The sequence below is a fragment of the Corylus avellana genome, chromosome 10 (genome assembly GCF_965113065.1).
Source record: "Corylus avellana chromosome 10, dhCorAvel1.hap1.2, whole genome shotgun sequence".
Taxonomy (NCBI): Eukaryota; Viridiplantae; Streptophyta; class Magnoliopsida; order Fagales; family Betulaceae; genus Corylus; species Corylus avellana.
Window position 1 is genome coordinate 2,728,623 of NC_142499.1, and position 283,015 is coordinate 3,011,637.

A 283,015-nucleotide genomic window follows, 5' to 3' on the forward strand; every position below is an offset into this window, starting at 1 on the left:
TCTTGATAGAAAAGCAGTAAGTTCTAACCATTTAAAAAAATTTAGGATAGCAGCTTGATTACCAATGCAAATGCAATACTTGCAATAGAATATTAACAAAAATGCAGAGAGAGAGAGAGAGAGAGAGAGAGTAGAGAATACCTTTTTCTTGACCTGGTACTGCTTTTAGTGGATGCAGAAACATTGCACTTTTGATCTTTCATGCTGGTTTTCGTAGCTCTGGATTTGGAGGCACCTGTAAATGATAATAATTCAATGCAATTGTACGGGGAAAATAAATAAGTAATATAAAAGGTTCTTCATGTTGGATAGAGCTTAAACTACCTCTGATTTAACCTTTCGTGATTGAACTTCATTTTCAGCTGGTTCTGACTCTGTCAACTCACCGGAAGCACCAGAATATTCATCTGACTCAACAGATTTAGGTTTTGATTAGGTTTTGATGAATCATTTACAGGCTAAGACATTCCTTCAATGGATGGGTAAATGACTTCACCCTCTGTTTCATCTATTAGAAACTCATGGTAAGACGCCAATTACCCCATTTCAGCAGCATATAATCACAAGCATGGAACAAAATATTTCAAACAAAACATTCGTTTTAAGAAGTATAATCATGGTCATATAGCCATTGTAACCATTGCAAAATAGATGAATTAGGTATTTTTCTGAAGTGGTAGAAACCTATTCCAGCTTCTACAGAATTCAATCCTTGAGATTGACTTTTAATTTCCTATAGGCTTATATTCACCTCCAACTTCGTAAGTAAATAATTGATGACATTTGCCCGTTCTGTGATTGTTAGCTCTAGGTTCCGCTTGCTTTTGAGATATAGAGATGCCATTCTGTATATGAAATCAAATAAATTTTGAGATATTCTTACAAATTTTAGAAATCAAATAAATGAGAACTGAGAACAAAACCAACCAAGAATTGTAGATAAACAAACAAATCCAAACCCAAATCAAAACAAAAACCAAAGTAAATTCATTTAGGTAAATAAATTAGAATAAAGAAAAATCTATCTTCATATGGGGATCGCCTGTGGTGTGCGGAAGTGGCCGGTGGTGGCGTTGTTCGGTGGGTGTCGCCGAGAGAGAGATAGAGGAGCGTGGAAAATTTTAGTGAAGGGGATAATGGTTTTGGGCGAGATGAAGAGGGGATAATGCAACCAAAAGACCAATTTTGTCCAAACAACTTTTCAAATCCTTTTCATTTAGGAAGGTTAAAATGGTCCTTTAAACTATCAATGAAAAAAAAAAAAAAAAAAAGGAAAAATAAATAAAGAAAAAGGGGAGTGGGAGACAGCTCGAGTGGGAGATGAAATCTAGCTGAAATACCCAAAAGACCTGTCAAACAAATTCAACTCTTTACAAATGCAAGGGGCAAAATGGTAATAATAAGGAATAAAAAACCACAATACCCATAAAATTTCCTATCAGATCGTAGGGTTGAAAGGGAAGAGATACTAATTTAAAATTTTGAAAGACGTAAATAACCTTCCATAATTTAAATTTGAAGAACAAAGGTTAAGGCCAAAATAGTAATTTGCCGTTGTGAAACAAAAAGTACTATTCCAGAGGCATTCGCTCTTTTAGGATTACTCTAGGTAACGATACAGATATTCTCTTCTTTCTTCTCCGCGCCTCCATGAACAAACCCTTAAATTTCAGATCTTCATTGTTCTCCTTACAGCCATGGCTGACTCGCTGGCTAAGCGACGCCTTTCGATGTTTTACAAATCAACAACTTATCCTTATCCACTCATATCTATTTCTCGTCCTAGTTCTCGTCCTTGTTACGAGATAGTTTTCTGTATGTCTTTCTGGCAAGGTAAGGACTTGGACGAAGAATTAACAGATTGGTATTCCGTTAAACTTTATGCCGAATCTCCAGGGGACATAACAAATATTTCTCCGTTTTGGAAAGGGTATGCTCCAAAACGGTCCAGCGTTGAAGCCGTAGGCCAATCTATATACTATTTTGGTGGCTACCGTCGTTCTGATTCTACTCGATCACGCTATGTCTATAGTCTTTGCATTAAGACGCGAAATCGAAATCAGTTGTCTGCGATGCCTTCCATGATAGTCCCAAGAATTGAACCTCACACTTTCGTGCTTGATGACAAGATATATGTTCTCTCCGGTCATCATGATCATCCGGGTGCGCCTGAAATTGAAGTCTATGATCCCAAAACTGGAGAGTCCAAGGCCTTGCCTCATCTTCCATCTCCTCTGGGATATAGATTTATTTGTGCAGCTCTTGAGAATCCAAGCAGGATTATCGTTGCTTCTCCTACAGAAAAGGAGGAGACAGCTGTGTTTTATCAATATGACTTGTTGAAAGAGTGTTGGATCTTGCTTCAGGAACGCGGGTTACACTTTTTGTGTCCTCTGGGAGATCTCCCAGAAGGAGGAAATGCTGTAACGGCGGGAAATAGTCTCTACTGGGTAACTAGTGACAAGACAAAGCTGCTGGCCTACGAGATAGATCCTAACTTGTGGCTGTTAGGGTCACTACAAGGTATTGGGATTTCCTTTGTTGAAGAATTTGGCTATGATGGGCCCAATCCTTTTAGTTTAATCCATTTGGAGAACCAGAGATTCTGCTTAATTGGTAGTGATTCGAATTCGGAGGTTCTGTGTTTCATTATTGAGGTTCATCACAAGAATTTGGATGTTGATCGGAATCCCATTGACAAGAAATTGGATATTTATCGGAAACTCGGTGACAAGAGATTGGAAATTTCGCTAGTGTCCATGCATACATATAAGACGAAGTGGACCTCTCACGTAAGAGGTTGCATTTTATTGTAAGTCTTGCTCTCTCTCTATATATATGACATTTTGGCTACAAGAAATGTGCACACATAAAGCAGTTTTCAAAATATGATTGATAAGAGATATCTCTTTTATATATAAGTGTACACTTTGAGCTACCTTTTATGGAGTGGAAATACGTTTGATATCTCTATAAATCATCAGGTGCTTTATATATACACATAAAGCAGTCTTCAAAATACTAAAAATCTAGAATAGTTTACTGCCTTTCTTTTTTTCCATCCCTTCTCCTATGGGCAGGGCTCTTCAAAAAGAGATGCGTGTGTCAAATTTTGGTGTATTTCCATGGCTTCATGTATTGTACAATGGATTTTCTGAGTTGAGTTATTAATTGTAGGGATTTGATAATCCTAAGGGGGTTTGCATCTAAAGGTTTGAATCCCTTTAGATGCAAACATTTCCTTGGGGCAACGCTAAAGTCCGGTGTTTACTCAACAATGGTGGGTACACAAAATGGCCATGCCTTAGAGGGATTTCCAACTTATAACAATAAAAAAAAAAAAAAATTCTAGTAATTTGATCATCAAAATGAGCATGTTTGCAAATAAATAATTAATGGGGGAAAGGTGATAGCTAATATAATTGAAAGTTTGATTCATAGTTTTTGATTTGGATGAGTAATATTATTTAATTATTTTCAATCATTTTTTCTAATGAAATCTTATGACTGGCCCTAGTTTCATTTATTTTTGATTTATGACTTTTTCTTGTACTAATGAGGAGATCGAAAATTTCAAAAATTAGTGACATTAGTTAGAGGAAGGACTCTAGACCTCAATTACATTAATCAAGCAATAGCTAGAAACCTTTGTCAACAAAGCATGCAGCTAGGCGCTACATTGTGGATTCCTGGTGGTTTATAGTCTTATAGGCTTTTTATAGGACCTGTGTTGTTGCCATCAAATTTTTCCCTTAACCATGCTCTTAACCCTGCCCTAGGGGGAGCTTATTCGATGCGCACATAAGAATGATACTGCTGTTAGTTTTTCGTGTAAGTGCTAATGGGTGTTAAACTGCCAGGGGTAAGAAGTAGATTTAGAGGAAAAGTCAAGCAAGAAGGAAGGTATTCCCTATTTCATGTTCTTATGCAAGCACTTTATATAATGACATTGTCCAATGCTCTAAGAGGAATATGTTTTTTTTTTCTTGCTTCTTCTTCTTCTTCTTCTTCTTTTTCATGAGGACCCTGAATATTTATTGTGGCTCCTGTTGTATAATTCCATTTTAGAACATTATTATCTACAATATCCTGAATAATATGTCTGCTTGATATACATTTTTGGCAATGTCTGCACCCATGGCCATTCTTCTGTTCTGTAAGTGATAAACAAAAGTAGGTAAGATCCATGGTCATAAAACCTCAATTACATTAATCAAGCAATAGCTAGAAACCTTTGTCAACAAAGCATGCAGCTAGACACTACATTGTGGATTCCTGGCGGTTTATAGTCTTATAGGCTTTTTATAGGACCTGTGTTGTTGCCATCAAATTTTTCCCTTAACCATGCTCTTAACCCTGCCCTAGGGGGAGCTTATTCGATGCGCGCATAAGACTGATACTGCTGTTAGTTTTTCGTGTAAGTGCTAATGGGTGTTAAACTTCCAGGGGTAAGAAGTAGATTTAGAGGAAAAGTCAAGCAAGAAGGAAGGTATTCCCTATTTCATGTTCTTATGCAAGCACTTTATATAATGACATTGTCCAATGCTCTAAGAGGAATATGTTTTTTTTTTCTTGCTTCTTCTTCTTCTTCTTCTTTTTCATGAGGACCCTGAATATTTATTGTGGCTCCTGTTGTATAATTCCATTTTAGAACATTATTATCTACAATATCCTGAATAATATGTCTGCTTGATATACATTTTTGGCAATGTCTGCACCCATGGCCATTCTTCTGTTCTGTAAGTGATAAACAAAAGTAGGTAAGATGCATGGTCATAAAATACACATTTCCAATTCCTAGAAATCCAATTAAGTATGTGTTCCTTTTTACCTGTTAAAGCTTTTTTATTTTCCCCCATTGCTGCCATTTTTGTGTAAAATGATTTTCTCTGGTTAACAGCTTCTTCATTTTCATTTAAATCATTAATCCTTCTTTTCGATATTTTTCTTCTCTAATGCAATATGATTTATTAATTATTATTCATTTTATTTTTTCTCTTCATGCATAATGATTTTTTTTTTTTTTTTTTTTTTTTTTTTTAAGTAATGTTGTATATATCAAAAAGCTTAAAGGCATTCCAAAGTACACAGGAAAACCAGCGCAAGCCGACAAAAGACCCCCATACAAAAAGCCTAAACACCCACAGGAACCCTAATCCCGCAATACCAACCCCTGTAACCCCAACTAATCCCTAAATACAAAGCATTCCTACACTCGCAAAGCTGTCCTGTCTTCATGCAGAATGATATTATTGGAAGAACGCCAAACATGTTATATGGAGGTTGCTGCTACATTATTGCTACATCTTATATGGAAAAGATGTGGTTGAACTTGAAGTTGGTTTAATTGATTCAAATACTAAACCTTTTTGCCCTTAAGATCTTTTTGCCGCGTCATGGTAGATTACAATATCCTAATTACATTTTATGAAAATTTTAATTATGTGTACTGAAAGTCTGAACCTATAAAATAGATGTTGATGGTTCTTTTTGCCATTTTTCTTTGTAGTTTCATAACTCTGATTATCATTTACAGCTATAATATGCTGCTGCACCAATATATTGCAGGACTTTCATCTGATGCTTATGCACTGTCAAAAGTGTATAAGCTTGGCAGAAACTTGGCTTATTTTAGTTGCCCGTGCTCATCATAGTGGCTAGAATTTTAATGTATTTGTTAATTACTGTGAATAATAAGCCCCACGGGGGAGCTAGCTAGGTACCTCAATGTAATTCAAGAGGTTTCCTTTTTGGGCAAAGATTTCCTTTGAGATATTTCTTCTAATCCAGTCTATACGAATGCTAGTGTTCATTTGCATGTAAATTTCACATGCATTTTTAATAGCAGTGGAAAAGTTAAAAGAAAATTTATTAAAAAAACAGATGTTTCTTGTATATCCCACAATTTCAATTTCTTTGAAATTATGGGGAATACTAATTTTAAATAACGTGTGTGTATATATATATATATATATATATATTATGTTGTCTTTACTATTAAAAATGCATTTTTATTGGTGGCCGGCTTGAAGGAAGTTTCATGATCTAATTCAATTTGGATGAAATCTTTTAGTAAATCTTTTAGTTGGGAGGAGTTTAAAAAATTTCTCTCATTAACACAAGAAATTAAAAATACACTATTACATTTGAACTCTAGCACCTAGCAATTTGAATCACAATGAAGACACAATTTGAGCCTTTCTGTTTTCTTTGGCAAGATATTTTCTTTGATAACGTGAGTTTTCTTTTCTTTCTTTTCTCTAGGTATGAGTACTCTTCACGACTTTAAACACTACTTTGGAATACTATTTTAAGAAATAAAAGATATGTGACCCAATTTGTGTATTTGTAAATTATATTAAAGAAATTAACTTTAATATTGTTTATAAAAATTACAAAATAAAAAGTTCTACATAATTAAATACTTAGCCAAAAATAAAATGTTATATAACCGATTTTTTTTTTTTTTCTAATTAATGTTATATAACCAAATTTGAGTATTCATAATAAAGATATTAACTTAATTATTGTTTATAAAAATTTCAGGAAAAACTTCCCAAAATTTTCATCAACTTTCACTCGTTTTAACACTACTCTCAAAAATTAAATTTATATCTACAACAAACAAATTAAAAAATCTCAAATTCTAAAAATTAAAAAAAAAAAAAAAAAAAACCCACCTCATCGATCCATCCATCCTTGGTTTTACGACTATCTACATATGTGAAAATGGAAGAAGATCGATCAAGGCTAGGTATAAAAAACATAAAAATAAAAACAAAATCCTTAAACTTAGAAGTCAAATTATATTGCACATGCGACCTATCCGACACTCAAAAACTATGTTAATATAAGGATTCGAATATCGACCAACAATGCTGATGAAGAGGATGTCCACTTTTCAATTGAGACGACTCATCATTTCTTTATCAATTGTAATTATCTCGTATGACAATGCCGATCCAATTTTTCTCATTTCTTTTGCATATGCTTTCTTTGAACTCAACCTAAAAGCATATATAGCCTTAAAACACGACAAGAACAAAACTAAAAAATAGAAATCTACAACAAACAAATTCCGGATCCATGACAATCTCGATGCGAGAAAATTGAAGAAGATGAAGGATAAAACATTAGATTAAAATTAAAGAAAAACCTTCACCTAAGAAATCACGCATAAACCGAACATGCTCCAGGCTTCTCAGGAGGTAATGTTCCGTTGCCTTTGGCACCCACAAACCCAACATTCAAATTATCGCAGAAAACTTTTAGTTTGGAGCCTCTCGTCCACCACCCCCCAGATTTGAAAGTCGACGACACCAACATCCTTAAATCAAAGCTCACCGTTCCACCGTTTCGGTCCTGGCTCATGTCGTCCACCACCCACTCATCCACCACATGTCGATCATCTGTGTTATTTGTGGATAGCATTACGTGCAATACGCCATTTCCTTTTGAATTCAAGAACAACGACTCGGCTTTCAAAGAGGACGTCAAGATATAATCGTTGTAATACACGAAACTATCAATCTGATTGATGAAAACCTTCAGTTTGTGGTTTGGGTTCTCGACCGCAACGTCGGCGGCCCAACTGGCCGTGAAATCTGAATTTGAGGAGGTCTTAAAATCGGAAACGGAGAGAGCGGCCACTCTGAAAACTGGGAGCTCTGGGCGTAGAATGAGCCACACCATGACGGTGCTCATGAATGAAAGAAAGACAAACGCCGTCATCACCATGAGACAACCGCGGACGAAGCCTGACATGGGCGAAGAATAGGGCTCGGGTGGGTAATGGGCTGTAGGTGGTGGCTGAACATAATGGTAGGCGTAACCATGATAGGGTGGAGGGTTGCTTGGTAATTGCCAATGTGGGTTCGGGTTCGGGTACCCCATAACGGGCGGGTAACCCATCTCCGGCTGGTGATTCCTCGATACCGGGGCATTATCTGTGGGCGAAGACTGATCACCTGGTTCTTTCTTTGGTTGGTCTTCAGACGGAGAAGCCATGGTGGGTGATTCTCTCCGGCTTCTCTGCCCCAAGAATTCCCAAGAGAATGAATGAATGACCGAAAAAAGGAAATGCGAAATAAAATTGGTTATTATATTATATAATGCTAAAAATACAAAATATTTTACAAAAACTATATTTTTAGAAAGTAACGTGGCACAACATGAGTGAATTTCAACTCAAACGAGAAATATGATCTGCACATCATCTGATCTACGCCATTTAAAGCAACCATATATAATAGAAAGTTGACTCAAGTAGTTAAATCTGCTAGAGAGAGAGAAACTCCACCACCGCCCTCCCTCGGCCCCTACTTTCTTTACCCTCCTCCTCCCTTAATGCTATCTATAGTGTAGATTCTCACGAGATATACGTCTGATTTAAGCACAAACTATAATAGCCTTTCAAAGTGATAAATATCAATAGATATACTGAATTAAGCACAAACTATAATAGCCTTTGGAAGTGATAAGTAATATTTAATAAGATGATAAAAATAAATAAATAAATAATTTCATTACAATTAATTATTAAATTTCAAGAACTCTACTGTATAGTTATTAATTAGCAAATCTAAGAGACTTTGATACTAACATCAACCATTAAAAAAAGGAAAAATCCAATGGTTTTTGTGGAAATTAAAGGAGAGAAACCATTGTTCAAAATTGAGAAATTCTACGGTTTCTCCACGTGTTCTCTTAATTCTACATAGATATTTTTTTAAAAAAAATATATATATATATATGAGGGGGTGGAGTAAGTTTTTTTTTTTTTTTTTTTTTTTTTTTTTTACTTTTTTAGAGAACAATATATACTTAAGATCAGAAAAACACCTAGAGTAGTATTTCTCGTCATCCTTGATCTCCTAACTCATCAACTTTCAAATTTGAACTACTAGAATTTATGATCAAGTCGTAGATATCAAATCAAGATATCATAGGTTGAATTCATCTGCAATCTCAAAAGGTTAAACGGTCAACCTGAGCCCAAGGGGAGTGGGTGACCATGAGGATCGGGCGAGTAATAAAGTCTTAATTAATTTGATATTTAGTTATATATTCATTTTCCTTACCCTGATGAATTTGATCAATAAATTATCTGCAATATAACACACAAGTTGGTAGGAGTAATAGTTAATTATGATTGGTCTTTCTCGTTGTTAGGTCCTTTTAAGACGATTAATTGAAGACGAATAAACACGAAAATTAATTGTTTTTATCAAGTGATTGTTGTTTGTTGGGAGGTAGGGTTCCTCGAATTATCCTAATGTCAAGAGGCCGATGATATCTCAGATTATCATACTACCATATATTTGCATATTTTGTTCAATTTAAATGTTTAGAATCTTTAGATCAAAGCTTTTCAATTTGATGGTGGTGGTGGATTTTCTTCTTCTCTTTGGCTTCAAGCATTTCTTGCTCCACATGCAATTCTAACAAAATTGTCTCTCTTAAAGAAAGCATAGACGCATAGCGAATGCTTCATTTACTTCGTCCATATAATCCACATAAAATAATCTTTTGCAATAAGAAATGTGTTTTTATAGGGTATAGCTCGATCAAACCATCGAAAGTACTAACTAGTGCCTTGATCCTACTTCTAATCAGTTTTATATCTTAAGAAATAGCAATGCTATAATTCACGTTAATCGATCGCTCTCATATCACACCGGTTTATATGATATATTTTAAATAACTGATATTGTAAGCTATTTAAAGGTGTGATTGGCATTGCGATTTCGTAGATAAAAATGTGATTTTAAACAAAATTGTAGAAAATTGATTATGCAGGATTGCGTTTTTAAAAAAATTGTGATTTGAAATCGCAGAAAATCGGCTTTTTCAAATTGCAGGTAAGGGGATGCTTTTTTGAAAACGCACAATTTTAATGTTAAACTGTGATTTTGCCAAGCGCTTAATTGCGTTTTTTTAAATACCTTTTTTAAATTGCATATTTATAAGTCATTAAAACCGCACATTTTGAAATCGCAAGTCCTAATAGATCCTCAATCACAGGCAAGGGAGGTTGTGTTTTCAAAACGCACTATTTTAAAAGTTAAATTATGATTTTAAAGGCCAACTCACGATTTTATCAAATGCTTAACTATATTTTTAAAAATTATTTTTTCAAATCACAGGTTTTAAATTCGTTATTTTTAATTGCACTTTTTAAAACTATAAACCTAAATAGAACCATAAAACATGTTATGATTATTCAATATTCACTTTCCCTTACACTTATAAATTGACCTCATTTTCACAATTGATATGGAATAACTCTAACAATCTCTTTCTCATACCTCGGGCCCTAGATTGGAACAGAAACAACTCGTTACACCCATAAACTATTAGGCCAAGAGTTATTGATTCAATTATTTGACCTCTAATACCAAGCCCGATGTAAACTGGATCCGAGTATGATATGTTTAGGAAGAGTGTAACTATTCTCTTATAAATGAATTTTCAATTCAAACGCATTATATATATACTCGTGTTCTTTTATTTATGTTTTTTCATTTTCATTTTATATGAAATGAAAAGACGTTCCTGAAAATGTCACATTAAACCCGCTTGAACCCTTAAACCCTAACAACATAGACTCACTATCACTGACAATCCTGAACTGAACAGCTCAGAGAGAGAGAGAGAGCGAGCGAGCGTGAAGATGGGAGGGGTGAAGAGGGTAATAAAGAAGGGGTTAGGGGAGATGGGGTTCAACGCCGGGGGCGGAGTCATAAACTGGTTCCCGGGCCACATGGCGGCGGCCACTCGGGCAATCAGGGAGCGGCTGAAGGTGGCGGACCTCGTCGTTGAAGTACGCGACGCTCGCATTCCCTTGTCCTCCGCCAACCAGGACCTCCTCCCCCTCCTCTCCTCCAAACGCCGCATCCTTGCCCTCAACAAGAAAGACCTGGCCAACGCCAACATCATGCATGTATCTCTCAAATTCTTGTGCTTCCGCTTCGCTTTTTTTATTTTTTTAATTGAAGCTCTTTGACATATTGTGTATGAGTTTTGCGCATTTGAATGCATTGCTATTACAGTTTATTTGCAAATATATGCTGATTGGTTTAATTTTTTGTAGAAATGGATTCATTATTTCGATTCGTGCAAGCAAGACTGCATTTCTATAAATGCGCATAGCAAGAGCTCTGTTAAGAAGGTTAGTTCGTACACTGCATATCGGTCTGTTGTACTTTTTGAATTTTGTGTTCTTTGTGAAATATGGGGTGAAGGATACTCTGTTTTGTTGCTAAGAGAATTTAGGAAAAGAAAATTAGCTCGGGTATGTGAAATCGTTGGATTGGATTCTCATGAGTGGAATTTGTCGTTTTTGTATCCTACATGATTTATGTTGATGATTTTAACTCGTGGTTTTTGATCTTGTCTTGCATATCTTAGGACCCTTCCTGAATCTAAATTTTATTTTATTTTTCTGTTCGATACATGCTAATAGGGTGCAAATTTGAAACAGGATTCCTTATTGTATTCATTTTCATTTGCAAATTTGTGCTAGTGTATTAGGACCAGATATATAATCTTGGTGTCTTGGGGTAATTTTATAGTAGACATCCCTAATTCTTCAATTTGCTTTTTATATATGCTTATGTGTTCATATTTTTTTTAGGTTGGGAGGGTGAACCTAGTCCATTTTCACACTAGTGTCTCTAGATGGAGGGTGGCATATTGGCCTTTCAAAATCTCGATTGATAATTAGTTGGTTGACTTCTGCACAGGTTTTAGCTTATGTTACAAGCTTTTCCAAATCTCTATGACGTGAAAATCAGTTCTTTAAGACAAAATTTAATGACCTTGTTTTGCTATGTGTATGAGTTAGACATGGTTTTGCACTATCAACAATATTGAAATATCATTTCGTTTGTAGTTGCATAATTCTGCTCCTCTATATATGTGGTTGGTTTAAACTACACTTATTCAAGTGTATTTTAATGGTTGATTTCATATGCTTGTACTACTTTCATGCATGCTCATGATGTCTTTTCATGGTTCATGTACCAAAGCTTCTTGAGCTTGTGGAGTTCAAACTAAAGGAAGTGATTTCAAGGGAACCTACTCTCCTTGTTATGGTGGTTGGTGTTCCTAATGTTGGGAAGTCTGCTTTAATTAATTCAATCCATCAAATTGCGTTGTCACAATTTCCTGGTAAGTTGTTACTATATTTTGCTTCATTACGGAAAGATGTCATTATCATTGTTGGAACTATGGAAGTTTGTTAAATCATTGGTCTTTTTAGTTTTGAAGCCATGCAATTGAACAATAATGAATTTTGATAAATTATCACTATCCCGAGAGCTTAAGCTTATGAAAACTTTTGAATTTGATCACTTAATCATTATTCTAACATTCTTCCTTATGTGTAAGCTTAAACTCTTTCTTGATGAGGTGGGTGCAACACATGAATTTTTTAACTTAAATTAGAGGTAGAGTAGAGTCAGGATTCGAACTCTCTTGTATGTTTTTCATGTACGAGGGCTTTGCCTTTCTTTTTAATAATTACTATTCATCAAAAAAATGAGTCAGGATTTGAACACAAGACTACTGGTCTAGTATCATGATAAATTATCACTTTATTTCGAAAGTCTAAGTTTATGAGAAATGGTAAACTTAATCACTTTACCATTATGCTAACAATTTTGATTTTCTTTCATAGTGAACCAAAAGATGAAGCGAGCTACAGTGGGTCCATTGCCTGGTGTTACCCAAGATATTGCTGGATACAAGGTCAAGAGATTTTATATAGCATAATACGCTTTCACTGTGTTCTTTCCTTAAGAGTTGGGAATTTCAAAGCATTAAGCGAGGCTTAAACTCTAGCTTCACCTCTCTCTCATACTAGCTAGTGTTCAATATATGTCTAACTGCCGTAAGGATGTCCCTAAGGAGTAATTCAATCGGATAGAGACCACACCTCATGAAGAAGAGGTAACTAGTTCGAATCTCTCTTATCTTAGGGACAACAAATTACGTATATAAAAAAATAATTGCCATAAGGATGCAACTATTGAACTAATTAAACCCGGTGTTTGAGATTGGTCCACTATGGTATTGTTGGCTGCAAGATGTTGTCGGTTTAGTGGAGTATTGTTCTATTGGCGGTTATCAAAAGTTTGTAATAACTAAATCAATTTTGTTAAGTCTTTATAGACATGTTCTGGAATTGGAGCCTAATTATTGAGTGTTTGGCTTGTCCCTTTTGTTTTTAAATCTTGATTTTTCCCCTTCTCTGTTGTTTCCTTTCTCCTTCTGTTGTCTATGTATGTTTAAATGCTGACAATGTATTGTTAATATGCAGATTGCACATCATCCTAGCATCTATGTCCTAGACACTCCAGGTGTGTTGGTTCCAAGTATCCCTGACATAGAGACAGGACTAAAGCTAGCTCTTGCAGGTATCATCCTCTTGCATATATTTTTTTTTCACTAACCTGCTTTCTGTTTTTATAATTTTATATTAACACCTGTTAATCCTAAAAATTATTACCATACTATTATTATTCTATCTAATAAAAATTTTAGGCTTCGTTTGTTAATTCTCTTCCTTTGTCTTTTGTTTTTTGTTCTCAAAATAAAAACATTAACAAAAAATCCAAAATACAAAACACTTGAAACTCTTTTCACCTTTATGTCACGTCGAAACATTTTTTTCAAACAAAAAACAAAAAACACCCTTTAAAACACGTTAACAATCATATCCTTAAAGTTCTTAAATGCATGTGAAGGGTCTGTAAAAGATTCAGTGGTAGGTGAAGATCGTATTGCTCAGTACTTGCTGGCAGTTTTAAATACTCGGGGGACTCCCCTTCATTGGAAGCACTTGAACAAGAGAAGATTGGAAGGGATTCGATTTGATTCTGAGGAAAAACACGAGTATAAAAGTAAGGATCTTCGGCCAAAAAGGAGGAAACTACCAAATAACTCTGATATGATTTATGTTGAGGTAATATGGGATCCCTCTCATTTATTCATTTTTATTTTTATTTTTTATATAGGATGGCTAAAGTATTTGAAAACATTTTATGCTCATAACATGCAAGTTGTAGTGCTTGATACCCACTTCAAACTATGTTGCTTTGCCCCTAGATTTTAAACCTGTTTTTGCTTGTCCTTGCATATTAGCTTGTTCACTTACGATAGTTGTATTTTATACATTTGACTCTCTTATTAGTCTGAAATCTATGGGTTGTTTAACCTTGTGTTGGTACTTCTTCCATGTATATATTCCGTGTCAAATCATTTAAAGTTTGTATTATTTTATATGAATGTTCTGTTTGTTAGAGTTTGTTTCTTTATGTAGATTTCAGTTGCTCTTTGGGTAATTTGTTATGTTATAAGCTACTTGTGATCATTAAATATGTTTGATAATGGTTGAGAATCATTAGAGGGTCAGTTAGACCAAAAATGTGTGTGGTCATGGAGGCTGACCCTATGGGCTAATTTCAACTTTCTAGTAAATGTGGAACCCTTTAGTCAAAATGTGTGTCAAGAAATCTAATATGAGTTTGGTGCTTGATCAGAACACAGGGTGCCCATCCTTTTTTTGGGCTAAGTCAAAGGGCTAAAAGAACATATATTTAATTAGTCTCTGACATTGCTGAGTGATGTATAACATCAGAGTGCTGTTCAAAAAGCCAAAAAGGACTACCATGGTTATGTCTTTTTACATGGTTCATAGAACTTAAATATATTCAACATGTAAAGTATGACTTTGACCCATATACACCATGATCTCGCACAACTTTTTATATAGTCGACAGTAGCAGCCAAGTGACGCCTCATCTTGAGTTGCTATGAGGAGGGAACTCTTTGGCAACTACAAGTTTCCTTCTCTCTCTCTCACAGAGGCATGAGCTCTTTTGTCGGCAGTCATTTGTGGTAGCATGTTGGACGCTCCATTGTGTTTTTTTTTTTGTTTTTTACAACTTAATGAAGTTCATTCACTTTTTAAGTTTTTTTTTTTTTTTTTTCTTTAAAAAAAAAAAAAAATTAATAATAAGCAAGGAGATAGAACCAACAGCGTATCTGGTGCACCTCCATGGTGTTCTGTAATAGGCTTCTTTTACTTGCTAGAGAAAAAAAAGGGAAAGAAAGAATGTTGGAGGTGGGACATTACCTGGAGAGTAACTAGATCATTGTGGTATCATCTTAATTGTGCAAAAGGTGGCAAATTATTAGCATAAGAGAAGTTGTTTTGGGGACAATCAGATTTCTGGTCATGAATGATTTTCATCAAGATTAAGCTTGGATAGCGTATTTGACTTCTGATGTTTATGGACATTTCAATTCACGAGCAGAGCAGGATGGAGTTACTCTTTTATTTTATTTTTTTTCTTCTGGGCACAGGATTGAGTTACTCTTTTGTTTTATTTATTTTTTCTCCTGGGCACAGGATGAAGTTACTTGGTTCTATGTTATTTGTGCTTAATAGATGAAAGATTTTTTGTAATGACCAGACGAGAGAAAGGAGAGGGCAGATCTAGAAATGCAGACAAATGCTTAATTTAGAATTGATGATCAGAGGAAATAATTGAATTTGTTACCTTGGTTTGCAAGAAGGATGAGAAATCCTTTTGTTTTCTGCCACAATGTTCTTTTGTTAATCCTTGCAGAGGAAAGAAGAATTACTGAAATTGTGAATCATTGTAGTTCATGAGAGAGACAAATGAGCAAGCAAGAAAAACTCGTTCAGCATGTAGTTGAGCTGATGTTAAGGTAAGTGAAAAGATGGTGATTTTGAAGAAGCACATAAGAGAAAACTCACAGGTAATCCAATAGATGATGTATACTGATGAAGAGTAAATTCAGATGTTGGTTTTGTATTTGGCAGTGTCATTGAGAAAGAATGTGTTGCAAGATTTTGGTTTCAATTATATGATTGGAAGTAAAATAGATTGAAGTAACAAATAGATCAAAGTAGTGGGAAAAGATTGGAGAACTCACAAACTTCTGGTAGTAAGCTCTTGTGAGAGTTTTCTGGATTCACACGATCCATCTAATGATTCCTTCATACCCCGCTGTATGATGGTGATTGGTAAACAAAATATTTGGAATTAGGATTGATCAATGATAAAAATTCTGTTTATCTTTTAATTCCAACTCTTTTTTTTTTTTTGGGATAAGTAACCAACTCTTTAATTACCAGGAATAGATTTATTGATTACTTGATGCCTGATGCTTGTACACGTGAAGTTATCCTCAATGCTTTTAGGTGTTTATGTTACTTTAAGATTTATCTTTTAGTTTTTCTGCCCATTACTCGGTATGTCATTTGAAGTTATTGTTGTTGGAGTTTAAATATGGCCTTTATGTGACCTGCTAATTTTATTATCATTTTTAAGTTTCTAGTTTGTTCTTGTTTCCTTTCAGGATCTTGTAACAGAAGTCCAATGTGCTTTGTATTTGACTCTGTCAGAATTCACTGGTAATATGGAAGATGAGGGTGACTTGGAGTGTCTTATAGAGAAGCAGTTTGAAGCACTACAGAAGGCATTTAAGATACCTCATGTGGCCTCCCAAGCTCGTCTAATGATATCAAAGAAGTTTCTTACTTTATTTAGGGCAGGTAAACTTGGTACTTTTATCCTTGATGATGTCCCTGATGTCAATTCTATATCATGAGTTCTCTTCAAGTTTCCCTAGGGCATTTTATCCCCTTCACATGTAATCTTTCAATTGTATATGCTGGTCCCTTTCTCTCGCACCCTAATCTAATCAGTACTATTGAAGTGTTACCAACCTTCTCGAGCATGAATTGGCTTTCAGGAAGAGCGACAGTTCTTGTTCGAGTTTTTTGTTGTGAAAATTTCCAGTTGTCTGTGAACGTTACCCAATTTAATAAAAATAACAGAAATATCATATAAGATAAAAATCACTTCGAGTAAATTTTACTTGGTATCTTAGTGAAAGAAAAGAAAAGAAAAAAAAAAAAAAAAACCTTAAAAATAATGTTATCATAAATAGGAGGACATTAATTGAGAATTTAGCTATCAATATTGAAAACTTTCTTGAAAAATGATTTAATAGTTTTTTGTTTGCCCGTGATTCAATCTAGTTTTTAAAAATGGAAGAAGAGAACATAACTCATGAATCATGATGTGAAGCGCAAAGTCTAACAAGTCCTAATATATATGTATATATTCATTTCTAGAAGAGAAAATGGGACTAAACTGTAACACTTAAGTTCTTAACCAATCTCAAAGGGGCTTGGAGTAATTTGCTTAAAATTTAAACTTAAATATAAATAAAACAGTACAACTTTTACACTTTTCATCTAAAAATGAACAAAAATGAACAATTAGGGTGGTAGTTGAATGGTCTAAGAAAATTTGAATCACGCAATGAGAATTTGTATGCAATTTGTATGCTTGATTAGTGTAAATCACCTTAGTTTCTATTAATGCTCAGGTGAAATTGGGTTTGGTAATTATTTAGTCGGACTTGGCTTCTATGCGGTACTAAATTTGAATGGCCCAGATTTTATAAGGGATTTTCAACCCAAACGCTAACGGGTTTTACCAAACAACGAGGCTGAACATTTTTTTCCGTCTATTTTCTGTTGTGAAAGCATCCAAAACAGACCTCTTGGAAACGAAGGAAAACGAGGTCTGTCCACTCTTCGCGAGGTGGATCTTCGAGAAATGAGGTCTGTACAAAATTGATAGATTTTATTCCCAAAGAGGGAGAGTGGATTGCGAACAGAGATGGAGAAAGAAGGCATGACTTGAAGTTGAAGCTTAGGCTTGCTCCACTTGGAGAAGACTGGCGGCCTATGAAAGACAACACAAAACAAACCAAAGAGACAGAGATGAGTCCCTGCTCTCTCTCTGGTCTACTTCTCTCCTATGGCATCCATGAACCATAACACTAGCATCAACTATAACAGCAATGGAAGCCAAACCCAGATGTTTCCTTCATCTCCCTGGTCATCTTCAATTTACCAGGGAAAGACCCAGCACAGTTGACAGCAGACAAAAGCTCCATCATTTTTTCAGCTCCCTTCAACTCCTCAGACCTTGTCTCTCATGGCACAGGTCCCAGGAAGGCAGGAAGCATCACAGCTCTGTTGCAAGCGGTACAGAGTGAAGAGAAAAAGGAGAATTGTTTTGAAAAGCTTTAACGGAAGATAATAGACGGAAAAATTTTTTAGTCTTGCCGTTTGGTAAAACACCGTTAGTTTTTGGGTTGAAAATCCCTTATAAAATCTGGACCATTCAAATCTAGTACCGCAGATATGCGGTAGTGTAAACTACCGCATAAAGGGGAAAGAAAGAAAGTGGAAGGGAAAAGAAAGAAAGTGGAAAAAAAATAGAGAAAGCGGTCTAGACGTGGCAAGATCTTGGCCGTGGATGTCAAAATTGCCGACCGGCAATTTCTTTAAAATTGCCGTGGATCCGATCCAAAATAAACACCCACACGCACACTCTCAGAGAGTCCGTCACAGCAATACAGATCAAAGGATCTGCCATTGCCGCTGCAAAGGTTGAGCTGTGCCTCTGATGCATTAAGCACCAATTAAAACGACACCCCGTTGTGTAGAAGAGGAAGGGACTCAAAGAAAGGTTAGGGACTCAAAGAAAGGTTAGTTGAACAGGTTTTGATGGCTTCTGTGTTACAGATCCAAGGGGACGAGTCAGTGCTCTTGCGTGTAACCCATTCCAACCTCAAGAGCTTCTCCGCCGACCTACGCTTCTCGCTCCAGGTAAACCCACCAACCATTCAAACCAAGCTCGCATTTTTTTGGGTCTCTCATATTCTCTCACTGCCTTGTCGATCTTAGACGACAGTGGAATCCGTTAAAGAAAAGCTCTGGAGAAAATGTGGGACTTCTATGAATTCAATGTGCCTCGACCTTTACGACGATACCAATACCAAGGTTTCGGTTTTGACCGACGATTCGAGGCCGCTCGGTTACTATTCTCCGCTGGATGGGTGAGCCCAATTCCCCTTCCTCGTTTTTCTTTCTTTTGTTCTTGTTTACTGTTGCTAGTTTGATGAAAGCTGTTGAACGACATGCCGTGTTAGAGTCAAACCGCAAATTAGCCCAGTACATGAATGCATATGTCTCTGTTGGATTTTGTGCCTTCTGGCTGTTGCAGAGCGCAAGCTAACTGATTTTCATGAACATTGCTTTGGGGTTCTGTCTGTTTTTGGCATAATTTGGCATGTCAAGAGGTCCCAACATAAAATGGGTCGGCACTCTTTCTTCGCCATCCCATAATTGATAATACCAAATGCGTTTCATGATGTGCAGTGCGAAGTGCATAACCATTTTTGCTTTCAGAGAGCAGTCTTGCTTTGTTGTCAATGTAGTTTTTTTGATTTATTGATTGAATGGATTTTGTTTTTTTAAAAGGTACCGATTACATGTTATAGATCTTGACCCTTCATCGGTAACCTCTGGTGGTTGGCTGGAAGACATTTCCTTGGTGGAGAAATACTCAATTTCAGAAGAAGCGTACCAGAAACGTGATGGTAAAGATTCCATGAAAACTAATTTTTGTCAAGTAGCGAAACTTATGAGTGAAAATACTTATTTCATGTTCATTTAAGTAATTGTCATTCTGTAAGACCATGCGGCTGTTGAGATGTGAAATGTGAAAGTTCTTGTTGTAAAATGTTGGCAACGAAAACTTCATGATTGGAGTTGTTGGTGAGGAAACGATTTTCTTAATTGGCATGGGATCTTATGTTAGCTAGACATTTTAAAACAGGCATGCAAGAGAGTTGAACAGTGATAACAGCAGTTGACATTAATCACAACCTAATTCAACATAACGAGGCATTTTGATATGTATGGACCATTTCCCATGAGACAATTATTTTTTAGCTAATATGCACCCCCTATGTGAAATTGCTACTTGTTTAACTTGGAGATACAGGAGTATTAAGTATGTATGCCATGGTGAGAAGAGTTCTCAGACGTTTATCTTTTTATTCATGGTCTAGGATGTTATGAAGGGCCAACATTTGGTTGTTTTCTTGATAAGACCTTTCCTTTTCTTTTTGGATCTTATCTTTAATATTTTATTTTTGTTTATAATCAAAGTGCATCGTAACATATCAGGGAAATGTTACCATTACTGTACCAAATTGAAAACACGTAATTGATTCAAGTAATTTAAATTTCATATATTATTATTTATTTTTTTATTTTGCGTCTTTCAGGCACTTTTAGAAAATTTAAGGAAAAATTGGTCTCCCAAAATCCATCAGCTCTTGGGAACAAGGTAAGCTCCTGTGCTTTTATATTTTGGTGGTAAGGGAGCATTCCCTTATTTCGTAAGTTGTGTTAAAGGCTCTCTATTCAGCGAACTTTGGTTTTCTATAAGCATTGTTTGGTTGTTATTTCCATTAACTTGGCATTTATTTACAGATACCTGACAACTACATGGAAGATCTTTGTGCCAATATCAAGGTTAGTTAATTCTTTTTGTGCGTCTAGCCATTCTGTAACCACTAAATTATACTGATGAAAGCTTTGTCCATTAGCAGAAACTTGCATTAGCTGAAGACTGAAGTGATGTTGCACGTCAATGAAGTTTGCTTTATGGATGAGAAAATAGGAGAAGAAACTTAAAAATGATAAGAAAAAGAAATGAGAATAAATCACTGCTTATTGATTTTGTTTTCTGTGTTTCCTTTGTATGGTCATTAGCATTTTATTTTATTTTATTTTTTTCTGGAAAAAAATGCATCGATATATTTTTCTTCCTATGATGGTTATTTGAAAGGTTATTATAGAAAATCAGGAGAATACTCCATTTTGTTGAAGCGTTATTCAGCACTTCTGAAAAAGATAATCAGTCATATTTTTAGCATCTCTAAATACAGAGCAGAAGAAACTAGCTAATCTTTTTGACACATTGATCCTATCATTATGGTGGACCTACTAGCTTTGGGGAGAGGCAAATGATATAACACATTACATTTGAAGGATCAACTTACATGAATGATTTTGTCTTTTCATGTGTATGTGCATGGTTCATTAATACACCCTCCATCCCATTTTATTTGTCTCGCTTCATACTTGCAACTTTTAAGGGATGTCATTTATTACTTTTGATATGTCCATAGATGGCCTTTTCCAAAACTACTACTACTACTGTTTTGGTGCTTTTTTTATATTCTAACTAAAGACATCAGGATAGTATAGGGAAAACATTTTTTTGTTTTTAGTCATTGTGGAAAATTTGTCTATTGTGGGACATCACCAAATGGAATAAGCGGCAAGTAAAACTTAATTTATAAATTGTCTCAATAACAAATTGATAGACATAGTACATGAATGGTCCATTCAAATTTGACCTTATTTACTCACTGTCTTCATTTTTTATTTTTACAATTAAGGTAGGAGATAGATGTGAAGTTGAACCGGGGGCGAAAAGAGGTGTTGTAAAATTCCTTGGTCAGGCAGAACCTCTGGCACCTGGTTTCTGGGTTGGAGTTCAATATGATGAACCGTTGGGAAAACATGATGGCATGTAAGTTGGCACTTGATGCTCATTTCTGTGATTTTTTTCTTGGATGCTTTTTTTGTCATGCTATGTTTCCCATACAATCAGTTAGAATTTCTCTTGGTCATGTTACAGGGTGAAAGGAGTACGTTACTTTGATTGCCCTCCTCTTCATGGTGCAATGGTTAGGCCAGACAAAGTAAAGGTTTGTATGCAACTTGTTCTTATGATGCTTTAATTTTGGAACTCTTACATGCGATGCAGATATTACTTGTTCTTTGTGGATTTAGATGTTGATACAAATCTTATCATGTTCCAGGTTGGTGACTATCCCGAACACGATCCCTTTGAGGTGGACGAAATATAATCAGGTCATGAAGAGACTACTCCTGGGCTTCCAGTTTCTACAAAATGTTTATAACCTTCCGGATGGATTCAGACATTGATTTCTTTGTTTACATTTGTTACAAGTCTGACACTTTTGGGTAAGGGATTGATGTGAACCTTTTGAAAGAAATGTATCTCTGGGCTAAAGCGTGCTATCAGTAGTAGGTTGTATTTTGTGTTCAACAGTTAATGTTGAATTGGTAACAGAAGCAAGGAATGAGAGTATTGAGATCATTTCATGAGTAAATTTAGATTTAACAAATTTAATGATGTTATATTAATTTAAAATGACGTGACATCATTTTCAACGTTATATGCAATAAAACAAAATCTTAACCATTAAAGTTAAGACCCTATCCCCATTCCTTAATCTTGCAAAGTTTGATAAACATATTAAAGGCCTATTTAGGATTGTATTTGAATAGCCTAAAAATACTTTTAACAGTTAAAAAATCCGTTTGAAAAAAATAAAATAAAAAAATACTCGTTTAATAAAAAAATTAAAAGCGCTTTTAAGAGTTAAAAAAACTTAAAAATATCAAAAAGTATTTTTGACAAAAGTTTAAAAATGATTTTTTTGTTCAAAAGCTCTTTTTGATTTAAAAATTCTATTTCTCAATCACAATTTCAAAGAAGCTCTAAGACGAATATAAGGGTCAAGCTGCAGCTGGATTTCTGTCATGAACTAGATCAGCAGCCGGGATATGACATAATTACCTAATGCGAAAGGTACAGGAAATATAGGTATCATCATTATGTAACATATTTACGTGATACACTCGAACAATTCTTCTTCCTTCTCAGAGTACAGCTGTACCTGACGCAAGGCATAGAGTATTTACATCAATCATTACAAAAACATCCTATAATCAACTTCAACGAAACTTCTTGCTTCCATTCCCAGAAGAAAAAACAAGGATTGATCAGAATAATTTCGTACCCTTTCTTCTACCTGCATATTCATAAAAATCAGCTCAATAATTTATCCAACCAAATGATAGAAACTATGCATACCACAGAAGTAAAATTTGGGCTGCAGACCTTACAACCACGGGTAATTGAATACATTGGAAATAATAATATCTTAACACCACGGGTCAGTTTAGGAAATGGCAATAGCACAATAGTATTGGCCTTATAGTCTAACCTATTTCTGAAAGGATTTGTTGCGGTGCATTTTCTGAAATCTAATCTGCGCTAAACTAAGCCACAGTTTAGTTGGCTAAAAGCAATCAAATCTCAATTTGCTGCAAAAATACGAAAGAGTCCAAAATGATAACCATTTGTTTTTGGGCCACACATGCACCTGGTGGATTGAACCCTATTCTCACTCTCCGCTCCCTAGTTCTGGGAAGAGAGAGTGCCATTTGAGCATAAGCTCACTGGCCCAAAATGATAACCGAACAGTATATGCAAAAATAGTTTTGTCAGTAATTTTATCCCAATTCTAACTAACCCTCTTACATCAATTAATTGTATCGTGGCAATTCATACACTCAAACTGTACATAAGTTTGCTTTGAATTACTTGTAGTAGCTTACTTAAACAACACCCATTCATAGTGGGGAAAACCCTCTTCATGCAAAGAAGATATAGTAAGTCATCTTGACTACCAATGCAAATGCAATACTTGCAATAGAATATTAACAAAAATACACAGCGAGAGAGAGAGAGAGAGTGACTACGGAATACCTTCGCCTTGACCTGGTATTGCTTTTAGTGGATGTAGAAACATTGCACTTTTGATCTTTCATGCTGCTTTTCGTAGCTCTGGATTTGGAGGCCCCTGTAAATGATAATAATTCAATGCAATTGTACGGGGAAAGTAAATAAGTAATATAAAAAGTTCTTCACTTTGGATAGAGCTTAAACTACCTCTGATATTAACTTCTGGTGATTGAACTTCATTTTCAGCTGGTTCTGACTCTGTCAACTCACTGGAAGCACCAGAATATTCATCTGAATCAACAGATTTAGGTTTTGATGAATCATTTATAGGCTGAGACATTCCTTCAGTGGATGCATCAATGACTTCACCCTCTGTTTCATCCATTAGAAACTCAAGGTTAAACGCCAATTACCCCATTTCAGCAGCATATAATCACAAGCATGGAAAAAAAATATTTCAAAAAAAACATTCATTTTAAGAAGTATAATCATGGTCATATAGCCATTGTAAACCTATTCACAGAATTCAATCCTTGACTTTTAAACCTATTCACAGAATTCAATCCTTGAGATTGACTTTTAATTTCCTATAGGTTTATTTATATTCACCTCCAACTTACGTAAGTAAATAATTGATGACATTTGCCCGTTCTGTGATTGTTAGCTCTAGGTTCTGCTTGATTTTGAGATATAGAGATACCATTCTCTTCATGCTCATATAGACCTAATCTCACATTTTCAGTCGAAAGTACAGATGCTTGCTGCCACTTAACTTCAGCTGCCATACTCATCCAAATCTAAAAGGCAAGTTATAATATATTGTTTGAAATTTAAATCTATAGACCAGTTTAGAAGGGTTGTCCTGTTATCTTATCATGCATTTGAATGACAATGACGTTATTAAGAAATATAAGGTTCTGTTAAAGAAAACAATGGACATCTAAAAATGAAAACCGTTATGCTCAGCCAGAAGGAAAGGGAGAAAAGAACATATCATATCTTGCTACATTAAAAGGAGTCAGACAAGTGGCTGTGATGCTTGAAAATTTATATTTAGACTACTAAAAAGTATATTTCATTAACGCTGATGGAAATTATTCATAGTGATAAAGCATGACGTGGGAAAAGAATATGATGACACCTCCACTGAATATCATAGAGTCCCTAACAATGCTGTTAAGACACTAATCTTTACTCGACTATATGATGCATCATAGGAAACCTCATTGCAGCAAACTATTATGAACTATGCTTCACTGCTAGTCTACTATATGCTTCCTGAAATACAGCCGTTGCTGTATCATCATTCATCTATATGACACTAATAAAAAGACAGTAATCAATTTTTCCAGCGATGTTATTTAAAGCCTCTACATTAGAGATCTACAGGAACCATGAAGAAGAGAAAAGTAATAAGAAATTCATATTAAAACATAGCAGAAGCTAATTGCAGTAACCTTCAGCAGTATCAGATTCTGCGCTTTCTTCCCCAGTGTTCCCGCCAGCAACTGCAAAACCTTCCAAGGTACAAACTTTCTGTTGATGAATTCGGGCATTTCTTGCAGTCACCTCCTGCTCCTTCTTTTCCATGTGAAATTTATTAAGTTTATCCTCAAACTCCTCAATGCACGATTTAAGTTCTGGTTTTGCAAACTTCTTAGTCTGTTTCCTCACCGCACAAACAAAAAAAAAAAAAAAGGAAAGAAAGTGATTTCTTAGAAAATGTATCTTGAATGCTTTGAATAACATGATGCAAGCAAAACAAATAATTCAATACCTTGTTTATTATATTCTTGAAATGGTCAATAACAGAATCCTCTGATAGGGTATGTTCATAAGTCTTGAATGACTCCATAAGCTTTTTAATTCCTTTTTCAGTGAATGCCAGCTGAGAGAGGCAGTAAGAAATATATTCCCATTGTGTGATATCTTCAGCAAAAAAGCAGTTCCGTTAGTTACTGAAAGTTACATTTGTTCATTTATAAAAGCAGAAAATAGCTAAAATCCATGTTGACTTTGGTTCTAATGAGTTAGGACAAAGCCATCCATATTTACCACGAAAAAAAAAAGGGTAAAAAAAATGTGGCCTGTGGTAAATTCAGAAAATGATAAACTTAAGGTAAAAATGAGAAGCAGCTGCCCAAATTACATGCATGCTGTAACAGATAACAAAATATTTCAACAAAATTAGGAGTGAAATGAGAACCTCCTGATGCTAAAAAGATGCGCATGTCCTATCCTGTGGATAAGACTCAAATGGACATGGATGAAATCAGTAAGAGTAGATTGAAAACTCATGCTTAAATTCTAGTTACAGCTACTCATGCTTAAATTCTAGTTACAGCTTTCAACAGGTTCACATGACTAACTGAATAGAAAAACCAAGGTTATCAATGTGGACCAAAAACATTATATGTATGAAAAGAATCTGCTATACAACAAACAGATTATTTTTAAAAAAGCACAGAGACAAACTAGATTTTTGTTTTATTTTTTTAATATAAGTAACTGGAATATCAATTAAAGTGCAAAAGCCGCAACTCAAGTACATGAAATATACATTTATTTTTTATAAGTAACGGAATATACATGGGAAACACCAAGCTAGAAAGAGAGAATAAGTCAAGAAAATCATGAAAACTAGGCAAATTAAGATCTAATGCAGCTGTCCAATGGTAAAGAGTTTTTTTTTTAAAAAAAAATACTTAAGTTCCACCATTGTCCTCTCGTTGTCTTCAAAATTTCTATCATTTCTTTCTCTCCAAACACACCACAAAAGGCAAGAAGGACAATTTTCCACACAGCTGCGCTATAAGGACTGCCTCTCTAACCTTCTCCAACAAGCAAAAAGGTCGACTACTCTCTTAGGCATGACCCAAGCTAATCCATCATGACTGAAAATAGTACTCCACAAGGCACTGACGATCTCATAATGGAGAAGAAGATGATTCGCAAACTCTCCACTCCTTTTACATATACAACATTAGTCAACTACAATAACATGTCATTTTCTTGAGTTTTCCACGGTGAGAATCTTCCCTAGGGTGGCTGTTTAAACAAAAAACGCAGCTCTCAAGGGGCATTATTCTGCCAAATATTTTTCCAAGACAAGGGGGTGCTAACATGAGGTACAAATACGTTATAGAAAGATCTAGTTTCAAACTTCCCAGGCTAGGTTTCAAAAACCAATAAACAAATGCAACAAAAATGAACCAGAACTTGCAACCACGCTGAAATGATTTCCTGACAAAAGTTCCAATAAGTTATGTTTCTATATGAAAAATTGCTATTCTCTCCGTCCAAAAATAAATGTCTTACGTTTCCTTTTAGGAAGACCGAAAAAGAAATGTACCTTTCAAAAGTAGAAACATTTACTTGATATAATTTTTTAAGCTATCATTATCCTTTCCAAAAACAAAAAAAGCCATGTTCACCTCCAATATAGAGGTAATGGAATTCAATGGAGTTCTAGAAGTTACTTAGACATTCTATTTTTATTAAAACTCATGCCATTTAGACGAAGACATCTATTTTGGGACTGAGGGAGCATTAGATATATCATATCTTCTTCAAACATAACAGCATCATATTTTACCCGCTTGGCAAATGGTAGAATTAGAAGAAAATTTAAAGAACTGAAAAGATTACATACCTGTAACTCCACTAAACCTATTGCAGAGCTTTTCAACAAGAGCTTCCATTTGTTTGTCCTGGAGCAATTTTAAAAATTTTAGCCGTCATTGAGAATAAATGCTTGGCAATTCAAATTGGTTAACAATTTATACCTTCTTGATGGAACCAATTAAGTACTGCATGATGTTGCAGAAAGACTCTCTCGTCAGATTCTGGTTGGATAATTTGCCAAGTATATCGGGAAGTAAATTATATATTGGATTGCTTCCTGTTCGCATAACGGGAAAAAGAAAAGAAAAAAAAAAAAGAACAAATTTAGTTGGCAGAAAAGAAATTACGCAAGACAACAATCAGTACATTTTACTAGATGTATATCAAAATTTACCTTTCTTAGATAACTCATGAAAAAAAAGTTTAGCCAGATTTGAAATCCGCTCATCTTCATCTTCCAACCGGATAGCCATCTCATTTATATACCCTTTTACCTGATCAAGTCAATGACCGCTTCAGTCTCTAGATCAATAAAAAAAAAAAAAAGCTAAATAACAAGCGGCAGTTAGCCAGGCTCTCAGACCTTCATCATGTCATTCAATATGAGATGTGAAAGCACCAGAACAGCATTCTTCCTAACAGAAACCAAAGGATCCCCTAGCCGGGCATACATGTGCTCAGTCCATGGTTCTAACAGATTGGGAAACCGAACTGCCAAATCACCAAGAGCAATAGTGCAATTGGAACGAACAATTTCTGAGGGTGAACTCTCCACAACAGTGAAGAGAAGCTGGAGATTCGCATCACTGAAATGTCATTCACTAAAAAGTTCAAGCATTATGTTGTATTTGTTTATGAGAGAGAGAGAGAGAGAGAGAGAGAACATAAGATCTCACCAAAAATTTGCATCAATGATCATAAATCTACATAAAGCAAGCATTCCGGAAGCTTGTAGTTCTGGATACTGAAAGAAAGCAGTGGAACAGTTTAAAATAAAATATTGGATACTGATACACTAGTGAGCTACACGGGAACTGCTACGAAGAACTTGTATCAAATGATATATGAGACAAACATATCATGTACCATATTATAACCATAAACATGACATCAATCCTTCAATTTTCTGAAATACCATGAATTTATTATTTTACTATCACTTTAATAACATCTTACTATAAAACACTATTTCAAATATAAACATAATAGGAAATTTCCTATTATAGTGTTCAAGAGTCATAGAAGTCATTAAAGGGCAAGACGAGAAAAACTGAGTAAATCACCTTTTGCATCAGCTGAAAATTTCTACAAAGCTTTGACAAGAAAAGTGCACAGTGTCCAATCAAGTTCTTCTCACTGGAACCACCAGAAATAATTTCTTTTTCTGCTTTGTCAGATAGAGTATCAAGATATGCATCTTCAGAGGCAGCAAGACCTAGTTCGGCATTGATACTATTGTCCTGCAAGACATCATCAAGGGAAGAAATCTTCTATATGAAACCAAAAATTGAAAGAAGTAGATATTAAATAACCAATATCGGTACCCTATATCTTTACACTGATGACTGAGTATAGAATTTAATCTCACCTTAACTGTATCAGCTGGTATTGTGCCATTGCAATGTACATTTTGACGATCAGTATCTGTTTTTGCCTTTGTAACTCTTTGTTTCCGGATCTTTCGAGCACATGATTCGATATACACCAATTGGTTCATGGCAACATGACTTACAACAAATAAATATCTACTTAGTTTGGCTAGTTGAACTGTGGTAAGTATGCTGGCAGTACCACTATCAATGTCATTATTCAACTCATCTCCTCCACTACAATTAAACACAGAACTAAGAGATTTTTTAACCAGATCAGCAGCTAATGTTTCTGGAACAGGATGCATTGTGTATACAGCAGCTATTGCTTCATCAGCAGCAGCATACCATATGTTTTCTGGAAGCCAAAAGCCAGTAATTAAGCTTTCTAGAACACCAAATAATCGACTGCCATTAACTGACAGCAATTTTTTCTTGTCATCTTCAGACAATCTTTGAATAGCAATGCATGTAGTCCTAGCAAGCAAAGGCTCCACTTTAGCCCAACGACCAAATCCAATATCAATCATGTCTTGTAAGTGAGAGCTGAGAACCCCAGTGGATGATTTTGCTGCCATGCAAAGGACAGATAAAGCACCACGACTATACTCTGCAGTGGTTCCACTAACACTAAAGCAAAAGAAATCCCATAATGCTGATATCTGCAAAAACAAGTACTTTATAGGAGAACTGCTTCTTCAAGTAATGTCAGACAAAGAACTTAATGACTATAGTTTAGTTTACCCGAGAAAATTGTCAACAATGCATTGATTATAGACTAAAGCATTCATAAAGGACAGACCATGATTCACGATCAACTAGATAGCTCTATGCAGTCAATTCCAAAATTGGATATGTAACCTCCGCATTGATCATCATTGAACTCAATTATGATCTATGCTTTCTATTTCTTCTCATTGCCAACATGTTTATCCAGCCTATAACTACTTTCCACAAATAATTCAAGGAGAAAAAAGTGTCTGCTCAAACGATAAAATTTCCAAATATGTTCTTTTCTATAAGCATGTTTGTTAAACAAAAGGAGAGTGTAACTATTAGAGCACATGGATGATTATGTATTCGACATAGTCAAGTGGGCTTCAAATCTTCTAGTGAAGCTTTAAGTTATGATATAAAAGTTTTAAATTCAGCAGAAACTAGAGCAGAATTGCACAAACTACAGTTTGGTCATATTTAGCTTACCCAAGGTTGATTATACTGCTTCAATTACTATTTATTTATAAAAAATATCTCTGAGTGTTGGCCATAATAATTGAGTCGAGAGCTGGAAATTATACCTCTTCTTTAAAGATAATTCGTTAATATACATATTGAAGGTGTAGATTTTGAGAGGCTGAAATAGTCATCATTTTCTGGATTTGTTGTGTCAAATCCAAGGAATGCATCAAACATTTTAGGTAGAAAGCTCAGAACTAATTCATGCAAGATATTATTCAGAGACATAAGGGAGCATACCGTGCTGGTAGATATATCACCTTTGGACACCAAGGCCCCAACAATAAACTCCAGAGCTGCTAGATCTCCTATATTTGAATCTATGGCAAGATTCAAGAGATTTTTTGCTGTTTCTACTGGGTTTTTCCTTATATAAATTGTAACAAAGGCGTTCTCCACAGCCTCGTAGATGGATTTGTCCTGAGAAAATGCCTACAAAAGAGAGCATATATCTGATGCTATTAATTACTATTGTAGATCAAGAATTAAATCTATAGAGTAAACATCCACAACATATTTGGACAAGGAAAACAAAGAAAAAAAAGTACCAAAAAAAAAGGAAAATCATAATGACTTCCAAAGAAACTTTTTTGACTGTTTCCAACGCATAACCAAAAATAAAAGCTCACCAATGGCAACATCTTGCGGAGGCAGGCTTCTGAACCATCAATTTGGAACTGTTTGCACCTCATGAGCAAGAGAATTGTGTTCTCTACATCAGAGGCAGAAGAAGAAGCCATCAATTGAACAAGTGTTGGCATTGTGGCAGAGATGCACTTAGAAAACCTCAAGCCTGCCTCAAGAGATGCGACCAATGCCCTGGTCTGCTCCAAGTTCCCAATATCTGGCACAGAACTATCCTTCTGAGAAATCTCTTCTTCCACTTGAGCCAAACAACTGTCTGTCAAACTCTCTTGCTGCTCTTTGGCTGGAACTTGAGCATCAATATTATGAACTTCACCATTTTCTTTGGAAGTATCATTATCAGAAGGTAGACCATCCACACCACTTTCTAAAGGCACATCTGGTTCAAGCTCATTCATCTTCTTCTTATATTGCTCTAAGGTTGCTTCAAATGAAGCTATTCGAAGTTGTGGGCCAAACGGATTATGCTGCAACATCATGATAAGTAAATTTAATGCAGATTTTCTAACAATTGCACTCTTATCCTCCAACCTTCCAGCTGCAACTTCGGAAACCTCATTCCACAAACCAATTGAAACAGAATGCTCTTCACATAGTTCAGCCCAAACCTGCAGAACTCGACTCCTAGTATAAGCTGAAACATCTCGGCATCGTTCAAGCAAAATTTCCAACATGGCTTGCTTGGTTCGGAGACGAACAGATTTAGAACTTACTTCACTCTCAATATCCTTAAATGCATTTGCAACCAACTTCCCAAGAACCCCTACAAGAGCATTCCTTATCTTATAAGATTCCCCACCGAAGTGCGGGACCAGAACTCCAATGTTGGTTGAAATCAACTTTGGCAGCCGCTCAGTGAGCTCTACCAGAAAACGCCCAATATTTTCAGCCCCAACAGTGTCCTTCACATAGTCCCTTGGGTTAGTCCTCCCAATCTCCCTGATAAGGGAGCTGGCCAGGGTTCCATCAGCATACTTCTTCTCAGCACCAGCAACCGCACCAGCCATGTGGGTAACAACAAAATCATATTTGTGAATTAGGTGCATGATAGAAGCACATGATTGTGCCATGTAGTGGTATTTTGTAGTGCATGCTCCAATTATACGGCATAGAGCATCTTTGGTGTCGGAATCTTTTAAAAGAATTGCATTCTCAAACATAGAGAATATATTTCTACAAAAACACAAATCATAAAATTTTAACTTAAAGTCCACTAACAATGATAAAATTATACCTAAAAGATTGATGCCAGTCATCCACTTACTTCACAATGAAAGACAAATAATTTTCATCCAGGTCTGACGAACCAAAGAGCAAGGGGAGGTTGATCTCTAGTGAATTAGCAATCAAATTGAGTATTCGACTCCTTTGAGGCTCCCAATTCCATGAGTTTATTAGCTGTTTCTTCCTTGTAGCTGCTGTTGCCTAAGACAAAAGACCTCACTAAATTGGCCACAACAATTGCAATCTCAAACCCAACAGGGTACATACATGAGAACATTCAAATAGTGGAGAGAGAGAGAGAGAGTACCTTCGGATTATTGTTGGAACCAGTGTTGGCCTCCTCAGCAAGAACAACGTTGATGAGGACGAATGTGTAAATTTTAAAAGCATTACGATGTGAAGCAACCCGATCAAACACTGGAGTGTCATCATCCTGACTTTGAGAAACCCGTGAGAGTGAATCAACATTTGGAAGAAGAACACTAAAATTGGATCGGAGACTCTCTACGAGATTGAATTTACAAGATGTAGGGAGACTAGCATAACTACGAATCAAGGAATAGACACGGTCAAAGACATCTTGCTCTTCAATGCAAAAGAGCTCCTTGTCGGAAAGATCAAAGGATACACCTGTTTAAATAGATAAGGAAGGCAAAAAAACGGCATAACGTGAGATTGTGTATCATGGGTGGAACAAAAATGAACTACTTGTTCTTGCAAGTACATTTACAAATAACGATGACCAGCTAAATGTAGAGGAGCTGGTTAAATTACTCTCTATCATTTCTATTGAATCCAGCTATCAGTGTAAGTAACACTTCTATTTCCTTTCATACGCTTGTATTTTGTACGTTACAAAACAAAGCATTATGGTGTTTGCCGGAGTTGGAGAAAACTCTTATTATTATTTGGTTGCTTACTTTAAATATTTGCTAGAACAAAGAAAAATTCAACTTTTGTTCAAGTAAATTATAGCACAAACTCAGCCCAGATTAGTTTTTCTTTAATAATAATCTCATGGCATAGAACAACAAAACTTGGTTGCTTTCCTTTTTTTTTCCCCAATTGTCTCAGATGAGCAATGATAGCGCATAAGAAACAAAAAAAATAGAATATGTCCTGTTTCTAGGAAAGATTGAGTTAAAAACAAAGTACAACCAACTTGAGGTCTTGCACTTACGCTGCTTAGTTCATAAGAAACGCAAAATTCAGCTAAGCACGGCCAAATGCAGATTAAACGACTGACTTAAGTCAAATTTTCTAATTTTCTTGCTTCAATTCTATAAATTATTTTCTTCTCTATATCTCCCTAACAACCGAATAAAACTTTACACTTTTTTAGGGCTTCATTACATGAAAACAAAAGAAATTTATTTTAAAAAAAGTCGAACTCTGCTTGATTGCTGAGATAATTGAGGGAAAAAAGATTTGGGACATGACATGCCCCACTTAATTAACAATCAAATGTATAAAACTAATCAATTCGAGTACCATTTTCGCCAGACTTCCTTTCTTTTTCTTTGTGTTGCATTTTCTCAGCAACCAAACTCAATGTCAGGGAAAAATTTAATGGATCTCTAAGAGAGAGAGAGAGAGAGAGAGAATGTGACCTTTGACGAACTCTTCCAGTTCAGAGGGATGAAGCGAAGCGATGTCGATGGGGTTTTGCGCGTAGAGGCGGTTGTCTTCGTGCTCTTCTTCTAGTGCTCTGAGGGTCTGGGGAAAGAAGAAGTGAGGAGCCATAGTCACAGAGAGAAAGAAAGAGAGAGGTTCTCTTTCGTTCTTCGTTGAGGTTTTCGCAAAATTTGAAATGGAACTCAAAATTTCAGACAGCGGGAATGTGTTACTGTTCGGGAAGGTGGGCCCGGGTCGGTTCTGCTTTATGGAGCAGGTGTTTGTGCGTTGGGACCAAAATACGCCTATAGCTAATGGCCCAATAACTCAGATGGGTATGCTACGCAGCATTTTCAGCCTTTTTCGGCCAACTCAGCTCTATTTTTCAAACGTAATTATAAACAAGTTTAATAAGGGTCAAATTTAATTTTTAGTCCAAAAAGTAACATATATTTAACTAAAATAAATATTTTAAGAAATTTTTGTTGGCTATATAAAAAATATTTCACCATAAACTGTATTTGCATATATAAATATTTTAGCTATATATAAATTTGAGGAGAAAGGAGAGAATAGAGAAGAGAGGACTTTTGTTCAGCTTAACCCATTCAAAGTTATGCTAAACTGCTTATGGGTTGTGTCCTCGTAAGTTCGAATTTGCTGTCTGAATTGCTGGCATCTTTATCCTGTCCTCATTGGCAATGTCCCAAAAAATCATAAAGCTTCTTTCTAATTCTTTGGAGTTAAAAATTTGTAATCACATATTAATACATCATAATCATTATCCTATCAAGATTAATAATAATTAAAGAGACTATTTTAAGCTGAAAAAGTCTTTTTCTGTTTGGTGGGTGGGACATATGGTTTTGAGCAGTGGACTCCAAAAGAAGGTAAAAAACAGAAAACAAAGCAAATAACCCACTGAGACAAGCAAATCAATAACTCATGGCCCACATCACCCCCTGCCTCGCGGACTGTTTTCTTTTCCTTTCACTTCACCTTTTTAATTTGTCTTTGATGACTCCGATTCCTTTGATTCTTTCCAAATAGGGTGGGCTGATTAGCCTGATTTCTCTTTGAATCCCAAATCGATTTTCTGGGTTTTGATTAGAAAGCAAAAACAGAGAGAGACAGAGACAATGGCAATGCCATGGACCATGACCCTGTGGATGGCAAAGATGGTGTGGGTGGCTCTGACTGGGTGGGTTTCTTCTTGCTTGATTGTTGCTGATGAAGTTGCCAACTCTCTCAGAACGGGTGATATCGGCCCTTTCCACGTTGGCTGATTGGGTTGTCGAATTCAACAATCCAAATCTCTCTGGGTTTGTCTCTGGGAACCCCTGCTAACTTTTTTGTTATATTAAAATCTCTCTGTCTGTGTGATTATTTTCTTGGTTGCTGATTATTGTGATAATGTCTATTATCCCATTAGGTGGTAGGTGAATTGTGATAGAATGAACACTTAATCAATTCAAACCTGCCTTTCTTGTCTGAGAACTTTTAGATTTGATATATGGGCTCCGCTCAGTTGCCAAGAGCACGTTTTTTAGAAGAAAAATTAAAACGTGTAAAAGATTTCGAAACTTTCTTCACTTTTCCAACAATATCTTAGTAGCCAAGTGGAGCTATACAATCAAGTTTAGGGTCTTGAATTATATATACACTGCAAACAAAATGACAATAAGAGTATCTTCGTTACAAAGTGAAGATGATAGGAGCCAGGAAAATATGGAATGAAAAGAAATAAACAATGTAAAACATTAATATAAGGAAAAAAGAAGAATATGCAAGCTGATCTGATCTTTGAGGCCAAGATAACATATAAGCAAGAGGACAGCATGCACTCAAGGACTATTTTTGAGCATAGAAGACATAATTTTAGATTGTTAAGAGTAAAATTAAAAGCAAAATATCATCAATTGCAGAAGCTGAGTGCCTATGTAGAGTTGCTAACTTTTGGTGATTCTCAACAAGCACAATTGAAGCAAATTTTTATGAAATCATCACAATTGATATGGAGGAGGTCATGCGCAAAACTAAATTTTTATTTACTAGCAAAATCCCACAAACTAAAACCTAAATAGCATAAGATATAGATAGCCTAGATCTAAAATCAAAGTACAATTTGGTATTTAATGCCTTTGCTAGCAATTACATTTAGCAACAATTAAACATCAATTAACTTTGGGACCCAGTGACTCTTAAGTATAAAGCAACTAAACAAGTTACACAATTTGCTTAGGGTAATTTCCTACATTGCCTCCCATAAACCAAGTTCTAAAAAAATTCATAAAAGATGTGAGCGAACCCCATCTCCTGCAGCAGCCGTCAAAGCAATATTCATGTTCAGTAAGCAACTCCTACGATATCATCTTCCTTGGATCAAACAATAACTTTGTGACTCCCTCAATAACATAGTGGGAACATTAAACCAATTATACATTTACATCGCTATTCCAACTATACAGTTCAGCCATAACATGATAAAGGTAGAGGTCATTTTTACCATGTAAAATTGTGTGGGAGTCTGGGAGATGACCTTGGGAAATTTAGGCTTAATACCGGCTAAAGGAATGGGGTTTTGTTTCCTACAGAAGTCATTTAGTTGGGCATGCAGATTGGAAGAGAAACTGTTTGTTTTAGAATCATTTAGGAAGATTTAAATGGAGGTTAGGTTTCTGGAGCTCAGTAACCTTCATTAAGTATTTAATCTGTGGTTCTATTTCATCCTCTTTCTAGTTCTGCAAGGTCCCTGTTAGTGGTATTTTGGAGATCTCATTCTCTCAATTTACCAGTTTCACTTATGGTTATTATACGCGAACCTCAGTAGAACTCTATGCATATGCTATATTATAGACCACATCTCTGTCATGCAAATACCACGGGTGCTCTGACCATTCATCTCGAGCTTTTGTTGTCTTCGCTGTTCTCTACCCTTCCACACACCCCTTCTTCTCTCTTTGCAAGTTTTGTGGCTGGTAATGTTGTATCATTTTTGGTTCATCATGAGTTCTAAATCTAGATTTAAGAGAAGAAAAGTCAATTTAAGAAGGCATGAAAGTTTCAAAATATTAGGTTCATAGTCACAGTATAGCTAGACAAAGAGAGCTCTGCCTGGATGATCTTTCATCTACTGTTGCTCTTTATTCCTTGAAGGGGTTAGTCTGCCCATATGGTCTTGTATGCACGTTAGTTCGTAGTCATTTGCTGTTACAATTTTGATGGTCATGATAGCTGCTCCTAAATCATGTTTGATTTAGTTCACCAGTTTTCTTTTTGAGGGGTATTACATTGCGGGAGAAATTTTATTTTCATGGTACAAAATTTGACAGAATCTTGTTTTTCTTTCCTTACAAAGATAATCTGAAACAGTGCTCAATTTTTGCTTATCTTTGTCTCTCACAAATCTGGCATGCATAAACTTCAGTGCTGCATTAAACACTTGGATTTGTGAAGTGTCTTCCTCTTCTTCATCTTCATCATAATCTTGATCTTGTGTTCTTTTTAAGGGTTACCTACTAGAATAAAAAAAGATAGTCAATGCTAGCTTAATATTTTTCCAGGCAATCAGACACAAAAATGTTGTATTTGTTCTTAATGTATCAATAGATTGTGAGTGCCAAAAATATAGATCCTGAGCCTCTCTGTTTTTTTTTTTAAAAAAAAAAATTTATGAACAATAATTTATTAGGAGAAAAGGAAAAGCCTTCATACATACAAAATATACAAGAGATGCAGCCACCTTATGGTGCCAAAAATCTACAAAGTTAACCAAATCTACAAGATTTGAAGAGGAAAAATTAGGAACATAAGCTACAGCCCAATCTAATAGAGATCAAAAAGGAGGATTTTAAACATAGCACATTAGACTTGTAGTCCTCAAATAGGCATCGATTTCTTTCTCTTTGGGTGCCCCACGTTAATAATGTGGGGATGACTTTCTAGATGGCCTCTTTGGAGTGTCCCAGCCCTTGAGTCTTCCAATAGTGAAGCAACTCTAGGATATTGCTAGGCATGACCCATGAAACTTCGAATAAGTTGAGAACCAAATGCCAGATCTCACTAGTAAACTCACAATGGATAAGGAAGTGGTTTACGGTCTCCTTGTTCTTTTTGTATAGGCAACACCAATTAACAAGAGTAAGACCCCTCCTCCTAAGATTATCAATTGTGAGGATTTTACCCAAAGTTTCCGTCCAAATGAAGAAAGCAATGTGAGTTGCAGTGTTCACCTTCCAAATGCTCTTCCACGGGAACAAACAAGACTCCTCAGACCATCAAGTGTTATAGTAGCTAGTCACTTCAAAGCCGTGATTGCATGTAGGGGTCCACAACATTGTATCCATCTCCTCCAAATGGGTTTTCAAGGCGTACAAAAGGTTGAGGAATACAAGAAGAGACTACAGCTCCGAATGCTGGACTACCTTGAAGAAACTTAGATTCCAATGGATATATGTACCAGAGGCATTCAAGTAATCTGACAGTAAGGCTTCTTTGTCATGAGCTGTAGAATAGAGTTCGGGAAATGAGTACTTGCTGCTTCTCCCTACCAAACATCATGCCAAAAGCGAATGCGAGACCCATTCCCAACTCCGAGGAGAGCAAGTTGTAGAAATTTTCCCAGTCATTCCTAATATTCCTCCAAAGGCCCACCCCATATGGCTCTCAAGTTTCCTCTGAACGCCAGCCCCCTCTTTGGATCCCATACTTCTCATGAATCACCTATCTCCATAGGAAATCCTCTTCTTGTAGGAATCTCCAAAGCCATTTACCCAATAAAGCTCTATTAAATGGCATGAGGGTTTTCACATCCAACCCTTCTCTAGGAACTGGGGAGCAAATAGTCTTCATGTTCGCTAATGAAGCTTAGACTTACCACCTATGCCATCTCAAAGAAAGCCCCTTTGAAGACGCTTCAATCTTCTAGCTATACCGGCTGGTAAAGGGAAAAGGGACAAGAAGCACATTGGTAAATTGGATAATGTTCTCTTGATAAGGGTTAGGCGACTGCCTCGAGATAAATAGGTCTTCTTCCAATTAGCCAATCTTCTTTATGTTTTCTCAACTACCACATCCCAAATAACTTTTGACTTAAAAGAAGCGCCCAAAAGAAGTCCCAAATATTTCAATGGCAAAGATGATTTGTTACAAATCAGAATGTCGCCCCCCCCCCCCCCCCCCCCCCCCCGCAACTAATTTTGATTTTCGAAGATTGACCTTCAAACGTGAAATAGCCACAAAACACGAGAATATGTTCCAGATTAAGGATCTGATCTCAATATGCATCACACGTAATAAGTGTCTCATCCGCAAAAAGAAGATGGGTGATTCCTAAAGAGGCTGCGTTTTGGAGGTTGACCTTGAAACCAAATAAATAATCCATAGCCATAACTCTAGACAGCATCCTACTAAGAAACTCCATGACAATTACAAATAAGAGCAGTGACTCGAGTTCTCTTTGTGGAGGCCCCTGGAACTAGCAAAAAAACCATGTGAACTACCATTAATCAATAGAGAGAATCAGGCTGTGAAGATAGAGGCAGACATCCATTTCCTCCATTTTGAATCAAAGCCAAGGCGCCCCGAAAGGTAGGAGAGAAACTCCCAAACTTGTACCTGTAACATAAGCATGCATAATGTGTAATCTAAAAAGTCATCCTACTTGTTTCTTCAATCCTCATAAACATGTTTATTTTAAATATGGTTCATGAATTCCAATTATTAAAGCATACAGTTGATGATTGTCAGTCCATTGAGCTAATATAGACATAATGGAAGTAAAATAAGGTAAACCTGCAACAGGCAAATAACCAGTATCGTTATTTATGTCTTCTTTGTGAGTAAAAGGTTCTGCTGTTAAAATTCCAGTTTGTTTTCTATGGTGTAGTCTACCTACTTGAAGTTTGAGATGGCTTCTTGCATCTTTTATGATTCATAGCTAAATTTTTGTCTGCGTGCAGATCAGTCAAGGTCAACAGGTAACAAGAAATGAAGGAGATTGAATATGTGGCATAGAGATGTAAAGCTATCTATGATTTCAATGAATTCCATGACCAGATCTTCTTTAATGGATTTCTAATTTGTTTTATCATTTTTAACAAGATTGTATAGTGGTGAAGTCCTTTGTACTGGAAAGGATTATTGTTGGTTTATCAGTTGGGAGCTCTTCGGCTTTTAATTGGCTCTGTAAAGGTTACATCAACATTGTATAGCTAATAACTGTGTCAGTGTTTTGATGCTAATTTGGTGGTTGTGTGACATTTTATTTGGCAGTGTTTCCCTGAAGAGGCTCATCATTCTTTGTGGGTGTTTTGTAAGCTAGAAGAGAAAAACGAAAAAACAGGTTCAAACATAAACATTGGGAAGCCTGAAAAAGATCTAATGTTTCTTATTAGAATCGTTTATGATGTTCTGTTAGAACTAGAATGCTATCGACAAAGCTTAGATGAAAGTGGATGAAACATAAACATTGCGATGCTCTGTAAATATTTAAAAGGTGGATGAAAGTGGCTTTGCCATTTTTTTTTACAGAAACCATTCCTGTCTGTGATATCAAACTAGGGGAGCCCTTCATTTTCGTACTTCTGATGTCTTCGTTGCTTTGATTTTGTCGGCCATAACTATAACTTATTATTTGATTGGTTCCACGTAGTTGACAAATTGTTGAAGGGAGACTTTATATTATTCATGCCGACATTGCTTTAGCTCTAGTAATTAAGGATCAGATGGCATAATTGGCTCGTGATTATGTCTAACAAAAATTGAGGTGTGTCATAGTAGAGTATATCATGGAGTTCAAGAATAATAATCACAATTGAAAACGATTACTAACTTACAATTGAAGAATATCACTGAGTCACACTTAAAAACTATCACTGAATTACAGTTGAAATTTAGCCTTAGGGCTTTATTTTGTGTACCTAGATCACAGCCCGAATTATGTAAACCTCTGTGTCCTTATTCTTATTATTCTGCTTTATTATTTATGCATTATTAGTTTCTTTCAAGGTTGACAAAGTTTTTCGAATGTTTGATTTTTCACATGCAATTTTAATTACCACATGTATTTTATTTTAATTACCACATGTATTTTAATAGAATATGTGATTTGCATATGTTAAGAATATATGTCTCGAAAATTTCTTTCAATCCTGTTCAAAGGAAAACTCGTTTTCTATAAAAAAAAATAAATAAATAAAAAAAAAAAAAAAAGGAAAACTCGTTCTCTTTTTTTTTTTTTTTTTGTCAAAATTCACTCATTAAAGAAATATGCTATAACTAAATTATATGCTTAAACCCAACAATATATATATATATACTGCCTCTCTGAACAAAGTTTTCATTTTTTATTTATATTTTTTTGAAAGTTTCTTTTCTCTCAATGTCTTCTAATTATCAGGCAATTCCAATACTGACCTTTACTCGACTCAGATGAACTTTCCCGCGTCCAATTGTGGTCCTCACTGTTAACCCCACGAGGGCCACGACACCGTTTTTATGGAACATAGACCGGACCTCCTGGGCTGGCTTACAGTTAATGACCGTTATAAAATTCTTAAAAATCTTCTTCAACCTCCAAGCGATCATATTCATAACCCAGAACTTCCATTTCACTAGCTTTAGTGCTTCATATACAGACATTCCTTGATTATTGCTTGAAATGTTAGCTCTTTTTCGAGTATCAACCAGTGCCAGACAATTTAGCAGTATTGTTAGATCGCCTATCTTGAACTGTGTCCAAGTTATTATCCCACTTCTGTGCGATCTCAAGGTTCTCTATGGATCCCGAATTGATCTTTACCACTCGGTGAATGAGCCGGGAATGGACAAATTTGCGATACCCGGAAGAGATTATAGCGCCAACTCGGGTGTGGCGCGGTCTAACTGGTTGATTACTAAGCTCTGCAAAGAAGGAAAAATTTGCGAAGCACGCCTGGTGTTTGATAATATGTTTGAGAGAGATGTGGTCACATGGACTACGGTGATCACGGGGTATATTAAGTGTGGGATGGTTGATGAGGCGAGGAGGTTGTTTGATAGAGTGGATGCTAAAAAGAATGTGATTACTTGGACTGCTTTGGTTAGTGGGTATATAAGGTTGAATAGGATTAAGGAAGCTGAGAGGTTGTTCTATGAGATGCCAGTTAAAAATGTGGTTTCTTGGAACACAATGATTGATGGGTATGCGAGAAATGGTAAAGCTGATTTGGCTTTGGATTTGTTTGAGAGGATGCCGGAGAGGAATGTGGTTTCTTGGAACACTATTATAACAGCTTTGGCACAATGTGGGAGGATTGACCAGGCACAGAGGCTTTTTGAACAGATGTGTGAAAGGGATGTGATCTCGTGGACGGCAATGGTTGCCGGTTTATCAAGAAATGGAAGGATTGACGAGGCACGGTTACTTTTTGATAGGATGCCTGAAAGGAATATCGTTTCGTGGAATGCTATGATTACTGGTTATGCGCAGCATAAGAGGTTGGATGAGGCCCTTGACTTGTTTGGGAGAATGCCGGAGAGGGACTTGCCTTCATGGAATACCATGATTACTGGATTTATTCAGAATGGGGAGTTAACTAGGGCATGGAAGTTGTTTAATGAAATGCCCCAAAAGAATGTGATATCTTGGACTGCGATTATCACAGGATATATTCAAGATGGGCAAAGTGAAGAAGCATTGAAGATTTTCATGAAAATGCTGGTGGCTGATGGGGTGAAACCTAATCAGGGAACTTTCGTGTCTGTTTTGGGTGCTTGTAGTGATCTAGCTGGTCTTAGTGAGGGACAGCAAGTTCATCAGATGATAAGTAAAACAGCCTATCAGGATCGTCCATTTGTGGTATCAGCACTCATAAACATGTATTCAAAGTGTGGAGAGTTGGGTACAGCTAGGAAGATGTTTGATGATGGGATGACAAGCCATAGGGATTTGATTTCTTGGAATGGTATGGTTGCGGCCTATGCACACCATGGATGTGGCAGAGAGGCAATTAATTTGTTCAATGAAATGCGGGAATCAGGGTTCCAACCTGATGATGTCACCTATGTGGGGTTGCTCTCAGCTTGCAGCCATGCTGGTTTGGTGGAGGAGGGGCTAAAGTATTTTGATGAGCTTGTGAGAGATAGGTCCATAATCGTGAGAGAAGATCACTACACATGCTTGGTTGATCTCTGTGTACGTGCAGGGAGGCTAAAAGAGGCTTTTGATTTTATAAAGCGACTTGGCACTAAGCCAGCTGCTTCTGTTTTGGGGGCTTTACTTGCTGGATGTAATGTTCATGGGGATGTGGACATAGGAAAGCTGGCCGCAGAGGAGCTTTTAGAAGTGGAGCCAGAGAACGCAGGCACTTATTTGTTGTTGTCTAACATATATGCTTCAGCAGGGAAATGGAGAGAAGCTGCTAAAGTGAGGTTGAAAATGAAGGATAGGGGGTTGAAGAAGCAGCCTGGTTGCAGTTGGATAGATATTGGGAATAGTTCGCATGTGTTTGTAGTTGGTGATAAGTCTCATCGTCAGTCTGAACTTATTTGTTCTTTACTTCATGAACTTCATGCAAAGATAAAGAAGGTTGGATACGTCCCAAATGATGATATGATAGGAGATGAGGAATTTTCAGCGACGTAAGTCTTGAATTGGCAGGAGTTTGATGATACTACCTAGAGGTGACATGCAGAATCCGCCAAAAATAGTTGCCCATATTTAATTGGAGAAGAGCCTGTTCATCAATGGTGATTTGTGAGTTAAAATGATGGGCTAAATGCATAATTGGCATTTGCGATTTACCTCTTTTTACAAAGGTATTGGGGTTTTAAGAAGTGACCAAATTGATACTTTGTACTTTTTTCAATTTGATTCTTTCGTCCATCTACTTATTAAAAATCTAATGAAATTCTTGAAAAGCCATGTAAAACCAATAAAATATTGTCGCTCATACAAAATACCATCTCAGTTTGATAAAAAATAAATAAATAAATAACAAAGGTGGTTGATGGGGTGGCTCTCTCCTCTCCGTCACACGGGGTAGTGGGTGTGGGGTAGGGAGAGGGAGGCCAGTCTTTTGTTTATTTTTTTTTTTAACCAAAGCGGAAGAGAGGGAATGAGGCAGTCATTCATGAAGAAGGTTTTGAGATTGTTGGATCACCCCTAACCTAGGATGGGTGGTTTGGGCACCTCCTTAGGGGGTTTTCAAGGTGGCTCGGGTTCACTTGGGGAGTGATTTGTTCACCCTTGAAAAATATTTTTGAAGTAGCTTGAACAACTACTAACTTGTGAGGGTATTTTCAATGAGTTTTTCAGGGTAGTAGCCCAATGGGGGGTAATCCGACCAACCCTTAATACGGTTTTTAGGGTAGCTCGAGCCACCTCGAAAACTCCCTAAAAACATAAATAACTCAACTCAAAACATCCTTCCAAAAAAAAAAAACTCAACTCAAAACATAAACAACTCAATTCAAATATAAAACACTCGTAATTTTTTATATATATTTATGTCATGTCAAAATACTTTTTCAAACCAAAAACAAAATACACCATCCAAAAACACCTTAACAAATAAAGTTATAAACTATAAATATCTTTGCTTTTAACATAGCTATAAATATCTTGTTTCTTTTTTTTCTTTTTCATTTTTTTTTTTTTTTTTTTTTTGAAATTTGAAAGAGCATAAAAATGAAATGGATGAGATAATGACCTCTTTGTACCTAAGCACCAGAATGAAACAACAGAGTAATGGCCTGGTTTTGGTGGCATTAGGCCTGAAATTGAAATGGTGCATGGTGGTCCTGCACTTCCTCATACGTCCATTTCAATCAATTAACTGGGATGCAAATGATGGCGACCTTTAATATAATTTCACTTGGATTTCTTCGTGTCTTGCTGCTTTTCCATATCTTACCAGATAGCATGAAAGAGAACTACCATTCTAATTTCTACCATCCCAAACTATGGAAATTTTAGAATACTTTGTTTGTGTGCTGAGAAACGCTAAGAAAATTAAACAAAAAAGGTTTTTTTTTTTTTTTTTTGGATGGACTATGTATAGAATGATCTATTTAATAACGTTTTAAATAGCAAGAATATATTTGACTAAATTGAACACCCATAAAAGCCTTTTAATAACGTACCAATAACATAGGGAGTGATTTTGATATTTTTCCAAAAGAAGAAGAAGAAGAACAATGAGTTTGAATTTTCTTTCTGTTGAGTAAATTCAATGAATTCGACATTTAATCACCCTCTGTTGAGTAAATTCAATGAATTCGACATTTAATCACACTTTCACATGTGTTTTATTTTTAAATAATAGGATGAAGAGAAACTTGATGTCTAAGGCAGAATGGAGTATTAGTCAAATGGCTTGATTGAAGGCGAGTCACCAATAATAAAATTATGTTAGGGACCATGGTCGGCTGAAGTAGTCGAAAAGACTGTCCCTTGCTCTTTTTCTTCCATTAAATGCCACTTTACTTCCTATGATGAAAGTTGGTATATCATATTAATTGCTTCTACAAGTACACATACTCCAGCAGAAGAATGACAATAATTCACAAGTAGTTAAAAACAAGATCATGTTATTGGTTTTATGATACATATAGGGATACCTCTAATGGCTTATTGTTTTTATTGTATTTAAAATGGGTAACGGGAATTAGTCACGAACATTTTACTTAGACGTGATTATAATAGTTCCTTATTCGTAACGAATCAATGTCTCGAGTGTCTTGAGGGCATAAACGGTAAGGGGTCGCGTGCACTCTCTCAAGTGGGTTCAATCATTGCTCAACCCTAACCTGATCGAAATCCCAATTGTAGTAGGCTTATAGTCTTTGATGGTATAAAATAGGTTGCACTAGAGATATTGTTAAATAGATGAAATGTGGTCCCCAAGATGTAGCTCAATCGGCTAGGACTATACTTAATGAAAGTGGAGGTCACTAGTTTGAATCACTCTCCCCCCTCTTGTGTGGACATATCAAAAAAAAAAAAAAAAAAGATGAAATGTGTTTAAGTATTCATTATTATTAGAGGAATTACAACTTTTATTACAAATTACTTATAAATTGACTTGACAATTCACATGACATTTATTCATCAATTACTAAACTATTAATTTTGATTATGGCTAACAATGTCATGCGGACTGTCACGTCAGTTACTAAATAACTAATTTTAATTGTGATTAACATAATAATGCCACTTGGGTTGCCACATCACCTTCTAAGGAGTTGTAGTTGCCATAACATTTTTCTTTTTTAATTATTTAATCAAGCCAATATGACCAAGATTGAAACGACCTTTGTCCTTTCTTATAAAAATAACATGTATTATATATTTTTCTTTGTTTAATGTTTACATTTTTTATTATTATAAGATTGCTTGGGAAATTGGATGACCCAATTTGTTTGATAATTTGTTTATGGTAATGCTAAGTTGGACGTAACAGCTAACAGTCGGTTAAGTTGGGTGAATAACGAACAAATCAATTAGAAAAGCAAGTCTAAGCTACATCCTGCTATAACAGATTTGCACTTTTTTATTGTAATTGCTTCCATTGTGGAGATCTTCCTTTAAAATTAAAATGGCTTTTTTTTTAGTTATCCTCTAATAGCATTGCAAATTGCTTCCAATATTTTTACAAGACCTCAAAGATTTTAAATGTTATGATTATATTTATTAAAACTTTATATTTAGAACGAGAAATGCTAGGCTTATAAAACACTTTTTTTTAAAAAAAAAAAAAAAAAAAAAAGAAGAAGGAAAAATACATTTTATCCCATGAACTATTCATCCCTGTGTACTTTTAACCCTAATGTTCAGGGGGGTAAAATGTATTTTCCCAAAAAAAAAAAAAAAAAAACTTACGAAATGACGTGGCACAACTTAATTGAATTTCTCAAAATTTGAATGAGATATGCTAGAATCTAATAAAAACTCCATATTTTGCCCATAAAAGTCTATACGGCAAGCTGCCACATCATCTTCTTTTTGTTTGTGTTTTGTCTTTTTCTCTCCACAAAAAATATGATGTGGCATCTTGTCACATGGACTTTTATGGCAAAATGTGGAGTTTTTATTAGATTCTAGCATTTTTCAATCATTTGAATTTATCTCATTATCAATCATGTTGTGTCATATCACTTTGTAAGATTTTTTTTTTTTTGGTAAAATATTTTGTAAGTCTAGCATTTCTCATTTATAACTCAAAGCCCGATTATAGAGAGTGCATAAGCCTTGTTTGGAATTGAACTCAAATCAAATATAAATATTAAATTTCAAAAATTCATGTAATTATGGATGCCTTGAGCGTTTGGAGTCTACACCGAGTGTGCATTTCATGGAAAAAAAATGGTAAAACTTGAGTTTTTTTCACATACTCAAATCCTACATTTACATTTGTAGTCAAAACAAAAACAAGAACAAATGTACAAATTTAGGATTGGTGATCCAAATTTGCAAATTTGTTCTTGAGTGATTCATTATGAAAAAAAAAAATATCAAGAAGCACTTCTATGTATGCAAAAATTTATCAAATATGATAAATAAAAATATAGTTCATTATGGGAAAAAAACAATTAAAATCCATTTCCATATATGCACAATTTTGTCAAGTTTAATAAATTAAAAAAGTGCCAAATTCAATTAATATTTTACCTAATTTTGCTTGTTTACCACATATTCCTAGGCTCAAAATCGAAATAGAAAAAGAAGGGATTTTGGTCGATTTCCATATATGATTATATGTCAAGATTTTATCTTCCTGCCCCTTTTCAATTTGAATAACAACATTTAAATTCTATATATGTCAAGATTTTAAATAGAATAACAACATTTAAATTCTAGTAAATCTAATCTGAATCTTAGATCATCTTCTATTGGCATGCCCCTTTTTTTTTTTACCCCCTTTTGATTCTTGGTACTCAAGGAAAATGTGAAAATCACAAAGAACATATATTTTTCAATGCATTGACGGCCAAATACAGTTTACAAGGCCGCAAGGAACAAACTTTTTATGTCTAACAGAAACAATCATCCATTCAAATAGACCCTTAACCGCATAATCTTCTTCTCCGGTGCCCCCATATAATTGCATTGATTTCATCATCTTCCCCCAACCCCCTGAGAGCTCCTCTTCACCAACACAATACTTCTTATCTCTCTGTCTCTCTCTTACTTTCACTCTAAGCCTGAAAAAGCAACCCAATCCATCTCTAGAAATGTCTCCCTGACAGCAATCAAACTTTCCCAACAGAACATAATCCAAAGCCAAAAGAGAAAAATCCCAAATCAAAAAGGCCTCTCAGAGAAGACAAACCAAACCAAAAAGTTTGAACCTTTTTCTCATTTTCCTCTCAATCGCTCATTCATGGGCTGCTCTTCTTCAAAACCCAACATCCTTTACCCGGAACTCCCCTCTCACCCTTCTTCTTCGTCGTCATTTTCTGCTTCAGACTCTTCGCATTCTTCACCGCCGGTCACTAGAGCTCTTTCCCTCCCAACCCCACTTGTCCACCACCCACCTCTCCGAAAGGGCGACACCCACCACCTTGTGTCTCTCACCTCCACCACCTATGGTTCCCTCCTCCTCATTGACCATCCTGACCCTCCCAAAAATCCTAACTTGAACGGTCAGGATTTCCCTGTTCACCACAAGATAAGCCCAGTCCCACCAGACCCAGAACACTCTTTGTCGCCAGACTCTGTAATCAACGCCTGGGAACTCATGGACGGCCTCGACGACTTTGAATCCGATTCCGAAAAGCCCGTCTCGTCGATTTTCGACCGCCCAATCGCCATTCCTAGCAAACCCAGTTCTACCGGGTACACGGGCAGTGACGTGTCAGTGAAAAAACTGTCTGATTTGTTTGAATCAGTGAAAAACTCAGAAATCGTTTCTGAAAAATCGTCGTCTTCGACGAAACCGCTGTGGCAGCATTTATCCGAGGAAGCTCTGCTATCTAAAATGGATCCCAATGTGGTTTATAGCTATAGGCGCGCATTGTCATCCAGGCAATTGAATAGCATTCAGCCCAAAGGAATACGATCATTGGGGTCCAGTCCTGTGAGTTTTTCATTTTCCAATAGTTGGTGTTTCTTGCCAGGCAGTGAAGATAGAATAGTGATCTATTTTACAAGTTTGAGAGGAATTCGGAAGACGTATGAAGATTGTTGTTCGGTTAGGAAGATATTTAGGGGCTTCAGAGTGCCGGTAGACGAGAGGGACATTTCCATGGATTCAGAGTACCGAAAGGAGCTGCAAAGCGCGCTGGGAGGAAAGGCAGTGAGCCTGCCGCAAGTGTTTGTTAGGGGGAAGTATGTTGGCGGCGCAGAGGAGGTCAAGCAACTCAATGAGGATGGAGAATTGGATAAGCTTTTGGAGGGGTTTCCGATGATGGATCCCGGATTCGTATGCGACGGGTGTGGAGATGCCAGGTTCGTGCCGTGCCGGAATTGCAGTGGCAGCCGGAAGGTGTTTGAAGAAGAGGAAGGAGAGTTGAGGAGGTGCCCTGATTGCAATGAGAACGGGTTGATTCGGTGCCCGGGTTGCTGCAGCTCATGAATGTGGATGAATGGATGCATGCCATTGCCAATAACAGATGCATATGTGTTGGTATTTGTTCTTGAGAAATCCTAGAAAATGTTACAAATCTGTACTGCTACAACTAAGAATGCCTTGAATTTATATATACTTAGGATTTTGTTTGAAATTTTGTTTATTCTCATCTGTCATTATTGTTAGGATTTTGGTTTATTTGTTCATTCTCTCTCTGAACAGCATGAAATAAAACCAAAAAGTTTCCCTTTTTAAATCTACTTCTCCATTTCCTTGAGTTTGTGAAGCTTCCATGTGTATATCTATTTATCCATTTGTGTGAAGATAGATACTCCATTATTTGGATGTGGGCTGGGAGAGTTGTTGGGGTTATGAATGCTCATTAATTTCTTGGCTGGTGTACATGTGGATGCATAGTATGTGGCTTTCGAAAATTTTGATCTTACTGATCTAATCATCCATCATTTGTTGAGAGAGAGTAGTTAGGGAAACCAATCTGAGAAAAAAATTTGTCTTTTGCAATAAAGAAACTCAATAATGTCACTTGTGAAAGGAGTTTCTTGTGCATGCAAATTACAAATAAGGGCCTGTGTTGGTGCAACTTGCAAGTTTGTGCATTCTTCAGTATCTCTAACAAAAAGAACTCTCATTTGGATAGTTCGGATAATTGGTTGCTGACTATTCAATTAGAAACAAGGATTTTGATGGGTTGAGCCAAAAATATTTTAGATAGGAGGTCTGCTGCAAACAACTTTACAAATTACAGTATAAGTCTCTGCTTTTCTGGTGTTAGTGGGCCATCATGCAATAGTTGCTGTATGTAGGTAAACAGGCTGATCAATTGGACCCGTTGCTGGCAATTTTTGACACGATCGACTTACTAATTTGACATGAATTTAACATAAATTAATCTACATAATTTTATACTTTATACCCTAATACGACCTAAACTTTATACACAATTCGAATTTTCACTATTACTCTCCAAACTCGACTGGTTCTCCCTCCATCCGAGTTCATTGATTTCTCTTGACTAGGCATGTTTGTCAGCTGAGTTGAAGCCAACACCTCTTTATGAGGGTATTTATAGCCATTGTCTCCATCTCGTTGCTGTATTTTTCTGGCACGAATGGCTTTTTTAGGTTTGAATATGAAAATATGTGCCACAAACGCGTCTTTGATTCCCTTTCATTGCTGTATTGTTACACATAAAATCAAAATGCCTTTGAATATTAGGTTTTTTAATAACAAACCTAAGAAAGGAAAATTTCCATTGGCAAAGTTGATAATTCTCAAATATTATAGAAAAAGATGTAGCAAACCATAAAAGAAGGCCAAAATTTATGAGAAGCCGATATATATATATCTACCCAACAGGCAAGAGGGTCTCCCTGCGTGCGTTGCTGAAAGCCTTTCCAATATACATGTACATTCAGTCTGTTATGCAAACTATACCGGTTTGTTGTTAGAATATATTTTCATAATTGTGATTGTAATCAAATCTGACAATCACAATTTGTCACCGACTCACCAGCATATTGTAGGTTGTTATGATCCTAGTTTTTCACATGGGTTAAGTTTAATCTTAACCATGTGTATATAAGCTCTTCATGCTCTCCTCGTAAGTTGGTTTTCAAGAGTGAGTTCGATCCAAAATTTATATCATAAGTCACTTGATGAAGATTACGGTGCACGGTTCTTTCACCAATGGTCTTTGCACATGCTTTGGAGCATAGTAGGAACATGATTCGAATAGAAATGAACTCTTGGTCACCATGCTCCAAGTTCACACAGAAGTACTGAGTGAGTTGTTCATTAGCTTCAAGCAATTAAACACACAAGATATGCTTTTTTTTTTTAAAAAAAAAAATTTCCCCTAAAGTATCAGCAAGAGAAGGGGAAGGAAATCAATGAGGGTCTTTTCCACTTTTGATTCTTATGGTGGACCAAAAAAAAAAAGAAAAGTGAGAATGCTTTCATAACAATGATGGGAAGTAGCCCATTTAGCAAAGTTATGTGCCCGAAGATTTAACTCTCCTAGAAACCTTGGTAGCAAACCAAGAAAAAAAAAAATTTCTAATAACATCAACCATAATGGGAGCACAATGACAGAAGAAATCTCCTTCCAACAAGACCTTCGAAGGGGAGAAAGAAGCTGCAACATCAACAGCAAGCAATGCAGATCACCAATATTTGAACATCTACTGCAGTGGAAGTGGAATGAAGTTGGCCCTGAAGGAGAATCCCCCAGCTCACCAATATTTGTTGTTCATTTCTCATCGGCCAATAACAATTCTTTGAAACTTAAGTCCTTAGGTGGACATTCTTTGGGTTAGGATGTTCAAAATAAATAAAGAAATAAAAGGAAAAAAAAAAAAAAAAAACTTTTCTATTTGGAAAAATATATAAATGAATTATGAAAACTATATGTCCACCTCCTTTCCCTTTTTCCATACGGCCATACCAAACTTCTCTATTAAGAACATGCGTTATTTAAAACAAATGAGGAAAAAAATTGGTGAGCTTAAAAAATTAAAAGGAATAGACACAATACAATCAAGAAATTTCACACTTTGCTTCCTATTGCATGTGATTATAGACTTCATAAATGAATAGAGTAATTCTATTTTCATACTTATTTATTATAATCATTTTACGCTGACTAACGTGACATATTTTAAATGATTTTTTTTTTAAAGTGACTAACATGAAAAGCACTTAAAACCGGAGGACGTTTAGGGAGCTAGCATGAAGATTTTCCAAAAAACTGCTGTTTCAGGGAAAAACTTCTTACATATAGATAAAGGGTTGTATCAGAAATGAAATGCACTCGGGAGGAGTTCACAATGTCTATTGAGACTGCTCGCAAGATATGGTTCTGCCGTAATGCGTGGATTCATGAATGTATTTTTACCCACCCAAACAAGGTAGCGCGTGCAGCCTCCGTGGCCATTGAAGAATTTCATGCAACTCAAACCGTGGATGAGGCACACCATGAACCACGGGAGATGGTAACCAAATGTTGGAATACATAGAACCTGGTGGCATGATACCCTTGGGAGTATCGCTGATATTATAAGACTCGAGCAATCTGCTCGGTCTTTATTTTTTGATTAATGTGAAGTCTGAGATTATTTATTAAAAAAAAAAAAAATGTCATGCCATACAGCATGAAATTAGTATTAAGAGTAGTATTATTCAATGAATTATGATGTGGGTTTTCTTATTTGACGTATCTTTGACACGACCTTATATGTGTTTGTGGTAAAATCTGAATGACATGATACTGTATGTCAAAAAATGGAATTAGATAATTTGTTTTTTTTTAAACATGTGTCACAATGTTATTAGGTTATGATGTCAGGTACCATGGTTTCGTTTATTAATGTGTTCTGGAAGGTATTTTTATTTTTTTTAATTTAAAATAACATTATGATGTAACATAAATGTGAAATAATTTTTAGTATTTTATGAGTGTATTGTGTTTTAAGTTGCTGATTAAAGTTTTTTTTTTTTGGTTTTGAAAAGATAAAACATAAAACAAAAGAGAGAAGGAGAACGACTTGACAAACAAATTAAGTCCATAGTTTTAGTTAAAGATTGGACGAAAAAAATTGACAAATAGACTTATTTATTATGAGTAATGCTAAATATTATATTTTTATTTTATAATTATTTAATAATATTCAGTTATTCACGTGACAATATTAACATGACACTCTTAATTAATTATTAATTTTTTTTATTTAACACAAATTAATCCATAGATTAGTTGAGAGACCTACACTAACCTTATTAAATGGTTAAATAGAATGAATCAAATGATAGTATTATTAGTATCTAGCATTTGTCATTTATAATTAGAGCAAAACTCAAACTATTAATGATCAAAATTAGAGACCAAGGTTTTTTTTTGGTTTTTTTTTTTTTTTTTTTTGACATGTCCATGCAAAAAAAATAAAAAGGGGATTCGAACTAGTGATATCCGCTTCGTTAGGGAGACTGAGGTTCTTATTAGCAAAACTAAGGTTAAGGGTTGTGAAGCAATTTTCCAATTTAAAATAGAAATTTGAAGGATTAAAAATGAAGTTTAATAATATTTCATAAAAGATCTTCAAACTATTCTCTCACACACACAGAAAGAGGGAGAGAGAGAGACAGAGATGGAGGGGAATGGGTTCGAAGGAGACTTGAACGGGGAGATATTGGGACCGTGCCTGAGCAGCTATGTGGACGAAGGAAGCACGGAGAGCCACAAATACTACCTGGCGCGCAGAACTGTGCTGGAGATGCTCAAGGACAGAGGCTATGCCGTGCCCACCTCGGAAATCGAGCTCTCTCTCAAGGACTTCCGAGCCATTCATGGCCAGAACCCCGACCTTGAGCGCCTCCGAATCACCACCAACCTTCGCGCTGACCCTTTGAAAAGGGTAAGCATTTTTGGGTTTCCCTTGATTTTTTCTTTGTGTCCTTGTTTAGAAATGCTCAACTTGGACTCCTAGTTATGGATGGCTTAGTTCAGTCAAGGTATTTTGTTTTCTTGGGTGCTAAATATTGAAATTTTTTGGCATTATGCATTTGGTTTCTGTTTGTTTTGTTGCTGTTGGTCCTCCATCAGGTGAGCTTAAAAAACTGCATTTTCATTAGGGTTTAATTGTGAGCATTTATCAGTGAAAGTGCACTCCAAACTGTATTGAAGGCACACACTCAACTTATTTCAACTATTTATTCATTTTCTTGTTGAGGTCAGGTACATTAGTCATTCTGACCCTCTATCTTATAGGCATGCGTTTTCTTTAACCATACTTTTCTTGTCCTCTCATTTGAGCCCGTTTTGTTCTACCTTTAATTTTGCTTGAAACTGATTTCATCACTGTCACCTTTTACAACCGAGAGGTAGTCGTCTCCGTTCCCTTAAACCCCTTTACCTGAAGTAGGCAGGATCAATCCAAGTCCCTTGGGTGATGGCATGAGACTTTACCAGTTGAGCTATGGGGCTCCAGTGGAGCAAAGGGTAAAAACAAATCATCACCTCTCATTCATTTTGTTTCTGATTGATGGTACACTGGATTTTAAATGTCTACCGATCATTGCAGGGGTTGATGGCAAAATTGATGTTATTGATATTGTTAATTTTGCATCTCTATTATTTCTTCCGCTTAATTTTAATATTACCAAAAACCTTAGGACTGCAAAACAATGTAGGCTGTATTGCTCTTCAAAACAGTCTGGTAAATTTATGACTTCATTTTTTTTTTTTAAAAAAAATTGTTCTGTGTTTTTTTTTTTTTTTGGAATGATTACTGTTGTTTGATGAAAATATATAATGTTAGTTGTACTTGACATGAAGATTTTTATTGAACTGAAATGTAATATTGACATGCTATAGTGTCAGAAAGAAAGCGGAGATGGGAGCAGTTGTATTATGTATTTATTTGCACTTTACTTGCTTTTGATTTTTGATGTTACATACTAACCTTTAATCATCGAGTATAATGCGTTTTTCATCGTTATTTTTAATGCAGATTCTGGTCATTTTCTGTGGACCTAGTATGATAAAAGTTAATTCGGTCCGCAGCATTTTAGCCCAGATTATGAACAAAGAGACTTTAAGTGGGTTGATATTGATAGTGCAAAACAATATAACAAACCAAGCTTTAAAAGCAGTGGATCTTTGCAAATTTAAAGTTGAAATATTCCAGGTTAGTTAGCCCTTTACCTTTTTATGTGTATATCTACCCTTATAGATACTATCTAGTGGCTCATTCTACTTATGCTTGACCACGGTTTGGTTGCTGAAAATTTAGGTTTTTAATGGGTTATATGCATCATTGTTGTGTACAAACACTTAAAATCTGGTGCATTCTTTATCACTACATGAGGGGATATGACACAAACATTTAATGTGGAAAAAAACTTCTATCCATGTTGAAAATTGGTTCCGAAGAACTCACATAACCATTGTGCGCTTTTAACCATGTGGACAGATACTTTGTCCATGATAAATTCTTCTATTCTTTGAAGTAACAATAGACTTCCTAAATTACTTTGGGGCACCTTTTTTTGAAAAATTGGTTGTTCATCTGACATTGTACTATCATGGATATGCCTCATTTAGAGGCATAAACAGACTATCATTTTTTTCTTAATTTTTTTTTTAAACATAAAAATCTGCATTTTGTGGCTTTGCATGCATGTCAGATAATAAAGTTATGTCTCTGTGTTCATGTCATCCTTCTGCCATCATGAAGTTTCTTTAAAGTTGGCTGTGCTGGTGTGTGTGCATATGTGTGCACGTGAAGTTCACTTATCTGAAACTTGTTTAGTAGTCTTTAAATTTGAAGCGGACAAATTACGATTTGTCCAGAAGCGTAAGCTGATGGGAAATGGCGAATTTAATTATTTATCCGTCTGTTTTTTGTCAGATCACTGACTTGCTTGTTAACATTACAAAGCATGAATTAAAGCCAAAGCATCGTGTACTGACTGACCAAGAGAAAAAGAAGGTCTTAAAAAAGTACAATATTGAAGAAAAGCAGGTCAGTTGTTTTATTTTATTTTAATTTTTTTGATTAAAAATTTGAGAAATGCTATGAAGGAAATATCTCAGGAAACATATCTTGCCTCATTTCTCTGGTAATTGTTCAAATCTAGGGTTAGTTTATGAATTTTTCTTCTGTGTCTCTAACGAAAATTTCTTTTCTACAAAGAATGTGCTAATAGTTGTATATATGGGTATCGGACATACTTATCTTGACACTGATCTTTAGAATAGTGGTCCAATGCTTCTTCAAGACAAGTCAACTCAACTAAGCCTTGATCCCAAGTCCCAATTATATGGGTTAGCACTTCTTGAGACAAGTGGATGAACTTTCTTGATTGATTGCTTCAATTACCAACTCTTATTTCCCCCATAGATTGATTGTATGACTTAGTGTGCCTAGAAAGTTTCTGGTTCTTGGGTGGAGAAGGGGGGGAAAATAAGAGGAAGTGTGGCCATCGTAGTTGTATTCTTTTTAATGGCGGATTTGTTAACAAATGTTTGGGACTCAATGAGATGAAATATTGTGGAATATAATAAGCAAGAACAACAGTTTAGCGTATGATGAATCTGAACTGCAATTCAGATTTCTCAGGGTTCACGGCACAAAAAGTACATAGTAGTGGTAAATAGATGTAGTCACTTGATTAGTAACAATTGAACATGTAAATTACTGGTGATATATGATCAGTCTAAAAGAACTGTGCAGCAAAAAGTTGCATGTTTCACATTAAGCTTCCACAGTTGTTCGTTAAACTTTGTTTAGGATATCCATTCTATTCTATTTTGCAGTATGAGACATTTTCTAAATGCTTTTTCCCTTTCAGATTAACATATACCCTTATGTTGATTCTCTATGTGACCATGTAAAGACAATCCTTTGTGTCATTTATTGCTATACTTTGTTGGAAGCTACTTTTTTGTAGAAACCATAGTTTTGAATAGTAGCCTGTAGTGGCTGCCACAACTGCTACGTAGTGGTGCGTGGGCTAGGCCAAGTGCACTACAGGACATTAGTGCCTAAGAGGGGGACATTGCTATCTTATTTTACTTTTTATAGCAGCTATGAACCTTAAGGGAAGGAAACTTGAAGAGCAAAAATTCACTCGAACCCCCAATTCATAGAAAGTTTTGCCTCTTGGAAGCAGGAAGTCGACAAGTTGATTCAATTTCATTCTTTGGGCTATAAGAGTTTGTGTACTTTCACTAATCAAAAAAGAGTTTAAATACTTTCATATGTGAGGAACGCAGATATGCTTGTTTTACACTAGGGCTGTGTATTAGTTTGAGGATTTACAATCAATGGATTCGTAAAACAATTTTGTGTATAAATTGCTTCATAGGAATTTTGAGAACGCCTGAGGCTTTGAGCTCTTGGGGTTTTCCTTCACTAAAATCAACTTTTTAATGAATTTGAACTAACATCTCACACCTAATTTAACCCACATATGAATAATGCTTCAAATACTTACGTCCAAATGAAATATAAGGGATTTCAAATTCCCAAGTAAGCTACTCAGCGTCTCAAAAAAAAAAAAAAAAAAAAAATTGCTTGAATTTACTCCGAGGCTTGGCATCCCAAAGGGAAAAGATGTAAAATGAATGCTACTTTTATATGAATCACCTCTTGTTTCTGTTGTTAGCTTGACCAAAAGGTATTTTCTCAGCTTGGAGATGAAATAGATGATAGTAGAGCTTTCAAGGGCTTTCCCTTATGCCTTTAGGTTTCTAATGTCACTGGTTTGCTTACTCAAGGTTAATATAGGTGTTGATTTGGCCCGTCCTGTCTTCCGAATTTGTTGCCGTAAATACTTTTTCTAGATACCACTGTTCTTTGTAGCAAGTGATGATACCATATTAGTTCTTCCATTTAATGCAAATGATTATGCTTTGTTTATCCAGATTGCTCAATGCAATGTTTTAATTTCAGTTTTGATTATCTTTTCAATTCCCAGCTTCCTCGAATGTTACAAAAAGATGCAATTGCAAGGTACCATGGACTAGAGAAAGGGCAGGTTGTGAAAGTCACCTATAGTGGTGAAATCACCGAGTCGCATGTTACTTATCGATGCATCTGGTGATGCTTTCTTTTATGCGGTTCTCTTTTGTGCCTTTCCTCTGGAAGTTGTAGAATTCTGTGTATCTTTTGATGTGTGCTTTATGGACACTTTTGAGTTACTCTATCTGATCCTTGATACTGATGTGTGCTTTTATGAACACTTTGGGTTACTATGATCCTTGCTCCTACATTTCTTAAGAGATTTGTATTCGCAGTCCCTAATGTTGAAAGAAAAAAAAAATATTGAAGGGTATGCCTTTTATGGTCAAAGATTTTGGGCACGTTTGATAAATAGAAGGGTCATTCCATTTGGAATAAGAATGTGTTGTTGGGAAGAGAAATTTTACACATTCCCAATTCTATACTCTCAAGTGCACTTATTAAAGATTATCATTGGATTTTGAGTGAATCATTACTGGATTTTGAATCTAATGGTAATTTTTATTGCTACGTCAGGGAGTGCATTTGAGAGTGTGGAGTTGAGAGTATGTATAGCATTTGAAATACAAGAAATTGGAATTGAATGACTATTTCTTTTCTTTTGTTTTGGGACAAAACTTCAATATTTCTGTTCTTTTGTTTGGGGGACAAAATATGATATTTTCATTGGAATTAAGTCAAAAATTTTAAAATATTCAAGATTTTTTAAAAATAAAAAATAAAAAAATTCAAAACATTGGTAGGCCACTCCTGGTGCGGCTAGGGGTGGTCGGCCACAGAATTTTTTGATTTTAAATTTTATTATATTCCTTTAAAAATATCTATTCCTCTTAAATATGAGGAACAAATGACTATTTCATAAAAAATATATCCAAGTTTAATGTGGAAAATGACCTAATCTGCGACATGATCTTTGCATCATAATTTTTTTTTTTTTTTTCAACTCAATTTATAAAATTATAAAATATCATTTAATTTGTGTTTCAAGATAACACTATACAAATATGTTGGTCCGACATAATATATATCGTTTACTGACCGACAACCAACTTTTGGTGGTTTGTAGGCGGAATAAAAGTACTATTTTGACATCAGTTCGGTTTGGTTAGGTGGTAGAAAATTTTTTTTGTCGGTTAACTAACTTAATTAAATTTTTAAGTGAATTTTGAATTTTATCACGTAACTTTTTTTATTGTATTTGTCGAGCTAATTTGTGATTGTCATTTTAGTCTGTTGATTTTATAGTTAAAAAGAAATTGATAAATCTTAACATAAAAATTTGTAACCGACAATTAATTGACTTGACCGACTATCTATTAACCGACTAATTGATTAATCAGAAAAGTCAAAACTATCCCTTGTCAATAAATTAATTGACTTTTACGAATCTGTAGGCGAAACACCGCCCAACCGGACACCCACCCCATAATATATAAACTTTACATCCTGACAAATGGGGAGGGTATGAAATTTGAACTCCGGAAAGAATTTAGAAACCAAGTAAAGAGAGTAGAGTAAAAGAAAAGTTTGAAACGATGCCGCATATTTCAGATCATGTACACCAAACTCGAAATTGGATTGACTGACGACTCAACCGGCACCTCCACTACCTCCAGCAGAGAAAGGTACATTTCACTTCTCTCTTAGGAACTCTTTTTTTGTTTTTTTTTCAAATATTTGAAAAAGAAAAGAAAAGAGAGAAAACATGAGCGATCCTCCGGTGAGTGAATCGAAGAGTGGTTCCGATGCGTCTCGGATTTCGGAAGTTCAGAAATGGCTGGCCGCCCGATTCGGCGATGCCGGCAAAGAAGTCCCCGATTTCGAGTACACCCCGAGAAGCGTCGCGTATTTGCACAGTGTTATCACCATATCCGAATCCAAGGAAAAATCGGCTGACATTCTCGCCAAGGATTTCCGCCGAAAAGCCGCCGAGTACCGCTCCCAAGGTCCCACTCTTTCACTTGTGTGTGTATGTTATGCGATTCTTAGGAATGATTGATGATTTGCTATGTTGGGTTTCTTCTGTTTTGTTGAGATGGTGGATGAACCAAGTTTTGTTGTTAATGTACTCTAAAATTTGCTACGCAATTTTGTTACAAATTGATGCGACTTTATGTCATGCTGTGAAATGTTTGCTACAATTTGGTTACGATCGTGGTGTCAAGTTAATGTTTGGCGTGATGATAATTTGATGGGAATTGTAGAGAGGTTGTACAACTGAGAGGATGCCTAGTCTGATGAAGTCTATGTTTTGTAATGGGGTTGTTGTAGCTGCAAGGATTAGGGAAATATTGGAGAGTGTGGGGCTGGCACAGGACAGTTTGCCGTCAAATGTGGTTGGATCAGCGCAGGTTCTTGCGAATGTGGCAAATTTGTTGAACATAAGAGACACGGAACTAAGTAGGTGGGTGTTGTCACCTTGTCTCTGCGAGTTTCATTTCTTCTTTAATCTTTTCAAATAGATTTTGGGTACTAACTAGGACGAATGCATTTCTTAGCTTTCTTGTAGCGATGGGGGATATTTCTTTGAGGAAGACTGGTGTGGAGGAGAAGAGGGCTAAAGTACAAAAGGAGTCCAAGATTCTTCTTGATTATACCCGAAAGGCAATAGCCAGACTAACCTATCTGAAAAGGTATAAATTTTAATGGAGATGGAAAATTCGGTTTTCTTTTGAACGCATTGCAAGTACTGTTCTTTCATTGTTAAATATTTGGTATATAGAGAACACTTTTCAATTTGAGAAGGTGATGTTGATTGTTTGTTTCATTATTAAAAACCATCTTGCTAGAACCTTGGCACAGCTAGAAGATGATGTACCTCCGTGTGAGGCTCAAATGGAAAATTGGAAGACAAACTTGCAAGTTATGGCTGCGAAGGAGCGGCAATACATGCAACAATGTGCCAATTACAAGGTATTTGATCCTTTGTTCTCTGTATAGTCACTATCTAGGTGGCATTGAGTTTCATAAATATCTAAAAAATGTGGAATCTTGATGGTTATCATGCATTTACAATATGTAGAGTTCAGGTGAAGCCTACATGGATTGTATAATATAAACAGAAACACAACAAATCCAAAACTAATAAAATAACATAAAGGACACCATTATGACTGAATTTAATTTCAATTCTTTTTTTTTTTTTTTGGTGAAACTGAATATAATTGCATGGTAAGGGAGTAGTTAAACTAGCTTACACAATTGTGACAGGCTCATTTGTTCTTGGATTGAAACTACACCTTGGTCTCCATATGACTGTTTGGTTGATATCGTAATACTAAATCTATTGCATAAAAGCAGTTGGTTGGTTCTTCTGGATGCAGCCACTAATTGGGATAAATTTCATATTATGAGACTTGTTCTCTCCTTCCCTCTCTTTTTCTCTCTCGGTCTGTCTCTGTTTCATTTATTTGGGAAAGGTCTTGCCAGTCCTATATTTTAGTGATTCACTTCTAAATTTGCATAATATGATGAATAGGTAGGAACTTTGTCGATGATCACTTCTATCTATCCATCTTTCTACTTGAATAGACTTGTGTTTGGGTGTAGTGAGCATAGCTACATAAGAAATTAGGGTAAAAAGTGAGTCACTAAAACAATGAATTCCTTTTTAAGCTTATCTAGCCCACTATTGCCCTGGGCCCCTTACCCTCTTTTATGTTGATGTTTCTGAAATAGCCTAGGACTGTGTTCAATACTTAGGTATGATTTGTTCATATGGAGAGGCTATTGGCCTTGCTTGTTTTGCAGACATTGGGAATGCAAAAATGGGCTGCCATTGTGTTTCTTAGGCCTTCCGTTAAGAGCAATGTTTTGTTTATGACGTGCTTGAAATAGCTTCTGTGACATGCTGGCTACAAATTCATCAGTCCATAGAGTGGAGCCTGTGTTAGAAGTAGTTAATATTAGAGATTCTCTGTTTGTGTGTGTCTGTTTGTGAGTGCTTGTGTTCTGATTCCAACATTTTTCACCGTACATATGATGTTGACATTTGTATGTTCTTTTGGAAATGGTGTTGGTTCTCTTAGTTAGTTATTGGTTCAAATGAAGTATGTTGGCTCAGTGCAGAAAGGTCAAGGTAGAAGGTATGCCAGTGAGCTCTATTGAAATATATCCATTAATCCATGTGGAGATGGGGGTTCGGTTTCTTTATAGCTTCGATGAAGTTTGGTTTTGAAATTTCAGTGGAATGTGAATGCTAGGGCTTGGTGCCTCTATGTGAGCTCTTAGGGACACGATGCGAATAAGCGAATTTGAATTTCTTTTTAAAGAATGATTTGTCTGCATATTTAGAGGGTGCTACTGTCTTGTCTAATCCACTTTTTTCTTATTCAAAGTTATTCTGTGTGTGACTCGTAAAAAACTTTTTGGGACAGGCAGTACTCAATCGAGTGGGCTACAGCCCAGAAATTAGCCATGGGATGTTGGTTGAAACGGCTGAGCACAGGAAAGATTTAGAGAAGAAAACAAAGCCCATACTTGACACCTTGAGGAGCTACCAAGATTTGCCACCAGTAAGTGTCTTATTCAGTAACAAATAACCATTGTCATGTGTTGGGTTTCTTTTGCAAATTGTTGATTTCTTTTATAATTATTCTTCATTCAGGATAAAGCTTTGGCTGCTTTGGCAATCGAGGACAAGAAAAGACAGTATGCTGCTGCAGAGAAGTATCTTGAAGATGTACTGCATTCAGCTCTTGCAACTTCGGAGTGATTCACCTCGGGATAGCATAAATTTTCATACAGTTGCTTATTTCTGGACAATGGTTGACTAGACATTGTTGATATGAAGATTTCTGCTGAGGATGTTGCCTTGTTGGATTTACCTGCTTGTCTTTGGTCTCTAACAATGACATATTCCTCGTTATAGATGTAGTCACAGAGTAAAAACTGATTGAAACAAGTTGTCGATCGATATGTTCGTGAAATTTTTTGGAACTATTCTTTGCTTAGTAACTTCCTACCATACTGTCGAAGTCTCCGTGAATTATATTACTAGCCTTTCAGCTAGAGCATATAGCTTGTGTTTTATTTTATAATCATTTTAGCCTCTACATATACTTTCAAGTAATCTTTGGAATTTCTGGGTGCTTCCTGCATGAACAGGTGGCTATTACGCCAACCACCATTTTATATATATATTCCTTTCAATGTAACAAGCAACATCACACCTAAAAAAACAATTAAGTCAATGCTTAGTTTTTTTGTAAAAGTGTTTTGATGATCCACTTTTCCTCTTGCAACGATATATATAAAGCATAGTAATTCATATATTCATGAAGTCCGAACCAAAAATGATAAACTTCAAGTCTAGTTGCCTAATCGAACGTTCCAAGCGAGCCAACCCCAAATTAATGGCCGTTTATTGTTATCTGAGAGCGACCAAGTAATGGCGTGTGCTCATGCACCTCTCATCATCATTTACAAACCCAACACGTACCACCATTATACATATAATGGGTAACAAAGATGGGCGGCAGGGGATGGACTCTTCGGGCTTGGAGATAGCAATAAAAGCCCAAGTGGATACATGGGCCCTCTCATTTCGGATGTGGAAAGAACAATGAAGGAATCCTGCATGGGCAATAAAAAGGCACGGGGACTTCTAAGAAGGGGAGTTCAGAGAACACTATGGTGACATGGAAAAAGCGAGGACGTGGGGAATTTGATTTTCCTGGTGAGCACAATACCATTATGGTGGAAGGTGTGAGTTTTAAATGATACTCGTAAGTGCATGAGTCGTTTGCAATATAACTTTTGCAAGTGCGAGGTCGAAACCACATTGTGTCGTGAAAACAATTTTCTATCTAAACTAATTGTAGTTTAACCTAGTTCCAAAAAAATCGAGTGATTTTTCTTGCAAAAATATAAACTAAATTAAACGGATTTAATCAAATGACAAAAATACTAAGGTTTCAGAATTCATACTTACCAAATCAAAGTATACATTCTCATGTTTTGTTTATACATTCGACAATCAATAAAACCCTATGCATGTTCTATTTTTCATAAAAATAATCTATTGAAACATTCAATGAATCCATTCATTATACAGATCACAAAAAATATCTAAGTTAAATCATATCATCTAATATATCCGTTTGATTTACGAATCACAATAGATATCTAATTTGAATTAAATCATTAAATATATCCGTCGGATGAAAAACACTAAATATCCAACGTTTACACAAATAATACTCAAAACAATCAATTAAAAAAAATTAATCAAGTAATTGAATTGAAATAGAACAACAAATACATTAAACGTCGGAATTGTACGAACAATACATGAAAATATAATGCTAATCAATGATAAGGCTTTATCTTCAATCTTAGTTGAAGGTTTTAGCCTCTCATGACTACCAAAATTAAATTAAAATCAAATGAATTCATCATAAACTAAGAACTTACAAAAGAAAATCAAGTTCAGAGCTACAAAATGCCAAAAAGTCGAAAATAAACATTGAACGACGCTCCATTGGTGCGTTTCCCTAAAAAAAAAGCTATTTATAACCCTAAATTAGGGTTTTGGCGTTGCTAGAAATCACATCTGACATGTCCGTCCGGATGGGAACTATTTTTTTTGATGCTTCGCTTGAGTGCAGGTCCGTCCTGACGGACATGTAGGCCATCCGGACGGTGCTTCCGTTGTGGCTTTCTCCCCAAAAACTTGTATTTCTCACATTAAATCCACGCTTTTCCCTTAGCAACCTTCAAAACCCTAAATATATATCCTAAAGAGAAAATTAATAAAAGTTCTTGAAAAGCTAAAGAGAAAACATAAAATAAAATAAGGGTAACTTTACTTTAGATCTCTGAATTATAACGCGATTTGACAAGCCCTCCTAAACTTTAAAACCTCTTAATTTGAACTCTTGAACTTTCAACTGCAATCAATTTGAATTCATCCGTCATATTTTAAACGTTAGAAGTGAGGCAATAATGTTTATACCACTGAAATTTTTTATAAAATTTACCCTTAAAACGAAAAATTAGGGATATTTTGGTCTTTTAAGGTATTTCTGTTAGAAGTTAGCAGCTAAATGTGACGGAGGGGTTTAAATTGAATGCAATTGAAAGTTCAAGAATTCAAATTGAGAGGTTTTAAAGTTTGAGGGGCTTGTCAAATCGCGTGATAATTCAGGGGTTTAAAGTGAAGTTATCACAATAAAATAAAAAGAGAAATGATAAAGGCACAACACTTTGGCACAATTTTTCTCTTATATGGTCATTTAAAAAAAAAACAAAATAAAAAATAAAATTCTTAAGCAATAACATCCTATGTGGTCCTTTTTTTATTTGATATATATATATATATTAAAAAAAATGGTCTTTTTCTTCATAATAATGACCATTTAAAAAAAAGAAAAAGAAAAGACCAATTTTATGAAGAAAAATACCTTTTTTTTTTTTAAAAAAAAAAATAATAATAATAATAAATAAAAAAAAGACCACATAGGATGTTATTTCTTAAGATTTTTTTATTTTTTTTTTAATTTTATTTTTAAAAGAAATAAAAAAATAAGAGAAAAGTTAAGCCAAAGTCATGCCTTTATCATGCCTCAAATAAAAAATAGTGAAAAAGGGTTGCTAGAGTTGGCACCTCACGCCAACCAAAAAAAAAAATTTAACAAGCAACAACATCACACCTGAAAATACAGTTTACCGGTAATTATTTTTTGAGAAGTATTTTATGATTTGTTTTGAAACATCTGAAAATTTGTTTGAATAATTGATATTTGAGAAGAATTTTTGACATTTGATTTTGAAAATTTTGGCAAACAAAACATTGGGAACTTCGGGTACATCGATCTAATAAGTGCAGTTAATTCAATTTAAAAACTTCTTCTTCTGATCTTCTTTCTGGGTTTGACTACACTAATGATGGATTGACTAATTTCATTTTTCAACTTCCATGTAATTCTTAGACAGCGTTGTCTATTTTTAATTTCCACATACATTTCGCAATTTTCATTTTCTTGGACAAGATTGTTTGATTTTCTGGTTGCCGCCCTTCGCTTTGCGGTGAATGCGGCGAACTGGTCCCTGAGAAGCTGCTCGACCTTGCCTACTTGCTCCCTCATGATCTGGTCCAACTGTTGGGTGAAGAATTGATTCAAATGGTCCATGCTTTTATCGATGTGAGCAATGATCGCATCAATAAAAGAAAGCCGTGTCCATATAATTGGATAGAGATTCTCAATAAATGAAGATTATTACGGAGCGGTACAAAAAGACAAGAACAAATGAATGTGATCCCATGAAAAACGCCTCCATATGGTGTATATAAAATAAATTAAGATGCGGCTATTGATAACACTAGCTAGAAAGTTGATGGATGTGAGTGTTATTGTAAGGGAAAGGTATGGGTAAGGTCTTTGCATCAATGTGCTTGTCTCTTCCGTATATCACCAACCCAACAATGGCGGAGGCAATATTTTTGGCAGACATTTAGACCTACAAAATGTTATTTTGGAAGGTGATGTCTTGAAGATTGTTAATGATTTTTAGTTAAAAGACCAATTGTAGTAGACATACGATACATTGATTGAAGATGTAAATATTGTTTTGCACAGTTTCTGATCTTGAGTCATGATGCACACAAAAAGTGAAGTAAATATAGCAGTACATCTGTTGGTAAAGGGGGCGCTCAAAACACAATTTTATTTGTAAAGTTGTACATGCTAAAAGTTGTAATGAACTTATTTTGAACGGTCTTGCCTCTTGTTCGAACAAATAAATTTCATAAAAATTCTTTCACATTTATTATTTAAATTGCTAACAATTCAAGCCATCTGGTACCGATTATCACACCAAAAGGCATGGGCGCACCTCCGGGTTGGTGATATCTTTCATGCTCCTAGCTATACAGGAATTGACAAGGAGTGGGGGGTGCATGGGGCATATGGTTTGAAGGCTTAGCTACTGTTTCTGGGGAAATAAAAGCCTCATCTATGCAATGCAATAATGCATGCATGCACCTACCAAAAGATAAACCGTAATACGAACCGATTAGTTCTTATCTTTCTATCTCGAAGCCAACTTGTGGCACTGACTACAAATTGGTGGCTGTCAATTGAATAATCTTTAATGTGATCAATCCAAAATTATTAAATTTAAAATTTACTAATTTTAAATTTTAGCCTAATATGTTAGTCACCTTGAGTCCCATTGATGTCCTGTGGGACGAGTGTTAAGCTATAGTTCCGTTGGTCTTGAGGGAGCGCCCGTGGTATCCACCGTCTAGGTCTCTCTTGAGCGATGCCTCACGAATTGGTATTACTATGGTCACACCTAAGTAGGATAGCTACAATTGACCTCCATTTCCATCTTTTTTATCTTAAAAAATAAAAAATCAAAAATCAAAAAACATACAAAGGTCTAGTTGCCTAGGTAATCATTCCAAACTTCCAAGCGAGCCAACCCCAAATTAATAGCCTTTTATTGTTATCTGAGAGCGACCAAGTAATAGCATGTGCTCATGCACCTCACATCATCATTTACAAACCCATGGGTAAATACCACCATTATACATATATTCCATCAACCTGGAGCCGTATCTTCTCTTAAAATATAATCTTCATCAATTAAGAAGAAAACCATATTGCCCATATAATTGGATAGAGATTCTCAATAAATGAGGATTATTACGGGGCACTACAAAAAGATAAGAAGTAGGGGGTAAGAAAACAAATGAATGTCATCCCAGAGTGGAAAGTGCCTCTAGAATCTAGATAGTGTATATAAAATAAATTGAAATGCCGCTATTGATAAGACTAGAAAGTTGATGGGTGTCGGTGTTATTGTAAGGGACGGTATGGGTAAGGTCTTGGCATCAATATGCATGTCTCTAGCTTCCTATGTCATCGACTCAACAATGGCGGAGGTTTATGTGGTTTGGAAGACAATATTTTTTTGGCAGAGATCTGGGCCTACAAAATGTTATTTTAGAAGGTGATACCCTGGAGATTGTTAATGCTTTTCAGTTGAAAGACCAACTGTGGTAGAGATATGGTACATTGATTGAAGATGCGTAGATTATTTTGCACAGATTCCGATCTTAGGTCATGATGTAGACAAAAAGGAAAGCAAATATGACAGTACATCTGTTGGCAAAAGAGATGCTCAAAAAATCAACGTAAGAAATTTGGATGGAAGAATACCTTGATTTTATTCATGAAGTTGTACATTCAGAAAGTTGTAATCTTTGATGCTTTTTGAATGATTGAATGAATGAGGTTTCACTTATAAAAAAAAGCCCAAAAATAAAAAAAAAAATAAAGAAAAAGAACCACTTATGGGCTTACTTATCTTAGCAGGTTTCGAGTAATTCACTTCTTATTTGGATAAGTGAATCTCATACAAACTCTTTCACATGTATGGATCCGGCTTCTATGTGGTAGTCACAACTACAACCCATAACTACCGCATATGTGTTGATATTTTGAAACGACACTGTTTGTGAGTCTCAAAACTGTGTTGGTTTTTAGAATAGCAAAGGTCTCTTTTTTTTTTAAGGGACTAAAAACGTAAGTTGACGCCGTAAGAGTGACTTTACGATTCAATACTCCATCCCAACACTCTGTTTTTTCTATCATTGCAGATTTGAATCCCCTATCACTCAGTGGACCTCAAAACCATTCAAGCTCGTTTCCAAATTAACAAAGTTGATAGACGAGGAAACCATGTCGTCAAACATCTTGGTCAATTTCATTGAAGATGTCCTTGACTCAAACAAGAACAACTCTTTCGTCAAGCTCCCTCGACTAGCTTTCATGTCCAAACTCAAAGACATGTTCAATTTCACGTTTCTCACTCTAGCTTAGTTTCCTCATCTGCATCTATGAAGCTCCGGAAAATATCTATTCAGCATGTCTTAATGCCCGATCTCAAGAGTCATCTGGCAAATTGTCAGTCAAGACAAGATTTTTGCTTGTATTATACACCGTAAATTCAGTCTGCGTTAACTCACTTTTTTAATCTCATAAAAGAGGCCTTTGCTATCTAAAAAAGAGACATTGTTTTGAGACTTACTTTTGCTGTGAGTTTCAAAATAACAACACTTATGTGGCAGTCGCAACTACCACATAATTTCACATTTATTATTTAAATTGTTAACAATTTAAATAATAAATGTGAAATTATGCGGATCCCGTATGATTATTATAACAAAAAGTATGGACGGGCGAAATTAGAAAATTTTGCTTGAGGTGGCCAGAACTAAAGAAAATAAATTATATCTCGTGAAGTTGCATGATATATTAATATAAACTTATGGGGTTCATCTTCTTGAAAATAAGGGGCAAAAAAACACAATCCTCAGCACACCTCCTCATAAGAGCTTGCATGCTAAGCATGGTGAAGAAGCGCACATTGTGCCTATCCTACCACTCGCCAAATAGTCAAATAGGCATGGTGAAGTAGCACCTTGGCCTTGTCGGTAAAGTATTTTTATTTTCTTTCTTCTTTTTTTATGGACAAATTCAAGCCAATCTGACTGCATTATTGTCAGAATAAGCAGAAGCACACTGTTTGATGCATGAGCCTCATCATGCCCAGTGATGAGCTAGTCTTACTAGCTCATAAGCCTTGTATCTAGGCGTAGCTTCAAATTTGATGGATGACATTTTGTTTTGTTTTTAAACTTTGCTGACTCTGCCGGACAAAAACTTTTGAGTGGCCAAACACAAAACCTTGCAGGGGCCTTGGTATAAAACTGCAATAGTTAGAAGGAGTTTAAAAAAATTAGGGGTTGCCAGGGTCCCCCCACCTTGCAAGGTGGGTCCGCAAGATAATGTCAAGATGTCAAGATGTCAAGATGGGTGGGGAAATAAAAGCCTCATCCATGCAATGCACGTTGAAGATACAGTTGATGTTTTCACCCCGGAAAATGTGCTTTTCCAACGTCGAAACATTATTTCTGTCCCGGATTCTGCACCGGTACCGAAATATGCAGGCCATATATGTCGAGCAATACGATTAATTCTTATCTTTCTATCACGAAGCCAACTTGTGGCACCGACTACAAATTGGTGGCTGTCAATTGAATATCGATAAGAAATGTTACACAAGCTTTCATAGTTATACTCTCAAGTATATAATCTTTTAGGAATAAAAGTAAAATTGGTAATTGTGGTCGATTAAAATTACAAATCACTCCACGTGATATAAAAAATACTTTATAAGTTATTGTAGTTGTCTTAAATTATAAATCATTTATTGTGGTATAAAAAATACTTTATAGATCTTCAATGTATGTCAAATAACAGTTTACTCTATGAAATTAATTTTTGTTAAATAACTTAAACAAAATCTGTCACTTTACCACTTCATACCTAGTGTTATTATTAATTTTTGACTTTCAAAAATGATAATTTAGAATTTTTCACATCATTTTATAATGCTAGCTAAGATTACATCAGCCTCACTCCACGTCATACGGCTACAGTAAATTAACCTAATTTTTTATATTCTCAAAATTTTACTTTGTGCGTAACTCTCTCATCTTCGTCAGCCGCTTCTCAAAATGTGACCGTCAAATTCTCGCAAAATGCTTCAAAATCATGGTGAGGAAGATGAAAATGAGAGAGGGTTACACACGAAATAAAATTTTGAAGATAAATGAGATTAAGTTAATTTACTATAGCAGTATGATGCGATAAAATATCGGGTTCTGTTAACTTATATTTATTTAACGAAAATTGATTTTAGGGAGTAAACTGTTATTTTGGCTTATCCCAAGAACCTATAAATTAAATTTTATACTAGAGACATATAAATTATTTGTTATACCATATCTAGTGATTTATAATTTAGATCAATTACATAGACCAATTTTATATTTATCCCTAATTTTTTGGTTAAATGCCCCCTAGAAAAAGATATACATTGCAAGGACAATGATACAAAGGAGAGAAATGCCAAATTGATAAAAGCTGCCATAGATGAGAAGTCGTAGGACATCTGATGTTTTAGTGATAAGTACTACGCTAGAAGGACCATGCATAATAATTTTATAAATGACCTTTTTTTTTTTTTTTTTTTTTTGTGGTGTTTTTATTTTTTAAACACTTTGCGCCCATGGTAGTTTTGGAGTTTAATTAAGAGCTAAAAAATTACCTCACCTAACTTTTATCCAAACAAACAGAAGTACTTACAAGATGGGCTAATACTTGTCACGGTTTAATAGTTCGTGAGATTTGAGTGTCATTTTATAAACTTTGAAAGTTAAAATGACCGGTGGCGGGGCCCCTGAAAATGACAAACCGGTCATACTTTGTTAGTAAAGTAGTGATCAAGATGATGGATCTTTTGGTAAGTTATATAGCCCAATTTGTTTATAATGATTAGAAAGACGAACAAAAAAAAAAAAAAAAAAGTGAAAAAAGTCTACCTGTAAGTCTCTTTCTTTTTCCTTTGTCATGTTAACTGCTGGTAATTACTTCCCTCTTTCTATTAATTTGGTTTTCTTGGCTTGCGTACCTTGTGTGGTTGGCCTATATATTATACGTATATGTTATCCATATACTAAAGTAATCTGAACCAAAAATGATAACTTTCAAGTTTACCTGCATGATTGTTCCAAGCGAACCAACCCCAAATGGGGTTTTATTGTTATCTGAGAGCGACCAAGTGATGCAATGGACTCATGCACCTCTCATCATCATTTACAAATCCAACAACAATACCATTATACCATTTTCAATTGAGACAATGAAGAACTCCCTAAGCCGTGCATTGGTTCACTACTACCCACTTGCTGGCCGGCTACATTGGATCGAAGGAGGCCGACTGCAACTTCATTGCAACGCCATGGGAGCTCAATTGACAGAAGCTTACTCTGAAACAACTCTAGACGAATTTGGTGATTTTACACCAAACGGGATAATCCAACATTTTTTTCCCTAAAGTTGATTACAGTACTACTTCAATTGAGGACCAGCCCTTATTCTTGGTGCAACTAACAAGATTTCCTTGTGGTGGCCTTTGTGTTGGAACGGCCATATCCCACATTGTGGCTGATGGACGGGCTACAATGAACTTCACCAATGCATGGGCTAAGTTGGCTCGTGGAGAGGATCTGGGGTGCGACGAGATGTCGTTTCATGATCGAACCATGTTACGATCACGTGAAGTATCGCATGTGCTTCCATGTTTTGATCATATAGCGTTCTCAAAACTGCTACTCTTAATAGGTTGCCCCGTGTTAGGAAATTGATAATAAATTAGCAACCAATTTCCCCCAGCCCTTTATGCGAAAGACAAGTTTAAAAAGAAAACACACGAGAACACACATCAATCACACATGTACACAAAGAGTTTACGTGGTTCAGCCCAAAACCTGGCCTACGTCCACCAACAAGAGAGTTCCACTATGAGCAAATTTTTACAACTCACAGTACATGCCCATACCACCAAAAATACACTTTACCCAGAGAAAAGCCTCACACGCTCATCTCAATACAAGTGATAATTGAATTAAGGACAAAACACTCACTCTCTTGCCCCATCCCCACCCTAGCTTTCTTCTTCTCTTCCTCACATTAAAGAAGAAGCTCTGGATTTCTTCTTGGGATTCCTTTCTGTGGAGCTGCTGCCCCCCCCTTTCTGTGGAGCTATTGCCCCCATCTCACCACAATAGCCGAATGGCTATATATATAAACAAAGCTCACAATTTTCTTCTAAGCATGGCCTACAATTGTTGACAAAAAACTTGGATTGATTGCTCCTTTTGTCAAGGCTTCTAGAGGGATGAAGACTAATTGGAACCAATTAGCTCAATTGTCAACAATCAAAATAAATCCTTGCTTCTTTCAAGGATTTATGGCAGCCACCTTTGACTTGTGAAAAGCAAGTCATAACCAACAATCTCCACCATGACTTGAATTTCACAACCTTCACCTGAGACTTCAGGTCCGCATCTTAACCGATGCCCATCCTCACGCCTTGGGATGTCGTACAAAACACTGTCTACACCAACAGTCATAATTCTACAAGAATTATCATGCTCCACCATAAAGAGCACATGCACTTAGAATTAAACCATTCTAAGAATTTTCCTTTCCGGCACATGTCGAAAAAATCCTGCTGAAAAATATGGTGCAACTTCCATGTTTGGTTCCCTCGGAAGTTCATCAGCCATCGACACCCTTTTCCACCACATACCCGACATCAAAGACCAAACCAATGTCCCGTATGCAATTGTGGACCCGCTAATAGAACACATCCATTATCCTGACATTTTTAGCAGTTATGCCAGAGGATGTACATGCCTTTATCAAAGAGCATCATCATAATCATCTCTCACTGCAGCGAGAGAAACACTATTAGCGTTTTTGGAGCAACTTGCCGAACCTGCTCCTTTCTTTAACCTCTGAACAACACATGTATCTAGTACTTCTGATCAGTACTCCGTGAACAGTGCCTCGTGAACAGTATCTCCATGAACAGTACCTTTGCTTGTGAACAGTGCTACGTACTCCGTCCTTGAACAGCACTCCGTCCGTAGACAGTGCTCCATACTCCATCTGTGGACAGTACTCCCACACTCCGTCAAGCCTTTCAATCTCAAACTTCAAGGACTGCATTTCTCCGCAACCTTGCTCTGATACCAATTGTTAGGAAATTGATAATAAATTAGCAACCAATTTCCCCCAGCCCTTTATGCGAAAGACAAGTTTAAAAAGAAAACACACGAGAACACACATCAATCACACATGTACACAAAGAGTTTACGTGGTTCAGCCCAAAACCTGGCCTACGTCCACCAACAAGAGAGTTCCACTATGAGCAAATTTTTACAACTCACAGTACATGCCCATACCACCAAAAATACACTTTACCCAGAGAAAAGCCTCACACGCTCATCTCAATACAAGTGATAATTGAATTAAGGACAAAACACTCACTCTCTTGCCCCATCCCCACCCTAGCTTTCTTCTTCTCTTCCTCACATTGAAGAAGAAGCTCTGGATTTCTTCTTGGGATTCCTTTCTGTGGAGCTACTGCCCCCCCCTTTCTGTGGAGCTATTGCCCCCATCTCACCACAATAGCCGAATGGCTATATATATAAACAAAGCTCACAATTTTCTTCTAAGCATGGCCTACAATTGTTGACAAAAAACTTGGATTGATTGCTCCTTTTGTCAAGGCTTCTAGAGGGATGAAGACTAATTGGAACCAATTAGCTCAATTGTCAACAATCAAAATAAATCCTTGCTTCTTTCAAGGATTTATGGCAGCCACCTTTGACTTGTGAAAAGCAAGTCATAACCACTAAAGCAAAGCTAAAAAAGGAAACTAGTGCTGTCTTACTCAAAGTCACCAAAAAGCAAGTTGAGGAACTGCAGAAAAAAGCCAATCAAAACATGGTGTTGGCATGACCCTATTCTAGATACGAAGCTGGCGCTAGCCACATTTGGAGGTGTGCATGCAAGGCACGTGTAGGCGATAATTGTCAACCGACAGGAGTTGGCCTTGGAGCTGATGGCCGCAATCGGTTCAAACCACCTCTCCCTCAAGGATACTTTGGGAATGCAATCTTCAACGTCGTGACATCAACATGCCTTTATGCTAACCTTTTGTCCAAGCCTCTGAGTTATGCTGCTGGAAAACTGAGGGAAGCAATTGAGAGAGTTACAGATGAGTACATAACATCCGCTCTTGATTTTATAACGAGTCAAAAAGATGTAGCTCCTTTGAGGAAAAACTTCCATATCAGGGGATACACTGAAGCACCTTTCTTAGGGAATCCCAATGCTAACATTGGCAGTTGGATTAGTTTGCCTTTGTATAGTGTAGATTTTGGATGGGGAAAGCCAGTATACGTGGGTCCAGGGATCTTGCATTTTGATGGCAAGATATTTGTCATGCCAGGTCCTGCAGATGAAGAATCTCTTATCATAGCATTGTGTTTGCAAACACAATGCATGGATTTCTTTAAAAAGTTCTTCTACGAGGATATATATGGTCAATCTTAAGAAGTCATCTATAGTGATCATGATGGATCTTCTGTGAGTTATAGCCCAATTTTTTATTTTTTATTTTTTATTTTATTTTATTTTTTCATTCAAGTATCTCTCATCTCGTGGTTTTAGAAGTTAAATCCTAGTATATTTATTTTAACTACTCTAGGTTTCTTTTTTCTTTTTCATGTCAACTGTTTACTGTCGTTGTAATTACTTCCCTCTTTCTATTGGGTTTTCTTCGCTTGCATACCTTGTGTGGATGGCTTATATATATATATCTAAAGTTTTGTTTTCCATGTAGGTCATCTTTTGATGCAAAGAAATCAAGGGTCCTTCATAAGTGATTCACGTGGATGGATGGGAGTAAAAAAGTTTGAACGTGCTTGGAGGCAACAACCAAAAGTTGGATTTTCATTGTTAGTTTAAGCTGGTTTATGATTTGTTTTTCTTTAATTTTACGAGTGTTTGGTTTAGGGTACTTTTTATAAGAAATTATTGTTAATTAGTATTCGGAAGTCTTTATTTGTAATAATTAAGATTTCTTAGTCCTTAATGCTTGTAAGTCTTTGAAGCCTATATAAAGGTACGATCATGGACGCACTTGCTTTTATTGTCATTGGTTGAATAAAATTTTCCCTTTAGAGTTACGAAAAAGTGTGACACATTTGGTTTCGTAAAGCTTTGATAAGTGTTTTAGGTTTTAGTTTTTTAAGAGTTCTGATAAAAATTGAAAATTAAAAATTGTTTTGTGGTAGCCACATTTGAAAAAAGTACTATATGTAAATCCAAATTTGGTTGGTAAAATTTTGAAAAATGTTTCTGAAAAACAAAGACTGAGAAGTGCTTTTGAAATGCTAAAAGAAAAATTTAGAAGGAGGAGGAAAAAAGTGAAAGAAAAAAAAAATTCCTAGTGTCGGTCCACATGCATGTGGTGGCTACTATCACGGCGGTAATTTTGTGGAAACGATGACACAGACGGTTCTGGTGGCCGCCACGGGAGTTGCCCAATAGTTTTGGTGACCAACACAAAGAAGCCACTAAATAATCAACAAAAATTGCCATCACTGAACAGGTGGCTATTACGCCAACCACCCTTTTTTATTTTTTTGAGAAGTCGTAGGACATATGATATTGATATTATAAGCACTACATTGGGAAGGACCTGCGCATAATAATTTTATAAGTGATTTTTTTTCTTTTTTTGGTGTGTTTAATTTTACGTTTTTAACACTTTGAGCCTAGGGTACTTTTGGAGTTTATGAGCTAAAAAAATATGAGACGAAAATGTTACAAGTCCATCTTGTATTACTTTTGTATTCTTCCAAAAATAATATAGCTCTTAAAATCATAATTGAGCTTGTGATTAATTATTATTGAATTTTGATCAAATGATAATTTTAAAAATACTTTATTTTTGGTGTGACACAAAAATGATTTCTAAAATTACTCGAATAATTGCTAGTTAATTTTGGTAGCTGGTGGGATTCAAGTGTCACTTAATTTTTAAATTTCCAAGGTTAAAATGCCAAAGTGGTGTTAGATCAAGAAGATGGATCTTTGGTAAGTTATATAACCTAAATTTTTTTGAGAAAATTAGTTCACATACTCCTCTTAAACTATTACCCAATTAACAACGTCTTTTCTAAACTTTCAATTGTGACAATATCTCTCCCAAACTATGAAAACATTGTCAATATTTCTCCAAGTGACGAAATTACTCTTAGTAAAATAAAAACGAACAAAAAAATAGTAAAACTTCTAGAAAAAACCTAAAACTATATATATATATTATTCAAGTGGTGGCCAAATTTAAAAATAAAAAGTCCTTTTTATAAGAATTTTTTTTTTTTTAAAAAAATAAAATTGTTGTATAATTTGTTTTAAATAAAGATTTCCATTTTTAAAAAATTAAAAATTTTCGTTTGAAGAAATAATTTTTTTTAAAAAAAAACAAATTAAACAAAAATGTTTTCATAAATAAAAATTTCCAGTTTTTTTTTTTAATACATTTTAAGGGAAACTTCACTAAGCCCTCCTGAATTTCCAGTCGATTTTGCAGACCCTCCTGAACTTTCAAATCTCTCATTTTGGACCCCTGAACTTCCATTTTCTCTCATTTTGGACCCCTCTGTTAGTTTTCAACGTTAAAGTCAAACAGTCTGACTTTTTATGCCCATTATACCCCTACCCAGCCCACTTGAAATTTTGAAAATGCTCAAAACTACAACACCCACCCCAGCCCAAAACAACACTGTTTTGGGCATTAAAATTATTATTTTTTATTAAAAAAGAAAAAAGAAAATGCAAAATATTAAAAATATTGAAAAACTTAAAAAATAAAAAATAAAAAAAATAATAAAAAACACCCTAGCCCAAAACGGTGTCATTTTGGGCATTAAAGTTTTTCTTTTTTTAAAAAAGGGCAAAATATTAAAAAATAAATAAATAAACAATCGGGGTGGCTGGAGCCACCCCCATGGCCGGTATGGGGCCATGGGGGTGGTCCGGCCACCCCCAAAAGGCCAAAAAAAAAAAAAAAAAAAGGTTTTGGGATGGGTTTGGGCTTTTGGGGGTGGCCGGACTACCCCCAAAGGCTTAGGGGTGGTTTCGGCCACCCCCTACGGCCGGTATGGGGGTGGCCGAAACCAGCCCAGGCCCTTGGGGGTGGTCCAGCCACCCCCAAAAGCCCCAAAGCCATTTTTTTTTTTTTTTTTGGCTTTTTGGGGGTGGCCGGACCACCCCCTACGGCCGGTATGGGGGTGGCCGAAACCAACCCAGGCCTTTGGGGATGGTCCAGCCACCCCCAAAAGCCCCAAAGCCATTTTTTTTTTTTTTGGGCCTTTTGGGGGTGGCCGGACCACCCCCTTGGCAAAAAAAAATTAATGTCCAAAACGACGTCGTTTTGAGCTGGGTGGGTGTTGTAGTTTTGAGGCCCAAAACGGTGTATTTTTAATGTGGAGGTATAATGGGTATAAAAAGTAAAACCGTTTAATCTAATGTTGAAAACTAAGAGAGGGGTCCAAAGTGAGAGAAAATGAAAGTTTAGGGGTCCAAAATAAGAGATTTGGAAGTTCAGGGAGGGTCAGCAAAATCGGCCAGAAGTTTAGGAGGGCTTAGTAAAGTTTTCCCTACATTTTAAAAATTGATTTTTTTTTTTTAAAAAAAAAAATTAAAACGAATCTTTTTTAATTTTAACTTTTTTTTTTTTTTTTTTTTCATTTTTATAGGGGTATTTTTGTCTTTTTGAAAAATTTATAGGTGTATTTTTATCTTTTTGTTAGCCTTCAAGGGGATATTGACAATATTTTGATAGTTTGAAAGTGACATTATCACAAATGAAAGTTTAAGGTAATATTGTCGATTGAATGGTAATTTGAAAGGAGTATATGGACCTTACCAAAATTTTTAATTCTAGTATCTCTCATCTCTCAAGCACTGAAAAGCTGAAAAGCCTTTTGTTTTGAACCCTTAAAATACAATGAATAGTCAAGATTCAAAATTTGAGATTCTCAAATTTTGAAAGAATTCTAGGAGATCTTGATAACATTGGGAACTTCGGGTACATCGATCTAATAAGTGTAGTTAAATTTAAAAATTCTTCTTCTTCTTTCTTGGTTTGACTACGCTAATGATGGATTGACTAATTTCATTTTTCAACTTCCATATAATTCTTGGACAGCGTCGTCTATTTTTAATTTTCACATACATTTCGCAATTTTCATTTTAATTTTCTTGGACAAGGTTGTTTGATTTTCTGGTTGCCGCCCTTCGCTCTGCGGTGAATGCGGCGAACTGGTCCCTAAGAAGCTGCTCGACCTTGCCTACTTGCTCCCTCATCTGGTCCAACTGTTGGGTGAAGAACTGCTTCAAATGGTCCATGCTTTTATCGATGTGAGCAATAATCGCATCGATAAAAGAAAACCATGTCATATAATTGGACAGAGATTCTCAATAAATGACAATTATTACCGGTACAAAAAGTCGAATTAGAATTCTCTCAATTTTATTTAAATTAAAAAATGTTCAGTTAGTTATAGTGGATGGATATTTTTGTTCATTTAAAAAGTAGAAAGATAAAAATACCATTCCACTATAACTAGGAGAAGATCCTATTCCCAAAAAGACAAGAATCAAGAGGTAAGAAGATAAATGAATGTGATACCATGGTGGTAACACCTCCAGAGAGTGTATATAAAATAAATTAGAATGCAGCTATTGATAATTCTAGAAAGTTGATGGATGTGGGTGTTATTGTAAGGAAAAGGTATGGGTAAGGTGTTGGCATCAATGTGCTTGTCTCTTCCGTATATCACCGATCCAACAATGGCGGAGGCTTATGCGGCCTAGAATGAAGTATTTTTTGGCAGACACTTAGGCTTACAAAATGTTATTTTAGAAGGTGGTGCCTTGGAGATTGTTAATAATTTTCAGTTGGAAGACCAACTGTGACAAAGATACGGCACATTGATTGAAGATGTATGTGAAGATTGTTTTGCACAGTTTCCGATCTTGAGTCGTGATGCACACAAAAAGTGAAGCAAATATGACAGCACATCTATTGGTAAATGGGGCACTCAAAACATCAATGGAGAAAATTTGGATAAAAAAATACTCTGATTTTATTTATAAAGTTGTACCTGCTAAAAGTTGTAATGGGCTTATTTTGAACAGTCTGCCTCTTATTTGAACATATAAATCTCATAAAAATTATTTTACATTTATTATTTTAATTGCTAACAATTCAAGTAATACGGATCTCGTGTGATTATCACACCAAAGACACGGGCACCACAACCCCTCCTAGTTGGTGGTATCTATCATGCTACAGGAATTGACAAGGCGTGTGTGTGTGTGTGTGTGTGTGTGGGTGGGGGGGGAGGGGGGGGTGTGTTCGCTTAAGGTTTGAAGGCTTAGCTACTGTTTCTGGGGAAATAAAAGCCTCATCGATCAATGCAATGCAATAATGCATTATGCATGCACCTACCAAAAGAAAAACGGTAATCCCAACAAAAAAAATATATATATTGTTGAAGATAAAGTTGTTTCCACTCCGGGAAACAAAAGCTTTTCTTCCGTCTAAACCTTATCTTTCTGTTCCAGATTTTGCACCGAAATCTGTATATGCCGTACTTGGATGCATCAATGCAATGTTTACTTGTTATCTGAACCTCCCAATATTAATAATTGTTGAAAGCAAAGCCACTGAATTATTTGGCTTTTAGTTGAAAACTATATATCAAATAAATATTTTGGATATATATATGTCGAGCAAGATGAACCGATTAGTTCTTATCTTTCTATCTCAAAGCCAACTTGTGGCACTGACTACAAATTGGTGGCTGTCAATTGAATCCATCCAAAAGTTCACGCTTGGATCTTTATGATAAGAAATGCTTCACGCTCTCATTCTTACCCTCTCAAGTATACAATCTTTAATGTGATGAATCTAAAACTATCATTAAATTTAACTATCATTAAATTTAAAATTTATTAGTGATTCATTCAAAATATTTTAATAATAATTTTTACTATTATTTTAAAAAATATGCATTCAAGAATGTAAAAGTGAGAATTTGGTTAATAGCCCACTAAGATTTTCACTGTTGTCCAAACACAACAAGACACAACCATAGGTGCAGGTAGGGGTGGGCAGATTAACCGTTTACTGCCTACTGATTGTGACCGAACCGAATTAATCGCCTATCGCCAAAAGTCGGTCAGTAATCAGTTAAGAATTTTTATACCTAAATCGGTGAGATTCGGATAATTGGTATAATTATTTTTTTGTCGGTTAACCGATAATAAATTGATAAGATTTTTTTTTTTTGGTAGAACATATATATGTTGGGGGTGAAGATAAATAGCACGCCGGCAAATTTTTTTTTTTTCGCATTAAAATATTAAAAAAAAAAAATTGCTGCCTAGAGTGCCTAGCACGCGGCGTGCTCTGAATCACGGCTCATATGTTGGACACTTATTGCGTTAATTAATGGGGCCAATTTATAAAAAATAAAAAAAATCGTTCAATAAGTTATTTTAGCACAAACAAAAAAAAGCAATTTGGGCCCCAAACACAATTAATTTTTAGCTCAATTAAAAAAAAAAAAAAAAAAAAAAAAAAACTCATGTTTAAAAAATAAAAAATAAAAACTTGCGGTTAACCAAACCGTTATTAACTGATTAACTGTTTTAACCAAAATTTTCAAAATAATTTCTTATCAAAATGATATCAATTAACTAATCAAATTAACCAATAATTTTAATTAATTATCGAAAATAAGTTTACCGCAACCGCTATAACCATACCCACCCCTAGGTGCAGGCTAGGAAACTACTAGAGAGTAGAGATGCCTTTCTTGTTAAATGCGACCTAAAAAATGATACTGCGAGGACAATGATATTGATACAAAGAAGACAGGCAAGGATAGTGCCAAATTGATAAAAGCTGCAATAGATGAGAAGTCGTATGACCTCTGACATTTCAGTGACAAGCACTACATTAGAAGGACCATGCATAATAATTATATAAATGATTTTATTTTTTTGTATTTTTATTTTTTAAACACTTCACGCCCACGGTAGTTTTGGTGCTAAAAAATTACGAGTGACGGAAGTACATTACAAGATGCCACAGTTTGATAGTTGGTGAGATTTGAGTGTTACTTTATAAACTTTGAAGGTTAAAATGATAAAGTGGTCATATACTTTGTTGGTAAAGTAGTGATCAAGATGATGAATCTTTTGTTAAGTTATATAGCCCAAACTGTTTTTCAATTATGGTATCTCTCATCTCAGTCTTAGTTTAGAGGTTAAATTTTAGAGTATAATGGTTAGAAAAAGAAAAAGAAAAAAAAAAAAAAAATCTTTAACTGCGCGCTCTAGCCTCTAGGTCTCTTTCTTTTTCCTTTGTCATGTTAACCGTTAACTGTTCTGGTAATTACTTCCCTCTTTCTATTAATTTGGTTTTCTTGGCTTGCGTACCTTGTGTGGTTGGCATATATATATATATATATATATATGTCATATTATCAATTATCTCAAAAATTTAAGTTGATAGGAAAATGTAAATTTAATTACTTAATCATTACTTTAACATTTTTTCTCAAGTGTAAGCTCAAACTCTTTACTTCCTTTTAATAGGTGAAGCCCAACACGTGGAATATTTAAATTAAATAATGGTGATTTGAAGGTGTCAAGGTTCGATCCCATAACTTTTGGCTCTGATACCATGTTAAAAATAAGGTTGTATGTTTAATTACATTGAATAATGTACAGAAGAAGTCTATATATACAGGCTAATAAGACAAACAATATATATATACTTAACACATGTGGAACTACATTATATATATTACATCAACCTGGAGCCGTATCTTCTCTTAAAATATAATCTTCATTAATTAAGAAGAAAACCATATTGCCCATATAATTGGATAGTTACGGGGCGCTACAAAAAGATAAGAATGTGGGGGTAAGAAGACAAATGAATGTAATTCCACAGTGGAAAGTGTCTCCAGGTAGTGTATATAAAATAAAGTGAAAAACGGCTATTGATAAGACTAGAAAGTTGATGGGCGTGGGTTTTATTGTAAGGGATGGTATGAGTAAGGTCTTGGCATCAATGTGCATGTTTCTTTCGTATATCATCGACCCAACAATGACAGAGGCTTATGCGGTTTGGAAGACAATATTTTTTTGCAGATATTTGGGCCTACAAAATGTTATTTTGGAAGGTAATGCCCTAAAAATTGTTAATGTTTTTTAGTTGGAAGACCAATTGTGGCAGAAATAGGGTACATTGATTGAAGATGCGAAGATTATTTTGCACAGATTTCAATCTTGGTTCATGGTGCAAACAAAAAGAGAAGCATATATGGCGGCACATCTGTTGGCAAAAAAGGCACTCAAAAAATCAACGGAGGAAATTTGAATAGAAGAATACCCTGATTTATTCATGAAGTTGTACATGAGGAAAGTTGTAATATTCTTTTATGCTTTTTGGATGATTGAATGAACGAGGTTTCACTTCAAAAAACAACAAAAATGAGAAAGAACCTCTTAATGGCTTACTTATTTGCTCAGGTTTCGAGTAATTCACTTCTTATTTGGACACATGAATCTCATAGAAACTCTTTCACATTTATGAATCCGGCTTCTATGCAGTAGTCATAACGACTGCAGAGGTGCTGTTATTTTGAAACGACACTATTTTGGGACTTACAACAAAAGCGAATTTCAAAACTGTGTCGTTTTTTAGAGTAGCAAAGGTCTCTTTTATGAGACTAAAAACGTGAGCTGACGCCGTAAGACTGAGTTTACGATTCAATACTCCATCCCAACACTTTGTTTTTCTATCATTGCAAATTTGAATCTCCCTGTTGCTCTGTGGACCTCAAAACCATTCAAGCTCGATTCCAAATCAATAAAGTTGATAGACGAGGAAACCATGTCGTCCAACATCTTGGTCAATTTCTTTGAAGATGTCCATGGCTCAAACAAGAACAACTCTTTCGTCAAACTCCCTAGACTAGATTCCATGTCCAACCTCAAAGACATGTTTGATTTCGCGTTTCTCACTCTAGCTTTCCTCATCGGAAAATCTCAGTTCAGGATGTCTAAACGTTCTCAAGGGTCATCTGACAAATTGTCAGTCAAGACAAGATTTTTGCTTGTATTATACACCATAAATTCAGTCTACGTCAACTCACTTTTTTAGTCTCATAAAAGATGAAAAAAAAACGACAGAATTTTGAGACTCACTTTTGCTGTGAGTCTCAAATCAATATCGTTTCAATATAACAACACCTATGCGGTGACTAACGCATCGCATAGAAGCCGAATTTCACATTTATTATTTAAATTGCTAATAATTTAAGCCATAAATATGGGGTGATCTAGATCTTGTATGTATGATTATTATAGATTGAGATTTCTTAAATTTTTTTTAAAATTTGAGATTTTAAAATTCATAAATTTCAAACATTATTCTCATCTAAACGTTTAAAGTAAGTCATATTTCATCATTTAATGAAGAAATTACTCTAAAAGAATTTAATAAGCCATATTTTCACATTAAATATTAAAACATGATTTATTTTAGATGCTTAAATAAAATAAACAGTTAAAATTTATAAATTTAAGAAAATCAAATTTAAACAAAATTTTAAGACATGGCCTTTGGGGGTGGTTCGGCCGCCCCTTTTGCAAGATGGGGGCAGCCGAACCACCCCCATGGCCTTTGAGGGTGGTTTGGCCACCCCTTGGCCAGCCATTAGGAGTAGCTCAAGCCACCCCCTACCCAAAATGGGGGTGGTCGGCCACCATGGCCACCCCCTTCTTTTTTTCTTATTTTTTTTGTTAATTTGTTTTTTAATTTAAAATAATATTTTATTAGTATTTTTATTAGTGGGATATATGTCCCATTTGTGGCAATTAGATTTCTGAAAAGAAATCCTAACCATGAACTGGATATTCTCCAGTCCATAATAGACGGGAGAGGATCATGTTCCGTTGAAGGTATAGTTGATAGTTGGATGCATCAATGTTTTAGTTGTTTTTAGCCTACCAATATTAAATATTGTTGAAAGCAAAGCCCACTGAATTAATTGGCTTTTGGCTGAAAACTACCAAATAAATATTCTGAATATATATGTCGAGCAGGATTTGGCTTACATGCTGTAGTTTAATCAACGGTCAAGATTGAATTTCTCAAAATCTTTTTTCATTTTCTCTCTCCTATTAAATGCTTTTAAAAGTAAGGCAATTTAAAAATTCAATCATGACCGTTGATTCAACTACAGCATCCATGCTGTTATTAAAATAACATGTAAGCCAAATCCTGTCGAGCAAATATGAACCGATTAATTCTCATCTTTCTATCTCGAAGCCAACTTGTGTGACTGTGGCACCAACTAGAAATTGGTGGCCGTCAATTGAATCCATCTAACAGTTTGCGCTTTTATGAAGAGAAATGTTACACGGCGCTCATTCTTACACTCTCTAATATATAACTTTTAGAAATAAATGTAAAATTGATCTTTATAATTGGCTTAAATTATAAATCAGTCCATGTAGTATACAAAATAATTTGTAGGTCTCTGTAGTTGACCTAAATTATAAATCACTCATTGTGGTATAAAAAATAATTTATAGGTTCTCAAGGTATGCCAAAATAACAGTTTACTCTCTGAAATCAATTTCCGTTAAGTAACTTAATAAAATCTGTCACTTTGCCGTTTCATACCTAGTGTTATTATTAATTTTTTACTTTAAAAAATGATAATTTAGGATTTTTCATATCATTTTACGAGACCCGCTACGATTATACATCAGGCCTCACTCTATGTCGTACAACTATAGTAAATTAACTTAATCTCTTATACTCCCAAAATTTTATTCCGTGCGTAACCCTCCCTCATCTTCAGCTTCGTCAGCGCTTCACAAAATGCGACCGTCAAATTCTCGCAAAATACTTCCAAATCGTGGTGAGGAAGATGAAAATGAGGGAGGGTTACGCATTGAGTAAAATTTTGGGGATACATGCGATTAAGTTAATTTATAGCAGTGTGACGTGACAAAGTAACAGATTTTGTTAAGTTACTTAACGAAAATTGGTTTTACTGTTATTTTGGCCTACCTCGAGTACCTATAAATTATTTTTTTATACCAGGGATATATAAATTATTTGTTATATCACATGAAGTGATTTGTAATTTAGGCCAACCACAATGACCAATTTTATATTTATCTCTAATTTTGAATGTGATCCATCCAAAATTATCATTAAATTTAAAATTTAAGACCAAGTTTTACATTTAAGAAAATAAAAAATTTGATTTGTGTCAAAAAAAATTTGCATTTAATAATATAAAAGTGAGAATTTGTGTAGCATTTGTCGTGCGCTAATCCGCTGAAGATTTTCATTGCTGTCCAAACGACAAACACAACAAGACACTGCCATAGATGCAGGATGCTACTAGAGTCTAGAGATGCCTTTTTTTTTTTTTGGTTAAATGCCACCTAAAAATAAGATATTGCAATTAAGGACAATGATACAAAGAAGACAGGCAAGGATAATGCCAAATTGATAAAAGCTGCCATAGATCAGAAGTCGGAGGACATCTAATATTTTATTGATAAGCACTACATTAGAAGGACCTTTGCATCATAATTTTATAAATGATTTTTTTTTTTTTTTTTTGGTGTGTGTTTAATTTTATGTTTTTAACACTTCGAGCCCAGGGTAATTTTGGAGTTTATGAGCTAAAAAAGTTATGAGACAAAAATACTTACAAGATGAAGTAATGTTACAAGTTTTTCTTGTGTTATTTTTGTATTTTTTTAAAAATGATGTGACACTTAAAATTACAATTGAGCTTATGATTGATCATTATTGAATTTTGATCAAATAGTGATTTTCAAAACTACTTCAATTTTATAGTGACAAGAAGGACTTTTAGAAGTACTCAATTAATTGTCTGTTAATTTTGGTAGTTGGTGGAATTCAAGTGTCACTTAATATATAAATTTCCGAGGTTAAAATGCCAAAGTGGTGATAGATAAAGAAGATGGATCTTTGGTAAGTTATATAGCCCAAACATTTTAGGAACAAGTGTATATACCCTTCTCAAACTACTACCAAACTGATAAAGTCTCCATAGAGTTTCAATTGTGACAATGTCTACTCAAACTACCAAAACACATAAATATATCAAGTGGTGACCAATTTTCTTTTTTTTTTTTTAAAAAAAAAAAATCGATTTTTTTTATAAAATTGAAATTTTTTTGTTTGTTTTATAAATTTTTTAAAATAAAAATTTCATTTTAAAAAGATTAAAAAATTTCGTTTGAAGAAAGAAAAATCAAAAAATTCGTTTTTTTTTTTTTTTAATTTTTTTTCAAATTTATAGTGGTATTTTTATCTTTTTGTTAGCCTTGAGATGAACATTGATAATATTTTGATAGTTTAAGAGAGATTTTTACAATTGAAAATTTGGAGGACATTGTCAATTGGATTGAATGGTAGTTTAAGGGGGAATATATGGTCTTTACCCAATTTTTAATTCTAGTATCTCTCATCACATGGTCTTTTCCTCTTGCAACTCTATCCTTATATAAGAAACAAAAACCAAAGGTTTAAAGCATAGAAATCCAGATACTGAAGCCTGAACCAAAAATGATAACCTTCAAATCTAGTTGCATGATTGTTCCAAGCGAGCCAACCCCAAATGGCCTTTTATTGTTATCTGAGAGCGACCAAGTGATGCAGTGGACTCATACACCTCTCGTCATCATTTACAAACCCAACAACAACACCAATATTATACCAATTTCAATTGAAACAATGAAGAACTCCTTGAGCCGTGCATTGGTTCCCTACTACCCACTTGCTGGCCGGCTACACTGGATCGAAGGAGGTCGACTGCAACTTCATTGCAATGCCATGGGAGCGCAACTGACGGAAGCTTACTCTGAATCAAAACTTGACGAATTTGGTGATTTTACACCAAATGGGATGGTCCAACATCTTTTCCCTAGAGTTGATTACGGTACTACTTCAATTGAGGAGCAACCCTTATTGCTGGTGCAAATAACAAAATTTCCTTGTGGTGGGCTTTGTGTTGGAACCGCCATATCCCACATTGTGGCTGATGGACGGGCTGCAATGAACTTCACCAACGCATGGGCTAAGTTGGGTCGTGGAGAGGATTTGGGGTGCGACGAGATGCCGTTTCATGATCGAACAATGTTACGATCACATGAAGTATTGCCAGTTCTTCCACATTTTGATCATATAGCGTTCTCAAAACCACCTCTCTTAATAGGTTGCTCCGACACTAAAGCAGAGAAAGAGAAGGAAACTAGTGCTGTCTTACTAAAAGTCACCAAAGAGCAAGTTGAGGAACTGCAGAAGAAAGCCAATCAAAACATGGTTTTGGCACGACCCTATTCTAGATACGAAGCTATCGCCGGCCACATGTGGAGGTGTGCATGCAAGGCACGTGCAGGCGATGATTGTCAACCAACAAGAGTTAGCTTCGGAGCCGACGGCCGCAATCGGTTCAAACCACCTCTCCCTCAAGGATACTTTGGGAATGCAATCTTTACTTCCGTGACATCGACGTGTCTTTATGCTGACCTCTTGTCCAAGCCACTGAGTTATGCTGCTGGGAAACTGAGGGAAGCAATTGAGAGAGTTACAGATGAGTATATAACATCCGCTCTTGATTTTATAACGAGTCAAAAAGATGTGTCTCCTTTGAGGAAAAACTTCCACATCAGGGGATACACTGAAGCACCTTTCTTAGGGAATCCTAATATTAATATCACCAGTTTGATCAATTTGCCTATGTATAGTGTAGATTTTGGATGGGGAAAGCCTGTATACGTGGGTCCAGGGATCTTGCATTCCGATGGCAAGATATTTATCATGTCAAGTCCTGCAGATGAAAGATCTCTTGTCATAGCATTGTGTTTGCAAACACAATACATGGATTCCTTTAAAAAGTTCTTCTACGAGGATATATAATCAATCTTAAGGAGCCATCTGTCAATCAGTAGTGATGATGATGATGGATCCTCGGTGAGTTATAGCCCAATTTTTTTTTTATTAAAGTATCTCTCATCTCATGGTTTTAGAGGTTAAATTCTAGTATATTTATTTTAACTGCTCTAGTTTTCTTTTTTCTTTTCCGTGTTAACTGTTTACTGTTGTGGTAATTTATTATTTCCCTCTTTCTATTGGGCTTTCTTCGCTTGCATACCTTGTGAGGATGCCTTATATATATCTTAAATTTTGTTTTTCCATTAATTTAGGTCATCTTTTGACGCAGAAGAAATCAAGGGTTCCTTCATAGGTGATTGACGTGGATGGATGGGAGTAGAAAAGTTTGAACGTGCATGGAGGCAACAACCAAAAATAGGATTTTCAATAAGCTGGTTTATGATTTGTTTTACTTTTACGAGTGTTGGTTTAGGGTATTTTAAGGAATTATTGTTCATTAGTAATTGGAAGTCTTTATTTGTAATAATTAAGATTTCTTAGTCCTTAATGCTTATAAGTCTTTGAAGCCTATCTAAAGGTATGATCATGGACTTGTTTTTATTGTCATTGCTTCAATAAAATTTTCCTTTTAGAGTTATGAAAAAGTGTGACACGTTTGGTTTCGTAAAGTTTTGAGAAGTGTTTCATGTTTTAGTTTTTTAAGAGTTCTGATAAAAAAAAAAAAGAAAAATAAAAATTATTTTGGTGATAGCCACATTTGAGTAAAGTATTATACGTAGATCCAAATTTGGTTGGTAAAATTTTTAAAGATGTTTCTTAAAGACAAAGACTGAGAAGTGTTTTTGAAATTCTAATAGAAAAATTTAGAAGAAAAAAGAAAAAAAGTGAAAAAAAAAAGAACCAAAGGTTTAAAGCATAGAAATTCATATATATACTCATGAAGTCTGAACCAAAAATGATAAACTTCAAGTCTAGTTGCCTAATCGTACGTTCCAAGCGAGCCAACCCCAAATTAACGGCCGTTTATTGTTACCTGAGGGAGACCAAGTAATGGCGTGTGCTCATGCACCTAGCTCTCATCATCATTTACAAACCCAACACCACCATTATACATATATTAGATCAACCTGGCCGGAGCCATATCTTCTCTTAAGATATTATCTTTTCATTAATTAAGAAGAAAACCATGCCCATATAATTGTATAGAGATTCTCAATAAATGAGGATTATTCAGGGGTGGTACGAAAGGACAAGAATCAGGAAGTAAGAATGCAAATGAATGTGATCTCATTGTGGAAAATGCTTGCAGATGGTGTTTATAAATAAGTTGGGATGCGGCTATTGATAAGACTAGAAAGTTGATGGATGTAGGTGTTATTGTAAGGGAAAGGTATATGGGTAAGGTTTTGACATCAATGTGCTTATCTCTTCCATATATCACTGACTCAACAATGACGGAGGCTTATGCGACTTGGAACGCAGTATTTTTTGGCAGAGATCTATGCATACGAAATGTTATTTTGGAAGGAGGTGCCTTGGAGATTGTTAATGCTTTTCTCGGAAGACCAACTGTGACGAAAATATGGCACGTTAATTGAAGGTGTGAAGATTGTTTTGCACAGTTTCCGATCCTGAGTAGTCGTGATGCACACAAAAAGTGAAACAAATATGGTAGCACATCTGTTGGTAAAAGGGGCGCTCAAAACATCAGATGGAAGAATATGCTGATTTTATTCATGAAGTTGTACATGTTGAAAGTTGTAATCTTTGATGCTTTTTGAATGATTTTTTTTTTTTTTTTTTTTTCTAATGAATGATTGAATATTTGATTGAATATTTGCCGAATTCCAAGTTTATTATTTAAATTGCTAACAATTTAAGCCATAAATATGGGGTGATCCGGATCTTGTACGTATGATTATTATGGATTGAGATCTCCTAAAATTTTCTTTAAGTTTGAGATTTTAAAATTCATAAATCTCAACCGTTCATCTCATCTAAACGTTTAAAATAAATCATATTTCATCATTTAATAAGGAAGTTACTCTAAAGGAATTTAATAAGCCATGTTTCCTCATTAAATACTGAAATATAATTTATTTTAGATGCTTAAATAAAATGAACAGTTAAAATTTATGAATTTAAGAAAATAAAATTTTAAAATTTTTTTAAGACATCTCAATGCATTAGTATACGGTGACTTAGGCCTGGGTATCGGTCAAAACGGTTCGATTAAGGACCTTATCGGTTATTAACCGATAATTTTCGGTTAAACGGTTTATTAACCGATACCGAACCAATAAGAATTTTAACCGATAATTTCGGTTAAAACGGTACACGGTTAAACGGTCCGGTTAACCGATTTAACCGAGAGCTTTATATTGATTTATTTTGTTGGGCCAAAAACCAAAAATGAGTTTTTTTGACTTTTGAGAGCCCAAATACTTTTTGTTGGGCTAAAATAATTTATTAAAAATGAGTTGTTTTAAGGATCAAATACTTTTTGTTGGGACCCAAATATTTGTTTTTTGGGCTAAAAATTGAAACTTTTTTATATTGATCCACTTCAACCTTCTTCTTTTTTTTTTAATATTATAAAATACATTTTTTCAAAGCAAATAGACTAATTAACATAATGAATGCTAATTAGACTAGCAAAACTAGTTAATGAAAAATGCTTTTACCAAAGGCAAAGAAATCTCATCAAATGCCATCACTTAAAAAAAAAACATCAAACCTACCCAAACTCAAATTAAAATAAAATTCATTAATGAATAATAAACAAAGTATTAACTAATTAAAGTCATTTAGCAAAAGGAAAATAAGTCATGGGCAACACCATTACACAAATTCGGAAACCTGTGTCACTTGTGGGAATTTGGAAACCTCTCTAAAAGACTAAACGGCGCCGTTTTGGGACTAGGACTTAAAAAAAAAAAAAAAAAAAAAAAAAAAAAAAAAAAAAATCCGGTTTCTTATCGGTTAACCGGTTAACCGATAAGAACCGCTTAACCGGACCGGACCGAATTCCGATTTACTTTTTTTAACCGATAAGGATATCGGCATATCGGCTACGGTTTATATCGGTTCGGTCGAAGCCGGTAGACGGCCGATTAAACGGTAACGGTTAATTTGCCCACCCCTATACGGTGTATACCAAAAGGTATGGGTGCCTGCGCCACTCCCCTCGTGGCCGGTGGTATCTTTCAATACAGGAATTGACAAGATGGGTGGGAAAATAAAAGCCTAATCCATGCAATAAAGGTTGAAGATACAGTTGATAGACATCTCAATGGATTAGTATACCAAACGTGGCGCACTGGCATCCGTACCTTTTGGTCAGTGGTATCTTTCAATACATGCAGCAAGGTGGGTGGGAAAATAAAAGCCCCATCCATGCAATAATGCAGGTTGAAGGTACAGTTGATAGTTGGATGCATCAATGTTTTAGTTGTTATTGAGCCTACCAATATTAAATATTGTAAAAAGCAAAGCCCACTGAATTAATTGGCTTTTAGCTGAAAACTACCAAATAAATATTCTGAATATATATGTCGAGCAAATATGAACCGCTTAATTCTTATCTTTCTATCTCGAAGCCAACTTATGTGACTGTGGCACCGACTAGAAATTGGTGGCCGTCAATTGAATCCATCTAACAGTTCGCGCTTTTGTGAAAAGAAATGTTACACGAGCTCATTCTTACAACCTCAAATATATAATTTTTAGAAATAAATGTAAAATTAATCTTTGTGATTGACTTAAATTATAAATCAGTCCATATAGTTTACAAAATAATTTGTAGGTATTTGTAGTTGACCTAAATTATAAATCACTTATTGTGGTATAAAAAATACTTATATAGATCCTCAAGGTATACCAAAATAACATTTTACTCTCTGAAATCAATTTCTGTTAAATAACTTAACAAAATCTGTCTCTTTGTCACTTTATACCTAGTGTTATTATTAATTTTTTACTTTCAAAAATGACAATTTAAGATTTTTCACATCATTTTGCGAGACCAACTAAGATTACACATCAGGCATCAATCCACGTCGTACGACTATAGTAAATTAATCTAATATCTTATATTCCCAAAATTTTCCTCCGTGCATAACCCTCCCTCATCTTTTGCTTTGTCAGCACTTCACAAAATACGACCGCCAAATTCTCGCACAATGCTTCTAAATCGTGATGAGGAAGATGAAAATGAGGGAGGGTTATGCATGAAGTGAAATTTTGGGGATAGATGCGATTAAGTTAATTTTCAGCAGTATAACGTGACAAAGTAATAGATTTTGTTAAGTTACTTAACGAAAATAAGTTTTAGGAAATAAACTATTATTTTGGCCTACCCCGGCCCAAGTACTTATAAATTATTTTTTTATACCAGGAATATATAAATTATTTGTTATACCACATGAAGTGATTTATAATTTAAGCCAACCACAAAACCTAATTTTATATTTATCCCTAATCTTTAACGTTATCCATCTAAAATTATTATTAAATTTAAAATTTAGGACCAATTTTAACTATTGTGTCAAAAAAATTGCATTTAAGAATATAAAAGTGAGAATTTATGTAGCATTTGTCGTGCGCTAATCCGCTGAAGATTTTCACTAAAGTCCAAACACAACAAGACACTGCCATAGATGCAGGATACTACTAGCTAGAGATGCTTTTTTTTTTTTTTTGTTAAATGCCACCTTAAAATAAGATATTGCAATTAAGGACAATGATACGAAGAAGACAGGCAAGGATAATGCCAAATTGATAAAAGCTGCCATAGATCAGCAGTCGTAGGACACTAATATTTTATTGATAAGCACTACATTAGAAGGACCTTTGCATCATAATTTTATAAATGATTTTTTTTTTTTTTTTTTGGGTGCGTGTTTAATTTTATGTTTTTAACACTTCAAGCCCAGGGTAATTTTGGAATTTACGAGCCAAAAGAGTTACGAGACGAAAATACTTACCAGATGAAGTAATATTATAAGTTTCTCTTGTATCATTTTTGTATTCCTCCAAACAGGGACAGAGCCAACAAATTTTATAGGAGGGGACCAAAGCAAATTTATTTATCTATTTATTTGTAGCGTGTAATGAATTAGTGATTTTTTCTATTTTTTTTTTCTTTTTCTAATCACTGGTACTTAAATACTATGAGGAATTGAGCTTAGAATTGTGTCATACTCTCCAATTAAATGTTTAAATTCTAACAAACAATATTCTCAATATTTAATAACCATAATATCCAAATTACAAGACCACTTAGATTAGGAATTGAGCTTAGAGTACTAACCTCAAAAAGTGCGACCTACATTGAGTTATTTTGCACCTCGTTGATTAACATGATATTCTCATAAGTGACACACAATTCATGATCAAACTTCAATAAACTTTGTGCTTTTTTTCTTTTGAAATAGTCAAGTATTATATTTGACTTTCTCATCATCTACAAAATAAATTTACATGATCATTTTGAGTATTTAGAAAATAAAGAAAAAATAAGTGTAAGCTCACATGAATAACATAATCATCACATAGACTCTAAGTTAAACATTACACTTTAACCCTATAATTATTATTATCTTCCTATTACATTGATCTAGCAACTTAACCCAAATTTATACTACTCATATTCACATACAATAATAAATATGATTATAATATGACATATTAGAAGCTAAACTCCATGGGCATCAATTTCCATTGAACTCATAAAAGTCTAGGGTTAATTAACGCTTTAAATGTAATTAACTTATCCAATTAGTAATCCTAGTGTTCACAGACTAAAAGCCCTAATTTAATTCATACTATACAAATTAGGGTTTATGTCCATACTATAAATAATACTGAAATTAAAGCTTTTAAACCCATTAATCTAACAACCCGGATCTTAAATCACGCATAGAAATTCACTACACACAAAAGTCCCTAGTTAATTTTAGGAATTTAGCTTCTCACTAAAATTCCCCTAAATTCGGACCTAATCAAAAATTTCCTAAATCATTATGATTTCAAACTTGAAATTTAATGGGTAGAACAAAAACTCAAAGAGAAACTAGAGATTTCTCAATGGCATTAGTTATAAAAACCCATCAAAATAAAACCCATAAAAAATTATCATACGGCCATACCAAATCAAGAACCAGAAATCTTCATAGAGAAAATATCCAAGATTTACATACATACATAAAGAAAATAACAACAAAAAACACATAAATTTCCAATTAGCAAAAAGAATTTCCAAGTTTCCAAGCCAACAGCCAATCTATGAAGGGTTAAAAAAAAAAAAAAAAAAAAAAAACTTTCAGATTCTTAACCAAATTTCCAAGCCAAACAATCGAAACGGTGGAGGAGAGTTACGAGACCTATCAATTTTTTTTTTTTTTTTTTTTTTTGTTGGGGGGTGGGGGGCAGTATTTTTTTTTTTACTCCTTAAAATATCTTTTTTGAGGAAGTGGGTGGAGGGGACTATGACCCTAGCTGGTCCCCCCTCCCTCTGTCTCTGTGTGTAAGCAACGTCATTACAAACGTGTATTAATTATAGAGGCTTTTTGGAAGGTAGCTATAACAATTTGAATAATCGGTAATATCTTTTTTGAGGAAGTGGGGGGGGGGGGGGGGGGACCATGGCCCCAGCCGGTCCCGCCCTCCCTCCGTCTTTGCCTCCAAGAATGATGTACCTCTTAAAATCACAATTGAGCTTGTGATTGATCATTATTGAATTTTGATTAAATGGTGATTTTAAAAACGACTTTATTTTTATTTTTAGAGTGACACAAGAATGACTTCTAAAATTACTTGATTAATTGTCCGTTAATTTTTGTAGTTGGTGGAATTCAAGTGTCACTTAATTTATAAATTTCTGAGGTTAAAATGCCAAAGTGGTGATAGATCAAGAAGATGGATCTTTGGTAAGTTATATAGGAAAAAGTTTACATACCCTTCTCAAACTATCATCAAATTGATAATGTCTCTCAAAACTTTCAATTGTGACAATGTTTACTCAAACTACCAAAACATTGTCAATGTTTCCTCCAATGACAAAACTACCCTTAGTAAAATAAAAACAAAAAAATACTAAAACTTCTAGAAAAAACCTAAAACTATATATATAATTGATCAAGTGGTGGCTAATTTTTTTTTTTTTTTTAAAAAAAAAATCGATTTTTTTTTTATAAAATTGAATTTTTTTTATTTAATAATTTTTTTTTTATAAAAGACAATTTACTGCGAAGAAAGATGGTGAAGGAACCTTTTGGCCAAATTGTGAGAGGGAACCCAAAACAGTCTTGCATGCTCTTTTGGGATGCCAAGTAGCTACGGATGTATGGGGATGTTGCACTAGAACTTTCCAGAAAAGTGCTACTGATGGAATTGATTTAATGTCTGTGGAGGTGTGTTTTTGTTAATTGGGAAGCTAATGAGGTTGTACACCGGCCGGTGAAGATGGCTACTACAAATGTTAATGATAAAATATAGAGGGACTACATTCCAGATTGTATTAGTGATATTATATTGTTTTGATGGAGCAATTAGCTCCATCTTTTTGATCGTTTGTTGGAGACTTTTTTTATCTTTTGATTTTATCAATGATAACACGGTAATTTTTTTTTTAAAAAAAATTTATTATTTAAATTGCTAACAATTTAAGCCGTAAATATATGGTGACGTGGATCTCGTATGATTATCATACCATAAGGTATGGGCCGTCGGTGGTAGCTTTCAAATTTCAATACAGGAATTGACAAGGTTGGTGGGGAAATAAAAGCCTCATTCATGTTGATGGCGATTTTGTTTTCACTCCGGGAAATGTGCTTCTCTAACGTCAAAACATTCTTTCTGTCCCGGATTCTGCACCGGTACCGAAATATGCAGGCCATATATAGTTGGATGCATCAATGTTTAGCTTACCTATCAATATTAAATATCGTTGAAAGCCAAGCCCACTGAATTAATTGGCTTTTCGCTGAAAACTACCAAATAAAAATTCCGGATATAAATGCCGAGCAATATCAACCGATTAATTCTTATCTTTTTATCTCGAAGCCAACTTGTGGCACCGACTACAAATTAGTGGCTGTCAATTGAATATTGATACGAAACGTTACACACGCTTTCATTTTTGCACTCTCAAAGTATATAATCTTTTAAGAATAAATGTAAAATTGGTAATTATGGTTGATATAAATTATAAATCACTTCATGTAATATAAAAAATACTTTATAAGTTCTTGTAGTTGGTCTAAATTATAAATCTCTCAGTAGTGTAAAAAATAATTTATAGATCCTCAATGTATGCCAAAATAAGAGTTTACTCTCTGAAATCAATTTTCCTTAAGTAATTTAAATAAAATCTGTCACTTTGCCACTTCATACCTAATGTTATCATTAATTTCTAACTTTAAAAAATAACAATTTAGGATTTTTCACATCATTTTACAACACCAGCTAAGATTACATCTGCCCTCACTTCACGTCATAACTCATACGGTTACAATAAATTAACCTAATTTCTTATATACCCGAAATTTTATTTTGTGTGTAACTCTCTCTCATCTTCATCTTCATTAGCCGCTTCGCAAATGTGACCGTAAAATTCTAGCAAAATGCTCCAAAATCGTGGTGAGGAAGATGAAAATGAGGGAGGGTTACGCACGGAGGAAAATTTTGGAGATAGATGAGATTAAGTTAATTTACTAAAGCATTATGACATGACAAAGCAATGGTTTTTGTTAAGTTACTAAACAGAAATTGATTTTAAGGAGTAAATTGTTATTTTGCCTTACTCCGAGGACTTAAAAATTATTTTTTATACCAAGGACATATAAATTATTTGTTATACCATATGTAGTGATTTGTAATTTAGGCCAACCACCGAGACCACTTTTTCATTTATCCCTAATTTTTATGTGATCCATCCAAAATTATAATTAAGTTTAAAATTTACTAGTGATTCATCCAAAATTTAATGATAATTTTTACTATTGTGTCAAAAAATATGCATTTAAGGATATAAAAGTGAGAGTTTATATAGCATTTGTGGTGACTTAACCCATTGAAGATTTTCATCGTTGTCCAAACACAACAAGACATTCCCATAGGTGCAAGATACTACTAGAGATGCCTTTTTGGTTAAACACCGGATCCGGATTCCCTCGTATTAGAGGAAGAATATGAGACTCATATTTCAATCTTGGCTGTCCAATTTGATCTAACGCTCTACAGAGTGCCACGTGTCCCACTAGAAAATAATTAATAAAATATTATTTAACTTTTAAAAAGAAAATAAAAATAAAAACAATGGGGTGACCGGCCAACCTATAGGGGGTGGTTGGCCACCCCAGTTTAGCCATGGGGTGGCCGAATGGCCAAATAAAAAAAAAAAAAAAAATGTTTTTGGCCCGCGAGCCACCCTGGCCGTGAGGTGGCCGGTCTCTTCCTATATTGTTTTTATTCTTTTATATTAGTTTATTATTATTATTATTTTTTAAAATTAAATAATATTTTATTAATTATTTACAATGGACACGTGGTACTCTGGATTAAAAATATGAGAGTCACATATTTTTAAAGACAAATTGATAAAGGCTGCCATAGATGGGAAGTCGTAGGACATATGATTAGTAGAAGGACTTGTGAATAATATATATATATATATATAGTAGAAGGACTTGTGCATAATATATATATATATATATATATAGAAAAAAATATTGCAAGGACAATGACACAATTTTTTTTTTTTTTTTTTGCAAGACAATGACACAATTATACAAAGAAGACAGGCAACGACGATAATGACAAATCGATAAAAGCTGCCATAGATGAGAAGTCGTAGGACATATGATTAGTAGAAGGGCTTGTGCATAATATGCTCTTTTGTTTTACCCGCATAATATATATAAGGGTGAAGATAAATAGCATGCTGCCGACAATTTTTTTTTTAATTAAAATATTAAAATTCTTTTTTTCCTTGCTTGGCGTTGTTATTAAGCGCATATTCTGAATCACGGCTTTATATATATATATATATATATATATATATATATATCCTATCCATATACCGAAGCCTGAACCAAAAATGATAACTTTAAAGTCTACTTGCATGATTGTTCCAAGCGAGCCAACCCCAAATGGCCTTTTATTGTTATCAGAGAGCGACCAAGTGATGCAGTGGACTCATGCACCACTCATCATCATTTACAAACCCAACAACAACACCAATATTATACCATTTTCAATTGAGACAATGAAGAACTCCCTGAGCCGTGCATTGGTTCCCTACTACCCACTTGCTGGCCGGCTACACTGGATCGAAGGAGGCCGACTTCAACTTCATTGCAACGCCATGGGAGCTCAACTGACTGAAGCTTACTCTGAATCAACTCTGGATGAATTTGGTGATTTTACACCAAACGGTATAATTCAATATCTTTTCCCTAGAGTTGATTACAGTACTACTTCAATTGAGGAACAACCCTTATTCTTGGTGCAACTAACAAGATTTCCTTGTGGTGGCCTTTGTGTTGGAACGGCCATATCCCACATTGTGGCTGATGGACGGGCTGCAATGAACTTCACCAATGCATGGGCTAAGTTGGCTCGTGGAGAGGATCTGGGGTGTGATGAGATGCCGTTTCATGATCGAACCATGTTACGATCACGTGAAGTACCACATGTGCTTCCACGTTTTGATCATATAGCGTTCTCAAAACCACCACTCTTAATAGGTTGCTCCGACACTAAAGCAGAGCAAGAAAAGGAAACTAATGCTGTCTTACTCAAAGTCACCAAAGAGAAAGTTGAGGAATTGCAGAAAAAAGCCAATCAAAACATGGTGTTGGCACGACCCTATTCTAGATACGAAGCTGTCGCCGGCCACATCTGGAGGTGTGCATGCAAGGCACGTGCAGGCGATAATTGTCAACCAACAAGAGTTCGCCTCGCAGCTGACGGCCGCAATCGGTTCAAACCACCTCTACCTCAAGGATACTTTGGGAATGCAATCTTCGAAGCCGTGACATCGACATGCCTTTATGCTGACCTCTTGTCCGAGCCACTAAGTTATGCTGCTGGAAAACTGAGGGAAGCAATTGAGAGAGTTACAGATGAGTATATAACATCCGCTCTTGATTTTATAACAAGTCAAAAAGATGTGGCTCCTCTGAGGAAAAGCTTCCACATCAGAGGATACACTGAAGCACCTTTCTTAGGAAATCCCAATGTTAGTATTGGCAGCTGGATTAGTTTGCCTTTGTATAGTGTAGATTTTGGATGGGGAAAGCCTCTCTACGTGGGTCCAGGGATCTTGAATTCTGATGGTAAGATATTTATCATGCCAGGCCCTTCAGATGAAGGATCTCTCGTCATAGCATTGTGTTTGCAAACACAATGCATGGATTCCTTCAAAAAGTTCTTCTACGAGGATATATGATCGGTCTTAAGAAGTCGTCTGTCAATTAGTAGTGATGATGATGGATCTTCGGTGAGTTATAGCCCAAATATTTTTTTCATATTTTTTTTATTCAAGTATCTCTCATCTCATGGTTTTAGAGGTTAAATTCTTGTATATATATTTATTTTAACTGCTCTAGGTTTCTTTTTTCTTTTTTCATGTCAACTGTTTACTTTTGTTGTAATTACTTCCCTCTTTCTATTGGGTTTTCTTCGCTTGCATACCTTGTGTGGATGGCTTATATTATAGATATCTTAAATTTTGTTTTTCCATTTAGGTCATCTTTTGACGCAGAAGAAATCAAGGGTCCTTCATAAGTGATTCACGTGGATGGATGGGAGTAGAGAAGTTTGAACGTGCATGGAGTCAACAACCAAAAGTTGGATTTTCATTGTTAGTTTAAGCTGGTTTATTATTTGTTTTCCTTTTACGAGTGTTGGTTTTACTTTAAGGAATTATTGTTAATTAGCAATTGGAAGTCTTTATTTGTAATAATTAAGATTTCTTAGTCCTTAATGTTTATAGGTCTTTGAAGCCTATATAAAGGTATGATCATGGACTTGTTTTTATTGTCATTGGTTGAATAAAATTTTCCTTAAGAGTTATGAAAAAGTGACGTGTTTGGTTTCGTAAAGTTTTGAAAAGTGTTTTAGGTTTTAATTTTTTAAGAGTTGATAAAAAAATGAAAATTAAAAATTATTTTGGTGGTAGTCACTTTTGAAAAAAGTATTATATGTAGATCCAAATTTGGTTGGTAAAATTTTGAAAAATGTTTCTGAAAAACAAAGACTTAGAAGTGTTTTTGAAATGCTAAAAGAAAAATTTAGAAGGTAAAAGTGACAAAAATAATAAAAATAAAAATTGCTAGGGCAGGTCAACAGGTGGTGGCCATTGCGACGGTGGTGATTTTGCAGAAACCGGGGCACAGACGATTCTAGTTGCCACCGCGGGAGTTGCCCATTTGTGACCAACACCAAGAAGCCGCTAAATAATCAACAAAAATTGCCACCACTGAACAAATCACGCCAACCACCGCTTTTTATATATATATATATATGGGTGAAGCAAAAGAGCACGCGGCGTGCTAAGCACGCCAGTGTAATTTTTTTTTTTTTTTTGCATTAAAATATTAAAAAAAAATTTCTTGCACAACGTGTACTCTGAATCACGAATCTATATATATATATATATATTCCTTTCAATGTAACATGCAACATCACATCTGAAAAAACAACAATTAAGTCAATGCTTAGTTATTTTTTTTAAAGATGAATTGTCTAATTTCATTTTTGAACTTCCATGTTATTGATGAAGCTTCAAACATGTAGGGAACCCGAAAGCAATAGTGGTTCCAATACTGAGTGCCTACAATGTTTATGTTATTTGCCATTTATTTTTTGTTCTCAAGATAAATACATAAACAAACAACTCAACATAAAACATTCTTCAAAACCCAAAAACATTTACCTATATGTCACATTAAAACACTTTTTCTAATAAAAAAAACAAAAAAAATCCTCCAAATCACTGCACATTAACAAACATTCATGAAAAGGTAGTTTAGTTTGTGTGTAATATACTCGGTAAACAGTTCATATTCAAAAGGCCTTCTTCCATAACATAAAAGGTGTCTTAAATTCGGTAATTGTCCAAATATATTTCTCAATATATAGCCATTTTGATACATTCTTTCAGGGGGAAAACTCAAACTATTAAAAGAAGCCAAATCTGGAAGCGACTCACAGTTTACATTGTTAAGATTGGGAGTTCTCAGTTCTTGCGAGCGAATGCTGCAGCAATCCCACCAGCAAGAAGTCCCACGGCAGTGGCCGTGATGCCTATTCCAATAACACCATCTGCATTCCAACAAATGTATTCAAAATTACTTCAGTCCAATGCGACTATGTGATTAAAAGTTGATAAAAATTCCAGCCATTACCTTTAGCAATCTTATCTTCAATAGTCTTCTTAAGGGTCAGAGCCTGCCTCCAATCAGGTGCAATCTACAAAATCAAATGTTCCAGAAATGAGCATAAATTACTTAAATAACATCAGCAGGCAGTTAATAATCAAAATCCTCACAAGCACGACACAAATTTATTTATACAGATATGAAAATGAAAAGTGTAACAACCACGTTATATGAGCTGAGAAATGATTAGTGTGTCAAAAAATTACACTACATATTCGCACTGGAGCAATTTTCCCACAAGAAGTATCTTAATCATTTCAGCACCACCCCTCGTGGTCGGTGGTAGCTGTCAATACAGGAATTGACAAGATGGGTGGGGAAATAGAAGCCTCATTCATGCAATATTGCACGTTGAAGATACAGTTGATGGCTATTTTGTTTTCACACCGGGAAATGTGTTTTTCCAGCGTCAGAACATTATTTCTATCCCGGATTCTGCACCAGTACCGAAATATGTAGGCCATATAAATGTCGAGCAATATGAACCGATTAATTCTTTTCTTTCTATCTCGAAGCCAACTTGTGGCACCGACTACAAATTATGTGGCTGTCAACTGAATATCGATAACAAATGTTATACACGCTTTCATGGTTACACTCTCAAGTATATTATCCTTTAGGAATAAATGTAAAATTAATAATTGTGGTTGACCTAAATTATAAATTACTTCATGTGATATAAAAGATATTTTATAGGTCTTTGTAGTTAGCCTAAATTATAAATCACTCATTGTGGTATAAAAAATAATTTATAGATTCTCAATGTATACCAAAATAATAGTTTACTCCCTGAAATCAATTTTCATTAAGTAATTTAAACAAAACCTGTCACTCTGCCACTTCATACCTAGTGTTATTTTTAATTTATGACTTTCAAAAATGACAATTTAAGATTTTTCACATCATTTTACAATGCCAGCTAAAATTACATCAACCCTCACTCTACGTAGTCATACGACTACAGTAAATTAACATAATTTCTTGTATCTCCAAAATTTTACTTTGTGTGTAACTTTCTCTCATCTTCATCTTCGTTAGCCGCTTCGCAAAATGCGACCGTCAAATTTTTGCAAAATGCTCCAAAATCGTGGTGAGGAAGATGAAAATGAGGGAAGGTTACGCACTGAGTAAAATTTTGGAGATAGATGAGATTGAGTTAATTTACTATAGCAGTATGATATGACAAAGTAACGGGTTCTGTTAACTTATATTTACTTAACGAAAATTGATTTTATGGAGTAAACTGTTATTTTGGTTTACCCCGAGAACTTATAAATTATTTTTTATACCACAAACAGATAAATTATTTATTATACAACATGTAATGATTTGTAATTTAGACCAATCACAAAGATCAATTTTGTATTTATTTCTAATCGTTAATGTGATCCATCCAAAATTATCATTAAATTTAAAATTTACTACTGATTCATTCAAAAGTCAATGATAATTTTTACTATTGTATAAAAAAAAAAAAAAAAGGCGTTAATTTGTATAGCATTTGTCGATGCGTTAACCCGCTGAAGATTTTCACTGTGGTCCAAACACAATAAGACACTGCCATAGGTGCAGGATACCACTAGAGATGCGTTTTTGGTTAAATGCCACCTAGAAAAAGATATATATTGCAAGGACAATGATACAAAGAAGAGAAATGCCAAATTGATAAAAGCTGCCACATAGATGACAAGTCGTAGGACATCTGATATTTTAGTGATAAGCACTACATTAGAAGGACCATGCATAATAATTTTATAAATGACTTTTTTTTTCGGGTGTTTTTATTTTTTAAACACTTTGCGCCGTAGTTTTGGAATTTAAAGCTAAAAAATGACGAGCAATGCATGTCACCTAACTTTTATTCAAACAAACGGAAGTATGTAGAAGATGGACTAAAATAATTGTCTAGTTTGTGAGATTGGAGTATCACTTTAAAAACTTTGAAAGTAAAAATAAAGCGGTCATGCTTTGCTAGTAAAGTAGTGATCTAGATAATGGATCTTTTGGTAAGTTATATAGCCCAATTTGTTTATAATGATTAGAAAGACTAACAAAAAAAAAAAAAGGAAAAAAAAAAAGAAAAAGAAAAAAGTCCACCTACGACTGTATTTTACTTTAACTGCAGTAGCCTTTAGGTGTCTTTCTTTTTCCTTTGTCATTTTAACTGTTAAGTGTTCTGGTAATTACTTCCCTCTTTCTAATAATTTGGTTTTCTTGACTTACTTAACTTGCTTATGTGGTGTTTTTAAGGGGTAGTTCAATCGGCCGTAGACCATACCTAATAAAACAGATGTTACTAGTTTAAATTCTCCCTCCCCCTTCTTTTGTGTGGACATGACAAAAAAAAAAAAAAAAACTAGCTTATGTGGTTGGCTTATATATATATATGGAACTAATGGTATTGGAAAGGTAACTCAAAATACTGAGACGTGTGCGGAATCTAAGTTTGAATTTAATCCGATTTTAACTCAAATTTGAGAAATTTGGATTTAATCATTTCTTTGATTTGATTAAATTTAACCACATCATATAGGTCATCTATTATGATTGGTTAGGTTTAGTCACATTTTTTAAGTCTTCTCAAAGTGTGTATTAAGCCTAAAATCAATGAAATTTCTTACATATTTATTAAAAATCTGAAAAACACTAAAACAACATAAAATCAAACAAATAACAATGCTAATAAATTAACATATGCGAGTTAAATGGCTTGAATGTGCAATATTTGGCTCTTATATATATATATATAGGCAGTTAGTGGTTACTAATTTTTTCAAAACCTAAAATTGCTAACGGTAATCTCCTAGGCGGTTAACGGTTTTTCGTAACCGCCTTTAAAAGTGGTTAGCGGTTAGTAGGCGATTAATAACTGCCAACCTTTTCACCCCTAGTAGGATTCATCAATGTATAGTTATTTTTTGAGCCTAACAATATTAATATATTAATATTGTTTAAATTTAATATTTTAACTAGATGAATATTCTTAAGCATTAATTAATTTCTTTGCAGTTAGATGAACAATTAATTAATATGGCTCAACACGCTCAAATAGACATCATCCAATAAGCTTGGAAACGGATCCTCTCAATTTCAAATAAAATGGAGAGTATCCATTTAGTATATTTAGGAGGGTAAATTTGTCCCGCAAATTTATCCCTAAAAAAAAAAAAAAAAAAAAAGACAATATTACTCTTATTTGAAATGGAGAGAATCATTTTCCCAATATTAGACGCATTTTCACTCTTACCCTCTTAAATATACAATTGAATCCCTAGTTTGATCCATCCAAAATTGTCATTAAATTTAAAATTTAATAATTATTCATTTAAAATATAATTATAATTTTTAGTACTCACGTCAAAAAAAGAAAAGAAAAAAAAGAAGGTAAAAGCAAGAATCTGTGTATGATTTGTACCGCTGTCCAAACACGACAAGACACTGCCATAGGTGCAAGATACTATTAGAGATGCCTATTTGATTAAATGCCACCTAAACAAAAAATATTGCAAGGACAATGATAGAAAGAAGACAGGCAAGGAACACGTGCTAGATATACAGTGCCAAATAGATGAGAAGTGGCAGGACATATGATATGATCAGCACTACAATAGAAGGACCTTCGCATCATAATTTTTTAACATTTTGCAACGTACTAGGGTACGTAGTTTTGGAGTTAAAAGGTTATGAGCGACACATACATGTGACTTAATTTTTATCCAAATAGATAGAAGCACTTACAAGCTAGATGGGATAATAATTGTCACAATTTGATAATTCAAGAATGTGAAAGTACGAATTTGTGTATTATTTCCGGTGTAATTAACCCGCTGAAGATTTTCACTGCTGTCCAAACACAAGAAGACACTGCCATAGGTGCAGGATACTACCAGAGATGCCTTTTTGGTTAAATGCCACCTAGAAAAAGAGAGGCAAGGACGATAATGCCAAATTGATAAAAGCTGCCATAGATGAGAAGTCGTAGGGCATCTGATATTAAAAGGGCCTGGGTATGTTACCAAATAAAAAAAAGGACCTGTGCAAAATAATTTTATAAATGATTATATATATATGTTAAATTTTGTGTTTCATTTAGGTCATCTTTTGATGCATAGAAATCCATATACTGAAGTACTTACAACCAAAAATGATAACCTTCAAGTCTACTTGCATGGTCGTTCCAAGCGAGCCAACCCCAAATGGCGTTTTATTGTTATCGGAGAGCGACCAAGTGATGCCGTGGACTCATGCACCTCTCATCATCATTTACAAACCCAACAACAACACCATTATACCATTTTCAATTGAGACAATGAAGAACTCCCTAAGCCGTGCATTGGTTCACTACTACCCACTTGCTGGCCGACTTCATTGGATCGAAGGAGCCCGACTACAACTTCATTGCAACGCCATGGGAGCGCAGCTGACGGAAGCTTACTCTGAATCAAAACTGGACGAATTTGGTGATTTTACACCAAACGGGATAATCAAACATCTTTTCCCTAGAGTTGATTACAGTGCTACTTCAATTGAGGAGCGGCCCTTGTTATTGGTGCAACTAACAAGATTTCCTTGTGGTGGCCTTTGTGTTGGAACAGCCATATCCCACATTGTGGCTGATGGGCGGGCTGCAATGAACTTCACCAATGCTTGGGCTAAGTTGGCTCGTGGAGAGGATTTGGGGTTCGATGAGATGCCATTTCATGATCGAACTGTGTTACGGTCACGTGAAGTATCGCCGGTGCTTCCACGTTTTGATCATATAGCGTTCTCAAAACCACCACTCTTAATAGGTTGTTCCGACACTAAAGCAGAGCAACAGAAAGAAACTAGTGCTGTCCTACTCAAAGTCACCAAAGAGCAAGTCAAGGAACTCCAGAAAAAAGCCAATCAAAACATGGTGTTGGCACGACCCTATTCTAGATATGAAGCTGTCGCCGGCCACATTTGGAGGTGTGCATGCAAGGCACGTCTAGGCGATGATTGCCAACCAACAAGAGTTCTCCTCGGAGCCGATGGCCGCAATCGGGTCAAACCACCGCTCACTCAAGGATACTTTGGGAATGTAATCTTCGCTACCATGACATCGACGTGTCTTTATGCTGACCTCTTGTCCAAGCCACTGAGTTATGCTTCTGGGAAACTGAGGGAAGCAATTGAGAGAGTTACAGATGAGTACATAACATCCGCTCTTGATTTTATAACGAGTCAAAAAGACGTGGCTCCTTTGAGGAAAAACTTCCACATCAGGGGATTCACCGAAGCACCTTTCTTAGGGAATCCCAATGCTAATATTGGTAGCTGGATCAGTTTGCCTTTGTATAGTGTAGATTTTGGATGGGGAAAGCCTGTATACGTGGGTCCAGGGATCTTGCATTCTGATGGCAAGATATTTGTCATGCCAGGTCCTGCAGATGAAGAATCTCTCATCATAGCATTGTGTTTGCAAACACAACGCATGGATTCCTTCAAAAAGTTCTTCTACGAGGATATATATGCTCAATCTTAAGAAGTCATCTGTAGTGATCATGATGGATCTTCAGTGAGTTATATATCGCTCAATTTTTATTTTTATTTATTTTTATTTTTTATTTTTTTAAATTCAAGTATCTCTTATCTCAATGTTTTGGAAGTTAAATTCTAGCATATTTATTTTAACTGCTCTAGGTTTCTTTTTTATTTTTCATGTTAACTGTTTACTGTTGTGGTAATTTCTTACTTGCCTCTTTCTATTGGATTTAATTTGTTGGCTTTCATACCTTGTGTGGATGTGGCATATATATATATATATATATATATATATATATGTGTGTGTGTGTGTGTGTGTGTGTGTTAAATTTTGTTTTCCATTTAGGTCATCTTTTGATGCAAATAAATCAAGGGTCCTTCATAAGTGATTCACGTGGATGGATGGGAGTAGAAAAGTTTGAACGTGCATGGAGGCAACAACCAAAAGTTGAATTTTCGTTCTTAGTTTAAGCTAGTTTATGATTTGTTTTCCTTTAATTTATGAGTGTTTGGTTTAGGGTACGTACTTTTAAGGAATTATTGTTAATTAGTAATTGGAAGTCTTTATTTGTAATAATTAAGACTTCTTAGTACTTAATGCTTATAATTAAGTCTTTGAAGTCTATATAAAGGTATGATCATGGACTTTTTTTTTATTTTTTATATTGTCATTGGTTGAATAGAATTTTCCTTTTAGAGTTATGAAAAAGTGACATGTTTGGTTTCGTAAAGTTTTGAAAAGTGTTTTCGCAATGATTAAATCTTTCCCTTGTTATCTCGGCAACCAAACAGATTGTGTGTGTATGTTTTTTTCTTTTTTCTTTTCCCTTTTTTTTTATTATTTTTATTTTTTATTATTATTATTTTTTAATTTTTAATTATTTTTAATTTTTTTAGGACACATGGCGTATTATGGAAGTGACACATGGAAATTCCGTTGACGGAAGTAATGGATGTATTGATTTTGTTTTTTCAAATAAGTTGGGTACTAGATTTGTCCCGTTTTAAAACTTAGGGGGAAAAAGTAAAAATTGTCAAACTGAGGTACCAAAAAAGTTATTAACCCTAAAAATTACCCTAAAAATTATTTTGGTGATAGTCACATTTGAGTAAAGTATTATATGTACATCCAAATTTGGTTGGTAAAATTTTTAAAGATGTTTCTTAAAGACAAAGACTGAGAAATGTTTTTGAACTTCTAAAAGAAAAATTTAGAAGAAAAAAGAAAAAAAGTGAAAAAAAAAAAAAAAACAACCAAAGGTTTAAAGCATAGAAATCCATATACTCATGAAGTCTGAACCAAAAATGATAAACTTCAAGTCTAGTTGCCTAATCGTTCCAAGCGAATCAACCCCAAATTAATGACATTTTATTGTTATCTGAGAGCGACCAAGTAATGGCGTGTGCTCATGCACCTCTCATCATCATTTACAAACCCAACACCACCATTATATCAACCTGGACGGAGCCATATCTTCTCTTAAAATATAATCTTTTCATTAATTAAGAAGAAAACCATGCCCATATAATTGGAGCGGTACAAAAAGACAAGAATCAGGGAGTAATTAGAAGGCAAGTCAATGTGATCTCATGGTGGAAAATGCCTCCAGATGGTGTTTATAAATAAATTGGGATGCGGCTATTGATAAGACTAGAAAGTTGATGAATGTGGGTGTTATTGTAAGGAAAAAGTATATGGGTAAGGTCTTGGCATCAATGTGCTTGTCTCTTCCGTATATCACCGACTCAACAATGACGGAGGCTTATGCGGCTTGGAACGCAGTATTTTTTGGCAGAGATTTATACCTACGAAATGTTATTTTGGAAGGTGGTGTATTGGAGATTGTTAATGCTTTTAAGTCGAAAGACCAACTGTGGCTGAAATACGGTACGTTGATTGAAGATGTGAAGATTGTTTTGCACAGTTTCCAATCTTGAGTAGTCGTGATGCACATAAAAAGTGAAACAAATATAGTAGTACCGTAGCACATCTGTGGATAAAGGGGGTGCTTAAATTAAACATCAGATGGAAGAATACTCGGATCTTATTCATGAAGTTGTACATGCGGAAAGTTGTAATCTTTTGATGCTTTTTGAATGATTGATTTTTTTTTTCTTTTTTCTAATGAATGATTGAATATTTGAATGAAAGAGGTTTCAGTACCTTAAAAAAAAAAAGAAAAAGAAAAAGAAGAAGAGAACCTCTTATGGGCTTACTTATCCTAGCTAGCTAGCAGGTTTCGAGCAATCAATTCTTATTTGGACAAATAATTTTTTTTTTTAAAAAACTCTTTCATATTTATTATTTAAATTATTTATAATTCAAACAGTCCGACACCGTTAGCGCCACAAATCCCCCGAACAGTGACCACTACAGCATCTAGTTGCCCACCCATCACTACCCTCATTTCTGCTAACGCCAACGACGACCCAACACCACAGCAACTCAGCCGCACCGCCGAACCACCACGAGAATGCATTGCCACAGCCACCACTAATCACTCAAGCCAAACCCTACAACGAAGTGTCCAAACCTTGTCAATTCATGCTACAGGAATTGACAAGGTTTGAAGGGCTTAGGTATTGTTTCTGGGGAAATAAAAGCCTCATCCTGTCATCCATGCACTGCAATAATGCATGCTCCTATGACCCACCAAAAGAAAAACCTAATTGATACGAACAAAAAAAAAGTTGTTGTCATCCATGCACTGCAATAATGCATGCTCCTATGACCCACCAAAAGAAAAACCTAATTAATACGAACAAAAAAAAAAATGTTGAAGATAAAGTTGATGGCTACTTTTGTTTTCACTCCGGGAAACAAAAGCTTTTCCTCGTCAATCTTAATTATATGCCATAGTTGGATGCGTCAATGCATGTTTAGTTGTTTTCTGACCCTACCAATATTAATAATTGTTGAAAGCAAAGCCCACTGAATTATTTAGCTTTTAGCTGTAAAATACCAAATAAATATTTTGGATATATATATACAATCTTACATTACTACACTCTTTAAGTATACAATCTTTAATGTGATGCATCCAAAATTATTATTAAATTTAAAATTGACTAGTGATTCATCTAAAATTTAATGATAATTTTTACTATTGTGTTAACAAATATGCATTCAAGAATGTAAAAGTGAGAATTTATGTAGCATTTGTCGTGTGGTTAACCCGCTGAAGATTTTCCTTTGCCATGTATATATATATATTTTGTGTGTTTTTATTTTTTAAACACTTTGCGCCTACGGTCGTTTTGGAGCTAAAAAATTACGAGTGACTTATGTCACTTAATTTTTATCCAAACAAACAGAAGTAATTACTAATGGATTAATAATTGTCACAATTTGAAAATTCGTGGGATTCGAGTATCACTATATAAACTTCGAAGGTTAAAATGACAAAGTGGTCATATTTTGATAGTAAAGTAGTGATCAAGATGATAGATCTTTTGGTAAGTTATATAGCCCAAATTTGTTTTAATTTTGGTATCACTCATCTCATGGTCCTAGTTAATTTAGAGGTTAAATTTTAGCGTATATATAATGATTAGAAAGGGCAAAGACAAAAACAAAGACAAAGACAAAGACAAAAGAAAAAAAAAAAAAGGTCTAGCTATTTAATTTAACTTCTCTAGCCTCTAGGTGTCTTTATTTTTCCTTTGTTATGTTAACGGTTAACTGTTCTGGTAATTACTTCCCTCTTTCTAATAATTTGGTTTTCTTGGCTTGGGTAACTAGCTTGTGTGGTACTTGGCTTTTATATATATATATATATATGAAACCAATACGAATCTAAATTTGAATCCAATCCGATTTTAACTTAAATTTGAGAAATTTCGATTTAATCATTTCCTTGATTTAATTAAACTTAACTACATCATATAGGTTATTTATTATGATTGGTTAGGTTTAGTCACATTTTCTAGATCTTCTCAAAGTTTGCTTTAAGCCCAAAATCAATGGAATTTCTTACATCTTTATTAAAAATCTGAAAAACACTAAAATAACATAAAATCAAACAAATAACAATGCTAATGGATTAACATATGCGAGTTAAATGGCTTGAATGTGCAATATTCGACGCTTATATATATATATATATATATATATATATATATATATATATATAAGCGGTTAGTGGTTAATAGTTTTTTTAAAACCTAAAACTGCTAACTGTAATCTCCTAGGCGGTTAGCTATTTTTCCTAACCGCCTTCAAAAGATGTTAGCGGTTAGTAGGCGGTTAATAACCGCCAACCTTTTCACCTCTAGTAGGATTCATCAATGTATAGTTATTTTTTGAGCCTAACAATATTAATATATTAATATTGTTTAAATTTAATATTTTAACTAGATGAATATTCTTAAGCATTAATTAATTTATTTGCAGTCAGATGAACAATTAATTAATATGGCTCAACACACTCAAACAGACGTCATCCAATAAGCTTGGAAACGGATCCTCTCCATTTCATCCATTTAGTATATTTATGAGGGTAAACTTGTCCAACAAATTTATCCCTAAAAAAAAAAGACAATATTACTCTTATTTAAAATGGAGAGAATCATTTTTCTCAATATTAGACACACTTTAATTCTTCCCAGCTTAAATTACAATTGAATCCTTAATGTGATCCATCAAGATTATCATTAAATTTAAAATTTAATAATTATTCATCTAAAATATAATTATAATTTTCAGTAGTCACGTCAAAAAAAAAAAAAGAAAAAAAAGAAAAAAAGAAGAAGGTATAAGCAAGAATTTGTGTATGATTTGTACTGCTGTCCAAACACGACAAGACACTGCCATAGGTGCAAGATACTATTAGATATGCCTTTTTGATTAAATGCCACCTAAACAAAAAATATTGCAAGGACAATGATAGAAAGAAGACAGGCAAGGAACGCGTGCTAGATATATAGTGCCAAATAGATGAGAAGCCGTAGGACATCTGACATTTTAGTGATAAGCACTACATTAGAAGGACCATTTATAATAATTTTATAAATGACTTTTTTTTTTTTTTTTTTTTTTTTTTTTGTGTGTGGTTGACCTATATATTATATGTATATGTTATCCATATACTAAAGTAATCTGAACAAAAAATGATTACCTTCAAGTCTACTTGCATGATCGTTCCAAGTGAGCCAACCCCAAATGGCCTTTTGTTGTTATCTGAGTGCGACCAAGTGATGCAGTGGACTCATGCACCTCTCATCTTCATTTACAAACCCAACAACAACACCATTAAACCATTTTCAATTGAGACAATGAAGAACTCCCTGGGCCGTGCATTGGTTCACTACTACCCACTTGCTGGCCGACTCCACTGGATCCAAGGAGGCCGATTGCAACTTCATTGCAACGCTATGGGAGCGCAACTAACGGAAGCTTACTCTGAATCAAATCTGGACGAATTTGGTGATTTTACACCAAACGGGATAATCCAACATCTTTTCCCTAGAGTTGATTACAGTTCTACTTCAATTGAGGAGCAGCCCTTGTTGTTGGTGCAACTAACAAGATTTCCTTGTGGTGGCCTTTGTGTTGGAATAGCCATATCCCACATCGTGGTTGATGGACGGGCTACACTGAACTTCACCAACGCATGGGCTAAGTTGGCTCGTGGAGAGGATCTGGGGTGCGATGAGATGCCATTTCATGATCGAACTATGTTACGATCACATGAAGTACCGCCTGTGCGTCCACGTTTTGAACATATATCGTTTACAAAACCACCACTCTTAATAGGTTGCTCTGACACTAAAGCAGAACAAGAGAAGGAAACTAGTGCTGTCTTACTCAAAGTCACCAAAGAGCAAATTGAGGTACTGCAGAAAAAAGCCAATCAAAACATGGTGTTGGCACGACCTTATTCTAGATACGAAGTTGTCGCTGGCCACATTTGGAGGTGTGCATGCAAGGCACGTGCAAATGATGATTGTCAACCAACAAGAGTTAGCTTCTCAACCGACTGCCGCAATCGGTTCAAACCACCCCTCCCTCAAGGATACTTTGGGAATGTAATCTTCACTGCCGTGACATCGCCGTGTCTTTATGCTGACCTCTTGTCCAAGCCACTGAGTTATGCTGCTGGAAAACTGAGGGAAGCAATTGAGAGAGTTACCAATGAGTACATAACATCCGCTCTTGATTTTATAACGAGTCAAAAAGATGTTGCTCCTTTGAGAAAAAACTTCCACATCAGGGGATACACTGAAGCACCTTTCTTAGGGAACCCTAATGTTTTTATTGGCAGCTGGATCAATTTGCCTTTGTATAGTGTAGATTTTGGATGGGGAAAGCCTGTATATGTGGGTCCAGGGATCTTGCATTCTGATGGCAAGGTATTTGTCATGCCAGGTCCTTTAGAGGAAGGATCTCTTATCATAGCATTGTGTTTGCAAACACAATGCATGGATTCCTTCAAAAAGTTTTTCTACGAGGATATATGGTCAATCTTAAGAAGTCATCTGTAGCTAGTGATCATGATGGATCTTCGGTGAGTATAGCCTCCTTAAGTATCTCTCATCTCATGGTTTTAGAAGATAAATTCTAGTATATTTTAACTGTTCTAGGTTTCTTTTTTCTTTTTTCATGTCAACTGTTTACTGTTGTTGTAATTACTTACCTCTTTCTATTCACCAGATTTTCTTCGCTTGCATACCTTGTGTGGATGGCTTATATATATCTTAAATTTTGTTTTCCATTTAGGGCATCTTTTGATGCAAAGAAATCAAGGGTCCTTCATAAGTGACTCACGTGGTTGGATGGAAGTAGAAAAGTTTGAAGGTGCATGGAGGCCACAACCAAAAGTAGGATTTTCATTGTTAGTTTCAGCTGGTTTATGATTTGTTTTACTTTTACGAGTGTTGGTTTAGGGCACTTTAAGTAATTATTGTTAATTAGTAATTGGAAGTATTTATTTGTAATAATTAAGTTTTCTTAGTCCTTAATGCTTATAAGTCTTTGAAGCCTATATAAAGGTATGATATGGGCTTGTTTTTATTGTCATTGGCTCAATAAAATTTTCCTTTTTTTTTTTTAAGCATTATAAAAAAGGTGCGACAGTTTGGTTTCGTAAAGTTTTGAGAAGTGTTTAAGTTCTAGTTTTTTAAGAGTCCTGATAAAATATGAAAATTAAAAATTGTCTTGGTGGTAGCCACATTTGAAAAAAAATATTCTTTGTAGATCCAAATTTGGTTGGTAAAATTTTGAAAAATGTTTCTGAAAAACAAAGACTGAGACGTGTTTTTGAAATGCTAAAAGTATTATTGATGAAGCTTCAAACATGTAGGGAACCAGAAAGCAATAGTGGCTCCAATACGGAGTGCCTACAGTGTTTATTTATGTTATTTGCCATTTCTGTTCTTAAGATAAATACACTAACAAACGACTCAAAACATAAAATACTCTTCAAAACCCAAAAACATTTACCTATATGTCACATTAAAAAGACTTTCTAATAAAAACAAAAAAATCCTCCAAATCACCGCACATTAACAAACATTCATGAAAAGGTAGTTTAGTTTGTGTGTAATATACTCAGTAAACAGTTCATATTCAAAAGGCCTTCTTCCATACATAAAAGGTGTCTTAAATTTGGTAATTGTTCATATCTATTTCTCAATATATAGCCATTTTGATACATTCTTTCAGGGGGAAAACTCAAACTATTAAAAGAAGCCAAATCTGGAAGCGACTCACTGTTTACATTGTTAAGATTGGGAGTTCTCAGTTCTTGCGAGCGAATGCTGCAGCAATCCCACCAGCAAGAAGTCCCACGGCAGTGGCCGTGATGCCTATTCCAATAACACCATCTGCATTCCAACAAATGTATTCAAAATTACTTCAGTCCAATGCGACCATGTGATTAAAAGTTGATAAAAATTCCAGCCATTCATTACCTTTAGCAATTTTATCTTCAATAGTCTTCTTAAGGGTCAGAGCCTGCCTCCAATCAGGTGCAATCTACAAAATCAAATGTTTCAGAAATGACCATAAATTACTTAAATAACATCAGCAGGCAGTTAATAATCAAAATCCTCACAAGCACGACACAATTTTATTTATACAGAAATAAAATTGCACTCAGAAAGGATAAAATATCATTTCAGCAGCAAGCCGCCCTTTAGGAAGAGTTAGTACAAAACAATACTGAGTTCACCTTCGAAAACTACCGTCATATGTAAAGAACTGATTAGTAGGAAATGTTGATGATGTCATGACTCAGAAAACGAATCCTAGAATTAACCCTGCTTATAAATAAATCTATTCACAAGGAAAAAACATATTGAACCTCCTGATAAAGGAAAAGGAAAGTGATGAGGGAAAAAAAGGACTTGCTCAAAATGCTACTCTAGAAAAGAATACATTGATTTTATTCTTTACAAAAATTTACAGCTATCAGACAAAAGATATACCAGAGAATAAGTCAAGGCCGAGATGGAGATTCTATTGAAAAGCAGATTTTTGCTATCTTCAAATTTTTTTCTTACTTATTACAATCAATTTCTAACATTTCTTACTATAATGAAAATCGTATAGTTCCATGCACATGCAAAATTTTAGGGTAAATAAAGAAAGACCCATAAATGGCGAACAGACCAGCAAAAGTGAAGACCAAAATGATTGAACACAAAAAAAAAAAAAAAAAAAAAAAAAATTCACAATGTTGGATTCACGTGAGGAATGGTAAAACACAAAAAGTCAAAAAGACTACAATGCTGCCTCCATTTGCATTAAATTAAGACTGTTAACTCAAGCATATGCAAAATGTAAAGCACGAGTGTTCAAACACATTGCAGAACAGGGAAGATATATCACTGAATAGGACGTTAAGTAGTTGCAGTACAAAAAGTAGAAAAACAGTTAAACAACCTCTAAACATCGGTCCACAAGCTGCCGACTCCTCGAGTATTCACCACTTCTGTAATACCCAATAGCCAGAAGATAGAGCTTCTCCCTCTGCTCCAAAGGACTACTAGCGTTGGCCAAGGAAGCTGCAAATGACAATGTTGCACAGTTCAAAAATATAATTTCCAGTGAAGTGAACTCCTGCATTTCCTGATATGGGAACCTCAAGAGAAACACATCAGAGAAACAATTGCATCACAGGAGAAAAATTGGTCACAGGATTAATATGTTTTCTTCTCCATTTTTTAACAGAGAAGATAATTCAATTAAACAAAAGAGGGAGGGAATTAATTCCACCTCCTTTTAGAGGAAAATTCAATCAAACAAAAGAGCGGAAAATTTTCTTTTTACCACTCTGGAGGATCAGGTTCCAATTGCTTATCTCAAGGCTATGTATGGAGCAATCACTTCCTAACAATATCCCCTGGGCACTAGCAGAATATGGGAGTTCCTTGGCTTTTAAGGGATTGTAAGGAATCAGCCCAATATAGGATTTGCAATAGAAACTTTAGTAAGACACCAATGGTTACACACTTTTTTGGTAAGTAATTAACAGAAAACTCATAGAATTGATTTCACTGGCAAGTGGTAGAAAAACATTCTAAACAAGGGTACATAAAACTCCCCCTAATCCGGCGACAACCAACAAAGACACGACCACCGGAATTCTCTTCTTTAATTTCGACTTGGACATTGAAAACCACCTCTTTAGGGCGTTAGTCTTCTTCATGTTCTTCTCCTCCTTCCTCCCCACATTTTATTTGTCCTTAAATGCTTTTTTTTGTTCCCAGAGGACCAAGAGAGTCGCACATGCCATCCTTTGACGAGATGCACCTCTAGATGGTATATAAGAATACATTCCACCAAAGAACATTCCTTATTCTTGAACATCCATTCAAACCAAAAATAGGATTTCTGTAATGAACCCCAATGATCAGATCGCCACTGAAGTTGAAAGGGTGATTCTGACATATATCAAAACCAACGCCAATCTCGGCATTCAACTTGTAAACGGTTTGGTTGCTTACTTACAACCGGAAAGCAAAGGGATTGCGAGGATGGAAAGGAAGAAGAAAAGAAGATGGGTCAGACCCAAATGGGGTCGTCGGTTTGGAGCCATGGTTTAGGTGGGTTGGTAGAGAGAGAGAAATGTAGCAAAATTGTTTGTTTTCTGTCTAAGAGAAAAAGTGTGGGATGTCAAAGTGAGAGGTGCAACCTGATAGTTGTAATATATTTTACTAACCCCTAAAAAAAGTGCAGTGTACGTGATGCGTTTTTTGCCACAGCCTGATTTGGATGGAAAGGATATTAAAATTAAAACTTCAAATTAAGGAAACAACTGCAGCAATTTGAAGTTTGTGGAGGGGATTGAGAAGGAGATAGTAGTTTTGAGAGGGTAGGGGGTTGTAATTTACAAAAAAAAAGAAAAGAAAGATAAATAACACTTTACCCCCATAATACCACATTATTTCAAATGCACCACCAAACTTTAAATTGTTGCAACTCACCCATTAATTCAACATTTGAGTTTCAATTTGTTGTTTCCGTCCAAATCAACCGTTTATAGAAAAGAGTGTAAAATGACCAAATTACCCATGATGAGAAAAAAAACTCCCCAATCTCTTATGAAAATCCAAAATGCTGAGAGAAAGAGAACTCATAGCTAGTGCTCAAAAGAACAAAGCCTCTACACAACTTCTCCTCACTACGATTTATTTTGCAAGCTAATGGATTTTTTTTTTTTTTTCATAAGGCATTTGGTTATCCATCTAATTTAACCACTGATTTGGATTGGTTTTATTTTTTTGGGGGGGAGGTTGGGGAGGAAAAATTGAAACTGAAACTTTTAAATTAGAGGACAAGTTGCAGTAATTTAAAGCTTACTGGCATGATGGAGAATTAAGTGGTAATTTGGAGGAAAAAGCTAGAACCTAGAAATAAAAGGAACATTAACTACTTTATTGATTTATGTACCTTCAAGCATGGCTATCCCACGTTGCACATCTTCTGGTTGCCTTGAATGAACAAGAGCCCAAGACAACCTCATAATGCTTTCACTCTTACGTTCATTTGCATCACCAGCCTCAGAAACTTCTCTCTCACAGCCCTGCCAAAGTATATAATAGGATTTAAACTGTCTGAGAAGAATGAAAAAGGATTTAAAAATGTGAACAGCAGTAAGAAACCCAGAAAAGATTGATTGATTGATTGCTTCTTATGTCACAAAAATGTAAAAATATTGACTTCAAGTGGTATAGCTTACATAAATGTTAAAGACTACTACCAGAAAAGATGTTTGTGCTCTTTTTCCTTGTTTCTGATCTTGCTAGGTGTTATCTCTAGTATTCTTCCTGTATACTTGGATTGCGCCCCTTGCGCTTTCAAACAATTTGCCTTACTTATCAAAAAAGCTTCCTAGGGATCCTAAGGGCTTAACAACCTTATTTGGAAACTGTAATCACATAATATTACAATCTTAGGTCCAAATTGGTATCTATGCCAACAAGGCCTGCACCATCTATGTGATTTCCTAACATGTAGTTATGCACCTATATCACTAACCAACTCACAGTGTGAACAGAAAAAAACATTTCCCCATAGCATCCGCAAGTTGCTCATAGGAAAGTGAATATATGGTGATCACCATAAAAGTTAAAAACTCGGAGAGTAGATCAACTAAAGTCAATGACTCGAGCACCTCTTCACCCGTCTCACTCCCCTTCCCCAGCACATATCTTTCAATTTGCGACAACAAGATGAAGTATCAGCAGCTTGAGCATGTAGTCGTTCTATGTAATCATCAGAGAGAGAAACTAGCTTGACACCTTGTCTCTCATGAAGGGCTTTAATACCCCCAGGGTTTATTATCCCTAAATTACTCAACAAATGAGGGAGCACTCTTTATCTACACACAGTGTCCTACTAGACACCTACAAAAATCATGAGTGCTTGAAAAACAGAAAAAACAACTTTAAAATGTCAATTTCAACAAACCCTAGTGGTTGGTCCTACATTACAATTCAGAATCAGGTTTGATTTGAAAATATTCAAATACAAGAAGCCATAATGAAACGAAATAACCAGTCACAGCGTTTCCTTGTATGTGCTATTTGTAAACCGGTCCATAAATTTTTTTTTTTTAAATAATCACATCCAAACGCATGTAAGTATTTCAATGCATGTAAGTATCAATCCAATCGTTTTTCACATGAGACAAAAATAAGAAAAATAGAACAAATTTGAAAACCAAAAATACTGAATTCTAAGATATTTGTGACCCGAGCAACCCAAAATTAAAAAAGGAAAAAATAAATCTAATCAATTTGATCAGTTAAGTTGAATTGGTTTTCTATTTTCAATCATTTTCTGGAAGCCAAAAGGAAAATCGAGATATGGGGGAATTTATGATTGCTTACGACGATGATGTCGCGGTCGCACCAAGGGATCTGATCTCCGCCGCCGAAGAAGGAGCCGACGGACTCGAAGAACTTGCCGATCTTGGCCTCCATAGCTTTTTCGTTACAGAAATTCAAGACTCTTTAGCTTATCGGAGTTAAAACTGGAAACTTGAAAGGTGGTGATGAGAAGAGGGGGTTTAGTTCAGGTGTTTTATTTATAGGTTTGGCCTATTAAACCGCAAATTGGGATTGAGGGGATTTTTGCGTTTTTCTTCTTTCTGTGACAAATGGTACGGATGTGGACACGTGTCAAGATGGTTAAGGACCTGCAGCATATTTTGATGCAACGTGGCGTGGTTTCTCTTTAAGGGTTATGATTTCATATATAAAAATGTGATTTTAAATTAAATTGCAAAAATTAGATTGTTGGAATTGTAATTTAAAAATGTCAAAAATTTGCGTTTTGAAATCCCGAGTAAGGAAATTTTTTAATGTTAACAATTAGAAAGGGCTTCTTTTGCTACAAAATTGTAGAGGGTTAATTAAATGTCGTAAAATGTAGTTTGGGGTTGTACGTGTAAAACGGTAAATTCAAGGAAACATGATTATCTCCGGTTTAAATGAATTTGAGAGAATCCTAAATTTTTTTTTTTTTTTTCAAGGGAGGTGAGTATTAAACATATTGTCTTAAACCAAGTCTAAAATTGACTATTTGAGAAGAGAAGGAATGTCTTAAACGCAAGTTTTGATTGACACATGTCATAATTTAAAGGTGCCACTTGTTGCAATTTTATGAACTCCTCTTATAATTATATATGTATCTTTTTAACTTTTTTTGGGAGAAGATAGCCTGAACAAAGTGTATTTATAGGATGGAAATCATGGAAACATGCTACATATATAGCACGCATTTTTACAAAAGTATATATGCTTCATACCTGGCTTGACACAATGATAAAATCATAAACTAACAGTTTTATCGAAAAAAAAAAAAAAAAAAAAGGTTCAAACCAGACTTCTTGTATTAGGGAATAGTACTCTTTATTGTGTATCATATATAATATATAGTTCTTATTGTTTGAAGGACGATACCCCATTTAACATTTTTTCTCCTTTAGAAAGAAAAGATGATGATTGATAGGTCGGATCGAGCCATAGCAAAATATTCTCCAAAGCATGTATGTGCAATTTTAGATTGGGATTGGCTGCAATTCTTTAACAATTTGCAGACCCTACATATAAGAGAGCGCCCTTGACCGAGCCTATTTGTTCGGATAAGTATTTGAATAGTTCGAAGCCTGCTCAAATAAGTAGCTAGATCCAGTCTCTTACAATTACCTAGAGGGAATCCTGATCTGTGCAATACCAAATTAACTTGCCTCATAAAGATAAAGGATTTACTAATTAATAGTTTGTCTGAAAAAAGATCACGGCTTTATCAAACTTGAGTCATAAAACAAGTTAATAATATACTTAAAAAAAAGTGTCACACATTTGATTCCTGACTTGGTATATGAATATAGTTCAAACAATATCCTAAATTCCTCAGAGCCACAGTTTCTATGTGTCGGCATATATAAAACAAGGTTACTACTTGAACAATAATGTTGTCAACTTTCCACCCAAAAATTCTTTCCATATTTTGTATTCCCCATAAATTTCTAGTAAACCCCTCTGTGGCACACAGTCGCCATGGCCGGAATAGAGCATGTTATATCTGTGGAGGAGTTGCTAACGACGAAGGGAAATGATCATGTTAGAACAGAAGCTGATGAAACAAGCAGAGGCAATGACCAACCTATCATAGACGCTGATCAGGAGACACAAAGGTCGAGCATTGAAATCCAAGTGATAGAGAAAAGTCCCAGGCAGCAGAGGTTGGATCGATTAAAGAAGGCAGGAGATGAAGCAGAAGAAACTGGACCAAAGATACAAAAGGTTCCGTTTTTGCTGCGAGATCACAAAAATGTCGTCACGTATTTTGAGCCAATGGTGGTGTCGCTCGGTCCTATCCATTACGGTAAGCAGTGGCGGAGCCAGCTATTTTATATTGGGGGTGCCGCTAAAAATTTTTTTGCGTCCTAAAAATTTGGTAATTCACACAATATATGCATCACACAAAATATCTATAAAAGTTCATAAATATATGCTGAAATTGATATATTAGAAATGTAACATGTCGACATTATATCAAAAAGATAAAAATACAAAAAAAAAAAAAAAAAAAAAAAGTGTCTAGAACTGCACTTTACAATCTCTGGCCATAATCACTCCAAGAAAAATAAGGAAAATTTGATCAACTACACATCATTAAGATATTACATCAAACATATGATGTGTGTTAAGTTTGAGGGTGCTGTGGGTTTAAAAAAATAAAAAATAAAAAAATTAAACCCTTGGGGGTGCCGTGGCACCCCCATGGTCCCAAGTGGCTCCGCCACTGACGGTAAGCCAAACTACCAGAAAGCAGAGGAGTACAAGCTTAGATTGGCATTCAAGTTCGTCAAGGAGCGTGGCGAGGGTAAGACAGCTGAAAGTTTGTACGCCCAAATTGAGAAGAAAATCAAGCGACTGAGGGAGTACTTCGACGAGGAGGTGACAAAGGAGTACGAGGACGAGTACCTCGCCTGGATGCTGTTCGTGGACGGGTGTGCTGTATTACAATTCATGTACTATGCACTTGTAGACAGATTCAAAGATGTGAAAATTAAAAACGATCAAGTGCCCTTCTGGCTTCGGGATTTGTTCTTGTTGGAGAATCAACTTCCTTATCAACTCCTCGAGGATTTGATGGAGTTGATCGCGAACGAAGATATTTTGGAGATGTTGATCGACGATTTCATTGAAATTCATGCAAATTGCAAGAATCCTTTCAGCAGCAGAAAAAAGCCGGCCCATCTTCTCGATCGTCTGCGAACAAGACTCCTTTTCCAGAAAAAGGAAAGATTTAACGAAAGTAGAACTGATCAGAATATTGGAAGTCGCAATGTGCAGGAACTCAGAGCAGCAGGAATCCCATTGAAGCCTAGTACAACTAATTCCTTGGCAGACGTAGACTTTTCCGTCCAATTCACTTTCTACACTGGATACCTTTCTCTTCCTCAAATAACAGTGGATGAGTCGACGGGGCCAGAGTTCATGAACTTGATGGCCTATGAGATGTGTCCAGATTTCGAGAATGACTACGGCATAACCTCTTACATATGCTTCCTCAATTCACTCATTGATCATCCCGACGACGTGAAGGAGCTGAGGAAAGCGGGCATACTCCACAACCTCCTTGGTAACGACATAAAAGTGGCTCAACTCATCAATGACATAGGCTGATAGGCGCAGGCTCTTACTTGGTGCCTAATCCCGAAACATATGCCTATGTCAAAAAGGCGATTCAGAAGTGCTACGAAAATAATATATATAATTATATTCTCAATAAGTTGAGGACCTGGATAGCTGAGGTCATTCACGACCATTTCAGAAGCCCCTGGGTTATCTTGGGTTTACTTGCCGCATTATTAGGACTTGTTCTAACTGCCATCCAGACATGGTACACAGTCTACTCTCCCCGATGACTTTTGCCGGCGTCGACCTTAATTAACACAAATTTCATATTATATATATATCTATCTCAGTTTGTTGTCTCCGAATAAAAGTACCCCCGGCCCCTTACATCTATCTGCACCAACTCTCACGTACATCCAGGTACATGTCCATGTGGTTCCATTTATTTCCTTTTGCTTTATTACTGTTTACATGAAAAATAAGTCGGAGAGAATGTATCTTTTTGTTTTGTTTTGTTATTTTTTTAGTGAAGAGTGAATATATCTTATACCCTAATTAATTGATGTAATGTGTATGAGATAAACATGATTATTGTTAACTTTGTCGTCCATAGCTAAGGGTTTTTTTTTTTTTTTTGAATCAAAATATGAATATTTTCAAACAATATATCCCTTGCTGATGATTTAGTTCGACTAATATTTTTCGCTGCACCAAACACTTTAAAATTGGAAAAACCTTTTCCAAAAAAAATTTTATGCCCAAACAAATGAGGCCGTATGAATTACTTTTTCTTCAAATCGAGTTAGAGAAAAGTCATCAAACCTAGTCTATTAAATGTCATCTAGTCTTGAAAGTATATGATTCTTATGTGTATTTTTTTTTACGTGTTTTATTAAAAATTAAACTCAATAATTGAATGTCTCTATTGAAAACTGAAAAAAATATCACAAAAACCATCATAAAACTGCAGCTAGGCCATCTTAAACAAGTTTATATAGAAAAATAAGTCCAAACTTTAATAAAAAATTAGTAAAATAAAACGAAAATGTTGGATCGAGTTAGAACGAGCTTTGATTGGCTGGCAAACGAATGTTTGTAGTTGTTGTAAAATGTAGCACTCGTTTGACCGGGAATCAAATGTCTTTTGACCAGGCTTATTCTGATCCAATAAACATTGCAATCGGAGAATCTTCTTAAAACATGAATTGGTAGCTCTTGAATAAGCTTCCCAATACCATTAAAATTGTCTTCATCGAATATTATAATCTGAAGTTATTGTTAATTTAATAGGATTGGTCTGCTTGTAATTAAACTGGTGTGCATCAGGTGTAAAGGAGAGTGCTATTGCTCTAAAGTTTCATGTCTTACTTAGTGTAGACTATTAAGGTACAGGCAAGGTTCTTGGACCATCATATCCCGGGATAATGTGTATAATGGCTTGTCCAATATTTGACAACTGAGGGGTGTTTCGACCATGTCCCTCAACTCCTCTCTCTCTCTCTTCATTTTTTTTTTCCTTTGTTTGCCCTTTTTCTGACTTGTCCATGGGCTTGTTTTGCTACAATATTGTAGTTTGAGAGCGTTAAATGTACGTAATCAATGGTAGTTTAGGATTACAAAGTGTAAAAGAGGTGTCAGTGTAAAATATACTTGTAAGTATATTTTTCAATTTTTCTTTATTCGTAACAGAAATGTTTTAGAATATTAATAACTTTTGCTTTTCTTTCTCTCAATTTTGTCTCTCATAAAATTTAGATGATGGCCGGCCTTACAACCTCGAGTACAAGACAACGAAATTACATGGTAATTTTTTTTATGATTCTTCACCTGACTTGACTTGAGTAATCTAATTGTGAATTAGGGTCTGCTTAGGCCAGGCCTAGTTATCTCTATATTCACAATTAGGGCCTGCCATAGGTCTTCCCTAGATGGCCCTACCTTAATATAAGTAATATAATAATGATATTAATTACATTGTAATAAGTATATATAATGATCATAAATATTGAAAAATATTAATATTAACCTAAAGTAACTATATAATTAGAAATTAGAAATTTAAGTAGAGGAGTCAAGGAGAACTCTACAACATTACTTGTAAAACTTACGTTTAATGGGAGGGGAAACACTGTTTGAGTGAAAGTGTGAAATGGGGTGTCTTAAACCAAGTTTGAGACTAATGATTTGGGAAGGAAAGGAATGTGTCTTAAACGAAAAATTTTGATTGTTTTTAATTTAAGGGACACATCAAGATGCCACTTGTTGCAATTTGATGAAATGCTCTTATTGATTCCTCTTATATATATATATACACATGCGTGTGATATAATGTCTGAAGAACGAAAAACATATTATGTATCTTTTTAACCTTTTTCAGGGAGAAGATATCCTCAACAAAGTGTATTTATAGGATGGAAATCATGGAAACATGAACCATATATAGCACGCACTTTTACAAAAGTATATATTCTTTATACTTGGCTTGACACAATGATAAAATCATAAACCAACAGTTTTTTCGAAAAAAAAAGAAGAAAAAAAAGAAGGTTCAAACCAGACTTCTTGTGTTATGGAATACTCTTTATCGTGTATCACACACATATATATATATATATATATATATATAGTTCTCATTGTTTGAAGCACGATACATCATGCATGTAACATTTTTTCTCCTTTAGAAAAAAAGATGATAATTGATAGGTCTGATCCAGCCATAGCAAAACATTCTCAAAAGCGTGTACATGCAATTTTGGATTGGAATTGGCTGCAATTCTTTGACGATTTGCAGACCTTACATATAAGAGGGCACCCCTGAGTCCTTGACCGAGCCTATTTTAAATAGTTCGAACCCAACTCAATTAGGTAGAGGGAATTCCGATCCATGCAATACCAAACATGCCTCCTTACTAATAGTTTGTCTGAAAAAGATCACGGCTTTATCAAACTTGAGTCATAAAACAAGTTAATAATATACTTGAACAAAAGTGTGTCACACATTTGATTCCTGATTTGGTGTATGAATGTAGTTCAAACATCCTAAATTCCCCAGAGCTACAGTTTCTATGTGTCTGCATATATAAGACAAGATTACTATTTGAACAATAATGTTCACAACTTTCCACCCCAAAATTATCTCCATATTTTGTATTCCCCATAAATTTCTAGTAAACAAACCCCTTTGTGGTGCACACTCGCCATGGCCGGAACAGAGCATGTTATATCTGTGGAGGAGTTGCTTTCGAGGAAGGTTAATGTTGTGAGAACAGAAGCTGTTGAAGTCCAAGTGATAGAGAAAGACAGTCCCAGCAGGCAGCAGAGGTTGGATCGATTGGAGAAGGCAGGAGGAGGAGACAGTAGTGCACAAAATGAAGGTGATCAAAAAGTAGCCGGACCAAAGATACAAAAGGTTTCGCTTTTGCTGCGAGATAACAAAAACGTGGCCAAGTATTTTGAGCCGAGGGTGGTGTCGCTGGGTCCTATCCATCACGGTAATCCAAAGTACAAGCTAGCAGAGGAGTACAAGCTTGGATTGGCTAACAAGTTCGTCAAGGAGAGTGGTAAGACAGCTGGAAGTTTGTACGCTAAAATTGAGGAGAAAATCAGCAAACTGAGGGAGTACTTCGATGGGGAGGTGACCAAGGAGTATGACGACGAGTGCCTCGCCTGGATGCTGTTCGTGGACGGGTGTGCTGTATTACAATTCATGTACTATGCAGTTGAAGAGAAATTCAAAGATGTGAAAATTAAAAACGATCTAGCGGCCTTTGGGCAACAAGATTTGTTCTTGTTGGAGAATCAACTTCCTTACCAACTCCTCAAGGATTTGATGGAGTTGAGCGACAATAAAGAGACTTTGAAGAATTCGATCGACAGTTTCATTGAAAATCATGCAAATTGTAAGGCTCCTGAAAATACCAGCACAGAAAAGCCGGCCCATCTTCTCGATCGCCTGCGAACAAGACTCCTTTGCAAAAGTCCTGTCCCCCGAGCCGGTGCTCATAAGGGAAAGAAAAAGGAGGCCGATTGGCAGTCGTATCGCAATGTGCAGGAACTCAGAGCAGCAGGAATCCAATTGAAGCCTAGTGAAACTAATTCCTTGCTAGACTTATATTTTTCCGACCAAAACACTTTCTACCCTGGATACCTTCATCTTCCTCAAATAACAGTGGATGATTCGACGGGGCCCATGTTCTTGAACTTGATAGCTTATGAGGGGTGTCCGGATTTCGAGAATGACTTTGGCGTCACCTCGTACATATGCTTCCTCGATACACTCATTGATCATCCCGAGGACGTGAAGGAGCTGCGGAACGCGCACATACTTCACAACCTCCTTGGCAGCGACAAAGAAGTGTCTCAACTCTTCAATGACATAGCCACCGACTTGGTGCCTAACCCCAAAACATATGCCGATGTCAAAAATGGGATACAAAAGTGCTACGACAGCAAGTGGAAGACCTGGATAGCTCAGGCCATTCACGACCATTTCAGCAGCCCCTGGACATTCGTGGGTTTCCTCGCTGCATTCTTAGCACTTGCTCTAACTGTCCTCCAGACTTGGTATTCTGTCCGCGGCTCTCCCTCTGACACCAAAGATCGCTCTCCCCCTGCCCCCAGAATTCCCAAAAGGTACTGAAAACATTTTTGCTTTTATCTTTCCAATTAAGTGCATGCATCCACCGTATTGTAAGCCTATATATATATATATACCCAGAGGCCCAGATTCTATATATGCATCTCAATTTGTTGTCTCCAAATAAAAGTAACCCCAGTAGATCTCTGCATGTACATCCAGGACGGCAGGACCATGGGGTTCCATTTATTTCCTTTTGCTTTTGTGTTTGCGTGTAAAATAAGTCGGTGTGAATGCATCGTATACCTTTATTGATGTAATGTGTATGAGATAAACATGAATGTTGTATATAGTTCAATTTATACATCACGTGTAAGCAAAAAAACAAGACTATAACATATATTAACTAGTATATGATTGAATGACTCGTCTTGGTGATCATTAAAGTAAAAACTTCTGGTTAATATTTTTGCAATCAGAATGCATGGAAATACATAATCATAAAAATTGTCTTCTACAAATTACTGTCACTTGAAGGCATTTCACTAAAGAAGCCACAATGTACCCCAACCAATTGGGTGCACCAACGTCCCAACACCTTGGTGCCCCTGCATATCTAGGTTACGTCTTGAAGACCACACTCGCAACATACGATCTATTGGTAAACTAGCGCACACAATTGTAAACTATTGCTCGGGATCACCTACAATTGGATGTCCATTCGTAAAAGATTTATGTAATTATGGGACAATTTTAATGAGATCTACTTATACAAACAAGTGCTTAAATGGTTTATAAGGAATCTCTTGTAATTGTGAGGGGCCTCCTACTTAGACAGATGAGCTTCATCGGTAACTTATCAGAATCCAACTCTATCACCAATTGAGTCAAAAGAGAGGGTCTCTCAGATTTGAACAATCCACTAATAAGAAAGTTACCTTGCCGATGCAAATCACACATATATTCAACCAACAATTGAGCAACCCTCATAGCTGCAAAAATATTGAGGTAATGACAAGGTGCTTAATTGACTATCTCTTTATATCATATATCATATCCCGGGACAGTGTGTAATGGTTTGTTGCAACATAGATAACACCTCAATTTGGTCAATCTCATTGTATAAATAAATGATAACTTGAGGTAATATTTTTAAGGGAATCATATATATAGAATTGCGACATGTAGTGTCTGCTTCCGCCAGGCCTAGCTATCTCTATAATTCACAATTAGGGCCTGCCATAGGTCTTCCCTAGATGGCCCTTCCCTTAATTTAAGTAATATAATAATGATATTAATCACATTGAAATAACTATAATGATCATAAATATTGATAAACATTAATATTAACTATAAAGCGACTATATAATTAGAAATTAGAAATTTAAGAGGACTCAAGGAGGACTCTACAACATTACTTGTAAAACTTACGTTTAATGGAAGGAGAAGCGCTATTTGAGTAAAAGTGTGAAACACGGTGTCTTAAACCAAGTTTGGGACTGACGATTTGGGAAGGGAGGCAATGTGTACACATCATAATTTAAAGATGCCACTTGTTGCAATTTGATGAAATCTTCTTATTGATTCCTCTTTAATATATGTGTGAGCTTGTCTTAAGAACGAAAGGCATAATTATGTGTCTTTTTAACTTTTTTCAGGAGAAGATAACCTCAAGAAAGTGTACATTGATGGAAATCATGGAAACATGAACCATATATAGCACGCATTTTTACAAAAGCATATATGCTTAATTTATACTTGGCTTGACACAATGATAAAATCATAAACCAATAGTTTTATCAGGAAAAAAAAAAGGTTCAAATCAGATTTCTTGTGTTAGGGAATACTCTTTCTCGTTTATATCATATAGTATATAGTTCTTATTGTTTGAAGCACTATACGTCATGTAACATTTTTTCTCTTTTAGAAAAAAAGATGACGATTGATAGGTTTGGAGCCATAACAAAACATTCTCAAAAGCCTGTATGTGCAATTTTGGATTGGGATTGGTTTCAATTCTTTGACGATTTGCAGACCTTACATATAAGAGGGCGCCCTTGACTAAGCCAATCTGTTCGGATAGGTATTCGAATAGTTGAACCCAACTCAATTAGCTAGAGCCAGAGGGAATCCCAATCCATGCAATACCAAACTTGCCTCATAAAGATAAAGGATTTACTAATAGTTTGTCTGAAAAAAGATCACGGCTTTATCAAACTTGAGTCATAAAACAAGTTAATAATATACTTAAAAAAATGTGCCATAGATTTGATTCCTGTCTTGGTATATGAATATAGTTCAAACATCCTAAATTCCTCAGAGCTACAGTTTCTATGTGTCTGCATATATAAAACAAGTTTACTACTTGAAAAATAATGTTCTCAACTTTCCACCCCAAAATTCTCTCCATATTTTTGTATTCCCCATAAATTTCTAGTAAACCAGTTTGTGGTGCACACTCACCATGGCCGGAATAGAGCATGTTATATCTGTGGAGGAGTTGCTACCGAGGAAGGGAAATGATGTTAGAACAGAAGATGTTGAAGTCCAAGTGATAGAGAAAGACAGTCCCAGGCAGCAGTGGTTGGATGAATTAGAGAAGGCAGGAGATGAAGCTGATCAAAAAACTGGACCAAAGATACAAAAGGTTCCGTTCTTGCTGCGAGATCACAAAGATGTGGCCAAGTATTTTGAGCCAAGGGTGGTGTCGCTGGGTCCTATCCATCACGGTAAGCCAAAGTACCGGAAAGCAGAGAAGTACAAGCTTGTATTGGCAAACAAGTTCGTCAAGGAGAGTGGCAAGGGTAATGTAGAATATATTTCCATATAATTTTTGTGATTTGATTACGTTATTTACATTGTATTTGTTAAATATATTGTTGAATATATTGTGGAGAGCAGAAGAAAAAGAGAGAGCGGAAGCTAAGAATGGACTACATTGCATTATTCTCTTCTATATTGATTATGATATGCTTACATAGCTCTTTATATATTGAGAGAGAAGAAGTAGTGAGCAAAAAACCCTAGACTAAACCCTAGAACATATAAGGCAACATAATAAACTAGAATAATATAAAATATTCTAATATTCCCCTCAAACTCAAGGTGTAGGAAAAAAGAAAGGGAAATAAAGAAAATTTTTTTTGGTCGCCGGAAAAGTCGCCAGAGTTGGGCGGCCGGTGGTTGTCGAAGGGCGGCAGCGGCAGTTGGCTGCTAGTGGCTAATGGAGGCAGTTGGACCCAAAATGTTGGGCTTGGACTTGGATGAGAGCCTTATAGGCTACATTGGGCCGGTTACATGGGCCCAAGATTTGGCCATAACCCATGGACCATTGAATATGGTTGACCCAAAATAATATGAACCGAGTTTAACCTGGTGGACTGGGTTGACTAAGTTGGACCGGTTTAGAACCCGATGACCTGGTTAGAAACCGGTTTTGGATTAGGTTGGAGATGCCTTGGATGTAGGGGTGAAAATTTAGAACCACTAACCGCTTTGTTAACAGCTAACCACTATAACCGCTAACCACTTTTGAAAGCAGTTTGCAGTTATTGGGTTTTTAAAAACCACTAACTGCTAACTGCTTTATATATATAGTTTTATTATATATATTTATTTGTATGTTGTGTACAAGACTACAGGTGAAGTGATGATTTACAAGAATTGTTGTAATTTTATTTGTATTATATGTTGTATAGATTCGTAGAAGTTGACCAACAAGGATTTTGGTATATAGCAATTTTTAATGCTAAAATGGTCATGAAAAGGAAAAGAAAAATTGTTTAAAGTGAGCAAAAAAATTTTAACGTGAGCCCCAAAACCGGCAAAAAAAAAAAAAAAGAAGCCCAATAAAAGGCCAAAAAAAAAACAATTATTCGGATGCGGTTAACTGCTAATTGAGCGGTTAATCGCCTAGGCGATTAACCGCGTAACGGTTAGCGGAGGTGGTTAGTAAAATTTACTAACCACCTAGAACTACTAGGGGTAGACAAATTAACCGGTTACTGATTACCAGCCATCTACCGGTTTCAACCGAACCGATATTAACCGTAACCGTTTAACAGATATTCTTATCGGTTAAAAATTTTGTACTGAAATTCTTATCGGTCCTGTCCGGTTAACCATATGTTATCGGTTTACTGTTTTAACCGATAAGAACCGGTATGGGGGAAGGCTGTTAACAAAGTTAGTCTAGCTTAGTTGATAGGGCACTAGAGCACAAGGCTCTTAACCTTGTGGTTGTGGGTTTTGTGGGTTTGAGTTACTATAGTGGCCATTTTTTTCTTTCTTTTTCCTTTTTTTTTTTTTCTTTTTTCTTTTCTCTTTCTTTTCTTTCCCACTTGGCCAATAGTCCCACTCACACACTCTCCACTTAGTCCTTTCTTTTCTTTTCCCAATTCCCACGCCACATATTTCTTTTTTTTTTTTTTTTTTTTTTTTTTTTCACATCCTCCAACTCAGGCACGCAACTGTCTTTCACTTTCAGATCTTTCTAGTTTCTTCCTCATTTTTTTTTCTTTCTTTTCTAGTTTTCCTTCTCACCATTGCAGAAGAATGGGTTTCTTACCCAATTTTTTTTTTTTTTTTTTTTTCTCTTTCCAGTTCTCACAGCATCTGCTCTCACAGTCACAGACCTCTCTTTTAGCGTCGAAGATTCAATTCAAGTAAAAGTTTTTGCCTTTTGGTGCTTGGAGGTTAGAGAAGTAGAGAAAACTGAAGAAGGTGAGATTTAGAACCGGTTTAACCGAGCCGTTTAACCGCATACCATTATAACCGATAATTTTGGTTAAAATCCTTATCGACCCGGTATCAGTTAAGAAACCGTTTAATAAAAAATTATCGGTTAATAACCGATAAGATCCAAAGCCGGACTGTTTTGACCGATACTCACCCTTGCTAACTCCTAGCAGTTTTAGCCATTAACCGCTAACCACAACCGCCTTTTCACCCCTGTTTAGATGGATCTGGAATTGACCCAGTTGGACCGGTTTAGAACCCGATGACCCGGTTAGGACCGGTTTTGGATCGGGTTGGAGATGCCTTGGATGGATCCGGAATTGACAAGTGGGCCGGTTACATGGGCCAAAATGGCCAAAACCTATGGACCGTTGAAGATGGTCTGACCTGATTGAGATGATCCAGTTCTAATTGGTTGAATCGGGTTGAAAAGCTTGGATCCGAATGAAATATATATATATATATATATATATATATTTTTTTTTCGGATCTGACACGTGGCAGAGGCTAGGGCTAATGTGGCGAGCTCTTTAAGGAACATGTGATAGCATGGTGAAGAAGAGAAGAGCCTCTGGCGCATGTGGTGCACATGCTAGGGCTGTGCCACATGGGCCGCGTGCGGTGCACGCGCCAAACCCTAGATAGGGTTTGATGTGCGTGAGGCACGTGGATCACACGCGCCAGAAGGTGGCTGGCACATGGACGAGCGTGGGAGGTGCGGCTGACGCGTGGACCATTGTGGGATGCGTGTGACTGACGTACAGATTCTTCTAGAGGCGCATGAGGGGACGAGGAAGCTTGGACGGCTGAGATCTCTTCGAATCTGGACTCGGAGGCGTCTGATCTGTTGTGTAGAGTGGAGCGTGTAGCTCTGTCATGGCTGTGGCGGGGCGTGGAGGTGCGGGCAGAAACTAGCGGAGGCGCGTTGGTGGGCCATTGATGGCAAATCTTCCACAGATCTGTAGATTTGTGCCTCGCAAGTATGAATCTTGGATTAATTTTCTCAGATGAGGCTGCAATGAAGATGAAGAAGAGATTTTGAGCAAAAAATCGCTTGGTGGCGCACAGACGACCGAAAATGGGAGGTTGCCGGAGGGAGCACCGGAAAACGTCAAAGACGTTTATTGAAGGCCACAAGAAAGTGGCATTGATACCATGTTAAATATATTGTTGAATATATTGTGGACAATCGAAGCTAACAATAGATTACATTGTATTGAGTCTAACATATATGATGGACTACAGAGACCTCTATTTATAGAGAGGTTATGAGTGATAAGCAAGTAACCTAATAGACTAATTAAGGAAAGGTAAACCCAATAGATTTAGAATATGTAAAGAAATAAATAACCCTAACATAATGTTTTTAACGGTGTTCATCGACTATCTTTTCCTTGTAAACGTACATGATCAAGAATAAAATTAATTTATTTCTCCATATTCTTTCATTCTTCTCTCTCCATTTTCATTTTCCATTTATTTTTAAACTTGTTCATAGTATGAGAGCCATTGACTGACGCAAGTGTTTAATTCCCAATTAATAGTCTTACGGATTTCAATTTTTTATTTTCTTCCTGTTCTCGTATCATCTTTTTGTCTCTGATTTTTTGCAGATAAGACAGCTGAAAGTTTGTACGCCCAAATTGAGAAGAAAATCAGCAAACTGAAGGACTACTTCAATGAGGAGGTGACCGAGGAGGTGACCGCCAAGAAGTATGACGACGAGAAACTCGCCGGGATGCTGTTCGTGGACGGGTGTGCTGTATTACAATTCATTTACTACCATGAAGCTGAAGAGAAATTCAAAGATAAGAAAATTAAAAACGATCAAGTGGCCTTTTGGAAACACGATTTGTTCTTGTTGGAGAATCAACTTCCTTATCAACTCCTCGAGGATTTGATGGAGTTGAGCGAGAAGAAAGAGACTTTGCAGGATTCGATGGATCGTTTCATTGAAAATCATGCAAATTGCAAGGATCCTAAAATGACCAGCAGCACAGAAAAGCCGGCCCATCTTCTTGATCGTCTGCGAACAAGACTCCTTTTCCTTGGTGATGAGGAAAAGAAAAGAAACAACAAAAGCAGTACTGAGAATATTGAAGGAGATTGGCAGTCGTATCGCAATGTGCAGGAACTCAGAGCAGCAGGAATCCAATTGAGTCCTAGTACAACTAATTCCTTGGCAGACGTATCTTTTTCCGACAAATCCATTAATGTCTACCCTGGATACCTTTATCTTCCTCAAATAACGGTCGATGATTCAATGGGGCCAAAGTTGTTGAACTTGGTAGCCTATGAGATGTGTTCAGATTTCGACAATGACTTCGGCATCACCTCGTACATATGCTTCGTCGATTCACTCATTGATCATCCCGAGGACGTGAAGGAGCTGAGGAAAGGGAAAATACTCCACAACCTCCTTGGCAGCGACAAAGAAGTGTCTCAACTCTTCAATGAAATAGCCACTGACTTGGTTCCTAATCCCGAAATATATGCCGATGTCAAAAAGCAGATTCAAAAGTGCTACAGCAGCAAGTGGAAGACCTGGATAGCTCAGTGCTACAACGACCATTTCAGCAGCCCCTGGACAATTGTGGGTTTCCTCGCCGCATTCTTAGCACTTGCTCTAACTATCCTCCAGACCTGGTACTCTGTCCGCGGCTCTCCCTCTGACTCCAAAGATCGCTCTTCCCCTGCCCCCAGAATTCCCAAAAGGTACTGAAAACATTTTTGCTTTTATCTTTCCAAGTGCATGCATCCACCTATATATATACCCAGATTCTTTACATCTCAGTTTGTTGTCCCCAAATAAAAGTAACCCCAGTAGATCTCTGCATGTACATCCAGGTCCATGGGGTTCCTTTTATTTCCTTTTGCTTTTGTGTTTGCGTGTAAAATAAGTCGGTGTGAATGCATCTTATACCTTTATTGATGTAATGTGTAGTTTAAATATGAATATTTCATATATATACTTATGATTTTAATTGCATGTGATGAAGTCTATTATTCAATATATACATCACTTGTAAGCAAACAATAAGACTATAAGTCCCCAAGAGATAGTTCAATCGGTTGGAGATCACGCTTTATGAAGCGGAGGTTACTAGTTCGAATCCCCCTCCCCTTCTTGTCTGGACATGTCAAAAAAAAAAAAAAAACAAGAAGACTATAACAAATTAAATATTATATTATTTAATAACTAGTACTCTTGGTGATCATTAAAGTAAAAACTTCTGGTTAATATTTTTGCATTCAGAATGCATGGAAATACACCATCATAAAAATTGTCTTCTACAAATTACTGTCACTTGGAAGGCATTTCACTAAAGAATTGCCACAATGTACCCCAACCAATTGGGTTGCATGCACCAACGTCCCAACACCTTGGTGCCCCTGCATTGCATATATAGGTTACGTCTTGAAGACCACATGCACTCGCAACATACGATTTATTAGTAAACTAGCGCACACCGGCATTCTATCGATCACGATCATCTACAATTGGGTGTCCATTTGTAAAACATTTATGTAATTACGTGACAATTTTAATGGGATCTACTTATTCAAATAAGTGCTCAAATGGTAAGGAATCTCTTTTAATTGTGAGAGGCCTCCTAGTTAGACATGTGACCTTCCTCTTCATCTGGAACTTCTCACAATCCAACTCTATCACCAAATTGAGTCAAAAGAGAGGGTCTCTTGGATTTGAACAATCCACTAAGAAATTAAGTTCCTTGCCATTGCAAATCACACATATAATTGAGCAACCCTCATAGCTGCAAAAATATTAAGGTGATGACAAGGTGCTTAATTGACTATCAGTCGATAATCATATCATGGGACAGTGTGCAATGGTTTGTAGTGTGTAATGGTCAATCTCATCGTATAATGAATGATAACATGAGGTAATGTTTTTAAGGGAATATATACTAAATACCGGCTCAAGCCTCAAATTGATACTCCTTTTTTGTGACATTTCATCCTTAATTAATTCAAACTACCAATTAGCCTCTCCATAAAATATCCATCTTCAAATGAACGAAAAAATTGCAACAAACGGTAAACCATATTCTCATGGTTTCAAGGCTTGAGCCCTAAGGAACCATTGCCTCAAGGCTTAAGGCTGGGGTGATGTAAAGTGGTTTCATCACCCTTTAAAATGTTTTGGGATGGTCAAACCATTTTCAAATCTAAGGGGGATGACCCAACCATCCATTCAACCTAGCTAGCTAGAGGAAGTAGTTTGACCACCTCTCTCAACTCCTCTTTTTATTTATTTATTATTTGTCCATCAAATACCTAAGAGGGTGTTTCAACAACGTCCCTCAACTCCTCTCTTTTTCTTCTTCTATTTTTTTTTGTTTTTTACTTGTCATGGGCTTCTGCTAGGCCCATGACAGGCCCTAATTCACCAATTAGGACCCACCCTGGACAGGCTTATGGAAGGCAATAATTGTGTGAATTAGGGCCTTCCTTCCTGTACCAGGCTTATGGGGAGCCCTATAATTCAGAATTAGGGTTTCCCTTGGCCATACCTATGGCAGGCTCTTGATGGCCCTACCTTAATATAATTAATATTTAATCATGATATTAATATAATATATTCATATTTATATTATTGATAAATATTATAATTATCATGATTACTATAAATAAATTAAAAATAGTAGAAAATAATAATAATTTCAAATTTCCAAGTAATATTACTAATAATTATAATGATTAGTTGGAACCCCATGTTTCAGCCAATCACTTGTTTAAGATTGCATTAAAGAATTCTAAAAGTATTTTTTAGTATATAAAAAACAGGACAAAGCAAAAATAGGTCATTTTGGTAAAAAAAAAAAACTAACAAATAAACAAAAAATATTTTTTAATTTTTTTTCCTCTAAAAAGGCTAAAACTCACTTTTGAAAATATATATATATGAAGCTTTTTCTAAAACACTATTTTCTAATATGAAAGCTTCTATTTCTCGACACAAATCCAAACATAATCTAAAAAGTACTTTTAATATATAAAATTTATGCCAAGCAAAAATGAGTCTATTTGGTAAATGTTTTTTTTTTTTTTTTTTTTTTTGACTTTTTACTCTTAAAAAGTTCAAAACTATATTTTGGGAAAAGCTTGAAAATGATTATTATTATTATTATTATTATTATTATTATTATTTTCAGAAGCTCATTCTTTTTTGCTTTAAGTTTTTTATAAGCAAAAACTCTATTTTCCAATGTAATTCCAAATAGGCGGTGGATCCAACAAATTTTACATCAATGCCGATGCGTATCGATTAATCTCTTGTAGGTGTATCACGTTTAAATCCAATTGTGTGAAGAACGAAAGGCATAATTATCATTTTGCCTTTTTCAGGAAAAGAAAAGCACCTCAACGTACAAAGTGTATTTCTAGGATGGAAAAGCACGCATTTTTACAAAAATATGCTTTATACTTGGCTTCCCACGATGATAAAATAATAAACGAAGCAAAGTTAGTTTTATCGAGGAATAAAAAGTTCATACCAGACTTGTTCTGTTAGGGAATAGCCTTCATGTGTATCACATTTATAGTTCTTTTTGTTTGATTCCTGACTTGGTATATGAATGTAGTTAATTCGAAGATCCTAAATTCCTCAGAGCGACAGTTTCCATGCATGTCTCTGCATATATAAAGTTTACTACTTGAACAATAATGTTTTCATAACCATATATATATAGTAAACCCCTTTGTGGTGCGTACTCGCCATGTCCGGAAGAGATCAGCATGTTATATCTGCGGAGGAGTTGCTTTCGAGGAAGGCTAATGTCGTTAGAGCAGAAGCTGGTGAAATAAATAGCAGAGGCAATGACGCTGCCCAAGTGACAGAGAATGACAGTACCACGAAGCAGAGGTTGGAGCAATTAGACAATGTCGTTCCAAAAGAAGCTGAAAAAACTGGACCAAAGATACAAAAGGCCACGTTTTTGCTGCGAGAACGCGAAAATGTGGCCAAGTATTTTGAGCCAAGGGCGGTGTCGCTCGGTCCTATCCATCACTGTGAGTCAAATTACCAGAAAGCAGAGGAGTACAAGCTTAGATTGGCAAAAAAGTTCGTCAAGGAAAGTGGTAAGACAGCTGAAAGCTTGTACGCCGAAATTAAGAAGAAAATCAAGCAACTGAGGGAGTACTTCGAGGAGGAGGTGACCAAAAAGTATGACGACAAGGACCTCGCCTGGATGCTGTTCGTGGACGGGTGTGCTGTATTACAATAAATGCACTCTGCAGTTGAAGAGAAATTCAAAGAAGTGAAAATTAAAAACGATCAAGCTGTGTTTGGGCAACAGGATTTGTTCTTGTTGGAGAATCAACTTCCTTATCAACTCCTCGAGGATTTGATGGAGTTGAGAGACAAGAAAGATATTTTGCACAAGTCGATCGACCGTTTCATTGAAAATCGTGCAAATTGCAAGGCTCCTAAAATGACCAGCAGCACAGAAAAGCCGGCCCATCTTCTTCATCGTCTGCGAACAATACTCCTTTTCCAGGAAAAGAAAAGCGACAACAAAAGTAGTACTGAGGAAAAGAAAAGCGACAACGAAAGTAGTACTGAGGAAAAGAAAAGCGACAACGAAAGTAGTACTGAGGAAAAGAAAAGAGACAACAAAAGCAGTACTGAGAATACTGAAGGAGATTAATTGGCAGTCGTATCGCAATGTGCAGGAACTCAGAGCAGTTGGAATCCAATTGAAGCCTAGTAAAACTAATTGTTTGACGGACGTATCTTTTTCCGATAAATCCATTGTCTACACTGGATACCTTTCTCTTCCTCCAATAACAGTGGATGACTCAACGGGGCCCATGTTCTTGAACTTGATAGCCTATGAGATGTGTCCAGATTTCGAGAATGTCTTCGGCGTCACCTCTTACATATCCTTCCTTGATTCACTCATTGATCATTCCGACGACGTGAAGGAGTTGAGGAAAGCGCAAGTACTCCACAACCTCCTTGGTAGCGACAAAGAAGTGGCAAAACTCTTCAATAAAATAGCCACTGACTTGGTGCCTAATCCCAAAACATATGCCCATGTCATAGAGCAGATTCAGAAGTGCTACAAGAACAAGGTGAAGACCTAGATAGCTGAGGTCATTCACAACCATTTCAGTAGCCCCTGGGCAATCGTGGGTTTCCTCGCCGAATTTGTAGCACTTGTTCTAACTGCCCTTTCAGACTGTGTACACGGTCCGCGGCTCTCGCTCTGACTCCGGAGATCACTCTCCCCCTCCCCCCAGATTTCCCGGAAGCTACTGAAAACCTGTTTGCGTTTATCTTTCCAAGTGCATGCATCCACCGTATTGTAAGCCTATATATATGCCCATATTCTATGCATCTCAGTTTGTTGTCCCCAAATAAAAGTACCCCCCCGTAGATCTGCATGTCCATCCTGGACCATCCAGGTCCATGGGGTTCCATTTATTTCCTTTTGCTTTACTGTATGCATCTAAAATAAGTCGGAGTGAATGTATCTTAATACCTTTATTTATGTAATGTTTATGAGATAAACATGAATATTGTTAACTGTGTCGTCCATATGCTCTAAGTTTAGACATTGCAAATGAGAAATGATTGGCGTAAAATGGCGATGTGGTAGGAACAACTGATATTATTGGTTCCAAAATTATTGACAAAGGAGATGGATTCATCAATCCATTGGAACAAAAATGGTTTTATTGAAATTCCTATAAAATAAGCCAAGCCACGGATGATCGATCAAGCTAGGCTTTTAATTTTACATATTCCCCACTCTTCCAATCCTCAGATAAATAGGAAACTTCACAACCTTCTGCTCTTTTCCATCTTCATTCCAAGCACGCTTAAAATCCTCAACCACATCATGCTCAAAAGCTCCACACCCTTCTCCTTCGCTGTTTGATATGCTGACCACGATCTTAAGTAAATAAAATACTGATCTAAATCCATCAATTTTTCAGCTACAAACTGACATGGCCCAGTGTGATCAACTCCATCCACCGGCTCAAACGGAAAATGGATGCTCCTATACTTGTCGTCCACTAATTTACGCGCCGGCTACCAATAGGGTTCTACAGTAATACCATAAAAGGGTTTGAAGACTGAGTCGACCGAGTCATTGACTTCTGGCACGGTGTAGCACCATGCAGCTATGACACCATGAGGTTTTTTGAGTACCCATTTCACTTGTTGGTAGAAATTAGGGAGATCGAACCAGTGGAAGGCCTGAGCAATCGTCACAACATCCACACTTGATTGAGAATCAACTTTGCTTCCAAGCTCGGCTATAGACATGGTGGGAGGGATTTGCTGGTATGTTATATTGGGTAGCTTTGGAGCAAAAGACAGCTGCTTTGGGGCTTGTATCTGTGGCTATCACATTCTTGTAGATCCCAGCTAGCTGCAAATCAAGTTGACAAATGCTGATCAAAAATTTCTCAGGGGAATTTGGGCTGGTTGCATCTGCTCCCAAAATTATAGGCATGATATATCATATACCAAAGACCTGATGTTTCAGTGATGATAGAAGTGCCTTTGCCTAATATCCCATATTCAGAAAAAGGCTGCAACTTTTAAGAAGAGGAAAGGGAAAAAGAAAACTCACAGATTGAGCAGCCTGACCGCTTCCAGTGCCGACGTCCCACGCAAGGTCTTGACCAGATGTCTTGGAAGCAATGAATTCAAACAATTCTGGAGGGTAACTAGGCCGACCCTCCGCGTAATTCTCCGCCTGTTTAATGAACAATTCTGCCATCTCTCCCTCTCTCCTCTCTGTCTCTTGTTTTCAGGTTGGATCTATTCAACTTTGGCTAGAAAAAAATTTGCAGATAACAGCCCACGTGATGTGAATGAATGAGGGCCACGTTGCCAAATCTCTCAACTTTACGGGAAGGTTTAACCGAGGAAGGTTCATGGGTGTAATTCTCATCTTTTAATCCAGAGCACCAAAATATGTAGTTTGGCGGAAAGTTCGAGAAAATAAATTCCGAATCATATGATTTCAAATTATTACGTTCTGATCACAATGCTTCACTAGCTAGTATTTTTAGGCATCTTAATAGGTGAGCCAAAAACTCTACATTGATCTAGACGAGTGAATGGGTTTTTCAGCACGCATTAGAGGTAGTAGCCAAAATCAAATTTGGTGACAACTTATGGTCTCTTTGGATTATTTGAAGAGAGGCAGGTCCAACTTGGTCTGCCTCACTAGTTATTGCAGAATATAGGCACGTCATGGGTGACAGAGAAAGAGGCTTCGAAATCACAACGGCACGCCAAGTTGTTTTGTAGCTACACATCCACCGATCATCTAAAAATTCTTCTTATCCAAACGGCAAGCTCAAGAGGATGTAATTCACGCGTTAGAGTTTGATGGTGATAAGGTGAGTGATATTTGTAAGTGATATAGTAGGTGAGGGGGAGGAAGTATATTAGTATGTGTAGTGGGTTGGGTAGCGGAAGAGGTTGATGACGCCGTTGATAAGGGAAGGTGGTATGCTATTCTATTTCTCACCACACAGAATGTAGAACAGGTGTTTGCACAGGTGTTTGATATAAATACATAGAGAGGAAAGTGATGTGCTGCAATGAATATGAAAACAGAAAAGGGAGAGTTAATTTACTGCTGATATAAACATCAAGCGCAACCTCTCATTGCTCTGTAAACAAAATAGCAATTTTAACAATGATATTCAATATCCATCAGTTAAACTTCTAATCAATAGCATTCAACAGCAGAATTCCATTATATAAAATGGCAATGTGATCAAAACAATTGACAGGGGAAATGGACTCAATACTCCTTTGGAACAAAATGGTTTAGTTCAGTTCCCTATGAAACGAGCCACAGTTGCTCTAAGCTAGTCTTTTGATTTTAGATATTCCCCACTCTTCCAATCCTCAAATAAACTGGAAACTTCACAACCTTCTGGTCTTGTCCATCTTCAATCCAAGCCCGCTTAAAATCCTCAATCAAATCATCGCTCAAAAGCTCAACACCCTTCTCCCTAGCCGTTTGATACGCTGACCACGATCTTATGTAAGTAAAATACTGATCTAAATCCATCAATTTTTTGGCTATAAACTGAAATGGCCCGGTGTGATCAACTCCATCCACGGGCTCAAATGGGAAATGGATGCTACTATACTTGTCCACCGCTAATTTACGTGTCGGCTCCCAATAGGGTTCTACTGCAGCTTTATAAAAGGGTTGAAAGACTGACTCGACCGAGTCATTAACTTTTGGCACGGTGTAGCACCATGCAGCTATGACACCATGGGGTTTTTTGAGTACCCATTTCACTTGTTGGTAGAAATTAGGGAGGTCGAACCAGTGGAGGGCCGCAGCAATAGTCACAACATCAATGCTTGATTCAGCTGCAACATTGTGTCGTTCCAGCTCGGCTATAGACAAGGTGGGAGGGGTGTGTTTGTATGTTATATTGGGTAGCCTTGGCGCCAATGAGAGTTGTTTTGGGCTTGTATCTGTGGCTATCACATTCTTGTACATCCCAGCTAGCTGCAAATATGGTTAAAATGGAATTAGTTGTCTCCATTCGAAATCAATGAGCAATGACAACCCTTTAATTATACGAAGGTATAGATGGAGGCATTTACTTCACGAATCCTAATGCTTACAATTAGTTGTTCAAATTGCATTTAGTTTGGACAACCTCGTAAGAGGAGATGCGGAACCCACCTGCCCCAAGTAGGTGATCCCCTACACCCTACACTGCTCGGGCAAGTAAGTCCGCCACGGGTGAAACCATGCTGGAACTTGGGGGTAGTCCAAACCCTATACAAATTCTCTCCCACCTAAAATTTTAGTTATGTACCTAGGTTCCACACTCTAGGCTGTTTGGATAAGTGGGCATTGCAACCCCCTCTCTATAGAGAGGATCAACAGGGTGTTAAGAAAAGACACGATCCACAAAATGTTGATCTTACTGTGAAGTCAATCCTATCTACACATGATTCAAGGGATGTGTCTTCCTCATATGTCTATATTATTGAGAAATATCAAAAGACATATATTCAAGAAATAAACATTTCTCTTGTTTTCTTTGTTATGTGTTGATCTTATTTATCTTTCCACAATCTTTGAGTCGTTACATGAGATTACCTAAATTGCATATAATTCAAACCGCAAATTGTAGGGCATCCATATTCCTTACAATATAATTACACAATTAAACCAGTAATGCTGCAATATATTTTTTCTATTAAGTTAGTTTTACTCTCCCAATATAGTTTTATATTTTGGGGTCCGCATGATTTGAGACTCTTAAACTCCATATACATTCATGTTGCCTAATCCCAATAGGACCCCAAATTCCATAACTACGATGTTGTATTAGTAAATGCATTGGTGGCTAAAGTGAATTTGGCCTGAATTGAATATCCCATTTCCCATATACAACAAGAAGTTGCAATTTCTAAGAGGAAAGGAAAACTCACAGATCGAGCAGCCTGACCATTTCCAGTGCCGACGTCCCACGCAAGGTCTTGAGAGGGTGTCTTGGAAGCAATGAATTCAAACAATTCTGGAGGGTAACATGGTCGGCCCTCCGCGTAATTCTCCGCCTGCTTAATGAACAATTCTGCCATCTCTTCCCTCTCCCTCTCTCTCTGTCTTTCTCGCAAGTTTTCAGTTTTGATCTATTAAACTTTGGCTACCATTTATAGAGAGAAAAAGGTTGAAGATAATAGGCCATGTGATTTAATAGACCCACCTACCAAATTTCACCGGCAGGTCTAACTGGGGAAGGATCACGTATAGGAATTTTGTATTAGACAGTGAAATTGAAGCACCAATTTTTTTTTTACAAAAATAGCTATTTTGGTGAGCCTAATTGTAGAGTCCACCAACCTAAATAGATAAGCCTAACACAGGTGAGCTCACAATTCCTTCGGCCTGATTCCAGGAAATCATCCTTTTTTATGAGATGGGTTTTCAACGGGCATCAGAGGGTGTAGCCAAATTCCAATTTGGTGACAACTTGTGTTCTCTTTGGATTATTTGAAGAGGCATGTCCAAGTTGGTGTGCCTCACTAGTTACTGCAGAATATAAGCACGTCATGGGTGACAGAGAAAGATGCTTCGTAATCACAACGGTACGCGGCGTACGCCAAGTTGTTTTTGTAGCTACACACATCGCCATCAAGCTGAAATTCTTGACATTTACGCATTGCGCCTGCCAGAGGATGTAATTCTCACGATTTGGGTTCGATGGTGATGAGGTGAGTGAGATTTGTAAGTGGTATAATAGCTGAGGGGAATGAATTTTGTGTGGTGGGTTAGGTAGTGGAAGAGGTTGACGACGCCACGCCATTGATAGGGGGAGGTCAAGGTGGACTGCTTGTCGATTATGGCTTTGAAACCATATAGCATAATCGTTTGCTAATGTATTTCTCACCACACAAAATGTACAACAGGTGTTTGATATAACTACAAAGAGAAGAGAGTCATGTGCAATGAACATGAGAACAGAAAAGGAGAGTCAATCTACAGCTGATATAAACTCTCCATAGGCCTTCCTGTACCGGGCCTATGGAGAGCCCTATAATTCACAAGTAGGGCTTGCTTCGCCCAGACCTATGGGCTATGGCAGGCCCTAGATATCCGGACCTTAATATAAATATTTAATAATGATATTAATTACAATGTAATAAGTATAATGATCATAAATAATTTAAAATAAGAATATTAACTATAAAATAAATATAAAATTATTATCAATTATCAATTATCAATTATAAATTATGATACATATTTATATTAATTATAATAAATATTTAATGATAATTACATTTACATATATTATTATTATTATTATTATTATTATTATTACATATTTATATTTTATATTACAAATAATATATTATGATTATTATGATTATTATAAAATTTTAAAAAAATAATAGGTAATGCTAATAATTATTATCAAATTTCTAATAAAATATTAGGAAAATGCAAAACCAATCCATGTGTGGTCACACGGAATTGCAATAAGCTCTCTATCTATGGTATAAGAATGTGGTGAGAACTCAGTGTGGCATGCAAAAATTATAAATAGTTCCCTGCAGTCAACTTTTGTCTAATTTTTTTACATAAACCATAAAATGTCACATAATTATGACATGTGTCATCCATAATAAAAAATACAAAAAAAAAAAAAAAAAAAAAAAAAGTTGGAAGATGAGGCGGCTCAACCACTTAAGAGGGTAGTTGAACAACTCTCAAATCACTAAAAGCATGTTTGAGATTGCGTTTGAAGAGTTTAAAAGTGCTTTTAATACTCAAAAAGTCCGTTTGAAAAAAAAAAAAAAAAAAAAAAAGTAATCGTTTGGTAAACGAATTAAAAGCACTTTTAAGGGTCTAAAAAGCTTAAAAATGACCAAAACGCATTTTTGACAAAAGCTTAAAAATAAAGCTTTTATCCAAAAATTCTTTTTAACTTAAAATTTTTATTTCTCAAACGCAATTTTATACAGGCTCTAAAAGTGGTTTGCACACCCGCTTAGGCTGGGCTTTGACGGGCCACTACCTCCTACCATATATTAAAGTTTTTAAAAAGCTAATAATAGTTCAGTGCATTGACCTTTAAGTCTTACTCGTTCATGATGGGACAAATTAATTTTAACCATTGTTCTACATACTTCACTAGTCTGTGTAAGCAGTGCAATAAACAAATTTTGCTTCGATGCGTATCAAATAATCCCTCGTTTACGTGTATCACGTTTAACTCCAATTGTCTGAATTAGAACGAAAGGCATAATTATCTTTTTACCCTTTTCAGGAAAGATGAACTCAACAACAAATGCATTCCCTGGATGGAACCATTAACCACAGCACGCATTTTTTACAAAAGTATCCTCGATACTTGGCTTCACACAGTGATAAAATCATAAACTAGGAACATTTTATCAGACCAAAAAAAAAAAAGGAGGTTTATACCATTCTTGTTGTGTTAGGGAATACTCTTTCACGTGTATCGCATTCGCATATGCATAGTACTTTTTGTTTGAACCACGATTCATCATGTTACATGTTTTCTCCTTAATTTCTTTAGAAAAAGATGATGATTGATAGGTTGGAAATTGGAATCATAGCATAAGTAACATTCACAAAAGTATGTATGTGCAATACCCGGCTTGGGATCGGCTGCAATTGACAGGGCACAGACAGAGTTAATATGCCTAAACAAATGCTTAAATATTTTAAGACTTGTTTGAACAAATAGATTACATCAAGATTCTCTCTTAAGTTACTATTAATTTACTATTACGAGTAGATTCGGGTAGTCTATGCAATACCCAACTTGCCATGGGCTACCACTAGTTTATTTGGAAAAGTGTACCAAATTTTAAAGAGAAATGCTAAGAGTGCTAATTCTTTTACTAATATATAGGTACTAACATGATGTGGAGCTTATTCATTGGGAATCTCTACATCATATTAGTGTTCATATGTTAATAAAATAGTTAATACTCCTAATATTTCTCTCAAATGTGTACATTAACTAAGCTTGCTTTAGAAAAAAGGTGAAAAAATAGTTTCTCCTGCTCATCCATGGTACGAGTTCATCAAACTCGAGTCATAAAACAAGTTAGATACTTAGCAAAACTGTGTAACACATTTGATTCCTGAAATGGAATATGAATATGGTTCAAAGATGCTAAATTCCTCGAACTACAGTTTCCATGTCTGCTTATATAAATCAAGTTTACTAGTACTTGAACAATAATGTCATCATTAATAACAATATAGTAAACCTGTTTGTGGTGCACACTCGCCATGGCCGGAACAGAGCATGTTATATCTGTGGAGGAGTTGCTTTCGAGGAAGGTTAATGTTGTTAGAACAGAAGCTGGTCAAACAAGCAGATCAGGCAATGACGGGTCGAGAATTGAAGTCCAAGTGATAGAGAAAGACAGTCCCAGGCAGCAGTGGTTGGATGAATTAGAGAAGGCAGGAGATGAAGCAGCAGATCAAAAAACTGGACCAAAGATACAAAAGGTTCCGTTCTTGCTTCGAGATCACAAAGATGCGGCCAAGTATTTTGAGCCAAGGGTGGTGTCGCTGGGTCCTATCCATCACGGTAAGCCAAAGTACCGGAAAGCAGAGAAGTACAAGCTTGTATTGGCAAACAAGTTCGTCAAGGAGAGTGGCAAGGGTAATGTAGAATATATTTCCATATAATAAAAATTTTGTGATTTGATTACGTTATTTACAATATTGTATTCATCTAATACTATCTTTTCCTTGTAACGTACATGATCAAGAATAAAATTAATTTATGTCTCCATATGCTTTCATTCTTCTCTCTCCACTTTCATTTTCCATTCATTTCTAAACTTGAGAAGAAAATCGTTTTGTCTCTGATATTTTTGCAGATAAGAAAGCTGAAAGTTTGTACGCCGAAATTGAGAAGAAAATCAAGAAACTTAGGGAGTACTTCGATGATGATGAGGAGCTGATGAAGAACTATGACGACGAGTGCCTCGCCAGGATGCTGTTCGTGGACGGGTGTGCGGTATTACAATTTATGTACTATGCAGTTAAAGGCAAATTCAAAGATGTGAAAATTAAAGACGATCAAGCGGCGTTTGGGCAAGAAGATTTGTTCTTGTTGGAGAATCAACTTCCTTATCAACTCCTCGAGGATCTGATGGAGTTGAGCGAGAAGAAAGAGATTTTGAAGAAGTCGATCGAGCGTTTCATTGAAATGCATGCTACGTTTGATAAAAAAAACGATATGCATGCTACCAATGGAGATAAGCCGGCCCCCCATCTTCTCGATCGTCTGCGAACAAAACTCCTCTTTGGTGGCAAAAGTGATAGTAGTGGAGGCCCGAAAGGGCAGGCAGCTTGGCACTCTTATCGCAACGTGCAGGAACTTAGAGAAGTAGGAATCAAATTGAAGCCTAGTACAACTAGTTCCTTGACAGACGTATCTTTTGATAAACGATACCCTGGACACCTATATCTTCCTCAAATAAAAGTGGATGACTCAACGGGGCCAAATTTCTTGAACTTGGTAGCATATGAGATGTGTCCAGATTTCGAGAATGACTTCGGCGTCACCTCTTACATATGCTTCCTTGATTCGCTCATTGATCATCCTGAGGACGTGAAGGAGCTGAGGAAAGAGCTCATACTCCACAACCTCCTTGGTAGCGACAAAGAAGTGGCAAAACTCTTCAATGACATAGCCACTGACTTGGCGCCTAACCCCAACGCATATGCCGATGTCAAATGGCAGATTCAGGAGTGCTACGACAACAAGTGGAAGACCTGGATAGCTCAGGGCATTCACGATCATTTCAGCAGCCCCTGGACAGGCGTGGGTTTCGCTGCTGCATTCGTAGCACTTTTTCTTACTGCCGCCCAGACTTGGTTCACAGTCTTCTCTAGCCCTGGTCCCTGCGATAACTTTTGCCTGCATCATCGAGGGTAACACGAATTTCATATGAGATCACAATACCTGTTAGCTTTTATCTTCCACGATATATATGCACCTCCGATCCTCTCATTGATTCCATTTAATTTACGTCCTCTCAAGTACATCCAGCTCCATGTGGTTCCAATTTATTTCCTTCTGCATTTGTGTTTGCTTGTAAAATAAGTCGGAGTGAAGAGTGAATGTATCCTTTCTTTTTTCTTTTTTTTGGGTGAAGAGTGATTGTATCCTTTCTATATATATTTTTTTTTTTGGGTGAAGAGTGAATGTATCTTACACCTTAATTGATGTAATGTGTACATGTTAACTTTCCCGTCAATAGCTTAAGTCTTTTTTTTTTCTTCGGTTAACAAGGGAAAATGATCTATATATATATATATATATATGGTATAAACTTAGGTTTTCACTTTTTTATTTTTTTTCACGTAGGTTTCAAATCCTATTTCAGATAATATCTGACTTATGAGAAAAGACCAATTTAGCATTAGACAGTCAAAGCACTAAATTTTTTTTTACCAAAATAGCTATTTTAGTGAGCCTAATTGTAGAGTCCCCCAACCTAAATAGATGAGCCTAACAAAGGTGAACTCACAATTCCTTCGGCCTGATTCCAGGCAATCATCCTTTTTTTTATGGGATGGGTTTTTCAACACGCATAAGAGGGTGTAGCCAAATTCCAATTTGGTGACAACTTGTGTTCTCTTTGGATTATTTGAAGAGGCAGGTCCAAGTTGCCAGTTGGTCTGCCCTCACTAGTTAATGCAGAATATAAGCGCATATCATGGGTGACGGAGAAGGAGGCTTCGTAATCACAACGGCATGCCAGGTTGTTTTTGCAGCTACACACATCACCTGCAAGCTGAAATTCTTGACATGTACACCTTGCGCTTGCCAGAGGATGTATAATTCTCGCGATTTGGGTTTGATGGTGATAAGGTGAGTGAGATTTGTAAGTGGTATAATAGCTGAGGGGAAGGAATTTTGTGTGGTGGGTTAGGTAGTGGAAGAGGTTGACGACCCCACGCCATTGATAGGGGAAGGTCAAGGTGGGATGCTTGTCGATTATGGCTTTGAAAGCATATAACATAATGGTTTGCTAATGTATTTATCACCACACAAAATGTACAACAGGTGTTTGATATAACTACAAAGAGAGTAAAGTGATGGGCAATGAACATGAAAACAGAAAAGGAAAGTTAATCTACAGCTGATGTAAACATCAAGCGCAACCTCTCATTGATTTGTAAACAAAATAACAACTTTAACAATGATATTCAATATCCATCAGTTAAACTTATAATCAATAGCATTCAACAGCAGAATTCCATAATATAAAATGGCAATGTGATAAACACAATTGACAAGGGAAATGGACTCAATACTCCTTTGGAACAAAATGGTTTAGTTCAGTTCCCTATAAAACGAGCTACAGTTGCTCTAAGCTAGTCTTTTGATTTTACATATTCCCCACTCTTCCAATCCTTAGATAAACAGGAAATTTGACAACCTTCTGGTCTTGTCCATCGTCAGTCCAAGCAAGCTTAAAATCCTGAACCACATCATCGCTCAAAAACTCCACACCATTCTCCCTCCCTTTTTGATATGCTGACAACGATCTCATGTAAGTAAAATAATTATCTAAATCCATCAATTTTTCATTCACAAACTCAAATGGCCCAGTGTGATCAACTCCATCCACCGGCTCAAATGGAAAATCGATGCTCCTATACTTGTCGAACACTAATTTACGTGCCGGCTCCCAATAGGTTTCTATAGCAGTATTGTAAAAGGTTTGAAAGACTGAGTCGATCAAGTCATTAACTTCTGGCATGGTGTAGCACCATGGAGCTATGACACCATATGGTTTTTTGAGTACCCATTTCACTTGTTGGTAGAAATTAGGGAGGTCGAACCAGTGGAAGGCCTGAGCAACAGTCACAACATCGACGCTTGATTGAGGAGCAACTTTGCTTTCAAGCTCGGCTATGGACATGGTGGGAGGGGTTTGTTGGTACCTTATATTGGGTAGCCTTGTCGCAAATGACAGCTGCTTTGGGCTTGTATCTGTGGCTATCACATTCTTATAGATCCCAGCTAGCTGCAAATAAAGTTGAATTTTTTATCATACAAATGTTGATCCAAAATTTCTCAAGGCAATTTGGGCTGGTTGAATCTGGCTCAAAAAATGCAAAGTAGATCATGTAAAGCCGAATTGTGGGGATCTTAAACCCAAAAAGAAAACTCACCGATCGAGCAGCCTGACCGTTTCCGGTGCCAACGTCCCACGCAAGGTCTTGACAAGGTGTCTTGGAAGCAATGAATTGAAACAATTCTGGAGGGTAATTAGGCCGACCCTCCGCGTAATGCCCCGCCTGATTAACGAACAACTCCGCCATCTCACTCTCTCTCTTGTCTCTCGCAAGTTTTGAGGTTTGATCTATTTCAACTCTGGCCTCTGGGTACCATTTATAAATTGAAAAAATGGGAGATTATAGCCCATGCGTTGTGAATTAGACACTTGCCAAATTTCAAAACTTTACGGGCAGGCCGCAGGTCTAACTGGGGAAGAAGGATGACGTACGGGAATTTCGTAAAACAAAAAAACACAATACAACTTGTCATTTGTTTAAGTTTTTTTCCTTTTACTTTTTTAAAAAGCTGTTTTAATTAGGGTCGGTGTTGGCCAACGTTTTATTTAGAACTCAATATATCTTTTCCAATAGCCTTATAAAACTTTAGTTTAAAGCAATTTTTTTATTTTATTTTTTAAAATTACACATATCCCTTCGAATTATCAATTTATTATTGATGTATTTCAAATTACTAATTATAATAAGATAAAAATATACTTAAAAACAAACAAACAAATAAAAAAATAAAACGAAACATAATTACAACAGGTGTTTGCTATTCTATTTCTCCCCACACAGGATGTACAACAGGTGTTTGATATAAATACAAAAAGAGGAAACTGATGTGCAATGAACATGAAAAACAGAAAAGGAAAGCTAATCTACTGCTGATATGAACACCAAGCGCACCACTCATTGCTTTGTTAACAAAAATATCAATTTTAACAATAATATTCAGTACCCATCAGTTAAACTTCGAATCAATAGCATTCAACAGCAGAATTCCATTATATAAAATGGCAATGTCATAAACACACAGTTGATATGTTCCAATTTTATTGACAAGGGAAATGAACTCATCACTCCTTTGGAACAAAATGGTTTAGTTCAATTCCCTATAAAATGAGCCACAATTGCTCTATGCTAGTCTTTTGATTTTAAATATCCCCCACCCTTCCAATTCTTAAATAAATTGGAAACTTGACAACCTTCTGGTCTTGTCCATCTTCAGTCCAAGCACGCTTAAATTTCTCAATCAGATCATCGCTCAAAAGCTCCAAACCCTTCTCCTTCGCTGTTTGATACGATGACCACGATCTTAAGTAAGTAAGATAAAGATCTAAATCCATCAATTTTTCGGTCACAAACTGAAATGGTCCAGTGTGGTCAACTCCATCCACTGGCTCAAATGGAAAATGGACGCTCCTATACTTATCGTCCACTAATTTACGTCCCGGCTCCCAATATGGGTCTACAATAAACTTATAATAGGGTTGGAAGACCGAGTCCACCGAGTCATTGACTTCCGGCACGGTGTAGCACCATGCAGCTATGATCCCATGAGGTTTTTTGAGTACCCATTTCACTTGTTCATAGAAATTAGGGAGGTCGAGCCAGTGGAAGGCCTGAGCAATCGTCACAACATCCACGCTTGATTCAGGAGCGACATTGTGTTCAAGCTCGGCTATAGACATGGTGGGAGGGGTATGTTGGTATTTTATATTGGGTAGCCTTGGCGCAAATGACAGCTGCTTTGGGCTTGTATCTGTGGCTATCACATTCTCGTACATCCCAGCTAGCTGCAAATCAAGTTGACAAATGTTGATAAAAAATTTCTCAGGGGAATTTGGGTTGGCTGCATCTGCTCCCAAAATTATAGGCATGCTATATCATAATATACCAAAGACCTGATGTTTCAGTGATGATAGAAGTGCCAAAAGTGAATTTTGCATAATATCCCATATTCGAAAAAAGGCTGCAACTTTTAGGAAGAGGAAAGGGAAAAAGAAACTTACAGATTGAGCAGCCTGACCGCTTCCGGTGCCGACGTCCCATGCAAGGTCTTGAGAGGGTGTCTTGGAAGCAATGAATTGAAACAATTCTTGAGGATAATATGGCCGACCCTCCGCGTAATTCTCTGCTTGCTTAATGAACAATTCTGCCATCGCACTCTGTTTCTCTGTTTCTCTCGCAAGTATTCAGGTTGGATCTATTCAACTTTGGCTACTATTTATAGTCTGAAAAAAAAAAAAAAAAAAAAAAAAAAAATTGAAGATGATAGCACATGTGATATGAATCAGACCCACATGCCCAATTTTCAAAAACATTACGGGCGGGTCTAACTGGGGAAGCATCGCGTCTATTCAACTTTGGCTGGCTTCTATATAGATAGAATAAAAATTGAAGATAATAGCCCATGTGATGGGAAATGAAACCCACATGCCAAATTTCACAAATTTATGGGCAGGCCTTGAAGAAATTCATAAGGCAGGCTATGAAAAACTTCAGAGAATAGGAGAGTAAGAGAAATAGAGACAAATAATTTTACGGGTGGTTTGATGGTAGACATTTATATACACTACTAGAATACAGTTTAAAGTTGAGCCATCGAGGCCAAATATAGGCAACTATCAATCCTAACCAAATTGTTTTATTTAGGGTGATTCAATTCTCATCAAATTCTCATAAAATCTCTAAATTTATGATAACCCATTTCTTATTTATGATAAAGAGTTTTTTCTTCTACTTTTTCACCTGCCTTAAGCCTTTGCCTCAGCCCCTTGAAATTCCTTGCCATGTGGACTGGGAACTGGGAAGCCCTTCAAAATGCAAACACCGTCTCGTATTTTTAGGATAATTAAACCATAAAAATAATAACCTCGCTATGGGACTAAGCCATTAAATTTATGAATTAATTACAATATGCATGTTAATTATTTTTATCAAGTTTGTATAAATTATATTTATATGATTATGTTGTGGCTACTCTTAACTTCCTAAGACACTATAATATTCAACTACTTTATAATTGCATCATAAAACTCCAATCTTTAATATTGATCTAAAATAATAAGCATACACGTGTTCGGTGTTCCAACTTAAATATTGAATGCAACATAACAATTATTACATGAACTAACTTTCAGATCAATATTTAAATACAGTATAAAAGAAAACAACCTTCATGTTTCTCGCATCAACAACAAAAAAAATAATAATGCTTTGCAAAACAGCACATTAAAATAATAATATGCTAAGATACGCGGCAAAAAAAATTAGGCATACCTTAATCAAAACAAAACAGAGCCAATACAAGACATCAGGAACTAACCCGATTTTGTAAATTTACCTTTACCTCTAATATGGCATATGATTATTTAAATTTAATTATTTAATTAATATTTTAATACAACTCGTAAAATCTCCAATCTTGCACCCCAGGCTATAGGGCCAGGGGATCAAATATATATATAAAGCCACTTCCCCCCCCCCCCCCCCCCCATGAGGAGTCTCCTCAACTTCTTGCTAAAACCACAATAAATATGTGTGACATAAGTGCCACACTTTAATATACTAGAAAATTTCTTACATCTTGATTTTACATATTCCCCACTCTTCCAATCCGTAGAAAAATTGGAAACTTTGCAACCTTCTGGTCTTGTCCATCTTCAGCCCAAGCATGCTTAAATTCCTCAATCACATCATCGCTAAAAAGCTCCACACCCTTCTCCTTCGCTGTTTGATATGCCGACCACGATCTGAAGAAAGTAAAATAATCATCCAAATTCATCAATTTTTCCGTTACAAACAGGGGCACGGTTTGATCAACTCCATCCACCGGCTCAAATGGGAAATGGATGCTCCTATACTTGTCCTCTGCTAATTTAACTGCCGGCTGCACGTAAGGTTCCAAAAAAACGTTATAAAAGCGTTGGGCGACTGCGTCGACCGAGCCATTGATTTCTGGGATGAAGTAGGCCCATGCAGCTATGACGCCATGAGGTTTTTTGAGTACCCATTTCACTTGTTGGTAGAAATTAGGGAGGTCCAACCAGTGGATGGCTGCAGCAATAGTCACAACATCGACGCTTGATTCAGCTGCAACATTGCTTTCAAGCTCGGCTATAGACATGGTGGGAGGGGTTTGTTGGTATCTTATATTGGGTAGCCTTGGCGCCAATGAGAGCTGTTTTGGGCTTGTATCTGTGGCTATCACATTCTTGAAAATCCCAGCTAGCTGCAAATATGGTTAAAATGGAATTAGATGTCTCTAGTCGATACCATGAGCAATGACAGCACTTTATACAAATAAATAAACAAATAATTATTGGAATTGCATGTAATTTGAACAACCCCTAAAGAGGAGATGCGGAACATCTCGCCTTCCCCCTTCGCCGGTTGGGTAAGTAAGTCCACTAGGGGTATAACCAAGGTGGAGGTTGGGGGCAGTCTAAAACCTTTGCATCCCACCTAAAATTCTAGTTCACCCTAAGCTGTTTGGGCAAGTGAATCGCATGTAATTCGAACCGCATTGCCTGTAATTCGAACCTCTAATTGTGGGACATCCTTATTCTTTACAATAAAAGAGAAATGATAAAATAAATTCGTTCTATTAAGTTATTTTTACTCTCCCAATATAAATTTTATATTTTGGATTCCGCATGATTTGGGACTATATATTAAACTTCATGCATATTCGCATTGCTATTTAAAAATATTGTATTTTTTACTTGAAAAATAAAATAGATCGGAGGAATTTCCTTCAATCCAGATGAAAACTCTGTTCATTTGTAAGAGGAGGAAAGGGAAAATGAAAACTTACGGATCGAGCAGCCTGACCGTTTCCGGTGCCTACGTCCCACGCAAGGTCTTGAGAGGGTGTCTTGGAAGCAATGAATTCAAACAATTCTTGAGGGTAACATGGCCGGCCGTCTACGTAATTCTCCGCCTGCTTAAGGAACAATTCTGCCATCTCTCTCTCTGGTTTTCAGGTTTGATCTGTTTAACTTTGGCTATCAATTATAGGCTGAAAAAAATTAAAGATAATAATAGCATATTCGCTAGCTGTCACAAGACTCACGACTTTATGGGAAGGACTAAATCGGGAATCATCACGGTAATTTCGTGTCTCATAGTGCTATAATCACTTTCTTGAGCCACTCTGTCGGCTAAGCCCCTAAATCGCCACCATCTTAGCCGCACACAGTGTTTCTCGCTCTTTCCCTCTCTCTCTCTCTGATGTAAAGTAATATGTAGGGGAGCGGAGACAACGGCGCGGGAGAAAGAAGGGGAAGAAGAAAAATGGAAGAAAAGAAAGAGCTACGTACGTGTTTTACCAAAAGCAATGGCTTGGACCCTTTTTTTCGTTTTCTTTTGCTTAGGCTAAAGGGATAAGATATCCCCATATAGCCAATCAAAGCCACACACGTGGCAGTATTTAGATTTTCTTTTTAATTCAAACCTCTCACTTTTTTAAACTACACTACTGCCTTCACCTTATTTTATTTCCATCATTTGTTAATTAATATTTAACCCCTTATTTAATTTAACAACAATTTACTATTACAAATAATTATTTATGATACTAGTACTTATTATTACTATTTTATTAATCTATTCAAGATTAATTCCTGAATATCCCTTTAATTTAATTAATTCAAATTACTTTGGAGATATTTAACGTGAAAATCAAGTGGGAACTCTAGAAGAAACAACTGCAAAAATAATCTTACAATGCGTCAATTACAAGCAGTAACATAATCTTGCAATGCGTTTAATGCTATAAATTATAGTGATAATATATCAATACTTAAATATTATGAAACTTACACCATAAATCTTTAACTATGCTTACTAAGTTACTTAACTAGTAATTATATGTTCATATGGCAAAATATTAGACCATATGATAATGTGACTAAATTAGAATGATAATTCATATGATATAAAATATAAATTACAATGATAATACTTAATTTGTGATTGTAACAAACATTTTTTTTTTTTTTTTTTTTGGATAAACATTGTAATCTTCATTCATCAAAGATTAGATATCTAGAGCATAACACTCCAAACATAACAAGAGCATATAGCTCTAAACAAACACATTGTTGATTATAATATTAATCACTTAATTAATTTGTGATATATATGATCATATGATCTAACAATTCATATAATCTTTAGATCATGTGATCTAACACTAACTATATTTAGTATTTAGTATTTAGTATGTTAATACTTGCTTGTATATTAACTATTCAGTATAATTATATACTTAATTAGTTAACAACTTAACCATATGTCATAATATTTTATATTAGTTACCATTTATGTAACTTGTTTTGATTAACTTATTTTGTTTTTGTTTTTTGAAAATAGTTAACTTGATTACTTAGTAATACTAAGTTAGTATATATGAACTAACAAGTATGTATATTATATATATATATATATATATATATATATATATAATACACATACAAATATTAAGTAACATATAATTTTTTTTTTGTCAAAATAACCTATAGTTAATTATACTGAGTTAGTAATTTAATATATATTAACTTAGTTAATATGTTAGTTTATTAAGTAACTAGTTATTAAGTCTCGGGGTACTTAATTGTTGTATTAGTATGAGTTTTTATATTTATGACTTATGTCATATTATATATGTATATTTTGTTATTATATAGTCATATGATTTAATCATCAATTAATCATTTGATATAATCTTATAAATTATAATGGTAGACCATATGATAATGTGACTAAATTCGGATGATAATTCATATGATATAACATCTAAATTATAATGATATTTAGAGCATAATACTCTAAACATAACAAGAGCATATATCTCTAAACAAACACATTGTTGATTCTAATATTAATCACTTAATTTGTGATATATATGATCATATGATATAATAATTCACATAATTTTTTTTTCTAATTACAATTCACATAATCTTTAAATCAAGTGATCTAACACTTAACTCAATAGTAATACTAAGTTAGTATATATTAATTAACAAGTATGTATATTATATATTCATATATATAATGCTCATACAAATATTAAGTAACATATAATTTTTTTGTTTGTCAAAATAACCTATAGTTAATTATACTAAGTTAGTAATTTAATATATATTAACTTAGTTAATATGTTAGTTTATTAATTAACTAGTTACTAGTAATTAATAAACTAACATAACAATTATTACATGAACTAACTTTCAGATCAATATTTAAATACAGTATAAAAGAAAATAACCTTCATGTTTATCGCATCAACAACAAAAAAATAATAATAATCCTTTGCAAAACAGCACATTAAAATAATAATATGCTAAGATACGCGGCAAATAAAATTAGGCATACCTTAATCAAAACAAAACAGAGCCAATACAAGACATCAGGAACTAACCCGATTTTGTAAATTTACCCTTACCTCTAATACGGCATGTGATTATTTAAATTTAATCATTTAATTAATATTTTAATACAACTCGTAAAATCTCCAATCTTGCACATCTGTGGACAAAACATCATCCCAGGCTATAGGGCCGGGGGATCAAATATATATATATAAAGCCACTTCCCCCCCATGAGGACTCTCCTCACCTTCTTGCTAAAACCACAATAAATATGTGTGACATATGTGCCACACTTTAATATGCTAGAAAATTTCTTCCATTTTGATTTTACATATTCCCCACTCTTCCAATCCGTAGAAAAATTGGAAACTTTGCAACCTTCTGGTCTTGTCCATCTTCAGCCCAAGCATGCTTAAATTCCTCAATCACATCATCGCTAAAAAGCTCCACACCCTTCTCCTTCGCTGTTTGATATGCCGACCATGATCTGAAGAAAGTAAAATAATCATCCAAATTCATCAATTTTTCCGTTACAAACAAGGGCCCGGTTTGATCAACTCCATCCACCGGCTCAAATGGGAAATGGATGCTCCTATACTTGTCCTCTGCTAATTTAACTGCCGGCTGCACATAAGGTTCCAAAAAAACGTTATAAAAGCGTTGGGCGACTGCGTCGACCGAGCCATTAATTTCTGGGATGAAGTAGGCCCATGCAGCTATGACGCCATGAGGTTTTTTGAGTACCCATTTCACTTGTTGGTAGAAATTAGGGAGGTCCAACCAGTGGAGGGCTGCAGCAATAGTCACAACATCGACGCTTGATTCAGCTGCAACATTGCTTTCAAGCTCGGCTATAGACATGGTGGGAGGGGTTTGTTGGTATCTTATATTGGGTAGCCTTGGCGCCAATGAGAGCTGTTTTGGGCTTGTATCTGTGGCTATCACATTCTTGAAAATCCCAGCTAGCTGCAAATATGGTTAAAATGGAATTAGATGTCTCTAGTCGATACCATGAGCAATGACAACACTTTATACAAATAAATAAATAATTATTCGAATTGCACGTAATTTGAACAACCCCTAAAGAGGAAATGCGGAACGTCTCGCCTTCCCCCTCCGCCAGTTGGACAAGTAAGTCCACTAGGGGTATAACCAAGGTGGAGGTTGGGGGCAATCTAAAACCTTTGTGTAACCTAAAATTCTAGTTCACCCTTAGCTGTTTGGGCAACTGAATTGCATGTAATTCAAACCGCATTGCATGTAATTCAAACCTTCAATTGTGGGACGTCCTTATTCTTTTTACAATAAAAGAGTAATGATACAATAAATTCCTTTTATTTTGGATTCCGCATGATTTGGGACTATATATTAAACTTCATGCATATTCATTTGGCTTAATACTAAGAACATAGTTTTCTTTTAAATTGGGTTGAAAGAAATTCCTCCAACTTATGAATGGAGTTTTCCTTCAAACTAAATTAGAGGAATTCCTCCAACCTATTACATATGTCTTCTACATGTAAGAAGCACATTCTTTTTTTTTAATTGAAAGAATAAAGTTGGAAGAAAGCATGTGCTTCTCACATACTATTTAAAAACATTGTGTGTTTTTACTTGAAAAATGACACTCCATTTTTATAGAATATGTTGGGGGAATTTCCTTCAATCCAGTTTAGATGAAAACTCTGTTTATTTGTAAGAGGAGAAAAGGGAAAATAAAAACTTACGGATCGAGCAGCCTGACCGTTTCCGGTGCCTACGTCCCACGCAAGGTCTTGAGAGGGTGTCTTGGAAGCAATGAATTCAAACAATTCTTGAGGATAACATGGCCGGCCATCTGCGTAATTCTCCGCCTGCTTAATGAACAATTCTGCCATCTCTCTATGGTTTTCAGGTTTGATCTGTTTAACTTTGGCTATCAATTATAAGCTGAAAAAAAAATTAAAGATAATAATAGCATATTGGCTAGCTGTCACAAGACTCACGACTTTATGGGAAGGACTAAGTCGGGAGTCAGCACGGTAATTTCGTGTCTCATAGTGCTATAATCACTTTAGACCAAAATTTCATTAGCCGACGCCTATTGCTGTGGGGAATCATTTGGCTACCATTTGTGTGTTTTTTTTGGGATAATGAGAATTTTGGAATTTATAAGATTATTATGAAAGAGAATAGCAAATAATTTTGCAAGATTATTAAAAAATCTTGCAGCTGACAGAATCTAATTACCGTGGACGATTTCCTGGCATGGCAGTAGAGTTTAGAGAAATGGATAATGCTAAACATCCAAAGATTCTTCTTAAAATGTTTCTTAGATGATGTAGCAAGTATTTTTTTCTTTAAAAAATTCTCATTCTCTCACCTTTATCTTCCACTCCTTCTCAAAATAGTATTTTCCACATTATTTAAGAAAAATTTAAAAAAAAAATTTGAGACACCTAACAACCCTTGAAGATAGAGATATGATTCTGCCACGACTTAGACAGGTCCTTATGAACAGACTTAAAGGTACGCATGCAAGCTAGTCACATGCAGGAGTAGAGATGAAAGTTACGTACCCTAAACAGTTTCATACAAATAATGACAAGGACGGCTGGTTGATGTCGGAGAAGAAATAGAAGTGCCAAATCGATTTACAAAAATGTCCTTTCCTTCTAGCCTAATCACTGCCTTTTTTTTTTTTTTTTTTTGAACTAGTAAATCTCATAGCTCATATACTTTCTCAGTTTTCCGAACACAACTACTCAGACTCAACTAGACGGATTATATCAAGGACTAATTTTTTTTTAAATTTAATATAAAATTAAAATTCAATAATAATTATTTTAAATTTAATAATAATTTTAAAAATTTGAAATGATATGAAAATCACGTACAATCCTTATTGGATTGGTTTGGCCGGGTACTGAGAGCCCTAACTCACAAGTTTATTACAATCAAAAAATCTTGCAGCTGGCAGCAGCTGAATCTTATAATAGACGATTTTTCGGCATTGTAGTAGAGTGTGCGTAGAAATATATGATTATGCCATGACTCACAAGTCACGCAGGAAATAATGACAAGGGTGGCTGGTAATCGATGTCGGAGAAGAAATGGGAGAGACCCAAATGGGGACGCTTTTGACTTTTCAGTTCATAGAGACGTGCGCAAATCGATTTACCAAAAATGTTCTTCCCTTCTCGCCTAATCACTGCCTTTTCTTTTGAACTAGCTCATACTTTTCTCCAACACCAAAGCCACAGTACCACACAATAAATAACTTTTGCATTACGGATATTCTTCACTAATGTTTTCGTGTTGCGTAGTTTTTACAGACAACGTAGTTTTTTTGTCCGGTTTTCATTATTGGAAGAGGCAGCTCTGACGTGGTCTGTCCTCAACAGTTAACGAAGAATATAAACACGTACGTCATCATGGGTGACGGAGCAAGAGGCTTCGTAAGCACTACATAATGGGGCGCGGAGTTGAATAAAATGGCAATGTGATAGACACAATACAACTGAGATGGAATTGGATCCTCTCCATTTTCTTTGAAGTGGAGAAGAGGACCAGTCAGGTAAAAATAAGATGATAAATAATTTGTATAATTTATGAGGGCAAAATAGTCTTTTCAATTGAAAAAATTATTTTGCCTTCTTATTTTTGCCTAATCGGTTCTTCTCCATTTCCATTGAAATTGGGAGAATCCTTTTTTGGAACTGTTATATTGCTTACAAAATTATTGACCAAGGAGATAAATCCATCAATCCTTTGAAACAAGATGGTTTTGGTTGAATTCTCTAGAAAATGAGCCACAGTTGTGAGCATCTTCAAACAAGTTAGTTAAATTTAGCTATTATGTGTTGTTTTCATCCTCCAACAGACCTTTTAAAATTAAAATTTTTTCCTGTAGCAACTTATAGGATTTTTTTATTATTATTTTCTCTCATCTTTCTCTTTTCTCTTTTCTATTTCTCCCCTCTTTCTCTTTCTATTTATTAAAAAAATATTATTTAAAGAGAATAACTTGTCGACCGCTGAAACTTGCATTGAAAAATGAGTAAATAAAATAAATTAAAAAAGTTTTTGAGCAGCTAAAATGAAGAAATTTGTGGACCTAACTCATTTCATAAAACTGGTTCAATAAGAGAGGGTTGCCAATTCCTTACAAATATGCCCAAAATCTTATCCACAGTCACAGACAATGTGAGATCATTCTTCAACACCCTCTCTCATGTGCAGACCAGTATTTTTCTTGGTCCTTGTCACGGGGTAAGTAGTGTGAGCTTCATTCGTCTTGTGATAGGCTCTGATACCATGAATAAATTTGTGGACCTATCTCATCCCATAAAATCGGTTTAATAAGAGAGGGTTGCCAATTTCTTATAAACATACCCAAAATCTTCTCCACAAGCAATGTAGAATTATTACTCAACATAAAATAACTCTTATTGTGTTATGGGCCTCCGTAACGAGGGATGAATAATCAACGAGAGCAATATTAGATTTTGGTAGGATAATTCGAAGAATCCTGGGCTGAGCCTCCTAATTTTAGGGTAATTCGTGGAATCATAAACCTCCTAAAACAACTACTAGAGTTGAATATTAAACTTTTCACATATTTTATTAATGACATTTCCTACTAGAGATATTGTTTTATGATCATGTCTCCTTATTTCCTACGACTCTACGAGAGATATTGTTTCATAAGCAAGTCTCATATTTTTCTAATAAGAATAATAATACATCATTACCTTATTTGATAATAGTTCTAATATATTATTACCGGGTCATAGACCCGTAACATATTGTTGGAGATGTTCTATATATCCTAGCTAGTCTTTTGGTTTTATATCTTTCCCCACTCGTCCAATCCTCAAAGAAATTTGAAACTTGACAGCCTTCTGGTCTTGTCCATCTTCGGTACTCCAAGCACGCTTAAATTCATCGATCACATCATCGCTCAAAAGCTCCACACCCTTCTCCCTCGCCGTTTGATACCCTGACCATGATCTTAAGTAGGTAAAATAAAGATTTAAATCCATCAATTTTTCAGTCACAAACAGAAATGGCCCAGTGTGATCAAGTCCATCCACAGGCTCAAATGGAAAATGGATGCTCCTGTACTTGTCCAATGCTAATTTAATTGCCGGCTCAAAATAGGGTTCGACGGTGTTGTAAAAGCGGTGCAGGACTGCGTCGACCGAGCCATTGACTTGTGTTGAGAAGTAGGTCCATGCAGCAACGACACCATGGGGCTTTTTGAGTACCCATTTCACTTGTTGGTAGAAGTTAGGGAGGTCGAACCAGTGGAGAGCCACAGCAACAGTCACAACATCGATGCTTGATTCAGCTGCAACATTGCTTTCGAGCTCGGCTATAGACATGGTGGGAGGGGTTTGCTGGTATCTTATATTGGGTAGCCTTGGCGCTAATGAGAGCTGTTTTGGGCTTGTATCTGTGGCTATCACATTCTTGTACATCCCAGCTAGCTGCGAATCAAGTTGAGTTTAACACAAAGTCCACAAAATGCAAATGGTTATTATATACGAAGGTTTTATAGATGGAGGCATTTACTTCACGGATTCCAATTTTATAGAAAAGAGATTTCGTATTGGTAAATGCATATATTACTTTCTTTATCATACAAAGGTTGATAAAAAATTTCTCAGGTCAGATTGGGCTTATCTCAAAAAAAAAAAAAAAAAAAAAAAATCAATAAAAATAAGTAACTAAACTATATAATTAATATTCTAATATCCTATCAATACAACTAAAAATTAGGGAACCTAAGAGGAAAAAGGAAGCATAAAACTCACCGATCGAGCAGCTTGACCGTTTCCCGTGCCGACGTCCCACGCAAGATCTCGAGAGGGTGTCTTAGAAGCAATGAATTCAAACAATTCTGGAGGATAACTTGGTCGACCCTCTGCATAATTTCCCGCCTGCTTAATAAACAATTCTGCCATCTCTCTCTCTCGATTTCAGGTTCGATCTATTTACCAGAGCCGCCTGCTATATATATATATGTCACAACTTTATGGGAAGAGGGCTAAATCGGGAAGCATCACGGTAATTTCGAATCAGATAATGCTACAATCATTTTTTACCAAAATTTCATTCGAGCCAAAGTCTATTGTCGTGGGCCCTTGATGGAAAATTTGATTACCCACCAAGTACGATGCCTTTCCTTTCCTTTCCTTGCAACGTCGCATTAAAGTTGAAAAAAATTTCATGCCTTGTGCAATGAATTTAGATACGTCATTGGTGACGAAGCAAGAGGCGTCCTAATCAAAATTTGTTTTGAACAAAATGTTTCTATGTGTTAGTTGAAACTACCGCATATCTGCGAAGTCGTTAGGTGATAAAATTAAAAATTATTGCTGAAGTCGGTCTGTAGGCTGTCGATAAAGTCGGTTTAGTTAACAAATTTTATTTCGTCTACCGAACCGAATTTGTTGAAAGAAAAAAAAAAAAGTGTCGCCTACCGCTCATTGGTTAATCGGTGTTGGTAGAAGTCAGTCGACTATCGGTCGATAGGTGGTGAATTTGCCTGGGCCTAATTCTCCTCTGTTTCAATTTGCCAAAACAGAGTATAACATAGCATTGCTTCATATGCTTTGTGGAAAGCATAATAGACAAACAAGAGATGAGAGTGATTAGACTAAAAAGAAAAAAAGAAAAAAAGAAAAAAAGATGAGAGTGATTTACAATATTAATAATTATGTTTTAGAGATGAGAGTGAGTCCAAATGCTTGGAGAGAAAAAGACGAAAGTCAAAGATATTAATTAAAATGACAAAAGCAAAAAAGCCGATATATTAAATCACGTGAAGCGCTTGGCCTTTCCGAACCCTTCTGCCCATCTTTTTGTATTCCCATTTCCCCCTCCCTTTGGTTGTTCAGGAAATGCAGGAAAACAACACAAAAAGAGCTTTTATCTAAGATAGCTTCTTTACCCTGCCCCTAATAGTTTTGCCTCCATTATGTGTGTAACGTAACACTCCCTAACATAACTTTTAAAATTAATATTGAATCAAAATTCAATAATAATTTATTTTAAATTTAATGATAATTTTTTAAAAAGTCATACTTGAAAGTGTGAGAATAAAAGTGAGAACGTAAGTGTGTAAAGTTACTCATAAAAGGGTTGTCATTGCCTTTTGTCATTCATGCCCCACACCCCGATGTTATCTATGGTGGATGACAAATTGTAAATAAATTATTGTCTTATTTGAACCATTAAATTATTTTTTTGGTTAAGAAGTAGAGAATTGATTTAAAAAATTAATTGCAACCGAGATTATTATTATTATTATTTTTTTTAAAAAAAAAAAAATTATCAAGTTTGAGTCAATTGAGTACATGATAGAGTTAAAACTCAAAATCTTTGCCGAGTTTGAACAAAAGCTCAAAGTTTGGAGTCGAGTTCGAAAATGCAAAACTTGACTCAACTTGACTACATAGCTAAGCATAATCCTTTATCCTATCTCTCATTAAGCTCTCCACAATTGTGCAATTTTGAATAAGAGGCATTTTAGTTGGAGGTAATTTACAGGGTGCATGGCAATAATGAAACTTCTTGCATGCATCTTCACTGATGAATATCTTTGAAGGGCTTGATATTTTGCTCCATATTAGCCGTGCGAGATCCACGACAAGAAGTGACCCCATGCACGTGGTCAAGCCTTCGTATAGTATAGTAGTTGCTTAAAAAAAAAAAAAAAACACAAATTTGGTTATCTTAGGATTAAAGCCTTTATATCGCTGGAATAATGTGGTAATGCCTATTAATTATTGAATTAGCCTTTATTTATTTAAAAAAGAAAAAGAAAAATTCAATGACAGTTGGATTCTGCTACATAAGTTGCATGAGAATTTGGAATTACACTTCAAATTGTCTTGAACAAAAGAGTATTGCTACTCTTTACACTCATTCGTAAGAAACTGATGACGTAATAGTGAAAATTACTATTAAATTCAAAATTCAATAGTAACCTATCCAAAATTTAATGATATTTTTCACTCAAAAAACGTGCAAGTCTGAGAGTGTGAATGTGTGTACATTTAATTTGTTTCATTTATTACACTAGACAACTTGATATATTTTAAGTGATTCATAGAAAAAATCACTTAAAATATATAAAGTTAGCCGATGTTAAATGAATGTGAAGAATAAGATTAATACTCGCTTTGAGATGAAGATAAAATCAGCAACAAGAAATTCAAATAAATTCAACAACCTAATGATGCTAATCCTATTTTATCGAAGATAACTTACTCTTTATCAAAGAGACTAGAGAGCCCTAAATCGTTTGAATCTTTTTTTTTTTTTTTTTTTGGGTCCAAACCAAAGGACCCACTAATCCATTCAGCCTGGGTCATTGGAGGATTCGGAACCTTTTGAAGAAGAAACAGGTCTACCAAAAGGGGCATTTCAAAGGAACAATTCCCTCCTCACTACTCTCTGAAGTCGTGGTGCTGCCGACGACGTCGTACAATGGAAATGGCTCCCATTCCGAGCGAGACATACAAGCTAGGGTTTATCGGAGCGGGAAAAATGGCGGAGAGCATCGCCAGAGGAGTCGTCCGATCCGGTGTCTTGCCTCCTTCCCGTATCCGTACGTCCCACTCCAGCCCCAGCCGCCGCAACGCCTTCGAGTCCTTCGGCGTCACCGTCCTCCCCCGCAACGACGACGTATCATCCCTCCCCTCCGCTCTCTCTTTTTCGTTTTTTTTTTTTCTCCTCTTAGACTGGAATTCGATTCCTATTTTCTCATGCTGACAGGTGGTTCAAGACAGTGATGTGGTCATCTTCTCCGTGAAACCTCAAGTTGGTATAATTTCATGAAAATTCTTAGTAATAGGAATCAAAGCCAAATTTAGACGTTTATGGATAATAATTTCGTGGATGCTGTTGTTGTGAGTTTCTTCATTGCATAATCGTTTCCACATTTTTCTGTTGTTGCAGTCAAAGATGCGGTCTTGCGATTGAAGCCACTGCTTTCGGAAAAGAAGCTTCTGGTTTCGATTGCTGCTGGAGTCAAATTGAAAGATCTGGAGGTTTGTGAAACAGAGTTCTTCTTACTCCATAAAAAAATTCACTCTTTTACTATGCATTTGAGTTCTTAATTTTCAAACTCTACATACTTCATTGATGTGATCTGTTTCATCCAGGAATGGGCTGGTCAAAGCCGATTTATTAGGATAATGCCAAATACTCCATCAGCTGTAGGCGAGGCAGCAAGTGGTATTTTTTTTTTTTGTTTAATATATAATTTTCATCCTCCATCATGCAAAATTTATCATACTTCTTTTTTTTTACCAAGTTGCCATTTTTTTTCCTGGCTTTTGTTTAAGGTTACTCAATACCCAATGCTCCGGCAAGTTTGCTGGGTTGTCAGATTTTACCCTGTTCTTTTATTATCCTTCCTTTGGATTTTAAGCTATAATTCTGCCTCCTGTAAATCATTTACAAAAGATAGCAATGCATTTTGTGAGGGGCCCAATATGACAAATGTGGGAAATTGATTATACTGATAGCGAATTCATATACTACCTTCATAGCGAATTTTATTTTTCCCTGTTTAAAATGTTAGTATTGAAGTTTATGGCCTGGAAGTCATCACGATGGGTGCATTTGTGAATATCATCTGTTCTTAAAAGTTTATGTGTGAGCAGGGGGATATAATATTTACTCATTCTTGGCCTATTGAGAGTAATGAATATATATATATTATGACTGATATTTGCTATACGAGGTCGATTCTTATAGTTCATTCTAATTAGTTAGAAGGCCAAGTTTTGTGTCCCTTTCAAATACTATGAGGGCATTAGTTTCTCATGTACAAGTTATCTTTCAAAGATTATGAGGGCAAGCTATGCCTTTCCCCTGTTAATTTCCCGAGATGGAGAGTTCAAATCTTTTCTTTGCATAGGGTGACAAAATATGTTGGTGCAACATGTGGTCTTAGTAACAGCATGAATGAAAAAAAGACAAGAAAAAGGTTGAGGAAAGGCTAAATAAAAACACTGAATCTCTTAGCCGATGACAAAAGTAGTAAAATCTCAGAATCCACAACTAGTCATACAAGAATTGTACAGAAAAGAAATTAGCAAGGTTCCACTTAGCTCTGTATCAGTAAATGTACCATTATTTCTCCTCTACCAAGCTGTCGACATAATATAAAGTGGGACTGCCTCCCAAACCACACTAATCTCATGGTGGTGAGATTTTCCTCTCAAAACTGCAAATTCTCCACCAGTCCTATGTATCACCTTTCGTATCCTGAATAGAGATAAAGCTATTGACCTAAACTCACGCACCACAAAATTTTTCTTGCACATTTTTATCAAGAGGTTGAAAATGGTCATAAGAACATCATTTCCTCTGTCACATGTATCTTTCTACTCTTCAAATCTTGTAGTTCTTGTTTGCATTACCTTCTTTTGCATCTACTTTGTGAAAAAATATCAAAATGGTAAGGGTCTCTAATCTGCTTGCATTTGGTAGTTATGAGCTTGGGAGGATCTGCGACAGAAGAAGATGGAGACCTAATAGCTAAATTATTTGGATCAGTTGGCAAGTTGTGGAGAGCCGATGAGAAATTGTTTGATGCAATCACTGGTCTGAGGTATATGGCATCTGTGAATGCATAAGAGCCATACTGATTACTACCTTGGCACACAAAACATATATTCAATAGTTTTAGCCATTTTTATTTAAAAAGGTTCTTGGGTTCATCAAGCACAAATTATGTATCTGTATTTGCAGAGACAGAGATTTGCTGACTGCAACTTATAACATAGATTCTTTTTCCTGAAAATGTTCAGTGGTAGTGGCCCAGCATTTATATACTTAGCTATAGAAGCTTTGGCTGATGGAGGAGTGGCTGCAGGTCTACCACGAGCACTTGCACTGGGTCTAGCTTCTCAAACTGTAAGTACATTTATACCAGTATTATGTTCTTATTCAATTAGTCATGTAATTTGCTGATTCTGTTACAGGAACTAGGAGTTGATTTATCTCTTGGCAGGATAATTTTAAGCTCCCGAAATCACCCAAATATATAGAGAATTGGATATTAACAATAGAGTAGTAACTGTGACAGCTCTTAACTGGAAGTCAAGTATGGATTTCTGATTTCCTTAGAGCAAATACTACTGTCAGTCTGCCAGAAATAAAACATATATTTTTGGCAGCAGAAAATCCAAACTCAAGATTTAATCATTGCAATGACAGACAATTTTTGTCAAATTACTATTGAGGACAAGGTTGTTAAAGTAATATGTAGGATGGTGTCAAATGCATTAGAAGCTCTCAAGAAAATTTCAAACTGATAGTCTGATAACATAGAGAAAAGAACGTTGAAGAATGTCATAAAATATATGGCATACTCTTAAATTTGTGACCAGGAGTAGCTTATGCGTGCTCACTTGAAGTATCTTACATTTGTTACACTGTTACTACCTTTCATGAACTGCAGAATACTAAGTTTTCAAATATACTATAAAGAATTATTCAGAATTTGATGTGTAACCAAATCAGTAACATAAGTCTGCAAGACTACATTTACTCAAAAAAGAATTGTCTACTAGAACAACTGGATTTCACAGACTGCTTAGAATAGGAAAAAAGAAAAGGCAGTATATGACGTAATTATTGCAAGTGCGTATTATACTATTATGAAATGTTCAAGCATCTAGAATAAAGGATTTCATTTATTCATTCATATATAATTTATTTTTGGGGGTGGAGGGAGTGGCGAGGGGAAGGCCCTAAGTAGAGTAGATTTGCTGGCTTTTACTTGTATATGCCCCTCTCTAAACATTAGCTGTGTGTCCTTTGCTTGTGGGGTAAGTGAATTTTCTGTCTCTTTTTGCAGGTATTAGGAGCAGCATCGATGGTCACCAAAACTGGGGAGCATCCAGGTAAGCTTAAAGATGATGTTGCATCACCTGGTGGGACTACAATTGCTGGTATTCATGAGTTGGAGAAAGGCGGATTCCGTGGAACTTTGATGAATGCGGTTATTGCTGCTGCTAAGCGCAGCCGAGAACTTTCCCAAAGCTAGTCATATCAATTTATTCTTTGTCTATTCTGGTAATGCTGTTAGGACAATGGAATCTGCCTGTCTATTTTATTTATTTGCTTTAACTTTGAATATGTGAGCTCCTGGCCCTTCTTTTCGTGGCTTATGGCTGTATACAATTTTCAGCTTATTAACTGTCATAGGCTGTTCTTCGCCAGAATTCTTGAACCTCAGGTTTAGCATTCACGAATTAGTGTCTATCAAATGGGAGGATTTCTTGTAGTCATTCTGCAACCATTGGAACCCTCCTTTTTCCTCCCATCTTTGGTTGGATGGACCACGAGTTATATGTAATTCTTTTTGTTGGACTCAAAGCATGACGAATCGTTCAATACTCTTTTCTCCTTTTCTGGGAAAAGATGATGCCACTTATACTAGGTCTATATTACTGCATTAGGATAAAAGCAAAGACAGTTCCATGAAACTACGTTTTACTTGATACCAATCTTGGTCGGTGGATAAAATAAGATGCATAAACTCGTTACCAATAAAAGTGTCTATACTTAATTCCAAACTTTAAAATTCGAATAAATAAAAGCAACTGTCCTTTGTTTCCCATGCTATAGTTAAGAGTTTCCATAGTATATATGAAGTAAATGGGAGGAGAGCCATATAACCAGATTTAATTCCCTTGTTGGGTGCAAACTTGCTACGACCAGAATGGAGCATATTGTTTCTATTGACGAGCTGCACTCGAGGAAGGTTGTTAGAAGCAAAGCTTGTGAAGGAAGCAGCAGCCGCAACCGGCCTGCCATTACCAGGGAGGAAAGGTTTAGAAATTTTATGGACGAAGGAGACCAAGCAAGAAAGGTGGAAGCCCTTGGTGGAAGCCCACCAGCAAAAATACAGAAGGTTATATTCTTGCTGCGAGATCACAAGCATTTCGTTAAGTACTTTGAGCCAAGAGTGGCATCAATTGGTCCTATCCATCATGGCAAGCCAAAGTACCAGCTAGGAGAGAAGTACAAGCTTAGATTGGCATATGAGTTCGTCCAAGGTTGCGGGAAGAGTATAAATCTTCTGTACGAGGTTGAGAAGAAAATCAAGCAACTGAGGGAATTCTTCGAGGAGGAGGTGATAGAGAAGTATGATGATGAGGCACTCGCCTGGATATTGTTCGTGGACGGCTGCGCAATACTACAATACATATTATGCGCTACAAATGACCAGTTCAAAGAGTTGAACATAAAAACCGACAGCGTAGCCTTCGCTCATCAAGATTTGTTCTTGTTGGAGAATCAAGTTCCTTACCGTCTCCTCAAGTTATTGATGAGCTTGAGCGGGAAGGAAGAGGAGTTGAGAAAATCGATTGAAAGTTTCATTCGAAATGTTACTTATCAGCAAACGGAGCCGCAACAAAATGTTGACGAAGGAGAAAGCTCTCATGATTCACAGCCGGAACCAATAGAAAGAGAAGTACCAATAACAGAGCCCACCCATCTTCTCGACCTTATGAGAACAACACTCTTGGGTCCGACTCCTCTGCGATCCTCGAAAGTCGTCCCATCCTTTGGAAAGACACGTGGAATATGGCCATGTAGAAACACACGTCAAGAGGACCCAGATTGGCAATCATATCGGAATGTGCAGGAGCTTAAAGCAGCAGGAATCCATTTGAAACGCGGCAAAGAAAGTTGCTTGAGGAGCATAAGTTTTAGTAGACGATTCAATTTCTACCCCGGATTCCTTTCACTTCCTCCGATTACAGTGGACGACTCAACGGGCCCCAAGTTCATGAACTTGATAGCTTATGAAATGTGTCTGGATTTCGAGAACGACTTCGGCATCAGCTCTTATATATCCTTCCTAGATTCACTCATTGATGCAGTCAACGACGTCAAAGATATGAGGAAGGTACAAGTGCTGTACAACTTGCTCGGCAGTGATCAAGAAGTGGCTGACCTCTTCAATGAGATAGGCACTGACCTGGTGCCTAACACCGAAGCTTATAAGGATGTAAAGTTCAAGATTCAGAGCTACTACAATAACAATTGTATGACCTATATGGCTCAATTCTTTCACGATCATTTCAGCAGCCCCTGGACTATCCTTGCTTTCTTGGGCGTATTATTGGGACTTGCTCTAACTGCCCTTCAGAGTTGGTCCGCAATCTTCCCTCACTCATTTGACAAAGCTAAGAATTGATGATCAGCATGAAAATCAACATGAGGGAAAAGGTACTAATTAATTTATATATAATTTGTTAGCTGTTTATATATACCATCTACTTAATTAGCTAAACTCACATGCATGGTTTCTAGACCACGTATGGTTGTTTCCAAGAATAAAAGTAAGAACCTTAAGAGTTCTACATGTATTGTTCGTATTAATTTGTTTTCTTTGGTTTTGGTGTTTATATATATATATATATATATATATATATATATATATATATATATATATGCAAGTTTATATAAAATAAGTAATTAAGAGTGATTGTACGTACTAAGTTCGTCGTGTAATGTGTTTGGAATGAAAATAATTATATATGAGTGTGGTATTATTAATTTCCAACACGCATTCATTGGATTTACTCAACACATTATCTATTATATATATTTCAGCAAGATCTCCTTCTCTGATCTTTCTCTGCTTTCTTCCTCTCACACGCTTTTGTTCTGTATGTTTCTCTTAGCAATACTTGTGGCCATTTTCAGCACCCATTATCCATTGTGCTAGCCAAGGAACGAGTCCTAGAGGTATTAATTATAAGCGTAATCTTCACTAATGGATGAAGGGAAGACAATTATTTGACGTGCCCAATTTTGACCTTTCATTTTGATCATTTGAGGTTAACATTGTAAATACTATGACACATTATCAGGGGTACATAAGTGAAGTAATTCTCCAAAATAAAATGAAAATTTATTCTTTGATTTAGAAAATATTTTTATGCAAAAACTGGTTTTTCCTATAAATCTGTATTTGTGATTTTGGCCGCAATGAGTGAAATTAATTTAAGGGGATCCTCGTCCCTCAACTTCACTTTAATTAAAGACACCGAGCATTCACAATGGTCTAATTTACAAGAAAAACATGCTGCAACAAACTCCCTACTCTCCTCCCTATATTTTGTTTTTGTTTTGTTTTATTTTGTTTTGTTTTGTTTCTTTATGTTATTTCCTCTCGCTCTCTCTCTCTCTCAACTTGTACACTTTTTCTTCCAACGATCTAGATCTTGCAATATATACACTCTAAAACTAATATATATATATATATATATATATATATATATATATATATATATAACAAGTTGAGAAATATATATATAAAGAGTTTGCTATTTGGTTTATTTTAAAATTGTCTTTTCAATTTTTTTATTTTATTTTTTATTTAAAAAGAAAAAAAAATTCTCCTCAAATTTAACTTTTATTTGAAGAGCCTATTGTGAATGTTCAAAAAGGACAAACACAAACTAGCTTAGCAAATGAGAAATGATATGCAATACACTCTCATACAACTGTAATGATATGCCAATAAATATTAGCAATTCAAAAGTTGATTTTCACTATCACATCATCATAATTGTATGACAGTCGAATGAGAGCCTACTCTCCTCGAACAACATATTTAAAGCAAAAAGGTGAAGAGAGGTCATTATCAAAACGGCCACACACAGGCATCTTTGAACTGCGATATACAACCACTAATCTCTCAAGCAACTCCATGTTGTACATGCTGTTGGGAGAATGTAACTTCATGAAGAAAAAAGGGAAAAGCGTAAAATACCAAATCTTATCCTTTAGTTAAGGCACTACTTTTATAAAAGAAAATCCCATGGATGTGTCAGCGAATTCCTACTTTTGAGTAAAACAATTAAAGACTTTGTAAGTTTTAAGTGTTGGCTAAATGTTCGGTGAGCAAAATGGATTCAAAGTGCCAAATTATTATGGGCGTCCGAAGGAGATTCATAGCCGTCTGGAAGAGATTTAAAAGCTACACAGTTAATTTTATCCCGAGAGCCTCATCTGCAAGCTCGTCTGCAACGGCGTCCGAACGACCACTTACGAGAACAATATTTCCCGTGTTTTAAGAGTCCCGTCCAGACGAGCCCATTTACTGTCCAGACGGCCCATAGTCTGCTAGTTTAATTTAAATGTAATTGAGTCCTAATTAGACTATGGGAGTCTGCTAGGTTTAATTTAAATGTAATTGAGTCCTAATTAGAGTAGGGGTCTTTGTATTATATATATAGATCTCTACAGATCTGTATTACTACGAATTTCTGCATCTAGAATTCGCCGTCGTGTGCTAAGAGAGTCCGCAAGTGTAATTTTTATTTTAATAATTAAAAATAAAAATAATTTTTTTTTACACTGGCGTGTGTGGCACGCAGCGTGCTGTGTATCACAGTCCGTCTGTGATATAGAGAGTCTATTCTCTCTCTTAGAGTGATCGTTTGTTTTTACTTGTTGATTGTTGAAGTGAAGTCAACTAGAGTTCCGGTAAAGGGAGATCATGTAGAAGTATTATGCCAGCTATCTCTAGAAAGGGCTACTGTAGTAGAAAGCAAGTGAGTCGCTTGTCTTATACAAGATCGTGTCAATTGCAAAGGTTTTGTAAGTGTGAACGTCTTGTAATCCTTTATTTTTTTACTGAGTTAGTTGATTTTCTGGGTTTAACTACTCCGGAGAAGTTTTACAATTAGAGAGTTCTCTAATTGGTTTTCTCTTCGTAACCAAAATATCTGTGTTCTTTATTGTTCATTGCATATCTGTTTTTGGTTAATTATTATTTGTTAGGTCAGATCTATTTCCGCATAATATTGTGTGAAAAACCTATACTTTCAGAATATGTGTCGTTTGGAGTCGTATATAGATTTTTCAAACTTCATTCTCGGAAACAATATTCTCCAGAATATTGTTTGATGCACGTACTCGCTATATACTAGTTTGGTACCTGCAGGATTGATGCAAAGATAAATCATCATAAAGAAATAGATTTAATAGCAAAAGAGCTAATTAATACCAAACTTGCTATCTCAATAAAGGTACTTGCGTATTACATATAAAATTCATTCCTTTAATAAAGGGTGAAAGAATCTAGTGGGTTCATCAAACTCCTACGTATAAAATGACATAAAAAATCGTTAATTTTAATCAAAGTGTAGATTTGATTGCAAGCAATTGTATGAGAAATAGAGATCTTAAATTCTTGGGATCAAGACGTAGTTTTTAGGATAATAAAAAAGAAAGTTCCTAAAATTCTGATCCAGATTGAACATATGGGGTTAGGGACGCGTCCAGATTGAAAATGTACATTTGTATAGAGGTAAAAAACTACATTGTTTCTATATTTAATTAGGGAGCTGCAAAATTTAATTATGGTACACTTCTTCTCTTCGGTTTTTACTCAATTCACTGTGTCTTTTATGTACTTTAGATTAAATCATTTAATTTAAAAAGTAATATTATTTAGTACACTCATATACAATTGTCATACAATTAAGTGATAATAAAAATCAACAATTTAATCAACATTTGTAATAAATAAATAAAATTTGTTTTTTTTTTTTTTTTAAATATTTGTTTTTACTTATATCATAGGTACTAAGTGATGTGTTACAATCACATGAGATGATGATACATTTATTAAAATAATAGATTATAAGTTAGGGTAATACATCACTTAGGAACCAATTTTTTGGAAGAAAATTTAGTAATTATACCATTTTCTCTCGTTTTTATTGTTTGAAACCGCATGCATGGAACGTGGTAACATGTGATTTATTGAATATTTCTCTACACAATAAAGTCTAAGGAACTGCTTATTCATTTAAAAAAAAAAAAAAAAAAAAAAGTTTTAGGGAGCCATCGTTTTTGACATTATCAAATCTGTAATTCTTTTTGTTCAAGGGCTCAATGCCTCAATGCACGACGTATCGTTTAAAATATGTTTCTCCTTTTCTGGGAAAAGATGATGCCGATTGTGGACCAGGCATATAGATCGATCAGGATGAAGCTATTATAAAAGCATAGATCAGTTGCATGAAATTAGGTTGTATTTAATACCAATCTTGCTTGATGGATAAAGACACGTGATAGATTCATTATCAATTAAAGTGTCTCTCAACTTTAATAGCGGAATGTGTAATGCCAGAAGGAAGGGATTAGGATTCTTTACAATTTTTAATTGTCATTTTTAAGCATCGAAATGCCTAAAAATGTTACCTATTAAAAAGATTGCATATTATTAAGGTAATTAAAAAGAATTTTCTTCCTATATTTACTTTTATCCATGAACCTCCTTGCCACATTTGAAGAGCCAAAATCCACTCCCTAGTCATTTTTTTTTATGTTATTTCCTCTCTCTCTCTCTGTCTACTTTAATGAAACACACTTTTTCTTCCAACTCTAGATCTTGCAATACACTCTAAAACTAATTTATATATATATAACAAGTTGAGAAATAGAGTTTACTATTTGGTTTATTTTAAAAATTTCTCTTCAATTTTTTTTTTTTTTTAAAAAAGAAATTTTCTCATCAAATTTAGCTTTTATTTGAGGAGTCCATTGTGAATACTCTAAAAGGACAATGGTAAAAATATACCAAGTTAATTTGTTACTTCTCTTGAACATATCTAAAATGGTTAACTAATCGATTCAAATTAGTTGCAGCGTTCTATTTTTTATTGATAAAGTTGCAATTACAGCCAATATAAAGGGAATAGAATCCTCCCGATTTTAAGTGAAATAAAGTGAAACCATTTTATGGTCAAGATTTAATATTTATGTATTTAACCGTGCTTAGTAAATATGGATTTGAATAATATTATTGAATCCTTCTCCAATGAAAAAGTAGTGCAAAGTGAAAAATGGATTCCAAGAAAAAGAAGCGCCAACTGTCTAATTAAACTAATTAAAGCAAAAAAGGTGAAGAGGTCATTATCAAAACAGCCACACGTACAGCCCATCTTTTAGCTGAAATATACCACCACTCATCTCTCAAGCAACTCCATGTTATGCGTAGAAAAAAAAGAAAAGAAAAAAGTTCCATGTTGTAAAATATGTAGAGAGAATCTAATACGAAAGACCCAAAGCATTCTAACGAACATTTTTCGTCGCCTTTGGTTGACTCTTTAGCGACCACTTCCTGTGTATTTGCCACAAGGCACACGGCTTGTGTCGTTGCTATAAGCTGTTTTTCTTGCAGTGTCGTAATAGGTGAAATCATTAGCGGAACGTGGCAATATGTGATTTGTTGAAAATTTCTCTACACAATAAAGTCTGGATGCATGTAAGGAAACCGAGATATGTTATAGTGCAATAAAAATACTATTTTTGGCCCATAAAAGACCTAGGTGGCAAGAGGCGATCGTCATAGGCTTATCAGTAGGTGGGGCTACAGCAACTATAGATGAGGTCTATGATTTCTTGCCACCTAACACTTTTATGAGCCCAAAATGATCATTTTATTGCATTATAGCATTTCTCAAGGAAACCAGCGTATCTCATGTCATCACATGTAAATTTGTTTCTACGAGAATTCACACTCGATCGGCTATCAAAATAATCACCCATCTTTCAACTAGCAAATTTGTTTAGCTAATTCAACAAATTTGCTAAGAAATTTGGTGAGCATTGTATACACAATAAAGGTAAAATAAATCATTTTTGTATTCTACTATTTTGTTTTTTTTTTTTTTTTTCTAAGTTTAAAATAAAATAAAAAATAATATAAATTTTTTTTTTTTTTTGGAAAAGGCAATCTATCCCTTAAAGAATAACCATTCTTCTATTTCTCTTTTAGAGGAATATCTATTCCTCTCTATAAGGGAATTGTTATTCAGACGGGAATAATCATTCTTAACAATTGGCCTTTACTAAACAAAGGAATGGTTATTCCATTCCATTCCAATGGGTTACTCCGCAAACTAAATCAAGCTTAAATTAAAATAATAATTAAAGAAATTCTTGATAGAAAATATTTAAATGAAATAAGAAAAAATAGATAGCTAAAATAGAGAGTGAAATAAGATGATTTGAAAAAATTGATAGCTAAAATAGAAAATAATAAAAATAATAATAATTTTTTAACAAAAATAGAGAAAAGAAATTGCTCAACCAATGTGAATGCCCAAAGAGCTCGAGCCTCTAAGCATGGTTAAATGGCTAATCGTTCAATATACTTTTCTCCTTTTGAGGGAAATTAAAGATTATGCCAACTAGGTAGTAGGTGTATATATATATTAGGATTAAAGCACAGACGACTTTGATGAAATTACGTTGTATTTGATACTAATCTTGCTCGACGGATAAAGGCAGTCATGATAATCAATAGTTTAATCAAAACAGTGTAGTATGTGTAATTTTTCCACAAATCTTGTGGATTAGATTCCACGCTTGCTATTTTATAATCCTAATTAGAAATAATTGTTTCATAAAAGTGTCAATATTTAATTCCCGCTTAAACATTCGAACGAAAGCAACTGCCAACCGGCCTTAATTTCTCAAGCTATATATAGTTATTTCCAAGTACAGGACAGCAATATCACCAGATTTAATTGCCTTGTTGGGTTCAAACTAACTTGCTACGACTTGAATGGAGCCTCAGCATATTGTCTCCATTGAAGAACATCACTCGAGGAAGGTTGTTGGATCAATAGAAGCTGGTGAAGGGAGCAGTGGGGCCGGCCAACACCCGCCTGCCACTGCCATGGAGGAAAAGATTGAAATGTTAAAGCGGGCAGGAACCCAACCGGGAGCGGTTGAAGGGGCAAAAATACAAAAGGTTATATTCTTGCTGCGAGATCACAAGTCTTTCGTTAAGTACTTTGAGCCAAGAGTGGTGTCGCTCGGTCCTATGCATCATGGCAACCCAAAGTACCATCTAGGAGAGATGTACAAGCATAAATTGGCATATGAGTTTGTCAAACAATTCGGCTGCAATGATGGAAATACTTTAGACGACGATATAAATTATTTACACGGGAAGATTAAGAAGGAAATCAAGCAACTGAGGGGATGCTTAGAGGAGGAAGTGACAAAGAATTATGATGATGAGGCTCTCGCTTGGATGTTGTTCGTGGACGGCTGCGCAATACTACAATACATATTCTGTGCTGCAAAAAACAAGTTCGAAGAGTTGAATATAAAAAATGACAGCGTAGCCTTCGCTCAGCAGGATTTGTTTCTATTGGAGAACCAAGTTCCCTATCGTCTCCTCAAGTTATTGATGAGGTACAGCGGGAAGGAAGAGCAGTTAAGAAACTCGATTGAAAGTTTCATTCAAAACGTTAATTATCAGCAAACAGAGCAGCAAAAACAAGGAGAAAGAGACCCGATCCATCTCCTCGACCTTTTGAGAACAAGACTCTTGGGTCCTCCGCCTTGCCCGAAAGCCAAACCATCATCAAGTAGATGTCCATTTACACATCAAGAGGACCAAGATTGGCAAACATATCGCAACGTGCAAGAGCTTAAAGCAGCAGGAATCCATTTGAAACGTAACAAGAATAATAGTTACTTGAGAAACATAAGTTTCACTAGACGATTCGGATTCGATTTCTACTCGGGATACCTTTGCCTTCCTCCAATTACTGTGGACGACTCAACGGCCCCCAAGTTCATGAACTTGATAGCTTACGAAATGTGCCTGGATTTCGAGAACGACTTCGGCGTCAGCTCTTACATATCCTTCCTAGATTCACTCATCGATGAAGCCAATGACGTCAAATATCTGAGGAAGGCACGTGTGCTGCACAACTTCCTTGGCAGCGATCAAGAAGTGGCTGAACTCTTCAATGCGATAGGCACCGACTTGGTGCCTAATGCCGAAGCATATAAGGATGTCAAAATCCAGATTCAGGCGTACTACGAAAGCAAGTGGTTGACCTGGATGGCTCAATTCCGTCAAGATCATTTCAGCAACCCCTGGACTATCTTTGCTTTCTTGGGCGTATTATTGGTACTTGCTCTAACTGCCGTTCAGGCTTGGTTCGCAGTCTTCCCACACTAATCTGACAACGCTAAGAAATGATGATCAACATGAGTGAAAAGGTACTAGTTAATCTATAATTTGTTAGCTGTTCATATATACCATCTGCTTAATTAGCTAAACTCACATACATGGTTTCTTTCTGTGCCTTAGGTACGGTTGTTTGGAAGAATAAAAGAACCTTAAAGACAGGTCCTCCCAAGACCACATCCTTGTATTTATTTGTTTGGTTTGGATTTGGTGTTTTTTTTTCTAATTTGCAAGTTTGGGTGATTGTACGTGCTAATTTCGTGTAGATGCGTTTGAAATGAAAAATAATAAAGAATCGGATTTTGTGTGAGATGATTGACATTGTATCCGTGATCAAGTTAACAATGCTACTTTGATCCAATATGTAGCTCTGTTATGGATTGAATTGATTCTCTATGTTCCTCCCTTTGTCTATAGTTGTTTTTTTATGCTAGACAACGGGATGCAGTTTTAGCCTATAATGAGATGTTCAACATAAGATTTAGGTTACACAACAACACAAATGATCAAATTTCTGGATCACAAGCGGAGTGGGTAGACTTGTCTCTACCAGCTACTCAGAAGTCAGAACTCATATCTCCTTATCTCTTGCTCTGCTTTTTTCTTCATGCACTATTTTGTTCTGCAGTATTTTTCTCTCATATTACATCTCAGCCATACATGCATGTAGCCTTTTATTACAACACCCATTTACCAAACGTTTACTGCGTTTTTAAAATTTACGTTGTTAAATTGCATATTTTAAAATCGCTATTTTTAAATTACACTTTTTGAAATTACAATTTCAAACGGACTCATACTCGATGAATATCAATTTTATGTCATCTTAGGCTCCGTTTGTTTCAAGGTAAAATGATTTTCATAAATTGTTTTATGTATTTTCGGGTGTTTGGTGCGACGTAAAATAATAGTCAACGGTTTCTTCTTTAATTTTCGAAAAATAGTTTTCATTTTTGAAAATCGTAAACAATTTTTCGAGTTTGAACATTTCATTCTCAAATTGACAAACCTAGTTAGGATGTCGCCAAGACCCGCCTGGGACCCGATCAGGACCTCACCAAGACCCGATTGGAATCCTGCTTGGACCTGATCGAGACTCAACTGGGACCCATCCAGGGCCTACCCAGGACCTGACGTTAGAAAATGTTTTTAGCTGAAAAATATTTTATGGTATTTTGTGCGTATGGAAAATCAGAAATTCTAGGTTGCAACTCGACGTCAAAAAATGTTTTCTGCGGAAACGGACAATTTCATGTCATCTTAATAACGTATTTTGTTCCCAAATTTAAAAATAAAAATAAAAATAAAAGTAAACTATTGTCTAAATAATCACAAGTACTTATGTGCCTGCAGCAAGGTATTTATTCTACAATCTTGCGTTTTCCACGTGATCAGTTGTAAATTTTATTATTATTTTTTTTTTACAAAAAAAAAAAAAAAAAAAAGGCATTTCCACTAGGTTAGTCAAAGTAATCATCCACATCCTAGTAGCTACTTTAATAAAAAAAAAATTGGTGACCTACTTCAGTGATCTACAATACTCCCTAAATTTGTTAAGCATCGAGCATTATTTAAAATAAAAAAATATATTTTATTTTATTTTATCATTCTCTCTGCTCTTAATAAATAAAGAATAAAAAAAATTCTTGATAAAATATATATATTGAAATGAAATAACAAAAGTGAATAACTAAAATAAAGACATTAATAGCTAAAATAAAAAAGAATTTTCTTTCTTAACTAAAATAGAAAAAAATTATTGGGCAGAATATGAATCCCAATTAAAGAGCTCATAAAATCCTCGAATTATGACACTATCCTTCAATACACTTTTCTCCTTTTCTGGGAAAAGATGATGCCAACTACAACTAGCTAGGTTAGGTATATTACTAGATTAGGACAAAAGCAAAGATCAGTTCCATGAAATTACCTTATAATTTGATACCAATCTTGCTCGATGCATAAAGACAAAGTCATGATTATCATGATTATCAAGCATATGTACATATATATGAATTAAATGCTAAGAAGGGCAGCAATATCACCAGATTTAACTGCCTTGTTTGGGTGCAACTTAACTTCCTACGTCCGGAATGGAGCCCCAGCATATTATTTCCATTAAGGAGCATCACTCAATAGAAGCTGGTGAAGGAAGCAGCAGCCACGACCAGCCTGCCACTGCCACTGCCAAGAAGGAAAGGATTGAAATGTTAAAGCGGGCAGGAGCCCAACCGGGAGCGGTTGAAGCAGCAAAAATACAGAAGGTTATATTCTTGCTGCGAGATCCCGATCATTTAGTTAAGTACTTTGAGCCTAGAGTGGCGTCGATCGGTCCTATTCATCATGGCAACCCAAAGTACGAGCTAGGAGAGAAGTATAAGCTTAGATTGGCCTATCAGTTCGTCCAAGGGTTGAGCTGCAATAATGGAGATAGTTTAGACGATGATATAAATCATTTATACAAGAAGATTATGAAGGAAATCAAGAAACTGAGGGAATGCTTTGAGGAGGAGGTGACGAAGAAGTACGACGATGAGACTCTCGCTTGGATGTTGTTCGTGGACGGATGTGCAATACTACAATACATATTTTGTGCTGCAAATTATAACAAGTTCGAAGAGTTGAGTATAAAAAATGACAGCGTAGCCTTCGCTCAACAGGATTTGTTCTTGCTGGAGAACCAAGTTCCCTATTGTCTCCTCAAGTTACTGATGAGGCTCAGCAGAAAGGAAGACGAGTTGAAAAAATGGATTGAAATTTTCATTCAAAACGTTACTTTTCAGCAAATGAAACTAATTGAAAACAGAGAGCCGACCCATCTTCTCGATCTTCTGAGAACAACACTCTTGGGTCCTCCACAATCCATGAAGGATACGTCCTCACAAAAGAAACTTAGTTGTCCATGGAGAAAGAGACGTCCAGAGGATGATCCAGATTGGCAATCATATCGCAACGTGCAGGAGCTTAAATCAGCAGGAATCCAACTAAAACGGAGCAAACATAAATCCTTGAGAAACGTAAGTTTTACTAGGCAATTCAATTTTTACCCCGGATACCTTTCACTTCCTCCAATTACGGTGGATGACTCAACAGGCCCCAAGTTCATGAACTTGATAGCTTACGAAATGTGTCTGGATTTCAAAAACGACTTCGGCATCAGCTCTTATATATCCTTCCTAGATTCACTCATCGATGAGGCCAACGACGTCAAAGATCTGAGGAAGGCACACATACTCCACAACTTCCTCGGCAGCGATCAAGAAGTGGCTGACCTCTTCAATGCGATAGGCACCGACTTGGTGCCAAGCGCCGAAGCGTACAAGGATGTCAAGTTCCAGATTCAGGACTACTACGACAACGATTGGATGACATGGATGGCTCAATTCTTTCACGATCATTTTAGCAGCCCTTGGACTATCCTTGCTTTTTTGGGTGTATTATTGGGACTTGCTTTAACAGCCACTCAGACTTGGTATGCAGTCGACTCTCCCCCTAGCCCCTGCGATGACTTCTGCAAGCTCAAATTACCATGAAACTCAACACTAGAGAAAAAGGTATAAAGAATTTTTTTGCTAGCTCTTCATTCCAAGTACATCTACCATCTACTTAGCTAAACTCGCATGGTTTCTTTCTGTGCCTCAAGACGGTTGTTTGCAAGAATAAAAGAACCTCGAGAGTTCTACAATATATAGACACGATTTCAGACAGGTCCTCCCCATCCTTGTATTTATTTGTTTGGTTTGGATTTGGTGTTTTTATATGCAAGTTAGGATGATTGTACGTGCTAATTTCGTGTGATGCGTTTGAAAAGAAAATAATTAAGAATCGGGTTTTGTGTGAGATGATTGATATTGTTTCTGCCAGACACTCAGATCTACTTATCTCTTCCTCTGCTTTCTTCTTCATGCACTATTTTGTTCTGTATTTTTCTCTCATATTACATCTCAGCCATACATGTAGCCTTTTATTACAACACCCATTCAATTCATTGAATCTAAAGAACACAAAACTAAACGCAAATTAAGGCATCTAAACTAGTTTATACTGCACGTGTTACCAAGCGAAGCATTACAACTGAATGATTATTTCATTCAGTCTGCAACATTATTACATTCCAAGAGATCCAATAATTATTTCTTGATTCAACTTATCATGCTAAAAGTATTGAAAGCAAGAAGCCAAGAAACATCGAGTAAAAGGTGATTCCAAGCAACAAGAAAAGAACAAAAAACAAAAAAATAAAACAAATGACAACGATGAAGCAGACAAGATCTATCTTCAATGATGGTAAAAGCATTGTCTGATTATTTCCTATTGTGGGTGACTAGATGAATCCGGCAAGTTGCAAAATGGATAACAGGATTTTTATCTTATCAAACATCCAGAAAAACAAATGAATATGTGAACACATCAAACATAAACAACGTTATCTTGCATGTATCGGTACACCAAAATGTAAGCAGGAAACTCAGACACTTGAGCTCCCCTGCCACAAGGAATCCCCGCTCTAAGAAGTGCAGGTGTAATAAGTACGCATAGCAACTAATTCGTAATGAATTATCGTATAGACAATTATAAGCAATGGTACATAAACTTTAAGGAGCAGCTATATCAAAACAATTGGCATACAACACATTGAATTGATATCCAATTCCCAGTCATCTTAACTTCTGTCCTGTATCAAGTTGTTGATCATCCTTACCAAAGGAACAGTTCCCTTTCACCTAGTCTCTATTCTAGATGTATTAGAAGCATGAGAGAACAGTGAAAGCCCAAAAATATAAGCTCAGGAAGAAACAGTCGAGATGACAGGAATCCATGCCAATAGCGTGGTTCTAGATCAAAAAATGCATCAAAGAACCTCCTTGTACCTGGTAAATCAAGCTCCAGAAGAATATCCATACCAAAACAGAAGAACTCCCTTTGTCTCCTCCTCTCTATGGGCGATAAATCTTTCCAAACTTCTGAAGATAATTCATTTCCTGAAAGGCCTCTAACAGAAGAACCAAGGTATTGAACTATGGAATTTGCAACAACTGGAGCTGCTGCTAGAGTCCTTGCTACCATATAACCAGTTGACGGGTGCACCATCCCAGCAGTACCACCAATTCCAACTACTCTTTGGGGGAGCACTGGAAGGGGCCCACCCATTGGAATGACACAATGCTCATCCTCTTCAATGCTTTTCACTTTTATACCCAGGTGCCTTAATCTAGCCACCATTCTTTCTTGGATATCTTCCATAGGTACTCCAGGCCGAGCTACTAGGGATGTTTCTTCAAGAAATGTCCTGTTGGTGGAAATTAAAGGGAATTGCATATAGGAAAGTGGGGATCTTGCTGTCTCTCTATTTCAGCTTCATATCATTGTTCAGATGTGAATCTCTCCAGTCCATAAAAACCATTTTATCTACATCAAATGGGTGCTCTTCAACCTCCGCCAAAATCCCATAAGCCACTTGGTACCCAGGATTATAGGGCTTATCATACAGAACAAGGCATCTCGAGAAGCCAGTGGCATCAAGAACCACAGCAGCCTGAACTGTAACACCATCATTGCATATCAACAAAGATTTAAGGCATGATTGGGTTTGCGTTTGAGGAGCGTAAAAGTGTTTTTAACACTTAAAAAGTCCGTTTGAATAAAAAAATACTCGTTTGGTAAATAAATTAAAAGCGCTTTTAAGGGTCCAAAAAGTCGAAAAATAGTTAAAACGCACTTTTGGCAAAAACTTAAAAATGAAGTTTTTGCCCTAAAACTCTTTTTGACTTAAACGCTCTATTTCTCAAACGCAATCTCAAACAGGCCCTTAGACTCCTCATGGATAACCTTAATAACTTTAGCTTGATAAACTTGACACCATGTAGTAATACAATTCAATACAATAAAAAAGAAAAGTTCATATACCCCTCTCAAACTATCATCCAATTAATAATGTCCTCCCCAAACTTTTAATTGGGACAAATGTCACCTCAAATTACCAAAATACTGTCAATGTCCTCTTCCAAGGCTAGCAAAAAGTCCACATAACGCTCTCATCACCACTCAATAACCGCCTATAACTGCTCTTCGTTTGTTATACATTCAAATGAAGAAAAAGGATTTCCAAAGATACCAAAAAAAAAAAAAAAAAAAGCTTATGAATTTCTTTTATATGATGTTTTTCTTAGGCACCATTTATTTCGATGTAAAATAGTTTCCGTTGGAAAATATTTTCAAGGAAGCCATTTTCTCTGCCGAAAACATTTTACGGCGTTTCGTGTGCGCATGGAAAAAACAAATTTTTTTTTTTAATTTTCATTTAATTATATTAACCAATAAAATGTAATTTTTATTCACAACATAAAAATATTAATATACAATAATTTAAAAAATAAAACTAAAAATTATGTTTAATTAAAATATATAAATTAACTAACAATAATTTAGTGTTTAATGTGATTTTGCGTACACACCAAATACCAGAAAATGTTTTCCAAGAAAATGTTTTCTACTGAAAACATTTTCCGATGTCAGGGATCGACCAGGACCTGCCTAATTTTCCGTAGATACCAAATACCAAAAAATGTTTTCTAAGAAATCATTTTCTAGGAAAATGTTTTCCGCCGAAAATATTTTCCAACGAGTCATGGGCGAGTCTCGGTCAAGTCCTAGGCGGGTCCAGTCGGATCCCAGTCAAGACCGAGCAAGTCCCGATCAAGTCCTGGGTAGGTCTCGGGCGAGTCCCGATGGGGTCCCAGGCAGATCCTGGCAACCAAGTCCCGTGCGAGTCTCGGGCAAGTCCCAGTGTGGTCCCAAGCGAGTCCTAGTCAAGTCTCGGACAAGTCCCAACGGGATCCCAGGCAAGTCCCGATCAAGTCCCGGGTAGGTCTCGGGCGAGTCCCGATGGGGTCCCAGGCAGGTCCCGGCAACCAAGTCCCAAGCGAGTCCCAGGCAAGTCCCAGTGTGGTCCCGAGCGGGTCCTGGTCAAGTCCCGAGCGAGTCCTGGTCAAGTCTCGGACAAGTCCCAGCGGGGTCCCAGGCAAGTCCCGATCGGGTCTCGGGCGAGTCCCGGGCAGGTCCGGTTAGGTCCACAAGCAGGTCCCAGTAGAGTCCCGAGTGAATCCTGGTCGAGTCCCAATCAAGTCCTGGACAAGTCCCAGCGAGTCTCAGGCAGGTTTTGGGCGTCGATTTGAGAATGTGATGCTCAAAATCTGAAAATTGTTTACGATTTTAAAAACCGTAAACCATTTTCTGAAAATTAAATAAGAGGTTTTTGTCGAAGGAAAAATATTTCCGGTTAACTATTATTTTACGTCACACTAAACACCGTAAAATATGGAAATCATTTTTTAGAAACTATTTTACGTCGAAAGAAAATGAACCTTAATTTGTCATTACCTCGGAAAAAAAAATGTTAATGATTCATGGAAAAAAAAAAAAACAAGAACAAGAACAAAAACAAAACAAAACAAAAAAAGGTTTAATAAGTCAAGCCAAAAAAAGCCCTAAAAGAGGCTAAAAAGGCCCAAAAAATAAGTCTAAGAAGGTCAAAAATACAAAAATAGGCCCAAAAGGCCCATATTTAAAAAGCGGTTATGCAATGCAATTTTGGCTTAAATAATTGATACCCGGCTGTTATATTTTTAAAACAGTTAACCACTTAAAACAAAGTAGTTGCGATTATTAAAATAGGATAACGGCCTAAGGCGATTAGGATTTTTCGACGAGTCCCAGGCGAGTCTCGCTCAAGTCCCAGGCAGGTTTCGTCAAATCTTGATCAAGTCTGAGCGGGTCCCAGGCAGGTCCCGATCAAGTCCCAGGTAGGTTCCGGGTGAGTCCCAGTGGAGTCCCAGGCAGGTCCCGGCAATCAAGTCCCGAGTGAGTCTCGACAGGGTCCTGGGGGGTCCCCGGCAGGTCCTAGTGTGGTCCCAAGCGGGTCCTGGTCAAGTCCCGAGCGAGTCCTGTTCAAATCTCAGACAAGTTCCAGCGGGGTCCCAGGCAAGTCCCAGTCGAGTCCTGGGCAGGTCCGGTTAGGTCCCCAGGTGGGTCCCGAGTGGGTCCTGGGCGAGTCCCAGTCAAGTTCTGGGCAAGTCTCGGTGGGTCCCAAGCAGGTTTCGGGCGAGTCTTGGCAGGGCCCGTCAATTTGAGAATGTGATGCTCAAAGTAGGAAAATTGTTTACGATTTTAAACTATAAACTATTTTTCGAAAATTAAAAAAGAATTTTTTGTCAAAGGAAAAATATTTTTCGTTGACTAGTATTTTACGTCACAATAAACACTGTAAAATACGAAAATTATTTTTTAGAAACTATTTTACGTTGAAAGAAAATGAGCCTTAATTTGTCATTGCCTCGAAAAACAAAAAAATGTTATGATTCATGAAAAAAAAAAAAAAAATGGTTGAATAAGTCAGGCCAAAAAAGTGCTAAAAAGAGGCTAAAAAGGCCCAAAAAAATAGGTCCAAGAAGGTCAAAAATACAAAAATAGGCCCAAAGGGCCCATATTAAAAAAGCGGTTATGCAATGCGATTTTAGCTTAAATAATTGATACCCAGCTGTTATATTTTTAAAACAATTAACCACTTAAAACAGAATGGTTGCGATTATTAAAATAGGATAATGGCCTAAGGCGGTTAGGATTTTGATTAAAAAAAATAACCGTTACCCATAACTATTTTTACCTTCCTACCTCCAGTCCAAGTGGCGGGCACCATTACTGTCTTTTTTCTGAAGTTGAGACCATTTGGTTTTGACAACCATTGCTGACCGACAACTCCAGCCGACCTGAATAATTAATTCGTCAAACTGGAATAGATATCATTTTCTGTATTGAATTCGATTGAATGGTTTGAGCCCATTAAAAAAAATCTATTGAAGTTTGCTAAAGTAATTTAGGGAATAACTCAATTTCGAATTGAGATTATTTAAAATTAGGCTACTAACATTTAAACGAGAGAAGAGATTCTTGCCTAGGGTGCAGCCCCCATGCGTAATTTAAGACCATCCTCATCCCTCTCACCTTCACTTTATAGAAATTCCAAGAGGACAAACTAGGTAGCAAATGAGCTAGAAATGATATTTTATAGATTCTCATATAAGGGCAAGACTTAGGTGCGGTAGTGCAAAACTACCGCACCATGCAGTAGTCCAAACTGCACCGTTTGGTGCAGTTTTGAGAAGGAAAAATTCAAAACTGAACCAAACGGTGCAGTTTTGGGCTGGAAAAAAATAGGTTCTTTTAAAAATATAACAAACAATTATTTAAGAATTAAAAAATATAAAAAACTAATAATTAAAAATATTTTTCATTTTGGCCAAGGGGTGGCTCCACCCCTTTCATTTTTTTTTTTCTCTCTTCTATTTTTTTAATACTTTTAGTTTTTAAATATTTTTCTTTTTCTTTTTCTTTTTCTTTAAAAGAACTATTTGTTTATTGCCCAAAACTGCACCAAACGGTGCAGTTTTGGACTACAGCATGGTGCGGTAGTTTTGAACTACCGCACCTAAGCCTTCCCCCTCATATAATTGTCGTACAATTACAATAATGATATGGCAATGAATATCAGTTATTGATTTTTATTTTTACAAGCTTTTATTAATTCAAATGTTAATTTTAACTGTCATGTTATTATAGTTATATGGCAATTATATGAGAATCTACTTAAATATCATATCTATAGCAAAAAAGTGAAGAGTTTAATTAGGTCATTATCGAAACAGCCACACACGGGGCATCTTTGAACTGCAATATACACCCACTGGGCCACTAATCTCTCAAGCAACTCCATGTTGTACATTCTGTAGGGGGAATTTTTTTTTTTTGGTAAGTCCGTAGGGAGAATGTAACTTCACGAAGAAAAAAGGGAAAAGCATGAAATGTCAAATCTTATCCTTTTCTTTATGATAAAATCATCATAAAGAAATAGTTTTAATCGCAAATTAAAAGAGCTAATTAATACCAAACTTGCTATCTCAATAAAGGTACTTGCGTATTACATATAAAATTCATTGCTTTAATAAATTAAAGGGTAAAAGAATCTATTGGCTTCATCAAACTCCCTACGTATAAAATGACATAAGAAATCATTAATTTTAATCAAAGTGTAGATTTGATTGCAAGCAATCGTAGAGATATTAAGTTCTTAGATCAAGATCTTCTATAGTTTTTAGGATAATAAAAAAGAAAGTTCCTAAAATTCTGATCCAGATTGAACCAAAGGTAATAATCTCATTTAATGTTACAACCTTAATAGTCATATTCAACATCTCATTCTCAAATAGACAAACCTAGTTAAGATGTCTCTGGGACCGGCTCGAGACCCGATTGGGACCTCGTAACTGGAACCCAGCTTGGACTTTGTTAAAATATATAGGCTTTGATATCATGTTGAAATATATATAAAATATAAAATACTAAAATATAAAAGAGAAAGAAAAGAGAGCGGAAGCGGAAAGAGACGTATGGGCTACATCTTGTATGTTCACTATTTCAATCAATATTACATAACTCTCTATTTATAAAGAGAGAATGAGTAGTGATCAAGAAACCCAAATTAAACCCTAAAATACATAAGGAAAGAAATAAACCCTACATTACGAATTAAATAACGGAAATATAAAATATTCTAATAAAGGAAATAATATATTCTAACATCCCCCCTCAAACTCAAGGTGTAAGCTTGAGTTTGGAAAAGAGAATAAATTGAAGGCATCTGAAGTCGATGGTTGGATCAAGACAATGTCGGCGAGAAAGGCTGAAAGTAACGGCCGGAGAAATACCAGAGAACAGAGACAAACTGCTAAAAGAATCCGGTTAAGGGCCAAGCCGCAACTGACAATGACGGTCGAAGAACGAAAACTAGTCATTAAATCCCTTGAAGGGCCAAACCACATTGTGCCAAGGTTCGCCAATAACAAAGACGAGAAAGGCTGAAAGTGACGGCTGGAGAAATACCGGAGAACGGAGACAAGCCACTAAAAGAATCCGGTGAAGGGCCAAGCCGCAACTGACAATGAGGCCGGAGAATGAAAACTAGCCGTTAAAATTCCCATGAAGGGCCAAAACCGCATTGTACCAAGATTCGCCAATGAAATAAAGCCGTGGATCACAACAGAATTAAGAGATCATCAGAAGAGAATGCTAGAAAACACCATAGAAACATCATAAGACTTTTATTGAAAGCCACAGAAACAGAAACGTGGCTCTGATACCATGTTAAGGAAGGCATTTTTGACATCCATTTGACAAAGTGACCAATGCCGAGAGGCTGCAACAGCCAAAAGAGCACGCACAGAAGAAAGGCGAGCAACTGGAGCAAAAGTCTCCTCATAATCCACACCATATTCCTGAGTAAAACCTCTGGCCACAAGTCGAGCCTTGTACCTGTCAATAGTACCATCGGAACAAGTCTTGATTTTGTAAACCCACTTACACCCGACCGCAGATTTTCCAAGAGGTAAGTCAACCAGATCCCATGTATTGTTCTTGTGTAAAGCATCAAGTTCCTCTTTCATCGCAGCCTGCCAAAGAGGGTTAGTGGAGGCCTCACGAAAAGAGTGAGGCTCGTGCAAGGTAGCTAAGGCATGAAAGCAATGAAAATCCTGTAAATGGGAAGGAAGAGATCTTACTCGGGTGGATGGACGAATGTCAGGTGATGGAGTGCAGACTGGATCCTCAGATGGAACAGAACCTGGGGAGGCAGGCGAAGAACTTGGGGACGCAGGCAAAGAACTTGGGGACATAGGCGAAGCAGCTTCGAGGGCATCAGATGACTGCAGTTCTAGCGAGAGAGACTCAGGCAAGACATCGGTGGTGGGAGTAGGAGAAAGAGGAAACTCAAAAAGGGTAGTAAAGGGAGGGGATGATGGCATGCTGAATTTGCCGACGTCGTGGAATAGTCGATGCTCCCAAAACACTACATGACGGGAGATGCGAAGACGACGAGACACAGGATCATAACATCGGTAGCCCTTGTGTTCCACTCCATATCCAAGAAAACAACACAACCGAGAACGAGGCTCAAGTTTGGTGCGCTCATGAGGCTGGAGTAAAACAAAACAGGCAGAACCAAAGACACGGAGATGATGATATGAAGGGATAGAGCCAAACAACCGCTCATGAGGAGTGCAATTATCAAGGATAGGGGTAGGCAACCTATTGATTGTGTAGACAGCCGTGAGAGTGGCTTCACCCCAAAACGGGGTAGGAACAGATGTGGAAATGAGAAGAGCACAGACAATGTCTAAAATGTGCCTAAGTTTACGTTCAGCTCGACCATTTTGTTGTGAGGTGCCTGGACATGACAAGTGAGAAACAGTGCCATAATGTTTTAAAATAGCTTGAAAATCATGTTGAGTATATTCTAAAGCATTATCAGAACGAAAAGCCTTAATGGGTTTTGAAAATTGGGTTTCAACCATTTTGGCAAAAGTACGATAAATATCCAATAATTCAGAACGAGATTTCATTAAAAACACCCAAGTGTAACGAGAGAAATCATCAACAAAAATAACAAAATAACGTGAGCCACTCATACTAGCAACAGGAGAAGGTCCCCAAACATCAGAATGAATTAAATCAAAGGAAGCAGTAGCATGAGAGTCACTATTATTAAATGGCAAAGCCGGTTGTTTACCAAGTTGACATGAACTACAATCAAAAGAATTATTGGAAACTGAACCTAACAAACCCTTGGAAGCTAAAAATTGAACGCGAGAGGCAGATGCATGACCAAGACGCGAATGCCAAAGTGCAAGAGATGGTGATGATGAAGAGGCTGCAGCAAAGATGCCTGTGGCGGGGAGATGTAAGGATGATAGTTCAAACATACGCCCAATTCTACGCCCGGTCCCAATGGTCTGATTCGTACGAGGATCCTGTACATGCACACCAGAAAAGTCAAAAACAAGTCTATATCCAAGTTCACACAGTTGGCCAACAGAAAGAAGATTAAAGGATAATCCAGGCACATGAAAAACTTCAGGAACAGAAAGGGAAGGTGTATTGATAGTGCCTATATTTTTAACAGTCATAATGGAGCCATCAGCTGTGCGAATGAATGAAGAATGAGGGGAAGGTACAGATGTGGTAGAGGAAGTAGGGTGAGGTGTCATGTGATTGCAACAAGCAGAGTCAAAGAGCCAAGAGGAAGAGGTACCTGGCAAAACTGAGAGGACAGAGGAAGATGCATTACCAGAACGAGATAGGACGACCTGGTTGACTATTGTCTCGAAGTCAGCTGCAGATAAGGTGACACTGGATCCTGATGCGTGGCCAGAGGGGGCAACTGAAGAGGGAGCAGTTAGAGATGAAGCAGCTGGAGATGAACCACTCTCAGTATGAGCAACTGCTGCTGTGGGTGCATTAGATCTTCCCTTACGCCAACACTTGTCAATAGTGTGCCCTCGACGTCGACAATAGCGACAGTAATTATTATCGCGAGACTTAGGAGGGAGTCGAGAAGTACCTGACCTGTCATAATACTCTCGCTGGAATGACGAGGAGCCAGAGGATGGTGCAGCCAACACTGTATGACTAGGCTGAGAGCGCATAGTCTGCGATCTAGTCTCGGCACGGACAAGTTCGAAGATGGCAGTGTCCAAAGTGGGAAGAGGAGAACGATGTAATAGTTGCACACGAACAGGCTCAAAATCATCACGCAAAGCCATCAAAAATTGGTGAAGGCGATGTTGATCTCTACGGGTAATATACATCTGAGCATCAGTGGGATCCTTCCAAATAGGATCAGAAACATCAATTTGGTTCCACAAGAATTGCATGCGGGCAAGAAAATCATTGATACTCTGACCAGATTCCTGCCAGAGATGGAAAAGTTCAAACAAAAGCTGATACTCGTGAGCACCATCTACAGAAGAATAACGAGAAGCAAGCATATCCCAAGCACCCTTTGCTTCATCAAAGCTGCCAAAGAGTGCAGAAATAGATGGGATAGTGGTATTACGGAACCATGTAAGAATCTGATGATGTTTGCTATCACAATCAATAAGACGAGTGGTAAAAGCCTCATCTGCCTCAGAATCCTTTTTAACTGGCTTTTGGATCTCCCCAGTGACATAAAGCCAAAGCTTGCGGCCTTTAAGAAAGCTGCGCATAGATTGAGACCACAACATATAGTTTGTTCCATCCAATACAGTCTGAACATGATGAAAAATCTCGTTTTGTGCCATTTGGAAGGCTCAAATGCAAAAACAGACTCCAAATATGAAATCAGGACGAAAAAATAGGTAAGAAAGCACCTGGTCAACTCAGAAAGTCAACAAAAAGTCAACGGTCAATGGTCAAAGTCAACGCTGACGTGGCACCAATGACGTGGCAAGGTCTGACTTGATACTGCTGACGTGGCACACAGGCTGACGTGGCACTGATGACGTGGCACGTAGGGCTGACGTGGCTATGTTGTCGTGGCAATTAGGGCTGACGTGGCAAGAATGGCGTGGCACGTGTGTGCTATGGCGCGTGTGGTACACGCGCGAACGGAGGAGGCTTGTACTGGCGCGTGGATCTGACGCGCGGACCTTCTGGGGGCGCGTGGAGGCGCGTGGAGGGTCGTATGGAGGATCTGAGACCTGTTCTGGAATCCTGGGGAGCAGATCTATCGATCGATGGCCTGAGGGAAGCAATCGGACCACCGTGGCGGCCGGTGGCTAGACGGCGGAGGCGGAATTGCCGAATCTTTTGGCGGCGCGTGTGGGCTCCGATATAGCTGTGTGCGGCGGCTCTGGGACGGTTGTCTTCCGGGCTTTCAAGCGGTATAGTGATACGCGGAAAACCTCGAGGAGAAGATAGAGAACCGTGAGGATCAGAGAGAAGGATTCGCCGGATAACACTGGCGGCACCGGAGGAAAAATATTTAGCCGGGAAAAAATTTTGAGGTGATTCAGAACCTGTGCTCTGATACCATGTTAAAATATATAGGCTCTGATACCATGTTGAGAATAAGGTTGTATATTGAATCACAAAATATAATGTACAGAAGAGGCCTATATATAGGCGAATAATACAGACCTAGTAGAATAAGGAAAGGTAAACCTAGTAACCCTAGAATACCAAAGAAAGTAAATAATAATAATATAATATTATCTAACAGACTTAATGACTAGGACTTAACCGGGACCCGCCTATTACCCGACGTTAGAAAATGTTTTTAGCTGAAAAAACGATTTCCTGAAAAATATTTTATGGTATTTAGTGTGTGTGGAAAATCAAAAATTCTAGGCCAAGACTTGACGTCGGAAAATGTTTTCCGCTAAAATGGACCCATAGGACTCGATGAACATCAATTAATTTCACGTCATCTTAATAAAGTATTTTGTTCCTAGATTTAAAAAAATAAAAATGAACTATTGTCTTAAGAACAATCACAAGTACTTATGTGCCAGCAAGGTGTTTATTCTACAATCTTGTGTTTTCCACGTGATCAGGTGTAATTTTTTTTTTTTTTTCTAAAAAAAAAAAAGAAGCATTTCCAGCTAGGTTGGTCAAAATAATCATTCACATCCGAGTATTGTTGACCTACTTCAGTGATCCACAATGCTCCCTAAATTTGTTAGGAATTATCTACAATATATACTCGCTAAATCTAAAATAAAGAATATTTAAATGAAATAACAAAAGTGAATAATTAAAATAAAGACGGTAATAGGTAAAATAAAAAATAATTTTCTATTTTAACTAAAATAGAAAGAAAAAAAATTATTGGGCAGAATCCTCGAATTATGACACTATCCTTCAATACACTTTTCTCCTTTTCTGGGAAAAGATGATGCCAACTACAACTAGGCATATTACTAGATTAGGACAAAAGCAATGATCAGTTCCATGAAATTAAATTACCTTATACTTTAGTTGTGTTTGGCAATGGAATAAAAAAAAGGGAGTGAAACGGTATTGTAGCAGATTTGATTGATATGAGAGAAAAAAGTAATAATGTTTTGTATAAAAAAGTAAAAAAATTTATTTTGTAGTATTTTTTTTTATTTGATTAGTAATAAAAAGTGATTGATGTGATGTAAGAACTTTTTTTTTTTTTTTTGTGTCCGGTCCGGTCCGGCCCTTTGCCAAACATAGCCTTTGATACCAATCTTGCTCGATGCATACAGACAAAGTCATGATTATCATGATTATGTATAAAGACAAAGTGATTCTATCTATAATGGACAATAATTTCATTTCATTTTATTGTCACAGAGCATCATGACTTTTACCACTCCAATGTCGACCTTATCAACCAGTTATGTGATTTATGGCGTTAATATGTGATTTCTGGCCGGTGTCTATTAAAGTAGATTTGGTAGTTACAATTTGTGGTCATTACTCATTAGATTATATCAAATGATCTTAGATGTGTTTAAATAAATATGACCCTTTGGTCATAGGCAAAAACACACAATCTCATAGCTTATTTTCTTTCTCTTGCAAACTCTCTCTTTTTGTGCTATTCTTTTCATAAGGCTGTTTCTTGTGATTCTAAAATTATTTGTTAGCTTTTAGTGTTGACAATTAATTCAATGTCAGTTTTAAATATATAGGGTTAAGTCGATGCAAAAGTTGATCCAAGACATCATAACTCAAGTTTGTGTTTGTTTGTCCAACATTGATATAGTTGGATTAAAATGACCATATCTTTTAATTCTGATATCAAATGAAGGCAAGCTTGAAAAAAAAAAAAAAAGTTTACATTTTCGCATGAAATTACGTTTGTATTTGATACGAATCTTGCTGGATGGATAAAGATGCATAAAGTCATTACCAATAAAAGTGTCAATATTTTAATCCCAACTTAGACATTCGAATAAAAGCCACAGCCCTTAATTTCTCAAGCTAAAGTTTCCAAGCTCTATAACGTATGGATTAAATGGTAGGGGCAAGCAATATCACCAGATTTAATTGCCTTGTTGGGTGCAAACTTAGCTAGGACCGGAATGGAGCATATTGTTCCCGTTGACGAGATCGAGCTTCACTCGAGGAAGGTTGTCAGAATAGAAGCTGGTGAAGGAAGCAGCGGCCACGACCAGCCTGACATTAACATGGACTTGGAGGAAAGTTTTATAGGAGACCAAATGAGAGCGGCGGAAGCCCTTGGAACCAACCGCCCACCAGCAAAAATACAGAAGGTTGCATTCTTGCTGCGAGATCACAAGCATTTTGTTAAGTACTTTGAGCCAACAATTGCATCATTCGGTCCAATCCATCATGGCAACCCAAAGTACCAGCTAGGAGAGAAGTTCAAGTTTAGATTGGCATATGAGTTCGTCCAAGGTTGCAGGAAGAGTATAGATCTTTTATACGAGGTCGCAAAGGAAATCAAGCAACTGAGAGAATGCTTCGAGAAGGAGGTGACAAAGGAATATGATGACAAGGCTCTCGCCTGGATGTTGTTCATGGACGGATGTGCAATACTACAATACATATTATGCGCTGCAAATTATAACAAGTTCGAAGAGTTGAGTATAAAAAACAATAGCATAGCCTTCGCTCAACAGGATTTGTTCTTGCTGGAGAACCAAGTTCCATATTGTCTCCTCAACTTACTGATGTGCTCGAGCAGGAAGGAAGACGAGTTGAGAAAATCGATTGAAAGTTTCATTCAAAATGTTACTTCTCAGCAAATGAAACCAATTGAAAAAAGAGAGCCGACCCATCTTCTCGATCTTCTAAGAACAACACTCTTGGGTCCTCCGCGATCCATGAAGGATACGTTCTCTCGAAAGAAACTTAGTTGACCGTGGAGAAAAATACGTCCAGAGGATGACCTAGATTAGCAATCATATCGCAACGTGCAGGAGCTTAAATCAGCAGGAATCCAACTGAAATGGAGCAAAAATAGATCCTTGAGAAACGCAAGTTTTACTAGGCTATTCAATTTCTACCCGGATACCTTTGGCTTCCTCCAATTACAGTGGATGACTCAACGGGTCCCAAGTTCATGAACTTGATAGCTTACGAAATGTGCTTGGATTTCGAGAACGACTTCGGCATCACCTCTTACATATCCTTCCTAGATTCACTCATCGATGAGGCCAATGACGTCAAACTTCTGAGGAAGGCACATGTACTCCACCACTTCCTCGGCAGCGATTAAGAAGTGGCTAACCTCTTCTATGAGATCGGCACCAAGTTGGTGCCTAACGCCGAAGCTTATATGGATGTCAAGTTCCAGATTCAGGACTACTACGAAAACCATTGGTTGATAGCCTGGATGGGGAAATTCTATCACAATCATTTGCGCCCCCTGGAGTAGGACTAATTTCGTGTGCTCAATAGTATTGGTACTCATTCTAACTGCCATTCAGACGTGGTACACAGTTTACCCTCCCCGTGGCCGTGACCCCTGAGATTACTTATGCAAGAAATAAGCATGAAACTTGACATGAGAGAAAAGGTACGTACGAAGGATTTGTTTGCTGTTAATTCCAAGTGCATCTACCATCTACCTACCTAAACTCGCATGGTTTCCAAATAAAAGAACCCTAAGAGTTCTACATTTAGTCACTATTTCACATATATAGGTCATCCCAAGACTACATCCTTGTATTTATTTATTTGTTTGGTTTGGATTTGGTGTTTTTATGCAAGTTTGGGTGATTGTACGTGCTAATTTCGTGTAATGCGTTTGAAAAGAAAATAATTATGAATCGGGTTTTGTGCGAGATGAGTGATATTGTAGCTTTGCCCATCTCTTTTTATGAATTGATTCTCTCTGTTCCTCCCCTTGTCTGTGGTTGTTTAATTTGTATTCTAGATAACGGGCTGTAGTTTTAGCCTATAATGAGATGTTAAACATAAGATTTAGTTTACACAACAGCACTAATGATCAAATTTATGGATCACGAGCGGAGGTGGGTGACTAGATTAACCCGACAAGTTGCAAAATGGATAACAGGATTTTTATCTTATCAAACATCCAAAAAAAAACAAATGAATATGTGAACAAATCAAACATAAACAACGTTGTCTTGTATTTGGTGCGTTTAGAAAATTAGAAATTCTAGTCGACGTCAGAAAATGTTTTCCGCCGAAACGGACCTATACTCGATGAATATCAATTTCATGTCATCTTAATAATGTATTTTGTTCCCAGATTTAAAAAATAAAAATAAAAATAAACTATTGTCTTAACAATCACATGTATTTATTCTACAATCTTGCGTTTTTCACGTGATCAGGTGTAATTTTTTTTTTTTTTTTTTTTTAAAAAAAGGCATTTCCACTAGGTTAGTCAAAATAATCATCCACATTCTAGTAGCTACTTAAAAATAAAAATAAAAAATTGGTGACCCACTTCAGTGATCTACAATACTCCCTAAATTTGTTAGGCATTGAGCATTATTTAAAATAAAAAATATATTTTATTTTATTTTATCATTTTCTCTGCTCTTAATAAATAAAGAATAAATAATTATTGATAAAAAAAAATATTTAAATGAAATAACAAAAGTGAATAACTAAAATAAAGACATTAATAGCTAAAATAAAAAAGAATTTTCTTTCTTAACTAAAATAGAAAAAAAATTATTGGGCAGAATATGAATCCCAAAGAGCTCATAAAATCCTCGAATTATGACACTATCCTTCAATACACTTTTCTCCTTTTCTGGGAAAAGATGATGCCAGCTACAACTAGCTAGGTTAGGTATATTACTAGATTAATTAGGACAAAAGCAAAGATCAGTTCCATGAAATTACCTTATAATTTGATACCAATCTTGCTCGATGCATAAAGACAAAGTCATGATTATCATGATTATCAAGCATATGTGCATATATATAAATTAAATGCTAAGACAGGGGCAGCAATATCACCAGATTTAACTGCCTTGTTGGGTGCAAATTAACTTCCTACGACCGGAATGGAGCCTCAGCATTGTTAAAATATATATATATATAGAATATAAAATACTAAAATATGAAAGAGAAAGAAAAGAGAGCGGAAGCGGAGAGAGACGTATGGGCTACATCTTGTATATTTACTATATCAATCAATATTACATAACTCTCTATTTATAGAGAGACAATGAGTAGTGACCAAAAAACCCAAATTAAACCCTACACTACAAATTAAATAACGGAAATATAAAATATTCTAACAAAGGAAATAATATATTCTAACATCCCCCCTCAAACTCAAGGTGTAAGCTTGAGTTTGGAAAAGAGAATAAATTGAAGGCATCTGAAGTCGATGGTTGGATCAAGACAATGCCAGGGAGAAAGGCTGAAAGTGACGGCTGGAGAAATATCGGAGAATAAAGACAAGCTACTAAAAGAATCCGGTTAAGGGCCAAGCCGCAACTGACAATGACGGTCGAAGAACGAAAACTAGTCATTAAGTCCCTTGAAGGGCCAAACCACATTGTGCCAAGGTTCACCAATAACAAAGACGAGAAAGGCTAAAAGTGACGGCCGGAGAAATACTGGAGAATGGAGACAAGCCACTAAAAGAATCCAGTGAAGGGCCAAGCCGCAACTGACAATGAGGCTGGAGAACGAAAACTAGCCGTTAAAATTCCCGTGAAGGGCCAAAACCGCATTGTGCCAAGATTCGCCAATGAATAAAGCCGTGGATCACAACAAAATTAAGAGATCATCATAAGAGAATGCTAGAAAACAACATAAAAACGTCATAAGACTTTTATTGAAAGCCACAGAAACAGAAACGTGGCTCTGATACCATGTTAAAATATATATATAGAATATAAAATACTAAAATATGAAAGAGAAAGAAAAGAGAGTGGAAGCGGAGAGAGATGTATGGGCTACATCTTGTACATTTACTGTATCAATCAATATTATATAACTCTCTATTTATAGAGAGACAATGAGTAGTGACCAAGAAACCCAAATTAAACCCTACATTACAAATTAAATAACGGAAATATAAAATATTCTAACAAAGGAAATAATATATTCTAACAATATTATTTCCATTGACGAGCATCACTCAATAGAAGCTGGTGAAGGAAGCAGCAGCCACTACCAGCCTGCCACTGACACTGCCAAGAAGGAAAGGATTGAAATGTTAAAGCGGACAGGAGCCCAACCGGGAGCGGTTGAAGTGGCAAAAATAGAGAAGGTTATATTCTTGCTGCAAGATCATGATCATTTCGTTAAGTACTTTGAGCCTAGAGTGGCGTCGATCGGTCCTATCCATCATGGCAACACAAAGTACGAGCTAGGAGAAGAGTATAAGCTTAGATTGGCCTATCAGTTCGTCCAAGGGTTGAGCTGCAATAATGGAGACAGTTAATTTAGACGATTATATAAATCATTCAGGGCCGGCCCCATGGCTAGGCGACTTAGGCCGTCGCCTAGGGCCCCCATTTAATAAGGCCCAAAAAAAATTTCCATAAAAATTTAAGGTCTTTAATAATTGTAAATAAGTAATAAGGCCCAATTTAATAAGGATCAGTATAAAATAAATAATTCAGGAAAAAAAAAAAAAAAAACTCTCTAACCAACATCTCTGTCTCTTTGATGGAATTTGGAGAGTGAAATATTATTAAAAAATCTATCACCAACGTCTATTGTCTCTGAGTGATGGAATTTCACAGGAACCAAATAGTGTTGTTTATTCTCAAAGTGGAATGTAGGCTGTCTCTAGTCTATTTGTTGTTGGAATTTCACATAAGAATGAAAACCTTCACTCATATCTAATATCTAGCCTGGAATTTTTCTGATTCTCTCGCAGATCAAGAACCATCATGCTAATTTTCCAAAACCTACTAGTAGAAAATATGCATCTGGATATGAAAAACTTTTAAAAAAAAAATTTTAAAAAAAAAAAATAGTAGAGAAACATATTGAATCTCAAAGGGGAGCTCTAAATAAATTTGTTATTAGTAATAAACAAAATATAGAAGATAATTTAAGTGAAAAACTCATAAATGAACAAGAAATTCATCAAAAGAATTAGAAGATGTACGTATCTAACTCTGTTATTACAAATATTTATGACACAGGCCAATGGAAAAATATTGATGCAAGAAACTGCTCTAATTGAGATATTAAATTATATAAAAAGACTTGATTCTTTCCCAAATACATGTATCGCTTATAGAATTTTATTAGCAATACCTGTCACAGTTGTTTCTGCAAAAAGAAGTTTTTCAAAATTAAAATTGATAAAATTTTACCTAAAATCAACAATGTCACAAGAGAGATTAAATGGATTAGCCATATTATGAATTGAAAAAAAGATGTTAGAAAATCTTGATTATAAAAAACTTAATTATTAATTTTGCATCCTAAAATAAAAAAATAAAAAAAAAATAAAAAATAAAAAAGATTTTTAAATAAAATATAATAATAATATTAAAATAAATATTTTTTTAACTTAAAACAAAATAAGGCCTCATTTCAAAGTTTCGCCTAAAGCCCCAAAATACATTGGACCGCCCTGAAATCATTTATACAAGACGATTATGAAGGAAATCAAGAAAGTGAGGGAATGCTTTGAGGAGGAGGTGACAAAGAAGTACGACGATGAGACTCTCGCTTGGATGTTGTTTGTGGACGGATGTACAATACTACAATACATATTCTGTGCTGCAAATTATAACTGTTGTAATATATGTGTTACAAACAATTACTTTCTTTTAAAATCCTTTTATTATTTATTTAATATCCATGATTTTCTAGAAATTATTATTGTGACCGTTTGGTCATTAAAGACCATTTAGTTTCTCTATACGTTTTTTACCATGAGTGGCCATTGATTTTCTTTACCGTTTATGCCCTTAGTCATTAACATATATTTATGGCCTTTTGATAACAAATCTTTCACTTTTGATTGTTAGAGTTTAATAACCTTTATGGCCTTTTGATAACAAATCTTTCACTTTTGATTGTTAGAGTTTAATAACCTTTATGGACTTTGACCATTTGCTCATTAATAAGTGTTTTACGGTTTTCAGTTTTTGGTCATTATTTTGTTATGACATTTTGGAGAACCACCAGCCCACACGTTTTCTATATATATATATATATATATATATATATATATATATATCACCAAAAAGGAGAATGAGGAAGTGATTACTTCTTTGGCTCAAAAGGCCTTGATATTTTTACCACATCCTGTTTTCGTGTAGTTGGGTTATTTTTCATTCCCCACTTGCAACTAATTTTGGTATTGTATTACATCATCTACTTTGAAGAAATTGGGTTGTTCTATTACTCTTCGTTATTGGAAGTGCGTCCTTAACGAAGGTAGACGCTATAGTCTAATCCTGGGAGGTTGCGTGTCAAAGGATCCGATCGCACCGAGTTATACACTCCGGGAGGCACGAATCAACCTTTAAGGACAACGCTCTTGCGTGATTCTATAGCATTGTGAGATCTTTCCATACTCTACTTTCATCTCTTGTATTTTATTTATTTTATTGTTAATTTTCATATTGTAATTATTTTATATCAATGAGAATTTGTGCACCATCCAAAATTATTTCCAACAATCTTAAAGGTTGATTCGATGGTTGCACAAATATTTTAATTGTAAGAGTTTTCAATTATTTGAACTCAATTTATGGATTGTCAAATAATCTTTTATTGTTGGGTTACTATTCTTACAATAAAAAGAGTTAAGCCTTTTGATGGATTTTTTAGAACTTAGCATTTTTTTGTTATGTTGTGCTAAGCTTGGCTAGATAACATCCATGTAAATTAATAATAATAATTGTGAGTGATTACTCATTTTTGTGATGGAGAAAATACATAGGTATTGCTAATTGTGTGCAGAGAATACCATTTTGCTAAAGATTTTTGCAGGTAAGCACATAGTAAGAGGAAAAGATGTGGTGCGTGTATTGATTCGATTGGTTCTTACGACACCTAGTTGATATGTAGTGACGACAATCTATTTTGGAAGATATTGGAGTAAAGCTGTCGGCTCCGCTGTGAGTTTTAAACTCTGATTCATAGGTCTTATTTTTTAAGACATGATATACATTTCATTTATTAAAATGAAAAAAAAAAAAATTGAGGTTATGATGGTGCTCCTTGATTGAATTAAAGTTGGTGCAAAATTTTATAATTACATGAATTTTGTATATGATAAGCGATGGCTTCTATTGATTCATCTATTTTAAAAAAATAGTATCTAGCATTTATGTTAGCTATGACATGCTAGATTAGCATAACCACTTTAAGTTATTTGGTAATTCCTTATATATATCATTCAACTTTCAAAATTCCTGACATGATGGTTCAAAATAAAATATATGTGATTATTGGTGTTCCTTTATATTGATGCTCATTTGATATATGATAAATTTATCATATCATTAGATTGATACCAATCTCGTATTTATGACAATGAGCCAATAATAGTTGATTATTATATGGTTGAGCTTGATACTTTGCATATTTATTGGAGCTTTAGTTAAAAAGATTTTATTTTTAAAATCTAGATAGAACTTGAAATATGCAATCCCTATATATATAATATATAAGGATCATGTTAAAAAATCACAAGTGATGATTAATATTTTTTTTTAAAAAAAAAAACAGCTTTAGAACTGTCAATTGACAGAAAATAAAGAAGAGGAAGTGACATATCATACTTAGAGAAAGATGAGCTCATAGAAGTCTTTTCTTAAAGCACTTATGAGCTATTAATGAAAATTTATTTTCTTGTGAATATTTGGTTTATTCCATTAATATTTAGCATGATAGATTTATACATGTAAATCTTGGCTACATCAAGGGGATGAAAAGAAATTAGAATATTGGAATAAATGATGAATTCTATAATTGTCAGTTTTGGGCAATTCACCAAAGTGTGGGGGGAAGCCATTATTTTGTTTGTCACATTCATAAGCATTGTTTGGAATACCTCGAAGTGTGGGGGTATTTAACAAATGTTATGTTACCCAAACCTAAAATGAGAAAACTTGGTTTTAAAACCTATGATTGTGATTTTATTGGTTTTAAATGTAATAATTCATGCTATTGATTCCCTACTATCAAGAGTGATATTTTAGATTACAATAATATTATTGAATCTAAAAAAGGTTATTATCTTTGAGCATCTGTTCCTTTGAAAAATAAGGAAAAAATTATTTCATGATTTTTTGGTGCTTCTAATAAAATTGTTGATGATGTGTAAGAATTGAGAAGAAGCAAGTGAGCTAGAACGAAAAGGAATCTCGGTATGGATTTTATTGCTTATATTGTTGATGATGATCCAATATGTTATGGTAAAGCAATTAAATCTCTATTTGATTCATTTTTTGGTTAGAAGCTATAAATAATGAACTGGAATATATTATGCCTAACCATTATTGGGAACTCATTGAGTTACCTTCTAAGAGCAAATCAATTGGTTATATATAGGTGTTTAAGAAGAAGTTTAAACCAGATGATACAATAGATAAGTATATGGTAGACTTGGTAGCTAAAAGCTACAAGTAAATGCAAAAATGTTGATTATTTGATACTTATTTTTCGATTACTAAAATTGCATCTTTTGGAATGTTATTTACCATTGCTTATATTTATAAATTTGTTGTACATCAAATGGATGTCAAAGTTATTTTTCTAAATGATGAAGAGATTTATATGGAGCAGCCCGAGGGACTAGTAATTCCCCTTCAAGAACATAAAGTGTGCAAACTAGTGAAATCATTGTATGGATTAAAGCAAGCTCCTAAAAAAGTGGCATGAATAGTTTGACAAGGTGATGTTGTCTATTGCATATTTGATTAATGGTGCAAGTAAATACATAGCAAATTTTACAATAATGAATGTGTCATTATTTATTTTTTAATATATTGATGACTTGCTTATTTTGAACTAACATTGATGTTGTGCATAAAGTTAAATTATTTCTTGCATCTAATTTTGATATGTAAGACATAGGTAAATCTAATGTCATGTTGGACATTAAAGTTATTAGAGATAATGATTACATTATTTTATTTCATACATATTATGTTGAAAGATGCTTAAAAGATTTGAGCACTTTTATTATTCACCTATGTCTACACCATATGATTAAAAAATACACTTGGTTAAGAATCATGATGATAGTGTTTAGCAAGGAAAAATATGCACAAATCATTGGTAGCTTGATATTTTGACAAATTGTACATGCCTGCTATTGCATATGTTGCTAGCAAATTGAGTAGATATACTCATAATTATGGTATTGAGCATTGTGATGCTATCTCTAAATTGTTGAGATTCTTAAATGGCACAATTAATTTTTGTTTGTCATATTGTGATTATCTTGCTATCTTGAAAGGATATTGTGATGCTAACTGCATTTTTTATTCAGATGAGCAAAGCCTACTAATGGCTATTATGTGTTTACTCTGGCTGGAGGAGCTATCTCTTGAAAGTCCTTAAAGCAAACTTGCATCGCAAGGTTTACTATAGAGTCAGAGTTAGTTGCCTTGGAGAAGGCAGAAACTGGAGATAAATGGCCGATAAGCCTATTGATAAATTAATTTGCTTTTATATGCTAATTCAGTTTCACCTGTGTTTCCATTGTGATTGACAGGCTGCCATAGCTCGAGTATAGATCAAAGCTTTATAGTGAGAAAGTGCACAATATTGTGAGGCAGCTTATTGAGACCGGTATATGTCCATGGACTTTGTGAGGTCATAAAAGAATTATGCAGATTCTTTGACCAAGCCACTAGCAAGAAGGCTAGTGAGAGAAGCATCGAGGGGGATAGGACTGATACCCAAATCATGACACTGTGATTGATACCCAACCTCTGTGATTGGAGATCCCATGAATGAGGTTTAATGGGAAACGAAGTCACAAGTGAAATGAGGTATGGTACTGTCAATTTATGTTTATTAACTATCTTGTTGAAAAGATTAGTTATGAGTCCATCCCTATGGTGTAAGACAGTACAAGATGCAGAGTGATTAAGGATGAGCCTTAAAGCTCTTAATGGATCCATAGTCCCTACCTGTTGGGATGGGGTGTTCCCTGCACACACTCTTGATGGATACCACCTATATGAGTGTGGAGGTGCTATCTCCTATGAGATTTGGGTAGGTCTCTAGAGCGCTCATGAAAGCCATTTTATGGTGTAATAACAAAAGATGCAGAGTGAGTAAGGATGAGTTTAAAACTCTTAATGGGTCCATAGTCCCTACTTGTTGGGATGGGATGTTCTTTGCACACATTCTTGATGGACGCCACCTATGTGAGTGTGGAGGTGGTGCCGCTTCCTATGAGACTTTGGCAAGTCTCTAGAGCACTCATGAAGCCCAGAGGCGCATGGCCTGTATAAGGCGCCAACCCGCTATAGAACAACCCAATTTTCTTCATTTGATTTGATTTGACTTTTGGTTTATTTGATTTGATTTAATTTTTTGTTTTTGGAGAAAGTTATGTGGATGATAAGTTTGTTTAACTTGTGGATTTGGTTAAAAGAGTTTAACTCTACCAAGATTCATTAAGTTCCTACTTATTTATCCTAGGTGCGGTTAAAACCTTCGGGTACCACATCGATGCATACTTTCAATCTCCTATGTTTTAATGTTTGTAACATGTGGGGGATTGTTGTAATATATGTGTTACAAACAATTACTTTCTTTTAAAATCCTTTTATTATTTATTTAATATCCATGATTTTCTAGAAATTATTATTGTGACCGTTTGGTCATTAAAGACCATTTAGTTTCTCTATACGTTTTTTACCATGAGTGGCCATTGATTTTCTTTACCGTTTATGCCCTTAGTCATTAACATATATTTATGGCCTTTTGATAACAAATCTTTCACTTTTGATTGTTAGAGTTTAATAACCTTTATGGACTTTGACCATTTGCTCATTAATAAGTGTTTTACGGTTTTCAGTTTTTGGTCATTATTTTGTTATGACATTTTGGAGAACCACCAGCCCACACGTTTTCTATATATATATATATATATATATATATATATATATATATCACCAAAAAGGAGAATGAGGAAGTGATTACTTCTTTGGCTCAAAAGGCCTTGATATTTTTACCACATCCTGTTTTCGTGTAGTTGGGTTATTTTTCATTCCCCACTTGCAACTAATTTTGGTATTGTATTACATCATCTACTTTGAAGAAATTGGGTTGTTCTATTACTCTTCGTTATTGGAAGTGCGTCCTTAACGAAGGTAGACGCTATAGTCTAATCCTAGGAGGTTGCGTGTCAAAGGATCCGATCGCACCGAGTTATACACTCCGGGAGGCACGAATCAACCTTTAAGGACAACGCTCTTGCGTGATTCTATAGCATTGTGAGATCTTTCCATACTCTACTTTCATCTCTTGTATTTTATTTATTTTATTGTTAATTTTCATATTGTAATTATTTTATATCAATGAGAATTTGTGCACCATCCAAAATTATTTCCAACAATAACTAGTTCAAAAAGTTGAGTATAAAAAACGACAGCGTAGCCTCCGCTCAAGAGGATTTGTTCTTGCTGGAGAACCAAGTTCCCTATCGTCTTCTCAACTTACTGATGTGCTCGAGCAGGAAGGAAGACAAGTTGAGAAAATCGATTGAAAGTTTCATTCAAAATGTTACTTCTCAGCAAATGAAACCAATTGAAAAAAAAGAACCGACCCATCTTCTCGATCTTCTAAGAACAACACTCTTGGGTCCTCCGCGATCCATGAAGGATACGTCCTCTCGAAAGAAACTTAGTTGTCCATGGAGAAAGATACGTCCAGAGGATGACCTAGATTGGCAATCATATCGCAACATGCAGGAGCTTAAATTAGCAGGAATCCAAATGAAACAGAGCAAAAATAGATCCTTGAGAAACGTAAGTTTTACTAGGCTATTCAATTTCTACCCGGGATACCTTTGGCTTCCTCCAATTACAGGGGATGACTCAACGGGTCCCAAGTTCATGAACTTGATAGCTTACGAAATGTGCTTGGATTTCGAGAACGACTTCGGCATCACCTCTTACATATCCTTCCTAGATTCACTCATTGATGAGGCCAATGACGTCAAAGATCTGAGGAAGGCACATGTACTCCACAACTTCCTCGGCAGCGATCAGAAGTGGCTAAGCTCTTCAATGCGATAGGCACCGACTTGGTGCCAAGCGCCGAAGTGTACAAGGTTGTCAAGTTCCAGATTCAGGGCTACTACGACAACAATTGGATGACATGGATGGGTCAATTCTTTCACAATCATTTTAGCAGCCCCTGGACTATCTTTGCTTTCTTGGGTGTATTATTGGGACTTGCTCTAACAGCCACTCAGACTTGGTATGCAGTCAACTCTCCCCCTAGCCCCTGCGAGGACTTCTGCAAACTCAAATTACCATGAAAGTCAACATTAGAGAAAAAGGTACACATAATTTGTTTCCTAGCTCTACATTCCAAGTATTTCTACCATCTACTTAGCTAAACTCACATGCATGGTTTCTTTCTGTGCCTTAGACGGTTGTTTGCAAGAATAAAAGAACCGCGAGAGTTCTACAATATATAGTCACGATTTCAGACAAGTCCTCCCCATCCTGGTATTTATTTGTTTGGTTTGGATTTGGTGTTTTTTTATGCAAGTTAGCATGATTGTACGTGCTAATTTCGTGTGATGCGTTTGAAAATAAAATAATTAAGAATCAGGTTTTGTGTGAGATGATTGATATTTGTATCCGTGATCAAGTTAACAATGCTTGTTACGATCCTTTCTCTCTTTAAAAGATCTCTACCTACTATTAGTTTTTTTTATTTGCAAGAGTTATAGTTTCTTTCCATAGTAATAGCCCTACGTAACTTTACTTGGGTTTTGTCTTTATGTCCTTATTTTATTCCAATTAATAATTGTTATTTCCATAGTAGGAGTCCAAGACTTATATGGAGTTGTAAGGTATTGCCTTATATGGCACCTCACGTTCCTTGTCCAAGTCAGAGTAGGGTTATGAGTCCTAACTCCAAGTGTCGAATGTAACATCTATTTAAGCATAGTTTTGCAATAAAGTTAAGGGAGAATATTTTAGCAAAATCGACACTTTGTGTTGTGAGGTTTGGGGTCTCTCTAACGATCTCAATTTATTTTCTATGTTGTGAGGTTTGGGGTCTCTCTAATGATCTCAATTTAATTTCTGCAATCATAGGTAGGAATTGTAGGAAACGTAGGACTCATCCTGTTTTCCTACGTACCCAAGGTTCAGTTAAGAGGTCCCTTACTCAAGCTCGTAACAACTTGGTATCAGAGCCAACCATGACTGCCTCCACTTCATCTAATGCGGATCAACGGTTGGAGCGCCTTGAAACTACTGTTGGTGATATTCGTGAGCTGTTAGCTGCCATGACTACCCGCTTTGAGCAATTATCGGAAGACCGACGTTCTGGCACGGAGGTTGGGTCCAACAACAAAAACAAAGGTGCAAGGAACACGAGAACAGCAGCAGGAACGAGTGGGTCAACAACTCCAAAGATTACCAAATTGGATTTTCCTAGATACTGTGGAAACGAAGATCCAACGAGTTGGGTTTGTCGGGTCGAGCAATTTTTTGAGTTTCATGGTACTATTGAAGAGGAGAAACTGCCGCTAGCAGCCTATCATCTCGACGGGGATGTGCAGCTATGGTACTAGCTGTTCCGGGTTGATGAAACAGAGGAGTTCACATGGGAAGCACTAAAGAAGGCCCTCCACACCAGGTATGGTCCAACAATGTTTGTGGATTTCTTTGGAGATTTATCTAAACTGGAACAGGTGGGGTCAGTAAGAGACTATCAAGTGCAATTTGAGAGGCCTTTGACTCGAGTGGGGCGTTTGGCACCTGAACACCAAATTGGGTGTTTTGTTAGCGGTCTTAAGGAGGATATACGCACGGAAGTGCAAGCTGCTCGACCAACGGGCTTATCTGCAGCTGTGGGGTTAGCAAGGTTATACGAGGCTAGACAACAAGCCCAAAATCAACCTTCTTTGGCAGAGCTTCAAAAGACACATAACCCTCCGCCCATGTTGTCTCTCGCACTTACAAAGATTCAAACACCCCATGTGAAAAAGCTCACACCCGAAGAGATAAAGGACCGCCGTGAAAGGAGGCTGTGTTTTAATTGTGATGAGAAATTTGTGCGAGGCCATAAGTGTGCTAAGCTGTTTTGGTTGGAGGTATGCTGTGACAATGAAGAACCTGTGAAAGATGAGATGCTACCTGACTATGGTTAAGTTCACCATTGGTGTTGCAAATTTTGTCCTTGAGGACAAGGACGGTTTAAGGGAGGAGGAATGTTACGATCCTTTCTCTCTTTAAAAGATCTCTACCTACTATTAGTTTTCTTTATTTGCAAGAGTTATAGTTTCTTTCCATAGTAATAGCCCTACGTATCTTTACTTGGGTTTTGTCTTTATGTCCTTATTTTATTCCAATTAATAATTGTTATTTCCATAGTAGGAGTCCAAGACTTATATGGAGTTGTAAGGTATTGCCTTATATGGCACCTCACGTTCCTTGTCCAAGTCAGAGTAGGGTTATGAGTCCTAACCCTAAGTGTCGAATGTAACATCCATTTAAGCATAGTTTTGCAATAAAGTTAAGGGAGAATATTTTAGCAAAATCGATACTTTGTGTTGTGAGGTTTGGGGTCTCTCTAACGATCTCAATTTATTTTCTATGTTGTGAGGTTTGGGGTCTCTCTACCGATCTCAATTTAATTTCTACAATCATAGGTAGGAATTGTAGGAAACGTAGGACTCATCCTTTTCCTACGTACCCAAGGTCCAGTTATGAGGTCCCTTACTCAAGCTCGTAACAATGCTACTTTGATCCAATATATGTAGCTCTGTTATGAATTGAATTGATTCTCTCTGTTCCTCCCTTTGTCTATGGTTGTTTTTTTATGCTAGATAACGGGCCGCAGTTTTAGCCTATAATGAGATGTTCAGCATAAGATTTAGTTTAAACAAATGATCAAATTTCTGGATCACAAGCAGAGTGGGTAGACATGTTTCTGCCAGCTACTCAAAACTCGTATCTCCTTTATCTCTTCCTCTGCTTTCTTCTTCTCGCACTATTTTGTTCTATATTTTTCTCCCATATTACATCTCAGCCATACATGTAGCCTTTTATTACAACCGAAGAAATTCATAAAGAAATACATTATTATTTTATTGCTTAATTGATATTAAAATACAAGTGCTCCTATTTATAGGAAAATTGAAATAAATATACTTGCAACTTTAAAGGCCAAACTGCGATTTTGCCAAACATTTACAGCATTTTTAAAGGTCACGTTTGTAAATTGCACATTTTAAAATCGCTATTTTTAAATCACACTTTTTCAAATCACAAATCCAAGTTGACCCATACTCGATGAATATCAATTTCATGTCATCTTAGGCTCTGTTTGTTTCGAGGTGAAATGATTTCTAGAAATTGTTTGATGTATTTTTGGGTGTTTGGTGGGACGTAAAATATAGTCAACGGAAAATATTTTTTATTTAACCGAAAATTCTTCTTTAATTTTTGAAAAATAGTTTTGATTTTTGAAAATCGTAAACAATTTTCCAAGTTTGAACATCTCATTTTCAAATAGACAAACCTAATTAGGACGTCGCCGAGATCCGACTAGGACCCCGTTGGGACCCGCCCAAGACTCGCCTGGGACTCGATCGAGACCTGTCCAGGACACGATTGGGACCTCACCAGGACCCGACCGAGACCCGCCCATGACCCGTTGTCGTCCGAAAATGTTTTCAGCAAAAAACATTTTCTTCGAAAAACATTTTCCTACAAAAGTTATTGAAAAATATTTTCCGATATTTGGCGCATATGAAAAATCACAAATTCCAGGTCAGGACTCGACGTCAAAGAATGTTTTCTGCTAAAACGGACCATATTGATGAATATCAATTTCATGTCATCTTAATAAAATATTTTGTTTCCAGATTTAAAAAAATATATAAATACATTTAAAAAAAAAAAAATACTATTGTCTTAACAATCACAAGTACTTATGTGCCAGCAAGGTACTTATTCTACAATCTTGCGTTTTCCACGTTATCGGGTGTAATTTTTATTTTTATTTTTTTAAAAAAAAGAAGGCATTTCCACTCGGTTACTCAAAATAATCATCCACATCCTATTAGCTACTTTAATAAAAAAAAAAATTGTTGACCTACTTCAGTGATCTACAATACTCCCTAAATTTGTTAGGCATTGAGCATTGTACACTTGCTAAACGTAAAATTATATATATATATATATATATATATATATATATATATATATATATAATTTTATCATTCTCTCTGCTCTTAATAGATAAAGAATAAAGAATATTTAAATGAAATAACAAAGACGTTAATAGCTAAAATAAAAAAAAGAATTTTCTTTTTTAACTAAAATAGAAAAAAATATATATATATATTGGGCAGAATATGAATCCCAAAGATCAGCTCATAAAATCCTCGAATTATGGCACTATCCTTCAATACACTTTTTCTCCTTTTCTGTGAAAAGATGATGCCAACAAGAAGTAGGTTAGCTATATTACTAGATTTGGATAAAAGCAAAGATCAGTTCCACGAAATTACCTTGTATTACTAATTGATACCAATCTTGCTCGCTCGATGGATAAAGACAAAGTCATGATTATCATATTATATATATATGAACTAAATGCTAAGACAGGGGCAGCAATATCACCAGATTTAAGTGCCTTGTTGGGTGCAAATTAACTTTCCTACGACCGGAATGGAGCCTCAGCATATTATTTCCATTGAGGAGCATCACTCAATAGAAGCTGGTGAAGGAAGCATGCACTAGAGAAAAAGGTAAAAAGAATTTGTTTGCTAGCTCTTCATTCCAAGTACATCTACCATCTACTTAGCTAAACTCACATGCATGGTTTCTTTCTGTGCCTTAGACAGTTGTTTGCAAGAATAAAAGAACCTCAAGAGTTCTACAGTATATATTCACGATTTAAGACAAGTCCTCCCCATCCTTGTATTTATTTGTTTGGTTTGGATTTGGTGTTTTCAAAAAAAATGGTCACTATTGAAGAAATTCATAATTCTATGAATATCAAATGCAGAATAATAAAATAGAAAAGAGACAAAAGAATTTTAATGTGGTTCAGTCAACGACCTACATCCATAAATAAAGCCCAAAGGGCCATATTAGGCTCTTATTGAATGATTGATATTACAATACAAATGCTCATATTTATAGGAGAACTGAAAGAGATCAATATGATAATCAAATCTGATTGATTTGATTACCATCAAACCTAATTACAATCAATAATTAATATATAATATCAATTTGATATATTTCCTTTTATGTAGGAAATATATTCTCTAACAATTATTATGAAGAAAAAGACCATTTAAAAAAAAAAAATTACCAAATAAAAAAAGGACACACAGAATGTTATTGCTTCAGAAATTTTTTTATTTTTTATTTTATTTTTTTAAAAAAAATGACCACATAAAAAAAAAATTGGGCCAAAATTATGCCTTTATTATTTCTCATAAAAAAAATTTACGAAGATATATATATATATATTTCCCAATTTTGGCTTTCCTAAAATTTAGATGATGGCCTTGTTAGCACATCGAATACATGAATGAAATTACATGCTAATTTGTCTGATTCTTAACCTAACTTGACTTGAGTAGTCTAAGGCCGGGCTCGTTTGGTTCACAAAATAGACCTTTGGAATAAAATGGTTATACTATAGTAGACATAATACTATAGAACATACATTCTTTTATTTGGTAAGCTCTATTTCTTTCCGAAGAGAAATACCTATTCCTCTAAAAAAATGAAATGAATAATTATTTTTAGGGACAAAGTTTTCCTCCAAACTGGGTTAGAAGAATTTTCTTCAACCTAATCTATAAAAATGACATGTGTCCCTTAAGCATTTGAGATGCACATTTTTTTTAATAGCAGGAATAAAGTTGGAATAAATTTTATTAAAAATTCATGTGCATCTCACATGTTATTAAAAAAATAGACACATATCGCTTTTATAGACTAGGTTGAAGGAAACTCTTCAAACCCAGTTTGAAAGAAAACTTTATCCTATTTTTAGATGAATAGACAACAAAAAACCATTTATTTTTTATTTTCTTTTAAACTTAAAATAAATAAATAAGTAAAAACCTTAAACCTTGAATTCTAGTCAAGGGTGGTGTGGTGGATCATCTAGGGGGTGGTTAAGACCACCCCCGACAGCGCTCCGACCACCCCTAATGATGCTCCAGAGGTAGTTGCACCATCCCCGGCTTCTACTATCGGCTCTCACTGAATTCCCATGATTCTTTATATTAGTATTATTTTTTTATTACCTAACTTAATCTCAACAAGGTGTATTTCTAGGATGGAACCATTAAAGCATAGCACCCATTTTTACAAAAGTATGCTTGATACTTGGCTTGGCACAATGATAAAACCATAAACTAACAGTTTTATCGGAAAAAGGTTTATGCCAGACTTGGTGTGTTAGGGAATACTCTTTCACGTGTGTCACATCTATACTTCTTCTTGTTTGAACCGCGATACATCTTTTCTCCTTTCTTCAGAAAAGATTATGATTGATAGATTGAAATCATAGCATAACATTCACAAAAGTATGTACGTGTATTACACGCTCCTTATTCAAGGTTTATACAATTCTTTGATCAGAAAGGATAAATTAGATACATGAAGTCATTATCAAGAAAAGCAACAGTCCTGTGTTTCCCATGCTAAAGTTTCCAAGTAGTATCAAGTATATATGAATTAAATGCAAGGACAGGGACAGCAATATCACCAGATTTAATTGCTTAATTTGTTAGTTGCAAACTTGGCACGAGCAGAATGGAGCATATTGTTTCCATTGATCATGAGAAGCTACACTCGAGAAAGGTTGTCAAAAGTAGTGAAGCTGGTGAAGGAAGCAGCAGCCACGACCGGCCTTCCGCTACCAGGGAGGAAAGGTTTAGGACATTTATGGAGAATGGATATAAAATGAGAGTGGAGGAAGCCCTTGGAATATTCAACGGCAACCTACCAAAAATACAAAAGGTTATATCATTTCTGCGAGATGATCAACACAAGCGTTTTGTCAACTACTTTGAGCCAAGTGTGATGTCACTCGGTCCTATCCATCATGGCAACCCAAAGTACCAGCTAGGAGAGAAGTACAAGCTTCTATTGGCATATGAGTTCGTCGAACATTGCGGGAATAGTATAAATCTTTTATACGAGGAGGTTGAGAAGGAAATCAAGCAACTGAGGGAATGCTTCGAGGAGGAGGTGATAGAGAAGTATGATGATGAGGCCCTCGCCTGGATATTGTTCGTGGATGGCTGCGCAATACTACGGTACATATTCTGCTCTACAAATTACAAGTTCAAAGAGTTGAACATAAAAACTGTAAGCTTCGCTCATCAGGATTTGTTCTTGCTGGAGAACCAAGTCCCCTATGGTCTCCTCAAGTTATTGATGAGCTTAAGCGGGAAGGAAGACGAGTTGGCTGAGTCGATTGAACGTTTCGTTGGAAGCGTTATTTATCAGCACACGGAGCCGCAACGAAATCAAGAAGTAAGACACCCGACCCATCTTCTCGACCTTCTGAGAGCAACATTCTTGGGTCCTCTGCCATGCCCGAAATACAACTCATTTCGTAGATATCCATGGACACATCCAAAGGTCCCGGATTGGCAATCATATCGCAACGTGCAGGAGCTTAAAGCAGTAGGAATTGGATTGAAACGTACCAAGAACAATTGTTACTTGAGAAACATATGTTTCACTAGACGATTCGGTGTATACCCCGGATACCTTTGGCTTCCTCCAATTATAGTGGATGACTCAACAGGCCCTAAGTTCATGAACATGATAGCTTACGAAATGTGTGGGGATTTCAAGAACGACTTCGGCATCACCTCTTATATATCCTTCCTACATTCACTCATTGATGATGCGAACGACGTCAAAGAGCTAAGGAAAGCAGGAGTACTCTACAACTTCCTCGGTAGCATCCAAGAAGTGGTTGACCTCTTCGATAAGATGGGCACAGCCGGCTTGGTGCCTAACATCGAAGCGTACAAGGATGTCAGGCTCGAGATTCAGGACTACTACAATAACAAGTTGATGACCTGGATGACTCAATCCTTTTACAATCATTTCAACGCCCCCTGGAGTATGACTACTTTCTTGTTCACAATGGTATTTGCACTCGGTCTAAGTGCCATTCAGACTTGGTACGCAGCCCACCCTCCCCCCGGCCCCTGCGATAACTTCTGCAAGAAATCCTAGCATGAAAGAAAAGGTACTAAGAATTTGTTTGCTGTTCGTTCCAAGTGCATCTACCATCTACATTTAGTCATTATTTCACAAGTCATCCCAAGACCACATCCTCGTATTTATTTGTTTGGTTTGGATTTGGCGTTTTTATATATGCAAGTTTAAAACATAATGCCAGGGTGATTGTACGTGCTAATTTTGTGTTTAATCCGTTTGAAATGAAAATAATTTTGAGTCGGGTCTTGTGTGAGATGAGTGATGGTGTATCCGTGATCAACTTAACAATGGCTATTTTATGATTTGATTCTCTCTGTTTCTTCCGTTGTCTGTGGTTGTTTTTTTATACTAGATAACGGGCTCTAGTTTTAAGCCTATAATGAGATGTTAAACATAAGATTTAGTTTACACAACAAAAACAAGTGATCTAATTTCTGGATCACAAGTGGAGTGGGTAGACTTGTTTCTGCCAGCTCTCTACTCAGATCTCTCTCGCTCTGCTTTCTTCTTCTCGCACTATTTTGTTCTGTATTTTTCTCTCAAATTGCATATTAGCCATACATGTGGCCTTTCAATTCACAACACCCATTCAATTCATTAAGTCTACCAAACACAAATACTAAACGCAACTAAAACATCTAAACTAGTTTATACCATAAGTGTTACCAAGCAAAGCATTACAACTGATTATTTCCAAGAGTCTACAACATTATTACATTCCAACAGGTTGAATAATTATTTCTTGATTCAACTTGGTGGATACAGTATATATCTTTCGCTAATACAAGAGGCCTGTAACAACAAGGTCATGGCGATTCAGTCACTCCTAGTTGTAGCTTCAAGACTTTCGGAGTAGTTCAGCCACATCTAAAATTAGGGGCGACCGAAACACTCCATAGCCTTTAGATTGGTTTGACAACTCTTAGAACCGGTAACTCCTACCCCAACATCGACTTCTAAGAGCGATTAAACTACCCTCAAAGGCCATGAGGACAGGTGAACCAACCTTAGAACTAATCCAATCACCCCCTAAAGGCCCATATGGCCAGCCAAAATGGGCAGTCAAAAATCCTCAAAGGCGACCACTCCCTAACCAAGTTTTTTTGTTTATTTTTTATTTTGTTTTTACTTCTATAAATTTTTTTATTTGAGAGTAAAATTGTAATTTTGCAAAGACTCTGGAAAATAGCCAAAATATGTATCTAGATATCATTTTGGTATAAAGGCATACCACAGAAATTTATAAGATCATGATGAAACCTCAGAATTTATTTGATATAAGATTAAAGACCAATTTAGTAGTTTTTCCAAAAAAAATGAAACATACAAGAAACAGACTCTGGTCATCTTTCTTATAGTGTACAGTAGAATTATGAATTATGTTGTTGATCATGTCTGCCAAAGAAATAACACTAGTTAACATGCTAGATGTATTGAAAGCAAGAAACCAAGAAACAGAGAGTAAAGGTGGGCTTCCACGCGAAAAGAAAAAAACAAATGAAGACGATGAAGAAGTCGAGATCTATCTTCTTCTTTGATTGTAAAGCATTGTCTGATTATTTCCTATTTGGCCACTAAAATAATCCGACAGGTTGTAAAATGCCTCTTCTTCCTCTGCATCTAAGGCTTCTTCTTTCTCACATCTAGACATCCCTCCCAAAACCCACTTCTTTTTGTTTTTATTTTAAAAATTGTTTTTACTTATCAAAAAAAAAAAAAAAATGGATAACAAGATTTTTATCTTATCAAACAAAATGAGCAGCCAAAAAACAAGTGAATATAACCACCTCTATTGATGTGAACACATCATACATAAACGACGTTATCTTGCATGTATCGGTACACCAAAAAGTAAGCAGGCAACCCAGATACTTGAGCCCCCTCCCACAAGGAATCCCCGCTCTAAGAAGTGCAGGTGTAATAAGCAATGGTATAGAAAATTATAAGCAATGGTAGATAAACTTTAAGGAGCAGCTATATCAAAACAATTGGCATACAACACATTGATATCCAATTCCCAGTCAGCTTAACTTCTGTCCTGTATCAAGTTGATCATCCTTACCAAAGGAACAGTGCCCTTTCCCATAATCTCTATTCTAGATGTATTAGAAGCATGAGAGAACAGTGAAAGCCCAAAAAATATAAGCTCAGGAAGAAACAGTCGAGATGACAAGAATCCATGCCAATAGCGTGGTTCTAGATCAAAAAATGCATCAAAGAACCTCCTTGTGCCTGGTAAATCAAGCTTCAAATTACCATGAAACTCAACACTAGAGAAAAAGGTACAAAGAATTTGTTTGCTAGCTCTTCATTCCAAGTACATCTACCATCTACTTAGCTAAACTCACATGCTTGGTTTCTTTCTGTGCCTTAGACGGTTGTTGTTTGCAAGAATAAAAGAACCGCGAGAGTTCTACAATATATAGTCACGATTTCAGACAGGTCCTCCCCATCCTTGTATTTATTTGTTTGGTTTGGATTTGGTGTTTTTTTATGCAAGTTAGGATGATTGTACGTGCTAATTTCGTGTGATGCGTTTGAAAATAAAATAATTAAGAATCGGGTTTTGTGTGAGATGATTGGTATTGTTTCTGCCAGCTACTCAGAACTCAGATCTCCTTATCTCTTCCTCTGCTTTCTTCTTCATGCACTATTTTGTTCTGTATTTTTCTCTCATATTACATCTCAGCCTTACATGTAGCCTTTTATTACATCACCCATTCAATTCATTGAATCTACTGAACACAAAACTAAACGCAAATTAAGGCATCTAAACTAGTTTATACTGCACGTGTTACCAAGCGAAGCATTACAACTGAATATTGTCCCCAACAGTATGCAACATTATTACATTCCCAGAGATAGAATAATTATTTCTTGATTCAACTTATTATGCTAGAAGTATTGAAAGCAAGAAGCCAAGAAACAGAGAGTGAAAGTTGACTTCCAAGCAAAAACAAAAAAAAAAAACAAAAACAAAAACAAAAACAAATGAAGACAATGAAGAAGACGAGATCTATCTTCATTGATGGTAAAAGCATTGTCTGATTATTTCCAATTGTGGGTGACTAGATTAATCCGACAGGTTGCGAAATGGATAACAGGATTTTTATCTTATCAAACAAAATGAGTAGCCAAAAAACAAATGAATATGTGAACACATCAAACATAAACAACATTATCTTGCATGTATCGGTACACCAAAATGTAAGCAGGCAACTCAGACAATTGAGCTCCCTGCCACAAGGACTCCCCGCTCTAAGAAGTGCAGGTGTAATAAGTACGCATAGCAACTAACTCGTAATGAATTATCGTATAGACAATTATACGCAATGGTGGATAAACTTTAAGGAGCAGCTATCTCAAAACAATTGGCATACAACACATTGAATTGATATCCAATTCCCAGTCAGCTTAACTTCTGTCCTGTATCAAGTTGTTGATCATCCTTACCAAAGGAACAGTTCCCTTTCCCATAATCTCTATTCTAGATGTATTAGAAGCATGAGAGAACAGTGAAAGCCCAAAAAATATAAGCTCAGGAAGAAACAGTCGAGATGACAAGAATCCATGCCAATAGCGTGGTTCTAGATCAAAAAATGCATCAAAGAACCTCCTTGTACCTGGTAAATCAAGCTTCAGAAGAATATCCATACCAAAACAGAAGAACTCCCTTTGTCTCCTCCTCTCTATGGGCCATAAATCTTTCCAAACTTCCGAAGATAATTCATTTCCTGAAAGGCCTCTATCAGAAGAACCGAGGTATTGAACTATGGAATTTGCAACAACTGGAGCTGCTGCTAGAGTCCTTGCTACCATATAACCAGTTGACGGGTGCACCATCCCAGCAGTACCACCAATTCCAACTACTCTTTGGGGGAGCACTGGAAGGGGCCCACCCATTGGAATGACACAATGCTCATCCTCTTCAATGCTTTTCACTTTTATACCCAGGTGCCTTAATCTAGCCACCATTCTTTCTTGGATTTCTTCCATAGGTACTCCAGGCCGAGCTACTAGGGATGTTTCTTCAAGAAATATCCTGTTGGAGGAAAAGGGCATTGCATATAGGAAAGTGGGGATTTTGCTGTTTCTCTCTTTCAGCTTCATATCATTGTTCAGATGTGAATCTCTCCAGTCCATAAAAACCATTTTATCTACATCAAATGGGTGCTCTTCAACCTCCGCCAAAATCCCATAAGCCACTTGGTACCCGGGATTATAGGGCTTATCATACTGAACAAGGCATCTCGAGAAGCCAGTGGCATCAAGAACCACAGCAGCCTGAACTGTAACACCATCATTGCATATCAACAAAGACTTAGAGTCCTCATGGATAACCTTAATAACTTTAGCTTGATGAAACTTGACACCATTTGATATGCATTTTTGCAGCATTTTCGACTTCAGCTGCTTCCTATTAACCCTCCCATAAGGTCTATCGAGGCTCTTCTTTGATTGATCATCAATGAAAACAACAGCACCAGACCAAGTAGTGTCAAGACAATCAAGCAAGTCCATGGCCTCAAATTCATCCACCCAAACACCATAATTATTTGGCCAAATCAGTTTTGGAGACGGGTCAATTGCACAAACCGAAAGCCCTGCCTCCGAAACTTGCTGCGCAACAGCTAGCCCTGCAGGACCACCTCCCACAACTGCTAGGTCCACCACAAGGCCCTTGGATGAGTCATACAAAGGAAGCTCAAAGTCAAGACTCTCCTTCTTAATTTCCGGAACAAGCTCCAAAAGAGCACTACTACTAGCCTTTACAAAACCATTCCTACCCCATTTCAGATGAGACTTCTTGGTACCAAATCTAAAGTCCTGGTTTTGAAGTTTTGAAGAGCTTGAATTACTCACCTTTTCCGAAAACCCATTAAATGGATGCAAAAATCCAAGCTTGTTATGCGTTTTGAGTAAAGTATCCATGAAATTACAATATGGGTTTCAGATATGAGATATCCCTCCAAAATCTTAACTTTGTACCACAAAAATCCTGGAAAGACAATCTGGTTCCAGGGAGTATCTCAAATTCAAATTCTCAACTCCGAAACCAGGGTTTTGAAACTACAGATATGAACTAGCCTATAGTAAGAATCAACATCAGCAAATAACAGCAAGAACTCAAGCACTAAAGAAAAGAAAACAAAGAGAAACTGATGGGTCTTAAAAATTTCACAAGATTTTATGGATCGCTATACAAAGCACAAGAAGTTTTCGGAAGAATTGCAAGAATTGAAGCTATTCACTGAAAGAATATGAGTGCAGAGTGATGACTTACCACAAGGTAGAGAGAGAGATAAGTAGTAGAGAGAAAGAAGCATTTTGAAAGCCCAACTTTCAGAATGAGCTCGCCAAGAGATTTGGTAATGGTAAAAGCATGTGTGGCCTGTCCTCGACCACAAACAGAGGTGGGTCTACTCGGATAATAGGCCGAGCCATTCCTAATACAAATTGGGGATTTTTGAACCTACCACGTGTTACGGTTCTCCCTGACCTTTTTTTTATTTTTTTTAATAAATGTTCACATAAAAGAAAGGAAAGAAAAGAAGATGATCTCCTCCGACTCAGTGATTAAAAATTCTCATTCACCTATTTACAATGGTGTTATTTGTAGGATAAAATAAAATAATTCCTAGAGTAGATTGGTTTTTAAATGCTTTGATACATTTGGCTTAGCTCTACCCTCGATTGAAACCTTTTATCTAGTTTGTTCATTTAATTAAAAAAAAAAAAAAATCTACTTGCCACCAATGAAATCACAGTCAAGGTCATGAAACGAGTCGTTTAATCGCTCCAAATAGACCAGTGAGAGTAATCGAACTACCCCATGTTTAATGAGTTGATTCAACTACCTCCAAATTACACCATCCCCAAACCATTTCAACAATCATCTATTTCATCTGAAGCCACCCATCTTTCTTTTTATTTTATATTTTAGATGATTTTTTTTTTTTTAATTTGTTGTTACAATCTGATCTATGTGAAATAAACTGTCCAAATAAAATGCATTGCATGAATGTCACCTCCCTCCACCACTGCATAGTAAGGGTCGTTTGAGATTGCGATTTTAAATAATTACATTTTTAAAATTATTACTTTTTAAAATCGTAAAAACGTTTAGTAAAACATGTTAAAAACTATTTTTTTTTTATCAAATATTTGTAATGGGAAATCGTAATTTTTGTTTAGGGTTAAATTCACTTTACCTCCTGAAGTTTCAGGAGTTTTTCAATTTAAACCACAATGTTTAAAAATTGGCAATGTATCTTTTTAATATTTCAAAATTTTTCAATTCAGGCCTTCTATTATAATTTCTGTCAAATTAGACATAAATCTATGAAATTACATAATTACCCTCAATGCTTTTTTTTAAAAAAAGATTCCATCTAATTAAACGAAAATTAGTAATAAATGGTCGGAATTAAAAAATTTTGAACCATTAGGAAGGTACATTGCCAATTTTTAAATATTGAGAATTTAAATTGAAAAACTTCTAAAACTTTAGGATAAAGTGAATTTAACCATTTTGTTTAAATTCGCTCTTTTTCAAATAAACACCCCTAACCTACTTATAAAAATCATATATATTTTTTTTTCTAATTTTAAATTAAATGCATTTTAAATCGTAATATCAAACAAGTTACATTTTGCGATATATTCTTAAAAACACATTATTTTTGCCCAATTCCAAAATCACCAATTATCTCAATTATTGAGGAATATATGCTCCTCTATTTTGTGTATTGCACTGATCAACCAATCAAACGTGTCCACTTGCTCTTATCTCAACAAAATTCCACGCGCCACCCCCTATCCCAACTCTCCATCCTAAACCTTCAATCCTTCAGAAACGAAACCGCGAGAGAGTGGAAGAAAAGAGAGATGGCAGCCTCATCGGAAGATTTCTCGGTGCTCGTGCTGGCCTCGGATCTGGGCATAGATGCCCGGCCCTTCTTGTCTCACCAAGAAGCAGACAAAGACGCAGAGGGGGAGCAAGAGAACTGGCATGACTGCTCTCAGTACCTCTCTCCTGACGAAGACTTCTCCGATCTCGATGTCCTCCAATTCTTTCGCCTCCAAGGCTCCGACCAGCAAGGCAACCGCGTTTTCCGTATTGTGGGAAAGTACTTTCCCGGTAAACAAACTGATCAGAATCTCTCTCGCTTGTTGCGGCGTCTTTTCGTTATAGTTTAGTTTAATTTGTTGCTTTTTTTGTTTTTTGTTTTTTGTTTTATATGTTGATTAATGGGATTTTTTTTTTCCGTAGTTGAAATTCATGTCTATTATTTTGAGCAATTTGAGATATTTTGGCTTCTGGGTGTAGTTGACTTTGAAATGATATATGTATTTTTGTTTTCTTTTATCCGTCTAAGGTGTAATTGGAGTTTGACTGATATTCTGTAATTTTAGCTATTTCGGCATCTGGCTTACTTGATTTTGAAACAATTTCATTTCTTTTTGTGGGGTAATTTGAGTTGGATTGAAGTGATTTTGTGAGCAATGAGCACCTGGCTTTTGTTTTCATGTTGTTTAATGGAAGATAATTTATGTTTGTTTAATTTCTGATTAATTAGTCAAAAGGGCTTGCCCGATTTTATTTGAATTATTAGTATGTGAAATGGGGTTTTTGTGGAAGCTGACTGATTTTGTTTGAAAACCCTTTTCTTTTGTTAAATTTATGATTTTTATTCTCTTATCCATATTCCCAAAACACAAACAATATTGGATGGATAGGTTCAATGTTGAAATTTACTGAAGTTATGGTCGTAGCATATGGAGATGGATGAACATTATGAGCGTAAGGGAAAATATAAATAGCAGTGAAGGACTTGAGAGAGTACCTAATTTTCTCTTGATAACATTGAGAACTTTCATGTCATGGTTTGATCTGTAAACGGCAGAAGCTGGTACCTGAAGTTGTACTTGTCTTTGCGGGGATTTACCCAACGCCCATGTAGTTCTACTTGTTCATGGAATGGATTATGTTTTAATAAAACAATATTAGGATTGCAATTTAGTCAACTAATAAATTCCAAACAGCTTGGAGCTGCTGTGAGAATTCTTTTCATTCTAAAAAACTATCCAGAGCCATGTTTTCTAAATAAATCATAAGCCATGAAATATTTCTGTAAGGCCCCCCGCATTTTTTTTTTTTTTTAAAAAAAAATTATTTCTTTTTTTGTTTTTTGGTCACACTGTTTCCTTGTAATTTCTTGTAGCTTCTTCAAGTTGAACCCAATTTCCCCTGTTCACTGTTGCAGTCTTTGTTTTATGACTATTTTGTTTATTGTTAGGTTTTAGTGTTGGCAAATTCTTGTATTGTATTTTCATTTATGATTGATATTACTTCCCACTTCTCATGGATGCATTTATTCTTGCTCAATAATTTCTTTTGTCCGTCCTTATTTGTCCCATGGTTCTAATTTCATTAGGCTTATGTTTATTTGCTTGTCGTCTTTTGAACATTCAACATTCTAACTTCAAGGGGTTGGCTCAGTGGTTGGATAGCCTAGGACTTTGAGTATGCTCCTCAAGGTCTTAGGTTTGAAACTCATTGAGTACAAACTACTTCCTGGGGTCATCGGACTGGTGGTTCGCCTCTTGAATTAGCTGAAGTGCACTTGCGGGAAACTCCTTGCCGAGGGCATGTGCACCCCCGAGATTAGTTGGAGCGAAGCTCCGGATACCCGGCGCCAAATCAAAAAAAAAAAAAAAAATTCAACATTCTATAGCATGGTTGGCCTTATAGTCGTAGCATTCTGATATTTCTATAATTTGGTCAATTATCCATTATCCATTATCATTCAACAATCTGGATGCAAGTTTCCTCTTTATGCATTCCTGTCTAATCATATGAGCTCGAAGCTCTTTAAATTTTTCAGTGCATGATACATTCAAGTTGGGGAAAGTCACAATTCTGGGTAACTTGTGGTTATCAATGATTACTGCTATCTCATGTCTACTAAGTTATTTCTATGTAGCTCCAGTTTTTACACCTTTAATTTTAGCACTTTGTTAATTAAGATGAACACCAGGGGACAGTATATTAGATGTTTCTGCTGTTGTGCACATCGGTTTATTGAAAAGAAAATCGACTAATTCGTTGTGCTTAAAATCAATTGTATTGTGAATGATGTATGTGAGAATCTCCTCTTTCTATAAGAATTTTATGAACTCAAAATTCTCTCATTTTGGTAGATTTGTTTGCTTCTACTCTTGGGTAACCTTATTTTGAATGAACATTTAAAATTATTTTTATACCCTCATTAGATACCTCTTTATCTATGATATGCAGCTCCAGTTGTTAGTGGGGAGCGGCTGAAGAGGTATATTTTCCACAAAATATGCAGCGAATTGCCAGAAGGGCCTTTCTGCATTGCTTACATGCATAGTACTGTGCAAAGGGAGGACAATTCCCCAGGAATTACTATCTTGAGGTGGATTTATGAAGAACTTCCCTCGGACATCAAGGAAAGGCTTAAAATTGTGTACTTTATTCACCCTGGACTCCGCTCAAGGCTTGCCTTTGCCACTCTTGGCCGATTTTTCCTAAGTGGAGGGTGAGTGCTTTTGTTTGAGTAGGCCATTAGAATTCATTCTGGTGGCTACCTGAACTCATAAAGTTGATTTGAGATAATACACCTTAAGCCTTAAGACCAAAACTTAAGCATGTAGTCACCATGTGAATTGTTTCTTGATTGGTACTTAGAATGTGAATTCTAACTCTAGTGTTTCGAGTGGCCTTGGACTTTGAATTTCTACTCTAAAATTATTATGAAATGAAATTAGAAATGCATGGTTTCCAGTGTCATTTCCCAATAGATACGAGTCTTAAGTTACCTAATAGTGATTTGATGACGATTTTCTCAGTTGACTTTTGTTTTCATAATGTGGTTTTGAGGGCATTTTTTGTTCTAAAATTCTCTCTGTCTCTCTTCTTTGTAGCTTATATTGGAAAATCAAGTACGTGAGCCGCCTGCAATACCTTTGGGATGACATAAAGAAAGGAGAGGTCGAGATTCCTGAATTTGTGAAGAACCATGACGATGTTCTCGAGCATAGACCTCTGACAGACTATGGCATTGAACCAGACCCTTTACACTTGACTGAAGTGCCTTCCTCGGCCTTTTCATTTGGGAGGTATGAAGAGAGATGGGGGTCAAGGGAATATATGTCATAGTTTAGCTGGTATAAAGAGTAGAGACAGCAAAATCCCAAGCAATTGACGTAGGGGTGAGTTGCTGCTAATTTTATATGCATCCAAGCTCTCTGTACAGAATGATCCCCTTGTTGTATTGTGTGTTGCATGAATTTTAATCACCTTAACCAAGTTCAAAATCGTTTTCTTTTGTGCTTGTTTACTGGTTGTTTTGAACCCACTCCTAAATGGAATACTTTTTGCAATTTTATTTAAAAGTGCCCGTTTGGCCTACAAAATCATGGAGCAAAACACACTCAAAGCAGTTGAAAAATCTAACTTTCAATTTTTTGTTTTCTTTCTTATTCTTCTCAGATCGTCTGATGGCCTAGATTAGACACACCAACATTTCAACCGATAACAATAACCCAACACATATTTTACAAAGCATAAATAACCGGAAGACAACAATCAAAGAACAGGGAGGATTTTCCCACCTCCACTGAGAAAAAGAGAGATCGACATTCCGTGCAATCAGTGATGAGATTGCTCATTGTAAGTTTCGGACCACCTGAACAAGTGAGGCCTGAACGGAGTGAGCTTCCCGACTTAAGGCTACCCATTGCAATTATTGTACCTGATTCCCATCCCTCTTTGCACCCAATCCCCATTCCCATCCTGAAAGAGGGAGAAGAAACAGAGAGGAAGACGAAAATGGACTGAGTTTTGGCTCTGAATTTTTTCTTGGTAAAGACAAGTTTCAACTTTTGACCTAATCCTAACCGCGTGGCATGTTATACCCCATTTGATGCAATAAACGGTGTAAATAAAAGGTACTGCAATTCCCTGCAATGCCTAGGAATCCTGGTCCATAAACTTGCATATTTTGGACTCATGAATGCCAGGGAAACCATTGATAATTTACTCTTGAGATTTTCTCTTTGGTTTTCAATAATACACCTTCCTAAAGATGTTCATATATGTTTATGGAAAGTATCATATCAACAACTTCTATTTAAAGTTCCAATCCCCACTTGGGCGCACATGCATGTGTTTGTCTCTGAGAGACACACAGAATCATGGGCTGCGGCAAGTCGAAGAACAAGGATCCAGGTAATTGTCTATTTTAAAGTTTTTTTTTCTTCTTGTGCATGCACGTGATCTTGTTCTTCTGTTTCTCATCTCCTCACATCAGACGTTTTCTCAGTTGTGCACCAAAAGAATGTCCTCACAAGTTGCAGCACAACACGTAGTAAAGGAGACAAGAATGGTGCCCTGGAGAAAGAGATGATGCCTCGTGCAGACGAGGAAAAGCCTGTAAGAGAAGAGCATGATGTTTTAGAAAAAGAAAAGCTTATTGCAGTGGGGAAACCTGATTCAGATGATGATGAAATTGAAACTTATTATTCAGCAGAGGATGAAGAACCTGAACCAGAGGATGAAGAACCTTTCTAAAAGGAAAGTGAAACACAAAATTTTATCTGGGATCTTATACCATAATTACATGTTCCTCGGAGGTGTTTTCCAACTGTTCTTTGACAGTTGTGTCTAGGAAATTTTCCATAGTATAATGCATTTGATGGTGTAGACTGTAGACTTCCAATATCCTGTTGGGCAACATAGATGTAATCAAAGACAGATAAGAAAATTGATTTGTGTTGAATGAGGATAATCCTTACCATCTATTTTGAGCAAATAAATGCCCCCATACCAAATATGTTTGTAGACTAGAGGTTACTAAGCACATTCTTCTATGATACAAAATCACCAATTAAATTCTTTCCAAAAAAATTAGGAGGAATTCTTAGCATAGTAATCCACAAACAAAATGTCATTTTCTTTTTCTTTTTTTTAATGGGCACACCATTCTATGATGGGCACAAATCTTTTTTTTTTTTTTTTTTTTTAAAAAAAAAAAAAAAAAAGTAAAACTTATGGAAGGAGATTAGGCTCTTATTAAGACCCTCTTCATTTCATTTCTAGTTCATATTAAATTAAATTTTAAAATAATATGATACCATATATAATAAAAGAAAAATCTGAATCATAAAATATTTCTCCATTTATCTTGAAATAAAAAAATGTTATTTCAAGTTTAAGAGCATTCTCATCCAACCTTTAAATTATTTTGGCTAACTCGACTCGAATGCTAAAATGGAAGCAAAATGAGCTGCATTTGACTCAACAATTTGGAAATATATCTGACAAGCTGCTACAGTGGTCACAAAATTTAGTAAAGGCCCATTTGAGAGTGCGATTTTAAAAATTATGTTTTTGAAATCGTTACTTTTTAAAATCATATAGGCGTTTGGTAAAACATGTTAAGAAGTACTTTTATTAATTGAGTGGTTGGATAACATTAGCATATAATTGTGGTTTCATAGCCAAATAAGTAAATATTGCGCCAAATATTGTTTTAAGCGAAATCGTGATTTTGGTTTAAATTCGCACTTTTTTAAATAAGCACCTCATAGTCAGCTAATAAAAATCGCGGATTTTTTCACGATTTTAAAATTTGTGTTTTTAAAATCGCAATCCCAAATATTCTAAAATTTGGATTTGGTTTAAAAACGCAAATTATTTTTAAAAAAACACACTTCCAAACAAACCCTAAATACTGTTCACCCACTAAATATAAAAACAAAACATTTTTTATTTATTTATTATTATTATTTTATCTCTAACATTCTCTCTTCTCTCAATAAAAAATAAAGTAATTATTAAAAAATTTGATAGTAAAAAAAATTAACTAAAAGAAATAGTAAATTTGTTCTTATAATATGACAACAAATGGAGATTAGGCCACGTTTACACACTTTCGTCGCACAATTAGACAACAAATGGAGATTAGGCCACGTTTGTATGGTTCAATAAATTGACAAAGTGAGTTTCGTCCCCCGTCTCCCTCCAAAGCCCTTCCCTTCCCTTACGCTGTGTCACTCCTCCTAAACCCACCACTCCAATACATTCAAACTCAAAGCTCATCAAAAAATGCTGAGAGCCCTCACTCTCAGACGTTCACTTCCCTCCCTCCACCCTCACCCTCACCCTCATCACCACCTCAAAACCCTAACCCCGACCCCAACCACCACCATCCCCAAACACCCTCTCAACCCAACCTCCGCGCGCCCATTCTCTACAACCAAAGCCAGTGACGCCGAGCTCCGCAAGTACCTGGGCTACGCGGCGCTGTTCGTCTTCTGCGGCGCTGCCACCTACTACTCCTTCCCCTTCTCGGAGAACGCCAAGCACAAGAAGGCCCAGATCTTCCGCTACGCCCCTCTGCCCGACGACCTCCACACTGTCTCCAACTGGAGCGGCACGCACGAGGTCCAGACCCGGGTGTTCCACCAGCCAGAGAACCTCCAGCAGCTGGAGAATGTGGTCAAGGAGGCCAATGAGAAGAAGACCCGGATCCGGCCGGTCGGGTCGGGCCTCTCGCCTAACGGGATCGGGCTGTCGAGGGCCGGGATGGTGAATTTGGCGCTGATGGATAGGGTTTTGGAGGTGGATAAGGAGAAGAAGACGGTGAGGGTTGAGGCCGGGATAAGGGTTCAGCAATTGGTGGATGGGATCAAAGAGGACGGCCTCACGTTGCAGAATTTCGCATCCATCAGGGAGCAGCAGATCGGTGGCATTGTGCAGGTGGGCTTGCCTTGCCTTTCCTTTCTTTTTCTTTCTGTCCTCTCTTTTCTGGGCATTGTTCCCTTTGGTCTAATGGAAGTTTCAGGAAAGAAATGGGGTCTACAATTAGAAAAGCTGGAATATTGGTGTGGTATTGTGTTCTAGTCTTCAGCCATGGAAACACATATTGATGGGACGTTGAACCAAATTGTGTTTAGACAGAGTGATCGCTCGAGTGAGGAGCATTACCTATATTGTAGCGCATGTGAGAGATGGGAAAGTGAGGAAAGGAGCTAGGGAAGAACTGAGAAGCCATTAACTTACCAGTAAGATAAACAGTTGAGGTGCAGTATACATAATCAATCCCTGGTTCTGATTGTTCATTAGAATGCCTCCTTAACTTCGTAATGGATTATAGGCTATAGCTTTTATAGACTGGGTTTCTATTCTTGTGTGTGTGTGTTTTTTAACATTTACTTGTCTTTAGGTTGGTGCACACGGCACTGGTGCAAGACTGCCTCCTATTGATGAGCAGGTCATCAGCATGAAACTGGTAACTCCTGCCAAGGGAACAATAGAGGTTTCAAAAGAGAAACATCCTGAGCTGTTTTATTTAGCTCGCTGCGGTCTTGGGGCCCTTGGTGTGGTAGCTGAAGTTACCATCCAATGTGTTGAGAGACAGGAGCTTGTGGAGCACACAACTGTCTCAAACATGAAAGAAGTCAAGAAAAACCACAAGTAATTATTGTTCCTTTTATTGTATAGATTATTTCTTTCACTTAGAACATCATCATAAGTGCAATATGGTTCATGGATATTGCTAGTAATTGGCAACTAAATGATTGAAACCTAGCAGTACTCCTAGTACATATGTATCTGAATAATTAGGATATTGTGGAGTTTGTGCTGGAGAAATGCCCCAATTTAATTGGTTCAAAATTACATTATTGGGATGGCTTGTAATATGAGATTTTTGAAGTTTATCTAGGGGTTAGTTGTGCGCTACATGTGCTTGTATGGCTGTGGTGCTAAACAACCCCTACTTTTGGTGTGGTTCGCATGCAATATGCTTCCTTATTTTATCTTTCTTTACAGAATACTTCACACACACACATTTTTTGTGTGTGGATGTAATATAATTTATAAGGATGTGGAGGATGTTTTTGTTTCTATACAACTAATATTCCTGTTTCTTTCCTTTTACAGGAAATCGTTATCTGATAATAAGCATGTGAAGTATCTATACATTCCATATACTGACACTGTGGTGGTCGTGACATGCAATCCTGTTTCAAAATGGAAAGGCCCCCCAAAGTTCAAACCCAAATATAGTCAGGATGAAGCCATACAGCATGTCCATGACCTCTACAGGGAGTCGCTCCAGAAATACAGGTACAGCTGGTGTTTGCTTTTATTAAATGAATTATAAGGCAAACTTATTCTAGTTTGTTGAATATGAAGCACAAGTAATGGAAACTAGTTCTTCTCTCCTTTTCTTTTGATATGATCTTTTCTGCTTGCTGAGATTTCATAAAGTGTTTAGCGAAGGGCCTAGAGAAAGTAATTGAACATATGCGTTGGAAGAGTAGTGCCAAAGTTATCTAGCATAATGAGAAGAAACTCACAATTATTGAAATTTCTTGTATGAATGCATATTGCTTCCTCTTCCTTTGCATTTATTTTATTTTATTATTATTATTATTATTATTATTATTATTATTTACCACAATGGTTCACAAACTACTTACCTTGAAGCAGTGCGTGGCTATGATATGGGTTTAGAATGTAAACTAAAATACAATCAATTTGTAACTTCTCATCTGGCTTACCCGGTAAGGTTAATAAGTATCTAAGAATTAATGTCAATTTGACGAAATACTCTTTAGATCACAAACCTAACAGATATGTTAGGGAGACTAACTCCTTTGAGAGTCTCCCAGTTATATTATAATATATCATATTGGAACTTCAATCAATCCAAAAGCTTAATCTATGGGTTTTGGCCGAATTATGTTATATTAACTACTCGCGCTTGTGTCATCGTCCAATGTGGGGATTAACACATGTATACTCAACAATTTTTCCCTCATGTATGAGTCCATTATATCTCTATGCTCTCCCTTGAATAGAAGCTTTATCAATCTTAGGAGTCATATGTAGGATCAATTGTACAAGCTATGTGGGTTTTATTCATGCCATCCACTGTTGTCCCTACTATAATTGTGAAAAGGACTCATCATCTGTACATGCATATCGTTCACGCTCTAACTGCAAAAGAGGCCGCTATCATCCAATATACCATGCACCATCTTTGACTCCAGTACTAGTTGTTCGGAAAATTAACACCTTGGAGAGCCTTTCAGTAAAATCATAACATAACATATTGAGATACTACTCAATTCAAAAGCTTAAGCCTATGATTTTGGGCCCAAGTATGTCGTGTATTAACTATTCACTCTTGTGATATCTATCCAATGTGGGACTTTAAACTTTTGATACTCACACGTGTATATTCAACATAATGTAATAAGATTGTTATGTAGTTCTTGAAAGCTTGCCGTGGCAAATAATGAAATAAGATTTTTGTTCAAGTTTGGCTTGTTTAAAATGCTTTACCTGAACTTTTCTATATTGTTTTTCTTATCGTCTTTTCTAAGTTGTATTTACAGGTTTGTATTGTTATTGTGTTGACTAATTTGTTTCAATCATTTAATTGCTTACATTAGTTACTTGCAGAAAAATAAAAAATGAATCTCCAGACAACGATGAACCAGACATAAATGAGCTATCATTTACAGAGTTGAGAGATAAACTACTTGCCCTGGATCCTCTCAACAAAGACCATGTCATAAAGGTCAATCAGGCTGAGGCTGAGTTCTGGAAAAAGTCAGAGGGATTCAGAGTGGGATGGAGTGATGAAATATTGGGCTTTGATTGTGGTGGCCAACAGTGGGTTTCTGAGACATGTTTCCCTGCGGGAACTTTAGCGAAGCCAAGCATGAAAGACCTTGAATTCATAGAAGAGCTGAAGCAGCTCATAGAGAAGGAAGAGATACCTGCACCTGCTCCAATAGAGCAGCGCTGGTCAGGTCGCAGCAAGAGTGCCATGAGTCCTGCTTCAAGCTTAGAAGAGGATGATATATTCTCATGGGTAATTTCAATTGCATCTTTCTTTTTTCCCCATTTATCTCTTATCTTTCTTGATTTTGAATGTTGGCTCCATTTTAATAAGTGTTTGGGGAGAGGAAATGAGAGCTCTCCTTTTCTCTTTCTAACAAAATTTACTGCTTATCAAATAACCTAAAAAATATTGGACTTAGGTCTTCCAAATTTAACTAATAAATTTTGGGGGCCCTGAGTAATGTTTCAACCCATTTAATCCAATAGTGTGAAATTATTTATAAAACTAATATTCAACCATACTTTTGATTGTGTATCAGGTTGGTATAATCATGTACCTTCCTACAATGGATCCCCGGCAGAGAAAGGAAATAACAGAAGAGTTCTTTCACTACCGGCATCGGACCCAGGCACAGTTGTGGGATCAGTATTCTGCTTATGAACATTGGGCTAAGATTGAGGTACTAATTAAATCTTGAAAAAACTGTTGTAATTCACTTTATAAACTTTAAATCATGAAAAGTTATCCCACATGGTATCTTGGAATGCATTGAGATTTTTGTTTCTGGCTTCAATTTATTTCTAACTTCTTGATTTTCCACATTCCCACCAAACTCATTTTAGCTCTTCCCATATCTTAGTGAAATTCTAATAAATAAATTTCTACTTTATTTAAAAGGGTAAAAGTTAAATTGGAACTTCTAAGTCCTTTATCTTGCTCAGAAACGGGTCGAGGGTACCCAAAAAAGGAAAAAACGTCAAGAGTAGAATGTACCTACTCAGCATGTATCAAACATAACGCCTTTTGAGTAGATCATCAATTCGATTTTTCACAGGATCACACTGATTTAACCTTGGCAAACTGACTCGCAAATAAGTGTTACATTACAAGTATTTGCTTTTATTATTCATATATCTTCACATAATTTAGGTTCCAAAGGACAAAGAAGAGCTTGCAGCTCTCCAAGCAAGGCTACGGAAGCGTTTTCCAGTGGATGCGTACAACAAAGCACGAAGGGAGTTGGACCCTAACAGGATCCTTTCTAATAACAAGCTGGAGAAGCTGTTCCCATGATCATGATACCCTTTGAGAAGCATCCTTCATTGGTTAGCTCTTCATCTATAAAACTTTTTATTAATTCAAATGCATCTGGTTTAGTCTTTCAGTCTTTCTGATCATTGCTGCGAGGATCTTTAGTGAAAATGTAGTGCCTGTGCATCAAATGAGGGAAACTTTGAGATATAAGGACCAATACTGTTAACTTCATCTGCATAGCTTAGAAGCTAGCAAGCGACCTTTGGTGTATTCTTGCCTTTTTTTTTTTTTTCTTTTCCTTTTTCTTCTACGGGATTTCATATTTTCTAACTCTATATACTAGTGACCAACTAGTGCTGGTGGCGGCTGGTGAATTGTGTTGATTTGCTTTGCTAAAAATTGGAACTTGTTAATTGTGATTTTTTTTTTTTTTTTTTTTTTTTTTTTCAATTTTTTGCGACTTTGGTTGAATCAGTACCAAGTAGAGTTTTGGTTTAAATGTGATTTTATGGTCTCTGAGCTATGCATTGGATTTGGGGAAATGCAAATTAAGTGGTACATTAAAGGGGGTAAGTGTAGTTTTCCAATTAGATTTTAATTTTGTATTTGAACTATCTATTGTTCCAATTTAGTTCTAAAGTTGTACAAATGTCTCAATATAACCTTTACTCTATGGTTTACCTTTATTACGTGAATGTAAATTGTTGATGTGGTGATTTTATTATTAAAATGCATGTCTTTATAACACTGGCATTTGTTTTATCAATTCACATATCTACAAATATTGCAGGTTCTTAAGGATATAGAAGAGATTGCAGCTCTCCAAGCAAGGCAAAAGGAAAGCATTTTCTAGTGGATGCGTACAATAAAACACGAAGAGGGTTGGATCCTTTCTAATAATAGTAGGCTGTAGAAGTTGTTCCAACTGCTGTTGGATATATACCATTTGAGAAGCATCCTTTGCCTTTGTTGGTTAGTTATTCATCCATGATTGTTTTTATTAACTCAATCTTTCTGTTCATCTGTTCACTGCTGCGAGGATCTTTGGCGAACATGTGGTGCCTTTTCATCTAGTTAAAGGGAACTTTGAGATATAAGGACTTGGACTATTTAAGTTAAACACACCATATACGCTACCGAGTGATCTTTCTTTGTTGCATTATTGCTTCTTCTTCTTCTCTCTTTTTTTACTGTCTTTTCTTTTTTAAATTTCACATATATGTTGCCACATCATTTAAAATTTTGAATGGCGTGGTATAATATACAACGTTAGATGCAACAAAACAAAATTTGAACCATAAAATGAATACTCTTGGTTTCACCATTCCCAAAAAAAGATCAAAAAGGTCACATTCATGCGGAGGTTTTAGACAAAGCACAGAGTGTTGTACGTTTTACTATTCTCAAAGACAAGGAACCAATAGAGACGAACACCTTCCACGGCTGAGAAAGGTTATTGCCAAGTCCCACAACTAATCGTGAAATATAGACAAAATTCGCACACAAAAATAAATAAATAAATAAAAGAGAAGGGTGTGAAGAGAATACAGGAATTTACGTCAATTAGCAGAAGTAAGATGATATATTATATATCGGTCACAACTGACGTGCTATATCATAAATATATAAGCTCGCACACAGAATAGCTGTAGTCTAATGATCAACAATAGTTAGAAAATCACTCATAATTAACACACTCGAGAAGGAGAAAAAAGAAAAAAAGGAAAGATCAACGATGGTATACTGATACCATATGACAGTTTTGCTTATTCGAAATCCTCGTTTACAATAAGATCGATTAGTAACATTCTTCACAGAGCCAACAGCAGCACAAAGCGAAGAGGCTGCACAAATAAGAAATAAAGCAGATTAGTCCCATGGGAGAGCAAACAAAAGGGGCAAAATCAAAAACTAGGTGGGGCTGCTTGTTTTCAATTATTGTAGTGTAATAGGGCAGTCTTATGTGAGAGTCTGTTCAAACCCCACTTGCTCAGATAGGTGCTCAGACAGTCCGAACAAGTAGGGTTTAGAAAAATTAGTTATATTTGAGAGCCTGTCCAAACCCTATTTGCTCGAACAGGTGTTCAGACAGTTTAAACAAGTGGGGTTCGGACAAACTCTCACATAGGTTGCCATATTGTAGTACGTAGAGCAACTCTATTCTACATAATCTAAATCCTGGCTTCCAACAATAACGTAATGCTTTCAAGTATACTGTAATTAAACATAAATTTGTAGATAATCCAAATATAAATGGAAAGAAAATCCAAGACTGGTCTCCTTGTAGCTTACAATACAAGTTGGAGCACTTTGGTTTACTGTACACTCACTTTTCATGGTGCTAATAGAAGCTCTTTCATGATCTTACAACCTAGATTGCTAAAGAAGATGCATGACTTACCATCCCTCTATGAAGCCCCTGTCTCCTTTCTTCTTGCCCCGAGCACAGCACTTCTTCCCTGTGGAGGGATTCCCAGTTCCAGTTGGGTATCCTTCAAATAAAAATCACCATAAAAGTAAGTTCTCTTGCATCCCATGATCAATAAGAGAGAGAGAGAGAGAGAGAGAGAGAGAGAGAGAGAGAGAATTAGGATGAACCTGCAGGTGGAGGCTGGCTTTCATTTGTCGAGTTCTTGGGCATTTTGCAAGACAAACAACAGCTAGAGATAGATAGTGATAGTGTTGTGCCTTTCAAATATCACTGTCTTAATAATCCTTATGTAGCAGTGCTCCAATGGTAATTAATATCAGTGTCATTGTATGTATATATATATATATATATATATATACCTCCCCTGCACCCCAAGCTGGAAATGGGCGATGGAATATGATAAAGGAGGCTTCCACTTTCAGTTGGTCGGCAGCAAAAATGTCTAATAAATTGAGTTCGATTTGGTTTCAGTTTGATCTGGCTGGTGTCCTTGTGAACATGTAATTGCCGCCCACAGCTTTTTATCTCAAGCTTTGTACATTTGTCTACTTTAGAACTGGATTCCATTTTTAAGAGATAAAGCATATTACAGTGGAATCATGCGTGAGTTTTCCATGGCTTTTGATCTGGATTCTTCTTTTTGTGACGAGGAGAATAATTTTGTAGCTGTGGGAAGCTTGAAAAGGAGTAAATACAAGAAGCTAATTGTGAGAATAATGAGAAAGTTCCACCAATAAGTTTGCTACTTTGTCCACAGAATATATGCTTAACTTTCAATATTGTCAAACAAACGCACTTAATGAACGCGTTATCGTTGATATCTGTTGAACATATATGTGTGAGTAAAGAATAATTAAATTTTATATAAAAAATGTATGATAAGAATGAGCGGTTAGTATCACATAGTTGAGAATGAACTTATTAATTTAAGTTTTTGGATTGAGTAGTAGAATAATGCTATTCATCACTCTCCTATCTCTTCCTAAAACTTATTTGGCGTGGTCTCCAATAACATTTAATGTATAGATATTAGTTTTTTGATTAGGAGAACCACGCCACATATGCTTTGAGGGATTGGGGGATCGAACATCTTTCTCAATTCTACGTAATTTTTTAAAAAACAAAGTTAGAATGATGAGTATCGAGTTGCATATGAATGCAACCTAATTAACTTTATCAATTTGTGAAGAATATAATCGTCTTTTTACTTTTTGTTTGTCGGAGATTCCGTTTTTCCCGACATATTCAAAAGCAATAGTTCCGGGTGTTTAAATATAATTGGTCCAAATTTTCAAAATTACGAAATTTTCTCTTTTTTTCATGTGAAATTTTAGTTTGGTCCCTGCATGACATCATCTAGCTATAGCTGCCCCCTCTATGTTGTTGCTTCATAGCCAATTAATAAGAGAACTAGAAATTTCATCAACTCCATGGTTTGGCCCTATAGCAAAACTTTCTTTGCCATCCTAAAGGAACTTTGAACTCCAATCTCTTTAAAGAAATGAATACTATACCCATCTTTAAGATATAAATTGCTAAAATATGAGTACCTCCATTTATTTATGATACATTTGGTTTCCTCAACTTTTTGGACAACTAGTCAATTATCAAGACCGATAAAATTGTCAATTATCAGGCTCACAACATAGCTCATTGGACCGCTACCACCAGTTTTATATATTTTGAACCTTTTTTTTTTCTTGGAAAGAAAAAGAACACTTTATTTGACAAGAGTTGACCTTGAGATCTATTTGAACCCCCACTAGTTCTTGATCTTCCAATTCATGAACTTTATTTTTCTTATTGTGTCTCTTATTTGGATAACGTTTGAATTTAAGATTCCCCACTCTCTTTAGTGGCTCACAACTTCCATTTCCTTTTTGGGTGGGGCATTTGGGTTTTCTTGTACATTTAGGCCTGGTCCTCTCGTGACATGCTTGTTAGGCCCAGATTTGGGCCTTGATTATTAAAGGCTTGTCTTGGGCCCACCTTCGTTAATCTAGGGCATCTTAAATTTCTTTCTTTCTATATATGGGGCAAATAAAATAATCTTAGGTGCTGAAATTTTTATTATTATTATTATTATTATTATTATTTAATTATGATAAAAAAATAAAAAAAGAAGATCAATGAAAAATGCAAGCTTGTTGAACTCAAGTGTACATGTCAATTTTTGACATAACCCACGAACCCAACACGTATACACCCAATACAAAATTAAAGAGTTATGGTTGATGAATTTGACCTGTTTAATTAACTTAGTCGGGTTATAGTTGACTTATATAATCTTATACTCATGTTTTAATATGACCCGAACACAACACACGAACACAAACTGCCACCCCAACCTACATGTATGTATTTTTAAGATTAAAATTGAAGTTTTCACCCATAACTTCAACGTCGTTGTCGTACAAATAACTTTATCGCAGTAGATGCTTCTTAATTTGTTTGTGGTGGACATAATTGCGCGCATTGGCACTGAACTGCGAGGGGCAACATAATGAAATTATCGTTCTTGAAATGATTATGGTAACGACCAAATTGAAGGACTAAATGTTTTTGACAGCCATTACAAGTACAACATGTAAAATGTGTTACCATTCATAGTCTATATTGCATTATGACACTAATTTTTTGACAAGATTTGTTTAAGCTAGGCAAGGAATCTATATATGCATACTTTTCAAATATCACATTCTCAATCATGATGTTTCCAACTTGACCGACGCGATGGACCATATTTACTTTTATTTTATAACTTTTAAATTAACAAAATATTTACCAACTTTAAAGCAGAGAGTTATTAGTATTAAATTATTAATTCCTCTGTCTACCTTATGACGATCGACTTGTGAACCAATAAAAGAACACTCTTTCGTTTTTTTTTTTTTTTTTGGACAAAATGAATGATTAAAAAGTGGGGATTTTATTTTTTTATTTTTATTTTAGATTTTCTCAAAAGTTGAAGGAGGTTAAATTCAATGTATGTTGGTGCAAGCACCTTCGGTAACTTCACTCTGCATTTTAAGGAACGAGTACATCTTACAAAATAAACGAGAGGATGTCAAAAGGCTCGCTTCCGACACCCGTATCAATAAAAGTACTCATTAGAAGAAATTAAAGCTGATAAAGTTAGATAAAATAGAGTAAGAGTGTAAATTGGGTGTCGTAATATATAGAATGTAAGAAGATGTCTCTGATAGTGTGGTGGTGCACAGAAATAAGTGAGTATGATAGATTGAGAAAGAGAGAGAGAGAGAGAGTTTTCTTACGGTCATTCTAGAACTCCGTTGGGTGGCGGTTTTTAAGTAGAAAAGGTTGTGGGGTATAGCTCAACAAAACTCTAAGAGAAGATAGACATGAATACTCTAGGCTCTATGAATCCTCTCTTAGCAAACAAATATGTGGCTTACAATTCTTACAAAAATCGCGCATGAAGAGCCTTTAAATAAACTTGAGTGAAGTTTTTCTGCATAAAATTAGCCTCCGTACACACTTAACTTTACTAGGATTATACGATGAAATAAGATTGCTTTGGACTGCATGTGAAATGGAACTTAGAACACAACATTAATCATGCCACACGTGAAGTTCTTTGAATTGATCCTCATTGAAATGCCTTAGGACTCCACTTAGAACAACTTGCACTAAAAAACACTTCAAGTGTACACTTCAATTTGAACTTAAATTGGAACGACACTTAAAACGAAACATTCTGCTAGCGCTTCAATATGAACAATTCGAACTTATCTTGGAACGACAATTAGAACGAAAGGTTCTGTTTAAACTTCAAAAACATGTCAATCAGCACCAATTTGAACTAGTTTAGGGCGAGACTTGAAATGAAGGATTTTGTAAGTCCTTTAGTTAGAAATAACTTAAGATGGAGCTTGGAATGAATAAATCTGCTCGACTTGAATTTGCTCCTTAATTATATTCTGTAGTTTGAACCTGATAAAATCTTTAGTTCGAACTAAGACCACAAATTTGAACTTTACAGAAAAATCCGAAGTACACCAAAGTGTTTTGGACACCGGATTAGCCAACCTACAAACTAACACAACTTCGCTCAAACGACTTGCAATTGAAGTACTTATGACCAAAGCTATGGGGAATTAGAAATTTAGAATGGTAGATAATTAAAAAAGATGGTTGATGATGAAAATAGAAAAGGGCATTTTGAATGGGATTACCTTCTTGTCGGTTTGCGCCAAATTAATCCATCTTACTCAACTAATTATGACGGAGTGGATAGTTGTCTATTTCCTAAACTGCATGCGTGGATTTATTTTCCCTCCTTTCGTGGTCGCATGTCGTCATTGTCGAGTCCAATAATACGTACACGAAATACTTTCTTATATATAGTATCAATCACCTTTATTAATTTGATTCTTTATGCATGGTTACAGGACAAAAGAAGAAAGAAAACAAGGAAAAATGACTTCTCTCTAGAGGAAAAATTCGCACAAAGCCTCCAAAATAGAGTACGTTTTCGACAATACAAACAATGAGCCCTCAATCAATCACTAGACAGTCTAGACCTCACCAAAACTTCATCTTCAATCTACTTCCAAACTCAAATCTCACTCGTTTAAGTCAGGATTCGTATCAAATTGATTAATTCAGAAACAAAAGTTCTTTATCAAATCGATTAAACTCAAAATCTCCTAAAAATTCTTCTTCTTCCCTCTCTCTCTCTCTCTCTCTCTAATAGATAAACTTCGTATGGTAAAGTAACATAAGAAAACACTATCAAATCCATGGAAGATTTGTTTTTTTTTTAAAAAAAAAAAATTACCAAGAGAAAAAGAGATGGAAAAGAGTGTATGGAAAATACAACCACCATCATTCTCAGCCTAAGATTGTCGCAACATTCAATATTTTTCATGTGACAACAAAGCCATCAAATTACCTTGCTTACCCAAAAACAATCTTCTTCTATAGTAAGACACGGTTAAATGTATTACTTAATTAGTTTTAAAATCTTGCAAGATCGAGTTTTGTTTTTCGGTATCTAGCAAAATTCTTACTGTTGGCAAAACAATTAGGGTTCCATCATATATATATATATATAATATGAAGATGAGAGCTAGCGATCATCTTAGTTCACGTATTTGTTGTATGTCCAATCACAAATCACATCTGGACTATTCGATTGAAACAATGCATGCATAACATATATATATATATATATATATATATATATAATGCCACAATTCCACCAGTTGTATACTTAAGTTCTACTGTCATAAAAGTACCCAATTTGTACTTTCTGATCACCTGAAGCCCAAAGAAAAAATATTGTGGAATTCGTCTAAAAATACGTCAAATTCTAATTAAAAACTTAAATTCATAAGAAATATTGAACAAAAGAGACAATGTTCGAACTCAAGCTTAGATTTGATAGTATGTAAAATCACCACTTATTTTAAAAGCTTAAATTAATATGAATTACCAAATTTAATTATCTAATTAACATTCTACCAAAAAGCATAGTTGAAATTTAGTTTGGATGTTCTCCGATCAGAAAAGCAAAAATAAAAGAACAAAGACAGAGAAGCTACTGTCAAAATTCAATTCGAGCTACTGCCCACAACGACTTTAATGTGGATATATATATATCTTGCAAAACATATATCCGGATTCCCTAAAAATCTTTTTTAAAAAATAAATTCTCAAATTACAAAATTTCAGTCGTTTCTAGACATTGAAAGACTTGAAAAATACCACCTATTTAAAAAAGTAGCATGTTATTGAGGCAACTATAAAAAATTTTCCTCGCTTCTTCACTTTTGCAAAGAAAGTTCTTTTCTTTTTTTCAAAAAACCTAAAAACAGTTTTTTATTCAAAGTTTTTTTATAACATTAAGAACAAGAACCTTAAAAAAATGAACTTATTTCTCGACTGTAATATATCACATTTTTAACTAATAACATTTCTCAATCGTTTTGAGAATTATCAGCAATTTCAAAGAAATTAAAAATCTTGATCTACAAAACATGGAGGAGTAACTACGTACTCTAGAAGGAGACACAATTAAAAATGGTGGGATTGGTCTGCAATTGAACAGTTTATAGACTAGGACGTCTATCTGCTGATGGCTGATCAATTAATTAACGACTTTAAGAAGAAGAATAGTAGAAAGTAGTTATTGTTCAACAGATCACAGTAAATGAGTAACACGTAAATGGGGAAAATGAAGTCAACTTTAACCCATTTATCTAAAAGTCACCACAAAAATTCCCTCTCAATAGCTCCATTCATAATTTCAGTTAATTAATGCATCTGAAAAGACATAATGCATGCCATTGCTTTAGTGACAATTTTCAAGCACTCTATGGATTTTAGCCACTCCACGTCTCCACAATAATAAAATTAACAATAAATAAATGTGTCATGCATATATATATATATATATATATATATAGATGATCCAGTTTTTAAAAAGGGATGAGAGAAAATAAAAAAATGAAATTGGAAATATTTAAAGACATCTGCAGCTAGCCCTAGATGATATAAATGTAAATATATCAAATGCTGGTATATATATATATATGATAAGACTATTTAATTTGAAAATAATAGTTGGGATTTAAAATATTTTACATGCATGGTACCATTCCCTTATAATATGGAGGATTTTAATGCTGCTAAAATCATTTGTTGATTGAATTGACCATAATCTCTTCACAAAATTGAAATTTCTATATTCCTGGCTAAACTATACTTGAAAAGTAAGTACAGATGTGTTGCTAAAACACTTAACTATGATCACGATGATAGAACAAGTGACCAAGCATAATCAATTATGAGGAAGCCTCAAAAAAGAAAAAAGAAAAGACATCAATTAATGCGTGCTACGATTGGGAATAGGATCTACTGCATTTCACTTCGAATGGAGAACATCTATTAAATAGTTCAGAGATTTCACACATCTAATAATATATACGATGTTATATAATAAATATGTTGACACATCATTTAAAAGTTTTAAATAACATGGAATTATGCATACCGTTAGATGCAACCAAACAAAACTTTGATTATGCATGGATCCTAATCATGGTTGTGCTTCTAATGGCTTTGCCAAGAGAAGAAGCTTGTAGAGGCATGCATTTATCAAGCTCATAAAAAGTTAGTGAGATAGATTTTACTTAATTAGTGGAACTAATTATAACTCCTATTAAATTAAAAGATTAAAATCAATTTAGACTTATAAGCGATACGAAAGGATCACAATAAGAAACTAGTTATCATATAATTACTCCCACTCATTAACATAAAGTCTTCAAGAAGCACTCAAGAATATAATCAATTGAATTGATACAACCGCACCAATCTTTAAAATAGTGTTATCTAGTTATTTATGGTATGCTAAAAAGAAAAGAACCTGATGAGCTCAAGACAAATGAAAGGTAGATGATCATGATAATGTTTTCATGATGCACTTATAACAGGATAACAACTTCAAGGAATAAATTAATATGATGTTAAATACTTTTTCTATAATTGACTCAAAAATTTACTTATCTTCTTGGTTAATGACCCAAAAAAATAAAAATAAAAAAATAAAAAATGAAGAAGTTCACTTTATGTTGAAGCTCAAATGAAGATTTATGACTATAACTAAAGACTTAATGAAGATAAATGGCATCCTGACTATTAAACTATGGCTTCTGCATATCAGGAGAGAATTACAAGTGCTGATTCATGCAATACAATGAAACATGGCAGGACGTACGGGTGAATTATATTCAAGTTCAGTGAACCAAAATTTATGCAGAATTTGCTCTGTATCTATATGGTTTGGAACATTTTATCTTTTAGATTAAGGAAGCCAAATTAAGTAAGAAAAACATACATAGGAAAATAAACAAGCTGGAGGATCAACAAACCAGACCAACATACCCACAGGTTTAGCAAAAGGTGCATTAGGGAAAGAAAAAAAAAATTAGGGTTGTAGGTGGAAGATTATGGAAATATAAGAGCCGAAAAAGGCAAGGGGGGGACAAAAAAGAGGATTGCATGGAGGAATCGAGAATTAGATAATAGCAATATATTTTAAGGTGTCGTGTGTCGTCACACTCAGTGTTGCATTCATGCAAGACAACCAATGAATTTGTCGATAGCCATACATTTATTTTAAAATAATCAGCCAAAACTATAGCCAATCAAGTTTCTCGAAAAGCCTATGGATGCTAGAAAAGAAATAGGAAAAGAGAGATCGAGGAGACAGCTCATTTTCTTCATAGAAAATAGAAGCACCCATATCCAAACAAAACCTTGAGAAAAAGAATTTAAAAAAAAAAAAAAAAAAAAAAAAAAAGAAAACCCCCCTAGCAAAAAAAACCAAAAGATTTTCCTGTGCATATAAAAGAAATATATAATGGGGGGCAACAGGAAGGTGGTGGGGGACAAGAAACAAAAGGATCACAATAAATAGGCGATGATATTAGATGTAGAGCAATAAATACAAGGGAGTTGACAGGCCGGGTGTGAAAAGATTGACCTGCGTCTCTCCTCTTCATGTATAATCCTCGGTAGCAAAATCTCAGATCCTCCTTGTCTCATCTCATCTCATCTCATCTCATCTCCCATCTCCAATGAAACTGAACTTCATATTATGATCATTGAAAAGCCTACAAAACCCCAAAAGAGCACCCTACAGAACATAGAGAGAAAGAAAAAAGAAAAAGAGAGAAGAACATATAATCCAGTAATACAATATTTGGAGTTATATATAAATATTGTGATTTGATCAGAGAGCTTAGAAGTCATGAGAGTGGTGGTACATTGTTGGATCACAGCCACCTTGTGATCCATGCCTATTCATGACATGATGATGATGATGATGATCCCTTTGGCTATTGTGGCTACTATCTTCATCTCCATCCATTGATCTTGCTCCTCCACCCATTTGACCCGAACCCGTCGCGCCCAGATTGAGATAAACCAGCCTCGAATCAAGATTAAGATTCCCCATGTTGTTCCCGCTGCTGCCGCTGCTATGATCGTCGCTCATCGGCGGATATATGGTGGTGGAAGAAGGAGCATTTGCATTATTATTGCCTTCTTCACGGGAAAGAACCAGCGCCGCCGATTGAACCAGCTCGAGGCAAAGCCTAAGCTTGTTTGGCTCGATATGTGTAAGCCCCGGCACGGCTCCTTTGAAGAGGAAATCTGATGTTAGGGTTCGGAGTACGTCCAGCGGAGTAACCCCATCAACGGTTCGGACATTCGGGTCAGCATGGTGGTCGAGGAGGACCGCCACCATGTCGGGCGACACCATCTCGGCTGCCAGGTGGAGCGGGGTCTTCCCGGCGGGGCCAGCCGGGTAGTTAACATCCGCTGCGCCGAGCTCAAGGAGGGCTTTCACGACTTCTCGGCTACAACTTTCTACAGCGTAGTGTAAAGCTAAGGCTTCGTCGAGATTTAGGCCTTCTCCCATGACCATAAGCTTGACGAGTTCGACATCGGAGGAGTCGAGGGCTCGTCTCATTCGACGAATCTTTTGGTCTTCGAGATCGGCGGCCGCCCCGATATCGTGGTGGTGGTGGTGGTGGTGCGGCATGAGGGAGCGGCGGGCGAGAGAGGACTTGAGGCGGAGCTCTTCAATCTTTGCTACGATATCGATGGGGAGGTGCTTGGCTAAGACTTCTGGAGGGAGGCCAGATTTTGCAACGAGATGGGAACATGTGGACCAGAGCTGGTGCATGTCTTGTTTTCTTGAAGCGAGGAGAACTTTCATTACATCTTCAATTGAGGCCTTCTCCACCATGCTTGCCAATTGTTTCTGTGGACCAAAAAAGCAAAGATAAGAAGGGTGAGTCAGTGGAATAAATTTATATCACATATATATGAAAGATTGTTTGGCAGGTTTTTGGATATATAGATAGATGAGAAAATTGATGGGATGTTTTGTGCTAAGATTGCATTTCTGTTGTGGCTTGTTCTCTTTTTCAATTTAAACCCAAATGGGGAAAGTGAATGTTTGGGAAAGATTTGGTGTGCTTACTGTGGAAGACAAGACCGGATATCATGATCTAAATTTAGAAACTCTTGGGTATGCAGCATAAAGATATGAGGAACCCAATTCAAGAAACTTCAAAAAATGGTACATGAAATCAAGATAAGCTTCTTATTTTCACATTTTACCCGGAAAAGTAGGGAGTTTTTTCTTCTTCTTCTTCTTCTTATTATTATTATTATTATTATTATGCACAACCGAAGAAGAAGAAGAAGAAGAAGAAGAAGAAACTTGATTGAAAAATTGAGAAGTTAATTATTGGATGAGATGCTGCAAAGACAAACTGAATATTAGATTGTATTCAGTATAGTTACCGAAAGGAGAAAGTAATGTGATACAAAGAAAAAGGACTAAATGCGTGTGAGAGATCAAACCAACTGCTTTTAATGGAGAAAAGATTAATAAAGACATTATTAAAAACCAATAAAGAAAAGTTGAAGATTACATATAGAGAATAGAAGAACCCAGTCTCACCCACTTCATCAGAAGATAGTGGATTTCCTAAAATACTAATAAATAAATTATATAAAATAAATAAAATAAAATAAAAGAAGATCAAAAAAAAAAAAAAAACTCACCCCACTTCCCAAAACGAAACCCAGAAATTCTCGAAATTAATTCTGAAAACCCACAAAACATACGACTCCGGCCTCCTCACACTGACAAAAGAGAGAGAGAGAGAGAGAGAGAGAAGACATGAAGAAGATAAGTAGTGAGAAATTAACCTGAGTGAGCAATGCGAGCTGTTCAACACCAAAGGATCTAGCGGCAGCAAGAGTGTCAAGGGCGAGATCAACGGCTGAGGTGCAATGCGTGTGCCAGCAGCCTCTCTCCCCACAATTAGGCCTGGGCTCATGTTTCTGAGGCACAATAGTGACTTGGCCACTGTACAAGAACTGCAGCAGCAGCAAGAACACCTCGTAGCCCACCGAGTTAACCGGTATCACGCCCGGCCTCGATCCCGGCGACACGGCAGGGTTGATTCTGGAACCCGCTGGGTCCAGCCCGGTCGGCGGGTCGGGCCCGCAAAAGAATTTCCTAAAGAAGAGGCTCCGCGCTGCGAGGATGCATCGGTGGGCGTGGACTAGACGACCCTCTACGCTGAAGGTTACGTCGCTGAACGCTTGGCCGTTGATCAGAAGGTTCAGGTAGTCCAACGAAAGAGATCTTAGCGACTCATCCAGGGTCATCGTTGATTCTTGATTCCTTTAGGGTTCGCGCGCGTGAGAGAGAGAGAGAGAGAGAGAGAGAGAGAAAGAAGGGAAACAGAGAGCTCAGCAGGAGATGGTGCAAGAAGAAGAGAAGAAGAAGAAGAAGAAGAAGAGGAGGAGGAGGATTTTGTTCATTGGTTCCTCTTCTTGTTGATCATGATGGGGTACTATTTGAGTGTGTTTTTTGTGAGATTCTTTGTGTCAAATGGAGTGGTGAGAGATGGTGTTTTGTGTTGGGAGATATTTTGAGAGAGAGAGAGAAGAGAGAGAGAAAGAGCAATATGGGTGGCTGTTCTGGGCGGCCGAAGTATTTAAAAAAGAAATCTACAAATTAAAAATAAATAATTATTGGCAATTAAATAAAAGACTGGAGGAGGGTGGGAGGGAAAATGGAAAATGGAAAATTAACTTTTTTGTTCATTATAAAATTGATAAGACCCATAATTGTTTTTTAATTTTTAATTACCCCGTGTTTTGCTAGCTACCTTAACATATTGAAATTAATTAATTAATTAAGTTTGGAGTAAATAATTAAGGAGGGGGGGAAATAGGGTGTACTTTATGTTGACTGCCAAGACTAGTATATATAGATATATGTGTTTTTCTTATTTATCACCATTCTCAAGGCTTCATAGTTTATATGGGAGCTTTTTGTTGGGGGAATCATGTCCTTAATAGAAACAATTTTTACCTGACTACATCTTTTAAATCTTTGTTCTTGAAGCATGCATTACTGTTTAAGGTAACAGTTCTTCTTCCAACTAAAAACAAAATTCTGAAAAAGGAAAACGGAAAAAGAACAACTCCCTTGTCAACAAGCAACAAAAAATAAAAATAAAAATAAAAACAAAAACATCTTGGAGTTTGAAACGTACATCAACATAAGAACATCTTCCTTGATATTTTTTTTTTCCCGATATTGTGAGTGTTAGAACTTAGTGGAGTCATGGTGGATTTTATAATTAAATTAAATGAAATATATGAAACAACATCTGCTTTCTCTTCGATCACTTTCGGGTGGTACCCCTATACTGTAACTTGCGTGTAATTGGACATGGAGAAGTCCCATTCAACATACGGTTTTCCTGTTCATAAAGTTATTGCAATGTCTTTAAATAATTCTTTTGCATTAATTCCTTCTCTAATATATATATATATATATAAATGTTTATATTACAAATGTGAAAAGACATAATTCTTTATGTCCAGATCAACATAAAGTTAATTTTTTTCTTTCTCTCTTTTAGTTATCTCCCGTGAGAAAAGATTCTTTGCAGCTAGCTAGCTTTCAGGGTATAACTGGCTGGGCTTGACTTCCCCCACACAAATTTACCTTTACCGATGTTGGAGGTTTTCAATACTTTTGGTCCTTGTTAACCTTAATTAATATATCAATTAATTGTAACCAACTATTTCGTACGTTATATATATATATATAGAGAGAGAGAGAGAGAGAGAGAGAGAGAGAGTATTTAATTAGAGCAATATTTATTTTCCCATCCTATTCATTTTCTGGATATTCGTAAGAGAGAATCAAATTTAGGGACCAACCTAAACCTATATGTTTAATTTAATTTTTTTTTTTTTTTAATTAAGTTGGCGACATTCTCAACCTTCTGCATTCATGACAAAATTAGAAACAGAAAATGTGAAATAAAAATAAAAAATAATAAAAATGGGGGAAGACAAAAGGGAAGGCATTCCAGTACCACCTGGAAGTTCGTTAGTGGTCGAGGAATTAAATAGAACCATTACTATCGATTTTGGACGAGATTAATATTAATTAACACCAATTTCAATAAGAAATAGATGAATTTGATACAAGAATAATACTTTTACACATATGAACACACACATACTGGGGTCTCAAACATAAATATATTTTATATTTGTCATCTGTGTTTTATAATAACATTTAATTTATTGCATGCATATCTTAAATTATTACGAAGTTTCTCCAATATATGTAAAACCAGATCGAGTGAGATTAATCTCTTTCCCTTTTGGCCATAATATCATATTTTTCTACCCCCCACTTAATTTATTAAATCAAATTTTTTTTCTCAAACAAAAAAGGGGATTAAAAGAAATAGAGAACTACCATATTGTACGTGTAATTCAATCATTGAAGAAAAGAAAAGATTTTCATGTCAACTTAGCAGTAGGATAAGGACAACAATTAGTAAAAGGTTAAGTATATTTCCTCAAACTCTTGGATCACGAAATCACAAGCACATGGGAGATCTAAACTAGAAGAAAACAAATCAGTAAAAGGTTGATAAATTCTTTGGCTTATTGTGATCATGATACGTTAAAAGGATGGTAAAAGACTTTGAAGACAAATATGATAAGAAATACTAAACTTAATTATTTAATTCTTATTTTTGAAATAAGAATTAAAAATTACAAAAAATTGATTTGAACTCAGAGTTTCAAAAGATTATATATTTTAATAGAGACTAAAACAAAAATTAAAAAATAAAATAAAATAAAAATCACAAATTAAAGATTGAAGAGGCTAGGAATGAATGAGGATAAAATAATGAACAGAAAACGGTAGAAAGAGGAAGAGTGGAGCTGAGGAGCATCGGGAAGCGTGTCGGCCGGGTCTCGGGGGTTCAAGATTCATATTATTGGGACTGGAGCCAAAACGAACGTGATAGGAGTTAAACTAATTAGTGTGTATTTTCAATTTTTTTTTTTTTTTTTTTGTTAATCTTGTTGGGGGAGAAGGGGGTGGGACCCGTGATATGCACGTGAGACGAGAGTTCACACGTGTAAAAAGAGGTACACAGTTGAGTTTCAACTGTATGTTAATTTGGTGGTCAGTAGGACAAAGAAAGAAAGAAGCTGCTGTTGTTTTCCCCTCACAAAAAAAAATTGAAAGAAAAGGGAGAAAAAGAAAATCCCGTTGATTGACAGCACATCCTGACTGTCTTATGATTTCAAAGACCCCCGATTTGACGTTTGACTTGTCTTTTCACTCTCTCTTACTCCTTCCACTCAACCCCATCTCTCCCTCTCTCTCTCTCTCTGTCTCTGTCCCTCTGCAGTACGATGCATATTATACGTACAATTTGACATCTCATCACTCACCCGTTTTAGCCACTTGTATATATATACTTTGTTAATTAAATAAACAAAATAATGATTTCATAAACCTTTACGTGTACCAATCTTAAGGTATTCATAAACTCTCTTGCACCCACGTTCTTCATCATTTCTTCCATATAACACGATTCCCCACCAAAGATGTTAGGGTTTGTGAAAACCTAAGATTGAATAAAAACATCTTCTAGTTTATCAAATGCTTGTCTTTTGTGTCAGGATAATCTCACTTAATTAGGTTTTTATTTTACAAGTTGTAAAACAAATTACAACGGTCCAAATTTGATTCTTAATTTTCATGAGAAAGAGAGAGAGTGAAATTAAATATGAACGGTCGTTAACTTATTTTGTAAATTCTCAAAGGCATGCATGCCCTTTTTTTTTTTTTTTTATATTATAATAACTCACTTACTCCAAAAAGAATAATACTAATTTCTAATCAAGATTGTCGGCGGCATCATATTAAGATGTTTTTATAGAGATAGAGAGAGTAATTGTGGTTAATGTGATGGACTAATATTCTACGGTATCCTTGTTGATGCATTATTTATTATATTTATAATTTCCGTGTTTGATAAGGTGGAGAAAGTGAAATTGGAGTGCATGTAATTAATATTATCTAGTTTATTATATATGTGTATAATTGAGTTGTAGTGACCATCTTTTTCATGAGCAACCTCATGATTTAATGGCGTAGCTAGCTGCTTTGACAAAAATGTATACACAATAAGAGAGAGAGAGAGAGAGAATTAATGAAATTTGTAGCTTAGCACCGACGGCTTTGTGGTCAAACGAAGCAAGCATTGATAAATTTCTGCTTGGAAAATTCTCCTAATTACACCAACTGGGATGGGATCATGCACTCAGCTTTCAGTGTTTTCTTTTTTTTTTTGGGTGGGTGGGGGTGTGGGGGGGGTGAGAATTTGGAAAGAGGTAAACTGGTAAAGTATATTCAACTGTTGCTTGGAAAACGTAAAAACGACCAAGACAGAAAAGAGAAAAAGAAACGAGAAGAAAGCAAGAAAGGCCAGAAAAATCAATGGTGAATATATGTCTCCTAATAAACAAAGTCAAATTAATGCTTTTCTGCCTACTTGGTACTCCCACCTCAGTGTAAAATAATAGAACACTATTATTATAATTCAAAATGATACCGCAACATGAAAACATTCTCTATGGCCCTATTATTTCAATCTCACCATGTTGGTACAATTTCCCTCTCAACATTATCTTCTTCTTTTTCTTTTTCTTTTTTAATTTTTTCTCTAAGTGTTCAATATGATTTAAGTTTATGATCATTTGTAGTTTTTATTTTTGTTGGAGTTGAGGGAGGTCGTTAGTTTATTTGCTCTATGCCTACAAATAGAGCTGACAATTTTTTACATGACTTATAAACTCGACATAAAATGAATGGATTAGGATTGAGTGGTCATACCTGTTTTATTAAATAGGTCGATCGAACTAAGTTTGACCTATATATCTTATATCCATGTCTAGATACAACTCACATTCAAGGCAAACAATTTTTAGTACGACCCTTAAACTAGACACAAAATTAGATGAGTAGGGTTAAGAAATCTAACACGTTTCATTAAATAGATCATATTATAATTAACTATAGTCTTATTCTTATGCCTCGACACATCAACATAAATTGTCGCACATTAAACCCGGTTACAAGATTCACAGTATGATTATGAAAAGGCCTTCTGTTATTACACCCAATCTTTTGCTTAATTATAAAAGCTCCTAAAGTAAAATGCTTTACTTAATTATAACCAATCTTTTGCTTTCCTGAGCCATGTTTCTTGTGTTTTGGGCGTGTCTTCAAGACCGGTCTGAATATGTGTTGGAGTAGCGGCCCCCCTTACCAAAAATGGATAATCCTAGCTCTTATATACACCTTCTTTATTGCTAGGCATCTCAAGTTGCGATGAGATTAGGGTGTAAAATTACCAAAAGCAGATGTGATTTCGTCCTTTTTGTCTAATGAGGAGTCATCTCAATCCTTATTAATTATTTTCTTACTTTATGCATGTTTAACATATAGTAATCCATAATCAATCAGCCAGATTAATTTAATTAGTTTTGTGAAAGTGCAAATCTACCATTAATTAATTAAATCTCAGCTAGCCTTGCTTTCCTTCCACTCTAACCTATATGTACGTGCACGTTGTGCTTGATTCATATTTGTCTTGATTTTCTTACTAATATTTTTTTAAAAATAAAATAAAATAAAATAATAAGTGGCAGACTCTAATTTTTCCTCTTTTTTATTTTTTTTATTTTTTTATTTTTTTTTACTTTTTATTGTAAAGATGACATGTATTTAGAAAGACACTCACGTTTTCATGGCTAGATGATCATCAAACATCGTAGTATAGCTTGTGTATGGGGACAAAAAGGAAAATGACACATGCTTCTCGATAAGGGTGCATACGAAGGTACGTGTACCTCTGAGAACCGAACACATTTCATACATAAACTTGGCTGGTTGGCTAATCACAGCCATTAATCTATATATATATATATATATATATATAGCTGAAACTGTAGAATGTAGTACTGGAAAATTAACAAAGAATGCAGGTCATGATGAACTGTATTCAACTGTGAAGAACTGGCAACTTGATATAAATTTATGATTTATATATATATACACAGTAGCACAACAGTGATTTTGGCACAAAAGCATGTGAAACCACCTTTTTTAAGACATCTTTCTCAGGCAGTGATCAGGCTCAATTATAAATGAATGATTCAACAAGTAACACAGCTTTCAGAAGGTTTCAGTTTTTGGTTTAAAAGTTAAATTTGTGTTAAAGACATTGTTGGGTACTGGGTATACGAAAGGCCCGCTTTGAACGAAACCCATTGCTAGGCCTGAGATGACCCGAGTCGCTGAATAAGCAACTCCGGGCGAAACAAGGGATTCACTTCATTGGCAAGTCAAATATGAATCTGACATCTATTTACATGAGATATTGTATCTCATGGAATCTAAGATTAATGAGAATCCGCCAAAAAATGAGAATCAATTGCGGTTGCGATTCTTAGGTTAAAGACAATAACTCCCATCAACAAGCCTAAAGAGCTATATAAGGAAAGTTTCAACCAAGTATATATATATATATATATATATATATATATATATATATATATATGAGGAATTTCTTCTCTTTCACAAGAAATATAAGCCTTGCGTCTTCTCTTATCTAAAAACGCATTACTGACTTAAGTATCAGAGTTATTCTTGCTGGCTCACATTGGCTAACTCGTTTGCTTACATCTCTGCCTTGCAAGTTATCGCATCTCAATTCTCACCAACTGAAAAATTGCTTCAGCAGACAATGTTATCAACAAATCAGGCACTAGAGGATAAAAGCTCAATAAATCTTTGAAATCACATAGCCAAGCCATCATGATAAAGATTCTAGAAGAGAACAAATCAACGAAGGATGAGAAAGAAGTTTGAATTTTTTCCAATTGTATTTGTAGATAAACTATTTTAATCATTTGTAGTAGTCTATGTATAGTTGAACCCTTGTACTTTCACAATATAAATGAACGGGTGCCCTCTAGCATTAAGAGGTTGTTTGTTAAACAACACCCCACTAACACTCTCATTCCCAAACACTATTTACTTCATTTCCTAAACACATCAACGTCAAAATATTCTCACTTTTATATCACACTATTCACTTTTTTTATCACATCATTTATTTTTTAATAATATTTAAATAAAAAAATCACTACAAAACAAAACTTTTTCACTTTCAATACTACTTTCTCATTTTTCTATACTAATTATTACACTTTTTTTTTCCTCACCAAATATGAACAGTTCCATGGAATAGCTTGCTGTTTGCCAAACACACACTAAGTCAAGTGTGAGAGAGAATACAATTCTAAAACAAATACTTGAGTTTGCTTTTGGTATGATCATAGCCCTTAAACAACCTAATATGTTAATTTTGTTTTAGCATATATAGTCTCTTCCAGTGTTTCTCCCTCCACTGTACAATTAAGCTACTTCCTATTAAGGAAAGCTTAAATTGAGCCATTTCTTAAGGGTCAACAATTTTTTGGTTACTTGGAATTGTGGATGGTACTATAGTTTATCCTGAGTAATTCTATAAAGTATAAATTACTCTTGTATCACTTGAAGAATGGGGTGGTTTTTAAAATTACTATTTAATCAAAATTCAATAATAATCAATTACAAGGTCAATGATGATTTTAGAAGCTACATCATTCTTGAAATGATACAAGAAAAATATAAGAGCGACTTTTGATATTACTCGTTTCTCCTACATCAATTTCAAATTTCTGCCCATCAACGCCATGTGTTGCACATAGAAGACCAGGATTTCTAAATGGCTAAGAAATAATCTCTTATTTCTTTCACAAATATCATTGTTAATTATAAATTAAAACCAATATATTCACTTGCATAATTTTTTTTGCATGCATGTACAATGGATATTGTTATATTAAATATATATTTAGAACTGTTATATTTTAAGAGATAACTAAGAAAAAATAATTATTTAATAAAGGATTTTGTGCAGTGCTGTCTGACAGCATATTCCCATACATAAAGGCACTCATGCGTAAAAAACATGTATTGCTTAGTTGAAAATAAAAATATTTAGAAGTCCTCTTAACCTAAGTCTGGAAATAAATTAAATACAGAAATGCAAATATTATTTATATATTTTGTAGGATGACGGCATTGGCATCGATCTGATCTTGGATATATATATATATGAGTAGAGAGAATGTTAATTATAAGGAAGGGAGAGTGGAATGAGACAATGCAAGTAATTAAGTTTCAACAACATCAAAGTACGTCAACTGAGACATAAAATTAAAATAAAAACAAACAAATAAAACATTGCAGGACATGTTTTATTATCAAAAAATTAGCCTTTCTACTGTAACTGAACAGCAAACGTTTTACGCTTGAAGATCGAGCAAATGGCAACCATTTCAACTCCTTTGTATATGTTGATGTTATTCTGAATGGACACTTAATTTAGTTGGAAGAAACAGAGAAAAGCATTTGATCATCTTATCTATTCACTCACAAGAGTCCAAACCTTTTTGATCGAGCACCCAAGACTTTTTCAGAGTACAAAATGGTAATTAAATACTGATAGATATAAGACTTGGGTTTGACTACACTCTTGTGAACATGTCCATTTTGTTTGTACTCGCATGTGTATGATGTCCATGTTGAAAAAAAAAAAAAAAAAAAAAAAAACATATATAGAAAATATGGTTGAAATTTTGTTCCATTAATACACCCCCAACCCCAAGGTTGATGGACAGCTTGAGCAAAATTGTCATAAACATCCCCTTTAGTTCATTCTCTTTTTAGAGAGACGGGTGGTAATGGGTAAGTTGTCCAACTAAATTCTGTCTATTGAATGGTTACAATGATAGGAATTGGTTGACTTTTGACTAGGGATCACTCTCCATTTGGTGGTGCCCCATTTGCATTGAACCTCTATATCTCTCTCTCTCTCTCTCTCTCTCTCTGGGTCGGTTAGTTGGTAATTAGATATCTTGTTATTGGGAAGTGGGTGAAAGGATGACAATATCTAGCTAGAGGGTTTTTGTGGTGGGTGTAGGGTCAAAAATACCACAATGAATTTGCCGAATGTGGTGGTGGAATATTATTCGAGTCAGCTCAACCCCTTCCCATCCATTAGCCAATCCCTCGTCTAATGCACATTCCACCAATTAAGGTTGTTAGGTTTCTATCTCTCTCTCTCTCTCTCTCTCTTTGATCTTCAACCCTTTGCGTTTTCGGGTAGACATGTTTGTTTCCTCTTTTTCCAATGGCACAATTTTGACTTGGTGAGGTGACAGACCCAAAGTTGATGATATATAAAAACCCTTGGCTTTGGGGTTCTGACAATGTTTTGTTTACCACATGTATGACATTTGATAATGCCATCTGTCCTCACGGTCTTGCCGAAAATCATTAACATTTGACGCGTATGATTAACCATCCCATCACTATCACACCGTCTAGCTAGGAATGACACACAATTAGAATGCTGACTTTCTTGTTCAATACCAAACAAGACACCCAAATTTTAATGAAAAAGACTACAAGTTGGATCGATCAAAGCCCTACTACATCTAGATATGGTAATTAGCATCACCTCCATCTTAATTTATCTTTATTTAATGATATTTTAAATGTAGGATTCGGTTTGGATCTGGTTTTAGTTAAAACTGAAACTATTGAGACCGAGATATGGGTATGTAGTATCTTGCTAGCTATGTAACAAGTGTTTTCATTCTGGAATTCCTAAATGTATATCTCTTTTTGAAAGTGATGGTTTTTATTTATTTTTATTTCTTATAACTTTTTAGGAAGTAAATAAGATTCCCATTAACAAAATATGTAAAATATTTCATTTGCTAGATCATGTTAAAAATAAGTCGTGCATACGACGAGAATGAAGAAAAAACAGGACAAAGTTGTTCTCATCAAGAAATAGTGACATGAACCATGGGGTGAATGGAAGGGCCACTTTTGAAATCCATGTGGAGGTATGCTCATTATATCAATAAACAAGTGATGTCCTCATCTGATCCCTAATTTGGCACATGTAAAGACGAAAATTTTGAGACTTTTTTTTTTGTCCGTTTTCAATTTCCACGGTAGATATGGAGCATTCACATTCAACTCAGTAAATTTTCTCTCAATTTTAGGTTTAAAAAATGACATATTTTACCTACCGACTACATTTTCAAAACATGTGCGTCTCAATCGCTCTCTATTTTAGCTATCAACTTCCGATACTATTCAATTTAAATATTATTTTTAGAGATTTATTTATTCTTTATTCCTTCTGTGTTGGAATAAAGAACTTGTTGATAATCAAATGTGGGTGATTTTCATCCAAATTTGTATCTAGACTAGCCAAAATAATGAGTGTGAAGGCTTAAGGATATCTAATAAATTAAAGGGAAGAGAGTCATAATTTGATACTATCTTTATTTATGTGATGAGTAACAAGTACTTGCTCACAGACCTTTTAAAATGTTATTATTAATAATTAAAGAAAAAAAAAATCTAGAAAACCCTACAATTTAATTACTTAATTTTACTTTTCCTTTATATTTTTGTAATGTTTTTTAAACTAAAAGCTCTAAAAGAGTCCAATTCATGGAAAATTTTATAGGGTCATCTCTGAAAAAAAAAAAAAAAAAAAAAAAAAAAAAAAAACACCGATCATTGCTAACATGATGATATAGTAGAACATCTTTTATGTGTGATGAATGAAGGTCCCATTTGATCGCCAAAATGGGTCAATTTGTAGGTCCTACTTCTTTGATTTTTTTTTGATAATTCAAGTCTCGACCAGCATGTCATGTATGCGTATTTGGTACCTAAATCAGATTCAAAAATCCATTCTATATGATTGAGAGTACGTACTATAGCTATTTACAACTTTATTTCTAACTGTCCACCTTCTTTTGTCATGAATTTTGGTTTAATATTCATGAAATTTAAAGAGACCGAAATTTACGTATTCATAGAACCGCCATATCATTCCTTTTACTACACTTCTACGGATAGTTTTTACTGGATTGATGAGCAGTACTAACACGTCAACCTAGTAAAATGGAGTGTAGTATATAGCGTTGCTCTTTTTTTGTCTTTTGTATAAATATATGATAAAAAGATATTTTATTAAAGTATATATGCAATTAAGCATGTTATTTGCATTAGAAGATAAAACTTATGGTCAAAGAGTGTTCAGTAGGAGTATTGGACTTTGACAAAGAGTAATACCTTTGAGTGACCCTGCAGGCATTTAGGAGACCACCACCACTTGCATAAAAGCATAGGAGGGATCTTAGCAAAACCCACTTTCTTACGCCCCTTTGACCTCCACTAATTGGGCAACTATACCATCATGAGATGGGTAGAACATTCCTTTGAGTGGGAATTAGATTGTGGCTTCCCTTCTCTCTCTCTCTCTCTCTCTCAAACCAAAAAAAAAACCACCTTGTTGGGGCCCCTTTTTCTTTTCTAGCTAGATTGATGGATTGTCTTCCTAGGCTCACCTTATTCGCCTAACAATGTGGTGGTGTTAGATAATAGATAGATATTCAAGCTGCACTTAGAGGCTTGTTTGGTAGCTTACAATTCTATGGAGACCATAAACTGAGATGGTTGCATGTGGAGGGGTCCATGAAGGTCCCACAAAACTAGGACCGGCATTGGGGTCATATTATATTCAATTTACAGTTTTCCCAAACAGCCCTTTAAAGGTTTCTCAGCCAATCCAGCTACTTTGGTCATTACTAGGGTTCTTTTGTTGGGGATAAAGTGTGTGTGAAACTGTAGACTTTATATGAGAGTTCCCCGAACATGTTATGCAAATCTTTAATATCTTGTGTGCAAAGGCTGTCTCCAACATCTAAAAGCCATGCTTTAAAACCCTTGCATGCTTTTGAGCCAATGAGTTGTGTTCTTAGAATTTTGTATGAGACATTCATTAAGAACACACTGACTTTCAAAGCAGAAATAAGAACAGTGACTTTAACTTCACGGTGGACATATATGCATGATGACTATAATTGAGCTTCTAAAGCTAGAGCCTTTTGATTATTAGTGTTAGATCGGGCCTATGGCCATCTCATCTAAAAATTAATTGGTGTCCAGTGAAGGAAGCCAAATCTTTTTATGGCATTCAAAATCGCACCCCAGCAAGGTATTTAAGGTCCGTCCAAGTGAGCAAAGCAAAGAAATTGTTGAACCTCAACAATCCCTCCCTCAACATGACGCTCCCGCGACTCGAACCCATGACGCTGGCTCTGATACCATTTATTAGATCGGGCCTTTGACCATCTCATCTAAAAACTAATTGGTGTCCAGTGAGGGAAGTCAAATCATTTTATGACATTCGAAATCGCATCCCGCAAGGTATTTAAGATCCGTCCAAGTGAGCAGAGCAGCGATATTGTTGAACCTCAACAATTAGGGTTAAATACAAATTTGATCCCCTGTAGTTTATTACTTTATCAAAAAGCCCATTAGGTTTTTAAGAGTGATAAATTTAGTTTATGTGATTTTCACTCTCATCAAATATATGATCCTTCCTTCAATTTATTGTCAAAAAAAAAACTAACACAATTTGTCACGTGCACAAAAAGTCTGTAAGACCTATAAAATGTTGCAATACATACAGCCTTGCCATTTAGCCAACATATCCCTTCAAACAAAGAACAAAAAAAATAAATAAATAAAGAGAGAAACAATGGCGGTGGGGAAAATTCTATTCCGCAATTGGTAATAGGCCCACGGAGGTGGTCGTAGGGGCGGGAGAGTCATCCGTCCCCTCTGACCCTCTTGGCTTGTGAAAAGGTTGGATTGCAGGAGACTCCCACATGTCTGCGAGCACATAAACAAGGTGAGGTGGGTTGTTGGAGAACCCACCATCACCCGTGGAGGGAATTTTCTTCACCGCTACCCTTCATTATTTTTTTTTTCTCTTCTTTTTTCCTTTGTTATTTTTTAAAAAAAGTTTTTTTAAAGAATATGATAATATGACAATGGTATATGCATAATTTTATAAGTGTTACATGATTTTTTGTATATGGTAAATTTATTGTTAATTCTTTTGACAATAGATGGACAGACTAATTAATATCTAATCACTTTAATGAAGGTGAAAAGTGAAAACCACGTTAATCAAATTGATCACTATTAAACATTTTAATAAACCATTTGGATAAAACTCATTTTAGAATTGAAAATCCCTAGCTACTTGAAGAAACCAAATTGATCCTCTTCCTAGTTTTCCGAACCATTTCCCCCACCCAATCAAATGTAAAAGCATCTTCATGTAAAGGAAAAGTCATTCATACAGTATAATAATGTGATATACGTCCATTTGCAATTGGTAGGGTAATTTGAATGTTTAATGATTCCACATGATTTGACAAGACGAGTGAGTGCATGTGAGGGATATGATGCAGACGTTTGACATGACCTTACAGCCCCACCCCACGGCAGTCTGGGGACACAACCCACAACACCCACACACACCCTTTATACTAAATTGAAAAAAACGGCTAAGAACCCGTACCATCGGTTAGAAACGGTCCCCATGGCCTTAAACATTAACACCCCCCCTCCCGCGGCAACTATACACGTGTCAGCAACCCATTACCCCTCTACCATTCTCTCTCTCTCTCTCTCTCTCTGTGATGGGTGTACAGTTATTGCCAATTGCAGGCTTGTATCAGAGAGGCTTCTGTTTTTGAAAGATGGCAGGTTGTTGTGTTTATTTAAGTATTTGGGCACTGACTCCTACGTGCTCCTGACATACACACGCGCGCACACACAAAGGGAGTGATAGGCATGGGACGCTTCATTAAAAACAGAGAGAAAGAGAGAGAGAGAGAGTCTCTCTCTCTCTCAACTCTCACCCGTCCCTTCTATCAAAGTCTCTCTCATTCCTTTTGCCTTTCCTACCTCTGAGATTGTCATTGATCCATCTTACTCTTTCTCCCTCAGTTTTGGTCTCTTCTGCTTCAGTGCCTTTAAGGACTCCACAGCGTTAACTGCAGTAAAGATTTAGCTACCATTGAGCTTTTTCTGTCAGACAGACATGTCCTCTTAGGGCATTCTTGTCATCCTATCAACTTCCTTTTTTTTTCTGATCAGCTAATCAAATTACATTTCTAGACTTCTTTTTGTTCTCAGGACTGTAAAATACAGCATGGTGTTACATGGAGAAAGTTGTTTAGACTTGGATGAACTTGTTTCCTCTTACACTTGGTATGAGAGTTTTCATTATATTTATAATAAAACATATGTTACATCTCTTATTAGCTGTTAGGTTGAGTTTAAAATCCACCCTTATATAAGTTTGTTTGATGTTTGATTGAGTATCTTATTTCTAATGTGGTTTGAATTTGAAATGAGTGATATGATTCAATATGCCACTGCAAGCTTAATGGGAGGCATCACAATTTGATCTTTGCTACGGAGAAAACGAACTTCTAACATCCAAGACCTAACCTTATTAGGTCCGAAATGAAAATCAATTTCGATATGTTTCATTCATGTGTAAAAGGTGGGATTTGCAGTTAGATAAGTGGTGCCAATATATTATTATTACAAGTAGTGCTAGAAGTTTTCATTCTTGTGTTCCTTCAAAACTTATGTGATTTTAAAATCATTATTAAATTTGTGATAAATCATTAATTGAGAAGTCTTATCGACAACATAAGCAATGTCAAGTATTATCAGGCCCTAGCTAACTACATTGCTTTGTTTTCTTAATTAAGTCCAAAAAATGTATCTTTGTTGAGAAAGAAGTAAACCTTTAGACGTCCAAATAGCTTCAACACCCAAAAAGAAAATGTAAATCCCCAATATCCTTAATTGCAAACTCAATGCAAAGATATGATAATAAACCATTGATTAATTGCCTCTTTATATGAATAAGTTATTATAATTGTTAGAGCAAATTTCTGCCTAACTGTTTTCGATATGGTGTGAGCTGCACATTCGTCAAGGTGTGTGCGTGCTAGATCTGGAACATGCTTCTGAAGCTCCTTGATAGCTACAAATAAGTAAGACCATCAAAAGATCTGCCAGCCCGGCATAATGGGATTATCCAATAAAGCTCCAATTGGATTGCATCTCCTTAGTTGGATTGAATTGGGAGTCCTGAGAGATTGTATTAGATTTGAGCTCCTTGGATTAGGATTGCTTTATCCCAATAGAGCTTTATTTAAACTGTATCTTCTGCTATTTAATCTAATAGCGCTGTGAGTTTTGGGCTCTAAAATATGATGGGCTTGTAGGGTAAATTTATTCCCAACAATAATATTGTCCACTTAAATGAAGATGAAGATGGTGAACTGCGCGCTCACGACAAAAAAATAAAAAGGGAAGAGGCTGACCAAGACCTTCAAAACCAAGTTCCAATAATTTGTTGCTCAATCGTGAATATATCATGCTCTCAATGCTTGCTTGAGACCATAAAAGTCCCCCCACCCCCCCCTTTGGAATTTTAGAACTCCTAGTATTTTAAACATAAATACAATGAATTCTAGGGTATATTTTTGGCGTTTAACAAAAACACCCATAATTTTTTTAAAAATAAATTTCTCGGCGTTTGCTTCATTACGCCAAGAATTTACTAGCGCCTTGAAAAAAGGCAAGAAACATAACTTTAGGGGTGGTTTTCAAAAACACAGAAAAATTAAATGTTACAAATCAACGTGTTTTTTGTAGTGGCACTTGGTGACATGAAATTGAGTGAGATACAAGTGGCATGTGGCAAACCGTTAATTGATGGCACATGGCGAATTAGTGACATAGTGACTTATTTAAATCTCATTCTTGAAACTATAAACCAATGATTAAATCCAAACCACCAAAAAAAAACAAAAACAACATAGAAGATAACTATAAATACAACCAAACAAGTCGTGGGCAGCAGCCCATTTGGCTGCATAGTTTGAAAGCTTGGTGATTAATATATATTAATTATCCAAAGGCGGGACGTGTTTGTCTGACATCAGCATTTACAGTATTGATGACAAGAAGTGATGCTGCTTTTGGTTAATATATATGCTGGCTTCCAGATTGAGTTCAAATAACGAAGCTATAATATCTCACATACAAATTAAAAAGTCTTCAAGTTATTCTACAAATCACACAAACAGACCCTTTTAAAAAAGAAATTCTTCCTGAATCTTTGGCTTTAAATCAGAACACTAATTTTTAAACCACAGATACTTCAATAATAGCATACATGTCAATTCCTTACAAAAGCATTTCTCCCAAATTCATAGAACTCGACAATACTTCCTTTTGCTTTCATATAGTACCCAATAAAGCACTCAAGATTAAAACGTACAAAGTCTTCGATCCAACAAATTAAATCAATAATTGGGTACAAGCTCCTCTTTGGTTTCAATATGATTGGATCCTGGGTCTTGAGTCTTGACTATTATATGGGCCTGCCCCCTCTAAACTAGGGCACATCACATACACCTCAGCAACAGGAGTTTTCAGATAAACACCAAGCAATATTATTACCTCATCCCCTGCAAATATCTCTCCACAACAGCAACGCTGAAACTAAATTGCTTGTCAAAAATATTAAATAATATAAGTAACAAAATAAACAAACAATACCAAAAAAAAAAAAAAAAAAATCATGAATTTCAAGGACCTCTCCCCAAGGTTGCAAAGAAGGAACTCATACTTGGGTTGCCCAAATTGGGAATTGAAAGACCGTCTTTGGACTGTGTTAGATGGGAAAGCAGATTAAGTCTCAATATAGAAAGATTGATTACATCCACATGCATGTGGACTTTATGAGACCATTAAGAATCAAAGGTATGGGAAGAACGAAATTCCAATTTTGCATACTTATGTAAAGAGATCGAGAGAATCAAGTGATTAAAGGGATGGCTCGAACGATGATGCATTGTGAGAATCTGGCTACCTTATTTTGGAGAGAAGCTGTACGTTACCACGGCATGTTTCATCATCAACAAAGTCTACCTAAAAAGACCCCATATGAGTTGTACTTTCATATTTTTGGAAGTAAGTGCTACATGTGATTCAACCTGCTAAAAACTAACTCGTGATTCTCCATGCTCTATTAAATTTTGGACCATATTAGTATGATAGACAAGGTTAAAAAAAATTTCCTCAATCCATTTTAGAGGAAAATCGCTAGGGTCATACTCCATTAATGGTCACTCCACACAAGGAGAGGGTATATGATCATTCCAGGTGCAACCTCACAACCATTCTCATACACAATCTTCTCAAAAACCTTAGCTCTTCTTTAAAGCAATACAATACTATTTTCTTTTGCTAACTTAAGTATTAGAGAGTTCTCCCGCTAGCAACTCCCAATAAATTTTCAATTGTTTTTACTTATTTTGGAAGCAGCTTGGCCGTGTAATTAAGTGCATCACCAATTTCTTAGATTCCTCGCGAGAAAAGTAAAAAGGAAAAAGAGAGAGAGAAGTATAATTTTAATAGCTTGCAATGATTGATACAATGATGTATATCTTCATCCGTATGAATACTGAATAGACTGATCAAAACTTAAAAAAAAAAAAAAGAGAGATAATTTGAGAAAGAAAAATGAAGTAATTAACTAAAATTAAAGCACAGGTTAATTAATTACTCAGATATTATTCCATTTGGATTTCCATGCACAATTACGACGCATGTTCCAAAATAATCCCGTCGTGAAATCGACGAGTAGAATCATGACACTTGTATTTGTATTGAGAGGGAAGAAGAAAGGAAGACCCCACATTGTGTCTTACTCAGACTCTTGGCCAACACTTGGGGGTTTTCTATAATTTGTCATTATATTCACTTTTTGTTCTCTTTAATGATTAGACGGCTAGCTAGTAACAAAGTGGATGATGTTGAAGCTGATTAGTTTTTGGCTAACAATAATAAATAAAAGTACACATTAAGTGTTAAATTATTAATTAAATGATTAAATTTATTAATTTTTATCAATTTATTAAACTTTTAAAACTCTCAGGAAAGACTTTTTGGGGCACCAAATCTTGTCAAGTGCATTAAGTAGTATGGATATTGTGTATTTAAAATTCTAAACTAGGCTTTTTAAAAGCACAAACTGCATTTTATGCCTCAAAATGGAAGTTAAGACAATCACCTTTTTGCTTAATAGAAGAAAAAAGGCAAGACATGTATAAACAAAATAGCAAGTGGGAAGATGATAGATATATAATTATCATCAGCAAGCTAGCGTTTGTTAATTAATTAAAGAGTTTCTGAGAAGCTAGCTTTTGAAACATCATATTCTTTTACTTGAGAGTAAAAGGCAGAAATGATACGAATTATGACCATCATAAATCTTTTTTGTAATTATTACCATGATACATCATATCATATATACTTTTTCAATCATGACCATCAAAACATTGCTTCTAATTCATTATATTTTGATTCTTTCTTATATATGAAGTGACCTTTCTTCTTTAAAGGGCAACAAACCAAAAAATGCTTCAACATGTTTTCAACTGTATATATCATTTATTCCAATGGTTGATTAACAATTAAATAGATTGTTTTAATTTGTCAATCAATCTTCATAAAAATAATAATAATAATAATAAATAAATAAATAAAAATCAATTTTCTTCATTATAGGAAAAAGGTACTCTCACTACAAAAAATCATTTTTTTCTGACCAGAGTTTTCTGACGCGCGTTAAAGGTCAAAAACATAGGAGTAAATTTTTTTTACTGACGTGTTATTGTTTGACGCGTCAATAAATTTTGTTAACGTGTTATATTTGAATACATCAATAAATTACTGATGTGTCAAATTAACGTGTTATATTTTAATACATCAATAAATTACTGACGTGTCAAATTTTGACACGTCAATAATTTATTGACGTGTTAAAATATAACACGTCAATAAATTTTTTGACATATCAAAATTAACACATTAGTAAATTTTAAAAAATTATTAAAAATAATAATTTTTCTTTTTTTAAATTTTTTCTGAAATTTTTTTTTTCAATTAAAAAATTTATTAATTTAAATTATTTTTCAATTAAAATAATTTTTTTAAAAAAATTTCACCAATTTCGTTTCTCCATGGCACGTACGCCATTCTCTTTCCCTCTCTTCTTTTCTCCATTTTCTCACACTCTCTCTTCTTTTCTCCATTTTCAAAAACCCAAATCCAAAAAATCTTCAAAAAATCAAAAACCCATATAAAAAAAATTAAAAACCTAAATCAAAAAATCAACCTGAAAAATCAAAACCCAAAGTCAAACCCAACAAATCTTCAAACCCAAAAAATCTTCTTATCTTATCTTCTCCATTTTTTTTTTTTTTCTTTACTTCTCTTCCTCTTCTCTTCTCCTTTTCTTTTTCTTTTTCTTCTTCTTCTTCTTCTTCTTCTTCTTCTTCTGCTGCTTCTCTTCTTTTTCTCTTCTCCTTTTCTTTTTCTTCTTCTCTCTAGAGGGAGCTGGCCGTGCAGAGAGAAGAGGGAGATTGAGAGGGGAGAGAAAGAGCGTGGGGAAATAAAAAAAAAAAAGAGGGAAAGAATAAATAATAAGAAGAGAAAAAAAGTTGAATATCTCGCTATTTCTTTAGTGACGTGCCAATATTTAACATGTCAAAAATTACTGACGTGCTAAAATACCACGTCAGAAATTTCTGACGTGATAATTTAATACATCAGTAATTACTGAGTTACCAACTTTGCCACGTCAAAAAAACATTTACGTCAGAAAATTTGTATATTGTAGCTACGTCATAAATTGATAATTTTTTTGTAGTGTCTAATTAATCTCTCACAAACACATGAGAAGAGTACTAAACTTTTCAAGTCAAGCTGAATCTAGAAGAAAATTAGGAAAGACCCCGCCATAGATTACAAGCTTTTCATGATAAGATTAGCATCCAATGAACCATATATATATATATATATATATATATATGGGTGTTTCCTTTTGGATAAGATCGAAATTGTATGTTGAGAGTTTACCATTCAAATATTCCAACAGTGACAACTTTTTTATATGCACTTTATTGGTCAGATTGCTACCCTCTAACGAAGCAGAATAAATGCGAGATCTTGTATTATTTTTACTTTTCTCCTTCTTTTTGGCCATCATCTCATCACCTGTTGCTAAATCATATATATATATATATATATATATATATATATATATATAAGGATTAATTAATTAGAAAGCACATCATGTATCTATCTATAGCTTCTTGATCAGAAGAAGCACCATTTTGGCGATTTCCGCTCCAATAATTAATCCATGTATTTTAATAAAAAAAGTACTGTGATTAATTAGAATATTTTATTTTAATTAGTCGTTTAAATTTGCATATGTAGAATCAAGCATCTCTTAGATGATGATTATTATGCAACTCCCTATATATGTAAATACACCTCTTTCACTTAATATCGATCCTTTGTGAAATATTAAACATTGTTGGAACCGTTGGATCGAACGGATGTATATTAATTCATCTTCCCTTGTTCTTAATTTCTCCCCTCTTTTTTTTTTTTTTGGTTTTCCTAAATGATGGATACGTTTTTGTCTCTTGTTCATATGAAGGGTCTACCTCCTGTCATATATATGCAATTAAAGCAAGCATGTCTTGTCTGCCCTTTGTGTTAGTCGTTGACCCTTATCCCACCCTTTCAACTATCATGTTTTTTTTATAATGCCAAGCATAATTAGACTTATACGAAGAATTCAATTTCTTGATATATATATATTATCAAGAAAAAAAGTTAAATGCAGATATATATACACTGTAACCAAAATTGATCAGAGAGTACTAGCTGAACTATAATGCACTAGAATTGATAAATCACCCCCATTGAATAATAATGGCTTCATGTGTATGTATATATATATATATTCTTATGATCTTCTTCTCATAATATATTATTAATAATTTCAGAAGCAAACTGTTCACACAAATCTCCAAAAAAAAACAAGTGTACTTGGTTGAGTACAGAACATTTGTCGCGCAGAAACTAAAAATGTGTGAGGTCGGGATGTGTCCAAGAAGCTTGACATTAACATGCTGTGAACCCACATGTATCAAGAAATAATTTATTTAACATAAAAAAAAGCTAGGCAGAAGAAAAATTGGATTAATAAGGAGAGATGGGTAAAGAGGAAGGAGGGTAATAAAAGCAGTGGATCGAAGAGAAGCAGCAGCAGCTGCAGATGAAATAATGGGGGGGGGGGAGGGAGACATAATTTGAAGGGTGGGGGTGGGGGGCAAGGGCGACAAGCGTGGGGTTGTCTTGTCATATCAACTTCATTTTAGTGGCCGGCCCTCTCTTTTGACACATTCAAGGGCCCTGTCTCCTTCCTTATTGGCTCCTCTTTTGGATTTATACTATTTTTTTTATTATTATTATTTATTTATATTCTCCTCCTAGCTATCTTAATTCTGCATCATCATCATCATCATCGGATGGTTAAGGAACTTGAAGACTTTTTCTTTTTTTATTTTTGTTAAAGTTGTTTGATGCTTTTTAACGTTAAACACTGTTATGTATATTGTTTAAGTGGCCCAAGCTAATTAATCATCATCATCATTATTAATAATAATGTTATTCTTGCATACTTCCTTTTGGACCACCCACACTTTCCTTCCACATATCACCAAATCATTGCTTAATTTCTTACACGAAATTCCATTAACAAAAATAAAAAGAATTTCAATCTATCTTTTTATTAGCTTCCAATGGCTGGGCCCGATTTTAAATCCACTGACCTTTTTGCATCTGGGCTTAGCCGAAGCCCAGTAGCCTTGACAGATCAAGCCTAAATAAATCCAGGCCCGGCCGGCTTAATGTTTTTGTGAGTATTATTATATTATTGGAAATTAAAAAGAAAAGTTTGTCAAAAGAATGTTTGTTTTTTTGTTTCATGTTCTATAAAATTATTATTACATACAAATCAAATGTGAACGAATTAATTGGTAAATTCTTAAAGGGTAAAAAAGGGCTAAAATCAATAATTTTGGCTTTTTTAACAAGTTAATTTACTTAACCAAATCAAGGAAACTCATGAAAAACTTCGAATTCATTAAATAAATTACCAAACAAACAAGCTTGAATATTAAAATAAGACCCAATCTTAACTCACTCTCAGTAATAAGGAAATAAGTTAATCAAGCTTGAACATTTTAGTGCTCAAATTGGCTTAACTGGTTTACAACCGAAACTGTTGCTTTTGCACTTAAGGCCCATTTGTTTCGGCATAAATCATTAAAGAGCTGAGCGTCGGTCGATAATGTTTCGGTAGAAAAATTTTATTTTTGCCTTTTGAGCCGACAATGTCAATAAAGTCAGTTATTTCACCTACTTATTCCGCAAAATTTTATTTTATTTCGCATTTCGAATCAAATGGTAGTCGGTAAAGTCGGTGTCGGTCGGAAGTTGATAAAGTTGGTGTCGGTAATATCGGTATGTGGAAAAGTGGCAAATTTGTCGGTAAAGTTGGTTCGGTTAAAAAACCTCTTCTGCCTACCAAACCGAAAAATTCAGAATAAAAAAAATCATGCTCCCGATCGTCCGCCATCTAGTCGGTTTTAGTCAAAATCGGTCGAAAGTCAGTCGTAAGTAAGTTAGTTAGTCGGTAATTTGCTCAGCCCTAAATCATTTTATGGAAAACATTTTCATAGATTTTATGGAAAGCAATTTCAGGTATTTGGAGCAACTGAAAATGCTTGCTTGAATGCCATAAAAGTGGTTCGATGTGAGATGCAATTCTAATTTGCCTTAAATGGACGATTGGAATTTGGAAGAGAAAGAAAATCTAAAGAGGTTCCATTAAACTAAACTGCTGAATCATTTGTCAACCGCTCAATCAATTACTTTGGAATACCATTAAAAGATTATATGAATTGTGTTTTCTCAATATAAGCCTATATATATATATATATATATATACCATTAAAAGATTATATGAATTGTGTTTTCTATATATATATATATATATATATATTTCCTTCATCAATTTGATTCTTTCAATCAATATCAGGATTCATAATGACAAAAAAAAAAAAAATTCTAGAAGTCCGAATGGTAAAAGTTGCCCTCAAAATTCTTCATTGATGATTGGATCAATACAAATCAATAGATGAAGCAAAGAAATACAATTAATAAGCTACCTAAATACATTACAAATTGTACTTTCAATGATGTTGAGTTACCTATGTTTGAGCTTAAATCGATTTCCCTCTAGGGCAAAACATGGTAGACTCAGACAATTGCCCAAAACTTCTTTCTGCAAATTAACACAGATTCCATCTTCTTTTCTTTGTTTTTTGCCGAATGTGATTTAACCTCCCATAGAAATTTGGGAGCAACATCTTGGATCCTTGATGTAATTGACTCCTCATCTCTAATAATGATAAATCCCTGCACATTAACATCGTCAATAAAATTCTGGGAATAGCTTGGCTCATAAATTACCAGATGCAAAAGATAATTTCAAATGCCAGACTTGAGACAATCACTGAAATGAATATATCTCATGTCAACCAATTAGACCTCAGTAAATCATGACTTGTACACAGTTAAACCAGTTAAACAGAAGCCAGAGTTTTTTATTTTTATATAACTAATCGAGAAATCATTAAAAGCATAGAGAAAACATCTAGCTATAAGAATAACAAAATTATGAAAATGTAGGACCAAATGAGAAATATAAGCAGCTGTCCACAGATAGAATATTGAAGAAAAAAGACTTTAAGTTCCTCCATCGTCCTCTCGCAATCTTCAAAACTCTAATCATTCATTTCCCTCTAAATACACCATAAAAGACAGTTGAATTATGTGCAAATTGGCCCAAGGGTGTAAGTAGAAGAAGCAGAATGTCATATTTGACTAACATTTAGAGCTAACTATCTATATCCATGTCTTCATTCAGATGGCTTTCAAGGTATATTTCATTTTATCTCTCGTGCACACAAGCAAGACGCTTACAGAATAATTACCTGGGGTCGTATTATGCGGTCCATCTCCAGCATGATATCCTCCAGTAAGCAACCTTGTCCACGGTTTTCATAGTGAGAGAAAAGATGGTCGGCATGCAACAGATCATATGCACGTGGATACGTTGAGAATGGTTCACACCTGATGTTAAAGATATGTATTAGCTGACAAATTCTACTTTGAGTATAATTACATACAGTTGCAATATTAACATATTTGTAAATGTTGACCATTAGCAGCAGAATGTGATAGATTGATAATATCTTACCAATCATGGAAAGCACCAGTTAGTCCTCGGTCATAAATAGCTGACAAGGTATTCTTCATGTTTACAGGAACAACATTCATTACCCAAACGGGCAACGTATTCAAAGCCACAGCAAATCCACCACAGAAAGCATTCATGTCCATAACATTTCGTATTTCTGTTTTACTGATATTCATTAACCTCCAGTAAAGGCGAACTTCATCTTGCCAGAACAGAGAGTCTGAAGTAAATTCCTTTTCACTAATATCTGTTGTGAACAGATGAATCATCTCATCAGAATGAATAATATTGCTTTATAATTCTTTATAACAGTGTTAATATAGTTATAAGCAAAAGAGTAGCTTCTTTAAAGTTATGCAAAAAATAGTAGCAGACCTATTCTTCCAAGACTCTGCGAATAAACTGAAAGACGATCTGCCCTAGTACTGAGTTTCTGAAAATTTGTTTGTGCACTTCTCACTTGTATACAGTTCCTAAGTGGTGTATTCCATGATGGTTTAGAATCATCAACAGCATCACATATGTCCAAACGCTTCTGCTCTGCATTGTCGAGAAGGCATGACTGATTTTCTTGTTTAATCCATATTGCTGTCTGAACTTTTCGAGCAATGAGTTTCCAGCACATTGCTGAAGTCAGATTTACAAGCTTATTCCAGATCAATGGATACTCTTTAGTCGTTTTATAGGCAGGTGGAGCCGAATAGACAAAGTACCCATTAGATCGCAGAAGGCGATTCACTTCTTTGAGTAAAATACCATCTGCAAGTAACAAATCATGAGCAAAAACTAGAATTAGCATAACTTCACATAGGACAACCAAAAAATCACCGTTAGGATCCAAAAAGTGGCAATTTTTTAATCCCATTGATGTGGAAAGTAGCCTTCACCTAATCTTGCATATTGAAAATGTCTGTCATCCTATTATAAAAAGCATATCTTATCTTCGCATGATACTAAGAGAAATATATATATATATATATATATATATATAACCAACTATTTGTACGGAGGTTAGAATAGAAGCTCTAACAATGAAATTGTTCTAGCAAAATCATAAATTATTATCGTCAATTGAACTTCTACAATGAAAGGTAAGTTCATATACAACTTAGGAATACTTCAAGCATGCAAAACAATGTCAAATAATATTTTGCCATAGCGAGTCACTATTAAAATCAGGGTTCACACTTGCATAGAAAACTGAGCATTGGTTCCTTCAGCCACTCGGCGAAGTTAGAGATTAAATATATGTTTACACAGTTTTGAGCATTGATATCCTAGAAGAAAGGCCTTTTTCAATACAAAAGAGGCTTAAGTATCTTCTTCCCTTATCATAATACAAGTCATATCCATTGACTCTCACAATGGGTGATGTGAAGCACATCAGTTATTGCATTAGGATAATTCATCAAAGCCAATAAATCAAGATTCCCAATACTGAATAACTCTACAAACACTTAACCATGCAAAAGCTTGTGAATGAAAAAGTTATTTTATAAATATAAGAAATTTAATCCAGGAGGGCCACTTTGGATTTTCTTTTCGTCTATCTAGATTGAAGAGAATAAAAAAAAAAAAAAGAAAAAAAAACAAGGTATGAAACCATAAAACAAAGACAACATAGAGAATATCTTAAAGTAACCCTTCACTATGTCCACACATACACGGTCTAAATGAGTTCTGCACATCTATAACAAGAAAGCTTCTTCAAAATGAAGCAATTTTAGGAGCAGCAGATTATTGATGCATATATGTACTCACAATTTACAATACATGCAGAAAATAGTTACAACCATGTTATTCAACAAATTTGATAACAAACAGAACTAGAAACATGTCTGTTCCATCACTGATCTCTATAATGAAGAATCATTTGTCTTGGATACGAATTATCATTCAAGATCATTTTTATAGTAAAATTGATATGTTATTTAGCTTCTTCTTTTTTTTACTTTCTATTTATGGCCAAGAATCCAAAATAATATACATAAATATCTTTAGGATGGCAAAGTACCATTCTCATGCCAATCGACACGACACCTTGAACAGTGAACCATCTCAAAGGAGCTACTGGGATATGGTAGTTGTTTTGTGGCTATAGCAGAGATCATTGCACCAATTCCTCGCTCTAAAGCAAATTGAATCTGATTCTCATGGCCATCTTTGGGAGCAAAGGACATTGTTTGTATATCCAGGGGAAGGAGGTAAGCAGAGAAGCTGGCAACCCCACAACCAACATCCAAAACTTGAACGATCCCAGCAGAACGCAGATCACCTGTGTCACTTGTAATCATATTCCCTAGCCTGTATTTAAAACAAAATTCAGTAAAGTTGAAAATATGACAATAATTAACCCTACATACTTTGATCCTGACAAAATATTCACGTATATGCGTTTGTTTTTGTTTTTGTGTGTGTGTGTGTGTGTGTAACCTTTCTACCCAGTCCTCCTGAAAGAAGTTGATGAGGCTTCACCAACAAGCTAGGTGAATCTTTGCTGTGTGAAGCAAAAGTATCGAGAGACAAAAAATTATTACTTAGATACTGGAATCACTATAGCAAATCATAATAGCTTAATTCTTTAGGTAGTCATACTCCCAAAACAAGGAAAATGATATCGTACTTATCAAAAAAAAAAAAACTTATCTATATGACAAAAATAAATGAAATTCCAGTTTGTAAATTCTTGAAGCAGGAAAGCTGTTTAGTTTAACATAGTAGTATAATTAGAGAAACATTTATAAAATCAGACACAACGTAACTTAAAGTTGAAATCAAATTTTAGTGACAAACTTGGAGTATCCTTTTTAGATAATTTATATATTCACAATAGAAAAACCATACATACTAATAAATTGTACAAAAAGCTTAAATATATATCAGCAGCATATTATTTAAAATGTCAGTTTCCGAATGTTATTATTCACATAGGATGTTGCATTTTTTTTTGGAAGGGGGGGGGGGGGGGGGGGGAGGGGGGGGCGGAGAGAGAGAGAGAGAGGGGGGGAGGGGGAATTGCTTACATGGCAAACATTACTAAATGTCCCACCAAACCTAGTACCTGATAAAATTTATCTAATACGAAAATTTAAAAAATTCATGCAAGTAGTCACTTCAAATTAACCTGTAAGATAAATACTAGTTCAATGCTTGGTCAAATGCTAACAATTTATGCCAGTGTAGGGAAAGGAGCAAAAAAAAAGAGGAATGAAAAACAAGTTTACCTTTGAATATACTCTGCCGCCCCATGTTTGAAATGGGTACCACCACCTGGGAACCACCATAGCTGATTCATCTCATGCACCCAATTTTGTCCTCCTTTGACTTCAGCAAGACGTGTATGATTCACATTGCTTCGCCAGACATAATCCCTGCTGGTTGGCCATCTTATTGGTATCTTATAATCTTGTGGCGGTGGAATCAAGCAAAACAAGCGCTTCTCAAGTGGCGGGCAATGCCTCTCTAGTTCTTCTTTTCTAGAAACATCCAAGTTAGGTAGCAAATTCTTTATATAAGAAACATCATGGCAAGGGATGTACTCATTGAATGTCAATGGGCAAACATTCATCCCAGTTTCAGGGATCAAAAGTGTTGTTTTTCTGTAAGTAAGAGCAACTTTGTTTGTAAACATAGAAATACCTGCAAGTGCAAAATACAACAATATCAATCATAAGAATTTAAAGATCCAAAACTCAGTATTACGCCAGATTGCAAGGCTTTAAAAAGTGTTTTAAGTCATCCACTAAGGCTGACCACAATGCAAAATTAAGAATATATAGATCAAACAAGTTTAATAAAAGCTTAAGACTTTCCATCCCAGTTTACAAAATTCCCGCATGCAGTATACATTCATGCCTCGAAGTGTGGCTCCTAGGGACAGCCTTCCATCACGCATTCACTATAATTAAGGATTTGGAACGTCGAGGTATATGACTATAAAATCCTTCACAAATTCATGCCTTCAAAAGCACGAAATGATATCAAAAAATGCTCATGCTTGCGGCAATTATATGGCACACAGCTAACAGTGCCTTGTATCCAGCTGAATTATAGACATACATCAGCATCTCATCTAACTCAAACTGAATCAAGGCATCGAGAATTTCCTTTCAAATAAAAATTCTATGGGGTGAATGTTGTGATATCATACATGCATGTGGCATTGAACAGCCTTTATTTAAAAAAAAAATACTCCTTAACGTGATTTTTACTCATTTTCTCACTTTACACTCAACAAGACAGATAGCTGCAAATTCTGTCAAAAGAATCCCATTAAATTCACCATAAACCCAAAGACTATTGCCAAACAAGACCTATCAACTAATAGACACTATCCAAATTGACCAAACCGACAACATAAACCCAAAAAAAAAAAAAAAAAAAAAAAAAAAAAAAAAACTTGGGAGGCCCATTAAAGTTTTAGAGAGAGAGTGAGATTACCAGTGAATGAAGAAGAAGACGAATTAGAGGAGAGCTGGGAGGCGTAAATAGGGGCATTATTGCCGAGGAGGGTTCCAGCGTAGAAGGCCCCAACCATTAACAGCAGAGCCACCATTATCATCTGCCCTGATCTCCAATTGAACGCCGAACCCAGCGCATACCCACCCATTTTCTGTCTCTCTTCCTTGTTTTCCCTTCTCTGCTCTGCTATTAGCTTCCTCACTCAACTGGGTTTCTCCTAAATTTGGAGGATTCAATGGGACAGTGATGACTGGACCAACATCTGGAAATCTGAGAAAGATCCTGAGCTGAGGAACAAGAACAATACTACCACTATCACTACCAGATTGCATCCAATTTCCCAGCGTTTTTTCTTTTTTCTTTTTATTTTATAGTTTACACCGACATGATCGCAGAAGGGATGCACGTGGCAAAGACAGATTTTTTAAAAAAAAATTATTTATTTGTTCTTTTTATTTGGATTTTGGACCTTGAAAATGATTGGGTACTGCAATTTTTAGGATTAGGATTCTCAACAATATTTTTTAAAAAAAAATAGTAGTTTTTCAAATTACATAATTTAGGTCGTTTCTTGAAAAATGTCACTTATTAAAAAGGTGACACGTTATCGAAGTGTTAAAAAAAAAAATTTCTCAAAAGGTTTCTTCTTCACTTTTGTAGAGGCGTTTTTTCTTTAAAAAATTTGAAAGATAATTTTTAGCTCAAAGTTTTTTGACAACATTAAGAGTAAAAGCCTGATGAAAATATACTTGCAACATGCTATCTTTTTAATAGGTAGTATTTTTCAACTATTTCGATGCCTAAAAACGATATAAATTTCATAATTTGAGTTTGAAATTGTAGGTAATCAAAATCCCAACCTTTACTACATCGTCACATGACTCACATGGTGCCAATGATAAAAAAAAAAAGTTTAACATGTAAATTTAATTACTTATTAGCGACATGGTAAGTGATATGTGAATTGCTGCGTCAATTTATAAGAAATTTGTAATAAAGTTATAATACCCTTAACTTCACTCCTTAGACAATTATGTGATGTTAAATGGTTCTATTTATTTATTTTTGTTAAAAAAAAAAAAAAAAAAAAAAAAAAAGGGTAGATTACACTTTACTCACCCCCAAATTACTATCCCATTTGCACTTATGCTAATAAATTTTGGCTAACTATAACTCGTCCTTACAAAATGCAATTTTATTTCAAGTTGCACCTAAAGTTGGCAATTTTGACACAACTTGACAACCCGATACGAAATTATCGGGTTTGGATCATAAACGGGTTGACTAGTTTATGACCCGTTTATTTTGCTCTTAACTAACCTGTGGGTAACATGTTACACCCGTTTATCTTTTTTTCTTTTCTTTTTTTTGGTTTACCCTTAACAGGTTTGGGTCATAAACGGGTCAATTGACCCGTTTATTTTGATAAACAAGTCCATTGACCCTTTTATAACCCGACTCATCACTTTTCATTTTTTTTTTAAAAAAAATCACTTTTTCAGCTAAACGGGTTAAGCGAGTCGTGTTGGTGACCCATAAAATTGTCGTGTCGTGTCGTGTCCAAGTTTGGTGGGGTCAACCCATTAGCTAAACGGGTTGTGTTTGAGTTTATCTTAAACGAGTCACTGTTATTACGGGTCGACCCACCGACCCGTTTTGCCACCTATAGTTGAGCCCCATGTTAGATTGGACTGGTAAAGTTGAAAGAGTCTGTCACACATGAGTCTCACGTGTCGTATATACGCAATACATAAATTATAATTTATAAAGTAAAATTACACTCACCCCAATCCTTCAAAACTACATCTCATTTACACTCATATTTTTAATCTTTAATCCCACGCACATTATCTATTTGCCTTCAAACTTTGAAAAATTATTATGCAGAAACAGAGAAACTGCGTAAATCTGAGAAATATTTTTGAAATAACTTTATCCTTGTTTGGGGAAGCAAATTAAAGAAAATATTAGATGAAGGAAAATTACTCAAAATATTTGCATACCATTAATAGATAATTAAATATTAGGCGCAATCAATTAGGCATGTAATATTACTCTCTTTATTATTAAATTTCTCTACCGTCTGTCTTTTTAGAATAAATACTGATTTAATAAATGCGAAGATCTTCTCATATAACATGATCGAGTGAATAAAGTAGTCCACAATAATAATATAGTTATCGTAAATGACGAAAGTAACCAAGCACACTTGCCATTGTTGTCCCACATCGAAAACTTATGAAATAAAAGAGCTATTTATATAGCGCGCTTGCTACATAGAAGGGCACGACCTTACTTGAACAGGATCTGTTCTATAGGCTCGTACCTCTGTATCCTTGAGTTCTAAGGAGACAGGAACCTAAGTCTGGTTGATGAACCATGGCCGTGCGATCAGAGCGTGAGTGACAGCGTCGTGGCTCTTGGGCCATTAATGCCAGTAGAGGATCGTTCTCAGCCACAATTGTGACTGGGATGGTCGCACAGCTGTCTGACAGACTTCACCTTTTGTTTTTATTTTTATCATCGTCAACCTTTTGATCCCCTTTTTCCTCTCTGCAAATTTATCACTGATGCCTAATATAATTCTACTCTAAATCACTGAATTTTATTTTGCCGTTTCAAAACAGTAACAAAAAATTTATTAAACTTTCTAACAAAACCAACATCAGATTAATATGATGTCCAGGATAATATCAAAATTCCTTAAATGAATCAAATCAACCAAAGAAAACTATCAAAATTCCTGAATCATCCTACTTAGGCACTGCAATACATCGTAAATTTCCTCCACGTGATGGTGTGATCTATCAGCAGAAACAAATCCATGAATCATCCCTTTTGCCTCAATGCAACTCCACCCAGGTTTCTTCTTCAGATCCTCCTTATTCATAACTCTCCTGACTTCTTCAACTTCATCCCACTGTCCAACACTAGCTTGCACATTACTCAGGAGAGTATGATACCCAACATTATCAGGCTCCAGATCCAAAAGCCTTGCAGCTGTATATTTCCCAAGTTTTGTGTCTCCGTGAATTTTGGAAGCTGCAAGAAGAGCACCCCAAATCCTGCTGTCAGGAAAAATCACCATTTTCAGTATTATGGCTAAGGCCTCTTTAAGCTTTCCATGTCGACCCAAAAGATCCACCATGCAAGTGCAATGATCCAACTCAGGTTCAATACCAAATTTCCATTTCATGACAAAATAAACTTCACAGCCTTCTCTAACAAGACCGGAGTGGCTACAAGCAGATAGTAAGCTCAAGAAGGTGACACTATTAGGTCTTATTCTTTCCTCCAGCATTAGACCAAAAAGTTCTAGGGCTTCAAAACCAAGCCCATGAGTTCCAAAGCCTTCAATCATTGTTGTCCATGTTACTAAATCTTTGACCAATATATTATTAAAACACACTCTAGCAGAAGAAATGCCTCCACATCTTATGTACATGTTTAAAATAGAGGTTTCCAGATGAGAAGTTTCTTCATTAGATCTGTAAAACAAGTTTCTTATAAAGTAGCCATGGATTGCCTTACCCAATTGCAGAGCTCCCAGGTGGGTATATGCATCAACAACGCTTCTTAAAATTTCGGCCCCAAGTTCAACATTTGCAGCTAGCATTTGATGGAACAAATTTATGGCATCCTTGATATAGCCATTTTGAATGAAACCTGACATCATAGCACCACATGCAACACTGTTCTTTTGGCAAATTTCTTTAAACAACTCAGCTGATATCTCTATTTCCCCGCACTTAGCATAAAAATCCAGCAAATTAGTCAGCAAAACATTGTCGTGAAAACCAGTTTTTATAGCTAAACAATGTATCTGTTCACCTTGAAAAAGCTCACTAGACTTTGCAAATGCCGATATTAGTAATGTTAAACTCTCAATGCTGAGTGCTGATATACCCTGCATTTTATTCAACCTATTCACTAAGTTTGCGATATCTCCTTTCAAGGAATAAAAGGGAATCAAAATATTCCAGGAAACATTATCCCTTCTGTCAATCTCACTGAAAAAATTTTCAACTTCCTCAACACTACCCGTCTTGGTATACATTCTCAAAACTGAATTTTGTACAGACCCATCTATTAATAATCCGTTCTTGATTGTATAACCATGAAGTTGCCTCCCCTCAATCAAACTTTCACTGGCACAACACCCCTGCAATATTACCATCATAGTCACTGCATTGGGTTCATACTCTAACCTCATTTCCTTGAGCAAATCAAAAGCCCCACTAATGTTTCCTTCACCAACATAAACTGAAATCACCGACGTCCAAGAAACCAAATCTCTATGTGACATCTGATCAAACAATTTAAGGGCATCACCTATATACCCGCATTTCACATAAACCTCAATCATCGTATTGCAAAAATATACATCAAATCCAAAACCCATTTTTATAGAGACACAATGCACCATCTCTCCATATATTGCATCACTCTGAAGCGCTGAAACAGCTTGGTTTACTATCGGAAACGTAAAACTATCATGAGCAACACCCAATCCTCTCATCGTTTTATACAACAAAAAAGCCGAATCAAAAAATCCCCAACCAACGTGGGATTTGATTGTTACATTCCATGCCATAGTATGAGGTACCTCTAAGGTGTTAACAACACGAACGACGCTCTGAAGATCGTTAAACTGGGCATACAAACTCATAAGCTTTGAAACAACGGTGACGGATCCCAACCCTTCTGAGACTATGAGAAAAGCATGGGTTTGTTTCAGAGTTTGATTCGTTTGAAGGTCCTTGCATGAATCCAACAGCCATGAAGAAGAAGAAGAAGAAGAAGAAGAAGATGGGATCGTGAGATGATGGTAATAAGTTTTCAGGTGATGGGTGTGAAAAAGAAGAAGAGGAAGTTTTGAGGGGAGAGAGAAGAAGCGGAAACGATCAAAGGCATGGAGGAGTGGAAGAATGTTGAAAACTAAACAAGGAGTTATTGAGGTTGATGAAAGACTCGGTGTTCTTGATTGAAAAATCTTTCAGTTGGGTACATACATCATGCCATTCTAAGCGATTTTTTTTTTTCTTTCCTTTCTCTGTTTCCTAGCATTTATTGGAAAAATATTTAAATGGTATAAGAAAAAAATAAGTGAAACTCATGTAGTTTATTTAAATAAAGAAGTAGCTTGATCTTCTAAATTGAAGAAAAATTGCTGCTAATGTTCTAAGAAGAGCAATAACATGAATAATAAAGCGTAAACATTTTCCGGCGTTTAGCTTATACGAAAAATCTACAACAACAACAATGGCCGCAGCACCTCTAGCAACAACTAAGGCGATGGCTCTGGCAGCCCCAACTGCAGCTTAGGTTATATTCTTTATGCTCTCATTATCAAGTTGGAATAGATGAAGGCCAGCTGGTAGTGGAGTGAGAGCGAAAGAGAGAATGGTGGGGTTATTACCATGCATTTTGAGTATTACGAGGATCATGAACTCCATAATCACCGGCATAAGTTTTATCATACGTTTCTTAGCTTTTATCTTTCTCCCACTCTAGACATTCTCTTATTTTGAGGTTAAATACATAAATTATTTATTGAGATTAAATCCTTGAATCATTATCAATATTGAATAGCTTGAGGCCCTTGAAATATAAATATTCTAGGTTGTGGCGTTGTGTGTTGATTTATTCTTTAAAAAAAAAAAAAAAAACTTATTCAAAAAGAATTTTTTCCAAGGTTTGTAACTTTTGGAAATATAAATATTCTAGTAAAATAGCTTGGCTCAAGTAATGTCTTCTGCTATGAGCATAAGGTTTTAAAAGAGTTTTTTGCACATAATTAATATGTGATTCTTGGAAAAAGTCTACCATATTAAAAAAACTAGGGTAAAAATACAAGTTGAGAGGTATCATCGTTATAGCTTTGGGATTTATTTATTTATTTATTTTTTTTTTTTTAATGA

At 35.7% G+C, this 283,015-nt stretch overlaps 34 protein-coding genes, 1 long non-coding RNA gene, 1 other non-coding gene and 10 pseudogenes across 39 annotated transcripts; 29 read left to right on the top strand and 17 right to left on the bottom strand.

Annotated features, from left to right (window-relative positions):
* Positions 1-7,093: 7,093 nt before the first annotated feature.
* On the bottom strand, positions 7,094-8,017 carry LOC132191720 (NDR1/HIN1-like protein 10). Its single transcript, XM_059606812.2, has one exon. It carries the CDS (start codon positions 8,005-8,007, stop codon positions 7,171-7,173), a length of 837 nt encoding a protein of 278 aa, XP_059462795.2. The 5' UTR covers positions 8,008-8,017; the 3' UTR covers positions 7,094-7,170.
* Positions 8,018-10,550: 2,533 nt separating this feature from the next.
* On the top strand, positions 10,551-16,726 carry LOC132192171 (P-loop containing nucleoside triphosphate hydrolases superfamily protein). The gene is made up of 7 exons (XM_059607422.2): positions 10,551-10,942; positions 11,093-11,170; positions 12,030-12,171; positions 12,680-12,750; positions 13,322-13,418; positions 13,749-13,966; positions 16,393-16,726. The coding sequence occupies exons 1-7, from the start codon at positions 10,673-10,675 to the stop codon at positions 16,642-16,644; spliced, it is 1,128 nt and encodes a 375-aa protein (XP_059463405.1). The 5' UTR covers positions 10,551-10,672; the 3' UTR covers positions 16,645-16,726.
* Positions 16,727-18,278: 1,552 nt separating this feature from the next.
* On the top strand, positions 18,279-22,100 carry EMB2804 (tubulin folding cofactor B). The gene is made up of 8 exons (XM_059572377.2): positions 18,279-18,724; positions 18,803-18,954; positions 19,379-19,497; positions 20,191-20,252; positions 20,399-20,440; positions 21,373-21,506; positions 21,615-21,684; positions 21,799-22,100. Exons 1-8 carry the CDS (start codon positions 18,623-18,625, stop codon positions 21,844-21,846), a joined length of 729 nt encoding a protein of 242 aa, XP_059428360.2. The 5' UTR covers positions 18,279-18,622; the 3' UTR covers positions 21,847-22,100.
* A 496-nt stretch (positions 22,101-22,596) lies between these two features.
* LOC132191267 (binding protein) lies at positions 22,597-33,672 on the bottom strand. Its single transcript, XM_059606212.2, has 17 exons — positions 33,463-33,672; positions 32,160-32,482; positions 31,893-32,053; positions 30,613-31,801; positions 30,224-30,415; positions 28,747-29,409; positions 28,442-28,618; positions 28,055-28,122; positions 27,742-27,964; positions 27,553-27,652; positions 27,320-27,435; positions 27,187-27,244; positions 25,312-25,463; positions 24,992-25,196; positions 23,742-23,906; positions 23,559-23,652; positions 22,597-22,818 (listed from the first exon to the last, which is right to left on the bottom strand). The coding sequence occupies exons 1-17, from the start codon at positions 33,593-33,595 to the stop codon at positions 22,815-22,817; spliced, it is 4,023 nt and encodes a 1,340-aa protein (XP_059462195.2). The 5' UTR covers positions 33,596-33,672; the 3' UTR covers positions 22,597-22,814.
* A 730-nt stretch (positions 33,673-34,402) lies between these two features.
* LOC148583244 (uncharacterized) lies at positions 34,403-39,699 on the top strand. Its single transcript, XM_088511308.1, has 2 exons — positions 34,403-34,788; positions 39,427-39,699. Exon 1 carries the CDS (start codon positions 34,606-34,608, stop codon positions 34,750-34,752), a length of 147 nt encoding a protein of 48 aa, XP_088367434.1. The 5' UTR covers positions 34,403-34,605; the 3' UTR covers positions 34,753-34,788; positions 39,427-39,699.
* Positions 39,700-40,877: 1,178 nt separating this feature from the next.
* LOC132161619 (Pentatricopeptide repeat (PPR) superfamily protein) lies at positions 40,878-43,279 on the top strand. The gene has a single exon (XM_059571778.2). The coding sequence runs from the start codon at positions 41,127-41,129 to the stop codon at positions 43,089-43,091; it is 1,965 nt and encodes a 654-aa protein (XP_059427761.2). The 5' UTR covers positions 40,878-41,126; the 3' UTR covers positions 43,092-43,279.
* A 4,247-nt stretch (positions 43,280-47,526) lies between these two features.
* Positions 47,527-49,274, top strand: LOC132192025 (Glutaredoxin family protein). The gene has a single exon (XM_059607206.2). It carries the CDS (start codon positions 47,830-47,832, stop codon positions 49,021-49,023), a length of 1,194 nt encoding a protein of 397 aa, XP_059463189.2. The 5' UTR covers positions 47,527-47,829; the 3' UTR covers positions 49,024-49,274.
* Positions 49,275-53,122: 3,848 nt separating this feature from the next.
* NRPE5 (Eukaryotic rpb5 RNA polymerase subunit family protein) lies at positions 53,123-57,793 on the top strand. Its single transcript, XM_059606797.2, has 4 exons — positions 53,123-53,447; positions 54,543-54,719; positions 55,443-55,556; positions 57,514-57,793. The coding sequence occupies exons 1-4, from the start codon at positions 53,181-53,183 to the stop codon at positions 57,637-57,639; spliced, it is 684 nt and encodes a 227-aa protein (XP_059462780.1). The 5' UTR covers positions 53,123-53,180; the 3' UTR covers positions 57,640-57,793.
* Positions 57,794-59,031: 1,238 nt separating this feature from the next.
* Positions 59,032-62,607, top strand: AUG1 (HAUS augmin-like complex subunit). The gene is made up of 6 exons (XM_059606796.2): positions 59,032-59,503; positions 59,829-59,961; positions 60,056-60,190; positions 60,347-60,470; positions 61,934-62,071; positions 62,164-62,607. Exons 1-6 carry the CDS (start codon positions 59,263-59,265, stop codon positions 62,269-62,271), a joined length of 879 nt encoding a protein of 292 aa, XP_059462779.1. The 5' UTR covers positions 59,032-59,262; the 3' UTR covers positions 62,272-62,607.
* An 8,501-nt stretch (positions 62,608-71,108) lies between these two features.
* On the top strand, positions 71,109-74,546 carry LOC132161992 (hydroxycinnamoyl-CoA:piscidic acid hydroxycinnamoyltransferase-like; annotated as a pseudogene).
* A 12,073-nt stretch (positions 74,547-86,619) lies between these two features.
* LOC132192062 (hydroxycinnamoyl-CoA:piscidic acid hydroxycinnamoyltransferase) lies at positions 86,620-88,101 on the top strand. The gene is given in 2 exon segments (XM_059607254.2): positions 86,620-87,949; positions 87,951-88,101. Coding segments are annotated over 2 exon segments (1,290 nt in total). The 5' UTR covers positions 86,620-86,702; the 3' UTR covers positions 87,994-88,101.
* Positions 88,102-98,124: 10,023 nt separating this feature from the next.
* Positions 98,125-100,073, top strand: LOC132191275 (hydroxycinnamoyl-CoA:piscidic acid hydroxycinnamoyltransferase-like). The gene is made up of 2 exons (XM_088511318.1): positions 98,125-99,534; positions 99,782-100,073. The coding sequence occupies exon 1, from the start codon at positions 98,131-98,133 to the stop codon at positions 99,481-99,483; it is 1,353 nt and encodes a 450-aa protein (XP_088367444.1). The 5' UTR covers positions 98,125-98,130; the 3' UTR covers positions 99,484-99,534; positions 99,782-100,073.
* A 5,479-nt stretch (positions 100,074-105,552) lies between these two features.
* On the top strand, positions 105,553-107,008 carry LOC132191276 (hydroxycinnamoyl-CoA:piscidic acid hydroxycinnamoyltransferase pseudogene; annotated as a pseudogene).
* A 5,045-nt stretch (positions 107,009-112,053) lies between these two features.
* LOC132161599 (hydroxycinnamoyl-CoA:piscidic acid hydroxycinnamoyltransferase pseudogene) lies at positions 112,054-114,027 on the top strand (annotated as a pseudogene). Its single transcript, XR_015909368.1, has 2 exons — positions 112,054-113,487; positions 113,700-114,027. The product of XR_015909368.1 is annotated as a hydroxycinnamoyl-CoA:piscidic acid hydroxycinnamoyltransferase pseudogene (transcript).
* Positions 114,028-114,545: 518 nt separating this feature from the next.
* On the bottom strand, positions 114,546-119,529 carry LOC132191278 (mitochondrial fission 1 protein A). Its single transcript, XM_059606223.2, has 5 exons — positions 119,318-119,529; positions 117,876-118,008; positions 115,866-115,987; positions 114,893-114,956; positions 114,546-114,805 (listed from the first exon to the last, which is right to left on the bottom strand). The coding sequence occupies exons 1-5, from the start codon at positions 119,408-119,410 to the stop codon at positions 114,720-114,722; spliced, it is 498 nt and encodes a 165-aa protein (XP_059462206.1). The 5' UTR covers positions 119,411-119,529; the 3' UTR covers positions 114,546-114,719.
* Positions 119,530-120,991: 1,462 nt separating this feature from the next.
* Positions 120,992-122,868, top strand: LOC132191724 (UPF0481 protein At3g47200-like; annotated as a pseudogene).
* Positions 122,869-125,713: 2,845 nt separating this feature from the next.
* LOC132162545 (UPF0481 protein At3g47200-like) lies at positions 125,714-127,317 on the top strand. Its single transcript, XM_059572790.2, has one exon. It carries the CDS (start codon positions 125,778-125,780, stop codon positions 127,215-127,217), a length of 1,440 nt encoding a protein of 479 aa, XP_059428773.2. The 5' UTR covers positions 125,714-125,777; the 3' UTR covers positions 127,218-127,317.
* Positions 127,318-129,618: 2,301 nt separating this feature from the next.
* On the top strand, positions 129,619-134,613 carry LOC132191725 (UPF0481 protein At3g47200-like). The gene is made up of 2 exons (XM_088511039.1): positions 129,619-129,958; positions 133,505-134,613. The coding sequence occupies exons 1-2, from the start codon at positions 129,619-129,621 to the stop codon at positions 134,611-134,613; spliced, it is 1,449 nt and encodes a 482-aa protein (XP_088367165.1).
* Positions 134,614-137,632: 3,019 nt separating this feature from the next.
* On the top strand, positions 137,633-139,268 carry LOC132191728 (UPF0481 protein At3g47200-like; annotated as a pseudogene).
* A 241-nt stretch (positions 139,269-139,509) lies between these two features.
* On the bottom strand, positions 139,510-140,713 carry LOC132161960 (uncharacterized; annotated as a pseudogene). Its single transcript, XR_015909353.1, has 2 exons — positions 140,501-140,713; positions 139,510-140,296 (listed from the first exon to the last, which is right to left on the bottom strand). The product of XR_015909353.1 is annotated as an uncharacterized LOC132161960 (transcript).
* Positions 140,714-141,485: 772 nt separating this feature from the next.
* Positions 141,486-144,332, bottom strand: LOC132161587 (uncharacterized). The gene is made up of 2 exons (XM_059571741.2): positions 143,353-144,332; positions 141,486-142,414 (listed from the first exon to the last, which is right to left on the bottom strand). The coding sequence occupies exons 1-2, from the start codon at positions 143,500-143,502 to the stop codon at positions 141,770-141,772; spliced, it is 795 nt and encodes a 264-aa protein (XP_059427724.2). The 5' UTR covers positions 143,503-144,332; the 3' UTR covers positions 141,486-141,769.
* Positions 144,333-146,692: 2,360 nt separating this feature from the next.
* Positions 146,693-148,535, top strand: LOC132191730 (UPF0481 protein At3g47200). Its single transcript, XM_088511194.1, has 2 exons — positions 146,693-147,071; positions 147,292-148,535. Exons 1-2 carry the CDS (start codon positions 146,693-146,695, stop codon positions 148,353-148,355), a joined length of 1,443 nt encoding a protein of 480 aa, XP_088367320.1. The 3' UTR covers positions 148,356-148,535.
* A 1,132-nt stretch (positions 148,536-149,667) lies between these two features.
* Positions 149,668-150,950, bottom strand: LOC132161601 (uncharacterized). The gene is made up of 2 exons (XM_059571758.2): positions 150,605-150,950; positions 149,668-150,456 (listed from the first exon to the last, which is right to left on the bottom strand). The coding sequence occupies exons 1-2, from the start codon at positions 150,752-150,754 to the stop codon at positions 149,815-149,817; spliced, it is 792 nt and encodes a 263-aa protein (XP_059427741.2). The 5' UTR covers positions 150,755-150,950; the 3' UTR covers positions 149,668-149,814.
* A 513-nt stretch (positions 150,951-151,463) lies between these two features.
* Positions 151,464-152,733, bottom strand: LOC132161830 (uncharacterized). The gene is made up of 2 exons (XM_059572027.2): positions 152,506-152,733; positions 151,464-152,289 (listed from the first exon to the last, which is right to left on the bottom strand). The coding sequence occupies exons 1-2, from the start codon at positions 152,653-152,655 to the stop codon at positions 151,648-151,650; spliced, it is 792 nt and encodes a 263-aa protein (XP_059428010.2). The 5' UTR covers positions 152,656-152,733; the 3' UTR covers positions 151,464-151,647.
* Positions 152,734-153,994: 1,261 nt separating this feature from the next.
* Positions 153,995-155,818, bottom strand: LOC132191861 (uncharacterized). The gene is made up of 2 exons (XM_088511145.1): positions 155,313-155,818; positions 153,995-154,727 (listed from the first exon to the last, which is right to left on the bottom strand). The coding sequence occupies exons 1-2, from the start codon at positions 155,460-155,462 to the stop codon at positions 154,089-154,091; spliced, it is 789 nt and encodes a 262-aa protein (XP_088367271.1). The 5' UTR covers positions 155,463-155,818; the 3' UTR covers positions 153,995-154,088.
* A 2,287-nt stretch (positions 155,819-158,105) lies between these two features.
* LOC148583245 (uncharacterized) lies at positions 158,106-159,749 on the bottom strand. The gene is made up of 2 exons (XM_088511253.1): positions 159,600-159,749; positions 158,106-158,838 (listed from the first exon to the last, which is right to left on the bottom strand). The coding sequence occupies exons 1-2, from the start codon at positions 159,747-159,749 to the stop codon at positions 158,200-158,202; spliced, it is 789 nt and encodes a 262-aa protein (XP_088367379.1). The 3' UTR covers positions 158,106-158,199.
* Positions 159,750-162,539: 2,790 nt separating this feature from the next.
* On the bottom strand, positions 162,540-163,870 carry LOC132161860 (uncharacterized). Its single transcript, XM_088511230.1, has 2 exons — positions 163,671-163,870; positions 162,540-163,343 (listed from the first exon to the last, which is right to left on the bottom strand). The coding sequence occupies exons 1-2, from the start codon at positions 163,818-163,820 to the stop codon at positions 162,687-162,689; spliced, it is 807 nt and encodes a 268-aa protein (XP_088367356.1). The 5' UTR covers positions 163,821-163,870; the 3' UTR covers positions 162,540-162,686.
* A 2,392-nt stretch (positions 163,871-166,262) lies between these two features.
* Positions 166,263-170,164, top strand: P5CR (pyrroline-5- carboxylate (P5C) reductase). The gene is made up of 7 exons (XM_059606912.2): positions 166,263-166,548; positions 166,639-166,687; positions 166,822-166,913; positions 167,028-167,100; positions 168,364-168,484; positions 168,684-168,789; positions 169,736-170,164. The coding sequence occupies exons 1-7, from the start codon at positions 166,351-166,353 to the stop codon at positions 169,922-169,924; spliced, it is 828 nt and encodes a 275-aa protein (XP_059462895.2). The 5' UTR covers positions 166,263-166,350; the 3' UTR covers positions 169,925-170,164.
* A 438-nt stretch (positions 170,165-170,602) lies between these two features.
* On the top strand, positions 170,603-172,087 carry LOC132191736 (UPF0481 protein At3g47200-like). Its single transcript, XM_088511040.1, has one exon. The coding sequence runs from the start codon at positions 170,603-170,605 to the stop codon at positions 172,085-172,087; it is 1,485 nt and encodes a 494-aa protein (XP_088367166.1).
* A 6,384-nt stretch (positions 172,088-178,471) lies between these two features.
* On the top strand, positions 178,472-179,904 carry LOC132162571 (UPF0481 protein At3g47200-like). Its single transcript, XM_059572823.2, has one exon. The coding sequence runs from the start codon at positions 178,484-178,486 to the stop codon at positions 179,897-179,899; it is 1,416 nt and encodes a 471-aa protein (XP_059428806.2). The 5' UTR covers positions 178,472-178,483; the 3' UTR covers positions 179,900-179,904.
* Positions 179,905-181,858: 1,954 nt separating this feature from the next.
* LOC132191552 (UPF0481 protein At3g47200) lies at positions 181,859-183,832 on the top strand. Its single transcript, XM_088510941.1, has 2 exons — positions 181,859-183,462; positions 183,552-183,832. Exon 1 carries the CDS (start codon positions 182,002-182,004, stop codon positions 183,439-183,441), a length of 1,440 nt encoding a protein of 479 aa, XP_088367067.1. The 5' UTR covers positions 181,859-182,001; the 3' UTR covers positions 183,442-183,462; positions 183,552-183,832.
* A 380-nt stretch (positions 183,833-184,212) lies between these two features.
* LOC148583246 (lycopene beta cyclase, chloroplastic/chromoplastic-like) lies at positions 184,213-188,603 on the bottom strand (annotated as a pseudogene).
* A 2,413-nt stretch (positions 188,604-191,016) lies between these two features.
* On the bottom strand, positions 191,017-193,668 carry LOC148583247 (uncharacterized). The gene is made up of 3 exons (XM_088511042.1): positions 192,579-193,668; positions 191,144-192,182; positions 191,017-191,029 (listed from the first exon to the last, which is right to left on the bottom strand). Exons 1-3 carry the CDS (start codon positions 193,666-193,668, stop codon positions 191,017-191,019), a joined length of 2,142 nt encoding a protein of 713 aa, XP_088367168.1.
* Positions 193,669-196,830: 3,162 nt separating this feature from the next.
* Positions 196,831-198,149, top strand: LOC132191738 (UPF0481 protein At3g47200-like; annotated as a pseudogene).
* A 2,772-nt stretch (positions 198,150-200,921) lies between these two features.
* On the top strand, positions 200,922-209,189 carry LOC148583248 (UPF0481 protein At3g47200-like; annotated as a pseudogene).
* Positions 209,190-210,086: 897 nt separating this feature from the next.
* Positions 210,087-211,121, top strand: LOC148583249 (uncharacterized; annotated as a pseudogene).
* Positions 211,122-215,679: 4,558 nt separating this feature from the next.
* Positions 215,680-217,122, top strand: LOC148583250 (UPF0481 protein At3g47200-like). The gene has a single exon (XM_088511043.1). It carries the CDS (start codon positions 215,680-215,682, stop codon positions 217,120-217,122), a length of 1,443 nt encoding a protein of 480 aa, XP_088367169.1.
* Positions 217,123-220,238: 3,116 nt separating this feature from the next.
* Positions 220,239-222,509, bottom strand: LOC132191551 (lycopene beta cyclase, chloroplastic/chromoplastic). The gene has a single exon (XM_088511321.1). The coding sequence runs from the start codon at positions 222,037-222,039 to the stop codon at positions 220,522-220,524; it is 1,518 nt and encodes a 505-aa protein (XP_088367447.1). The 5' UTR covers positions 222,040-222,509; the 3' UTR covers positions 220,239-220,521.
* A 1,359-nt stretch (positions 222,510-223,868) lies between these two features.
* Positions 223,869-227,462, top strand: LOC132161986 (SEC14 cytosolic factor family protein / phosphoglyceride transfer family protein). Its single transcript, XM_059572224.2, has 3 exons — positions 223,869-224,248; positions 226,409-226,673; positions 227,059-227,462. Exons 1-3 carry the CDS (start codon positions 223,996-223,998, stop codon positions 227,291-227,293), a joined length of 753 nt encoding a protein of 250 aa, XP_059428207.2. The 5' UTR covers positions 223,869-223,995; the 3' UTR covers positions 227,294-227,462.
* A 680-nt stretch (positions 227,463-228,142) lies between these two features.
* On the top strand, positions 228,143-228,920 carry LOC132161987 (uncharacterized). The gene is made up of 2 exons (XM_059572225.2): positions 228,143-228,364; positions 228,447-228,920. Exons 1-2 carry the CDS (start codon positions 228,331-228,333, stop codon positions 228,704-228,706), a joined length of 294 nt encoding a protein of 97 aa, XP_059428208.2. The 5' UTR covers positions 228,143-228,330; the 3' UTR covers positions 228,707-228,920.
* Positions 228,921-230,141: 1,221 nt separating this feature from the next.
* Positions 230,142-236,216, top strand: GLDH (L-galactono-1,4-lactone dehydrogenase). Its single transcript, XM_059572263.2, has 7 exons — positions 230,142-230,896; positions 231,363-231,613; positions 232,082-232,267; positions 233,612-234,026; positions 234,316-234,456; positions 234,927-235,102; positions 235,822-236,216. The coding sequence occupies exons 1-6, from the start codon at positions 230,243-230,245 to the stop codon at positions 235,068-235,070; spliced, it is 1,791 nt and encodes a 596-aa protein (XP_059428246.2). The 5' UTR covers positions 230,142-230,242; the 3' UTR covers positions 235,071-235,102; positions 235,822-236,216.
* Positions 236,217-236,577: 361 nt separating this feature from the next.
* Positions 236,578-237,993, bottom strand: LOC132162159 (uncharacterized). Its single transcript, XR_009438211.2, has 3 exons — positions 237,630-237,993; positions 237,433-237,523; positions 236,578-236,875 (listed from the first exon to the last, which is right to left on the bottom strand). It is a non-coding gene; the product is annotated as an uncharacterized LOC132162159 (long non-coding RNA).
* A 7,902-nt stretch (positions 237,994-245,895) lies between these two features.
* Positions 245,896-248,962, bottom strand: LOC132192031 (BTB/POZ domain and ankyrin repeat-containing protein NBCL-like). 2 transcript variants are annotated; one of them, XM_059607215.2, is made up of 3 exons: positions 248,218-248,962; positions 246,258-247,258; positions 245,896-246,104 (listed from the first exon to the last, which is right to left on the bottom strand). In XM_059607215.2, the coding sequence occupies exons 1-3, from the start codon at positions 248,680-248,682 to the stop codon at positions 246,053-246,055; spliced, it is 1,518 nt and encodes a 505-aa protein (XP_059463198.2). In that variant the 5' UTR covers positions 248,683-248,962; the 3' UTR covers positions 245,896-246,052. The 2 variants fall into 2 exon arrangements, with proteins under 2 accessions (XP_059463198.2, XP_088367301.1); XM_088511175.1 differs by having other exon boundaries at positions 245,896-247,258.
* A 22,489-nt stretch (positions 248,963-271,451) lies between these two features.
* LOC132161926 (putative methyltransferase PMT7) lies at positions 271,452-277,432 on the bottom strand. The gene is made up of 7 exons (XM_059572147.2): positions 277,074-277,432; positions 275,858-276,272; positions 274,648-274,937; positions 273,009-273,392; positions 272,634-272,880; positions 272,368-272,506; positions 271,452-271,789 (listed from the first exon to the last, which is right to left on the bottom strand). Exons 1-7 carry the CDS (start codon positions 277,240-277,242, stop codon positions 271,631-271,633), a joined length of 1,803 nt encoding a protein of 600 aa, XP_059428130.2. The 5' UTR covers positions 277,243-277,432; the 3' UTR covers positions 271,452-271,630.
* A 1,948-nt stretch (positions 277,433-279,380) lies between these two features.
* On the top strand, positions 279,381-279,592 carry LOC132162667 (small nucleolar RNA U3). The gene has a single exon (XR_009438247.2). It is a non-coding gene; the product is annotated as a small nucleolar RNA U3 (small nucleolar RNA).
* Positions 279,593-279,711: 119 nt separating this feature from the next.
* LOC132191741 (pentatricopeptide repeat-containing protein At4g35130, chloroplastic-like) lies at positions 279,712-282,125 on the bottom strand. Its single transcript, XM_059606831.2, has one exon. The coding sequence runs from the start codon at positions 281,761-281,763 to the stop codon at positions 279,829-279,831; it is 1,935 nt and encodes a 644-aa protein (XP_059462814.2). The 5' UTR covers positions 281,764-282,125; the 3' UTR covers positions 279,712-279,828.
* Positions 282,126-283,015: the final 890 nt, after the last annotated feature.

Excerpts from the sequence above, each read along its gene's own strand:
- LOC132161926 (XM_059572147.2), bottom strand. The coding sequence starts at position 277,242 with ATGGGTGGGTATGCGCTGGGTTCGGCGTTCAATTGGAGATCAGGGCAG. Across the intron at positions 274,938-275,857 it reads GCGGCAGAGTATATTCAAAG|GCTAGGGAATATGATTACAA; the intron begins GTAAACTTGTTT and ends TTTTAAATACAG. Across the intron at positions 273,393-274,647 it reads TGTCGATTGGCATGAGAATG|ATGGTATTTTACTCAAAGAA; the intron begins GTACTTTGCCAT and ends TGTTACTTGCAG.
- EMB2804 (XM_059572377.2), top strand. The coding sequence starts at position 18,623 with ATGGCTTCTGTGTTACAGATCCAAGGGGACGAGTCAGTGCTCTTGCGT. Across the intron at positions 18,955-19,378 it reads TACTATTCTCCGCTGGATGG|GTACCGATTACATGTTATAG; the intron begins GTGAGCCCAATT and ends TTTTTTTAAAAG. Across the intron at positions 21,507-21,614 it reads TTGGGAAAACATGATGGCAT|GGTGAAAGGAGTACGTTACT; the intron begins GTAAGTTGGCAC and ends GTCATGTTACAG.
- LOC132162545 (XM_059572790.2), top strand. The coding sequence starts at position 125,778 with ATGGCCGGAACAGAGCATGTTATATCTGTGGAGGAGTTGCTTTCGAGG.
- LOC132161986 (XM_059572224.2), top strand. The coding sequence starts at position 223,996 with ATGGCAGCCTCATCGGAAGATTTCTCGGTGCTCGTGCTGGCCTCGGAT. Across the intron at positions 224,249-226,408 it reads TGTGGGAAAGTACTTTCCCG|CTCCAGTTGTTAGTGGGGAG; the intron begins GTAAACAAACTG and ends TATGATATGCAG. Across the intron at positions 226,674-227,058 it reads CGATTTTTCCTAAGTGGAGG|CTTATATTGGAAAATCAAGT; the intron begins GTGAGTGCTTTT and ends TCTTCTTTGTAG.
- LOC148583247 (XM_088511042.1), bottom strand. The coding sequence starts at position 193,668 with ATGCAATTCTTGTGGAACCAAATTGATGTTTCTGATCCTATTTGGAAG. Across the intron at positions 192,183-192,578 it reads TCAATTTTTAGCTTCCAAGG|GCACCTCACAACAAAATGGT; the intron begins GTTTGTTAGGTT and ends TGTCATGTCCAG.
- LOC148583250 (XM_088511043.1), top strand. The coding sequence starts at position 215,680 with ATGGAGCATATTGTTTCCATTGATCATGAGAAGCTACACTCGAGAAAG.
- LOC132162571 (XM_059572823.2), top strand. The coding sequence starts at position 178,484 with ATGGAGCCTCAGCATATTGTCTCCATTGAAGAACATCACTCGAGGAAG.
- LOC132191736 (XM_088511040.1), top strand. The coding sequence starts at position 170,603 with ATGGAGCATATTGTTTCTATTGACGAGCTGCACTCGAGGAAGGTTGTT.
- LOC132192171 (XM_059607422.2), top strand. The coding sequence starts at position 10,673 with ATGGGAGGGGTGAAGAGGGTAATAAAGAAGGGGTTAGGGGAGATGGGG. Across the intron at positions 10,943-11,092 it reads CCAACGCCAACATCATGCAT|AAATGGATTCATTATTTCGA; the intron begins GTATCTCTCAAA and ends AATTTTTTGTAG. Across the intron at positions 12,172-12,679 it reads TGCGTTGTCACAATTTCCTG|TGAACCAAAAGATGAAGCGA; the intron begins GTAAGTTGTTAC and ends TTTCTTTCATAG.
- LOC132191720 (XM_059606812.2), bottom strand. The coding sequence starts at position 8,007 with ATGGCTTCTCCGTCTGAAGACCAACCAAAGAAAGAACCAGGTGATCAG.
- LOC132161830 (XM_059572027.2), bottom strand. The coding sequence starts at position 152,655 with ATGGCAGAATTGTTCATTAAGCAAGCAGAGAATTACGCGGAGGGTCGG. Across the intron at positions 152,290-152,505 it reads GCGGTCAGGCTGCTCAATCT|CTAGCTGGGATGTACGAGAA; the intron begins GTAAGTTTCTTT and ends CTTGATTTGCAG.
- LOC132191725 (XM_088511039.1), top strand. The coding sequence starts at position 129,619 with ATGGCCGGAATAGAGCATGTTATATCTGTGGAGGAGTTGCTACCGAGG. Across the intron at positions 129,959-133,504 it reads CGTCAAGGAGAGTGGCAAGG|ATAAGACAGCTGAAAGTTTG; the intron begins GTAATGTAGAAT and ends GATTTTTTGCAG.
- P5CR (XM_059606912.2), top strand. The coding sequence starts at position 166,351 with ATGGAAATGGCTCCCATTCCGAGCGAGACATACAAGCTAGGGTTTATC. Across the intron at positions 166,549-166,638 it reads TCCTCCCCCGCAACGACGAC|GTGGTTCAAGACAGTGATGT; the intron begins GTATCATCCCTC and ends TCATGCTGACAG. Across the intron at positions 166,688-166,821 it reads CTCCGTGAAACCTCAAGTTG|TCAAAGATGCGGTCTTGCGA; the intron begins GTATAATTTCAT and ends CTGTTGTTGCAG.
- LOC132161587 (XM_059571741.2), bottom strand. The coding sequence starts at position 143,502 with ATGGCAGAATTGTTCATTAAGCAGGCGGAGAATTACGCGGAGGGCCGA. Across the intron at positions 142,415-143,352 it reads ATGGTCAGGCTGCTCGATCT|CTAGCTGGGATGTACAAGAA; the intron begins GTGAGTTTTCCT and ends CCATATTTGCAG.
- GLDH (XM_059572263.2), top strand. The coding sequence starts at position 230,243 with ATGCTGAGAGCCCTCACTCTCAGACGTTCACTTCCCTCCCTCCACCCT. Across the intron at positions 231,614-232,081 it reads GAAGTCAAGAAAAACCACAA|GAAATCGTTATCTGATAATA; the intron begins GTAATTATTGTT and ends TTCCTTTTACAG. Across the intron at positions 232,268-233,611 it reads GAGTCGCTCCAGAAATACAG|AAAAATAAAAAATGAATCTC; the intron begins GTACAGCTGGTG and ends AGTTACTTGCAG.
- LOC132191275 (XM_088511318.1), top strand. The coding sequence starts at position 98,131 with ATGATAACTTTAAAGTCTACTTGCATGATTGTTCCAAGCGAGCCAACC.
- LOC132192025 (XM_059607206.2), top strand. The coding sequence starts at position 47,830 with ATGGGCTGCTCTTCTTCAAAACCCAACATCCTTTACCCGGAACTCCCC.
- LOC132161860 (XM_088511230.1), bottom strand. The coding sequence starts at position 163,820 with ATGGCAGAATTGTTTATTAAGCAGGCGGGAAATTATGCAGAGGGTCGA. Across the intron at positions 163,344-163,670 it reads ACGGTCAAGCTGCTCGATCG|CTAGCTGGGATGTACAAGAA; the intron begins GTGAGTTTTATG and ends CTTGATTCGCAG.
- LOC132161987 (XM_059572225.2), top strand. The coding sequence starts at position 228,331 with ATGGGCTGCGGCAAGTCGAAGAACAAGGATCCAG. Across the intron at positions 228,365-228,446 it reads GTCGAAGAACAAGGATCCAG|ACGTTTTCTCAGTTGTGCAC; the intron begins GTAATTGTCTAT and ends TCCTCACATCAG.
- LOC132191730 (XM_088511194.1), top strand. The coding sequence starts at position 146,693 with ATGGCCGGAACAGAGCATGTTATATCTGTGGAGGAGTTGCTTTCGAGG. Across the intron at positions 147,072-147,291 it reads CGTCAAGGAGAGTGGCAAGG|ATAAGAAAGCTGAAAGTTTG; the intron begins GTAATGTAGAAT and ends ATATTTTTGCAG.
- LOC132191278 (XM_059606223.2), bottom strand. The coding sequence starts at position 119,410 with ATGGAGGCCAAGATCGGCAAGTTCTTCGAGTCCGTCGGCTCCTTCTTC. Across the intron at positions 118,009-119,317 it reads GCGACCGCGACATCATCGTC|GGCTGTGAGAGAGAAGTTTC; the intron begins GTAAGCAATCAT and ends ATACTTTGGCAG. Across the intron at positions 114,957-115,865 it reads TTGTGGACCGATGTTTAGAG|ATTGCACCTGATTGGAGGCA; the intron begins GTTGTTTAACTG and ends TTGATTTTGTAG.
- NRPE5 (XM_059606797.2), top strand. The coding sequence starts at position 53,181 with ATGGAGGGGAATGGGTTCGAAGGAGACTTGAACGGGGAGATATTGGGA. Across the intron at positions 53,448-54,542 it reads GCGCTGACCCTTTGAAAAGG|ATTCTGGTCATTTTCTGTGG; the intron begins GTAAGCATTTTT and ends TTTTTAATGCAG. Across the intron at positions 54,720-55,442 it reads TTAAAGTTGAAATATTCCAG|ATCACTGACTTGCTTGTTAA; the intron begins GTTAGTTAGCCC and ends GTTTTTTGTCAG.
- LOC132191552 (XM_088510941.1), top strand. The coding sequence starts at position 182,002 with ATGGAGCCCCAGCATATTATTTCCATTAAGGAGCATCACTCAATAGAA.
- LOC148583244 (XM_088511308.1), top strand. The coding sequence starts at position 34,606 with ATGGCAATGCCATGGACCATGACCCTGTGGATGGCAAAGATGGTGTGG.
- LOC132191551 (XM_088511321.1), bottom strand. The coding sequence starts at position 222,039 with ATGGATACTTTACTCAAAACGCATAACAAGCTTGGATTTTTGCATCCA.
- LOC132192031 (XM_059607215.2), bottom strand. The coding sequence starts at position 248,682 with ATGACCCTGGATGAGTCGCTAAGATCTCTTTCGTTGGACTACCTGAAC. Across the intron at positions 247,259-248,217 it reads AGCTCGCATTGCTCACTCAG|AAACAATTGGCAAGCATGGT; the intron begins GTTAATTTCTCA and ends TTTGGTCCACAG. Across the intron at positions 246,105-246,257 it reads GGTGGCTGTGATCCAACAAT|GCTTTTCAATGATCATAATA; the intron begins GTACCACCACTC and ends GGGGTTTTGTAG.
- LOC148583245 (XM_088511253.1), bottom strand. The coding sequence starts at position 159,749 with ATGGCAGAATTGTTCATTAAGCAGGCGGAGAATTACGCAGATGGCCGG. Across the intron at positions 158,839-159,599 it reads ACGGTCAGGCTGCTCGATCC|CTAGCTGGGATTTTCAAGAA; the intron begins GTAAGTTTTTAT and ends CCATATTTGCAG.
- LOC132191861 (XM_088511145.1), bottom strand. The coding sequence starts at position 155,462 with ATGGCAGAATTGTTCCTTAAGCAGGCGGAGAATTACGTAGACGGCCGG. Across the intron at positions 154,728-155,312 it reads ACGGTCAGGCTGCTCGATCC|CTAGCTGGGATTTTCAAGAA; the intron begins GTAAGTTTTCAT and ends CCATATTTGCAG.
- LOC132161619 (XM_059571778.2), top strand. The coding sequence starts at position 41,127 with ATGTTAGCTCTTTTTCGAGTATCAACCAGTGCCAGACAATTTAGCAGT.
- AUG1 (XM_059606796.2), top strand. The coding sequence starts at position 59,263 with ATGAGCGATCCTCCGGTGAGTGAATCGAAGAGTGGTTCCGATGCGTCT. Across the intron at positions 59,962-60,055 it reads AGAGACACGGAACTAAGTAG|CTTTCTTGTAGCGATGGGGG; the intron begins GTGGGTGTTGTC and ends TGCATTTCTTAG. Across the intron at positions 62,072-62,163 it reads GCTACCAAGATTTGCCACCA|GATAAAGCTTTGGCTGCTTT; the intron begins GTAAGTGTCTTA and ends TTCTTCATTCAG.
- LOC132161601 (XM_059571758.2), bottom strand. The coding sequence starts at position 150,754 with ATGGCGGAGTTGTTCGTTAATCAGGCGGGGCATTACGCGGAGGGTCGG. Across the intron at positions 150,457-150,604 it reads ACGGTCAGGCTGCTCGATCG|CTAGCTGGGATCTATAAGAA; the intron begins GTGAGTTTTCTT and ends CTTTATTTGCAG.
- LOC132191741 (XM_059606831.2), bottom strand. The coding sequence starts at position 281,763 with ATGAGTTTGTATGCCCAGTTTAACGATCTTCAGAGCGTCGTTCGTGTT.
- LOC132191267 (XM_059606212.2), bottom strand. The coding sequence starts at position 33,595 with ATGGCTCCTCACTTCTTCTTTCCCCAGACCCTCAGAGCACTAGAAGAA. Across the intron at positions 29,410-30,223 it reads GTGATATATCTACCAGCACG|ATATCAGCATTATGGGATTT; the intron begins GTATGCTCCCTT and ends TTGTTTTTGCAG. Across the intron at positions 23,907-24,991 it reads AGAATCTGATACTGCTGAAG|AGGGTGAAGTCATTGATGCA; the intron begins GTTACTGCAATT and ends TGGATGAAACAG.